The sequence below is a fragment of the Cornus florida genome, unplaced genomic scaffold (assembly GCF_030987335.1).
Source record: "Cornus florida cultivar Cherokee Brave unplaced genomic scaffold, ASM3098733v1 CherokeeBrave_3.0.0_Hap2_Chr01, whole genome shotgun sequence".
Classification (NCBI taxonomy): Eukaryota; Viridiplantae; Streptophyta; class Magnoliopsida; order Cornales; family Cornaceae; genus Cornus; species Cornus florida.
Window position 1 is genome coordinate 119039089 of NW_026775571.1, and position 274137 is coordinate 119313225.

General features: G+C 35.9%; 17 protein-coding genes, 2 long non-coding RNA genes, 1 other non-coding gene and 1 pseudogene across 31 annotated transcripts; 11 read left to right on the forward strand and 10 right to left on the reverse strand.

Moving 5' to 3' along the window:
* Window positions 1-5840: 5840 nt before the first annotated feature.
* Window positions 5841-7275, forward strand: LOC132266936 (probable dolichyl-diphosphooligosaccharide--protein glycosyltransferase subunit 3B). Its single transcript, XM_059767957.1, has one exon. The coding sequence runs from the start codon at window positions 5965-5967 to the stop codon at window positions 7012-7014; it is 1050 nt and encodes a 349-aa protein (XP_059623940.1). The 5' UTR covers window positions 5841-5964; the 3' UTR covers window positions 7015-7275.
* A 6787-nt stretch (window positions 7276-14062) lies between these two features.
* LOC132266945 (CRIB domain-containing protein RIC10-like) lies at window positions 14063-17434 on the forward strand. Of its 3 annotated transcripts, none has more exons than XM_059767975.1 (5): window positions 14063-14477; window positions 14703-14857; window positions 15029-15126; window positions 15268-15370; window positions 16921-17434. In XM_059767975.1, the coding sequence occupies exons 2-5, from the start codon at window positions 14800-14802 to the stop codon at window positions 17136-17138; spliced, it is 477 nt and encodes a 158-aa protein (XP_059623958.1). In that variant the 5' UTR covers window positions 14063-14477; window positions 14703-14799; the 3' UTR covers window positions 17139-17434. The 3 variants fall into 3 exon arrangements, with proteins under 3 accessions (XP_059623958.1, XP_059623969.1, XP_059623951.1); XM_059767986.1 differs by having other exon boundaries at window positions 14775-14857; XM_059767968.1 differs by having other exon boundaries at window positions 14792-14857.
* Window positions 17435-18340: 906 nt separating this feature from the next.
* On the forward strand, window positions 18341-20408 carry LOC132281968 (COBRA-like protein 10). The gene is made up of 2 exons (XM_059783617.1): window positions 18341-18896; window positions 18991-20408. Exons 1-2 carry the CDS (start codon window positions 18341-18343, stop codon window positions 20406-20408), a joined length of 1974 nt encoding a protein of 657 aa, XP_059639600.1.
* Window positions 20409-77771: 57363 nt separating this feature from the next.
* LOC132266960 (homeobox-leucine zipper protein MERISTEM L1) lies at window positions 77772-85519 on the forward strand. Of its 2 annotated transcripts, XM_059768003.1 has the most exons (13): window positions 77772-78130; window positions 78347-78853; window positions 79428-79691; window positions 79816-79933; window positions 80059-80247; window positions 80386-80826; window positions 80957-81058; window positions 81204-81404; window positions 81523-81697; window positions 81809-82080; window positions 83362-83457; window positions 83557-83941; window positions 85068-85519. In XM_059768003.1, the coding sequence occupies exons 3-12, from the start codon at window positions 79468-79470 to the stop codon at window positions 83920-83922; spliced, it is 2184 nt and encodes a 727-aa protein (XP_059623986.1). In that variant the 5' UTR covers window positions 77772-78130; window positions 78347-78853; window positions 79428-79467; the 3' UTR covers window positions 83923-83941; window positions 85068-85519. The 2 variants fall into 2 exon arrangements, with proteins under 2 accessions (XP_059623986.1, XP_059623977.1); XM_059767994.1 differs by lacking the exon at window positions 78347-78853 and having other exon boundaries at window positions 77773-78130.
* LOC132266981 (uncharacterized) lies at window positions 79929-81313 on the reverse strand. Its single transcript, XR_009468793.1, has 2 exons — window positions 81183-81313; window positions 79929-80259 (listed from the first exon to the last, which is right to left on the reverse strand). It is a non-coding gene; the product is annotated as an uncharacterized LOC132266981 (long non-coding RNA).
* On the reverse strand, window positions 81955-89078 carry LOC132266974 (uncharacterized). The gene is made up of 3 exons (XR_009468792.1): window positions 88660-89078; window positions 88401-88455; window positions 81955-82084 (listed from the first exon to the last, which is right to left on the reverse strand). It is a non-coding gene; the product is annotated as an uncharacterized LOC132266974 (long non-coding RNA).
* Window positions 89079-124312: 35234 nt separating this feature from the next.
* LOC132266988 (tryptophan synthase beta chain 1-like) lies at window positions 124313-128325 on the forward strand. The gene is made up of 5 exons (XM_059768025.1): window positions 124313-124824; window positions 125563-125925; window positions 126090-126523; window positions 127633-127727; window positions 127882-128325. Exons 1-5 carry the CDS (start codon window positions 124459-124461, stop codon window positions 128061-128063), a joined length of 1440 nt encoding a protein of 479 aa, XP_059624008.1. The 5' UTR covers window positions 124313-124458; the 3' UTR covers window positions 128064-128325.
* Window positions 128326-128979: 654 nt separating this feature from the next.
* On the reverse strand, window positions 128980-135411 carry LOC132266997 (RNA pseudouridine synthase 6, chloroplastic). Its single transcript, XM_059768030.1, has 10 exons — window positions 135089-135411; window positions 133751-133879; window positions 133371-133625; window positions 133206-133287; window positions 132311-132426; window positions 132166-132220; window positions 131885-131996; window positions 131002-131171; window positions 130347-130697; window positions 128980-129366 (listed from the first exon to the last, which is right to left on the reverse strand). Exons 1-9 carry the CDS (start codon window positions 135340-135342, stop codon window positions 130425-130427), a joined length of 1446 nt encoding a protein of 481 aa, XP_059624013.1. The 5' UTR covers window positions 135343-135411; the 3' UTR covers window positions 128980-129366; window positions 130347-130424.
* A 5954-nt stretch (window positions 135412-141365) lies between these two features.
* On the reverse strand, window positions 141366-142010 carry LOC132281987 (vacuolar iron transporter homolog 2-like). The gene has a single exon (XM_059783634.1). The coding sequence runs from the start codon at window positions 142008-142010 to the stop codon at window positions 141366-141368; it is 645 nt and encodes a 214-aa protein (XP_059639617.1).
* Window positions 142011-151176: 9166 nt separating this feature from the next.
* Window positions 151177-152993, forward strand: LOC132267004 (cytochrome P450 77A1). The gene has a single exon (XM_059768042.1). The coding sequence runs from the start codon at window positions 151186-151188 to the stop codon at window positions 152740-152742; it is 1557 nt and encodes a 518-aa protein (XP_059624025.1). The 5' UTR covers window positions 151177-151185; the 3' UTR covers window positions 152743-152993.
* Window positions 152994-167296: 14303 nt separating this feature from the next.
* On the reverse strand, window positions 167297-167938 carry LOC132281998 (DNA-damage-repair/toleration protein DRT111, chloroplastic-like; annotated as a pseudogene).
* Window positions 167939-168326: 388 nt separating this feature from the next.
* LOC132267016 (cardiolipin synthase (CMP-forming), mitochondrial-like) lies at window positions 168327-172598 on the forward strand. 2 transcript variants are annotated; one of them, XM_059768048.1, is made up of 8 exons: window positions 168341-168954; window positions 170181-170247; window positions 170360-170434; window positions 170554-170605; window positions 171188-171273; window positions 171364-171438; window positions 171856-171950; window positions 172038-172598. In XM_059768048.1, exons 1-8 carry the CDS (start codon window positions 168446-168448, stop codon window positions 172129-172131), a joined length of 1053 nt encoding a protein of 350 aa, XP_059624031.1. In that variant the 5' UTR covers window positions 168341-168445; the 3' UTR covers window positions 172132-172598. The 2 variants fall into 2 exon arrangements, with proteins under 2 accessions (XP_059624037.1, XP_059624031.1); XM_059768054.1 differs by lacking the exons at window positions 171856-171950; window positions 172038-172598 and adding an exon at window positions 171634-171816 and having other exon boundaries at window positions 168327-168954.
* A 1160-nt stretch (window positions 172599-173758) lies between these two features.
* On the forward strand, window positions 173759-175922 carry LOC132282007 (chaperone protein ClpB1-like). Its single transcript, XM_059783652.1, has 7 exons — window positions 173759-173830; window positions 174213-174425; window positions 174525-174824; window positions 174915-175255; window positions 175300-175690; window positions 175770-175796; window positions 175905-175922. Exons 1-7 carry the CDS (start codon window positions 173759-173761, stop codon window positions 175920-175922), a joined length of 1362 nt encoding a protein of 453 aa, XP_059639635.1.
* An 8669-nt stretch (window positions 175923-184591) lies between these two features.
* Window positions 184592-186384, reverse strand: LOC132267030 (small ribosomal subunit protein mS86 (rPPR1)-like). The gene has a single exon (XM_059768060.1). It carries the CDS (start codon window positions 186182-186184, stop codon window positions 184994-184996), a length of 1191 nt encoding a protein of 396 aa, XP_059624043.1. The 5' UTR covers window positions 186185-186384; the 3' UTR covers window positions 184592-184993.
* On the reverse strand, window positions 186357-186428 carry TRNAW-CCA (transfer RNA tryptophan (anticodon CCA)). Its single transcript has one exon. It is a non-coding gene; the product is annotated as a tRNA-Trp (tRNA).
* A 3218-nt stretch (window positions 186429-189646) lies between these two features.
* On the forward strand, window positions 189647-201226 carry LOC132267033 (chaperone protein ClpB1-like). 7 transcript variants are annotated; one of them, XM_059768104.1, is made up of 13 exons: window positions 189647-190210; window positions 191194-192452; window positions 192544-192779; window positions 192897-193184; window positions 193318-193663; window positions 193776-194123; window positions 194290-194490; window positions 194569-194705; window positions 198676-199077; window positions 199203-199564; window positions 199675-199957; window positions 200312-200497; window positions 200581-201226. In XM_059768104.1, the coding sequence occupies exons 9-13, from the start codon at window positions 198691-198693 to the stop codon at window positions 200833-200835; spliced, it is 1473 nt and encodes a 490-aa protein (XP_059624087.1). In that variant the 5' UTR covers window positions 189647-190210; window positions 191194-192452; window positions 192544-192779; window positions 192897-193184; window positions 193318-193663; window positions 193776-194123; window positions 194290-194490; window positions 194569-194705; window positions 198676-198690; the 3' UTR covers window positions 200836-201226. The 7 variants fall into 7 exon arrangements, with proteins under 7 accessions (XP_059624087.1, XP_059624083.1, XP_059624050.1 ...); XM_059768100.1 differs by having other exon boundaries at window positions 194575-194705; XM_059768067.1 differs by lacking the exon at window positions 194569-194705 and having other exon boundaries at window positions 191194-191340; window positions 192305-192452.
* Window positions 201227-206218: 4992 nt separating this feature from the next.
* On the reverse strand, window positions 206219-213949 carry LOC132267067 (derlin-2.2). Its single transcript, XM_059768120.1, has 6 exons — window positions 213726-213949; window positions 213205-213304; window positions 209284-209498; window positions 209087-209170; window positions 207763-207816; window positions 206219-206681 (listed from the first exon to the last, which is right to left on the reverse strand). The coding sequence occupies exons 1-6, from the start codon at window positions 213822-213824 to the stop codon at window positions 206499-206501; spliced, it is 735 nt and encodes a 244-aa protein (XP_059624103.1). The 5' UTR covers window positions 213825-213949; the 3' UTR covers window positions 206219-206498.
* A 13588-nt stretch (window positions 213950-227537) lies between these two features.
* Window positions 227538-228355, forward strand: LOC132282017 (uncharacterized). Its single transcript, XM_059783661.1, has 2 exons — window positions 227538-227824; window positions 228106-228355. Exons 1-2 carry the CDS (start codon window positions 227538-227540, stop codon window positions 228353-228355), a joined length of 537 nt encoding a protein of 178 aa, XP_059639644.1.
* A 27624-nt stretch (window positions 228356-255979) lies between these two features.
* LOC132267094 (15.4 kDa class V heat shock protein-like) lies at window positions 255980-257104 on the reverse strand. The gene is made up of 2 exons (XM_059768148.1): window positions 256749-257104; window positions 255980-256653 (listed from the first exon to the last, which is right to left on the reverse strand). The coding sequence occupies exons 1-2, from the start codon at window positions 256885-256887 to the stop codon at window positions 256373-256375; spliced, it is 420 nt and encodes a 139-aa protein (XP_059624131.1). The 5' UTR covers window positions 256888-257104; the 3' UTR covers window positions 255980-256372.
* A 1523-nt stretch (window positions 257105-258627) lies between these two features.
* On the reverse strand, window positions 258628-260638 carry LOC132267081 (uncharacterized). 2 transcript variants are annotated; one of them, XM_059768140.1, is made up of 2 exons: window positions 260450-260638; window positions 258628-260117 (listed from the first exon to the last, which is right to left on the reverse strand). In XM_059768140.1, exon 2 carries the CDS (start codon window positions 260107-260109, stop codon window positions 259123-259125), a length of 987 nt encoding a protein of 328 aa, XP_059624123.1. In that variant the 5' UTR covers window positions 260110-260117; window positions 260450-260638; the 3' UTR covers window positions 258628-259122. The 2 variants fall into 2 exon arrangements, with proteins under 2 accessions (XP_059624123.1, XP_059624117.1); XM_059768134.1 differs by having other exon boundaries at window positions 258628-260152.
* A 121-nt stretch (window positions 260639-260759) lies between these two features.
* Window positions 260760-267248, forward strand: LOC132267077 (polyadenylate-binding protein RBP45-like). The gene is made up of 7 exons (XM_059768128.1): window positions 260760-261212; window positions 262508-262982; window positions 265290-265345; window positions 265420-265550; window positions 265668-265764; window positions 265874-266041; window positions 266829-267248. The coding sequence occupies exons 1-6, from the start codon at window positions 260868-260870 to the stop codon at window positions 266033-266035; spliced, it is 1266 nt and encodes a 421-aa protein (XP_059624111.1). The 5' UTR covers window positions 260760-260867; the 3' UTR covers window positions 266036-266041; window positions 266829-267248.
* The last annotated feature ends 6889 nt before the right edge of the window (window positions 267249-274137 follow it).

The following is a 274137-nucleotide window of genomic DNA, read 5'->3' on the forward strand; positions in this document are numbered from 1 at the left end:
CAGAAATCTCAACGTCTTCCTTCTAAGTTTTCCCCGCGCCCCTTTGGTTTTCCTCCTCTCTGTTTCTTCTGTCTCCATAACGTGGTTAGGGTTCTAAACCCTTGACAGCCTTATACAGATATATTTATAGGTTTATAAGTTTACACAAAACCCTAGTTTAATTTAAACCCTAAACAAAATTCTTAGTCGGCCCATATGAAACCTAATTAATGCTTAATTATGTCGGCTACATACGTAACTTCTAAAACCAAAACCCTTAATTAATCCTACTAACATAAAACTCTATTTATAGAAAAACCATTTATACTAAATTAAATCATTTAACAATTAATTCCATTTCAAGAAAAATAATTAATTCTATTTAAAGAAAACAATTACATCCAATAATTAAAACCCAATTAAATAAACAATTAAATAAAAATAATCAAACAAAAACAAATCATTTAAATAATTCATAATGAAATCAACAAATTCACAACTAAATCAATAAAGCACAATTTAAATAATTAAATAAATTCTAGAATTATCCTTGTTAAATTAGGGGTATTACATATGTTGAGGATGGTTGGACCGTGTGTCTAGACTTAGACGTGGAGGTGGTGTGTAGGTGTACTCGAGGATTGGATCTGAGGACAAGAACGACGTTGGTGTTGAGGTCGGATGGACGATGGGAATGGCCTGGCCAACCATTTCTCTAAGTCAGTCTTTCCTTAACACAATGTCGGGTCAAAGGTTAATGATCATTGACTTTAGTATGCTTAGTGACAGTTGGAGTACGATGTTATGCTTTGCGTACGTATAGTAGTACGATCCCATTTTAGAGTGAGTCTCACTTGGCGTTGATGGTATTCTTTGTATGTGTTCAAGTGACTTGTATTGGATGGTAGTGTACTCGGTATGGGACTACGTATCCAAGGAGTTTCAGTTGTTGGATCAGTTGATCCTTGAGCTATACTGATGGGTTATTTTTCCGGGTACCTGATGGTACATTTGATAGGTCGGATGGTTCTCTTAATTTCAGTTGTGGGTGTTCAGCTATGATATAGTTATTGAAGGCAGTAGTTGCCAGAGATGGTTTTAAGGGTATTTTGGGATAGTGATTGAGCTAGTATGTTGGCTCGTTGAGTGGTTTTGTAACCACTATTTTGTGGGCTTTAAGACGTTTAGCGCGAACTGTGTGAGGCGCTGCTGGTTGGACCTACTGTGTATGGGATCCAACAGCTTTCTAGTGGAATGTCTCGTGTGGATAACGTTAGTGCAATTTTATGAATCGGGTTGGTTTTGACCAGGGTTGAGTGTTTCTTTTGATCTTACATGCGGAAGTAGATGGTTGAGTGTCGTGGTGACTTAGATTGAAGGATTCTTTTTGTGATGCGTGTTGTCGTGAGGGTTGACTGAAGTCGTTGTTTGTGGATTTAGTATCAACTAATGATATGCTATGGTTAGAAGGATGGCAATCCTATTAGTTCTCAGAGGTCAGGATTCAAAGGAGTCACAGAGTTGGTTGGGGGCTTGTGCCTTGTGTGCATGTATGTGGCAGTAGAAAATTTTGTTCGGCATAGGGTGAGCCCTTATGCCAGTTTATGTTAAGGGGGATGAGATTACGTGTGGCTGTGGTTACTGTTCGGTCAGGTTGTGTTGGGTCACAAGCATAGGGTTGCGAGTGACATGGGACATTGGATTCTTCGTGTTGGGATTTTGAGGTATAACGTGTTGCGTGGGGTACACGGAGACGTACTATGGTTTTGTATCCTTTTGTCTTTCACTTGTGAGGTGGGTTGATTTCGGGACTAAATCTTTTAAAATTGGAGAAATTGTAATGTTACCGATTTTCCCTATTTTATAATTTCGGGAATTTATTTAATTTTTCTGAATTATTTTAATCCTTTCTTCATTTGGCGTGCCACGCGGGCCCGAAGGGCGTTTTGGTCATTTTCTTAAGCTGAGGGTTTTAGAAGTGTGTTATTAATCATTTTAAGTCAATTAGAAGCGATGGTATCATTTTCAGAAAAAAAAATTCAGAACTCGGGATGATTTCCGGATTAGGGAAGTTCTCCTGGTTTTCTTATCTTAAGTGAGGGGCATCATCAGCATTTCACATGTATGTGTGTGTGTTTATATACATGTATGTATGTTGTATTAGTGGTGTTTAATGGAGGGTGATATTTTATGGTATTGCTGAGGTTATAAAGGAGTTTAGAGGGTATTTTTGTCATTTTGGTCTCATGGACCAACTTAGAAAGTTCTAGAGACCAAAGGGGTTGCTTGATTTTAACCCATTCTTTTCTTTCCCTTCATTCTCGGCAGACACGTTCTTCCTCTCTCTATTTTCTTTCTCTCACTATATTACCCTCTTCCTTCTCTCTAGAATTTCTTCATGCTAGAAGAAGATTTAGTTAAGCCGGAATTAGCAAACTGTAGATCATTGCAAGGGCTACGTTTTGGTACTAGTATTACAAGCTTTTGGTGGGATTTGAGTTTGGGGCTTGGAGCTAGGGCTTGCTGAGGCCTTGTTCGGTTTGCTATCTTGAGGTAGGGGAAGTCTTAATTACGAATTCCTATGGTTTTAGTGAGTTTCCTATGTGTTCCTTACATTTAAATCTTGTTGGTGTGAGCATGTATAGTTCTGTTAAGTAATTAATTGTGAAGCATGATTTATTCTTGATCTACATGATTAGTGATGAAATGGTTTGCTGAATTGTGAGATTCATGTATAATGCTATGGCTTGTATTCCCATCACCCCATTTCGTGATCTCCTCTTCTTTGGTGGTGGCTCACGGGATTTTTAGGAATGTATTTTAGGCTTTTTCTACCGAGCTGTTGAGCTCACCTTATTATCATTAACAATTTTTCAGAAATTCGGAGGTGAGCCGATGAATGATATGCATCCGAGGGCATTGATCTAGATAGGAATACATTTCATTTTAATTGTATTAAAGTTATGTAATTTTGGCCATGGAGGCCTCATCTTTATTGTATTTTAATTCTTTGGAAATTGTATAAAATGGGACTATGTAATTTTTTTTATGATGAATGGGTAATGGAGTTATTTTTTTGATCAATTGTAAATGCCTTTCAATTATATATGTCACGTTTTATTGACGTGAGTTGGGTTCGGTTGCACAACAAGTTGTTTATTAGGTTCGGCTCCCTAAGAGTCCAGGGTTCTGGACTATCAGGTTGCATATAGCAGCTATCCAGGGCCTGTTGGCCGGCTAACAAGGAGAAATAGCTGACCGACATAACCATCCGAGGACCTTCCAGAGAGTTCCATGGTGAGAGGTCTTGTTTCAGCCGGCTGAACCTTACCATTAGCCGAACCTAGTCTTCAGAATGGTCGAAGGCCAAACCTTGTCTTCAGAACGGCGGAAGGCCGAACCTTTCCTTCGGAAGTGCCGAGGGCCGAACATTTCCTTCAGAACGAACGACCATGCAGGTCAGACCGACCGACCGAGGGCTATTAGCTGGCCGACCCTTCCTCACTGACTTGCACATTTGACTCTTTCTCCTTGTAAGGTTGTGTCTTAGAGCATTTTGGACAATGGATTGACTCGTCTGACAGTTATGGACACATGAAATGGATGGTATGACTTAGTTGACCTTGGGTTTGGGTAAGGACCCGGTTAACGGTTCGGACCCACAGGTTCGGGTCGTTACACTATAAGTTATACATCCTAACACAAAATGGCAATTGGAAACCCTTTTTAGTTCCATCTATACTTGTGAAAGATCAACATCCACCAACTCTTTCCTATGACCTGAAAAATGTAGAGGAGTGAACACAAAACCTAGTAGAGATTGCCTAAGTGGCATCTCTTCAAACAATGTAAGTAATCACATGTCTTGCATACAATGAATATGAAGGAAAGAAAGGGATTATGCAAGGGATTCACATACAACACTTCCATCCTTAAATAATCATCATCATCATCTACATGCAACGCAATGCATGAAATGCCCAATGCAACCACACACCATATACATACCCTCACATGTGTACACACCACATCCACACCCTCACATATCCACACACAAGTCTCTCACCTACACAACTCTTATGCTCATTAATACCATTGTGCCATGCATATAGAAATGTTTTCATTTCAATTAATCACTACTCATTATGCTTCCATAATACAATAGACAATTCTATGGTCACAACAAGATTAATTCACATTTATAGCATGCTTCAAATATTAAAACATCATTTAGCATATGAGTAGTAAAAAACATCACAACAACTATATAAGGAAAAATATCTAATCCATCACATAGAAAGTTAATAACATTTTCTTTAAAATTTATACTCAAGATTAACATATAACCCCATGGAACACATCAATTTGACAAAGCTCAAACATAAACCAAACCCTGGAATCAAATCACACAATTAGACATCAAATTTACATATTAAAGATGGGAAAAAACATTCAATCAACTACCAAACTCAAGAAATATGACAATTAAACAACTCTACCTTGATTTGAAGTAAAAGCCCCAATTTCCCCAAATTTCAAAATTCACCAAAATCACCCAATTGAAAATCTGCTTCGATCATTTTGTAGCTCTCGTCTAACTCTACAACTTTGCCTTAAATGGCAAAGATCAAATCCAACTAGAAATGAAGAAATCTTGACTTAAATGTATGAAATTTAGAGAGAGAGAAGGAGGTTGGCAAAAAAACAAGAGGAAGGAATGACCAAAAGAAAGGAAAATGTGGTATTTGTATATGCTTAGTAAACCATGGGTTCTACTTGTTTCAAAAATATCTTTTTTGCCTCATTCATTATATATATGCTACAATTACACATCTAAGAACATACCCATATAAATATACATCAAGTAATAACAATGAAATGCATATGAACCCAAAAAGAATGCCCACGCACGAAAAATCTGGATACGGGACCCACTCGAGACCTCCCGGTCAAAAAAATCCAAAAAATACCTAAATGACCCAAAATACATTTCTAAGAGTTCTAAACTCATATAAATGCCCTAACCAACTCTCGGGATTCACACGACACAACCCATGGTGTCCAGCACGCAAAATGAGTCGATAAATAAGTAAATTCAAAAAAACTGAAAAATACTTGAAATTTAAAAAAAAGAAAAAATAACGAAACGTTACATTATTTCTTTAACTCATTCTACATTCTCCATCTCGCTAAAAAAAAATTGTTGAACATTTGCAGAGTACAATGAGCACTCATATGAACATTTGCAAAGCATAGTGAACACTCATTTGTTTTCATTTTAGTTTTTCGATGTTCTCCTCAACAAAATTTTCTTTTGGGTCTTCTTTATTTTGATATTTTCAATAATAATGTCTTTGTTTTTCAACTGGATTTTCTTTATTTGTCATAGATTTCTTTCTTATTCACGGTATTTTAAGTTTAAACCATCAAATAGTTGCTAATTCCCATAGTGAGAATTTCAATAACGTGAAAAATGACATGTGCTTTACCAAAGGCTTCATTGTGTATATGTGTGTGTGTGTATACGTATAAATCCATACATATATGATTCTATAGGTCGAAAGTGGTAGTGTGGATGTTACTGGTGATGGTTGGTGGTGATGGAGAAAAAAGAGGAACAGTGATAAAAAAGAAAAATTTATTGGGTAAATTTAGTGGGCAAAAGGGTCATTTACTATTTCTAGATATTATGATAATTTTTAATAATATACTAATAAGGGTAGATAAGTAAATTCAATATAAAGTCTGACACTAGGGGTCTTTGCAAAAAAAATTACAAACCTCTATGTTCAATTGCAATTAAGCCAAACCTCGGGAGGTCATTGTAGTTTACCCTTTTTTTCCTTTAACTGAACGAACTTTACAATCCTCAACCGCATGTAAATCTCAAAGACTCAGAAGTCCTCGTCTCCCTAGATCAAGAAGACCCTTGGCACTGGTCGATCCCAAATTCCAGCCACAAACCCTAGAAACAGACGAACAAAAATGACGATCTCTGCAACTGCAAGATCGTCTTTGACCCATCTCATCTTCCTCCTCATAACTCTCACCACTCTCTTCAACACCGTCACTTCCGAGTCCGACTCGGACCGAGTCGCCGAGCTACTCAACCTCCAATCCCAATCCGAATCGGGGATCATCCACCTCAACGACCAACTCCTCAGCCGCTTCGTCACCTCCTCCAAGCTCTCCCGCTCTTTCTCTCTCGTCATCTTCTTCGACGCCGTCCAACTTCACGACAAGAACGAGCTCCGCCTCAAGGAACTCCGTTCCGAATTCGCCCTCCTCGCCTCCTCCTTCATCTCCAACAACAAAGACACCCCATCTGAATCCAAACTCTTCTTCTGTGACGTCGAGTTCAAAGAGTCCCAAGCCACCTTCGCACAGTTTGGCGTTAACGCCCTTCCTCACATCCGCCTCGTCGGCCCCGATGCCCGCAACCTCAAGGATGATTCGCTTCAGATGGACGCCGGAGACTTCTCTCGCCTTGCCGAGTCCATGTCCGAATTCATCGAATCCAAAACCAAGCTCACCATCGGCCCCATTCATCGTCCCCCAATTGTTTCCAAGAAACAGATTATGTTTATGATCGCGGCACTGTTGATTTGGTCGCCTTTTGTGGCGAAAAAAGTACTTGCCGGAGAGACCCTTTTGCATGATTCTAAGATTTGGCTGGCCGGTGGGGTTTTCGTCTACTTTTTCAGCGTTTCGGGGGCTATGCATAATATAATTAGGAAGATGCCCATGTTTTTGACTGACCGTAATGATCCGTCGAAGCTGATATTCTTTTATCAGGGATCTGGGATGCAGCTTGGAGCGGAGGGATTTACGGTCGGTTTTTTGTATACAATTGTGGGGTTGTTGTTGGCGTTGATGACACATTTGCTGGTGAAGGTGAAGAACAAGACAGTGCAGAGGGTAGTTATGATGATTGCCCTGTTGGTTTCGTTTTGGGCAGTCAAGAAAGTTGTGTTCTTGGATAATTGGAAGACTGGTTATGGGATTCATGCGTACTGGCCTTCGAGTTGGAATTGATATCAAAGAGGATGCAGTTGAATTCGTCTACTCGGCTCTAGTTATAGGTAAGTGTTCTGTACTAGTTAAATTAATTGTGACTTGGTGTAATGCCATGGAGGCTTGAGCTTCTCAAAGTGCGAATTACTGATACAAAATAGGTGACAGAATAATTTCAGCTTGTGTAGTACTTTGATGAATGTTTGCTCTTTGCTCCAGACATTTATCTGCAGTTTAATTTTTGAATGGCAATCAAATGCTATGCTATGTGGTTGTGTCTCATCTTTGGTTTGATGTTGTGATTGCTCTTCTTTGTTCTTATTATTGTGACTTGTTCTAAAGTATATTGTGATTGTTGTCTCAATCTATCATAGACGTATTTTAATTATCCCCTTGCTCTGCATGAGCAAAAATCTAATCTTTTATACAAGATTAATAAGTTGAACAAGGAGGATTACATCGGCAAACGATTATAGAGGATTAGTGAACACCTGCAGTTGTGACATTGACATGTTGTGTCGTATTGTTTTCATTAAACAAAATGAGAAGATGGCTAAAACTAAAAAGAGCATTGGGAACTTGACATTTAGCTGAGTTGCATTGCTAATTATTTGAAAGTTTCCTTTAGTGAATTATAGTGTCTTCTATAGTTCTATGACAAATGATCATCATTCACAAATAGCATTGCAGTAGGTGAAAGGATTGTTGGTCATGTAATTGTCAGATTCAAGCCCAAAATATGTTTTCAAATGAACGACCTATACACGAACAGGTTAGTTGACCTCTAAATGGCTCATTAATAGTTTTTTATTGGTTAAGTGAACTATCCTTGAGCTCATTCATTAAACAAGCTAAACGTGAGAAAGGCTGAGCTTGGCTTGGTCATTGGTACTTATGCATTGTAAGTTAGAGATCTTATCCGTACCTTTCATTATTGCTGTATTGTAAGTTGGAGATCTTATCTGTACCTTTCATTATTGCTCTAACCTGTAGACTTGATCTAATAGAATTTGACATACACCGGAAACTAATGATGTTATCGTTTATAGATGAAGAGTTCCTTTTCATCTTTTTGAGATCAATATGCAAATGAGTTTGAGCGAAGCTAAAACTAAAGCTTGGTCACAGTGCTGATCCAAGCCAAGCTTCCTTGAGCCTGTGTCAATTGTGAACACTGATCTATCGTCACCAAGCTTGAGCCCAACAGCCCAAAGTTCGGCTCAACTTTGTTCATTTGTGTCCTAATTAGAATAGTTGCTCACTAGGAAAATAGTTGCTCACTAGGAAAATTTCCTAGGAAAGGTATATGATTCCAGTATTCCATCGCCGCTGTTGTGAGTTTTCATGCTCATGTTCTTTTTTTAGCATGTCCCTCAAGCACCAGCATTCTACCCCTTCCAGACCAGGCTGTCCTACCTATTTTGAGCGTGGTGATGTTGTGATTGACTTAGTAGCATTCCTCAATTATTTTTCCTTTTTTCAGGTTTTGTTTCTGGAAATTGATATTAAGCAAATAATTCACGACAGGTAATAAAAGAAGGGAGTGTATGCAAAGATGCATCACTTTATCCCTGTATATTCTGGTTGAATTTCCCCCAGTTTTCTTGTCAAAAACATAATTGAATTAGATTCTTGCCAATGAAAGGTACATATTACCATTTATTTTTGTTGTCTTAGAAGTTTGTGTAAACTTTTTATTTTCCCTATTCAAATTTCAACGTTTTTAATATTGTCAACACACTCTTGTACCTAAATAAAAGTATTGCTTCTTAAACTTCCTTACATACTGTATCTTAATCTAATTTGCTTGAAAGAAGAGTATTAAAAGAGGATGTGAATGTTTGGTTGTTTGTACAGGCTTAAGACATCTATTGCATCATAGAAAATTTATCTAGTGTTTTATGGTCAATATCATATAATTACAGTTCCAACTAAGAAATAGATCAGGTGTGATCTACTACTGTATGTTTAAGTTGGCTTATCTCATGGACGATCTCTAGCATGTCACTCTTCTTCACTTGACTCCCACCAAACTCGTACCCTGGTGCATCTGTTGTGATGCGTCTTTAAGTCTGCCAGGGTGCAATGGGGGTTCCTTGAGTTTGCCAGTTCAGTGTGTGCTCACAATGTATTTCATCACAACCTACAACTGAATCTTTTGGGTTTTATAGCTTTCTGATATGTATTACCATTTACCAACTGCAATATACAGTTTTGTTGACACCACGTGTCATCCAACTCACCTCGGAATAGTCTCCTATATGTGATACGTCCATCTCCACCACCAAACCAAGACAACTTCACCAGCATGCCCTCCACAACACCCTCCAAGTTAATACTAGACTAAGATTAACTAAGCATGTGATTCAGGAAGTTGTATTATTATTTTTCGGACTTTTAATTTTTTTTTTTTAAATACTTGTTACTGTTGTAGGTGTTTCTTTTTTCTTTTCTTTTTTTAATTTTATTTTATGTACTCCGCAACGTTGAGAGTTCCTAATCCTAATGAACAAATTGGTATTATTATCATATCTCAACATAAACATACGGGTAAGGCTGTCCACATCTCATCCTCCTTTTCCGACCTGGCGGGAGACGAGACTTGACTTGTGTAGTGAGCTAGTAGATAACAATACCAACCACTGAACCAATGAGACGAAAGATGGAAGTTACTGTAGTTGATTGTTTGGGGAAATGGGCCTGTCCATGTATACAGTAATGGGGATTGTGGGTGGGCACTGTAGATGTGTGTGTACCATATTAGGCCTCGCTTGGATGGGCTGGACAGGTTAGACGATCCGCAAGGTAGCCTTGGTTTCATAGTGGCTGCAATATTGCTAGGCTATCTCTAAATCACATAATTTTTCTAATCAGGAGGAGCTTCGCTGCCTCTAGAATTTTGCGCTTTCGTGCTCTTACTCTGTGACTAAGGGCTATGATGCAGCTGTTCTGTTGACTGAATTTTACAAATAATGCTAGTAGTTGGTAGAAAGCCCATGAATGGAGAAGCCTACATCGTAACAGCCCAAGGCCCAAATGCCCCATTAAACAACACAATTTACGGTTGGGTTGGGTCCTAGAGAATTGTTGTTCCAATATTTTTGAATTCTTGAGGGTGATTGCACATCATACCCAACATTACATCACCTAAGCAACCTAACGATCCACCCAAATTTCGTATATTTATAAAATAATGATTGACAATCAAATTTTAAGGTCATAAATCTCATAATTAATACGTCAATTGAGCACCTGACAGGTGCACATAATTACACATTAATACACATAATTAATATATATATATATATATATATATATATATATATATATTATTGACAATTTTAATACTTCGACTTAAAATTGACCGAGATAAAAATATGACGTGATATTATAAAATTTCAAACTTAAATAAGTATTATTACTACTCGTGTTTGTTTCCATAAAATACATCGTTTATTTTTATTTTTATTTTTAATTTATAGAGCATGTGTACACACATGTACTATTCAAGTCAGGAGTGCGGTTGGAAGCAAGACCTCAAGGACTTATCTCTCGGGTTACTGCCAACACTGCTATGCCTTTGGGGATATCTTCTTTTTCGTTTTCAGAACAACTTTCATGATACTCAAATATAAGAATTTGATTGGTACAAAATCTAAAATAAAGAATACAATATCTTTCAATTTTTCAATGTTTTGTAATTTTTCTTTAAATTTCTTTCTTTGTTTTTGTTTACAGAGTCACATAAATCATTAGTTTTGATCATTAAATGCAATCTTAAATATTTATGCCTTAGAGAAATGCAACCAACAAAGATATATTAAGATGAAACTTAAAAAATAAATTATAATTTTTTAAATAGTTAATTATCTTATATTTTAAAATGAATTCCATTTTATTATATTTGATGGACAAATAACCACATAGAATAATGAAGCAATAAATTTTTATTTTTTCTAAAAAAAAGTGGCCAAAATAAAGAGAGTCAAACATGAGACTTTCGTCTTGTGTAATTCTTAAATATTATGTCAATTCTTATGTCTCCCTGAAATTTAGTTTTCTTTTAAGAATTGCATCTGATAACAATGTGAGCTGATGTAGCATTGACTTTAATTAAATGTGATTAATTTTCTGTTCAACTGTCACATCACATGTTTCACCTATGCTGCCATTATTATTATTTTTCCTAGAGAAACTAAAGATTAAATACGAAATCATTCTTCTCTGATAATGATTAAATATTTAACATTGACCAGCATTAAAATTCCATATCAAGTAATGCAAGATCTAATGTTGTCGTTATAAGCAACTTCATCAAACGTGCCTCCAATCATCTCTAATTCTTTCCTAACATATCATAGAAAATACCAAAATAATTAGGTGGGATCTCAAAGCCTAAGATATCACATGAATGTGATCTTAGTAGATCAATATGTGGCATCATATATATATATATATATAAGTAGTTATGAATATTAAAATACATATGAATTTTGGACTATGATAAAAGTTGGAGAGCTTACAAAAGTTTGGATGCAGATTCAGATTTAATAAGTATAAAAATAGAGCAGTGTTAGACATCTTATATTAAAATTTGAGATTCGATCGTAATTCTGATGCGGCGATAACTAAAAAGATATTAATTTCTTCTAATTTAATACATATTGTTTAGCAAACAGAATATTGAAATAGTCAATTGAAGGAAAAGGAAAGAACGAATATATTTTTTCTCTCTATCTTTAATTTGTTTTCCTCTAGTAATTTTTTTTCAATATATATATATATACAATTATATATTTTTTATATATATTCTCTTAACCACTCCTTATATTTTCAACAGCACTATTAAATTGTAATTAAAAAATACAAAATCAAAATACAATTATAAAATTTTTAAGTGAATTATATAAATTAGGATTCTTATTACCAGAAAGAGATCATTCATTAATGGTAAAAATTTATAACTTTTAGTTTTAATTATTTAAAAATTTAATAAAAAGAGTCTCCTAAAGGAAGATGAATTCAAGTTATTAAGTTATATTATGATTTGGATTATGTAATCATAAGTTTTGCTATTTTTTTTATCTTTCCTATATTAATATCTTTCCTATATTTTAATTCAAGATAAAATCAAAAATTAAAATTTGCAAAGTATAACACTTTTCCATAAAAAACAATAAAAGACAACACCTTTGCAACAAAGAATGGAAATATATGCACATATAGAGATGAGTTCGATTATAAAATTTCCATTTGCAAAAAATCAATAATATTTAAAGATAGGATCTTCATGTGGATGGCAAGAAAATAAATAGTGATAAGGACAGGGTGTACCACAAACTTTCTTGAATAGGTACTGGTCCATGAACATTGCAGTCAGAAGCAAATTTTGTTTTTTATTTTTTGAAAATTCAGTTTTATTTTATTTGAAAACAGTTTTATATTTTCAGAGCTATAAACTAAAAAATACTTCATATTACCAATAAATTTTAAGATAAATTAATTCTTAATAGTATCTAATAATGACCAATAATGACCTTTAAGTTAGAAAAAGATGATTAGTCATCAAATCCAAAAATTAGTTAAGGGCAAGTGACCATTTCTGTCATATTTGAAAAATACCTTTCTTTAAATAAATCATTTTCTATTGAGATAAATTTTCCTTGAAAACATAGTTAAGGTCATGACAAATCATTGCAATATTTCAGCATGGTGTGTCCATACTTTGCACTCATTAATTGTGGATTTAAGCATTTATAGGAGTAGATTATTTGAAATTGAATCCACTAATGAATGATAAAATTTTGAGAGGTCTAGCCGGATAAGCATCAAGAGTGACTCCAAATAATTTGGATTTAATAATATATTAATATTAAATAATATTTATTTAAAAATCATTATTCTTACTTTGTAGAAGCAAAATTACTAATTAGATTCTTGTATTTAAGTTTAGTTAAAATATACAAATATATGAAATATATATATATATAAGACACACAAATTAATAATAACAAAAGTTAATAGAACTAAAAAATAATTAAAAAAAAAAAAGAATAATAGAATCTGATTTAGAAAATCTCAATTAAATACTTTACAAATTCTTCAATAGAATAAAAATGAGTTCAAATTGAGGGTAATGAGTAAAGAGAACTAGTGAAAAAAAACAAAGAAAAAAACAAAGAGAACCATAAAAATTGTAATGAGAGGGGAGTGAGATGACTTGATGCGTGACGATAGAAAGTATATGAGAAATAAAATAATAAAAAAAGATTAAAGGTAGAAAAAGAATATAAAAAGTTTCACTACTTTTCCCAAACAATCATTAAATACATATTTAATATTTACTGTGACAATATAATTTACCAAAAAAAAAAGAAAAAAATTAGCATTGTTGTAAAAAATGCGAATGAGAGAGAAAAAAAAAAAAGTTATATAAAAATATAAATATTTGGGACTAATATTAAGATTAGTACGAGGAGGATAGAGAGGAAGAGATAGATAAAAGAAAAAAAAGAAAGAAAAGTCAGGATATAAATCTTTGGTGCCGAATAATTGTTTACAGTTAATTAAATTTAATTAAAAAAGTGAATGAAAAGGAGAGAAAAAAGAGAAAATAAAAAGTTATTTTAGGATATAAATTTTTGACTCCCAAATTAAATTTTTTTATTGATTAATTTTTAATTATATTAAAAAATAATTATAATATAATTTTTAATAAATTTAAAAAATAATTATAATATAATTTATGTAAGGAAATTTAAAATTTTTAGCTCCTTCCAAATTGGAGTCAACATACTCCTTAATGGATATCTAGGATCTTTTCTATATATATGTAAAATTTTCTATATATATATATATATTTATTATTTCTGTCTGATATTTTGTTAGCATATTAAGAGAGTAGTTGCAACTTTTAGTACCCGTCTAATACGAAAAACAGAAAAGGACACAATACCCGCGAATTACTCCCTCACCAATACACCAACACGCAATACCCTTCTGGCTCCACCCAGAAACATTTTTTTTCACATAAATTGTTTATTTATTTATTTATTATAATGTAAATTTATTTGCCTCTCTCGCTCTCTGTCCATCACAACCATCATCCCCTCACCCTTCACTCGTTTGGGAGATTTTCGTGGTGTCCACCTTTTTTCCATTCTTCTTTCTTTTTTCACTTTTCTCCTCATCTTCTTCTCATCTCTACAACAACAACTTTAAAATCAAATCAAATCAAATCAAATCAATCTCTCACATCATTAATCATTATTATCTTATCATCATCCGATCTTGAACACTCCCAGAATCTGTTCTCTCTTATTTTCTCTCCCTTTCCCACATATTCTTGTTTGGCTTCTGGTCTTCTTTTTTTAGGTATAAACATCAATAAAGTTGAGAAAAAAGAGGGAAATTTTGTGGAATGCCATTACCAATTGAAGGAGAAGTTGCTTCTCCTTGTTTATCTTCAACGTCTCTCCGAAAAGGTAATATTCTCTCATTTATTGGGTTGTAGACACACATTATGGGTTACATATTCCATATTTTGATACCATTCCCATTTCAAAGGCAAACTGTTCCTGAAGGCACATGTGATGCACCTTCTTTAATACTCATTTTTTTCCTCTCTCTTTTTATGTTTTGTTTTCCCAACATCCATGAAAAAGGTGAACAATTATGAATGCCCATCTATGTTTCTTTGCTTTTAACAGGCAAAGAAACCATCTCTTCATATTAACTGTTTCCTCCTTTATTGTGTCAATACCTTATAAGAGCTAGCCCAGTTGAATTGCATTTGCAGCTTCCACCATGGCAATGAAAATCAAAGGGATCTGCAAAGGATTCAAATACATCTCCCAAATCTTTGGTAATGCCTTCAATTGCCCTCCCTCTCTCTCTCTCTCTCTCTCTCTCTCTCTCTCTATATATATATATATATATATATCATGTAGTAGTATGTATTTTGGGATTATTTTCCTGTATGCTGCAATGGGTATTGGTGCTCTGGGTTTAAGGTGAAATGGGTGATCTTTTGCAGTTGTGAAGGAGCGTGAGATGGAAATTGGATACCCAACAGATGTTAAGCATGTTGCACATATTGGCTGGGATGGCCACTCTGGTAGTGCACCCAGTTGGGTATGTATTCCACATTTATGTATCTGTGGTACCTTTTCTCCTTCATTTCATTCTCTCATATAATTTGGTGTTTATCACTTTTTTTATTCCCTAATTATAATTCTCTATGGTATTGTATGGTTTATTGGGTGGAAAATGTAGATGAATGAATTCAGGACAGACCCTGATTTCGCGACAACATCTATTGGTAATGTTAACGAAACAAGAGGTCCCGGTTCTGCTCTCTCCACATGGTCATCTCAGGGTATATTGCTTCTCTTCTCTTCTATAGGTGTGTGTTTGTGTGTAATTCGAATAATAGGGTTTAAACTCCATGTCTCCTAAATGTAAATAATCATATGTTAACCGAAGATGGGGACGTCATTTGAGAAATGGCTAAGGATATTTTGAAGCTTTGAGAGCACATAATCTACTGTTGACATGATCATGTGTTTCATGGGTTGAAATGTTGGGGAGAACATGACAGATTTGTCCATTATTTTTGAGCCATCTTTGTTATACAAGAAAAAGTTCATATTCTTTGCGTCCATGAGTCTGAGTTCGGCTGTTCTGTCACGGGATGCTCTTATTGTAAAGCTAATCATCAACGAATGGAGCTAGAAAGAACCAGTCTTTTAGTGGTCCACACCAATTAAAATTTTTGGATTAGTGGACTTAAATATTTGTCTGAGATTAGCATCATTGCATACTGTGACAAAACAGCTGGCATATTTTTTTGATTGAAACATGATTGTTCGAATTAACCATTGCACATTTAATAAACTAGATACAACACTTCATTTGGGTTTTTTGATCCTATTTTCTGAATTCTGATGGCATGATGGTAAACTTTTATTGAAAAACTTATCACAAACCTTTTTTTTTTTGACGAAAATGTGTCGAATAGCTGATGTTTAGTTCATGGTATTAGAGTATGGACAGAGAAAACAATGTATTCAGCGAGTTCTTTGGGCTACAACTATGACCAAAATGATTGAACAGTTGCATATATATACTATTGCACAGGTGGATGTAGCTGAATTAAAGCCTAAAGTAAATTTCCTAAATTATAAGAAAGTGAACTGATTTAATTTTTTTCTTTTTCTTTTTCTTTTTCCTTTTGCTTTCTTATTAAAGGTAAAAGTTTTGCTCTTTGATAAATGGATGTATGGTATCAATTGTTCTGTCCTAGTGTGGTGGCTGATTATGTATTGAAATGAATTTTGATTTTGTGAACACCTTGTGTTCGTTGCCAGTGTGGTGAGTTTACAGGTGTAAGTGAAAATTTTCTGTTCTACTATTCTTATATATATCCTCCTTTTTCTCCTTTTATTGTGACTTGGTTAGCATGTATAATCTTATGGCGAGATGGAGTGTGAATTTCTCATACTTCAAAAGAAAAATCAAACGTGTTCTTGCATAACAGTCTGATTATTGCCATTGTTGATCCTAGTGAGAAAGTTTTCCATATAAATCAATGTCGGGAAAATACTTGGAAATATTGACTTCTCCATCACATTGATTTGTTATTGTGACATTTTCCATCTATTTGTGATAATTTTCATTCAACCAATAATGCTATTCTCTATTTAGTATTTTCCACCTAAATTATTATTGAAACATGTTTTAACCAATACCAAAAAGTTTTTACTGATTATATGATATTTGCATACATGGACAATGTCTGGAGTTTGTATACTTAATTCTGGTAGGGCATTTCATTCTGTTTTACTGTACTGTTTAGAAATAACCTTCTTAGCATTTCTTACGGTTTTATTTCAAGTTTTTCCTTATTTCTATGACCTCTTGTAACAGATTTCGACCAAATGGAACGACAACCAGTTTTTGAGACGTCCAAAGACATGCTACCTACAGATCTTCCCAATATTCCAAAGAAACAGAAGCGGAAAAAGACCAAGTCAAGTAATTCTTCCCCTAAGTCTTCCTCTTCCACGTCAAGATCGTCACGATCAGCAAAATCGAAGGCTAAATTTGCTGAGACCACCCGACATACAAATTTAGAAGTGGTGTAGGATTATAAAGTTGGAGCCAGGATAGAAGAATCTTCAATGAGCATTGCAGAAGAATTTTCAATGCGCATATCAAGATCATGATGTTCGATGAGGATGCAGGAAGTTGAGAGATGATGTGTAAATTTAGAAGAACAGGCCATGGTATTTAAGTGAGACAAAAGTTGTAACCTGTTCAAGTGACAATGGGTAGGGAACATGCAATTCTTTTTTTCCTTTTGGGATTCATGACAGTTATCAAACATGTAAAAATATGCATCATTTAGTTGTGTTGTTGATTGAAATGATTTGTTCTTGCACATAGCCTCAATGGATTGCTCATCCCACTGGTTATGAATGACAATCAATTTATTACTTTAAAGCATCATAACACCACCTAGAATGCCAGAAAATTCAGTTTATTATAGGTTCCACAAACTGATACGGTCAAGGTAAACAGTGTTTTGAATCCTGTTTCCTATTTGATGATACAAGTGAAGCTATATCTGTCTTTTACTCCCTACATTTTCCCTCCCTGACATCTCACATAAACAGAATCATCGTTAGATAATCGTCTTTTTGGACAAATTATTCCATTTTGCCAAATGGTCATTTTTTCTCGAATTTCAAACCCGAATCTTCGGGTTTGTTTTTTATTTAAAAAATTTCAGTGTGGTGGCCTAGTCCGATTATGAAACGTGTAATTTTAAAACCATGAAACACTGACCAGGACATAATGGAATTGGGGTCACAAGGAATGAAAAAATACTGCATTTTGATAGGATTTATCCGAGTCTGAGATTAGAATCAAATCGGATTGACAATTGTATCAACGCAGAAGGATTTTCACATGAAGATGGGTTCTTAGCCACCAAAAAGTGTACAATAAGACAATTTCAGAGCTTCAAACAAGGGTATTATAGCCATTTAACGTTGTAAGGAAATTACAAAATTGAATGACGGTTGGTAGTTTTCCCCCGCCAATTCTGTCGCTAATATTGAGGAGGAGGTTTCACCTGACTTGGTCTTCACTTAGATCATATGGGTTTTCCTCTACGCACCTCTCAGAATCAGCCCCTCAGAGTGTCCACCTTACACTGCTTCAATTACTCTGAAACAATTCAACAATTACACCATTTGGCCATAAAAAAAATAACCATGTGTTGTTCTCTAATTTCATCCTGATATCGTCCACAATCATTTCATGAGAAAGAAAAATATTGAAAATGGCGCTGAAAATCCTAATCTCCATGTTCTTCTTGATCCCTTTTGCTGCAATGCCTGTGAGTAAAGCCCAAGACTATGACGAGGAAAAACCAGCCGCCCCACCTCCTGCGCAAGATCACTGTAATGGGATTTTTTTATCTTATGTGTTTGTTTCTCGAGAAAGAGAATATCCCTTCTTAAAGAATGTGAGCGCGCAAGCCTGGGCCTTCAGGTCCTTGGCAACAGTATTGAATGCAGGCACCACTGAACTTAAGGCATGGAAGATTTTCATTGGATTTCAACACCGAGAGATCTTAGTTTCTGCCAGTGGCGCAGTCCTAGTAGACCATGGTGATCTCCCCGCTCATGTAGGAAGAGGAGCTTACCTTGCTGGTTCACCTAAGACGGATTTGAAAACGTCCATTGACACTGCTGGAGATTTTGCCCAAATTCAGGTGAAAATCGACTTGACTGGCACTCTTTTTGGGGTTAAGCCACCTCGGATTCCAATGCCTAAGACAATACGGCTTGTAAATGATGGATATAGGTGCCCAGCACCACACATTCCTCGCCATTGTAAGTTCTAAAATTAAATGAGTCCGTGTATGTTGCCTCTTAGTCCTCGATCTTTCACATTCTAATTTCTTTGAACTCTTCTTTTCTTCCACAGCGAGTACAATGTATACATGTTGTGTGATGGATCCGAAATTTAAGCTCAAAGTTCTAAAAACCAAGTATTATCCACGCCAAAGTGGTGATCTTACCATATCCTACGACATAATGCAAGCGTATGACAGTAACTATCTTGCTCAAGTGACCATGGAGAACAATAACCCTTTGGGGCGTCTTGATCATTGGAACTTAACTTGGGAATGGATGAGAGGGGAGTTTATATATACAATGAGAGGAGCATACACTTATTTGAAAGACGGTTCCGGGTGCATTTATGGTGATGCCGGAGAATACTACAAAGACCTTGATTTTTCTCAAGTCATGAATTGCCAAAAGAATCCAGTCATCGTTGACCTGCCTCCGGATAGAGCTAAAGATGATAAAGTTGGGGACATTCCATACTGCTGCAGAAATGGTAGTCTATTGCCAACCATCATGAATGTAACCAAAGCCAAGGCCATATTTCAAGTGCAGGTCTATAAGCTTCCACCGGATTTGAATAAAACAGCTCTTTATCCTCCTGAAAAATGGAAAATTGTGGGCATACTTAATCCGAACTATAAATGTGGAACACCATTAAGGGTGGACTCAACAGAATTTCCTGACCCTAGTGGGCTGCAGGCCATCAGCATTGCTGTCGCAAGCTGGCAAGTAGTATGCAACATCACTAGGCCAAAGAACAGAGAGACTAGGTGCTGTGTTTCATTCTCTGCCTACTATAATGACTCTGTTATACCTTGCAACACATGCGCTTGTGGTTGTGGTGACTTCAAAAAGTGCAATCGGTTTGCTCCACCTTTGCTTCTCCCGCCAGAATCTCTTCTTGTGCCCTTTGAAAACAGAACACTCAAGGCTATAAATTGGGCGAAAATAAAACATTTTCATGTGCCTAATCCATTACCTTGTGGTGACAATTGTGGGGTTAGCATAAACTGGCATGTCAACTCTAACTATGGGAATGGATGGACTGCAAGAATTACTATATTCAACTGGGAGGAGATCAATTTCGAGGACTGGTTTCTTGCAATTCAATTGAAGAAGAAACTGTCGCGTGGTTATGAAAAAGTTTACTCCTTTAATGGAACATTGCTTCAAAACCTCAACTACACCATATTCTTCCAAGGCTTGCCCGGTATGACTTTTTTGACAGCTGAGGAAAATGGAACAAACCCAAGTGATCCCAAGGTACCTGGTAAACAACAATCTATCATTTCATTCACCAAGAAATATAACCCTGGCATCACTATAACCAAAGGAGATGGATTTCCTTCGAGGGTGTATTTCAATGGAGAAGAGTGCGTTCTTCCTACGCGGTTTCCTACACGAAATGGTGGAAATCAATGCAATGTAAATCAAGTAGTAGTAGTTTTTTCCACATTAGTGACCATTTTTCTGATGACAAATCATCTGCACTGATGGTAATGTAATGATCAGGTTATATATTTTAGCTACTTTAATTTCTGCATATATGTATATACATATGCCTCAGGTGAAAGATTCATTCAACACAAAACTAGCTTTGTATGCTGTTTTCTTAGCTCAGATCTTAGTTAAAGGTTATAGCAGTACTCCCAAGATCCTAGGTCTGATTTTGCATTATCTTGATTGTCATTGGCTTCAAGTCCTCCTTTTAGCCCGAATGACTCATAAAATGCACAAGTTTTGGAAGAAAGGAATTATAATATATTGTACAAGCTATTGAAAAGGGATTTAAATATGTCTAAGAAACAGAAGTGGACTTGGTGGAATATGAGTGAAGGGGTTATTTCAGCTAAGCAATCGCACCAAAATTCGTTTATCTTCATTGTTTTTATCTCTGCTTTTATTTTCCTAGTTCTTGGGTGACATGGCTCTTGTACTGCAGAACTTTGTCATGTTTGATAGTTGCTTCTCTTTCATATCCTGGGATATGAACTTCTATAATAGATTAGAAGCTCACTAACTTCATGTTTTAGTTTGAGTGAGCACACTTATTTTGCTGATTTCATTACCCTACTTCTTGAAATTCAGACCAAGCACTTCATTTATTACCATCTCTCTTGTCGATCACTACAGTGAAAAGAATATCTACATGGGGTGTCCCCAAGTGTCTCTGTGTTCTCCATGACCATACCTCTTAATAAAAAAAATTCTCAAACAAGCATATGGATTTTTAAGGCACTCACTTTTGTACGGCTTGTCTCCTCTCCTAGTTTCATTCCTTCAATACTATGCGTCATTGGTAGGGCACCAATGGAAAATGCTTTCAGCTGGCTTGTAATGTTTGTGATATATATGTATATATATTTAATGTTAAAAGAAATTATTTTAATTAGTGGGCCCCACCAATATGTTAAACATGAAAAAAAAAAAAAAAAAAAAAAAAAAAAAACAAAACAAAAAAGGCCTAATGGCTTTACCAAAAAAAAAAAAAAAAAAGGCTTAATGGCATTTAACCAGATAGCCTTCTCTCTCTCTCTCTCTCTCTCCAGTCCAGTGGCTTCTCTTTTCTTTTCGTTTTTTTTTTTTTTTCTTTTGCAATTTCAAGCTTTGATTCCTCCTTTCATTTTTTGAATTTTTGGGTGCCTTTGCGGCAAATTGAAGAGCACGGTGAGATCTACGTATGAGTACCAGCAATTTCAATTTTGGTGCACTCTAGGGATTTTGAAATTCTAGAGTTCTCAAATTGGAGGTTTTCATCAAATTTGAAGTAGGGGTGTTCTAATGCATAAATTCTTGTATTTTTGTGAGTTTTTAGCTTAAAGTGATGACTAACATGTTTAATTAGTGCTAATTCTTGCAAAGATTTGTTTAAAATAATAAGCATGGAATGTATGTGACTATTTGTTAATTGTTTTAAGGTGATTTAGCATGCTTACATGTTTGTATGAAATTGAATTTATATTTTACATGCTAGTTATGCAAAGTTAATATTAAATGAGAGCTCCATCATGTGGTTTATAAATTTGCCTTGTATAGTATGTGTGAAAGTTATATGGTTGGGTTGATAAATTGAAGTATAAACATTCATGCATTCATTAGGAAAGTGAAAGGGGAAAAAAAATATTTTTAAAACAAATGAAATTATTTTGGAGAAAATATTTTCTAAAACTGTTGCGAAAACCGGACGCCTAGGAGGTGTCTAGTGGTCCGTGATATTGGTGTAGTCTAGAAGGGAATGTAGTTGAGTTAACTAGGCCAGATGCGACGCCTTGGAAGTGCCTTGTGGTTGTGGATAATTAACCAACCTTCATTTCGTGAAGCCTTGGAGGTGCCTTGGGTCAGATTACACTAACGGTTTGATTGTTGAAATGGAATTGTTTCGAAAACGAGGAGTGGCATAGGCATGACATTGCACTTCATGGTACATGTGGGAAATTTGTGATTGGATGTTATTTATACTATGATTGTTATTGTGATTGAGATTATTGTTTTCCCAATGGTATGACCCCGTCCATTTTTATCCATTCTTTGTGTGGGATTCACGGGGATATAAGAAGTGTGTCTTAGACACTTCCTACTGAGTTTATGCTCACCCCATTATTTTTTTAAACATTTTTTAGGATATGGAAAAGAGGTAGCGAACGACGATCCACCACAAGTTTAGACGAGCTTGGGGATCTATTTTATTTTTGCTATCTTTTGTATTAGAACCCTAATATTTTGTAAATGTAATCTTAATTATTTTGTGAAACTTTAGTTTAATTGGTACAATGTTGTAAGTTATGGGCTTTTAAATTCTAGCTATATTTTATAGACAGTGTGTTCCTTGTTTGGATGAGAAAGAGGAACGGGACTTTTGTATGCATGTAGTCATTTTGGAAATGTGGTATAATATTTGTATTGTGCGTTGGGACAACATAGGTTATTTTTAAGGCCCAGTGAGGCTATTGCATTTTTTTTTTTTTTTTTGTGTATTTCAACAGGTTGTAGAGGGTTTTTTCTGCGAAGATCATACCGAAATTTTATATATTTTATCATTATTGTTTTGGTATTTTATGGGTCATTACATGGCTGATTTCGCAAGAAAGTTTCCTGTAACGACCCGACCCGAGGGTCCGAATCGCTAATCGGGTCCTTACTCCAACCCGAGGTTAACTAAAGGCACTACCATCATTTCCTGTGTCAACACATAATATACGTGTCATCCCAGGGTTTATAAAAATAAAAATAAAAATAATAATAATAATAAAGAAATAATAGTAATAAAATGAGATTATAGTTACAAAGTATGTCAAAATGATCTACTAACCCATCGAGCCCTGTGGAGGAGCGTCGTCCGCCACTTCCCTTCTGTGTCCTGAAAAATGTTAAATAATGGGGTGAGCTAAATGCTCAGTAGGAGGTGCCTAAGACACACCTCTTATGATCCCGTGAATCCACATAGAGAATAGAAAGTATGAGAACAGGATCATATCTCGGGAGTCGAGTAAAACCACTCTATTATCAACAAACATACATATATCACCCAACTACAAAATGCACCAAGTATACCAATGATGTGCCATGTCATGCAATGTCACTCTCCGTTTCCGAAACAATACCGTTTCAACTTCCAAACCGTTAGTGTAATTCGACCCAAGGCACCTCCAAGGCGTCACGAAAGGGGGATTGGCTAACTATCCACGACCACAAGGCACCTCCAACGTGTCGCATCCGGCCTAGTTAACTCAATCCTTAATCCTCTCTAGACTACACTAACACCACGGACCACTAGGCGTCTCCTAGGCGTCCGGTTTTCACAAACACTTTCCAAAACAATTTTCCCAAAATTATTTCATTTCGTTTCAAAACAAATTTTCCCTTTTTGCCCAGTGCAATGAATGAATGCTTCATGCTTTGATCACCATACCATGTCAAGTTCACAATTCCAAACAATTCATCTATATCTCATTTTCATGCTTTTGGGAAAATTAAATTATTAACAATTTTGACAACATAGTATTTGACATTCAAGAAATTCAAGTGCATATAATCAAAATCAATAAATAATACAAGCAATTTCTATCACTTTCAACACATTATATACCTTGTCATGCTCATTATACATAAAATGTCTACAACCATAAACAATACTCATAATTTAGTAAACAAATTAACAACTTTTATAAGAAAACTCACAAAAGTCAAAAAAATTTGTGGATTAGAGACCCCTACCTTGAAAAAGAATTTCTTCACTGGTTCACCAAGTCTCAGCCTCTACAACTCTCAGCTTCTCCCTCAGTACTCAAACTCTTGGCTCTCTGTCTCTTTCTCAAACTGCTCTCCTCTTTATTTCTCTAATTTTTTTTCTTCTGTCTAAGTCACAAAACACCATTAAATAGGCAATTGCACCGAAACCATGCAAATACCAATTCAAAAATCAAAATATCTCTAGTGGACCCTGCCACTTTCTTTTCCTTTAACTTTACTTTTCCTCATTCAGCCGACTTGTTCCCCCTTATCATTTCATTTTAGCTTTTCCCATCATTATCCAACAAACAACACTCAATCAACCACGTGAACAACCCAAATCCAATGAACTTTGGCAACACAATATCTTAGTAGGACCTACAACAAACTTTCCTCTTCCTTTTCTTTTTTTCTTTTCCCCACAAAAATTCGGCAGCCACACTATTTTTGCTTCCTATATATATATATATATATATATATACACACTTTGTGACCACAATCAGTCAGCCCACTTAATGGCAAAATAATCCCCAGTGGGCCTTGCCAAATACTTGACAATTTTCATATCATTTTCTACTCCAATTACTCCAATTACGGCTGCTCTCCTATTCCTTCTCTCAACTGACATCATATATATACAACAAATCAAAACCCATTTCTCTTGGTGGGGCCCGTAACAACCATTTCACTTCTATATCTATTTCTTCTCCCATCAATTCGGCTGGCAGAATACTTAGTGCACCTATATATATATATATATATTATATGCAACAAATTAAATCATAAATAATTAAATCTCCAATTGAATAAATCTCCAAATCAAAATTAAATAATCAATCTTAACAAATTAAAAGTCATGAAATAAATAAAATTAAAACCTTAAAAAAAATTCAGGTTGTCACATTCTCCACCACTTAAAAAGAATTTCATCCCGAAATTCAGATCAACAGTTTCCGCATACCCGAAAACATCTAATCCCAACTTATCATTTAAAGGATACACAAAACTCCTGACAAGGAATCCCGTCTGTTGCACAATCAAGCTCAAACTCAAATCTACACATCCCTATCAGGCCAAACACTCACTATCTACTGAATAGCTACACTATCCCATAACCGCACCAACGACTACCAACTGCACTATACGACAATCATTATACTGAACAATTACAAGATGGCTAAATAACAAATCTCCCAACGACTACATAATCATGAGTCACCAAAATAATAAAATGTATTGTCTTGTATCCAGGACCTAAATCCTCAAAACAAGATATTCGATAATCAAATGGTCGAACCACAACCCTTTATCGGACACTTTGTCCTATCTACATACCTCGTCACTCGAGACAAATCACTTAAAACTATAAAACACCATTATCTCAAACAAAGGTCTTTCCCAGACTAGATCTACACTGTCACACCGACACAACATGCAATACCGTGCTCTCATTGTCTCTGACTAATCAAAACAATCATTGACCTTTAACCCGACATCGTGCTAAAGAGGGATTGATTCAAGAGAAATGGTTGGCCAGGCCATTTTTATCATCGATCCGGCCTCAACACAGACATCATTCCTGTCCTTAGGTCCAAACCTTAAATATAACCTCACACAGTCAATAAAACAACCATGAGATCCACTCATTATCAATCCATTATTCTACGTAATCTCAACAACTATACAGTCACATACTAACTCCAAGAATCCCAATCATTCCTCAATCACACAACTCGTAACAGGCTAAAAATAACACGGCCTCAAATGTCAGAATCATCAACCAGCACAAAAGATTTATACTTTCCTCATAACACCCATACCAGATAAACAACTCATAACATTACTCGATTTAATTCTTACCTCGTCAAACACATACTACGACCGTCTCATGCCTGAAACCTCAAAAGCAAAGTCAATCATTCCTATTATCCTTCAACGGGATCCCATAATCACTTTCTAGCTGCTTAACATTCAAACAATACCAACACTTGTCCTCAAGACACTACTCAAATCAGACATTTATAAAAACACCCGAGTACACGACTCATATCACGTCACCTAACCATCCTCAAGCTTACAATTCATAACACACCCCTAGCCATCACCGATAATACCAGACACCGGAAACACAATCCTTATTTGGCAACTCGTGCCGTCAAGACCACCCTTAAAACAAGCACTACTAAAAGCCGATGACTTTATCTCCCTCCGTGGGAGTGAGTTGACCAAACTAACCAAATCTTTACCGATGAACTCAAACAACATAATAACCACACATACAGGTCCGTCCACCCACGAACGCGCACAACTCGTAAACGGAGAACAAGACTTATGATAAATGACGTCCTTACCAAGACTAGAGCAAATGGAAAGGGTAACGAACCTCACTCTCACAAGAGACTGATAACTCACACCTGAATGCACCCGACACCCTGTCACACTCTACTCTCCAATCGTCCAACCGTGGACACCCAATCCCACCTGAGATGAAATGAACTCCTTACACATAAGGAGAAGAACCAACTGAAAGCACATACTGGCTACGAACGTAATTCTAAGCGACCTCGTCACTTACGGACCGTCAAACACAAACACGGAACCTCACACACGCTACATCACGATACTCACGCCAACCAAAACCAACCAGATAAGAGCACTAATGCTCACAACACTCGATTACTAGAAGCAATCATAGCACTTTGGACACCGCGTTCCGTCCCATCTAGAAATCGTCACTCCCAAATGACAACCTCAAAGCCCTAAAATGACATTTTACCACCTATTCCACCTTCACCCTTCAAAACGACATTACCTCAAACACCGTGCACACAAGACCCGTGACCTTAGTCACAACAGTCCACTGACTCCTCAAAAGAAAAAGGTGCCTATCTGGCAACACCGCTCTCACTGGTTCTAAAAACTAAGCCGTCCACAATCACCTTAATTGGCGCACAATCCCATCACTTACCTGACAACATACAACAACACTCACAATTCTAATATATCCTTGGATCATGCCTCAAATTGTTCCGCTTATCAGCACTAATCATCACACCATAACACTTTTACTAACATTCTTATTGAAAGATAACTCAGACCTCTCATCTCACCGGATCATCAAGTCACCACCAAGTGATTCTTCCTCAAACGTCCTTAAGACAATACCATCATAATAAGAAAATGACCATTACTCTCAATACTTCCCACAACGACCACTATTTATCATTAAAAAAGAATGTCCATACGACAATGCCATGCCGACAAATCCTCAAAATAAAATGGGCACAATGTCAGAATGCTCAACACCCAACAATCTCCTCAAAACCACCAACTATGCAATCAATCATTAATAGTTAACTAACTACTTAAACCATTCTTTCTAAGGTGATCTACATGCCTAAACAAGAAAACTTAATACCCTAGGTTTAACGTCACTACTTCCTCTCTTCCCCGTTCTTCAAAACATCCTTGGCCCCGATAAAAGTTGAATAGGGCTACCAACTAAACCCACAAAATCAACCTCGTCCCAATCGTTCTTATCATCAGTCTACCTTTTCGGATCCTCAAACACCAAGCACAATCTCCTGATACCTCAGACACAACATAAAATCCAACTCCAGTCCACAACTTTCAGTTCCCAATACCTAGTCCATTTGATAACACAGTACTTACCATCAATCACTCCATCCGCAACAACCGAGCACTTCAATGGCCTTATACAACCAGCCTTATAGTGCAATCCTACTCTACACAACTAAGACTAATCACTATACACCACCTTAAGACTCTCTAGACAACCGTACCAACCTAGAACTCTGCTTATCGACCGAGCCATGCAATTAACTCACCGAGAGTCAATTACTCTTAGCACACTCTTGCAACTTTCCGAAACGGGAATCACCCCTCGACAAACCAATCTCTAAACATATTCTTACTACCCACGAACTGAATCACATCAAATCGTCAATCACCCAAAACTGGCATGACTCCAGTCAATGCCTACGTCACACCAGACCTACTGAGTCCAACAAGTCCCCTCAACCACCATAACCAGCACGATTCCTTAGACCATACCAGAGCATACGCAATACATACTTACAACACATATACCACATTCGTGACTCAAACAACCTCCGTCACACCTACCACAACAGTTCCGAAAAGAACCTCCGCACCAAACCGCGACCCAAATTACGAACATTAACTTCCTAAGGTCATACCTTTCTCCCTCGAAACCTTCCCTCGTACACCTGACCTCCACAGTCACAGGAACCCATCTACTGATGCATGAAACTCACACACAAGAAAGACACCATGCCATGAAATATGAACCTGTCCTAAAGTCGTGCTCTAAGCACAGCACAAAATGCAACTAAGAAGATCAGGATGACTATATGCCAAATAGCTCAATCAACGAGCTAGAAGCACACGCCATTAGTTCGACAAGAACCGATACCCAAACAACCCTGGAGCAACCGAGCTCCTCGCCTACTCAAGTTAAAACTTACACAACTCTCAATGCCATGACAAGTACCCCACCGTACTAGCAACCATCCTAATGCTTAACCATATAACTACCTAAGAATAAAGCCATATACGTATACAAAATGAATGAAACCCATAATACTTCACGAAACACATTGGCATATACCATGCTCATTACTTGTCACATTAGCATTTAAATTAGAACTGCACACACCGTGCCTACCACTTCTCGCAACCATACTCCTTATACACAATCAACATGCTTTTCTTCTCTTTCACATTTCATTTACACGGTTAGATCATCTAACTATTCCTCGTACATGACCATGTAATACAAATTTTAGCATTTAAACACGTAAGCATTTAGCAATTAAGCATGCCCTCAAAACTGTAAAATATAAACATGTGATCACGTAAGCAAATAAACAAATAGGAATGCCTCTCAAACATTTAAACACTTTAACACATAGCACATAATTATGCAATTCAACTTCCCAATGCAATCCCAAGTAGGCCTCTACCCATCGTCTTAATGGTATTCGAACCATTGCTCTGATACCAAATTTGTAACGACCCGACCCGAGGGTCCGAATCGCTAACCGGGTCCTTACCCGAACCCGAGATTAACTAAAGGCACTACCATCATTTCCTGTGTCAACACATAATATACGTGTCATTCTAGGGTTTATAAAAATAATAATAATAATAATAATAAAGAAATAATAGTAATAAAATGAGATTATAATTACAAAGTATGTCAAAACGGTCTACTAACCCATCGAGCCTTGTGGAGGAGCGTCATCTGCCACTTCCCTTCTGTGTCCTGAAAAATGTTAAATAATGGGGTGATAAGTGCCGAATATTATATATTCAAGCGCCCTAAATTGCATTAGTTAAGTCCGCTGTTTGTTTAATTAAGTAGATTATCTTCATTTGTGTGTATGTATATATTTTCAGGTCCATTTGCCAAAAAAGGAGCAAAATCAAGGCTTTGTGGAGTTTTGGCCATCAAAAGGCACAAGGCTGAATTTCTGGCAGCAGTGGATCCTGAACTTTACTCGCCATTTTGACCTCCCTAACTCAAGAACTGGACTTCCCTCATAACATGAAAGATTTAGAGCTCTGAATCAGCTTTCCAAATCTTCAAACGGTTTGTCATTCGGAGCTCGGAGCAGAGAGTTATGGCCTTGTTACCAGAGGCGCGCAGAACTGCCTGGCAGCAATGAAAATCTGCCTTGATCTTCATTTTCGACCAACTATCCTTGAGAATTGGATCTCCACCAAAACATAAAATATTTAGAGCTCTGAATCAGCTTTCTAAATCTTCAAACGGTTCATCATTCGGAGTTTGGAGTTCAAAGTTATGACTGTTTAACCAAAGTAGGTCTGGGCGGAGCAAGTGAAGCATGGGCATTTTTACACTAAATTCGAGTGCTCGAGGCCTTGCTTAGAGTGCTCGAATTTTGGGCAGAATGCCCTTCGGAAATGGCTCATTTCAGCCCACTTGCACCTTGGTTTCTTCACTTTGCTTTCCTCTTTAATGAAGTGGTTGGAGATGTTGGTTGGTGACCTTTTGGTGGTAGATAAGGCAAGGAAGGCCACACATATCATTATCCCATATTTCTACAAGATTAGAGGAGAGAGAAGAGAGCAAGAAAGGGTGTGTTCTTGGAGCTAGAAGAGGGGAGCTCGAAAATGGAGGTCAAGGCTTTGATTCCTCCTTCCTCTAGTGCATCAATGGGTAACTAAACCTCCATCTAGGGAGGTGATGAAGCTCTACCTTGTAAGCATGTCTAGTTTTTGATTTATTTTGGGGAATGAAATGTATATTTGGCTAGTTCCATGGTCTAGAGCATGTTACAAATTGTAATGAAGATTTTGAATGTTTGAATGACTATGTTGATTTACATACTCTTGTCTTAGATTATTTAATCTCATAGTTGTATGGCTTATAGTTTCATAGTGACAATGGAACTAAGATTATGGAACGGTTTTAATGGCATGGTTTTGAGTAGCTTGTTAATCCATAGCTTAAGAATTTCTTTTGATGAGTTAATCTTGTGACTTGATATCATGTGCTTCCACCAATTGATTAATTGTTTGACAATCTCTAGCTTAGTGAGCATGTCTAGGGTTGCATCTTAGTTTAGGTAACTCAACCATGTGAAGCTTTGATAGGTTGTTCTTACTCTTTAATTAATTGAATTTCTTGAAGATATTATAGTAGTCATGTATTATTATATATCAAGGTCATTTCTACATTAATTCCCCAAATTAATCATATAATTAGCTTGTGTAGAGGTTTGGAGTGGACTCACTTCCCTAGACTTCCTTCTCTAAATCTTCTCTTTTAATCTCCTTCAATTTATTGTTTTATGCATTCTGAATTTGTAATTTAGTGACAAACAAAACAAACCCTCTATGAACACCCCTTATCACTCTAAAATGACTCTAGACACTTAGGTTGCCATAGATTAGCGCAGTCCCAGTGGTTCGACTTACCCGACCAATAGCCCTATTTTACAATGATTCGTGCTATTGCGAAGGTTGATGTTTAATTGACCAACCGATCAATTTTTGGCGCCGTTGCCGGGGACTGCAAACGGTTTAGCGACCAAGGTTCTAGGGTTAAATTTAGTTTGATTGTGAATACTGTGTTTTGTGAGTATTTCTTGTGTGGTTTAACCTTTTTTGTGTTGTAAGTGAGATTCTAGGAACTCGAAGCTCGCCGTGGGAATGCTAGCAAATTGTAAGTCTAGAGGACCCCAGGTAAGTCTCGTGACTTCTAGTTTCGAATTGTGAATATCGTGCATGTGTTAAGCTTAGAAGTAATTAAATTGCAAGCCCTTGTCGAGGCTATTTCAATTGTTTTAAATTTCGTATTCAAGCATTGGTGCTTGTCGTGGCCATTTACATTTTTTGTCTTGATAATTGAGGAGAATGGGAACATTGTATGTGGAGGTTATGGTGATGAAGTGTTGTGTTGATTGCTTTGTGTGTTGTTGAATTACTCCTAGATGGAGAATAGTTATCTTCCAACTCAATTCTACACACCACATGAGTTTTGTGCATTTTGCTCTAGTCATACACATCATACAAGAGAATGTCTTCCAACGAGACAATTCTCGGACTTCTATCTAGAGCAACCAAATAAAAATTTCTTTGAACCGGGTAGTGATCCATACTTCAATGGTTATAACTCGGGTTGGGGAGACCAACAAAACTTCTTGTGGCATGACATAGGAAATTCAACCCCACAATCTCATATGCAACCTTCAACCCAATGATCATCCTTTCCCGCCCTCTTCTCCTTTTCCACCGTCTCCATTGGATGAGCTAATTGTTGCTAACAAACAAATGATGGAGTCTATGCACACGCAAATGATGGACTCCAACAATCAACTATTGGCTTCCCTTGCTAGCATGCAATCCACAGTAGAGTCTATCAATCAAGTGGTACCATATCACCAGTCCCAAGTTAGTGCAATGATAGATGACCAAATATCTCAAATTCAACAAAGGATTAATGCTAAAAATCATGAAGAGGAGGAGACATTTTCATTTGAATTTATGGCCAATCCAAAAGAAAATTCTATGAATGATGAGATTACTCCTAGTAACTTTCATCATGAGAATGATCAAGTGGTTGTTACATGTGAAAATGATGAAATGGTGGTTAAAGATCAAAGTGTTGCCACACATCAAAATGAAGCAATTGTGGTTCAAAATGGGAAAAATAATGATGTAGAGATTGTCTACCCTACTCCAAAACAGCCCCTACATAATCCTTTGCTTGATGCACCTCCTTTAATGGAGGATCCTCTAAAAGCTTGTTTGGCTCATTTCAATTGTGAGGATTTTAATGTTGACAATTCCATTTCAGAGGTGAATTCTTTGCTTAATATTCATCCACATATTCATTCTTTTCCTTTGTCAACATCAAATGTATCTCTTTCTTGGGAGCTTGCATCTCATCCCATTCCCTCACTTGAGTTATCTCAAACTGTTGAGCCCGAACCACCGGATAAGTGTGGGGAGGATGTTGAAAGTTTGAAGGACAATTCTCCGGGCATTCCCATGCTAAATATGATTTTTCAAAACCCTTTGCTAGGTGTGCCCTCACTTGATCCATCTTCCCATAATCCAAATCAGCCCCATAGTCCAAAGTTCTTCATTGAGAAAGAAGAGTGGGTTGAGGTCTTTCCGTTACCTCTTTTCCACTTTTGTCTTCAAAGTCTTCCTCCTCCACTTTTAAAAGAATTATCCTATTTGGGGACCTATGACTCTCTAGAGAGACATGGTATAGGGTAAGGAGGACTAACCTGATCTCGGTGCGTCTAGCTATCGACGTTAAATTTAGCACCCTTGGGGAGCAATTCTTTCGACTTCAATGCCTCCCTAATGATCAATTGCCTGAGCCATGAAATTTTATAGGAAATGGTTAAGAAATGCCAAAATTTAACTTTCTCTGGAACTATCTTAAGTTGTGTTCCACATTTTTAGACTGACTTCTTAGACCTTCTCCACTCTTGTTTTCATTCCCGGAAGTTTCTGGCTCTATCAGGCAATTTTCTCGGACTTTCGACATGGCACTCACATGCATAGCCTCTCATCTTCAATGCATTGTTGGATCATGGTTTCTCAAAATCATCCATGCGTTGGAAAGGTGCTGCATTTTGAAAAACTTTCCAAATTGTCCATGCATTAGAAAGAAGTTGAAAAGTTTTCAAAATTTTCCATCCATGCATTACATTGGAATGAAAGTGCAAAGTTTAAATTTTTCCATGCATTGAATTAAAATGGAGTTGCAAAGTTTAAACAAAAAAAATATTTCCATGCATTTGAGATGATTGCAAAGTTTGAAAAAAAAAAAAAACTGCAAAGTTTAAAAACAAAATTTTCAAAATTTTCCATGGAATGGAATGAAGTTCATTGGAGGAAAATTGCACAATCTGAAAAATTTTCAAAATTTTTCTTGCATTGCAATGAAGTGTAGAGTTTGACAATTATCCATCCATGTATTGGATTGTATTAATTTGCAATGTTTCATTATTTTCCATGCATGCAAGGTGAAAATAATCCATCCATGCCTTGATTTGGAAGCATGTTGCAAGGTTTTATCAATTCTTCAGCTCTCAGTTGATCATGTATACATTCACAATGCATAAGAATGAGGCACCTAATGGAATGACATGCAAAGTTCATCTCTCAACCTCACTGCATAATGTTACAATGCATGCAAAAGTTCATCTCTCAACCTCAATGCTACTGCCTTCATTTCGAGCACTCTATTTCCTCTTTGGAGTGCTCGAAAGCTCTATGAAGCTTGCACAAAACCATTCCGAGGCTACTGCTTGTATTTTGAGCGCTCTAAGTCCATTTTCGAGTGCTCGAAATGTAAGCCTCTTCATTTTCCCGAGCTTACTGATCCAATTTCGAGCACTCGAATTGGCATTTCGAGTGCTCGACATCCCTCCATGCATGCATGCCACTTCAGCATCAAACCCCACCATGAAACCAGCCACCAACAAACCTCCCTCTCTCGGCAACTTCGAGCTCCATCACCATCTCTCTCTCGCCAACACACCCAACACTCACCACCCAACCAAACCCATGCAAGCTCACACCTTTAAACCAACCTTCTCACACTCAACCAACCTCTCTCTACACCACCTAAACCTCCATAACCACCACCAACACCACCCACCAACCTCAACCCCACCTCCCCATCCCCACATCATCCTCACCAACCCACCATCCACCACCCTCACTCTCGGCAACTCAAACCCAACAAACTTCATCCACACTCAACCACCAACCTTCCTTCTCCTTCTCACAACCCCCATCACCACCTCCACTCTCAGCCACCATGCAGCCATGCATGTCCCAACCATGCCCCCCACACCATGCCAACCTTCTCCACAACAAACCCACCACACCAACCCAAACCCACCCCTCTCTGCTGATTTCTAGAGCACTCGAACCTAAGTTTCGAGTGCTCGCCATTGCCCGGGCTCTCTCATGCAAACCAGCCGAGGCCACTGCCCCCATTTCGAGCACTCGACAGCACCCTTCGAGTGCTCGAACCAAGCCTCTCTCTCCCTCCCTTTTAAAACCCCAGCCCACCACTCTCACTCAACCTCATCTCCTCTCCTCAGCTGCCAACCCCTCTCCTCAACCAACCCACATCAACCCACAACCATGCATGCACAACCTTCATCTCAAACGCATCAACCTCACCTCATCATCCTCAACCCGCATCTCACCTCCCAAACCAACCACCATCCCTCTCGGCCTCACACCATTCAACCACCATCAACCTTACTTCACCACCCTCATCTCATCCCACCATGCATGCAACCCATAACTCACCACCACTTCCACCCCACATTTCCCACCATGCATGCACCTCTCCATACATGCTTCTCCATTTCCTTCCACTCCCCATGCCTGCTTACCCACCCATCCATCAATCTCTCATCCACATCTTCCGTTAACCACAAATAATGGGCCTTGTGTTCTCCATTGTTGGGTAAGTGTCTACTCTTTTTTTTTTCTTTTAATTTTTGATCCATGGAGGATGGGATTGCTTGTGTGAAGGATTTGTGATTGTTTGGGAGTTGTGTATTGCATTTGCAGGGCCAAATTTTTGGATTTTCTCATCTCTAATCAACCTTTGGCCCTCTTCCTTTTTGTCTTGCACACCACGTGTTTGACGAATTCCCTAAGCCAACTTTATCTCTCTAAATGCACGGCTTTTGGCATTCTTTTGCTATCCATTTTAAACTTGTGGCTAATGTGTGCCAATTTATGTTTTTGTATAGATTTCTATCTTTCAATAACATTCATGTTCGTATTATTTTTTCTGTTCCTGTTTTTCTTAAGAGACCTATGCTTTTACATGTATATTTTAGTTGTATTTTGATAGGTCTTCATGTCCAAGTTTGGGGGACGCAGTTGCGCACTCACATAGCTGAACATCTTCGTCTGTGTCACTCCACTTGGTATTATTGTTCTTTTACCCTCTTTGCGCTTATTTTGATTTACTTGTCTTCTCACATTGAGGACAATGTGACATTCAAGTTTGGGGGTGCATTTATGTATTTTTGGTTTACATTTTTGCTAAGCAATGATAATGGAATTTGAAACCTGTTGGAGATGAAAGCATATGTTTAAAACTTTGTGTATAGAAGCAGCTGATATTTTTGAAAATAAAGAAAATTTGAGTTGAAATGATCATGTAGATTCAAATTAGTCTGTATAAATGTCTCAATTAAATTCTCGCTGGATTTGACACTCTTTTAAGCTTCACAATGCACAGATGCACATTGGAAACTTAACTGTGAGGCATGCAACTTGATTGACCTTGACCTTGCCCTAGTTAATCTGATTTGATGAACCTAATGGATGAATACTTTTGGCATGAATCTAAAAAAAATAAAAATAAATAAACTTAGAAAGAAAGAAAATAATGATCAGTTGATGTTCGTAGCCTTTCCAACTCGAGTTATTAAGCCCTAGGAGTGTCTCTACACTTAGCACCCTAAAACCGTCTGGTTTGGGAGTTGTTGGCCTAACGCTTGCTACAGGGGTTGGTTAGAAAGCTTAAGGGACTTAAACATTGCACGGTCATTCAAAAAAAAAATAAACTGGAAATAAACATGGTTCGTTGGAGTTCGTAGCCTTTCCAACTTGAGCTATTAAGCCCTATGGAGTGTCTCTACACTTAACACCCTAAAGCCATCTGGTTTGGGAGTTGTTGGCCTAACGCTTGCTACATAGGTTGGTTAGAAAGCTTAAGGGACTTCAGCATTGCACAACCATTCTATGTTTCGCTTATGAGTTACAATAAATTGTCAATAAGCAACAAAAGTTCTCTTGTAAATAAAATCATGCCTTAGGGACCTCATTTAAAGGGGAATTCAATGATTTGAAAACTTGTGCTTTGGAATTGGAAAAGAAAGTAAAAGCCGCATGTTGAGAATCCAATTCACTTTCACTGAAGCTAGAGTTGATTTCCATTCAAGAGATGATAATTGAGTTATTTATATAGACTTTGATGTTGATGCATGTATGTGGAAATGTATTTAGCCAATTTTTGTATCAATGCTTCATATATGCAAGGTAGTTTTCCCAATGACCCCATCTCCAGTTTTTGTCTGTTTCAAGTTGTATTTGAGCTATGTATCTATATCATTTTACCATGGATGATATTTTTGTACTAGCATGCCCATGGTTGTCTTTTCATTGAAGTATTCATTGTAGTTTTGCTAAGGGACTAGCAAAATGTAAGTTTGGGGGTGTGATAAGTGCCGAATATTATATATTTAAGCGCCCTAAATTGCATTAGTTAAGTCCGCTGTTTGTTTAATTAAGTAGATTATCTTCATTTGTGTGTATGTATATATTTTCAGGTCCATTTGCCAAAAAAGGAGCAAAATCAAGGCTTTGTGGAGTTTTGGCCATCAAAAGGCACAAGGCTGAATTTCTGGCAGCAGTGGATCCTGAACTTTACTCGCCATTTTGACCTCCCTAACTCAAGAACTGGACTTCCATCATAACATGAAAGATTTAGAGCTCTGAATCAGCTTTCCAAATCTTCAAACGGTTTGTCATTCGGAGCTCGGAGCAGAGAGTTATGGCCTTGTTACCAGAGGCGCGCAGAACTGCCTGGCAGCAATGAAAATCTGCCTTGATCTTCATTTTCGACCAACTATCCTTGAGAATTGGATCTCCACCAAAACATAAAATATTTAGATCTCTGAATCAGCTTTCTAAATCTTCAAACGGTTCATCATTCGGAGTTCGGAGTGCAAAGTTATGACTGTTTAACCAAAGTAGGTCTGGGCGGAGCAAGTGAAGCATGGGCATTTTTACACTAAATTCGAGTGCTCGAGGCCTTGCTTAGAGTGCTCGAATTTTGGGCAGAATGCCCTTCGGAAATGGCTCATTTCAGCCCACTTGCACCTTGGTTTCTTCACTTTGCTTTCCTCTTTAATGAAGTGGTTGGAGATGTTGGTTGGTGACCTTTTGGTGGTAGATAAGGCAAGGAAGGCCACACATATCATTATCCCATATTTCTACAAGATTAGAGGAGAGAGAAGAGAGCAAGAAAGGGTGTGTTCTTGGAGCTAGAAGAGGGGAGCTCGAAAATGGAGGTCAAGGCTTTGATTCCTCCTTCCTCTAGTGCATCAATGGGTAACTAAACCTCCATCTAGGGAGGTGATGAAGCTCTACCTTGTAAGCATGTCTAGTTTTTGATTTATTTTGGGGAATGAAATGTATATTTGGCTAGTTCCATGGTCTAGAGCATGTTACAAATTGTAATGAAGATTTTGAATGTTTGAATGACTATGTTGATTTACATACTCTTGTCTTAGATTATTTAATCTCATAGTTGTATGGCTTATAGTTTCATAGTGACAATGGAACTAAGATTATGGAACGGTTTTAATGGCATGGTTTTGAGTAGCTTGTTAATCCATAGCTTAAGAATTTCTTTTGATGAGTTAATCTTGTGACTTGATATCATGTGCTTCCACCAATTGATTAATTGTTTGACAATCTCTAGCTTAGTGAGCATGTCTAGGGTTGCATCTTAGTTTAGGTAACTCAACCATGTGAAGCTTTGATAGGTTGTTCTTACTCTTTAATTAATTGAATTTCTTGAAGATATTATAGTAGTCATGTATTATTATATATCAAGGTCATTTCTACATTAATTCCCCAAATTAATCATATAATTAGCTTGTGTAGAGGTTTGGAGTGGACTCACTTCCCTAGACTTCCTTCTCTAAATCTTCTCTTTTAATCTCCTTCAATTTATTGTTTTATGCATTCTGAATTTGTAATTTAGTGACAAACAAAACAAACCCTCTATGAACACCCCTTATCACTCTAAAATGACTCTAGACACTTAGGTTGCCATAGATTAGCGCAGTCCCAGTGGTTCGACTTACCCGACCAATAGCCCTATTTTACAATGATTCGTGCTATTGCGAAGGTTGATGTTTAATTGACCAACCGATCAATTTTTGGCGCCGTTGCCGGGGACTGCAAACGGTTTAGCGACCAAGGTTCTAGGGTTAAATTTAGTTTGATTGTGAATACTGTGTTTTGTGAATATTTCTTGTGTGGTTTAACCTTTTTTGTGTTGTAAGTGAGATTCTAGGAACTCGAAGCTCGCCGTGGGAATGCTAGCAAATTGTAAGTCTAGAGGACCCCAGGTAAGTCTCGTGACTTCTAGTTTCGAATTGTGAATATCGTGCATGTGTTAAGCTTAGAAGTAATTAAATTGCAAGCCCTTGTCGAGGCTATTTCAATTGTTTTAAATTTCGTATTCAAGCATTGGTGCTTGTCGTGGCCATTTACATTTTTTGTCTTGATAATTGAGGAGAATGGGAACATTGTATGTGGAGGTTATGGTGATGAAGTGTTGTGTTGATTGCTTTGTGTGTTGTTGAATTACTCCTAGATGGAGAATAGTTATCTTCCAACTCAATTCTACACACCACATGAGTTTTGTGCATTTTGCTCTAGTCATACACATCATACAAGAGAATGTCTTCCAACGAGACAATTCTCGGACTTCTATCTAGAGCAACCAAATGAAAATTTCTTTGAACCGGGTAGTGATCCATACTTCAATGGTTATAACTCGGGTTGGGGAGACCAACAAAACTTCTTGTGGCATGACATAGGAAATTCAACCCCACAATCTCATATGCAACCTTCAACCCAATGATCATCCTTTCCCGCCCTCTTCTCCTTTTCCACCGTCTCCATTGGATGAGCTAATTGTTGCTAACAAACAAATGATGGAGTCTATGCACACGCAAATGATGGACTCCAACAATCAACTATTGGCTTCCCTTGCTAGCATGCAATCCACAGTAGAGTCTATCAATCAAGTGGTACCATATCACCAGTCCCAAGTTAGTGCAATGATAGATGACCAAATATCTCAAATTCAACAAAGGATTAATGCTAAAAATCATGAAGAGGAGGAGACATTTTCATTTGAATTTATGGCCAATCCAAAAGAAAATTCTATGAATGATGAGATTACTCCTAGTAACTTTCATCATGAGAATGATCAAGTGGTTGTTACATGTGAAAATGATGAAATGGTGGTTAAAGATCAAAGTGTTGCCACACATCAAAATGAAGCAATTGTGGTTCAAAATGGGAAAAATAATGATGTAGAGATTGTCTACCCTACTCCAAAACAGCCCCTACATAATCCTTTGCTTGATGCACCTCCTTTAATGGAGGATCCTCTAAAAGCTTGTTTGGCTCATTTCAATTGTGAGGATTTTAATGTTGACAATTCCATTTCAGAGGTGAATTCTTTGCTTAATATTCATCCACATATTCATTCTTTTCCTTTGTCAACATCAAATGTATCTCTTTCTTGGGAGCTTGCATCTCATCCCATTCCCTCACTTGAGTTATCTCAAACTGTTGAGCCCGAACCACCGGATAAGTGTGGGGAGGATGTTGAAAGTTTGAAGGACAATTCTCCGGGCATTCCCATGCTAAATATGATTTTTCAAAACCCTTTGCTAGGTGTGCCCTCACTTGATCCATCTTCCCATAATCCAAATCAGCCCCATAGACCAAAGTTCTTCATTGAGAAAGAAGAGTGGGTTGAGGTCTTTCCGTTACCTCTTTTCCACTTTTGTCTTCAAAGTCTTCCTCCTCCACTTTTAAAAGAATTATCCTATTTGGGGACCTATGACTCTCTAGAGAGACATGGTATAGGGTAAGGAGGACTAACCTGATCTCGGTGCGTCTAGCTATCGACGTTAAATTTAGCACCCTTGGGGAGCAATTCTTTCGACTTCAATGCCTCCCTAATGATCAATTGCCTGAGCCATGAAATTTTATAGGAAATGGTTAAGAAATGCCAAAATTTAACTTTCTCTGGAACTATCTTAAGTTGTGTTCCACATTTTTAGACTGACTTCTTAGACCTTCTCCACTCTTGTTTTCATTCCCGGAAGTTTCTGGCTCTATCAGGCAATTTTCTCGGACTTTCGACATGGCACTCACATGCATAGCCTCTCATCTTCAATGCATTGTTGGATCATGGTTTCTCAAAATCATCCATGCGTTGGAAAGGTGCTGCATTTTGAAAAACTTTCCAAATTGTCCATGCATTAGAAAGAAGTTGAAAAGTTTTCAAAATTTTCCATCCATGCATTACATTGGAATGAAAGTGCAAAGTTTAAATTTTTCCATGCATTGAATTAAAATGGAGTTGCAAAGTTTAAACAAAAAAAATATTTCCATGCATTTGAGATGATTGCAAAGTTTGAAAAAAAAAAAAACTGCAAAGTTTAAAAACAAAATTTTCAAAATTTTCCATGGAATGGAATGAAGTTCATTGGAGGAAAATTGCACAATCTGAAAAATTTTCAAAATTTTTCTTGCATTGCAATGAAGTGTAGAGTTTGACAATTATCCATCCATGTATTGGATTGTATTAATTTGCAATGTTTCATTATTTTCCATGCATGCAAGGTGAAAATAATCCATCCATGCCTTGATTTGGAAGCATGTTGCAAGGTTTTATCAATTCTTCAGCTCTCAGTTGATCATGTATACATTCACAATGCATAAGAATGAGGCACCTAATGGAATGACATGCAAAGTTCATCTCTCAACCTCACTGCATAATGTTACAATGCATGCAAAAGTTCATCTCTCAACCTCAATGCTACTGCCTTCATTTCGAGCACTCTATTTCCTCTTTGGAGTGCTCGAAAGCTCTATGAAGCTTGCACAAAACCATTCCGAGGCTACTGCTTGTATTTTGAGCGCTCTAAGTCCATTTTCGAGTGCTCGAAATGTAAGCCTCTTCATTTTCCCGAGCTTACTGATCCAATTTCGAGCACTCGAATTGGCATTTCGAGTGCTCGACATCCCTCCATGCATGCATGCCACTTCAGCATCAAACCCCACCATGAAACCAGCCACCAACAAACCTCCCTCTCTCGGCAACTTCGAGCTCCATCACCATCTCTCTCTCGCCAACACACCCAACACTCACCACCCAACCAAACCCATGCAAGCTCACACCTTTAAACCAACCTTCTCACACTCAACCAACCTCTCTCTACACCACCTAAACCTCCATAACCACCACCAACACCACCCACCAACCTCAACCCCACCTCCCCATCCCCACATCATCCTCACCAACCCACCATCCACCACCCTCACTCTCGGCAACTCAAACCCAACAAACTTCATCCACACTCAACCACCAACCTTCCTTCTCCTTCTCACAACCCCCATCACCACCTCCACTCTCAGCCACCATGCAGCCATGCATGTCCCAACCATGCCCCCCACACCATGCCAACCTTCTCCACAACAAACCCACCACACCAACCCAAACCCACCCCTCTCTGCTGATTTCTAGAGCACTCGAACCTAAGTTTCGAGTGCTCGCCATTGCCCGGGCTCTCTCATGCAAACCAGCCGAGGCCACTGCCCCCATTTCGAGCACTCGACAGCACCCTTCGAGTGCTCGAACCAAGCCTCTCTCTCCCTCCCTTTTAAAACCCCAGCCCACCACTCTCACTCAACCTCATCTCCTCTCCTCAGCTGCCAACCCCTCTCCTCAACCAACCCACATCAACCCACAACCATGCATGCACAACCTTCATCTCAAACGCATCAACCTCACCTCATCATCCTCAACCCGCATCTCACCTCCCAAACCAACCACCATCCCTCTCGGCCTCACACCATTCAACCACCATCAACCTTACTTCACCACCCTCATCTCATCCCACCATGCATGCAACCCATAACTCACCACCACTTCCACCCCACATTTCCCACCATGCATGCATGCATGCACCTCTCCATACATGCTTCTCCATTTCCTTCCACTCCCCATGCCTGCTTACCCACCCATCCATCAATCTCTCATCCACATCTTCCGTTAACCACAAATAATGGGCCTTGTGTTCTCCATTGTTGGGTAAGTGTCTACTCTTTTTTTTTTCTTTTAATTTTTGATCCATGGAGGATGGGATTGCTTGTGTGAAGGATTTGTGATTGTTTGGGAGTTGTGTATTGCATTTGCAGGGCCAAATTTTTGGATTTTCTCATCTCTAATCAACCTTTGGCCCTCTTCCTTTTTGTCTTGCACACCACGTGTTTGACGAATTCCCTAAGCCAACTTTATCTCTCTAAATGCACGGCTTTTGGCATTCTTTTGCTATCCATTTTAAACTTGTGGCTAATGTGTGCCAATTTATGTTTTTGTATAGATTTCTATCTTTCAATAACATTCATGTTCGTATTATTTTTTCTGTTCCTGTTTTTCTTAAGAGACCTATGCTTTTACATGTATATTTTAGTTGTATTTTGATAGGTCTTCATGTCCAAGTTTGGGGGACGCAGTTGCGCACTCACATAGCTGAACATCTTCGTCTGTGTCACTCCACTTGGTATTATTGTTCTTTTACCCTCTTTGCGCTTATTTTGATTTACTTGTCTTCTCACATTGAGGACAATGTGACATTCAAGTTTGGGGGTGCATTTATGTATTTTTGGTTTACATTTTTGCTAAGCAATGATAATGGAATTTGAAACCTGTTGGAGATGAAAGCATATGTTTAAAACTTTGTGTATAGAAGCAGCTGATATTTTTGAAAATAAAGAAAATTTGAGTTGAAATGATCATGTAGATTCAAATTAGTCTGTATAAATGTCTCAATTAAATTCTCGCTGGATTTGACACTCTTTTAAGCTTCACAATGCACAGATGCACATTGGAAACTTAACTGTGAGGCATGCAACTTGATTGACCTTGACCTTGCCCTAGTTAATCTGATTTGATGAACCTAATGGATGAATACTTTTGGCATGAATCTAAAAAAAAAAAAATAAAAAAAAAATAAATAAACTTAGAAAGAAAGAAAATAATGATCAGTTGATGTTCGTAGCCTTTCCAACTCGAGTTATTAAGCCCTAGGAGTGTCTCTACACTTAGCACCCTAAAACCGTCTGGTTTGGGAGTTGTTGGCCTAACGCTTGCTACATGGGTTGGTTAGAAAGCTTAAGGGACTTAAACATTGCACGGTCATTCAAAAAAAAAATAAACTGGAAATAAACATGGTTCGTTGGAGTTCGTAGCCTTTCCAACTTGAGCTATTAAGCCCTATGGAGTGTCTCTACACTTAACACCCTAAAGCCATCTGGTTTGGGAGTTGTTGGCCTAACGCTTGCTACATAGGTTGGTTAGAAAGCTTAAGGGACTTCAGCATTGCACAACCATTCTATGTTTCGCTTATGAGTTACAATAAATTGTCAATAAGCAACAAAAGTTCTCTTGTAAATAAAATCATGCCTTAGGGACCTCATTTAAAGGGGAATTCAATGATTTGAAAACTTGTGCTTTGGAATTGGAAAAGAAAGTAAAAGTCGCATGTTGAGAATCCAATTCACTTTCACTGAAGCTAGAGTTGATTTCCATTCAAGAGATGATAATTGAGTTATTTATATAGACTTTGATGTTGATGCATGTATGTGGAAATGTATTTAGCCAATTTTTGTATCAATGCTTCATATATGCAAGGTAGTTTTCCCAATGACCCCATCTCCAGTTTTTGTCTGTTTCAAGTTGTATTTGAGCTATGTATCTATATCATTTTACCATGGATGATATTTTTGTACTAGCATGCCCATGGTTGTCTTTTCATTGAAGTATTCATTGTAGTTTTGCTAAGGGACTAGCAAAATGTAAGTTTGGGGGTGTGATAAGTGCCGAATATTATATATTCAAGCGCCCTAAATTGCATTAGTTAAGTCCACTGTTTGTTTAATTAAGTAGATTATCTTCATTTGTGTGTATGTATATATTTTCAGGTCCATTTGCCAAAAAAGGAGCAAAATCAAGGCTTTGTGGAGTTTTGGCCATCAAAAGGCACAAGGCTGAATTTCTGGCAGCAGTGGATCCTGAACTTTACTCGCCATTTTGACCTCCCTAACTCAAGAACTGGACTTCCCTCATAACATGAAAGATTTAGAGCTCTGAATCAGCTTTCCAAATCTTCAAACGGTTTGTCATTCGGAGCTCGGAGCAGAGAGTTATGGCCTTGTTACCAGAGGCGCGCAGAACTGCCTGGCAGCAATGAAAATCTGCCTTGATCTTCATTTTCGACCAACTATCCTTGAGAATTGGATCTCCACCAAAGCATAAAATATTTAGATCTCTGAATCAGCTTTCTAAATCTTCAAACGGTTCATCATTCGGAGTTTGGAGTGCAAAGTTATGACTGTTTAACCAAAGTAGGTCTGGGCGGAGCAAGTGAAGCATGGGCATTTTTACACTAAATTCGAGTGCTCGAGGCCTTGCTTAGAGTGCTCGAATTTTGGGCAAAATGCCCTTCGGAAATGGCTCATTTCAGCCCACTTGCACCTTGGTTTCTTCACTTTGCTTTCCTCTTTAATGAAGTGGTTGGAGATGTTGGTTGGTGACCTTTTGGTGGTAGATAAGGCAAGGAAGGCCACACATATCATTATCCCATATTTCTACAAGATTAGAGGAGAGAGAAGAGAGCAAGAAAGGGTGTGTTCTTGGAGCTAGAAGAGGGGAGCTCGAAAATGGAGGTCAAGGCTTTGATTCCTCCTTCCTCTAGTGCATCAATGGGTAACTAAACCTCCATCTAGGGAGGTGATGAAGCTCTACCTTGTAAGCATGTCTAGTTTTTGATTTATTTTGGGGAATGAAATGTATATTTGGCTAGTTCCATGGTCTAGAGCATGTTACAAATTGTAATGAAGATTTTGAATGTTTGAATGACTATGTTGATTTACATACTCTTGTCTTAGATTATTTAATCTCATAGTTGTATGGCTTATAGTTTCATAGTGACAATGGAACTAAGATTATGGAACGGTTTTAATGGCATGGTTTTGAGTAGCTTGTTAATCCATAGCTTAAGAATTTCTTTTGATGAGTTAATCTTGTGACTTGATATCATGTGCTTCCACCAATTGATTAATTGTTTGACAATCTCTAGCTTAGTGAGCATGTCTAGGGTTGCATCTTAGTTTAGGTAACTCAACCATGTGAAGCTTTGATAGGTTGTTCTTACTCTTTAATTAATTGAATTTCTTGAAGATATTATAGTAGTCATGTATTATTATATATCAAGGTCATTTCTACATTAATTTCCCAAATTAATCATATAATTAGCTTGTGTAGAGGTTTGGAGTGGACTCACTTCCCTAGACTTCCTTCTCTAAATCTTCTCTTTTAATCTCCTTCAATTTATTGTTTTATGCATTCTGAATTTGTAATTTAGTGACAAACAAAACAAACCCTCTATGAACACCCCTTATCACTCTAAAATGACTCTAGACACTTAGGTTGCCATAGATTAGCGCAGTCCCAGTGGTTCGACTTACCCGACCAATAGCCCTATTTTACAATGATTCGTGCTATTGCGAAGGTTGATGTTTAATTGACCAACCGATCAATTTTTGGCGCCGTTGCCGGGGACTGCAAACGGTTTAGCGACCAAGGTTCTAAGGTTAAATTTAGTTTGATTGTGAATACTGTGTTTTGTGAATATTTCTTGTGTGGTTTAACCTTTTTTGTGTTGTAAGTGAGATTCTAGGAACTCGAAGCTCGCCGTGGGAATGCTAGCAAATTGTAAGTCTAGAGGACCCCAGGTAAGTCTCGTGACTTCTAGTTTCGAATTGTGAATATCGTGCATGTGTTAAGTTTAGAAGTAATTAAATTGCAAGCCCTTGTCGAGGCTATTTCAATTGTTTTAAATTTCGTATTCAAGCATTGGTGCTTGTCGTGGCCATTTACATTTTTTGTCTTGATAATTGAGGAGAATGGGAACATTGTATGTGGAGGTTATGGTGATGAAGTGTTGTGTTGATTGCTTTGTGTGTTGTTGAATTACTCCTAGATGGAGAATAGTTATCTTCCAACTCAATTCTACACACCACATGAGTTTTGTGCATTTTGCTCTAGTCATACACATCATACAAGAGAATGTCTTCCAACGAGACAATTCTCGGACTTCTATCTAGAGCAACCAAATGAAAATTTCTTTGAACCGGGTAGTGATCCATACTTCAATGGTTATAACTCGGGTTGGGGAGACCAACAAAACTTCTTGTGGCATGACATAGGAAATTCAACCCCACAATCTCATATGCAACCTTTTCAACCCAATGATCATCCTTTCCTGCCCTCTTCTCCTTTTCCACCGTCTCCATTGGATGAGCTAATTGTTGCTAACAAACAAATGATGGAGTCTATGCACACGCAAATGATGGACTCCAACAATCAACTATTGGCTTCCCTTGCTAGCATGCAATCCACAGTAGAGTCTATCAATCAAGTGGTACCATATCACCAGTCCCAAGTTAGTGCAATGATAGATGACCAAATATCTCAAATTCAACAAAGGATTAATGCTAAAAATCATGAAGAGGAGGAGACATTTTCATTTGAATTTATGGCCAATCCAAAAGAAAATTCTATGAATGATGAGATTACTCCTAGTAACTTTCATCATGAGAATGATCAAGTGGTTGTTACATGTGAAAATGATGAAATGGTGGTTAAAGATCAAAGTGTTGCCACACATCAAAATGAAGCAATTGTGGTTCAAAATGGGAAAAATAATGATGTAGAGATTGTCTACCCTACTCCAAAACAGCCCCTACATAATCCTTTGCTTGATGCACCTCCTTTAATGGAGGATCCTCTAAAAGCTTGTTTGGCTCATTTCAATTGTGAGGATTTTAATGTTGACAATTCCATTTCAGAGGTGAATTCTTTGCTTAATATTCATCCACATATTCATTCTTTTCCTTTGTCAACATCAAATGTATCTCTTTCTTGGGAGCTTGCATCTCATCCCATTCCCTCACTTGAGTTATCTCAAACTGTTGAGCCTGAACCACCGGATAAGTGTGGGGAGGATGTTGAAAGTTTGAAGGACAATTCTCCGGGCATTCCCATGCTAAATATGATTTTTCAAAACCCTTTGCTAGGTGTGCCCTCACTTGATCCATCTTCCCATAATCCAAATCAGCCCCATAGTCCAAAGTTCTTCATTGAGAAAGAAGAGTGGGTTGAGGTCTTTCCGTTACCTCTTTTCCACTTTTGTCTTCAAAGTCTTCCTCCTCCACTTTTAAAAGAATTATCCTATTTGGGGACCTATGACTCTCTAGAGAGACATGGTATAGGGTAAGGAGGACTAACCTGATCTCGGTGCGTCTAGCTATCGACGTTAAATTTAGCACCCTTGGGGAGCAATTCTTTCGACTTCAATGCCTCCCTAATGATCAATTGCCTGAGCCATGAAATTTTATAGGAAATGGTTAAGAAATGCCAAAATTTAACTTTCTCTGGAACTATCTTAAGTTGTGTTCCACATTTTTAGACTGACTTCTTAGACCTTCTCCACTCTTGTTTTCATTCCCGGAAGTTTCTGGCTCTATCAGGCAATTTTCTCGGACTTTCGACATGGCACTCACATGCATAGCCTCTCATCTTCAATGCATTGTTGGATCATGGTTTCTCAAAATCATCCATGCGTTGGAAAGGTGCTGCATTTTGAAAAACTTTCCAAATTGTCCATGCATTAGAAAGAAGTTGAAAAGTTTTCAAAATTTTCCATCCATGCATTACATTGGAATGAAAGTGCAAAGTTTAAATTTTTCCATGCATTGAATTAAAATGGAGTTGCAAAGTTTAAACAAAAAAAATATTTCCATGCATTTGAGATGATTGCAAAGTTTGAAAAAAAAAAAAAACTGCAAAGTTTAAAAACAAAATTTTCAAAATTTTCCATGGAATGGAATGAAGTTCATTGGAGGAAAATTGCACAATCTGAAAAATTTTCAAAATTTTTCTTGCATTGCAATGAAGTGTAGAGTTTGACAATTATCCATCCATGTATTGGATTGTATTAATTTGCAATGTTTCATTATTTTCCATGCATGCAAGGTGAAAATAATCCATCCATGCCTTGATTTGGAAGCATGTTGCAAGGTTTTATCAATTCTTCAGCTCTCAGTTGATCATGTATACATTCACAATGCATAAGAATGAGGCACCTAATGGAATGACATGCAAAGTTCATCTCTCAACCTCACTGCATAATGTTACAATGCATGCAAAAGTTCATCTCTCAACCTCAATGCTACTGCCTTCATTTCGAGCACTCTATTTCCTCTTTGGAGTGCTCGAAAGCTCTATGAAGCTTGCACAAAACCATTCCGAGGCTACTGCTTGTATTTTGAGCGCTCTAAGTCCATTTTCGAGTGCTCGAAATGTAAGCCTCTTCATTTTCCCGAGCTTACTGATCCAATTTCGAGCACTCGAATTGGCATTTCGAGTGCTCGACATCCCTCCATGCATGCATGCCACTTCAGCATCAAACCCCACCATGAAACCAGCCACCAACAAACCTCCCTCTCTCGGCAACTTCGAGCTCCATCACCATCTCTCTCTCGCCAACACACCCAACACTCACCACCCAACCAAACCCATGCAAGCTCACACCTTTAAACCAACCTTCTCACACTCAACCAACCTCTCTCTACACCACCTAAACCTCCATAACCACCACCAACACCACCCACCAACCTCAACCCCACCTCCCCATCCCCACATCATCCTCACCAACCCACCATCCACCACCCTCACTCTCGGCAACTCAAACCCAACAAACTTCATCCACACTCAACCACCAACCTTCCTTCTCCTTCTCACAACCCCCATCACCACCTCCACTCTCAGCCACCATGCAGCCATGCATGTCCCAACCATGCCCCCCACACCATGCCAACCTTCTCCACAACAAACCCACCACACCAACCCAAACCCACCCCTCTCTGCTGATTTCTAGAGCACTCGAACCTAAGTTTCGAGTGCTCGCCATTGCCCGGGCTCTCTCATGCAAACCAGCCGAGGCCACTGCCCCCATTTCGAGCACTCGACAGCACCCTTCGAGTGCTCGAACCAAGCCTCTCTCTCCCTCCCTTTTAAAACCCCAGCCCACCACTCTCACTCAACCTCATCTCCTCTCCTCAGCTGCCAACCCCTCTCCTCAACCAACCCACATCAACCCACAACCATGCATGCACAACCTTCATCTCAAACGCATCAACCTCACCTCATCATCCTCAACCCGCATCTCACCTCCCAAACCAACCACCATCCCTCTCGGCCTCACACCATTCAACCACCATCAACCTTACTTCACCACCCTCATCTCATCCCACCATGCATGCAACCCATAACTCACCACCACTTCCACCCCACATTTCCCACCATGCATGCATGCATGCACCTCTCCATACATGCTTCTCCATTTCCTTCCACTCCCCATGCCTGCTTACCCACCCATCCATCAATCTCTCATCCACATCTTCCGTTAACCACAAATAATGGGCCTTGTGTTCTCCATTGTTGGGTAAGTGTCTACTCTTTTTTTTTTCTTTTAATTTTTGATCCATGGAGGATGGGATTGCTTGTGTGAAGGATTTGTGATTGTTTGGGAGTTGTGTATTGCATTTGCAGGGCCAAATTTTTGGATTTTCTCATCTCTAATCAACCTTTGGCCCTCTTCCTTTTTGTCTTGCACACCACGTGTTTGACGAATTCCCTAAGCCAACTTTATCTCTCTAAATGCACGGCTTTTGGCATTCTTTTGCTATCCATTTTAAACTTGTGGCTAATGTGTGCCAATTTATGTTTTTGTATAGATTTCTATCTTTCAATAACATTCATGTTCGTATTATTTTTTCTGTTCCTGTTTTTCTTAAGAGACCTATGCTTTTACATGTATATTTTAGTTGTATTTTGATAGGTCTTCATGTCCAAGTTTGGGGGACGCAGTTGCGCACTCACATAGCTGAACATCTTCGTCTGTGTCACTCCACTTGGTATTATTGTTCTTTTACCCTCTTTGCGCTTATTTTGATTTACTTGTCTTCTCACATTGAGGACAATGTGACATTCAAGTTTGGGGGTGCATTTATGTATTTTTGGTTTACATTTTTGCTAAGCAATGATAATGGAATTTGAAACCTGTTGGAGATGAAAGCATATGTTTAAAACTTTGTGTATAGAAGCAGCTGATATTTTTGAAAATAAAGAAAATTTGAGTTGAAATGATCATGTAGATTCAAATTAGTCTGTATAAATGTCTCAATTAAATTCTCGCTGGATTTGACACTCTTTTAAGCTTCACAATGCACAGATGCACATTGGAAACTTAACTGTGAGGCATGCAACTTGATTGACCTTGACCTTGCCCTAGTTAATCTGATTTGATGAACCTAATGGATGAATACTTTTGGCATGAATCTAAAAAAAAAATAAATAAATAAATAAATAAATAAACTTAGAAAGAAAGAAAATAATGATCAGTTGATGTTCGTAGCCTTTCCAACTCGAGTTATTAAGCCCTAGGAGTGTCTCTACACTTAGCACCCTAAAACCGTCTGGTTTGGGAGTTGTTGGCCTAACGCTTGCTACAGGGGTTGGTTAGAAAGCTTAAGGGACTTAAACATTGCACGGTCATTCAAAAAAAAAATAAACTGGAAATAAACATGGTTCGTTGGAGTTCGTAGCCTTTCCAACTTGAGCTATTAAGCCCTATGGAGTGTCTCTACACTTAACACCCTAAAGCCATCTGGTTTGGGAGTTGTTGGCCTAACGCTTGCTACATAGGTTGGTTAGAAAGCTTAAGGGACTTCAGCATTGCACAACCATTCTATGTTTCGCTTATGAGTTACAATAAATTGTCAATAAGCAACAAAAGTTCTCTTGTAAATAAAATCATGCCTTAGGGACCTCATTTAAAGGGGAATTCAATGATTTGAAAACTTGTGCTTTGGAATTGGAAAAGAAAGTAAAAGCCGCATGTTGAGAATCCAATTCACTTTCACTGAAGCTAGAGTTGATTTCCATTCAAGAGATGATAATTGAGTTATTTATATAGACTTTGATGTTGATGCATGTATGTGGAAATGTATTTAGCCAATTTTTGTATCAATGCTTCATATATGCAAGGTAGTTTTCCCAATGACCCCATCTCCAGTTTTTGTCTGTTTCAAGTTGTATTTGAGCTATGTATCTATATCATTTTACCATGGATGATATTTTTGTACTAGCATGCCCATGGTTGTCTTTTCATTGAAGTATTCATTGTAGTTTTGCTAAGGGACTAGCAAAATGTAAGTTTGGGGGTGTGATAAGTGCCGAATATTATATATTCAAGCGCCCTAAATTGCATTAGTTAAGTCCGCTGTTTGTTTAATTAAGTAGATTATCTTCATTTGTGTGTATGTATATATTTTCAGGTCCATTTGCCAAAAAAGGAGCAAAATCAAGGCTTTGTGGAGTTTTGGCCATCAGAAGGCACAAGGCTGAATTTCTGGCAGCAGTGGATCCTGAACTTTACTCACCATTTTGACCTCCCTAACTCAAGAACTGGACTTCCCTCATAACATGAAAGATTTAGATCTCTGAATCAGCTTTCCAAATCTTCAAACGGTTTGTCATTCGGAGCTCGGAGCAGAGAGTTATGGCCTTGTTACCAGAGGCGCGCAGAACTGCCTGGCAGCAATGAAAATCTGCCTTGATCTTCATTTTCGACCAACTATCCTTGAGAATTGGATCTCCACCAAAACATAAAATATTTAGAGCTCTGAATCAGCTTTCTAAATCTTCAAACGGTTCATCATTCGGAGTTAGGAGTACAAAGTTATGACTGTTTAACCAAAGTAGGTCTGGGCGGAGCAAGTGAAGCATGGGCATTTTTACACTAAATTCGAGTGCTCGAGGCCTTGCTTAGAGTGCTCGAATTTTGGGCAGAATGCCCTTCGGAAATGGCTCATTTCAGCCCACTTGCACCTTGGTTTCTTCACTTTGCTTTCCTCTTTAATGAAGTGGTTGGAGATGTTGGTTGGTGACCTTTTGGTGGTAGATAAGGCAAGGAAGGCCACACATATCATTATCCCATATTTCTACAAGATTAGAGGAGAGAGAAGAGAGCAAGAAAGGGTGTGTTCTTGGAGCTAGAAGAGGGGAGCTCGAAAATGGAGGTCAAGGCTTTGATTCCTCCTTCCTCTAGTGCATCAATGGGTAACTAAACCTCCATCTAGGGAGGTGATGAAGCTCTACCTTGTAAGCATGTCTAGTTTTTGATTTATTTTGGGGAATGAAATGTATATTTGGCTAGTTCCATGGTCTAGAGCATGTTACAAATTGTAATGAAGATTTTGAATGTTTGAATGACTATGTTGATTTACATACTCTTGTCTTAGATTATTTAATCTCATAGTTGCATGGCTTATAGTTTCATAGTGACAATGGAACTAAGATTATGGAACGGTTTTAATGGCATGGTTTTGAGTAGCTTGTTAATCCATAGCTTAAGAATTTCTTTTGATGAGTTAATCTTGTGACTTGATATCATGTGCTTCCACCAATTGATTAATTGTTTGACAATCTCTAGCTTAGTGAGCATGTCTAGGGTTGCATCTTAGTTTAGGTAACTCAACCATGTGAAGCTTTGATAGGTTGTTCTTACTCTTTAATTAATTGAATTTCTTGAAGATATTATAGTAGTCATGTATTATTATATATCAAGGTCATTTCTACATTAATTTCCCAAATTAATCATATAATTAGCTTGTGTAGAGGTTTGGAGTGGACTCACTTCCCTAGACTTCCTTCTCTAAATCTTCTCTTTTAATCTCCTTCAATTTATTGTTTTATGCATTCTGAATTTGTAATTTAGTGACAAACAAAACAAACCCTCTATGAACACCCCTTATCACTCTAAAATGACTCTAGACACTTAGGTTGCCATAGATTAGCGCAGTCCCAGTGGTTCGACTTACCCGACCAATAGCCCTATTTTACAATGATTCGTGCTATTGCAAAGGTTGATGTTTAATTGACCAACCGATCAATTTTTGGCGCCGTTGCCGGGGACTGCAAACGGTTTAGCGACCAAGGTTCTAGGGTTAAATTTAGTTTGATTGTGAATACTGTGTTTTGTGAATATTTCTTGTGTGGTTTAACCTTTTTTGTGTTGTAAGTGAGATTCTAGGAACTCGAAGCTCGCCGTGGGAATGCTAGCAAATTGTAAGTCTAGAGGACCCCAGGTAAGTCTCGTGACTTCTAGTTTCGAATTGTGAATATCGTGCATGTGTTAAGCTTAGAAGTAATTAAATTGCAAGCCCTTGTCGAGGCTATTTCAATTGTTTTAAATTTCGTATTCAAGCATTGGTGCTTGTCGTGGCCATTTACATTTTTTGTCTTGATAATTGAGGAGAATGGGAACATTGTATGTGGAGGTTATGGTGATGAAGTGTTGTGTTGATTGCTTTGTGTGTTGTTGAATTACTCCTAGATGGAGAATAGTTATCTTCCAACTCAATTCTACACACCACATGAGTTTTGTGCATTTTGCTCTAGTCATACACATCATACAAGAGAATGTCTTCCAACGAGACAATTCTCGGACTTCTATCTAGAGCAACCAAATGAAAATTTCTTTGAACCGGGTAGTGATCCATACTTCAATGGTTATAACTCGGGTTGGGGAGACCAACAAAACTTCTTGTGGCATGACATAGGAAATTCAACCCCACAATCTCATATGCAACCTTTTCAACCCAATGATCATCCTTTCCCGCCCTCTTCTCCTTTTCCACCGTCTCCATTGGATGAGCTAATTGTTGCTAACAAACAAATGATGGAGTCTATGCACACGCAAATGATGGACTCCAACAATCAACTATTGGCTTCCCTTGCTAGCATGCAATCCACAGTAGAGTCTATCAATCAAGTGGTACCATATCACCAGTCCCAAGTTAGTGCAACGATAGATGACCAAATATCTCAAATTCAACAAAGGATTAATGCTAAAAATCATGAAGAGGAGGAGACATTTTCATTTGAATTTATGGCCAATCCAAAAGAAAATTCTATGAATGATGAGATTACTCCTAGTAACTTTCATCATGAGAATGATCAAGTGGTTGTTACATGTGAAAATGATGAAATGGTGGTTAAAGATCAAAGTGTTGCCACACATCAAAATGAAGCAATTGTGGTTCAAAATGGGAAAAATAATGATGTAGAAATTGTCTACCCTACTCCAAAACAGCCCCTACATAATCCTTTGCTTGATGCACCTCCTTTAATGGAGGATCCTCTAAAAGCTTGTTTGGCTCATTTCAATTGTGAGGATTTTAATGTTGACAATTCCATTTCAGAGGTGAATTCTTTGCTTAATATTCATCCACATATTCATTCTTTTCCTTTGTCAACATCAAATGTATCTCTTTCTTGGGAGCTTGCATCTCATCCCATTCCCTCACTTGAGTTATCTCAAACTGTTGAGCCCGAACCACCGGATAAGTGTGGGGAGCATGTTGAAAGTTTGAAGGACAATTCTCCGGGCATTCCCATGCTAAATATGATTTTTCAAAACCCTTTGCTAGGTGTGCCCTCACTTGATCCATCTTCCCATAATCCAAATCAGCCCCATAGTCCAAAGTTCTTCATTGAGAAAGAAGAGTGGGTTGAGGTCTTTCCGTTACCTCTTTTCCACTTTTGTCTTCAAAGTCTTCCTCCTCCACTTTTAAAAGAATTATCCTATTTGGGGACCTATGACTCTCTAGAGAGACATGGTATAGGGTAAGGAGGACTAACCTGATCTCGGTGCGTCTAGCTATCGACGTTAAATTTAGCACCCTTGGGGAGCAATTCTTTCGACTTCAATGCCTCCCTAATGATCAATTGCCTGAGCCATGAAATTTTATAGGAAATGGTTAAGAAATGCCAAAATTTAACTTTCTCTGGAACTATCTTAAGTTGTGTTCCACATTTTTAGACTGACTTCTTAGACCTTCTCCACTCTTGTTTTCATTCCCGGAAGTTTCTGGCTCTATCAGACAATTTTCTCGGACTTTCGACATGGCACTCACATGCATAGCCTCTCATCTTCAATGCATTGTTGGATCATGGTTTCTCAAAATCATCCATGCGTTGGAAAGGTGCTGCATTTTGAAAAACTTTCCAAATTGTCCATGCATTAGAAAGAAGTTGAAAAGTTTTCAAAATTTTCCATCCATGCATTACATTGGAATGAAAGTGCAAAGTTTAAATTTTTCCATGCATTGAATTAAAATGGAGTTGCAAAGTTTAAACAAAAAAAATATTTCCATGCATTTGAGATGATTGCAAAGTTTGAAAAAAAAAAAAACTGCAAAGTTTAAAAACAAAATTTTCAAAATTTTCCATGGAATGGAATGAAGTTCATTGGAGGAAAATTGCACAATCTGAAAAATTTTCAAAATTTTTCTTGCATTGCAATGAAGTGTAGAGTTTGACAATTATCCATCCATGTATTGGATTGTATTAATTTGCAATGTTTCATTATTTTCCATGCATGCAAGGTGAAAATAATCCATCCATGCCTTGATTTGGAAGCATGTTGCAAGGTTTTATCAATTCTTCAGCTCTCAGTTGATCATGTATACATTCACAATGCATAAGAATGAGGCACCTAATGGAATGACATGCAAAGTTCATCTCTCAACCTCACTGCATAATGTTACAATGCATGCAAAAGTTCATCTCTCAACCTCAATGCTACTGCCTTCATTTCGAGCACTCTATTTCCTCTTTGGAGTGCTCGAAAGCTCTATGAAGCTTGCACAAAACCATTCCGAGGCTACTGCTTGTATTTTGAGCGCTCTAAGTCCATTTTCGAGTGCTCGAAATGTAAGCCTCTTCATTTTCCCGAGCTTACTGATCCAATTTCGAGCACTCGAATTGGCATTTCGAGTGCTCGACATCCCTCCATGCATGCATGCCACTTCAGCATCAAACCCCACCATGAAACCAGCCACCAACAAACCTCCCTCTCTCGGCAACTTCGAGCTCCATCACCATCTCTCTCTCGCCAACACACCCAACACTCACCACCCAACCAAACCCATGCAAGCTCACACCTTTAAACCAACCTTCTCACACTCAACCAACCTCTCTCTACACCACCTAAACCTCCATAACCACCACCAACACCACCCACCAACCTCAACCCCACCTCCCCATCCCCACATCATCCTCACCAACCCACCATCCACCACCCTCACTCTCGGCAACTCAAACCCAACAAACTTCATCCACACTCAACCACCAACCTTCCTTCTCCTTCTCACAACCCCCATCACCACCTCCACTCTCAGCCACCATGCAGCCATGCATGTCCTAACCATGCCCCCCACACCATGCCAACCTTCTCCACAACAAACCCACCACACCAACCCAAACCCACCCCTCTCTGCTGATTTCTAGAGCACTCGAACCTAAGTTTCGAGTGCTCGCCATTGCCCGGGCTCTCTCATGCAAACCAGCCGAGGCCACTGCCCCCATTTCGAGCACTCGACAGCACCCTTCGAGTGCTCGAACCAAGCCTCTCTCTCCCTCCCTTTTAAAACCCCAGCCCACCACTCTCACTCAACCTCATCTCCTCTCCTCAGCTGCCAACCCCTCTCCTCAACCAACCCACATCAACCCACAACCATGCATGCACAACCTTCATCTCAAACGCATCAACCTCACCTCATCATCCTCAACCCGCATCTCACCTCCCAAACCAACCACCATCCCTCTCGGCCTCACACCATTCAACCACCATCAACCTTACTTCACCACCCTCATCTCATCCCACCATGCATGCAACCCATAACTCACCACCACTTCCACCCCACATTTCCCACCATGCATGCATGCATGCACCTCTCCATACATGCTTCTCCATTTCCTTCCACTCCCCATGCCTGCTTACCCACCCATCCATCAATCTCTCATCCACATCTTCCGTTAACCACAAATAATGGGCCTTGTGTTCTCCATTGTTGGGTAAGTGTCTACTTTTTTTTTTTTCTTTTAATTTTTGATCCATGGAGGATGGGATTGCTTGTGTGAAGGATTTGTGATTGTTTGGGAGTTGTGTATTGCATTTGCAGGGCCAAATTTTTGGATTTTCTCATCTCTAATCAACCTTTGGCCCTCTTCCTTTTTGTCTTGCACACCACGTGTTTGACGAATTCCCTAAGCCAACTTTATCTCTCTAAATGCACGGCTTTTGGCATTCTTTTGCTATCCATTTTAAACTTGTGGCTAATGTGTGCCAATTTATGTTTTTGTATAGATTTCTATCTTTCAATAACATTCATGTTCGTATTATTTTTTCTGTTCCTGTTTTTCTTAAGAGACCTATGCTTTTACATGTATATTTTAGTTGTATTTTGATAGGTCTTCATGTCCAAGTTTGGGGGACGCAGTTGCGCACTCACATAGCTGAACATCTTCGTCTGTGTCACTCCACTTGGTATTATTGTTCTTTTACCCTCTTTGCGCTTATTTTGATTTACTTGTCTTCTCACATTGAGGACAATGTGACATTCAAGTTTGGGGGTGCATTTATGTATTTTTGGTTTACATTTTTGCTAAGCAATGATAATGGAATTTGAAACCTGTTGGAGATGAAAGCATATGTTTAAAACTTTGTGTATAGAAGCAGCTGATATTTTTGAAAATAAAGAAAATTTGAGTTGAAATGATCATGTAGATTCAAATTAGTCTGTATAAATGTCTCAATTAAATTCTCGCTGGATTTGACACTCTTTTAAGCTTCACAATGCACAGATGCACATTGGAAACTTAACTGTGAGGCATGCAACTTGATTGACCTTGACCTTGCCCTAGTTAATCTGATTTGATGAACCTAATGGATGAATACTTTTGGCATGAATCTAAAAAAAAAATAAATAAATAAATAAATAAATAAACTTAGAAAGAAAGAAAATAATGATCAGTTGATGTTCGTAACCTTTCCAACTCGAGTTATTAAGCCCTAGGAGTGTCTCTACACTTAGCACCCTAAAACCGTCTGGTTTGGGAGTTGTTGGCCTAACGCTTGCTACAGGGGTTGGTTAGAAAGCTTAAGGGACTTAAACATTGCACGGTCATTCAAAAAAAAAATAAACTGGAAATAAACATGGTTCGTTGGAGTTCGTAGCCTTTCCAACTTGAGCTATTAAGCCCTATGGAGTGTCTCTACACTTAACACCCTAAAGCCATCTGGTTTGGGAGTTATTGGCCTAACGCTTGCTACATAGGTTGGTTAGAAAGCTTAAGGGACTTCAGCATTGCACAACCATTCTATGTTTCGCTTATGAGTTACAATAAATTGTCAATAAGCAACAAAAGTTCTCTTGTAAATAAAATCATGCCTTAGGGACCTCATTTAAAGGGGAATTCAATGATTTGAAAACTTGTGCTTTGGAATTGGAAAAGAAAGTAAAAGCCGCATGTTGAGAATCCAATTCACTTTCACTGAAGCTAGAGTTGATTTCCATTCAAGAGATGATAATTGAGTTATTTATATAGACTTTGATGTTGATGCATGTATGTGGAAATGTATTTAGCCAATTTTTGTATCAATGCTTCATATATGCAAGGTAGTTTTCCCAATGACCCCATCTCCAGTTTTTGTCTGTTTCAAGTTGTATTTGAGCTATGTATCTATATCATTTTACCATGGATGATATTTTTGTACTAGCATGCCCATGGTTGTCTTTTCATTGAAGTATTCATTGTAGTTTTGCTAAGGGACTAGCAAAATGTAAGTTTGGGGGTGTGATAAGTGCCGAATATTATATATTCAAGCGCCCTAAATTGCATTAGTTAAGTCCGCTGTTTGTTTAATTAAGTAGATTATCTTCATTTGTGTGTATGTATATATTTTCAGGTCCATTTGCCAAAAAAGGAGCAAAATCAAGGCTTTGTGGAGTTTTGGCCATCAGAAGGCACAAGGCTGAATTTCTGGCAGCAGTGGATCCTGAACTTTACTCGCCATTTTGACCTCCCTAACTCAAGAACTGGACTTCCCTCATAACATGAAAGATTTAGAGCTCTGAATCAGCTTTCCAAATCTTCAAACGGTTTGTCATTCGGAGCTCGGAGCAGAGAGTTATGGCCTTGTTACCAGAGGCGCGCAGAACTGCCTGGCAGCAATGAAAATCTGCCTTGATCTTCATTTTCGACCAACTATCCTTGAGAATTGGATCTCCACCAAAACATAAAATATTTAGATCTCTGAATCAGCTTTCTAAATCTTCAAACGGTTCATCATTCGGAGTTCGGAGTGCAAAGTTATGACTGTTTAACCAAAGTAGGTCTGGGCGGAGCAAGTGAAGCATGGGCATTTTTACACTAAATTCGAGTGCTCGAGGCCTTGCTTAGAGTGCTCGAATTTTGGGCAGAATGCCCTTCGGAAATGGCTCATTTCAGCCCACTTGCACCTTGGTTTCTTCACTTTGCTTTCCTCTTTAATGAAGTGGTTGGAGATGTTGGTTGGTGACCTTTTGGTGGTAGATAAGGCAAGGAAGGCCACACATATCATTATCCCATATTTCTACAAGATTAGAGGAGAGAGAAGAGAGCAAGAAAGGGTGTGTTCTTGGAGCTAGAAGAGGGGAGCTCGAAAATGGAGGTCAAGGCTTTGATTCCTCCTTCCTCTAGTGCATCAATGGGTAACTAAACCTCCATCTAGGGAGGTGATGAAGCTCTACCTTGTAAGCATGTCTAGTTTTTGATTTATTTTGGGGAATGAAATGTATATTTGGCTAGTTCCATGGTCTAGAGCATGTTACAAATTGTAATGAAGATTTTGAATGTTTGAATGACTATGTTGATTTACATACTCTTGTCTTAGATTATTTAATCTCATAGTTGTATGGCTTATAGTTTCATAGTGACAATGGAACTAAGATTATGGAACGGTTTTAATGGCATGGTTTTGAGTAGCTTGTTAATCCATAGCTTAAGAATTTTTTTTGATGAGTTAATCTTGTGACTTGATATCATGTGCTTCCACCAATTGATTAATTGTTTGACAATCTCTAGCTTAGTGAGCATGTCTAGGGTTGCATCTTAGTTTAGGTAACTCAACCATGTGAAGCTTTGATAGGTTGTTCTTACTCTTTAATTAATTGAATTTCTTGAAGATATTATAGTAGTCATGTATTATTATATATCAAGGTCATTTCTACATTAATTCCCCAAATTAATCATATAATTAGCTTGTGTAGAGGTTTGGAGTGGACTCACTTCCCTAGACTTCCTTCTCTAAATCTTCTCTTTTAATCTCCTTCAATTTATTGTTTTATGCATTCTGAATTTGTAATTTAGTGACAAACAAAACAAACCCTCTATGAACACCCCTTATCACTCTAAAATGACTCTAGACACTTAGGTTGCCATAGATTAGCGCAGTCCCAGTGGTTCGACTTACCCGACCAATAGCCCTATTTTACAATGATTCGTGCTATTGCGAAGGTTGATGTTTAATTGACCAACCGATCATGGGGTGAGCTAAACACTCAGTAGGAGGTGCCTAAGACACACCTCTTATGACCTCGTGAATCCACATAGAGAATAGAAAGCATGAGAATGGGATCATATCTCGGGAGTCGAGTAAAACCACTGTATTATCAACAAACATACATATATCAACCAACTACAAAATGCACCAAGTATGCCAATGATGTGCCATATCATGCAATGTCACTCTCCGTTTCTGAAACAATACCGTTTCAACTTCCAAACCGTTAGTGTAATCCGACCCAAGGCACCTCCAAGGAGTCACGAAAAGGGGATTGGCTAACTATCCACGACCATAAGGCACCTCCAAGGCGTCGCATCTAGCCTAGTTAACTCAATCCCTAATCCTCTCTAGACTACACTAACACCACAGACCACTAGGCGCCTCCTAGGCGTCCGGTTTTCATAAATACTTTCTAAAACAATTTTTCCAAAATTATTTCATTTCATTTCAAAACAAAATTTTCCTTTCTTGTCCAGTGCAATGAATGAATGCTTCATGCTTTGATCCCCATACCACATACCATGTCAAGTTCACAATTCCAAACAATTCATCTATATCTCATTTGCATGCTTTTGGGAAAATTAAATTAATAAACTCTCAATTAACTATTTTGACAACATAGTATTTGACATTCAAGAATTCAAGTGCACATAATCAAAATCAATAAATAATACAAGCAATTTCTATCACTTTTAACACATTATATACCTTGTCATACTCATTATACATAAAATGTCTACAACCATAAACAATACTCATAATTTAGTAAACAAATTAACAACTTTTATAAGAAAACTCACAAAAGTCAAAAAAATTATGGATTAGAGACCCCTACCTTGAAAAAGAATTTTTTCACTTGTTCACCAAGTCTCAGCCTCTACAACTCTTGGCTTCTCCCTCAGTACTCAAACTCTTGGCTCTCTGTCTCTCTCTCAAACTGCTCTCCTCTTTATTTCTCTAATTTTTTCTCTTCTGTCTAAGTCACAAAACACCATTAAATAGGCAATTGCACCGACACCATGCAAATGCCAATTCAAAAATCAAAATATCTCTAGTGGACCCCGCCACTTTCTTTTCCTTTAACTTTTCTTTTCCTCATTCAGCCGACTTGCTCCCCCTTGTCATTTCATTTTAGTTTTTCCCATCATTATCCAACAAACAACACTCAATCAACCACGTGAACAACCCAAATCCAATGAACTTTGGCAACACAATATCTTAGTAGGACCCACAACAAACTTTCCTTCCTTTTCTTTTTTTCTTTTTTTTCTTTTCTCCACAAAAATTCGACAGCCACACCATTTTTGCTTCCTATATATATATATATATATATATATATATATATATATATATCATGTATACACTTCGTGACCACAATCAGTCAACCCGCTTAATGGCAAAACAATCCCCAGTAGGCCCCGCCAAATACTTCACAATTTCCATATCATTTTCTACTCCAATTACGGCTGCTCTCCTATTCCTTCTCTCAATTGACATCATTTATATACAACAAATCAAAACCCATTTCTCTTGGTGGGGCCCGCAACAACCATTTCATTTCCATATTTTTTTCTTCTCCCATCAATTCGGCTGGCAGAATATGTAATACCCCTAGTTTTCAAAAGGACAAAATGGGAATTTAATTTTGCATTTTGGTTTTTATTTTATTTTTTTATTTGATTATATGACTTAGGTGTTTAAATTGATTGTTTTATTTGGGAACTTTATTTTATGTGTATTTGCCCACTTGCTTAATTATTAGTTGTGTGTATTTAATTTAAATTGCTTAATTATTATTTATTTGTTTAATTTAATTTTGTTTTTGGTTTTATATAGAGTGTAAATTTAGGGTTTTCTTTTGTGAGTTTTAGCCGTCATATGTTAGGATTGGAAATAGGGTGAGGGTGTTATAGACGGCTATATATATGTGTGTTCTTTTACGGCTGTTAGAAAAAAAAACCCTATTCACGAAATAGTATTTTTAGAGGATAACAGAGAGAGTTTCGGAATATAATCTGGGAGGCTAAAGGAGGAAGACCGGAGGAAGAACAGAGGGGTTGCTTCTGGATGGAACTGTGAGCATAGCATAGGGGAAACAGACTTGGAGAATCCTAAAACTTAAACTTAGAGACGACGCTTAAGGTTTTACACCGAAATCTCAAGGCAAGTTTCAGTTTATCTCTTTCCTGTAAACTTGTGTTCTGTGCATTCTAAATAGACTCTAGGACGTTAATTAAACATTAAAAATGGATGTGTCATGCATAATAAAATCAAACTGTAATCCGTTGTTTGCCTTTGTTTAAACTGTAACTGGTTTGGTCTTAAAACTGTTCCGAGTGTGCTAAGTTTTTGTTAATCAATTCATAAGGGTTTTAAAGAGTTTCTAGGACTGTTTGGATTTAAAGTAGACCCTAAGAAGTTTAAAAACAATTCGGACAGAGCCTTGGAATTTTGCCAGTTTTAAATAACTGAAATCGGTTCACGCATAAACTGTTTGGTTATGTATTGAACTTCTATAATTTAATTCCTAATGGAATGTGAGGAGTTTCTAGGACTGTTTAGATTTAAATTAGACCCTAAGGATGTTAAAAGTGTTGGGACAGGGACTGGAAGCTTCGCCGGAAGTGCAGAAGGCAACTGGACGAAGTAGAGAAGACGCATGGAGCAGAGACGGCTCTCAGGGGGAGAGAGCCGGCTCCCTAAGTGAGGGAGCCGGCTCCCATTAAAGTAAAGCCAACTCTCCATGAGGGAGAGCCGGCTCTGGAAGATAAAGAGCCGGCTCCCATGGGGGGGGAGCCGGCTCCCTTGAACAGATACCCCTTCAGGGGTATTTTCGGTATTTATTTTGACCTTGGGGCCTTAAACAGAGTTTCTGAAAAATAAAGGGGGTTCTAAATACTTAAAAATTTACGTATTGGAACCTTTAAATAGTTGGTTTATGCTAGGGTTTAATTCTAAGGGCATCATGAACATAAACATTAGTAATGTGTATGCTGTCCGAAAGAAAGGAAGGGAAACGGAAAGGCTAGTTGTTTCCGCAAATTCAATGAACTGATATAACGGATATTGTTGGGATTTTATAGCAATGATATCTAGGATATATATGAGTCTAAAGAGGGTTGGTTGGGTTGTGGTTGTGGTTGACATGTAATTTTAAATATATATAGTTGCATGCTGCAAGGAGTGGATGAAGTTCTAACTACTGGGTAGTTTTCACCAGTTAAATGGGTTAGTATATTGTACCATTGGGGACATATATGAGGTACAGTTGGACTTCTCTGTGTTATACTATATCAAGCACATGTTTTAAGTTGGAGGATTAAAAGGACGTCATATGATGCAAACATAAATTTTTATGCCGTCAGGGGGTTAAGGAGGTTTACATTACTAGTCTTTGTTTTAATGATTTAAATGAACTAGTATGAGGATATGGTTTGGGTTGAATGGTATATTGTGCTCAGTTCATAAGTCTGATAATCATTATACACTGGTATGGTTATTAATTGATGAACTGATTTAGTTTCTGTTTTGTCAATTGGATGAATGTGGATAATTTAAATTGTTTAAAAGTACTATAACAATTTAATAGGAGTTTTATGATTATAATCATATACTGGATGCATAATAGGATCTTAATAACACCTGTTTTCTATTATGCTGGTTCATGGATATACTTGATGTTCTAATGAATGTGCATCACTTGTGGATCATTTGCATTATATGTACCGGTATGGGACGGTGACATATCAGGGATGGATTAGATCAAAAAGTTAAGTCCTACCCCTTCATACATACGGAATGGATTAACTAAAATAGTTAACTCCTACATGGATACATGTCCTGTCAACTAAAACAGTTGAACGACATAACGGATGTTTGTTTTATCTTTCTGCATTCGGAAGGAATTTATATATATATATATTTATGGTACCGTGATACGAACTTAAGTTTCCTAATCACGGTTAGGGTGCGTATATTACAAAGGTTGAGTAACTAGATATAGCTAATGTTCCCTGGTAGGTTTAGGTACTTGGCCGCTGAAAAGTGTGTTTTATATGTCACCTTCTACCTAGGCTGAACTATGTTATAGGCTAGTGAGCATCATATAGTGTGTATATATATATATGGACTATTGTAGATATTGCCGAGCTATTAAGGATGTATCTGCGTATTAGGTTTATGTACGGATTGTAGTAGATTGGAACTTGCATGTGGGCTTGACCCACTTCTATTTTTCAGGTATTCGTCAGTACCAGGCTTAGAGTTTGATCGTGTTGATGCAGATACAGACACTCACTCTTCCGGTTACATAGGATTTTCTTTCTATTTTGGTTTTGGATTTTAATTCTGTATATTTATTTAAAGTTTTGGAATTAGGGGTCCACTAGGTGGATTCCCGAGTTGTACGGATTTAAATTATATTAATTTATTATTTAAGGTTCGAGGATTTTCATTTTAGTTTTCTTTCAGCGCATTATTATTTTATTCTTAATTCAGCTTTTTTTATTCTTGCTTATTTACATATTGATTGTTTGGTATCCCTCGGATCTGTACTCGGACTTGATCACCCGTGGCTCAAGAATCGAGGGGTATCACAGAATACTTAGTGCACCTATATATATATATATATTATATGCAACAAACTAAATCATAAATAATTAAATCTCCAATTGAATAAATCTCCAAATCAAAATTAAATAATCAATCTTAACAAATTAAAAGTCATGAAATAAATAAAATTAAAACCTTAAAAAAAATCCAGGTTGTCACATTTCCTTACGTTAAAGTTAATTTTTCTAATCACATTATTAATTTTGGGGTTTAAATTATATTTTGGTAGAAGATTCAAGTGAGTGCTCTCAGCCTACAAAGTTATTCATCCTGTACTTTGGAGAACTGAAAAAGGTTAGATTAATAGAATTTTGTCATAATTTAAAGAGATCAGAGCTATATCCAAGAAGAAAAATTTATAAAGAGAAAAAGTGAGTTAGGTATTTTGTTTTCGGAATTAAGCAGTACTTTGAGGTGGAAGAGCTGAATCAGTTAGCAACTTGTAATGGTAAGAATCCCAAAATTTTTAGAGAGGAATAACAATTGTGATGGTTTTAGCGAAATGATCCGGTGAAAGGATCTTCATATAGTGGGCTACAGTACTTGAAATTAGTAAATTAAAATGGCAAGAAAATGTGATTAACCACTTGCTTTGTTAATAGCATGATAGCAAGTTTCAGAGGATCCAAACACAAACTTACAAGCCAATTGAATAAAATGTTCAGAAAAACAAGAATCAGAACACCTGCATATAACCATCTTCACATAATCAATTAAAAGCTTCTTCATTACTCTAATCTCCATTAGAAAACAGAACATAATAATCTGACTATCCCTAACTGAACCACACCACCTTGAAACAGCCCCAATCGCCAAAGTATATGTGTTCTCGTAATGTAATGTATGCTTGGGAGAACAATTCATCACATTGCAGCTCTATTCAGTCGTTCACCTTTTGAAATCCAGAAAAGGCACTCAATCTCCCAATTCTCAAACACAATCATGGGGCATTTTGATAAATCTAAAATTATGTTATAGTGTCGCTGCACTTCTGCTAATCATTTTTCTTGTGGTTTCAATTTTACAGTTCCTTCCCATTTTAAAGCCTAAAGAACCCCAAAACCATCACTTAGGCTGTTATTTTTAGCCTGTTACCCTCTTTTCAATTTCAGCTAAACGTGTCAATACGTATAGAGGGCAGGATTGATAATCACAACTACTAATTGAAAGCTCTGAAAATGAAAACAGAACAACTTAAGTAGAGCTATAGTGGGACAAGCATAACATAAGCACCAAATGTGGAAGTTATAGCAGATGAGGTGATTCTATAAATTTTTATGGTGGGGCAAATATGATACTGGGTGCTTAAAATTTTACTTAATCAACAACCTTTCATAGAAAAGCAGCCGCGTAGAGGTTCTTGAAGATAAAATCAACCACTTATAGCACCTGTGACATCTCCTCTTCTCTCAGCAGCACTTCAAAATGTCAAGTATCTAATTTTCCTACTCTAAATTAACAATACAATTTTTTTTTAGAAAAAATTTCTTGTGTGAATTTGTTACATAAACTGAATTGTTGAATGGAAAAACAATTATTTTTGGCTTTTAAACCTGTCCAGTGACTCCAGTTATTTACTGTCAAACAGCACCTAATTAAGGATAAGTTTGAAGTTGGCAACATTGGAACCATTGTTAAAAAACTAGTTACTGCAAAAACTAGTTTGCAGAGAGGTTAAATTGAATTTTCCTTTTCATCACACAGTAAAGAATTGTAATAAAACTTGCTGGTAAGAAGACAAGCAACTAAAATAACTGAGATTCAGAAACAATAGTTTCTGATGAATCTTCCTTTTCATCACACATCAAAGAATTGTAATAAAACTTGCTGGTAAGAAGACAAGCAACTACAATAACTGAGATTCAGAAACAGTAGTTTCTGATGAATCTTCCTTTTCATCACACACCAAAGAATTGTAATAAAACCTGTTGGTAAGAAAAGAATGAGAATTCACTGAACTACAATAACTGAGATTCAGAAACAGTAGTTTGTGGATGAATCTAGGTTATGTTGAGTGGCTGAGGGAGGAGGCCAAGGCTATTATTATTATTATTGATTTCTGGGGCCTATTGTTATAAATGTGATATGATTCACCATTATAATACTTCAAAGCAAATATAAGATTTTAGTGTGATTGATATGCATAAAGATGGATAATAAATGTAACTCAGTTCCAGGTATGGTGGGTAGAACATTGAAAACTCAGGACAATATAAATCCAATATATATGATGTCCAACATCTATAAACCCTTGTTTTTATTCAATCAATATTATGACACAATCAGCTGAGTAAATATTGTAACAGCTTTTTTGCATTTGTTTTCAAGGCCCATCTCTGGGCTTTTCAACCTCCAATTTCCCATGTGTTTTAAATAAAATAAATTAAATTATTTCCAATTATCAAATTTATGTACTTCTAAGCAAATATCCAAACCAGCAAATTATATAAAAGAAAACACCAAACCTGCTTATAAAACAATTTTGGGTTTATGATTTGAGATCAGGACTTGTGCTATTCTTTGTTCGGGCTAGAGTCCAAAGCAGCCCAAAGGAAAATAATACATTTGTAAATTATGAATTTTTTTTTTCCATTCTTATTTTAATCTAACTGAAGTATTATGAGTTGAAAACGGACTTCTAAACAATTTCTACAGAACTTTCAGAAAAACATTTTTGGTTTGGGAGTATCAAATTGACATTTGAAATTAGAAAAAATTTAGTTCAAAGTTTAAGTTAAGTTTCTTTTGATTTTAATTTGTGACATCGTAAGGAATATGAGAGATGAAGAAGAAGTGATAGAGGAATAGTGGTTGTTATAATGGTAGCATATATCTAGTGAGAAAAATAATCCATGTGGAAATGAATGTTCTCTTTCCAATTGATGGACCATTAGAGGAAAAAAAAGGTACTCTTTTACGAAAGCCTCTTGCTCTATATCTATAGATTTTGATCCCAAATGAAAAATAAAATAGATAAAAAAATTCCTTAAATGGCAACCAAAACCAAACATGGTCTTTTTGACAAAAAAGTTATCTTAGGGGCCAATAAATAATCCAACTTCAAAAGTTAGGTTATCAACATCACCTATTAATAAATATATTATGTTATCCCAATCTTGATAAGCAATTAAGGCCACAAAGAATTATATATGAATGAAAGAAACTTTTGCATCAAACATTAAATTTATTTGATTTTAGGGTAAAGTACATTGACACCTCCTGAGGTTTGGGGAAAAGACAAGCAGAGGAAAGTTAGCATGTTTTTGGACAATGACACCCCTTCAAGTTTGAAAAATGGACAAAGAGACCCTGAAGATGGTGAATTGACCTTATTACCCTTTCAAATAAAATTAACATTTTAATTGACTTAAATACCCTTTGATTAAACCCAAACCCGAAACCAAACCCGAACCCGAACCCGCCTGCGTATATTATACAGTTCACCAGAGGAGAGAGAAGGGAGATCAGATGGATGGTGGTTGTGGCCGCGGTGGTGGGTGTAAAGAGAGGGGGAAGAGAAGGGCGGCCATAGTTGAAGAGATGAGGTGAAGAGGAGAGAGAGGAAGAAGCATCGGCAATGACTGCGACAGTGGGGGTGGCGGCGACGACTGTGACAGTGGCGGCGAAACCCAGAAGCATCGGCGAAACCCTGAAATTGCCGGCGAGGACCAAGCTCCGATGACGATGCGGCCACAGACTGAATAGTGTGGCGAAGTTTAGAAACCGAGCAACAAGAGATCGACGAGCAAAAACAATCCGGCGAGGACCAAGCTCCGATGACGACAAGGTTCAGATAAGCACAGTCCGGCGACCGTCACCTGCAAGGCCGAGGAAGCTGAAGTGGCCATCGTTTCTGCCGTCCGTTTTGAGTCCAATTAGAGCCCTTTTCCGTGCGAAGGTGAGAATTGGGGATGGTGATGTGCACAGATGAGGGGGTGATATATATGTGTGTGTGTGTGTGTGTGTGCATGTGTATGAGAGAGGGGAAGAGGGTGGTGGTGGCGGCGGCACCGATCTCATCCTCAAATCTTCCCTGCAGGCTCAAACATCAACTCTCTACCGCTGTCAAGAATGAAAGACGCCGGCGTGGGGAACGTCTCTGTCAATCCCGGTCAAACCCGGCTTGTCCAAAGCCGAGTTCGTCACCCGAACCGAGGCTGAGCTCCGGCGAGATCGAGGAGGTGGCAGTGGCAGAGCTCCTTTTTGGCGTCTTCTTTAGTGGGTGGTGATTATGGAGGTTGGGGGTTGGTGGAGATTGGGGGCGGTGGTGACTGGTTGTTGGTGTGTGTGTGTGTGTGTGTGTATGTGTGTGTATATATATATAAGTATATATGAAAAGGGTATTTTGGCCATTTAAGTTTTAAATATTTTATAATTAAAATTAATAAAATAGTGAAGGGTAAAATGGACTTTTCACTTGATTTAAGGCTCTGTTTGGAGGGCAAATTTCACAAGGGGGTGTGTTTGTCCAAAAACAAGCCAACTTTCATCTATCTGTCCTTTCCTCAAACCTCAAGGGGTCTCTTTGTACTTTACCCTTGATTTTAAATAAAACAAAAAAAAACCACAAGATTGATTTTGCATATATATATATATATACACACACACACACACACACACATATAATATAATGGATGTGCAGTTGGGAAGACAGGGATGGTGGTGTTAATGCTACACACATCCAGAGCCCTACCGTGACGGTCTGAGTATCGAGACATGCATACATTATTCCCAGTGGGCCCAAAATATACCAATAATAAAAGTTTTTATCATTTTCATTAATCATCATAATAAATTTAGGGTGGTGTTTGGAAGAATTATTTCTTGAAAGTGATTTCTCCAACCACAAAATTCCAATCATAGTCACAGTCGGCCTGCTTCCATGTCAGGATGGAATAATTAATTATCTCTTGAAAATGATTTCCGCTACCACAAAAACTATTTGGACAATAATAATAGAGTAATGAATAATAATAAGGGTGGTGTTCACATCAACCTTTTTTTTTTTTTTTTTTTGCCTAATAAATTCACCACTATAAATTTATTTTTAGGAATATCTATGTGTTTTGAATTTGAAATTAAAATAAATTTAATTCAAATTTTAAATGTAGAACACTTATTCGGTATTTATAAACGCAATATAAATAATAAAAAATTAGAATCAGGTTCAGTCCCCACCATATTTTTCTAATTTTAGGTGGCACAGAGCTTAGGAAGTGCACATGCATCCAAAGGTGGCATGGGAAAAATGTACAAATGTCTAAAGGGATTAGTCTTGTGCAAATGACCAGAACATCCCTGGCAATAATAATAATAACAATGAAAAAGATAAATTTATTTAGTGGTTTTTTTTTTTTTTTTTTTAGAAAAAAAACCATTGAGTTTGACATCCTAAGAAAAGAAAGACTTTATTCCTATTACACAATAACTAAAGTCCATGTTAGTTATCGTTGTGACTTTAAATATTAAGATTTCATAAGTTAGGTTTGTCACAAATTTTATCTCTTTGAGTACTTATTGTAACAGAATTAATGTCCCTTAATACTTTAAAATTTATGGTACACAAAAAGAGGAAAACATGTCCTTGTCTTTAAATACTAATTATTCTTAAGGCAGTACTGGTTTGAGTTGAAAACTTCAAATTAAGGATGAAGAAGCATTCCAATTTATTTGGTCTCACCAATCAACATCCTACTTATCCTATATATATTAATAAAACTCATAATGGCACATGTTCTCACAAGTCCAACTTAAATAAGTAAGTAGTCCTATATATGATTACTTGCAAATTTAATACAGATACTAATAATTAAATTACAAACTTTGAAGCTTCAGCACTATTTATTCAACCTTCCTTAAATACAAAAAGGATTAAATGCTCTACCAAGTGCATTTCTTGCTCACCAACTTCCGGTATTTGGAAAATAGACCAATGGGTACCAAAAACATTAATCATGTCCATTGGAGTTGTAATTTTACTTTCACCAAGTGATCTTCACTTACAACACTATTCAAATGTTTTTTTTTTTTTTTCATAATTTTATGTAGTTTTATGTTACCCGAAAACATTAGACATAGGTAAAAAATTTCATTTATAGGAATGAAATGGTTTTGGGTTTTATCATTTGTGGGCGTAGCGGCATTTTTCTGATCACTGCTAGAAGACGGTGATAAAATTAATTTGTTAAATTCAACTTATATTTAGCATTGGACATGATTAAGGAATTGAATCTTCTTGCGTTCTCTCCAAGAAACTCTACAGGACCTAGTGAACATGACATCACAAGCTACATGTGTGATGACCTTGTGGGCGGGTGTGTCGTGGGAGGGTGCGAGAGACACTGTCAGGCTACCACACTGGCGAGCTATGGGTGCACAGTCCCACATCGCCTGGGTAGAGGAAAGGTGAAATGCTTATATGTAAGTGTGTCACCTCCAATTGGTATGAGGCCTTTTGGGGTGAAACCCAAGAGTAAAACCGTGTGGGCTCAGGTTAAAAGCGGACAATATCATATGATGTGGTGGAGCGGCGACGAGGACCTCCTCTGAGGGGGTGGATTGTGATGACCTTGTCTGGCATACCTCCTTAAAGGCTCGAATTCCCAATTTTCTAAAATGGTGGCCTTGTACGAACTAGACTATAGACTATAGACTATTTTGGTAGATACAAAATATATTTATTTTACCTTTTTTTTTTTTCTTGGGATAATGTACTTGAGCAAATCTTTACAAATTCAGAATATCACTTGTTTAAAATTCTATTTACCATGTTTTGATACGACTAAATAGCTTGAATATGTTACTGTCAAAACTCAATTCGTTTAACAAACCAGAAGGAACCAATTGTTTAATTTATTTAGTTAATACACAAGTGACTTAAGCACTTTATAAAATAGTGCAACTTTTCATTAAGGGTTAAGTGCAAAAAAAATAAATAAATAAAATAAGAATAAAAATTCCTATACTATAAATATATATAGTGCAAAAAAGTTCTTATGTTGTATAAAATCCATTTATATAATTAATTTAGTGCAAATAACCCCCTAATCACATAAAAATACTATAATATCCTCTTATTAGTAAAATAAAATATTATTAAAAAAAAATAATGCAAGGTAAAATTACTATTTTATACTATTCCCAAACTCTTTCTCTCTCTACCATGCATGGCGTCTCTTCCACCCCCGCAAAACCTTAATTTTGGGAATACTAAACCCAACAGCCTCTTCCACCCCTTCAAAAACCCTAATTTTCTTCACCACCACCACATCTTTCTCCACCCCCTTCCATCAAAACCCTAATTTCCCAATCCAACAAAACCAAGGTCGATTCCTCCACCTTCTTCTTCACCGAGGTCAGAGAACTCGACCCCAAGCTCCACCTCTCCCATTTCCCCTCTTACGACCCAGTATCGTTGATTACGCCTCCACTCGCACCAATGCTAAGTCGCTGACATCGAGAAAAGTCTATTGCCGTTCGGATTCTACTAACGTCCTCAGCGTCATCGGGGCTTTGTTGTTCAGCATCATCGGTGTTTTGTTGTTCAGCGTCGGCTTCGACGCTTTCACTGCCAAGGCCATGTACTTGTTTTGGTCATTCTTCGCTCCCGAAATCCAATCCAACCAATCCATCATTATCGCCTCAATGTCGTCGTCTCCTACATCTCCATCATCAACGTCAACATCTCCATCATTGCCAACATCTTCGTCCATGGTGACTCCCACCGTACAGATGATTTCAATCAACAAGGCATAAGCCTTGTTTGCCTAACCTTCTATTCTCAAGCTCTGTTCTCACCGGCGTAAAGCTCATGTTTGCATTTTTTTATTGTATTGGGTGTGGGGGTGATGATGGTTTTTGAGTGCGATGACTATTGTGGTGGAGTCGCCACCGCCAATTGTTGCGGCATTGATGTGCTGGTCGGGAGTCCCTTAGAAAATGGCATAATAAGAAGAGAAGGGTAAATTAGGATTTCAAAATTTATTTTATGTCAATTTTGACCAAAAAGTAGTCTGATGGATCTATTTGTACATTTTTTTTGAATTTTATGAACTGGAATGCACATTTTAAAAAAAGAGGAACTATTTGTGCACAAAACCTATATTACATGGAGTTTTCTACACTTAACCCTTTCATGAATAACGATTTTATTTACATCCTTTCAAAACTAAGAATTGTTGTAACAAATTAAGTACATAATAAAAAGTAATAAAGGTCGAAAAGTAAACATGTTATACACAAACCATCGTAACTAATACATTCATCATAGAGAACCAAAGATTTTAAAACACCGCCCCGGGGGCGTGCAGCTCACAACTTAAACCTACACAAAACTCATTTTACGAGTTAAAACTGTGTTCCAACGCAACTCCGACTAAAATAAAATTCGGATCACAATATCACAAGAATGATATATACTTCGTATTTGTTTATTAATTTTCAATAATTCTCTCTCTCTCTCTCTCTCTCCATGCAGCTCACAACTTAAACCTACACAAACTAACGGGCTAGTAGCCTAGCGGCATCAACCTCTTACTTCCCAAATAGAGGCCCGGGATTCAAGTCTCAAAAGAGACATGTGTGCGTAAGTACTAACTAGGAAAAAAAAAAAAAAAAACCTACACAAAACTCATTTTACGAGTTAAAACCTAATTCCAATGCAATTCCGCCTAAAATAAAATTTGGATCACAATATCACAAGAATGATAAATATTTTGTATTTGTTTATTAATTTTCAATAATAATAATATTAATAATTTAATATATAACTATATAACAGTAAATCATAGTAAAAGTATGAACAATGTAATTAGAATTTCACGTCAACCATCTTGTTCAAGAATCCATTACGCTTTCAACTCATCTCAACAAAATGTTTGAATGAATTTGTCCTTTATGCGATTGAAGACTAGTTTTCCGTCCAGCTGAAATCGGTGGAGAGCTAGTTTATATTTACTTTTCGTCACTTGTCAAACCACCCAAACCAACGACAGTGACGTTAAAGCGTCAGTCAACACCAATAAATGAAATGACAAAATACCCACAACATTTTGACAACATATTTCAGCAATTTGAGACTTCTAGTGTTGTGAAAATATAGTATAAAGATGAAAAATGATGACTGTTAACAATGCTTTCTTCAATTTAGTGGTACTGTTATTTCTTTCTAGCTATATATATATATATTAATAACATTTGGTCCAGAAACAAGAGACTTAACTATTTAAATATCAGGATTTTATAGTGGATACTGATTCAACCATTCATATGTATTTTTATTTTATTTTTCTTTTTTAAAAAAATAACAACTAGTCTTGATTACAGATTCTTTACGTAGGTCGGTGGGTGGCATTTACGTACACTACTGGTGGTGAATGAATAGGGTTCGATTAAAATGTAGTATGCAAAAATCAGAATTAAAGCTGCTGCTTAATTAATCGATATATATATATATATATATATATATATATATATATATATATATATCAAACATATATATATGATTCAATGGAAGCTTCCTGGAAAGAGCAAGTACCCTGTAGATTTCGGTGAAGCATATAAAATTGCAAATCTAAAACAGAGCAGCAGAGATAGGGCGTGAATGAAGTAAATTTATGGTCCTCCTTCTGCATGCAGAGCCTGTATTATTGTCAGAACACACCATTAAATTGAATAATCTTTGAGAGGAGAAAATACAGTTGAAATTTTGATTTCTTTTTATTATTATTATTATTATTATTATTATTATTTATGTGATAAGAATCAAATCTCTAAAATATTTGGAGTTTAAATGTTTAATTTTATGAAACTTTAAATGTGATAAACATGCATGGATATGTTGTTTTAAGCAAAATTAAATTTGTTAATACAGAAAATAAATTTGTGGATTGTGCTTGCGTATTAGGGCACTCTAGGACACGCAATTAAATTGTATTTGCGTGTTTTAAGTGTTTGATATTGTCACAACATTTGCTTATGTATGTGTTTTAGGCTAATTGTAAAACCTTATTTAATATTCAATTGGGCATGATGTCACCGGATGTCCTTAAAATTGCACGGAAAAAGAAAATAATTCTAAACAATTCAATATTATTTGCGACAATAATAATCTTATAGTTATTTCCTATTTATATATATATTTATATATATATATATATATAACATAACCATACACACCCAGCACAAAAGTGCAATATATGCTCCAAATATGGGGTATCTCAACTACTATGTACGAAGAGCCATTACAGCCTTTAAACCCAAAACCTTCTTCCGCAACGGGGACCAATTTGGGTACACATCAATCAAAATGCTAATGCTGCAATCACGAATCAGTACTTAATGAAAACATACATATTCACACTTGTACAGGCTTATGTACAAATTAAATAAATGAAATATATAATTTCTACATTTATTTATATTATCTCTTCCTCTCTCTGTATCTACTGCACACGCGCGCAAGTTCATGAATGTGTATATAGAATGTTTATAAGATAATAACTTTGGTTTCAAAATAAGGATAATGTTCATGTCTTATCCGGATACTAATAAATCTATTGTCCAAAATGTATAACATTATTCTTAATATGGAAATTATGTTATTTAAGAAAAAAAAAATGCAATTATTATAGATTTTGTTATCTACTGACCTGGCATCATTGAGATAAACCACCTTAAGACAAACCTTAAGTTATCCATGACTGATTAATAGTACAATATTTATTGGAATGGCAAAATAAAATTGATAGTTGTTTGTAACATTACTCTTAAAATAATGCAACACCATGAATGCAGTTTTTTTTCAGAAAAAAAAAAAGTACGAAAGAAAAAAACTAGGACTACATTTTGGTATCACAAAGATTTCCACAATTGTAAGTCTCTTTTGAATCCAATTCCCAAAGGCATGATGATTTTCACTGCAAATTTTCTACATAAGAAATTTACCAAACAAATTTGTTTAAGAATTAAGAAATTAACATAAAGTGTTTCACTGGCCTAACTTTTTTTTTTTGGGTAAGTTAGTTTATTACTGTAACCCCACCAACAAAACCAGAACCTGCAAACAACCATCAGCAATAGAGAGAAACAAGCCTATGTAGAAAATTACTAATTAATATATTCTTTTAGTTTGAATAATCATATAGTATATTTAAGACAACTCTCTAAATCTATACACACCAAACCCAAAAAAAAAAAAAAAAAAAGGGAAAAAAGAAAAAGAATGCACCACATTTGGTTAACTATAGATCGATCTTCCACTCTTCATGAAATGTTAATATGCGTAACTTGGTCATAAAGCAAACCATTAACATCACATAAATAGTGCTCCTGGTTTCCCATACATTTCAACACTACACATAAAAGGTTTTTTCGGCTCATAATTAACATTGATATAACACCTCTAAGAACATCAAGATTAAACTAAATATATATATATATATATATAGATATATATATATATATATATATATATATATATATATATATATATTCGGCAAGTAAAACTAAAAATCTTTATCAAAAAAAAGAAAAAGGAAAAACCAAAATGATGTTAAAAATCTAATTGTATTGTAAATTAATGACAAAATTAAGTGAAATTCCGGTGAACAAAAGAGTTTAATTCAATTTTGGCACTATTAAACTGAAATGTTTATATTAAATCTTTTTTAATGGTAAATTTATTTTATTTTTTTTTTAATAGAAAAATGTTTATACTTTTACACCAATCATATTGTAGAGTTTGTTTTTTTTTTTTTTTTTTTTTTTTTTTTTTTTTTTCACCAAGAGTAAACAAGTAAACAGTTTTTTTTTTTTTTTTTTTTCAATAAGTGTGTTTATCTATATATATATACATATTATAGTTTTTAATCCTAGAGTATTTGTTAGTGAAGGGGAACTGCCGAAATATATGATAGGTTTTGAAAGAAAAAAAACGTAGTGAGGGAAAGGGTGGGCAGTAAAGAAGGCATAACTGGCTTCACCACACACAATAGAAGGAATTTAAACATCATATATATCTATATATTCACAGCCAAATTTTCTCTCTCCTAACAATAACACCTCCCTCCATCCTCCATAAATGCTATTGCACCCTCTCTTTATGCTCTGCAATAACTCCTCGCTGCCACATCTTCTCCCACCTGTTCCCTTCTCCTTCTTCTCAACCTCTGCAAATCTCTCTCTCCATTTTTTTCTTCTTTCATGATCATCTCAGTATTCTTCTGGAGTTCTTTTGACAAGAAAAAGGTCTCAAATATCACAACCGCCTGAAAACCACTCCTTCAGCCTTCAAAAAATGGTTTTCAGGTGACCCTTTTGCCTGAAAACCAGATCTGAGACCTCTCTCATTTTGGTTACCCTATGGCCTCTATAGGGTTTGTTTCCTTTGCTCTCACTGTTTCAAAATCGGTAAGTTACTCTCTATACCCCTATATATATATATATTTATATATATACACCATCCATCTCTTTACAACTTTTATGTTTTTGATGGTTAATGCACTACAAACACACAATAACACATATACATATGCAAAAATAATGATATAATCTTGTATACTTGTCTATCATATTTTGTTTAACGTTTCTCTCTCTTTAAATTTACTTTTCCGTTATAATTTGCAGAGAAAGAGAAAATGTGTGAGTTTGGACTAAACCGAGATATTGGTGGGCGTTATTATATAGACTTATGGTTTAAAAGAACATTTTACACACAAGAGTCAACGCTTTGTTGCTAATTTTGTTCAATCTAGCAAGTCACTTGGTCACGTAAAGACAAGATAGGAAGTCCAAATTAAACCGTAGTATTAGCCTTCTCTGCTTTGTTGTTACTTGTAACCATCCTATTAGTTTGCTCAGACACTGCCACAGAATCTAATTAAACTCTCAACGCACAACCTGTCTCACTCAAAACACCCCAAAACCAAAACCTAGACCTCACTTCAAAAAAAACACACATAGACAGAGAGAGAGAGAAGAAAGAAAAAAAAAGAGTACTATTTCTAGGGTTTGTTTGTGAGAGAGGTGCACTTCTTAGGGTTTGTGGGTGGGTGATATATGTCTGCTCCACTGCTCGAAAGGAACGGAAAGGTCACTGGATTTGGGTTGTCTTCGGAGCTAGTTTTCAGTCAGGTCATGATTCACGACTCACTAGTGTCCATTGAATTAATTAACCATACATTTAATTTCTCATTCTAAACCCCAGCTATACTTCTATGTTCTTTCTTCAAAATTCATTTTCGAGGACTTCTTAAATAATACTTTTACTTTGTTATATCAACTTTTCCAATGTACTGTTTCACTCAACCTTTTTTAGATCAATCTTCTGTTATACCATAAGCAAGGTTATGAACATAATTCAAGCAGAATCATATATTCTCCATTCAGAAGAACTGCAATTTTTTATTTAGTTTATTTTCTTTTGCAGATCCTCGCACACATATATCAACACACACATAAGTTTGCGTGTGGTTTGTAGTGCTCTATGTACATGTTTCCCAATTAGGTCATTCATTGACATTAGAGAGAGATCTGATGCCCAAATAATCTACAGTACTTTTTAATGTTTGGTTTTCAGCTTTCATTTCTTGTGCTTTCCCTTTTGTCCATTGTTTTAGAATTTGCGTCACCAATTATATAAACTATTCCATTTGTTACATTGTGTTGTTACTGGTCATGAGTGTTTGAACTTTCACCGTGTTGTTAGATTTGAAAGCCATAGCATTGAATCCCAAGGATCGGTCGCTATGTTTCAGCCAAACATGTTTGATAGTCACCATCATTTACTCGATATGGCCCATAGATCTCCGGAAAATGAGTTGGATATGATTAGAGACGAAGAATTTGAGAGCAAATCCGGCACTGAGATCATGGAAGCCCCCTCTGGTGATGATCAAGATCCAAACCAACGGCCCAACAAAAAGAAGCGTTATCATCGCCATACACAGCATCAAATTCAAGAAATGGAAGCGTAAGCATCTTATTTTGACTCTTGTGTGCTTTTGTACATGAGAGAAATAGAGAGATGAGACACAATAAGCTATTATCACTGATGATTCCATTAAACCTAATTTGGTTTATGGGTTTTGTAACAGTTTCTTTAAAGAGTGTCCTCACCCAGATGACAAGCAAAGGAAAGATCTGGGGCGTAGATTAGGGTTAGAGCCTTTGCAAGTCAAATTTTGGTTCCAAAACAAGCGCACACAAATGAAGGTAACAGCTGATCTAACAAGCTAGATTCCATCTTGTAATTTAAATAAACAACATTCTTATCTATGGTAATCTTGTTTTGAATATAAATTCTGAACTCATTTAGCTGCTAACCAAATTGTTCACAGGCTCAACATGAACGCCATGAGAACACACAGCTGAGGAATGAGAATGAAAAACTTCGTGCAGAGAACATCAGGTACAAAGAAGCACTCAGCAACGCTACTTGTCCCAACTGCGGTGGCCCAGCAGCCATTGGCGAGATGTCATTTGATGAGCAGCACTTGAGGATCGAAAATGCTCGTTTGCGAGAAGAGGTGATAGGGCAACTGGAGAAGAGAGAGAATATATATAAATACACACACAAACACGCTCACGTATGAGTTATCATTGCAGTTTTAAGCAAGAAGGGTGATTCTTGTAGTTGGACTAACATATATATGTTTTGTTTACAGATTGATAGGATATCTGGGATTGCTGCAAAGTATGTTGGCAAGCCAGTGCTTTCATACCCTCATGTTTCTACTCAAGGATCATCACATTCTCTTGATATTGGGGCTGCGAGTTTTGGGTTACAATCAGGCGTGGTTGGGGAGATGTTTGGAGGTGGTGATCTTCTTAGGTCAGTGCCTGGCCCTACTGAAGCAGACAAGCCAATGATCATTGAGCTTGCCGTTGCAGCAATGGAAGAACTAATCAGAATGGCTCAGGCTGGTGAACCCTTATGGATGGCGAGCACTGACAACTCTATGGAGATTTTAAGTGAAGACGAGTATTTAAGGACTTTTCCCCGAGGAATCGGTCCAAAACCCTTGGGACTAAAATCTGAAGCTTCAAGGGAATCTGCTGTTGTTATTATGAATCATATTAATCTTGTGGAGATCCTCATGGATGTGGTAGGGCTTCCTCTCTCCCTTTTACATGTTCGTTATCAATATAAGAATTTTTTTGGGGGGGAAGGTATCAATATAAGAATATTAACTTATTTAGACTGTATTCATTAATTCAATTGTCAATGGTTATCAGAATCAATGGTCTAGTGTGTTTTCTGGTGTGGTTTCAAGAGCAATGACCCTGGAGGTCCTTTCAACTGGTGTAGCAGGGAACTACAATGGAGCTTTACAAGTGGTATACATTAAAGAAACCTTCAGTTGAGAAATTCCATTCATCATGAAAAATATTTCATACAATGTTTTAAATGAAACAATTGCTAAAGTATGTCTTTAGTTCAATTAGCTTCAACAAAACATACCTAACATCACGATTGTTTCAGATAACAGCAGAGTTTCAGGTACCTTCACCGCTCGTTCCAACCCGTGAAAACTATTTCGTTAGGTACTGTAAGCAGCATGCTGATGGGACTTGGGCAGTGGTTGATGTTTCCCTGGACAATTTGCGCCCTAGTTCAATATCACGCTGCAGAAGAAGGCCATCCGGCTGTTTGATTCAAGAATTGCCAAATGGATACTCAAAGGTGACTTCTTCTACATTATTCTCACTTTCTCATAGCAGATATGTGTGTGTGTGTGTGTGTGTGTGTGTGTGTGTGTGGTTCTGTCACTAAATTCCCTCATTATCTTACAATTTCATAGGTTATATGGGTGGAACATGTAGAAGTGGATGATAGAGCAGTCCACACTATATACAAACCGCTGGTGAATTCAGGTCTTGCTTTTGGGGCAAAACGCTGGGTGGCTACATTAGATCGGCAATGTGAACGGCTTGCCAGTGTAATGGCCAATAACATTCCAGCAGGAGATGTTGGCGGTAATAAATATATCATTTAATTCCTGTCTTACATAAAATGGTAATATGTGGATGGTTTAGTAAAGCATTAATTTCCCTTCTGATTCTTAGTGTCGTTTTGCTCCTTCGCAGTTATAACTACTTCAGAAGGGAGGAAGAGTATGCTTAAGTTGGCTGAGAGGATGGTGATGAGCTTTTGCACTGGTGTTGGTGCTTCTACCGCGCACACATGGACAACATTATCAGGAAGTGGTGCTGATGATGTAAGGGTTATGACCAGAAAAAGTATGGATGACCCGGGCAGGCCTCCCGGTATTGTGCTCAGTGCTGCAACTTCTTTCTGGATTCCAGTCCCACCAAAGAGAGTTTTTGATTTTCTTCGAGATGAGAACTCTCGAAGCGAGGTACCTGAATTTTCCAAGCACCTGTTTTTTATTCTCTTTTGACGAACAAAAAAAGAAGGAAAAAGAAAAAAAAAGGAAAGAAAAGATAACAACTCTTTTTGGAAGCATTTCATCTTTTATAGATAAAACAAAAACATAAATGTAGTAATATACAAAGCATATAAACTAGTAACATATACACAGATATAGGACACGGACACGATACAAAATAGTAGCATAGACACAGACACAGATACACGGACACGATACAAAATGTAAGGCTTAAATGAGCAAGATGCCATTATTGTAATGATTTTATATCATATAAATACCATTATTCCACTACGTTGTTGCCAGAATGTTTTTGTTTTACATGAGCAAGATCCCATTATTGTAATGATTTTATATCATATAAATACCATTATTCTACTACTTCATCCTAAGAAGCACGGAACGGATACGGGACACAGATATGGCGACACGGCAAATCCTAAAAATTTAGGACACAGACACGGCAGGGATACAACAAATAATAAATATATTTTATATATATATGATGACATGATGTTGTACTTTAAGAAATTAAGAGTAATATTAGTTCTTACAGCCTTGTAATGAAAAAGAATTGTGTTTTGCTGGGAAAAAGAAAGAATGATAGAATGAGGGTTAAAAAAAAAAACAAAACAAAACAATGAGGATTAGGGTTTTGTTAGAAAAAGAATTAGTCCTTAGTTAAATATAAAGGTAAGAATCCATAGAAGAGAAAAAAAGTTCACGGGGAATAGAGGAAAAAAGAAAAAGAGACACAAAAAGCAATTTATTGTGAAAAGAAAAAAAGAAGTATCTAGGGTTTGTGAAGAACAAGATCGATGAAGAAAGAAAAGACGAGGACAAAGAAGACAGAATAGAGAAGAGAGAGAGAGAGAGAGAGAGAGAGAGGCCATCCACCAGTAGCAAATCTTGGTTGGTGTCCGACAGTGACATGACACGGATACGGCTCCGTGCTTTCTAGACTGCAACTTATGGAAGAACACAAATAACAACAAACTAGAAGAAACTTCAACTAAAATTGACAAATGGGACAGGACTGCACGAACACATGAAATTATAACTCATACTCTTTTATTTTATAGCTTAGGCAAACAAGCCCTTGGATATACTTTAAATGATTAAAGTCTATGTTTGTCCATGTCTTATGTTGCAAGAATGGACATTATTTGATAAGATCAAGGCCTGCAATTTCTAAATCTTAAAGTTATCTGGTAAAATAGTAATTTATCTATTTCATTGTGCATAATACAGTGGGATATACTTTCCAATGGTGGCCTAGTTCAAGAAATGGCGCATATTGCTAATGGTCGCGATCCAGGCAACTGTGTATCTCTCCTCCGTGTTAATGTAAGTTGTTTGTAGGCTAATTATGGCTCATAATGTTATATCAGGAACTTCTTCTCATTAATGGAACTAACATATTATTAAATCTCAAAAACACTGTAGAGTGCAAACTCAAGCCAAAGCAACATGCTGATTCTACAAGAGAGTTGCACAGATTCTACAGGCTCTTATGTTATATATGCTCCTGTTGATATTGTTGCCATGAATGTGGTCCTAAGCGGAGGGGATCCGGATTATGTTGCCCTCCTGCCATCAGGCTTTGCTATACTTCCTGATGGGCCTGCACATCATGGAGGAGGAATTCTTGATGTTGGATCTGGTGGATCATTACTGACTGTTGCATTTCAGATCTTAGTTGATTCAGTTCCAACAGCAAAGCTCTCGCTTGGATCGGTTGCAACTGTTAACAGTCTTATTAAGTGCACAGTTGAAAGGATCAAAGGTGCTGTAGTGTGTGAGGCTGCATGACTGAGATGTCTTAACTACGGTGAGCCATTCTTTAAAATTATCCCAATCAATATTCATAGAAGTGTTTTTATTTGGCTAAGACTTGCTATGTTTTAAGATTCATGGAAACAGAATCTAAAGTTTGTTTTTCTGGTATTTAAGAGTTAAAAACTCGAGGATTAGGGTCAGGTTTCAGTCATTTTTTCTTGATTGCTAAACTTTTTCTTACCCTCTATTTTGCATTGATTAACTTAAATAAACGGTTAGGAAAGCTTGATTTTCATCTAACTTTATAAAAGTAAAATAAACTGTGAAAGAGCTCATTGATCAGAACGGTCATTAGATTAGGCCAGGTGTCTTATACGAATCAGACTTTTGGGGGTTAAAAAAGTAACAAGAACGTATTCATATTATATGGTACGGTGGATGATAGGAGTGACTAGAGTAGATTCAGTAATCAAAATGTGAGGAAGATATGAGGAATAATGCCTATCACTGACAAATAAGACAAAATAAACTAAAAACTAGTTTGCACAAAAAGTAAGGGACAACAAGACCAACCAAAACTAACATGGAATGAAGTAACTAAAAATGACCTAAAAAAATAAATATTAGAGACATGGTGTGTAGTAGAATAGAGTAGAAAAAACAAAATTCATGTGGCTGACTCCATTCATTTGGAAAAAAGCAAAGGATGATGATGGTGATATGAAGAAATAGTTAGGGTTTGATTTTGAGAATTTCCCTTGATTGTTTATGTGTTTAAGGTTATATAATAAATAATTTTAGATCAGAAATCTGAATGATGAAAAGAATTTTTGCTTCCAAAGTCTAAACTGGATTTTTATTACAGAAGAAATTGATGTTTAACGTCAAATAGTGTTACTTACGATGGGTTCAAGTATTCTGACCAATTTGTTTCCTCCTTGAATGTAAATTCCAAAGTGATTTCGTTTATCATCTTCTTGATATATAGGAATATCATCATAGTGCAGAGAAATTTTAGCCTAATAACAACAATCACAGAAAAAGAAATATAAAAGCAAACAATAGATAAGCAAGGAGAATGTGTGACTAGCAAATTACGTTCATGATTCTCTCTACTCCATGCATCTATATGACTCTAGATTTACAAGTCTTTATCTTTTTACTCTTTTTCTCTGTAGTGAGATATGAAGGAAGGAACAAGAGCAATAAAGGCTGTGTTTACTCTGGGATGCAAAACAAATTGAAGAAGTCAAGAACGCACCTTACATGACCCTTGCTTTGTGGTGTTTGTCAGGGCAGAAAGCAGCAAGAGAGCACATCACCACCGTGCAAGGGTAATAGGTTCGGGTATTGACTTTGCCTATCAATGCCGAAAGTAAACCAAGACCTTGTGGTAACTTGGAAACTCCTCATTCACCTTTGCTTTCCTTCAGATTAGGTCGTATTATTTATATGCATGTGTTCCTAGAGATTTTAGCTGTTGGTTGGACTCTGGAAGCTTACTCTTGCTTACAGACTATGTTGGTTTCCTTTTCATATTGTACTTGCGTATTGAAGATATACTTTCTGCCGTCACTTTTGACATTTAGTTCCTGAACAAAATATAAGAAGTCCAGAGTAGTTCCGGATTGCTCCAGATTGCCATTTACTCTTTCTATATATGCTTGTTCAGTGAAGCAATGTTCTAGCTAGAATATGATGCAGATATTGGGTTCATTTCTTAGCAAGTTGAGCATGAACCAGACAGAATTTTAGCGCAATTAGGCTCATGAAGCTGCCAAGGGGCAATACCTGCCAGCACCTTGAGTTAGGGTTCCCGGCCGGTTTAAGCCTATTCACTCGCCTAATGCTAAAGGTCAAATCATATGCTGGTTGTTTAACAAGCCAAGATCTTAAGGAAAACCCAAGAAGTCCTTTGATTAGGCATTTGTACCTCTACGTAGGTATTGGGTGACTAGAAGAACAATCTTTCAAATCCCATACAAAGCAAGGAATTCTAATGATACCGTAATCATTATCAACAATCTGCATTAATAGAGCTTCAGTTAAGCCTAGCCCAAGCTTCATCCAAACTAATTCATGCAAAGTTTTAGCAATCCAATACCTTTTCTGGCATAACTTTTTCACTTCCCTAGCTTGAATTAAGATTTTTGCAGTTTTTATTTTTTATTTTTTTCAAAGGATGTTCCTCAATAAATGATAGGGTAAGGAGTAAATATTTTCATACTGCCAAGAGGGTCGGTTTCATCAGTATGTATATTTGTCTGGACAAACAAAGAGTAAAAATAGCTTTTCTGCAATCAAAAAGCCTACTGGTGAGTGAAGAATAGAAACTTACCTAAGCAGTACTATTTGTTCCACCAAAAATGTAGGTATGCTGGTTGGCTATAGATATTGAGGAATATCGGATGCTTAGACTATCTTGTAATCATCGTAAATTGAATCAAAGACACTTGAAAATAGATCCAGAGAAGATAGTTCAACTTCTGTAGCAAATCAATGTGATGCAAATTGACCCAGATAGAAGAAAAAGGGAATATGTTTGGTGATTCAAATCAACATAATCAGCCATGCCCATAATGGTGCCATCTCATGATCTCACAAGCACAAGGTTCGAAGTTCATATTAATCAGTTGGGATTTAGGAGCCTGCTAGTGTGTGTTCAGTACATATCCAGTGGACCAACCCTCTATACCGTCTATACAAACAAGAAAATAACTGCAGTAAGAGTTGGCTAAAATTATTGAGCAGCTAGCTAAACTTATCCAAGGTTGAAACTTAAGAAGTTGAAAAGATGGGTTGTTGAAACCAATAAATGTGTAGTAATATTTGATGAAGGACCTTGGGGTTAGGTGGTGTTCAATACTGTTTCAGAATTGTATCAAGAATTGTCCTTTGCTCAGACAGGACTTAAAAGGGTAACCTTATGACACAAAGCGGAAATTTGTATATGATCTTGTCCAGAATGTTATATCATATGTGATATGGCATACCCTATAGATGATATTGATCATTGGTTACCCATTATGAAAGGAAATAAATTCCATGGAGTTGTCACCAATAAACAACGGCCATGAGTAATTATTATAGCCAATTACAGACACTTGATACTGATTGGAGTTTAACTATGCCCTTGATACTTTCCACTGGGTCATCAGTATCCCTTGTTTCGTTCATCATTTATATTCTACTTTCAGTTTCCTCTATGTGGCAACATCAAGAAAAGGAATGTGAGATCAATTGAGAACTGGACTCGTGCTAAGAAGGGTTTTTTAATCGAGGCTAGAATCAAAATCTGAAATCAGCAAAACTATTTCACCCTTACGAATGGTATCTATGCATCTCTAAATATAATCTCCGTTGTGCTTTACAAAGCATCAAAAATAGAGCAAGTGTGGATTGCAAATGTGAAACTAGAAGAAAGGAAACCACCAAGGGTAAGCCCAAGTGGTATTTCCTTCTCCATCTAAATGGAAGGTTGAGGGTTCAAGTTCCCAATAGGACAAAAACAGGTGTGTGTGTGTGTGTGTGTGACTTACCTACCAAAAAAAATTTAATAAATAAATAAATGGGAAAAAGGAAACAGGTAATGAGAGTACCCGGAGTAGAGGGAACCAGGTAAAAAAAAACTATGACTCACTAAAGAACTGTGTTAAGAAGCATTATGAGATTGTTGCAAGAAGCATAATTATTGGAATTAGGAATCAAGCAGCTTCTAATTTAAGTAAACAAGGCTTCTTAACTAGCAGAGTAATAAATCATAAATCTGTAAATATTGATTGCATACAGTGATGGAGATCCTGATGGGTCATGTGATCTACACACTTAGTTTAGGCATAGACGTAGAGGATGATTTAGGATATATTTTTCTTTTATATAATAATAATTTCTTCATTTATTTAGGGTTTTATGTTTCCTATTAGAGTTTAGTAGGATACAGTTGTTATGCCTATATATATGGGAAGTTGATACATTGTGAAGGCATTTTTCATGAATATCAATTAATTACAGAGATTACTATCAATGATTTTCTTCTCCCTCCACTTCTTCTCACTTTCTCTTTTCTTCATCCTCTCTCCCATTCTTTCAATTGTCCTGCATCAATTTTGGTATCAGAACACTCGTACCCATCCTCTATCAGTTTCCGTCTCATTCTTCTCTCTTCTTCTTCTTCAATTAATGAATTATTGGCTTGTTGCTAATTTTAACGCAAGTATGGAATGATTTGTTCTGCATTCGCAGAACTTGTAATTCTGTCTTTCATACAAGTTCATTTCCTCTACGAACAGCAAAGTTAACTAGCTTAAACAGAAACCAAAGTGTGCAGTAAAATAAATTGAGACTAGCTACAAACAAAAGCACCTCATCTTGAGAACATATTTGGAACAATTAGGAAAACGTTATAGGTAAATCAAAGTTAATTTGCACTATATTGATTAAAAATAAGATTCTGCTCAGAAAAAGATATTAAGCAAAAGGCTGATGCTTAAAAGTTAGTGCTTGGGGATTACCATAATTCACAGCAATCGCATATTAGATGAGGATGTCATGACCGTAGACTGGCAACTGCAGAGAGAATTATTTAATATATCATGAACTCAGTGCCACCAAAAAAATTAAATACTCATGGTAAGGATAACTACAACACTAGTGTCATATAAATGTATTGTTGTGTAACATAGTAGCCATTAATTTGTATAAAAAAATAAGTTAAAGTTACTACCAGAGTTCAGTAAGTTGTCTGAAGAAATTTAAAGGGAAACAGCACACCTGACTTCAGACTAACAGAGCAGATGGCCAGAAGAGTAGAGGATTGATCAAGCCAGGAATTGTTAATATAATATCGGCAAATTTGACACCAGAAGAAGCTTGGCAGAGGCAGATGTCCTTGCTTCTGCTAGTACTTTTTCTTCTTCATCCTCCCCCAATAGTTCTTCTGTTCTTATTCTCTGGCGAGACACAAATAAATAAATGGTGGAAGAAGGTGGTTGCAATAAACAGCATGCTTTTATTGAATTCATAAGAAACATGGAGGTGGTTAGGTTTACTTAGCTTTAACAGTGACTGCATGAGTTGGGGTGGTTAGAGTTCATTAATTCTGTTTTACAGGCTTAAATAGGGCGGATCAAAATATGTCCAACCCCAAACCCAGATGAAGAAAAGGAGTTTGTAAGGTCCTCAACCCTTTAGAGGAGTTAATTAAGAGTTGAAAAAGTCTGAACCATGGAAACATATATAGATATAACTGATGATACAGATGGAAATGTTCTAATTGAAAACAAAATCAGGAAAAGAATTATGCACAATCCATTGGTCAAGGCTGTAATATTTAAATATAATGACACTATTTTTGAAGAATGAGCATGGCATGAGATGAAGTTGCACGTAGCTTACAATGAGTGATACCGTTAAGTAGAACTTATAGACTGAAACAGACATTTCGAAAATAAACGTTGGAAGCCACTTCTAACAGATACTACCAAGGCGACAACCTTTCTCAAACAGCGAAAAGAGTGTGCATGAATATTCGACCCTACATGGTACTATTGCAACGCTGAGTAATAAATGGATATAATTAAATTTTGAATACGACCTTCGCAAATTTAAGATAGACTGAAACGTTTCAGGAGACTGCCTGGCTCCACATATATAATCTGGACCCCTATAAATAAAGGTACAGTTATTTCATATTTCAGTGACGTTATGACAAATCTAGACTCTGCAAATACATGCTACTCAGCTGAGTTGCAATGTGGCCAAGATTTAAATTGACTAGTAGAAACTCAATACAATCGAAATCATGACTAATTACATATCAAATCATATAATTCAACTCAAACTTTTCAAGTTTCTATTATGCTTTTGTGTGAAAATAAAACAAAAGTACTGCTTTACCATTTGTAAAATGTACATGTAACATCTTTCAACATAAATTTGAATATCAATTCAATTTAATTTGAGTTCAAATATACACTATCAGAGTTTTGGAATTATCAAAGTGATAGTCAAAACGAAATTGGTTGAAGTTTATAAAATACATACAATCACCACTGGCTACATGCCATTTGATCACACAGTTCAGCACTTAATTCTGAACAGATTAAGGGCTTATTCAATCAAGTGTGTTTTTTAGCACAATTTGAATATCATTTAAAAAAAAATTGTTACTTAATTCTCAATTTGCAATTACCACTTGAAACTTCAATTAAAATTTAGCTCTTAAAGATTTCAGTACTTAATTTTCAGTTTTATCAAATAGTACCTTCCTTTTCTAATTTGCACATCATATACAGAAAAATACAGGACATATGAGAAGAATTAAACATCTTACAATTTAAATAAATATGACAAAAGTATTAAATCAAGAAGCCTTCCATGTGAGTATCAACTAGGGAAAAAATAAAATAGTTCTGTTTTCCTGCTTCTTTGTTCAGCTTTCTTCGGTTGTTTTGTTTGTTTCTTTCATGTTTTGGCCAATCATTTTGATTTCAATGGCCAAGCAAAATCACACACAAAAAAAGAAAAAAAGAAAAAAAAAAAGGATTACTACAATACGGTCTGTGATGCTTACAATTTGAATTTGACTTTAACATGATCTGAACATTAATAGAAGAGATCTGCCAATTATTTGGCTACTTGGTCTCATATAATTGTCAATGTAATGTATGATGTACCAAATATTTTGAGTATGTCACATTTTACCGCAGCACGAATATTTACATATTGTACAGGGTTAAACTGTGATGTGTGCATGTTCCAAAAGCTTCTGCTTTGTTAAAATTACCGGGAACACCAGGTGAGCCAGAAACTAATTATGCAGCAAACGTTGGAAAAAGAAACATCGTTGATATAGAGGAGATTAATATGAAAAATGCATCTGCAGTAATCAAGAATCCTGAAAACAATAAAAACAAAAAACAAAACATGCCTAATGACTCCAACAAAGTTGGACATCAATGAAAATCCAGTTGCGGTGTAAAGGCCAAATTAATTGATGAGCTAAAAAACCTACCACCGGGCAATATTTTTTGTATTGCAAAATTCAGAGTAGACGAATCAAAAAAATTCTCAGAACGAAGATGCTTTTTATAAAGAATGTGAATATGTAATGTCTGTAATTTAAAAGAAAAAGAAAAAGAGAAAAGAAAAAAAAAAAAAAAAATAGGTGGGACCCACTAATGTTTAAGTGGTCATAGGACCACGTTTTTGAAAGCTCTGTAATCTCATTCTCTCTTCTCCCGTCTCTGTCTGTATCTCTCTCGGCTTTTTGTTTTTTTTTTAGTTTACAATTTCAAGTCTTGATTAATCCCTCATCTCTTATCGGATTAAGGTGCCGGGGTAACCTAGGGGTTTAAAAGGCTTATTGCATATGCTAAATGCAATCGTGTTCCCTACGAAAGTGGCGCTATCATTTTATTGCTTTCTAGTTCATAGTTGTATAGTTGTTCATTTCATTCCTTTACTTTCTAGTTCATTGCTAGGGACTAGCAATATTTAAGTTTGGGGGTGTGATGAGCGCTGAAAAGTGCGTATTTAAATCCCTTAAGCTTAGTTATTCTAGGACCTTTATCTATCTTATTTTACCATTTTGTATTGATTTCATGTTATTTCCATTTTTAGGTACTTATCCCTAAAACAAGCGAACTCAGCCAAATAAGAGCATAATTGAAGCAATTCTGGGATGAATCAAACAAAGGAGCAAAATAGAGCAAAAGGAAGCAAAGGGTGGAATTTCAGCAACTTCGATCAATCTCAAGAAAAGTTCGATCAATCCAACTTTCATCGATCTCAGCACTTCAAAATAGATCTGAGCCATGTTTGTCCCTGTTCAAAGATCTCAAAAGTTCGATCGATCCAACTTCCTTCTCTGATCGATCGAACATCTTGTCCCAATCTAAACGATTGATCTTATCCAGTTGTATCACTCTACCAACCACTTTTGTCCTTTTTCCAAAAATATCTTCAAAATATTGAGGCAAAACGAAGCCCACGACGAGCTCTACGCATCCATACCATCAATTTCAGTTTTTGTGCACCCTTTGGATTTCGAAATTCAAGACCCATTTCAAGGGTTTTGTGCAATCTTGAGGTAGGGGCTTCCTAATTCACATTTTTCTTGCACCCTTGTGAGTTTTCTACTTTATATGTGATATAGCATGCTTAATTGTGTTAGTTGTTGTTTTGAATGCCATGATTAGTACCTATGTGAATATGTGGAAGCTTGTTTTAACGTTGTTATATGAGAAACATGTTGTACCATGAGTTTATGCATATTGTATTGTTCTTATGCTATAAATGATGTAGGAAAGCATGCTCTAGTGTGTTTTATGATAATCCCTCATTGATTTAACATTAAAGGCATGAGCTATACTTGTGAATCATGGGGTTGCATGATGGAAAAATGTTTTGAAATGGAAACGGGGAATTTTGGGGATGTGTTTTTGATGAAATGGTTTTATGCAAACCCGATCGCTGCGGGGTTACCAACGAGCCGGAGGTTAATATAGCCTAGAGGGGACTAGGGAGTCGCCCTAGTGTGGTTGAGCTAGCTGGGCCCCATAATGACGCCGCGGGGTTACCAAAGGTCAGGGACACTAGCCAATCCTCCTTTCGTGTCGCTGCGGGGTCACCAAAGAGCGGGCTGTATTAACAGTTTGAAAGTGATGATCTTGAATTTGAAAATAGGGAGCGACATCGGCACGTATTTGCATCTCCATTGCATCTTGTCATTTGTGTTGAGATTGGTAACCATGTTGTATCCTTCCCCTACGTTGTATGATCCCTATCCCCATTGGTCTATGCTTTGTTTGGATTCACGGGGCTTCAAGAGGTGCGTCTTAGGCATCACCTACTGAGCATATTTGCTCACCCTACTATTTATATTATTTTTTTCAGGTCTTGGAAATGAACCAGTGGACGACAATCCACCTCAAGCTTGAAAGTTGTTAGAAGGTTGTTTGCTATTTTGTATTTTAACCATTCTATGTGTACTCATAGTTGTGGAAATGTAACTAAGTTAGTATTCATGACCTTGTAACTTAAGAACGAATTTATCTTTTGTTTGATGTAAATGAAACTAATGGAATTGTGGTATATATTTCCATGCAATTGTATCATGTAGGGTTGTAAGACAGGGACTTTAGATCTTAACCATGTATTTTGGGACTGTAATTATGATAAGTTAGATTAATTGGTATGTGGATGTTCCACCATGAGAGGAACTATGTTGAGGTATAATGAACGGATGAATGGGATACTGGATTATAGTATGTGTTTTGTGTATTGGGACAGGTTGTTGAAGGACCATTTTTAGGGTATGTTATGCCGAAATTTTTTTAAATTTTGGCATCAGCTTAGGTCGTTACAAATTTGGTATCAGAGCCCATTGTCACGAACTTGAACCTTTTCAAGCTACCGTGCGGCCTTAGACACTTTCAAGCCCCCTTGAAGCGCTAAGTCAGCCTACCCGAGTGTGCTAGCTTAGTGAAGACTAAGGCTAGACAAGTGTTTTGCTTACTTGGGTGTGTAGGAAGAGGTTAGGCAAGTGAGCAAGAGAGTTTGGGAATGTATAGAACTTGTATTACTTGAGAGGAGATATTACAAGTTGGTTGCTTGGTGAGGAGCAAATGAACTCCCACCTCCTATTTATAGGCCTTTGGCCTTACAAGAACATTCTAGATGTGTACAAATGTGTGGCCTAGATTTAGTGTCTAGAATCATCCAGAAATATCTACACAACTCTAGAACTATCTACTATGTACAAGAGAAGTCTAGAGAATTCTAGAGAAATCTATACAACTCTAGACAAGTCTAGAAAAGGCTAGACAACTCCACACTAATCTAGAGAATTCCGGAAAGTTCCATACTTGTGTAGAGAAGTCTAGAAAGCTCCAGTCCATGCAGGCTCCATGTCATCGTCTGCTGGGCGTCTGCGTGGCATAGCCTCTTGGTAGCGGGGTGTGACATTCTCCCCCACCTAAGCTCGCGACGCCCTCGTCGCGTCTTCTTGCTTAAACCGCTGAATATGCTCTGCGAACTGCCATAGTGTATCCTCATGCTCCCAGCTCGCCTCGCTATCTGGCAGGTTCTTCCACTTCACTAAATACTCTGTATATTTGGGCACACATCTCCTGCTCATCACACGATCGGCAAGGATGCAATCAACTTCCTTGTCAAAGGATGTGACGACTGCCGTGGGTGCCCTATGCGATATGCCCCGAGTAAGGTCTTCCGTGTCTTCATGATAAGGCTTGAGCATGCTGACATGGAAGACTGGATGTATCTTCAACTTGGGTGAAAGCTCCACCATGTAGGAGACCTTGCCCACCCGTTTGACGATGGGGAACGGGCCCTCGTACCTCCTTACTAGCCCCTTATGCACGCTCCGAAAGGACTTAAACTGTTGGGGTAGTAGCTTAACCATCACCTGGTCTCCCACTATGTACTCCACCCGCCTTCGCTTGGTATCGGCCCACTTCTTCATCTTCTTTGCCGCCTTGTCAAGGTACGCCCTAGCCAAGTCGGACTGCTCATGCCACCTCTTGGCAAATTTGTAGGCCGCCGGACTCTTACCATCGCAAGTTGAAGCAATGGCGTTGGGTGTCATAGGCTGCCGTCCGGTGACAACCTCAAATGGACTGTGATTGGTAGCCTCACTCCGCTGCAAGTTGTAAGAAAACTGTGCCACCCCAAGGAGTTTGGCCCAATCTCGCTGATTAGCACTCACATAGTGCCTCAAATAAAGCTTCAGGAGAGCGTTGATGCGCTCTGTCTGCCCATCTGATTGGGGGTGGAAACTCGTAGAGAAGTTGAGATCCGTCCCCATCTTCTTGAAGAGTCCCGTCCAAAATCTACCCGTGAAACGCGGGTCTCTATCACTGACAATATTCTGCGGAACTCCCCAAAGCTTGACCACATGGTCAACAAACAACTCTGCTGCCCTCTCTGCTGTGCAGTCTGCTGGTGCGGGTATGAAGGTGGCATACTTGCTGAACCGATCTACCACCACTATAATGCTCCCACAACCTTCTGACTTGGGCAAGCAAGTAATGAAATCCATAGAGACACTCTCCCATGGTCTCTCTGGAATAGGCAATGGCTCCAATAGGCCTACAGGATGCTGTTGCTCAATCTTGTCTTGTTGGCACACAAGGCAAGTCCTCACATATGTCTCCACATCATCACGCATCCGAGGCCAATAGTAAGAATCTTCTAGGAGTGCTAGTGTGCGCCGCATACCTGGGTGACCAGCCCATTTGGTGTCATGGCACTCCCGTATCAACTCCTTTCGCAAGTTGCCCCACCTGGGCACAAATAGTCGGTCCCCTGTAGTGAGAAGTAAATCATCCCTTAGCCAAAAGCGCCGAGTCTTCCCTTCCTTAGCCAGCTAAATAAGGCTTTTGGCTAAAGCGTCATGCTGTAACCCCTCTTTGATCCGCTCCACAAGATAGTGTTGGGGCCGACTGATAGCTGCGAGCTCGGCCTTGCGACTAAGTGCATCCGCCACAACATTGGCCTTGCCTGGCTTATATTCAAAATGATAAGTGAACTCCGCTAGGAAGTCCTGCCAACGAGCTTGCTTGGGGCTAAGCTTCTTCTGTGTCTGGAAGTAGCTGGTGGCAACATTATCCGTCTTGATCACAAATTGTGCCCCGAGCAAGTAGTGCCTCCAAGTACGTAGGCAATGGATGACCGCCGTCATTTCTTTCTCTTGCACAGTATAGCGCCGCTCAGTGTCATTAAGCTTGCGGCTCTCATAAGCTATGGGGTGTTCTTCCTGCATCAACACGCCCCCAATAGCGAAGTCTGATGCATCCGTGTGCACCTCATATGGCTTGGAGTGGTCGGGCAAGCTAAGTTCCGGCTCCTCCGTAACTGCCCTCTTCAAGTCATCAAATGCCCCCTGGCACGACTCTGTCCAACTCCAAGCACGCGCCTTCTTGAGAAGGTCTGTCAATGGGGCTGCTCTCGCCGAGTAACCCTTGATAAAGCGGCGGTAGTAGTTGACAAGCCCAAGGAATGAGCGTAGCTCTGTCACCTTAGTGGGCGGCTCCCACTCTTGAATGGCCCTCACCTTTGCCTCATCCATCATCAGCTTGCCATCCCGTATCTTATGCCCTAGGAACAACACCTCCTCTTGGGCAAATGAGCATTTCTCCGTCTTCACATATAGGTCGTTCTCCCGTAGGACTTGGAAGACCGCCCTCAAGTGCTGCACGTGCTCTTCTAGAGTGGTGCTATACACAACAATATCATCCAAGTACACCACCACAAAGCGATCCAAGTAGGGATGGAAGAGCTTGTTCATCAAAGTACAGAAAGTAGCAGGTGCATTGGTGAGGCCAAACGGCATAACAAGAAACTCATAAGAGCCATACCTCGTCACACACATAGTCTTTGGCTCATCCCCGTCCGCTATCCGCACCTGGTAGTACCCCGAGCGCAAGTCAAGCTTAGTGAAGTAGCGTGCTCCACCAAGCTGATCAAAGAGATCGGCAATGAGAGGAATGGGGTACTTGTTTTTGATAGTCACCTTGTTGAGCGCCCGGTAGTCGATGCACATGCGCAAGGACCCGTCCTTCTTCCTCTGGAACAACACCGGTGCGCCATATGGGGCCTTCGATGGTCGAATATAGCCTGCATCTAACAGTTCCTTAAGTTGCCTCCGCAACTCCTCCAACTCTGGGGGTGCCATCCGGTAGGGCACCAAAGCAGGGGGTTTAGAACCCGGTTCCAGCTCAATCTTATGATCCACCTCCCTCCTAGGTGGAAGTTTCTTGGGCAGCTCCTTAGGCATCACGTCTATGTACTCGTCTAGCACGGCTCGTATCTCCTTAGGCACCTCTTCTTGTGGGGAAGGGACTAGCTCATCTTCGGGTGTCTCCAGTAACGTAGCAAGGTAGCTAGTCTCTCCCTTCTTGAAGCCCTTCTTGAACTGCATAGCTGACAAAGCTTGGGCTTCCAACTTGGCGCCTCGCTCCACCGGCACCATGCATGCTGTGTTGCCTTCCATAATACACATAGTGTTAGCAAAAGGAATGGGGAAGGCTCTCACCTTGTCTAAGAACTCCAACCCAAGGACTAGTTTGAAGTCGTCCATGGGTACCATTCGCCAATGCATGCTTGGACGCCGTGTGCCATGCCATGTATAGCCTTTGCCGCCGAGTTAACTGCCTTCATGGAGCCCCCTTCTTTGCTATACTTGAGGCCCAACCTCTTGGCCTCGTCAAGGCTCACAAAGTTGTGGGATGCACCCGTGTCCACCAAAGCACGTGTGGGGTCCCATTGATGCTTGCCTCCACGAACATTAGCCCTTTAGCCACCGCCTTAGGGACTTCAGTTTTAGCTTTGATGGCATTAAGGATTTGCAGTGAACCCATCTGCGCCTCCTCCTATTGTTGCTCTTCGTAGCGGCTCGTCATGGCATTGAGGGTTTTCCGCTTTGGGCAATCTCGTACCCAATGTGGTCCATCACATATGAAGCAAGAACCCTTAGGCTTGGGTGCTCCTTCCTTGTTCTCCCTTCCCTCTTTGCCTCCATGGCCAACACCTGGCTTACAGGACCAATCCTTGTGGGGTGCAGCGCCCTTGTCTCCCCCACCTTTGCCGGCATACCTCCCCTTGTCCTTGTCCTTGTCCTTGTCTTTTGGCTTGGACGAGGGTTCCTTCTTGGAGCTGAAATCAATAAAGGACTCCGCCTCTGCAATAGCTGTGGCAAGGTCTTACACGTTGCGGCGCCTCAACTCCGTCTTAGCCCACAACTGCAATCCATCCATGAAGAAGAAAAGAGAGTCCTTGTCGGATAGATCCGGGATCTCAAGAGTCAAGTTAGTGAATTCCTTCACATAGTCCCGAATCGACCCAACCTGTTTTAGCCTTCGGAGTCTGCCCCTAGCTTCATCCTCGGCATTCTCAGGATAGAAATGCTTCTTAATTTCCCTAGTGAAATCAGCCCAAGTATCAATAGAGACCGTACCTTTGCCTATGTCACCATACTTTTTCCTCCACCAAAGCATGGCATGGTCGGTGAGGTAGTGGGTCGCCGTGCGTATCTTGATGGTCTCATCGGTCATGCCCGTAGCCTCAAAGTATTGCTCCATGCTGAAGAGGAAGTTCTCCAACTCCCTTGCTACCCGGTTCCCACCATAGCACTTAGGCTTGGGAATATCAACCCGGGGTGCTACTACCCCCGTGGTAGCTGTGCCGGACACCACCGCCCGTTTGCACAATGTCCAGTCCGCTCGCATTTCCTCCATCTGCTCGCGGAAAGTGCCAAGCTCCTGATCAACATAGCCACGTAGGGTGGCAAACTCCCCCAACATAAGTTCTCGAAGTGCTTGGAGCTCCTGCCGAAAGTCACCACTTAGGGCATTGAGTGACCCTTTGACAGCATTCTGGACCTCAACGTCCTCCGACTCCAGCCCATCCATGCGCTAGTGAGCATCCTCAAGCTGTTCCAACACGTTGGCTATGGACCCCTCCATCATTGCCACCCGTGCCTCTAAGCCCGCCATGATGTCCTTCGACCTAGCCTTCGTCCTCACTCCGCCTGGAGGGGGATTTGTTTCCCTTTCACGTAGAGTCTCCTCTTGGGTGCCAGTCACGTCTGATAGCTCCGCCATAGCTTCCTCCACACAAGGTGTGACTCCTCACGACCTTAGCTCTGATACCAACTGTCACGAACTTGAACCTTTTCAAGCTACCGTGCGGCCTTAGACACTTTCAAGCCCCCTTGAAGCGCTAAGTCAGCCTACCCGAGTGTGCTAGCTTAGTGAAGACTAAGGCTAAACAAGTGTTTTGCTTACTTGAGTGTGTAGGAAGAGGTTAGGCAAGTGAGCAAGAGAGTTTGGGAATGTATAGAACTTGTATTACTTGAGAGGAGAGATTACAAGTTGGTTGCTTGGTGAGGAGCAAATGAACTCCCACCTCCTATTTATAGGCCTTTGGCTTTACAAGAACATTCTAGATGTGTACAAATGTGTGGCCTAGATTTAGTGTCTAGAATCATCCAGAAATATCTACACAACTCTAGAACTATCTACTATGTACAAGAGAAGTCTAGAGAATTCTAGAGAAATCTATACAACTCTAGACAAGTCTAGAAAAGGCTAGACAACTCCACACTAATCTAGAGAATTCCGGAAAGTTCCATACTTGTGTAGAGAAGTCTAGAAAGCTCCAGTCCATGCAGGCTCCATGTCATCGTCTGCTGGGCGTCTGCGTGGCGCCTGCGTGGCATAGCCTCTTGGTAGCGGGGTGTGACACCATGGTTCGAAAACCATTAGGACGACGGGTAGAGGCCTACATAGGATTGCGTGGGATGTTGATTTCATTGTGTATTTGACTATTTGCTACTTGTTTATTACTTGAGCAAGCATGCTTAACTGCTTATGTGCTTACGTGCTTAAATGTCTATGGTAAAATGTTTCTTGCATGGTTTTGCATGCTAAGTGTCATTACGACATCATTTCACATTGAGTCGTCTATAGTGGACTTTAGTGTAATGTCATTGAACCGTTTTCTCGTTTTGTAGCACGATGTCACGGCGTGAGGAATAAAGGGAAGTTGGCTCCCGGCCGACTAGGGGTGATGTTAGTGAGAGCTCCAGCTCCAATCCGGAAGAGCTAAATGATGAGGACACACTTTTTAGGGACTTGATTCCCCCGAGAGTTGTCCCCACAAGGAGGGATAATGTTGAAGCACCCGTAAAAGTGGGTGAAGGTTCTGTGGCACTGGAGTTGAATCCTTTATTGCAAAATGCTGTGAGGGCAACGATTGCTGCTCAGTCGCGGTCAGCACCACAACCTACAGTTCAAGTTGAGGAGACGCCAGCTCAGAAGCGTCTCAAGATTATTAAAGGGTTTTCTCAGCTAATGCCGGTTATGTTTGAGGGCGGTGCAGATCCAATGATAGTAGATGACTACATGGAGCAAGTTGAAACTCAATTGACTTCTATGGATGTGACGGAGGATCATTTGAAGATCATCCTAGCTACTTATAAGTTTGCTAAGGATGCCAAACTATGGTGGAAGTCAGTTACGAGCCGGTACAAGGTGGAAGAGATGAGTTGGGACAAGTTCAAGGAATTGTTTTATGAAAAGTACTTTTCGCTTTCCAAAAGATGGGAGTTACAAGACCAGTTTCATAACCTTATTCAAAGGAGCATGTCAGTGGCGGAATATGAGAACAAGTTCACTTCACTTTCTCGCTTTGCTCCAGAAATGGTGAGAGATGAAATTAATAAAACTCGGAAGTTTGTTTCTGGTCTTAATGATCGGATAAGGCCGTTGATCACGGCACAGTTCATTAAGGTTTATTCTGAAGCAGTGGAAAGGGCTTTGATGCTGGAGGCTGATAATAAAGAGAAGGATGCAAGAAGAGAGCAGTTGAAGCAAAAGAGGGGTACAGGGCCATCTTCAGAGGGATCTTCTTGGAAGAGGAACAAGAGTGGTTCATTTCAGTTTCAGGGGCAGCAGTCTGCACGATCTGCTCCTACCACTCCGTTGCCAGCTGGGTCTAATAGGAGTGCAGTTGTTTGCTTTCAGTGCCAGCGGCCTGGACATTACAAGTCCAATTGTCCCATGAGATTGACTTCAGTTTCTTCAGCTCCGAAGGCTTGTTATGGGTGTGGCCAACAGGGCCATTTGATTCAGGGTTGTCCGAGTCAGGGAGCAGGCACCACTAGTGGCAGAGGGTCACGATAGAGGCCGTCACAGTCGGTTACAGTTCAATCAGGTTTCAGACCACCTCTACCACCACAGCCTGCCTTGTCTTCTCAGGGTTCACGACCAGCTAGAAGGGATACTCCTACTGTGTCGGCACAACAGTCTGGTGTTCAGATTAGTAGTTCACAGGCACAGGCACCGCAGGGGCATGTCTTTGCCCTTACACCGACTGATGCATCTCCTGGATTTTCAGTTCTCCGAGGTATATTTCCAGTGTTTGGTTCTTGGGCCCGTATTTTGTTTGATTCTAGTGCATCTCATTCTTTTATTTCATCATCATTTGCACTTGCATCGGGGTTAGAGGTCAGTTTTATGGATCGGGCGTTGTGTGTTGATACGCCAGTTGGAGTTTCAGTGTCATTGAGCCGAGTCGTGAGGGACTGTTCCATTGTGATAGCCAGGCAGACTTTTGTGTTTGACCTTATCCTCCTGGAGATGACTAGCTTTGATGTCATTCTCGGGATGGATTGGTTAGCTTCCTTTCATGCCACGATCGACTGTTACAGAGGAAGGGTTATAGTTTGTACTCCCGAGGGAGACTGTTTCTTTTTCGTGGGAGATCGGAGTAATTCCCACATTTCATCGTTTTATGGAATTCGTGGACGGAGTCGTGGTGATTACTTTTTGGCTAGCCTTATAACCGAAGAGGATGATGTTGTGGAAGAAGATTATCCTGCAGTTGTTCGTGATTATCTGGATGTGTTTCCGGAGGATTTGACAGAGTTGCCTCCACACCAAGAAGTAGAGTTCTCTATTGAGTTAATGCTAGGTACCGCGCCGATTTCTATGTCACCGTATCGTATGGCACCAGTTGAATTGGAAGAATTAAAAAGGCAGCTTAATGATTTGAGGATGAAAGGTTTCATCCGACCGAGTGTGTCACCATGGGGCGCACCGGTCTTGTTTGCTAAGAAGAAAGATGGTTCTTTGAGGTTGTGCATTGATTACCGGAAGTTGAATCATGCCACCATCAAGAATAAGTATCCTTTGCCAAGGATAGATGATTTATTTGATCAGTTGAGGGGATCCAGTTGTTTCTCGAAGATTCACTTGAGGTCTGGTTATTATCAGTTGCGGGTCAGGGATGAGGATATCACGAAGACAGCATTTTCCGTACACGGTATGGACACTATGAGTTCCTTGTTATGCCTTTTGGCTTAACTAATGCACCAGCGGCATTCATGGACTTAATGAACCGCGTCTTTCACGATTACTTGGACCAGTTTGTGATAGTTTTCGTGGATGACATTCTTGTGTATTCACGATCTCGGGAGGAGTACAAGGTCCATTTGAGTATTGTATTACAGATTTTGCGGGAGCACCGATTGTATGCCAAATATGAGAAATGTGAGTTTTGGCTACAGGAGTTGAAATTTTTGGGGCATGTTGTTTCAGAAGGCGGAGTGTCAGTTGATCCATCAAAGATTGAAGCTGTTTTGAATTGGGAGCAACCCAAGAATGTGTTTGAGATCCGAAGTTTCCTTGGCCTGGCGGGTTACTATCGGAGATTTGTGAATGATTTCTCCCGTTTGGCAGCACCTATGACCCGTTTGACCCAGAAAGGGATTAAGTTTGTGTGGAATGAAGCCTATGAGTCATCTTTTCAGGCGTTGAAGACAAGATTGACTACAGCTCCAGTGTTGGTGATACCTGAGCATGACTTGGGTTATGTGTTATATTGTGATGTTTCCCGTGATGGTTTAGGGTGTGTGTTGATGCAGGATGGTAGAGTAGTGGCTTATGGGTCTCGGCAATTGAAGACTCACGAGCTTAACTACCCTACTCATGATTTGGAGCTAGCGGCAGTTGTATTTGCCTTGAAGTGTCGGAGACATTACTTGTATGGTGAAAGATTCGAGGTGTACTCGGATCATAAAAGTCTCAAGTACCTTTTCTCCCAAAAGGACTTGAACAATAGACAGAGAAGATGGGTTGAATTCTTGGAGGACTACAATTTTGACTTACAGTATCATCCAGGCAAGGCAAATGTGGTAGCAGATGCCTTAAGCCGGAAATCCCGTGGAACTTTGGCTAGTCTGGCTATTCGGAAGTGGAAGATGCTTAAAGATTTGGCAGAGAAGGGATTGTATTGTTTTGATGACGATGTTGACAGTGAGCCAGCATTCTTGTTTAGTCTTGTGGCTCAGCCTACTCTTGTTGTACGAGTGATTTGAGTCACAGAGACAGGACCCGGATTTAGATACCATTCACGCTTTGATCTCCAGTGGTGGGACAGTGAAAGATTGGGCCTTGCATGCAGATGGGATTCTACGGTTCAGGGGTTTGTTGGTGGTTCCTACAGTTTGTCGTGAGGACGTCTTACTGGAGTTTTACACTTCCCGCTTTGCAGTTCATCCAGGTGGTACCAAGATGTATCACAATTTGAGACGTCAGTATTGGTGGAACGGGATGAAGAAAGATGTTGCACAGTTTGTGGCTAGATGCCTTACCTGTCAGCAGGTGAAGGCCGAGCATCAGAGACCAGCCCGTTTATTGCAACCATTGCCTGTAGCGCAGTGGAAATGGGAACATATCGTTATAGATTTTGTGACAGGTCTTCCAAGGTCACGGAGGGGCAATGAGGCCGTATGGGTCATCATTGACAGATTGACCAAGACGGCTCACTTTTTGCCTATTAAGGCAACAGATGATGCAAAGAAGCTTAGTGTTCTTTATGTGAAGGAGATTGTAAGGTTACACGGAATTCCTGTAACCATTGTGTCAGATAGGGATGCTAAGTTCACTTCGAAGTTTTGGGAAGGACTTCAAACAGCGTTTGGCTCAGCGTTGCATCTGAGTACGGTATTCCATCCACAGACTAACGGTCAGTCGGAGCGTACAATCCAGATTTTGAAGGATATGCTTCGGGCATGTGTGCTTGATTTGGGTGGTAGTTGGGAGGATTACCTTCCACTTATTGAATTTGCCTACAACAACAGTTATCAGGCGAGCATTCAGATGGCTCCATTTGAGGCGTTGTATGGTAGACCTTGTAGGTCTCCTGTTTGTTGGACTGAGGTAGGCGAGACAGCCGCCTTAGGACCCAACATTGTACTCGAGACTACTGAGAAGATTAAGTTGATAAAACAGAGGTTACTTATAGCTCAGAGCCGATAGAAGAGTTATGCGGATAAGCGGAGACGGCCTTTATCCTTTGAGGTGGGAGACCATGTTTTTCTACAGGTTTCTCCACGGAAAGGATTGATGAGATTTGGGAAAAGTGGCAAGTTGTCGCCACTATTCATTGGACCATTTGAGTTTTTGGACCGTGTAGGAGAGGTTGTCTACAGACTTGCTTTGCCACCACAGTTGGACAGGGTCCACAATGTTTTCCATGTATCGATGTTACGGAAGTACGAGCCAGATCCATCTCACATTTTGAGTTGGGTTGATGTAGACATTGATGAGAATGTTTCCTACGAGGAAGGACCAGTTCAGATTCTTGACACACAATAGAAGGTGTTGAGGAACAAGACGATACCAATGGTGAAAGTCCTTTGGAGACACTACGGAGTCGAGGAGGCTACTTGGGAGCTCAAACAGGAGGTTCGCTCCAAGTATCCAGAGTTGTTTTCTCTCTCAGGTATGGCTTGATTTCGGGGATGAAATCCTTTTTAAAGTTGGGGAGAATATAATGTCTGTAATTTAAAAGAAAAAGAAAAAGAGAAAAGAAAAAAAAAAAAAAAAAAAAAAAAAAAAATAGGTGGGACCCACTAATGTTTAAGTGGTCATAAGACCACGTTTTTGAAAGCTCTGTAATCTCATTCTCTCTTCTCCCGTCTCTGTCTGTATCTCTCTCGGCTTTTTGTTTTTTTTTTTAGTTTACAAATTCAAGTCTTGATTAATCCCTCATCTCTTATCGGATTAAGGTGTCGTTTGAGGCAAAACGAAGCCCACGACGAGCTCTACGCATCCATACCATCAATTTCAATTTTTGTGCACCCTTTGGATTTCGAAATTCAAGACCCATTTCAAGGGTTTTGTGCAATCTTGAGGTAAGGGCTTCCTAATTCACATTTTTCTTGCACCCTTGTGAGTTTTCTACTTTATATGTGATATAGCATGCTTAATTGTGTTAGTTGTTGTTTTGAATGCCATGATTAGTACCTATGTGAATATGTGGAAGCTTGTTTTAATGTTGTTATATGAGAAACATGTTGTACCATGAGTTTATGCGTATTGTATTGTTCTTATGCTATAAATGATGTAGGAAAGCATGCTCTAGTGTGTTTTATGATAATCCCTCATTGATTTAACATTAAAGGCATGAGCTATACATGTGAATCATGGGGTTGCATGATGGAAAAATGTTTTAAAATGGAAACGGGGAATTTTGGGGATGTGTTTTTGATGAAATGGTTTTATGCAAACCCGATCGCTGCGGGGTTACCAACGAGCCGGAGGTTAATATAGCCTAGAGGGGACTAGGGAGTCGCCCTAGTGTGGTTGAGCTAGCTGGGCCCCATAATGACGCCGCGGGGTTACCAAAGGTCAGGGACACTAGCCAATCCTCCTCTCGTGTCGCTGCGGGGTCACCAAAGGGCGGGCTGTATTAACAGTTTGAAAGTGATGATCTTGAATTTGAAAATAGGGAGCGACATCGGCACGTATTTGCATCTCCATTGCATCTTGTCATTTGTGTTGAGATTGGTAACCATGTTGTATCCTTCCCCTACGTTGTATGATCCCTATCCCCATTGGTCTATGCTTTGTTTGGATTCACGGGGCTTCAAGAGGTGCGTCTTAGGCGTCACCTACTGAGCATATTTGCTCACCCTACTATTTATATTATTTTTTTCAGGTCTTGGAAATGAACCAGTGGACGACAATCCACCTCAAGCTTGAAAGTTGTTAGAAGGTTGTTTGCTATTTTGTATTTTGACCATTCTATGTGTACTCATAGTTGTGGAAATGTAACTAAGTTAGTATTCATGACCTTGTAACTTAAGAACGAATTTATCTTTTGTTTGATGTAAATGAAACTAATGGAATTGTGGTATATATTTCCATGCAATTGTATCATGTAAGGTTGTAAGACAGGGACTTTAGATCTTAACCATGTATTTTGGGACTGTAATTATGATAAGTTAGATTAATTGGTGTGTGGATGTTCCACCATGAGAGGAACTATGTTGAGGTATAATGAACGGATGAATGGGATGCTGGATTATACTATGTGTTTTGTGTATTGGGACAAGTTGTTGAAGGACCATTTTTAAGGGAGGTTATGCCGAAATTTTTTTAAATTTTGGCATCAGATTGGGTCGTTACATAATAACTCTCAAGTAAGGGATATTATTGATCATTATGTTTTCCTAGCCAGTCCTTTTTGTATTGCAATCTCTGGAATATGAGAATTTAAGTTTAAATCCAGCAGGTTATTCAAAAAAATGGGGTACTCTCAAGTACAGTTAGCCAAAAAGTGTTTGTGGCTGGTATGTAAACCAAACACTGATTAATAATCCCTCGCCTAAAAGCAGCGTCATTTGACAGAAGATGCAGCCTATATAAACCAAAGTGAGGCTTCATAAAGCTGAAACCAAATAGTTAGCATAGAGATTTTTTACTTCAGCTCTTATTCTGAATGAAAAAGCCCGTATTAAGAAATTTTAGTTGATTGTACTCTGGGACAAAAACACGGGAACATGACTTGTGCAATGAGTCGCAAGGGATTATATCCCTTAGATGAATTGGCTATCAAACTTCACAATTTATTGAAATAATCCATTACCATTGATCATGCTCAGCATAACAGAGGACATGAGAAAACTGAAAACCCAAATAGTCTCACAATGCAGGAAGCGGATAGAAAAAAAAGGCTCAATGTGCTGCTCTAGAATCAAAAGACATTAGACTACCAAGAATTACTGGAAAATGATGAGGAAAATTGTTTCTAAGAGGAGAAAAAAAATAATCAGCTTATAAACAATTTGTAGAAATGGCTAGAATTTAAAGAAGCATAAGAGAGACACAGAGAGTCTGCAGGAAAGGATGAACATAGAGCAGATCCACTGAAATATTGGAAAAGGAGGTACAGCTTAAACATGAAGTGGTTATCTTAAATGGTTTAATTTCTCCTATTTCCGGTATTAGAAATTTGTAAAAATGTTCTTAACCCATTACCTCCTCCTCACCAAGACACCAACCAAAAGACGACACAGAAATAATACTACAATATTTTGTCTACTGGTATTGGTATTTATATAATTATTAATCTTCATGATGAACCTGGCACCTTAAATTCAAGGAATGAACTCGTCTTTAAGTTCATGCTCAAGCTTACAAGAAACAATTTCTACTTTATCTTTTACGATATCACGGTTTTTGGATTTAAATACTCATAAATAAGCACTGCACTTATCAACTGATAGTACCAGTAGACTAATTTTATCCACTTGAAGGTCCTTATACAAAAATAAATTCTGATTCATTCATTAATTTCAAAATCTTGCTATTTTTTTTTAAAAATTCACAAGATGGCTTATTAGAATGTGCCAGAAAGATCAGATTTTGAACTTACTTTTCCTCCTAACTAGAACTGGAAGAAAAATAAGAATTGAAATGTGTTGAAAAGAAGGTAGTTTGATTTCATCTACAATGTACTAATGTGTACAGGTGTGAAGTCGATCTTCCCATTCCCCATCTCAACTGAAGCCGTGCAATGTAAGATACTTAAAATTAGATCATATAGTATTACACATATAATTGTTTTCCACACTAATACTAACAGGTGGAAACTAAATTGAAAGACACACACACATATGGAATTTCATACCACCAAAGTGGCAATATGAGCCATGAACTTATACCTAATGAACTTTTGCTCTTTTTTTTTTTTTTTTTGTTTTTTTGTAATAAGTAAAACTTTTGCTCAACTTCACATAGTATAGTGATTGAGTGACATAACTAACAACATGTTATCCAGATTCTGAACTAAAAATAAAAAGCAATGCACTATATTCAACCCCAAAACCAAAATGAAACATAAAAAACCAAAAATCAAATGGCACATAAAACAGCATAACCATATGTGGGTATCTCCACACTCTCATTTCCATGTCAGTTCCAGAAGAGCATCTAATCACCATGGCTGACTTAACAATTAATTTCAAGGGGACATTGGGGAGATCTTGGCTTCGATAAGAATTCACCATCTCCAGCCTGAGAATGGATATCTTCCTATCTCCACACTGAGATCTCCACCTCATGACCTCTATTTTCAACATGCTCAGGGCTTGCCCTAAGGCACCCACTTGAAAAGAGCCCTATATATCCTTTTCAACGTGGGCAGAATGGTAAATGGTAAGTCTGTTTGTTATTTAATATATATTTTCTACAATTCTTTTTGCTTGGGTCCTTTTAAATCCACAAGATGTTAAATACATTGAATATGTGATCAAATCTATAGCATACATAGACTCTTCTACTTCTACTATTTCTCTTATGCCATATATTTTGTTATTCCTTCGAAATTCTTTTCCGTTGTCCAGTTGTTAACATAGATTAGAAATATATCCAATTCAATCACCTTGAATAACCTATATCCTTGAATTTCTCCATTTTGCAACTATAATTTGTTATTACAAATTGTAATTAAAACCTGAGAACAATATCACTAAGCTTTAGAACCCTGGTTAAAACTGAGGTGGGGAAGGAGGATCAAATCAGAATCTGAAAATAATTCACTAATAAAAGCAACAATTGATGGCTCATTGAAAGATCTAGTCGTATGTAATAGTAGTCAAACAAAAGAGGTTAGCAACTCTAGCAATTGAAATATGACTCTCTCTCTCTCTCTCTCTATCTCTATCTCTCTCTCTCACACACACACACAAACCTTTTCTTGTCACACTCTACCCAAAGGAAAGGTGAGAGTTTGAACCCCATAGTGGTCGTTTGTGAGGGTAAGTGTTTACCTAACCAAAAATAATAATAATTACCTTATAAATCATCTCAAGTTTTCAATATGCGAAAAGTAGTAGTGAATCTACTGATAAGTTTTCAATTCTAGAGTTGTATACTTGTATGATTATTTAAGGCCTCATTTAAGGTTTTCACCTTATGCCTCCCTCAAACTATATTGAGTCGGCCTTGTACATGCTTAATGTATTGATCATTCCTGATTAAATTATCTATGGCTCTTAGATAACCTTATCCTCTTGGTATTATCTTGGTTCATTCACATCTATCTTTTTTACAGGCTCGTGGGTTATATCTCTTAATTAGCTCTTGTTTCTTTGTGAGTTATCTTCAATCACATGGCCTATATCCTCAAAAGACCGGTATCTCGGCATGCCCATATCCTTCAATGAGGCTCAATTATCCAATTGTCCCTCCTAAAGATAGCCCTTCTTCTTATTATTTATGTAGGTCTGACAGTAGAATATATCGCCACATGCTATATAAAAACTAGCAATCTCCAATTTGGTCCAAGTCCTCTGATGAGGCACTCATTATCATGAGAACCTCTTCTTTTAAAAAAAAGCCTCACCACGAAAACCTCTTTTCACTAGAAGGACATTCTTTCTATAGATAAGCCTTGTTGAAGACATAAATACCATCACAAAGGCCTCTCTATGAAAGAGCCTCACTGAAGACTTGGAAACCACTACAAGGAACTTCTCGCTACAAATAAGTCCTGTTGAAGATTTGAAGAATATTGTAAGGACGTCCTCTCTACGAATAAATCTTGTAATAGATTTAAAAAAAACCTTGATGCACCTGACGTACTGCTGGAGTTAGAAGCCGGACTCAAGAGGCTTCTACAAGCATGGTGTATGGCACGCCACGGGGTTCATAAACAATGGTCATGTAGGCTCTTAGGAGGCAACTGGCTTCGCAATTGAAGTGCAAGGGTCGAGATACCATTTTCAATTCTAAGTAATTTGTGTCCATTATAATGTGGAACTCTACTTAAACTCGATGAAGGGAATATGTTAATGCCATCTTATCAGATTAAATGATGTCAATGCCACATTAATCAACTACCTTACAATCTGACTGAATGATCACCTTACCTCATCAATCACCACCATACCGCATCGAATTATTACCTAAATGTCGTGATAAATATTCCAACTAACAATTCATTGTGCACATCACATCTTCAGTTGGCCTTGTCTAATCAGACATGGAGAGGATATGTGTAATTGCCAGGCCTACTCTCCACCTTTGATTGAGCAATTTGATCATTGTCTTGCCCTCATCCATGGACTACAAATAGACCCCCACCTTGCATTTGAGGCAGGAGAAGAGAGATTCAACTAACACCTCGAACTTCATTAAAAAAAACACCTTAAGTGTATCCCAAAATTCAGACTAGAACTAAAGGTCATTTCCTGTCAATGCCAACTATGCCCATATATTTATCTCCCAAGTGAATTGACCTCAACTTCTACCTAACCCTGTCCACCTGAGACTTCCATCACACTAGATATAATGTCTCCTTTTCCCCACTAAGATCATATTTGGCATTGCAGTCAAAAAGGATGAAAGCACTTTTGAATTATCTTTTAATTGTGTTCGCTAACCAACAGAGATTACCTTTTACTGGTAGAGATTTTAGCGTGATAAAATTTCTAGTCAAAGCTTAAATTTGGAGCTTTTTGCATGTAGAGGTAAAAATTTATAGACACATTCTATTAATCAAAAAAAAAAAAAAAAAATTTAAAAAGTGTTTAACATATTGTGTCAACGCTTGCTATTTGATTTTCCAAAGACAACACCTTTTAACAGATTAACAAACAAACAAACAAACAAACAAAAAAATCAAAACAAAACAAAAATAGAGGGAAAAAGTGCTTATTACAAGCTAAAGCAACACCAATATCATATAATAAGGGCATGTTTGACAACAACTTTTGTTCTCGTGCGGATAGTGTATTCTAGTGAATCAAAACACAGAAATATCAATTGGTAACTTTTGTTGCAATTTGAATTGAAAAACACCAAATTGGTAAAGCACAATCAACAATCAATCATATTATAATCACAATTAACATAATTCAAACCTAGATGTATATTAAAAAATCTAATGTTTGTCTAATTAAGAAATACATAAAGTTTAATCCTATAAGAATTATGAACTCATATTGCAAGCGTGTAAAGCCTCTTGGTAACCCTATTAATCGCATAAAACAGGAAAAGAAATATCAATGTGAAAAGCAAAATGATCAAAAACGATTTTACTAGGTATCGGAAAAATCGTAGAGTTCATACCTGATAGAATCGTAAAGCCATACCCTCTCTGCAGTTCAAATTTTAGTTGCGAAACAAAAAGGCGGTAGGGCTCGTCGTCTACTGCGTTGCGTCAAAGCGTCTGAAGAGCCACTTCTCTGTGGAGTACAGCTTTATAAGTTTGGTATGCTTACAAATCAAATATTGCCATGTCAGCATAGAAAAAGAGATATCAATCCCTGTTTTTTTTAGGTCTCAATCTCATTCCATTGAGCCGTCGGTACCTTTTGTTGGACCCACTTGGACTCCATCGTCATTGATTCGGTCATAGAGGGTCCCCGTAAAGTAACATTGTATGTATTTTGTTAGCATAATGGTACTTTTTATTTTTTTTCCCTTCAGCATAATAGTACTTGAAAGCTACAATAATTCAATCCTTGTACTATTTTTTAGGTCTCGATCTCATTCCAACGTGTTAGAAACGAGTAACATTGAATGTATTTTGTTAGCATAATAGTACTTGAAAGCTCCAATAATTCAATCCTTGTTTTATTTAGGTCTCAATCTCATTCCAGTATGTTAGTTACACAGTTTTGTTTTTACATTTTTATTTTAATTCAAAATAAAATAAACATTTTGTTATATATATATTTTTTTTTTCAAAAAGTAAACAACTAATAATAAGAAAATGCATGTTTGGTAATGTCTAATTGTTGTAAGATTTTTGAAACCAAAATCATGAAAATATGTTTGATAAAAAGTGTTACAAATTTAAAAAATATAATGGTTGGTTTAAAAATGTCATTTAACAGTTTTTTTAAAGAAATTATTTTATTTTACTGTTCATCACTATAGTACCCATTTATTACACTGCTAAAACATGTAAAACACCAAATTGGTGTTTCGATTTTTGGACACTACTCTCAAAACATTTAGACACTATACAAAACAAAATACTTTGTACCAAACATGTGTTTTCCATTGTTCACTGCTACAGTACCTGACAAAAATAATAACACCAAAAACAAAACTCATATAGTGTTAATATTTGTTAAGAACAAAATGTGAAATATATCAAAAACATAAAAAATAAAATCTGAAAGTTTTATTTGATGTAAATGGAAAAAAATTGACTATTGGAGAGTTTAAGCTTGTCCTTTTGTTTGACAAAAATAATTCCATTTTATTAGCTCTGAATTGGTACAAATATGTAAGTTTGTGTTATAATAATAAAATGATATGTGACGATTTTAAATTTAAAATACAAAATCAGAAACATTAAAGCACATTTTTTATTATTATTTTATATATTTTTAATTTAAAATGAACACATGTCGATTTATTATTATGTCACATATGTGGTGAAGAGAAAATTCTTCTTTAGCAACGGTACAGAGAAAAGTATTGTTCTTAATTTAAAAAAATTACTTATATGCGGAAATGTTTTGCATAAAAATTTATTTCTATATTCTTGATTAAGTAAAAAAATTATTTATATTATAATTAAAATCCATAAAAAGGAAATTGTGCCTTATTTTTCATGCTCAAACAAAGCACTATGTCCTCCCTTAAGATTTATCAATTAAATGGTGAAAGGCGGAGTCCTATTTGGTAATTCAACAATTCGTGTATATCACAAAAGCTGAGGAAGCATCCCACGAAATATGACGGTGACTGGGACCCCCTTCACATCCTCTATCAAAGCATTTTCCTCGTTCTCAATATACTCAGGCACGGAACTAGTATAGGACCAGGCCCCACTAAATTTTTCATATTTTTATTTTAGACTTTATTTTTTTTTAGAATTTATAAAAATACCTCAATAAAATTATAATTTGTCTCCACTGAATTTTTTTTCTTTTACATTTTATACTTTAAATTTTTTAAAATTTATAAAAATATCCCCTAAAATTACAATTTGTCCTAGTGAGTTTTTTTTTTTTTTTTTTTTTTTACTTTAAATTTATAAAGAAAATTCTATTGAAATTACAAAAATAGACTCACTATATAAGTTTATCCCGCAAATTAAAAGGCAGTCCCCCTCACAAAATTTTCTAAATATGTCACTGAATATATATATTCATCTATTCGTACAACAGTTCTGTCACAATCTCGAACTCGTTTTAATCATTTAAATATTTTCTCCCACCATATGGAAATTTCATAAATTGTTTGTGTTTTTATTTTTATGATGAAATTATAAGTCTGAAGTCAACTATTAGGAGTAAGGACAACACGAAACTCGTTTACTAATCAAATCTTCACAAACTTCACTATGCACCTCGCTTTTTTCCAATATATAAGGACTGCCCCATGCCATAATCCAAACACATCTCACAGAAAGAAAATAAAGTAAAAGTCACTCTGTTTAGCTAGCTAGCTAGCTAGGTCCTTCTCTCTCTCTCTCCATATTAACAGCATGTAATTTCCAAACTGCTCCTCTTCTTCCTCAAAAATTTCTTTCATCGATGCCACCGAGGAGACTAGCCCATGCTTTATGGTCTCCGGCTGATCGGGGCAGTGCCTCCATTGTATGCTCAGTTGGAAGTCATGATACACTTGTAACAGCAAGTGTACTTGACTCGGACACTTTAGTCACGAGGTCATTAGAAAATAGAGTAGCTAATGTTGTGACTGAAGGGAAAAAAGTGAATTGGGGAAAATTTGGTAGGTTTGGAGGAAAGTACGTGCCTGAAACACTAATGGCTTGCTTGAGCAAGCTTGAAGCTGAGTTCAACCTGGTTTTACATGATGATGAGTTTCAGATTTGTTCCTTAATTATCATTGACTATAAACTATGAAGCACGGACACTCCTCCCAGGGGCCCCGTACCCGTGTCGAATACTTTTTAGACACCGACACCCGTATCCGACACTTCTGTAAAGTGTTCAAATATTATTTTTTATTGGACACGCGTGTCCGAGGCTCGGACACACGGTCCGACACTTCTGTGAGACAAAATTTATTTTCTCTCACTCCTCTCAGTCTCTCCTCTTCTTCAATTATCTCTCTTCATGAACAAGATATATATATATATATATATATATATATATATATATATAAGTTACATGAACAAAACTTTGTGAAAAACTAAAAGTATATATATTTATTCATATACATATTTAGTTCATTATAGTTATGTCTCTTCTGCACATAACTATTTATTCATTATATATTTATTCATCTTGTCTATATTTTTCTTATAACAGAGATGAAATTATTGAAATTGATTCTGTTCTTTGTTGTTGTTGTTTTATTTTTCTGTACAAGATTCTAGTAATTATATTTTGAATATACAATTATATATATATATATATATATATATATATATATATATATATAATTTTATAGGCGTATCCCCGCCATGTCCGTGTCCTATTTTTTTTTTAAATTTGCCGTGTCGCCGTATCCGTGTCGTGTCGTACCCGTATCCCGTATCCGTGTCCGTGCTTCATAGACTATAAAACATATTGACTCATTTTTATTACATGCTGGAAATAGCATGAAGAGGGAGAGAGACTCAGACGACGGTGAGACGCGAACTTAGATTCTATTCTTTTTATTTTATGTTACATATTGTGCATTTACGTTGTTTTTTCAATAATTTTACATTATTTATGCAGCAACTACTAGGATATTGAACATGACACAGGATAGGGCGTACTCCCCCACTAGAATTTTTAGTTATTTAAATTTTTGGTGTACAAATTTTGATAATTCTAAAATTGCTCCCACTAAATTTTAAAAAATTCACCAAAGGCCTTTAAAAAAGTCAAATTTAAAAAGACCCCTAATTTTCTAACTTATTTGTCCAATAAAATTTTCAAAATTAAAAAAAAAAAAAAACTCATGTCTTTTTCTCCTTCAGCGGATCCCACAATATTTTTAAGCATCAAAATTAGAAAAAGACACCTCCTTATTATTTATTTTTTGGGTTCAAAATTTCTTATCATATTATTGTCAATATTTGTCCCACTCTAGTAAATTTCTGACTTGCCCACGAAGGATGCTTCTCTACAGGATGGATCGAGATTCATAAAAACAAATGTATATATGAATGATATGTATATATAACTGGTACATGTGGAGCTCACCAACGACCTTCTCGGGTTTTCATAGATATATATATATATATATATATATATATATATATATAGTATGTACTTTTAGACTTGCAGTAGGTTATTAATTTATTGATCGGGTGAAAGAATCACTGGCGTATCTAGGGTAGGGCTGGGCTGGGCTCCAGCCCACCCCAAAATTTTTTATTTTTTTTTATTTTATTATGGGTAATTTTAACCCAATTCAAAAAAAAAAAATTATAATTAGTATTAGCCCACCCAAACAAGCCCAATTAGTTAAGCCACAATACTAAATTAAAGGCCCAAACTAAACAAGCCTAAGCCAAACAAGCCTTAATAAAAAAATTTGCTTAAGAAATTATGTTTTTAAATTTATATTTAATTTTAATCCATCCCATTAACAATTTCTCAATCCGCCCTTGGAAAGAATACTTCCACCTATCTCGGGAACTGAAAGGTTTCAAAAAAAAATTCCCGTGACCTTTTTTTGGCCCTTTGTCACAAAAAGAAAACATACAGTACTATGATAGATACATATCAAGCCATTTAAGAGGTGTTGGTAAACTCCTATGCGTTGAAATTTTTCATTGGTCCGTTGGTACGATAATATTATGTTGTTGTAAGATTATTTATTTAATTGTGGCCCACATGATTTGGACATGTGACATATTACTTGGTGGGTAAGTAAATAGATATCAATTAATATTATTTATTTTTGGTCAACTTATAATTACCTTTTTGGTAATTACTTATTGGAGAAGTGTTTTCCTTTCTTATTCCTTACTTTGATGGAAAGTAGAATTATGTTACTATAAGGAAAACTGGTCCTCTCTCTACCTTTATAAAAGTGCATATACTCCATCAATTATGTACAATTAATGATACAACACGTAAAAGTTTTATGTGTGCAAAAGGCCAAGAGAGAGAAACCAGTTTCCATTTTTGCCTGTTGATCAGAGTTGCAGATTAGTTCGTGGCCAAAGGATCTGGACGTTGGATTTAATCTCAACAAGAATTGATATCGTGAATCGAGGTATTTATATCTAACTAGTATTTATTTATGCATTATAGATATGTGAAAATCATGAAATTCTAAGATATGGGATTCATGTAAATTTGTGATTAATGGCTTAACACGAATTATTATAGTTTACATGTGGTATCAGAGCTAACGGTTTAGGAACTCATTATTTTTCATTAAAGTTGCATAAATAATATGTATACATTTAAAATTAATTGATTGTATAATCCATTCTTTTAGAATCGTATGTTTAGATCAGTCCGTGTGGTTTTTGGGTTTGGGTACCTCAATTTCCGAGCTAAAATTGAATTATGAAAGTTGATTACTGATACATAGTTTACATATGTGTAATAGTACAAACGTATGCATAATGTGTGTAAGACAAACAACTTCAATGCTTTAGGTTGCTGATTTTCGTGCATGACTAATAAAGAACATTGAATTATAATAATAATAATAATAATAGCATTTGTCTTGCTATTGTTTTATAGAAACAGTCAGTTGTGAAAGGATTACAAAGACTCATTATTATTATTATTTAAAAATTAATAAATACATAAAGTTTGTGTATTTATTTATTTTATTAAAGAGGTTTAAATTATTGTTATAAGTATTTGTCCAATGATTTGAAGATTCTGATTTTAATTTAAAATAAATTAAAATTAAAGTTATTGAATACATAAAATATATGTATTGATTTATTTATTTTAGGAATTTGAATTTCTAGAATAATTTGTGAGTTTAGAAATTTAATCTAATAAATTAGACATGCAAATAACTTGTTGTTTCGTACCCTAACATACATACATATTATAGAATCAATTTTAAATTGATTCAATTATGATCTTTAAGTCCGAAAATAAAATAATATATTTTATTATGTATATAAAATAAAAAGATATTTTCTATGAAATTTCGGACTATTAAGTTTTTGAGATCGAAGTTGCTTAAACTTTAATCGACAATTATGAGTATGTGTGTATAATGTTAAATGGGTAAATTAATAATTAATTAATTACTAGTTAATTTAATATTCATATTATGTGTGGGTTAGTAGTTACCAAAGTTGCTTAACCATAATGGTCGATGAATATTAATTTTAGTAATAAATATAACTTAATGATGAATTAATTACTGTCTAATTTAATATTCATATTATGTGAAGATTGGTAGCTACTAAAGTGCCCAATCATAATGATTGATGAATATTAATTTTTGTAATAGACATAATTAATCATAAATTAGTTACTATCTAATTTAATATTCATATTATGTAAAGGTTGGTAGCTACCAAAGTGGCCTAACCATAATAGTTGATGAATATTAATTTTAGTAGTAAACATAATTGCAATATTTCATGAATTATGATGCTTATAATTTTTTGTGATATTCATGAATATTGATTTTATTTAATTATGAAAAATAATTCTTCAAAGGGAATTGATTTTCAAGTGATTAAATAAAAATTAAAGGGTCGTATGTATTTTTTTTTTAATTAGGTAAATATAGGATATCCAAAGGTAACTTATTTGTTTAATTAAATAATGCATCACCAATAAAGGTATACATATAAATACATGTAAGCATCATTATTAGTATTTTATAGTTGCCACCCAAAGGGGTACTATAGTTATACATTGTATTTATATTTTTAAGTTATACATACGTGTTGTTAACTCAAAGCATTATTGTTGTTAAGATTTTATCTTATTATGTTTGTTTTATTACATCCCTTAATGCGCATGCTACTTCTGTTCTGATTCTAAATATAACTAACTTCTCATAATGGAATGAGTAAGTTGAGTTCAAAATTTAGATATGTTAAATCTTGATTTAGCATTTTAAATTGAGAAACTTACCGTTATTACTGATAAAAACAGTGAGAAAGAAAAGATTCTCCATAAAGCTTGGGAGAGATCGAACAGATTAAGCATTATGGTTATGCGAATAATTGTTCCTCATAGTGATAGTGCTAAGGAATATTTGATTATAAGAATGTTTTCGTGTTGTAGATAAATATCTAAAACGAAAATTATTAATTGATATAATTACTATGGATTTTTTGTTGTCCTCGTACCATGTATGATCGTATTTTTAGATGATTAATGTTGCTGCAAAATTGAGAACCTTATGGATGATTGTGAATGGGAATTTTCTTATTCAATTTATTCTCAATTTCTTGTCTATTCAGTATGGGTCATTTCGAATTAACACTATTAAGACAAGTGGAAAGTGATTTAATTGACCATTATGTTAATTTATGAGGAGACAAAACTTAAGTAGCAAGGTAATCATTATGTTCATCTGACGACTCAAGAAGTTAGAAAGAAATTTGGAAATAAGTCAGAAAAGGCAATAAGTGAGCAATACCCAAAATTAAAAGATTTAGGTCAATCTACTAAAAGAAAGTAATGTAATAATGAAAAAGTGTCATTAATGTATTGAACACTTTTAGAAAGATTACATGACATATAAAGAATGATTCGAAAAAGAAAAGTACGCTTTTGGCTTTTGTATGTTGCGAATTACTTGTTGAAATTCTTTTTAATACATGATAGGTTGACTTAAGTACTAATATTTATATTTCTAATAGATGTAAGAATTTTTTATGGTCTAAACCACAAATTCAAATAAGAATTTCTTATTTATGATAATTGGGAAAAAGTTTTGTTGAAACCATTGTGACACTATGTTTAATATTAGACAATGGATTTTATTTAAATTGTTTTAAAATTTTTATGTTTATTCAATTTCCCATAATTTGATTTTATTTCAAAAACTTTATGTTAATAGTTTTTCATTTAAATTTGGTAATAATATTTATTTAAGAAATTATAATTTGTGAGTTATGGCATTATTGTTGATTATTTCTGTAAATTCAAATTTGATGGTTTATTTATTAAAATCCTTTTGATCTTGTATCATAATGTTAGAATTAAGCGTAACTCAATTAATAGAAAATTTATCTTTGGCATAAAAGACTAGGTCAATATCTAGTGAAACGTTAGGAAAATTAGTAAAGGATGTGATTCTTCTGAATCTAAACTTTACTGATTTTGATGTGTGTGTAGATTGTATTAAGGATAGACAAACTAAACGCACAAAGAAATGAGCCACAATAAGTACATAGCTTCTTGAAATTATTTGTAGACTTTCTGATGTTCCATCTTTTGGAGGAGAAAAGTATGTTATCGCCTTTATAGTTGATTTTTCACGTTATAGATAATCTAATTGTTGTGTGAAAAATCTCAAGTAGTGGGTACTCTTGAAGTATACATAAATGAGGTTGAAAAACAACTAGATAGAAAGTGAAAATCATAAGGTCATATAGAGATGGTGAATATTATGTAAAGTATGATGAAACAGGTTAATACTCTAACCGTTTGTTAAACTCCTTGAAATGTATGCCATTTGTGTTCAATACACTTTGTTATATATGCCACAGTAGAAGCGTGTAGCTGTAAGGCGTAATCGTACTCTTATGGAATTGGTTAGGAGTATGTTAAGTAATTCCTCGTTACCCATAATGTTGTGGATATTAAGTAATCTAAAGGGTACAAGTTTTATTATCCGAAACATTGTAAGATAATTATTGAAACCGGTAATGTCAGATTCATTAAGAATGGTGAATCAGTGGGAGTGATAAAAATAAGAATTTGATCATTTCAGAAGTTAGGGTACAAATATCTTTACCCATAACTTATAAGGAAATAATTGTTCCTTCAGTTGTTGAACCGTATAATAACGAAGAACAATTAAATGATCAACAACTCTATAATGAGATTGTCACCAATGAATAGATTGTAGAAGAATCATAAGGAATAACATTAAGACGATCTCAAAGAGAAATGAGATCTGCTATACCGGATGACTATGTGATATATCTGTAAGAATCTGATTTTGATATATAGTAAGATATATACGGATCCGGTTACATATTCACAAGCCATTAACAGTAATGATTTTACTAAATGGATTAGTGTCATGAATGAAGAGATTATAAAGAAATCTTCTCTCTAGTATTTAAGAAGAAATCTTTTAAAATATCATGGCATTAGTAACTTATTATGATTTAGAGTTACATCAAATAGATGTGAATACAATTTTTATGAATAGGAGTTTATAAGAGGAAATCCATATGGAACAACTTGAAGACTTCATATTAGAGGGTAAAGAATTCATGGTCCGTAAACTTAAGATGTCAATATATGGATTTAAACAAGCTTTCTAACAATGGTATATTAAGTTTAATGATACCATTATTTCTTTTGGTTTTAAGAAAAACACTGTTGATCAGTGTATATACTAGAAGGTTAGTGGGAGTAAGTTTATATTTCTGATTCTATATATTGATGATATTTTATTTGTTAGTAGTGATCTTAGTTTATTATATGAAACTAAAAGTTATCTCTAAGAACTTTGAAATGAAATATATGGATGAGGCATCCTATGTGATAGGAATAGAAATATTTCATTATAGATCACATTGATTTGTTTTTAGAATTGTCTCATAAAGCATATATTAAAAGAGTTCTAGAAGATTTGGTTGGAGGAACAATATTATGAAAAAGTGCAAAGTAATTTATGATTACTTTGTCTATTATGAAATTTTAATTTGTAACATGCTTTGAGTCTATAATTTATGGTTGTAGAATTTATTTCAGGACTTGGAGTTATGGGTACCGTTTTCAGATTGCTGAAAATTTATACTGCAATTGTTGATCTTCTTGTATGAAAAATGATAGGTATTCTAAAGTAGAAATACTTTATCATTAAAGAAGATATTTAGAAACAACGAATGTCTATTGAAATTATAAGCACACAACTTATGATTGCAATCCATTAATGAATGGACTATCATCCAAGACATTTATGGAACATGTTAAAAGAATGGGTCTTAAATGTAGTCAATGATGATTATTTTTTAATTGTGGATTGCTTAAATAGTGCTTATATATATTTGACATTTTACGCTGATTAAATGTGTTTCTGATATTTCCTATTAATTAATGTACATGTACGTATTGTTTTAATAAGTGGTAATAGGAATAGTCTTGGAAAAGACATTATTGTTAGATCATTATTGATATTTCTCATTTATAGACTATGTTGAATAGATTACTAGTGTTGTGGTACATGGAAGGGACTGTGTCATTTAAGGATATATAACCGCCATGACTCGCATTGGTAATTTATTTACCATGGTATTTATGATGACCAATTTAATGAGTTAATCTGATTTATGGTGCACATTAATGACTATTTTACTAAACCACTACAGAAATTATCAGATGTGCCAAGTGGGAGAATGTAAGATTATTTATTTAATTGTGGCCCACATGATTTGGACATGTGACATATTACTTGGTGGGTAAGTAAATAGATATCAATTAATATTATTTATTTTTGGTCAACTTATAATTACCTTTTTAGTAATTACTTATTGGAGAAGTGTTTTCCTTTCTTATTCCTTACTTTGATGGAAAGTAGAATTATGTTACTATAAGGAAAACTGGTCCTCTCTCTACCTTTATAAAAGTGCATATACTCCATCAATTATGTACAATTAATGATACAACACGTAAAAGTTTTATGTGTGCAAAAGGTCAAGAGAGAGAAACCAGTTTTCACTTTTGCCTGTTGATCAGAGTTGCAAATTAGTTCGTGGCCAAAGGATCTGGACGTTGGATTTAATCTCAACAAGAATTGATATCGTGAATCGAGGTATTTATATCTAACTAGTATTTATTTATACATTATAGATATGTGAAAATCATGAAGTTCTAATATATGAGATTCATGTAAATTTGTGATTAATGGCTTAACACGAATTATTATAGTTTACTGTTGTCCCCACTCATTTTGAACAGTCATATATATACACAAATATATTGTACAAATTAATTTCAGTACATGAAAATGATACTGAGGTCATGGGATATTTTCATGAGGTCCCAAACTTACTTTTCATGATATGCTCTCATGGTTGGGATTCTTTCGCTCAACTCTTAAGATGAAGAGTGGGCAAGAGTAGCACGGTTCTTAATTAGTGTGTGTGTGTGTGTGTCTATATATATATATATATATATATATATATATATAATTGTATCTGCAAGTATTATTCGAAAAGAATGGTAAAAGGTTTTTTTTTTTTCTTTTTTTTTCTTCCTTTTCTTTATTATCAGGAACCAAGAACAGGAATATACAAGAAAAATGACTCTCTTTCTCTGTGTATCACTGAGACTATTAGGAACCAGCTGCAATTTCATTTGATTACATAATTAAAACTGTAGGATGAATAATATCCAACTGTGCTCACGCTGGGAGAGCTCGCAATAGCTCTGAATGACTAAGTAGGACGTGAAACTCCTCTATACTTTACTGAGGTACAAACTAATTAATCACTACAAAAACATTAATAGTAGTGGAGAAGGGCCAGAGATTTACCTCAAGAGAGAAGATCTGAGCCATGGTGGTGCACACAAGATCAATAATGCGGGTTGGCAATTCATATTGGCGTGTCATGTTCTTGTCGACATGATTATGATATAGACACGATTAGAGTTGACACGAACACGACACGATTATTAATCGTGTCTAAGACCCTTGACACGAACACGACACGATTATTATACGTGTAACACGATACGACACGCATAACCTATTTAATAAATGAGTCAAGACTTGACACGACACGACACGACACGAAAAAACCCATTTAAATCATTTTTAACACGAATACGATATATTTATTCGACACGTTTTACTAAACAGGTCATTTTTGACACAAATACGATACGTTTATCTGGCACGTTTAGTTAATCAGGTTAATCGTGTCATAATCATGTTTACAGGGTCAAACACGAACACGACACGTTTAGTTAGCGGGTCAATCCGTATCGACACGATTATGACACGAACACGATTAGCTCAAACCCAAACCTGCTTATCTCGTGTCATATTCGTGTCGTATTAGCGTGTCGTATCAAATATTGTCACCCCTAATATTAATGCCATCGCCCAGGCAATGCTCGCCAAATGCATGGGCCTCGATCAATAGCATTGTGGCTGCAACAGGAGCCGGCCAGCACGGTGTTACAACAGCTGCTGCATGTGCCAAACTCTCTTTGGACTGTACCATTTTCATTGGTAACTTGAACATTGAAAGACAACCTTCCAATGTCCGCCTAATCAAATTGCTTGTTGCCCAGGTATTCTATATATTTTCATTTTTACCATTACAATATCTTCTCGATTATCTAAAAACGGATTTTTTTACAACGGAAAGTCTATTCTCGGAAAACTGAACCAAGCAAGCAGCCTCTTAATTTCTTAAACATTTCTAAATTGCTGCAATATATATCTGGCTCAGTTTAAATCTGCGAATGGAAATTTCAAAGATTATGGCAACTAATGAGAAGGGTATGGATCCGCTATCCATCGTGCCCAGTTCAAGGGCCATCAGTTGTGTACATCTAAATTGGTAATTTTATCTTCTTTTATATTTTTAATATTATTTATTTTAATGGCAAAAGGGTATTATATTCTTTTTATATAAATAGGAGGGTATTTACACCAAATTAAAAAAAGAAGAGTGTTTTATACCACGGTAACTTTTTTGCATTATATGAATAGTGCAGAGGATTTTTTTACACTTAGCCCTTAAATATAAAATTGATAGTATGTGTTTTAGCAATAACAATTTTTTTACAACTTGATTGATATTACAACTATAATTGATTGAGCGACCATATATACTCTTTTTAGTATTAATTCGAATATGATGTGGAATAACTCTAAACAATTCCTTTTTTCTTTTTTTCTTTTTTTTTTTGGGAAAGTAACACAATTACTCTTTCTTGGTTTGCTTACAAAATTATTTATATATTCTTTAAGTAAAACATTTTCTCTGTTTAAAATCCATGAAAATCAAATGAATGAAATGATGTCCTTTTCAGTCTCAAACTATAAGTACTATGTACTCCGTGGGCTTTATCAAATGGTGAAAGACCGCGCGAGTCCTATTTGGTAATTCAACAATTCGCCTATACTATACTCGTATAACTTTAGACCCAAGAAGCAGCATCCCATGAAATATATATATATATATATATATATATATATGAATGATGGTGAATGGTTTGACCCTCTCCATACGTACATTAATAATGTGTCTGTTCAATGTATTGATGCTTAATTCCACTATCAAAGCATTTTCCTCATTCTCAATATGCATCGTCATACCGTTCGAAAAAATATATATATGCATCGTCATCCACATGTACAAAATTGTGTCACAATCTCGACCTCGTTTTAATCATTTAAATATTCTCCACCGGAAATTTTATGAAGTCTCACCATAAGTACATCATGAAACTCGTGTGCTAAATAAATCGTAACAAACTTGCACGCGTACTCGTTTACCACCTTGCTTTTTCCAATATATAAGTACTCCCTTGCCATAATTCAAACACATCGACCACAAACAGAAAATTAATATAAAAAAAAAAAATCAGTGTGTCATTTAGGTCCTCCTCTCTCCCTCTCTATCCATATCAATTCGATCATGGCATGCAATTTCAAAACTGTTCCTCTTCTTCCTCGGAAATTTCTTTCATCCACTGAATGGATGCCATCGACGAGACTAGCCCATGCTTTTCGGTCTCCAAATGATCAGGGCAGTGCCTCCATTGTATGCTCAGTTGCAGCAAGTCATGAGACACTGGAAACAACTAGTGTACTTGACTTGGACACTTTGGCCACGAGGTCATTAGAAAAGAGGGTAATTAATGTTGTGACCGAAGGGAAAAAAGTGAGTACGAGGGGAAAATTTGGGAGGTTTGGAGGAAAGTACGTGCCTGAAACACTAATGACTTGCTTGGGCAAGCTCGAAGCTGAGTTCAACTTTGTTTTACAGGATGATGAGTTTCAGGTTTGTTCCTTAATTAACATTTATAAGCAATGCATTATGACTCACTTCTATTACATGTCTTGCAGAGGAGAACCTTGTATTTTGATTGGCTGAGTATACCAATAACTTTTGTATGTCTGGCTCTCTCTATCATTATCTTCTTTTGCAGAGAGAGGTCAATAGAGACGGTAGTGAAGACAGATGTATACACAAGTGAAACGTATATATATAATATGTACTAGTACGGGGCACTAGGTAGTGTGTACGTGTATAATTATACGTATGTACTATGTAGTTATTCAATTGATGTTACATGTATATGTATGGACCAAAGATTCAACTTAGTAAGGGGTCCAACCGTGAATTTCCTGATCCACATATACATAAATTTTGGACCACCACAGTTGTATACATGGACCCACATCAACAAACACATTCCTCCTGGGGAAATTCACTTCAACCACTCATTTTTCCATATAATTTTAGGTCAACAATATTTGGAGTATTTAGCATTTTCGTTTCTTGTCAATAAGAAGAGTTCGGTCATAATCACACTCTTGTCATGAGAGAGTTGTTTGATAGCCATTACTCATTTTCTTTTCAAATGGCACTTATGACAATCACTTTTTTTCCTCGGTTTTGAGAGAACACATGTATGAAAGATATAATTTGAAGTCATTTTTGGAACAAGAGCAGTGTCTTTTGATTACATAATTAAAACCGTAGGATGAATTATATTGAATTGTAATTTCGCTGCAGGGAGAGCTTGCAACAGCTCTGAAGGACTACGTAGGACGCGAAACTCCTCTGTACTTTGCCGAGAGACTAACTAATCACTACAAAAACATTAATAGTAATGGAGAAGGGCCAGAGATTTACCTCAAGAGAGAAGATCTGAACCATTGTGGTGCACACAAGATCAATAATGCCATTGCCCAAGCAATGCTCGCCAAACGCATGGGCCTCAATAGCATTGTGGCTGCCACCGGAGCCGGCCAGCACGGTGTTGCAACAGCTGCTGCATGTGCCAAACTCTCTTTGGACTGTACCATTTTCATGGGTAACTTGGACATTGAAAGACAACCTTCCAATGTCCGCCTAATCAAACTGCTCGGTGCTCAGGTATTCTATATATTTTCATTTTTAGTATTACAATATCTTCTCGATTATTTAAAAATAAGTTTTTTTTTAATAACTTAAAGTTTGTTTTCAGAAAATTGAACCAAGCAGCTAGCTCCTTAATTTATTATACATTTCTTAATTATTGCAATAAATATCTCGCTCAGGTTAAATCAGTGGATGGAAATTTCAAAGATGCAACCTCAGAAGCTATTCGGTGTTGGGTTGGGAACTTGGAGAGCAGCTATTACTTGTCAGGTTCCACGGTGGGGCCTCATCCATGTCCAAGCATGGTACGGGAATTTCAATCGGTGATCGGAAAGGAAACAAGGAAACAGGCAATGGAGAAGTGGGGTGGGAAGCCAGATGTGTTAATAGCTTGTGTAGGGGGTGGTTCAAATGCATTGGGTATGTTCCATGAATTCATAGGAGATGAAGATGTGAGGTTGATTGGAGTTGAGGCTGCTGGACATGGCTTAGATAGTGGGAGACACTCTGCAACAATAGCTAGAGGGGAAGTGGGAGTTTATCATGGAGCTATGAGCTACTTGTTGCAAGATGATGAAGGCCAGATTATTCGCCCATACTCTATTGGTGTTGGGTATGTAAAAATTAACAATTAATTTTTTTTTTTTTCATTCCGCAAAATAATTGGTGGTTTAGATCGTACGTACACAGTCTTATCTCCACACAATTCTCTTATTTCGGGTACCTGACCATTGCGCCAAACTAATGTGCGTACTTATAGTTGGAACCAGGGCCGAGCTCGAGCCTTAGACAAGTTAAGCGGTTACCTAAGGCCCCAACCAATAAGAAGGCCCACAATTTTTCATTTCTTTATATATTATAACATTCTTAAAACAATTATAGTATTTCATTTAAACTTCAATGCATAGAAAAATTTGACAATTAACTTAAAAGATTTCTATTCTTTATCTTTTTGTGAGGGTCCCCAAAATTTTTTTCTTTATATATTATAACTTACCTAAATATTTTATTTTCTTATATCATTAAATTTCAACAAATACAAAATTTAATAGTATGCGCAAAATATTTCTATCCTTATATTATCTTTTTTTTTTTTTTTTCTCCCTCTCTCTCTCTCTCTCTCTCTCTCTCATCCTCATTACATTAGCATATATACACACATTAAAATTAAATATTAAATACAGTATATATTTAAGTGAAAATTGATGAAACTTTCTATATTTTTCTATGATTCCTATTAATTTTTATTTTCTCTTTTTTTTTTTCTTATTCCTCACATATATATATATATTTCATTTTCTCCACTTTTACAATTTACAATCTCACTTTGGAAGAAGATTTTGAATACACCAATATTCTATTAAATAATTTATTGGACCATTAGACCAAATTATTCGAAATCAATTTTTATTATTCTATAACTTAAATTAGTTTATAGTTTTATTAATTTTTGTTATCATAAAATTATATATTTTGTTTATAATTTTATTATATTGTTAAATATGACTATTAGAAAGCACATAGCTAATTAATTAACGATGGAACTAAAGTTTGGAAAAAATTTAGTAATAGGATTCAAAATCACTAAACAAATAATTAGCTGACATAAATATATGGATAGATTTAATTAAAAGGCCATTTTTTTTTTTTTTCTTTTCGTCTAAGGCTTCAAATTATATTGAGCCGCTCTGATTGGAACTAACTATATATTAACACATATAGGTTGGAGTACCCCGGAGTAAGTCCAGAGCTCAGCTTTCTTAAGGACATTGGACGTGCTGAGTTCCACAGTGTCACAGACGAAGAAGCAATAGATGGTAAGACAATGAAGCTGAATATATATATATATATATAGATATATATATATATATATATGAGACCCTTTTGTTAATTTGTGTGATCACGCGCGTGTATGGCTTTGGAGCATTAATAATTGTGGTTTTTTTTATTTTTATTGGTTGCTGCTTGCAGTTTACCAACGACTATGCCGATTAGAAGGAATTTTCCCGGCCTTGGAGGCCTGTCATGCATTGGCATTTCTAGAGAAAATTTGCCCCACTTTACCCAATGGCACCAAGGTGGTTGTTAATTGCAGCGGGCGTGGAGACAAAGATGCTGCAACAGTTTTCAAATCAAGACAGATGGATTATTAGCTAATTGATTTATACATATCATTATGAAGATATCACTGAAATTGTTCAGGATTTGAAATAGATGCTTAAAAGTTGTGTTACTTTTGTTCAGATAACTACTACCTTTGGTGCAGAAAATTCAATTAACTTAGAAAAGTCAACGTATTTTCATACAACACTTGAGAGCATGCGTTAACTTGTATATCTTTTATGAGGTATTGACCTCTATTTATAATAAATCCTAAATGGTTGAGTCCTTTTAAGACTCACATTACTTGTTAAATCTCAATTACATTGCACAGCCCTTACCATAAGGATTTACATGATTCAGTTTCCTTAGATAATAATCATTCTTTTTATAAAATTGTTACCAAATAATGGGTTTAGACTTTACAGCGGGTTTAAAATCATACTAGTTGGGCCCTCTCCACGAGTCCAGTCTATCCATGCTGAGGCCCAAGTTGTAAGTTGAATAGTCTTCATATTTTTTTTTATGATCCCCTTACATGCTAATGTGTCAATATGCTATTGATGGGGAATTATTTTCCCTCGACACGTAATATCTAAACAATCAATTTTTTAGTGTGTTCACCAATCTTTCATCAGTGTAGGCACATGGAAATGCGTTCATTTGCTTGTGTTAAGGAGTCCAAAGAAATATTAAGCCTAACTGAAGAAGCACAATGCATGTTTTCAAAACCCATCACATTAGAAAGATATCCGCGATGAGGTGACTAACCAGAGGCCTTGTTTGGTTTGCGATAATAGTTTTTTGCTCTTAAAAACACTGAAAATAAAAAAGAGTACAAAAAACTCTGCTTGGTTCAGTATTCTAAAAACTATTTTCCTTTCTCTTAAATTCTTGAGAACTATTTTTAGAATTATAAACCAAGCAAATCCAAAATTTTTGAAACTATTTCACCAATATTTCAAGAAATGACGGGAAAAACTTCAGCAGAGGATGGTGTCTCCATTAATATGTAAGCAACCTAAACCAGTCACCATCAACAAACATTACCATACGAGCTCAATAGACTATGAGAAGCTTTGTATGTCTATACTGCATAATAAAGGCTTTCACGTGCACCAAGGATTCAAGAAACTGTTACCGCAGTAGCAGAGGGAATAATTCACACAATGGGTACAGAATATGGTGAATCAATCACAGATTTGGGAGTCTTCTTGACGCACTTTTTTTCCGCACACTTCTGATACAAGTGCAACAGGCTTTGCGGTATTTTGGGAGAACAATCCTAGCACCTCCACTGAATCATTTCTCTATGATGTCAAGTGAGTAGATTACATAACTGGCAACTTAAATATCCTGTCAAAAGACGGTTAAGTAAGAGTTTGTCAGCGTGCCATAACATTAGGTATGTGAAACAAAACAATGATTCAATAATGCCGCGTGACATACAAGTCTTAAAAAAATTTCATTTCACAATCAATGCCCTTGCCCATTGTCCAGAGACTACATGCTTGTAGGAAAAGATTTACTGGTTCAGAAACTACATGGTCTTGCCCTATGGCCAGAGACGACATGCACCTAACCCAAAAATAAGGAGTTGTTTGTGCACATAGTTTGGTGGTTGTAATACCAGAGAGATTTTGCAAGAAATTAATCCGTGTTGCATTTTTCTTCATTAGGAGGAAAGGGAAGATGATAGGGGGTATATTGCCTGGTCCATGCTTTAATTATCCAAGGGGCAACTGGCCAATTCGATACAAAAAAAAAGTTTCAGAATTTGCAAATTTGGATACAGAGAGTAGAACATAAACAGTTTATTGCAAGCCATAAGTCTCGCAGGTTAAAATATCTCAGCATCAGTAATTGAGAAATTAAATGAACAGTAGCTAGAAGAGAGATGATTTTTCATAAGAGGATCAAGGTCAAATTCCAATTAAAGCGCTCGAGTCTTTGTTCATAAATACAATAGTACCCAATTCAATCCTTGTAAAAACTAGAAAAAACATTGACCTTTCCAAAACCACCACCAAGAAACCAATTGAGCTAAGGCTCATTTGCCTGATGCACATTAGTTTAACCACAAGTAAACTCTCTACTTGTCACTAATTTGAGGCCTCAAGGGGGAACAGAAGTAATTCATATGCTAAGGACTTCAGATTCCTTTGTTCTTAAACTGCATATTTCTAAAATATATATATATATATATATAATGCTACCACTTAGATGCAATCTATTTGTGCATGTGTGAGTATGTTTGTATGTATGTATCATGCAAAAAAGAGGAGGAAACACTTGAATGCTAGATATTTGAAAAAACAGTGACAAGGAATACAGACCTCATGATTTATGTGAAGGAAAACGAAGAATTGTAGGAGACCTGATCCAGCAGCACTTGTTAGCAGATCTAACTCTTTTCATCTCCACCATGGAGATCCAGCCTGGTAAAAGTGCTCTCCGTCATCCCATGAAATCTGACATGCTTGAAGACCAATAGCAACACCAGGTTCCTTCCCATGCTGTGTCATCCACTCTTGAACAGCCATTGCTTTATCACCCTCACTTGTATATTGTTTCTTGTACTTGCCAAATGGGTTAACTCCAGGAGTGCTCATCTCTTGAATTGCAGCTGGCATGTACATTGAGTCACCCACAATTGGTGCACTGCAGGCAGCCAATTGTGCTCGAATCTATATAATGTGACATAAAGTCATCAAGTTCTGAAAATCCACTTCTAAATGAAGCCTTATAACTGGCACCTACTTGACACTTCTCTTTAATTTGACCTGATCACATATTCCTAGTTGATTCCTCAACGTGCATAAAACAATCAAAGTAAAACTATAACCACGTTTCACTCCCCACTACCCCAGAAGCATAGGGGTAAAAATAATACCACAGAAAATTGATCCAGTTCTGAAAAGTTATATTCTATGATTACAAGAATAAAGGGAAAACGGAAAACAAACCACACATAAAATAAGGGGAAAATACCTGATGAGTCCGACCTGTCAAAAGGTTGATTATACACTCGTATGCAAAATCTTTTGAAGGCCATCCACAATCCTCAATGCTATACATCTCTTCAATTAAGGAATTTGGCCAAGGAACCTTCTTGCATTCCAAGATCTCAAGTTGACACAAGTTCCACCCCTTAATGAAATCTGCATGCATCCACATTACTTGAGTTAGATACAAAGAAGTTTTTCTTCTTCTTATTCTTTTCCTTTTTCTTTTTCCCGGCATTGTGACGCATGTTACAGAAATAATGTTTTCAAACTTTTCATTAAGTAAATTCAATTAGATTGCATCCTTATATGAAATCATGTAATGTGGACACTGTATTGGTAGTTGAGAAGACAAGGGAAAATTAATTTTTTTCAAAATAAGAAGTGAACTGATTGGGAATAACACATTTTGAGTAATATTAACTAATATGATTTCCAGTACATATATATATCTATATATATATAGATATACGAGGCATGTTATTGTTTTAGAAAGAGAAGTGATCAACTGTTTAGTTTCAGTTTTTGAGGTCTGTCCAAGTGCAATAGGATAAATTATGTGATTAGAAGGGCTTGGGATCCCATCAAGTAGAGCTCTCTGTAGGTCATGCACAAATCGAGAACATTCACATAAGAAGAGCACAAGCAACTTTGATAAGTAAAGAGACCCATCATATCCTTTGTTACTATTTGTCTCACTTGGTCAAAGTATTTATTTGCATTTCAAATTGGGGCTACTTAAATGAAACATCACAACATATAAGTATCTGCCTTCTTCAAAACATAAACTTTCTAAAGAGTTATCTAAAAGACAACTTCTTTAAAAAAAACGAATTCATAGGATTACCATTATGCTTGTTAGATGTTACCTTCAGAAACAAGTCTTGGGGCAATGTTAATCGGACGCATGTAGTGGGTAATTACTCCAATTGGAACAGGAGCGGCAGCAAGAGCAAGATAAAGCTTTTTTACCCTTTTCTCCTGATGGTAAAAGGACAAATAGCTTCAGAGTAAATGGCCGAGACAAGTCTAAAAATAACTAAATAAACCTCAATCCAGAAAAGCCTTAAGTAAATAATTGAAATTCACATTGAAAATGTATTCGATAGATTGCACTTGTCTATAGTAGAAAAGAAAGTTATGAACTTACTCTGATCTTTTCATGAAAAACTGAACAATATTCCTTTGTTCTAGCTAAAACAACACTGCAGGAAAATGAAGCCATTACTTGGTCTCTAAATTAATAGCCAACAAACATAAACATATATATAACTAGTTCACTTTCAATATGATACCATCCTTCAGTGCAATTATCAATCTGATGGGTAGTCTTCAACGGGTCTGTTAGTCCCAAGGCACGAGTAGCAAATGTTGCACAGCTTTCTTCAATGTTATCTGTAGTTCCCCCTACCTGACAGAAGTCGACATCATCTAGAGAACAATCAATAAGCCAGAATTTTAAAAAGACATATAAATGCACCAAAGTATATATATATATATATATATCTACTGGAATATATGTTACAAAATGATAATGATCCTCATGAAGGTCCTGAAGTCATAAATACACTCCTGCTAATAAACACTGTACTTGCAAACTTCAACAACAAACATGGTCAATCATTCTATTGTGCTATGGATCTCCATTGATAGGAATAGCATTTCAGATTAAACAACGCAATCTTAATACACATTACACAAAAAAAACCAACAAAAAAAAAAAAAAAAAAAAAACCAAAACACAAGGCACAAATAAAATTTTGAAATTAAAAAAAAATATATATATATATATATTCATTATAGTATTCATTTAAAACCATACCGTATACAATATTTGATCTCACATAAATTTCTAAACCTACCCATAATAAGGATTTTAAGGGGGGAAGAGAGAGAGAGTCGATTTAAGTGGAGTTGGTTTCAGAAGATAATGAGAATTTTTTTTTTTTTTTTGGTGTTGGGGTGGAGGGGGAGTATAGAATGAAACACAGAAAGAAAGGGGGAAAAAATAGGAAGAGAAAAGCATAATAACTAATGTGATAAATTAGACGATGCGATCATAAATATATAAATCAACTAAGGAATGGCGCAGACAATTTGTAAAACGCTGTTTTCCAAAAATACCACTCAAGCAACTTTGTTCGTGTAGGATCAAAACAATACGAGAAATAATTGGATCGTTTTACATACAGATGTACCCGCAGGCTTGTCTAGTACCACATAGGATTCAGATACAGCTATAATTCTTGATCTCCAATCAATTTCGTAGCACCTGGTATAAATATAAATGTCAACAGACACCATACTTCTCCATAAAAAGCAGTAAACAGCTATTTGGAATTGGTTAACCATTACCTCGGGAAGCGTTTTGGGTGTACATGCACTCGTAGGTATGTTCCATCTTCAACAACTTCATCAACATGAGTTATCCGGAAAGTTTTCTGTGCTTCTCGTACAGTTTTTCCTTTAATGGAAGATCTCTTTTTGAGAACTGATGGAGCAGTAACTTCTTTATATACCCTAATTTGCTCTGGAGTAGCACTTGGAGGAGGCTTTGGACATACAAGGGCATAATATACAGCTCCAAAATGAATGAGATCTGCAACAAACCTTCAACGATGAAATTTAACATTTTACCACATCATTCTAGCCATATGTGAATAAACAGAACAACGAAAGACACTGTGCCAGTTCACTAAGTAAGGATAATAAGAAAACGAAAAGAAAGCACTCACGGAGGAGGAAGATCCAAAGCTTTACTAATGTATTCATGAACTGGCCCTCCTTCCATGACAACTAAATGTTCCACTCTTGGTGGGCCATTTTGTGAGGGGCAAGGAAGCAAGCTACGATATTCAGGATAGCTGAAAGAAAATTATGTCCAATGATCAACAGGACAAAATATTAGGCTCTAGGACTTAAAATGTTAAATAAAGAAATCATGTAACAATTTTCATATTAACACAGCAGATAGCTGGATGAGCTCAAATGGGCATTAGAAGATAAACAATTATCTCTCGACCCTTCATTTTACTTGCCCAAAAAAAACTATATCAGTGGTGAAATGATGCTGAAGAAAATTTAAGATCATGATATAGCAAAGATTCCCTTCATATGAACTATTTTTTCCCTGAATCCTTTATACGAAGTTGTATACCTGATTAATTGGCATCCATAAGATACTAAGAACCTAAATAAATAATTATATCTGGCATTCAAAAAGATTCTGAGAGTCCAAATAAATAGCATGTGGGTGCACTTCTTCATCGGAGCTACTGTTTGTTTGGAAAATGAATTTATTTTTGTTGGTAAGTCACTACCTTAAAGTGTCTTCTTGAAGCATTTAAATTTATTTTATTCTTATGTAGTGTGATTTAGCTAGAGAGGTTTAGTTCGAGAAGGAAATTTGTCCTACATTGTTACGAATATCTATGAACCGCATTCCCACCAAACCCTGCCTATAACTTTTGGTTCCATTCAGACTGAATGATTTAGGCTAGGACAAGATGCATAAATAAATTTGTGAACCTTGTATGTGTGGATTTTAAATAACAACACAAAAGTAGGTATTTGAGTTCAATGCAATAAAGATTTAATTGCACAAGGATTCAAATTAACAAATCTCCCAAACCTCTAATCTAACATTTCCTTTGGACCTCTAAAGGTAACTCCAGTAGCCAATATTTTATTTATACTCAAGTATCTTCATCTCAAATCCATGCATCCATCAAAATGTACCATTGGAATTTACGCCCAATCTATTTAAAGATAAAATGGTCAAATTTTTCTAAAATATAAAAAATAAATAAAACTAAATACATTATACAGAACTAATTTATATACCAAGTCTTTAATGAGAAAAGTAACATCATCAGCTAGAGTAGACGCCTAGGGTCTCCTACCTTCATATGAATGGTGATGGAACAATTAAAAAAGAAAATATTTATAATGCAGGCTTCAATAATCACGACCATCAATTAGTAAGCAATATGACCTAGATAAATCACACTACAAAAATCTTATGATAAATTACCGAAAATAAAAAATAACTAAGTATATGAAATAAAGATTACACATCAGTTGAAGAAGTATTGGGTGTGGGGAGAACGTCTGAGGAAACAGAGGATTGAGAGATGAACGTTCTGGCTTTGTTGATAGAATTCCACCTGAGGTTTTTGTGGTGATTCTTGAGGGCACTGGAATATGCTAACGTGCGCGCGAGGGCGACAGGGGTGACGAAGCTCCGGCGATTCGACGTCCATAGCAGCGACGAGACCAAACCGTTGGTGAAGACTGAAGCCAAACCGGCGGCACAACAAATAGTCATTTTTTTTTTGGGTTTATCGGATGCCTACCTCCGGATAGAAAAAGAAAGGGGTTTAACCGTTTAAGTGCGTAACCCAGTTAACCTTGAGAATGGCCGGACTCAAATAAGATATTTATTTGGATTAACCCAGTTTACCATAGAAATGGGCCGGACTCCAACAAGATATTTATTGGGCTTAACCCAGTTTACCTTGAGAATGGACCGGACTCAAACAAGATATTTAAATTAAGAACTTTTTTTGTTTCTCCCTTCAAAGTAGAGAAGATACTTCTAGTTCCATAAATTAATTTGACTTGCAACTATCTCAAAGAAATTGTGGATCGACCTTACCACTTATTACGGATGAAATCCAAGTGTTTGACTGACTAGTCATTTTGCAAAAATATGTTTTTTTTTTTTTTTTTAAAAAAATAAAAATAAAAAATTAAGCAATGTATAAATAGGTCAACTTTATTCATGATTTGTTCCTTTTTAGTACCTTCATTAAAGGATAAATGGGCTTATGAATTAATTAAATTTTGATCCAAATTTAATTTGATTTATCTTATGTAAAATGAAATGCTTGATGATTAATTACATCTAATTATTTGATTAGTTGTATTAAGGAAAGTGTGTTTCGAAACATTTTTCAACTTTTGGAGATCCAAAGCCACAAACAGGTGCAATGCCCTCTCATCTAAATAAGTCGAATTTATAACAGATTTAACATAATCCAAGTTCAATTAGTATTGAATTATTATTATTTTCTCTATGACTAGAAACTCACACATCCATTCATCTTTAAAGGCTCGAACTTTCTCTTCCTCCGAAAAGTTAAGGAGGAACTACCGAGTTACGTCATTAATAATATATATTGTTTAATTATAACATATAAATAAGTGTCAATGTAGCATGAACACGAGACATGGACATGATACGGATACATTAGCACGCCAAATTTTTAAAAAGTAGGACACGGCTATATAAATATGAATTTTTATTTTTATATATGTATTGAGTAATAGATTATAAATCTTTAATTTATTTGTAATTTTTATAGTAAGAGTTGCAATGACTTTTATATCATATATATACAGAATTCCACTACTTTATCATAATAGTGTTTTTATTTTAAATGAACAAATACCATTTAATATTTCTCTTGTGATCATATGTGTATAATGTCAATTTTTCTTAAAGAAAAAAAGTTGAACACTTAATAATGTGTTCATATTATTTTCAAAATTACCGAATAAGTTTGTTTTAGAAATATTTGAAAGTATCCAAGAAGTGTCAGCGAAGTGTCTAAAAGTGTAAAAATTTATTTTTATTTACGGACACGTATATAATATTTTCCCTATTAATTAGGAGCCATGGGCATATATGTTTGTTCTGAGATATACGTAAATACATTAATTCTATTTGGAAAAGTTAGATCTAGCTATATTCAATTTGATTCCCCTTACATATGTTATTTATTGAACAAATTAATCACGTTAAATAGTGACTTATTAAGAGAAATTATTACATGGTCTGAGAATTTCAACCGATCACAAGCACAAACTAACGAAAATGCATGAAAAGGTTGATGATGTTATCCCTAGAGCCCAAAACATTGGAGAAGTTTTGTAACACCCCCACATTTTCCACGCATAAGTTGATCAGGCTTATACACGAAAAACGAGGGATATCAAAAACAATTGGCAATATACAAGCATGGAATACAAAATGATGGAAATAAAAGAATTTAGACAGGAAAGAAACATTAAATAATACAACATCCATCCATCCTTTATTTAATACAGTACTTCATTACAACTTGGAAATCCTACGTCAGGGATCCCTAAATATAACCCTGAGAGTTCAACGTCAAAAGTAAATAAAAACTGAAACTGAAATACTACATAAAACTTCTACCCTGCACTGGATCGTAGGAGTAGATGAGTTCGGATGATGGTCCCACACTGCTAACCTCAGCCTTGAAACGGATACTGACCGTATCCTGAAATAACAACAATGGTGGGTCAACCCCACGAGCAAGTCCTCTCTACTATGACCCAAATCAGAGAATCCAATAAATTAATCATTATGAATCGGATGAGTACTATATCTGTATACATCCTATGGGAACTATCCGATGTATAACATGACCTCAACCAGAATAGACGGTGATCACTTAGACTCACACTAGGTGGTTAAGTGTCGCCTTTCCCTACCCGGGAAATCAGCTATTATACATGGTGCACGGTACTGACAACACAGACTATAACGAACTACACAGTGATAACACCTCGCAAAGTACTGATGAATATACTGAGCATATAAATTAGGCAACACATGCCAACAATATTAAGAAATATACCGAGTATGTCAATTAGGCAACACATGCCAATAATATTAAACCACATACCCCGACAGCCACACATCTGTCTATCGCAACGAATGCATAAGGTATAAATGAGTCTAAACTTATTAGCCAGCTCATATGGTTCTATATGGCAACACATCCATATAATATAAATGCGACATAATTAAACAGTCCATTTATTTCCTGAAATGCACACAGCATAATGATCATGGTTTATATATCAATTAACAGTATAAACATCCCATAAGATATCATGGATAATTTATCTGACTACAACCATGGCCTTATTTAATTTATGAGTAATGGTTGATACCATTTAACAAGATAATAACACTATTTATATTTAACAATGTCGTTAAATAAATCACATTATTATCTATACTGTGAACGAGCCAATAAATGCTTAGAAAAGATTAATCGGCCATAAGAATAAGTAACGGGTATTAAAATAATAATTTCGTGGCCCGTTAAACCCGCAAATACCAACTCAGTACTTAAAAATCCAAGTTTAAGGTTCTGGAATTTACAAAACAGGCCCTAGGGGTATTCTGGTAATTTTTAATAGCTGTAAAGACCCCACACGCGCCCTCACGCGCCTCCCAGAGCCTCCCCACGCGCAGCCCAACCTTCCCAACTCTCCCACGCGCCTCCACGCGCGTCTGGCATCAGCCACGCGCGCGCACGCGCTCCCACGCGCGTCTGGAGAGTTCCACGCGCGCGCACGCGCTGCCACGCGCCCACCAATGGTACCTTGCTGACGCGGCGGCTCCTGATTCGGTGGTTGCATCATCCTACTATGGGTGCGCTACACTGAATCATCTCACCCTCTCATCACTCAATCCTGTGCTCATAGATCCGGGTGTACCGCGGTAGCATGGACCGCGATGCACCGGATCAATCAGACCCTACCAATGGCCAGGATGCACGCGCGCACTAACCTACCATGCGCCGCATCACACCGGATCACTCTGGTCATCTTCTTCACTGCCGGTGGCCGGAATCTTCGCCGGAGGTTCGCCGGAAATTGCAGAAAAGCCCCGGAAAAATCTAGAAAATTCTAGAAAAATCCCTAAAGCCTTATTTAATTATTTTCGGCCATTATTAATTTCATAGGATATTAAATAAATATATACCATCCTATATAATTAAAATTTCATTAATTTAATAAACTAAAATCCCTAATTTATTTAACTCCTTACATGGTCTCTATGCTCTAAAATAATATCAATAAACTAAACAATTAATTTATAAATTCAAAGGGGAAAAATAGATAATAACTTGCCTTTTTGGATTTAAAATAAATCCGCCGGTCTGCGCGTAGTCAGGTAAAATCGCCTACACCGGTCCAAGCTTCTTTCTCTTTCTCTTTTCCTTTCACTCTTATAAAATAGCTCACTAGAATTTATACTTTGCTTCTAACTCCCTTTCTTTTCTTCTAAGGTAAGCTAGTTAATTTATATACAAAATATATAATATAAATATTACAAATATCTAATTTTTTTCATCTACTAACCATCTTCCCAACCATATGGCTTCAAGTCCACCCATAAACATTGATGAAATCCTATTCTAATCTCTAATTCCATCATGACATTGGTTTAATACTATTATTATTATTATAACTATTATTATTATTAATAAACTTTTATAATTATTATTATAATATTATTATTATTATTATATTATTAAACTATTATTATTATTATTATAATTTTACATAAGAATACATTATATCATCATAATACTTTATAACACAAATATAATACTTTAATTAACTAATAATGCTTAATTAAACATAATCAACAAATAAAATTAATTACAATAATACATGCACAATTAAATGAATAAATTTACTATTTTAACATACACAATTAATTTACATGCACCATTAAATGAACTTAATATAACAATGCAGTATGCACAATAATAGGTAAAGGAATCCACACATAATTGAATTTACATAACTAAACTCTTTAATAAATTACGGGGTATTACATTCTCCCCCCCGAATAACGGAATTTCGTCCCCGAAATTCACTACATACCCGTATTAAAGAGCTCTGGATACTTGGCACGGATAATATCTTCCCGTTCCCAAGTAGACTCTGTAGCACTATGATGACTCCACTGTACACGTACTAATGGAATAGTCTTCGTGCGCAGTATCTGATTCCTACGATCGAGAATACAGTAAGGTTGTTCCAAATAGGTTGCATCGGGTTGCAACTCAATCTCACCCACATCAATGTGTTGGTATCGATCTTCTTCCCGTAGAAATTTTCGCAGCATAGATACATGAAAAACATTATGTACCCTATGAAGATTATCTGGTAGAGCCAGACGATAAGCTACTGCCCCAATCCGATCTGTAATCATAAAAGGACCCACAAAACGAGGCGATAACTTACCCTTTGACCCAAACCGCATTACTCCCTTCAGGGGAGAAACCTTAAGCAAAACCTGATCACCAACCTTAAACTCCAAAGCACGAGTTCGACGGTCAGCATAACTTTTCTGTCTGCTTTGAGCTGTACGCATCCGATCGGATAGTTCCCATAGGATGTATACAGATATAGTACTCATCCGATTCATAATGATTAATTTATTGGATTCTCTGATTTGGGTCATAGTAGAGAGGACTTGCTCGTGGGGTTGACCCACCATTGTTGTTATTTCAGGATACGGTCAGTATCCGTTTCAAGGCTGAGGTTAGCAGTGTGGGACCATCATCCGAACTCATCTACGCCTACGATCCAGTGCAGGGTAGAAGTTTTATGTAGTATTTCAGTTTCAGTTTTTATTTACTTTTGACGTTGAACTCTCAGGGTTATATTTAGGGATCCCTGACGTAGGATTTCCAAGTTGTAATGAAGTACTGTATTAAATAAAGGATGGATGGATGTTGTATTATTTAATGTTTCTTTCCTGTCTAAATTCTTTTATTTCCATCATTTTGTATTCCATGCTTGTATATTGCCAATTGTTTTTGATATCCCTCGTTTTTCGTGTATAAGCCTGATCAACTTATGCGTGGAAAATGTGGGGGTGTTACAAGTTTGGTCTTCCCCGAGATAATCATGATCTCAATACAAGCCCCTTTCCTTGAAGAATTTTCCTAGTAGTTTATTTCATATATACAGAATTCCACTACTTTTATCATAATAGTGTTTTTATTTTAAATGAACAAATACCATTTAATATTTCTCTTGTAATCATATGTGTATAGTATCAATTTTTCTTAAAGAAAAAAAGTTGAACACTTAATAATGTGTTCACATTATTTTCAAGATTACCGGATAAGTTTGTTTTACAAATATTTGAAAGTGTCAATTTAAGTATCCAAGAAGTGTCAGCGTAGTGTCTAAAAGTGCCAAGAAAATGTACAAAATAACAAAAATTTATTTTTATTTACGAACACATGTATGATATTTTTCCTATTAATTAGGAGCCATGGGCATAAATGTTTGGTCTGAGATATACATAAGTACATTGATTCTATTTGGAAAAGTGAGATCTAGGTATATTCAATTTGATTCCCCTTACATATGTTATTTATTGAGAAGATTAATCACATTGAATAATGACTTATTAAGAGAAATTATTACATGGTCAGAGAATTCCGACCGATCACAAGAACAAACTAACGAAAATGCATGAAAAGGTTGATGATGTTATCCCTAGAGCCCAAAACACTGGAGAAGTTTGGTCTTCCCCAAGATAATCATGATCTCAATACAACCTCCAAACAAGACTCTTGCACAGGATCTGGCAATGGGTGAACTCCCAAGTCTGGCTCCAAACCATCCTAAAGCTAACATGGACAAAGAAGCTACAATAAATAAAACCAGAAACCTCACTTTTAGACTAGTTATAAACCCCGCAGCTAGTAGTGGCACTACCCCTCCGACTACATATGCGGCTGAAGCTGCCATTGCTATCTGAGTCGGACTCGGCACCGGCCCTCTAAGAAACGCTCCACCTCTTCTTCCCCTTCTCAGGTCTCTCTTTGTTTGAAAATTCATTACATCAACTTGAGTATAGACAGACACAATCTCCGCCGTTGCCATACTCATAGCCCCGGCAAATAGCCCGGCCAGGCCAGTGATGATCAAAGCCTTCGTTTCATGCCCAAACCTTCCCGCTCCTATCACCAACAATGCAGTGGACACCAACCCTTCATTGCCTCCGAGGACGACCGCGCGAAGCCATTGTCCCCTTTGTGAGTAATCAAAATGCTCAGAATGCTTCCCACCAACCTCCTCTTGTTGGTTTCGCTCAACGTTGCAGTACTCACGTGAAGAAGGAGCCACCACAACTTCCATTATGGAAGAAAACTAAATAATTTTGTTATATATGTCTAAATGTCTTATGATATATGTGAGTAAATAATTTTGTACGTAGAGAGGTAGCTAATACTATTAATTGGGGGAGGTATATATAGAGGAAGTTGTGATCATAGATAGTGATAGAGGTACCTAATATATACATGCCGACATCACATTAATTATTTAATTTTTGTCTTCAACTAAATTTGGAAACTTTTGGACTATGGTAGGTACTTGGTACTGATGGACATAGAACCGAAAGAGGGAAGAAATAGTAATGAACAGTTCTATACGTAAACTGTTCTACAAGTGATATCGTATATGTACCATTCATTTTATACATTACTATAAAATAGACAGACAGTATACGATCTGTGTATTTTATGTTAACTACAGTTGGGTGAATTTTGACTTTTAGATACTGAGAGACCATTGGCAATAACAAAGGGTTAGGCCAGTGACAAGACTAAGGAAAATGAGAATCGGTTTGGAATTGCTTCTCAACCACTTAAAGTATTTTTATCTTAAAAATGTGTATTATATTTAGATGTATTTGATAACTAATTAACGGCACTTTAAACGGTTTTGAATTTTAAATTATTACAACTTTTGAATGAAATTAAAATTTATACTGTAACTTTTTAAACTCTATTTTGAGTTAAGATAATTTCATCTCTTCTTTTATGAATTCGTGATATAACAAATTGATAAGTATAACCCCAACCCATATATGAACCATCCATAACCACATTGATTGGTAAAATTGATCTAGCTTTAATTTAGGATATTCATTATTTACCTTTGTTAGATTTGTAATGCAACTTCAAAAGTACTTTCCTAAACCAGTCTCAAACCCACTCCATTCACTAAACGATTTTAGGTGATCGAAGATGGAAAAGATATGCTAAACAATTTTAGGCGATCGAAGATGGGAGAGCTATGATAACCGGGAGTCAAGATGGGGTTAGGGTCTCCCATCTCAAACCCGCCATTGTTATCCTAATTAGGATAAAACCTACCAAATAAAATTGAAAAGTCACGATCCAAAAGTAAACGATAATATTATCAATTAGACATCAAATTGATAAGTATAATTTCAACTCATAAACTATCCATAATCACATTGTAATCTAATAATGATATATATATATATATATATATATATATATATATATATATATATATATATAATGTATAAGGCCACAAAATAAATCTTATTTAAAAAAAATTCCAACAGCCAAATCCGCACCCACTCCATTGGATGATGTGGATGGGAGGGCTTTGAATTCCCGGTTCAAAATTTTCGACCAAAAGGGTCACAGTCTTCCAATTTTGTGATGAGATCTCAAGGCAAAGGATGAAGCTTGAAGTGTTTCATCTTCATAGCTATTTCCTTTATTGGTGGTCTAAATGAATTAATCTAAACATTTCCTTTCTTTTCACGTGCATTGGTAACGTGGTTTAATAAATTAAACTGTCCTCCTATCATTTTCCTACATATGTGTGTATCTTTGTGTTGGTGTGTCCACAACAAACGTAGTACTACAATGCATGTGTGCTACTTCTGACATTAATTTGAGGGGTCGACCATTAGTTCTGTCCAATTAAATAGTTGTCAAATATAGTTCATGAACATCATTTTTAGTAGTAGTGAAACAAGTGGAGGGAGCTGAAACAAGTGGAGCGAGCTGGCTTTGTTGTTGATATATATATATATATATATATGAGTTTAAATACGTTGGTAAAATTGATCTAACTTTAATTTAAGACATTCTTATTGTATGATAATTATATATATATGAGTTTAAATACGTTGGTAAAATTGATCTAACTTTAATTTAGGACATTCTTATTGTATGATAATTAATCTATGATATGAACACACTATCACATAATTAAACTTGTTCAAATTCTCTGATCAACCCATTCATTACTATCTATCCTTAATTGCGACACAATTCAACAAGTTGGTCAAGCCTTGTGATCTAATAATGTAGGATATATACCAATATGGTGATGATGATAGTACTACATAAAGAGTAATCTTACGGACAGGCTTAATCAAAACCGAGTTAAATTTAGTTATAATAACATTATAACATAGGCTTTCTAGTTTGGTTCCCCTTAAATTCTTGCTTCATTTCTGAGACAGTGATTTTTATTTTCAAATAATTTAAATAAGGGAATTTAATTGGTTGATATTTTTTTAATAACTTGGTTTTAAAAATAAAAAAATAAAAAACAAAAACAAAAACAAAAACAAAAAAAGAAAAGAAAAAAGAACTTACTGTCGCTTTAAATTTATTTATGTTTTTTTTTTCAAAAATCTTTAATAAATCTTCCAAAATTTGAACAAAAAAATACTAGAATTTTTCAATTTCTTTTATAATATTAACAATGACCTTCTCTTAAGTTTGAACAAATAACATATAAGTAGACTATTCAACGTTTAATAAAATGATATCTCTCGAAATTTGGCGTGCGTGCTCTGTAATACTCTTTATCATTTTTATTCCGACAAATCTGTTGTTCAAATTTTATCTTTTATTGATACAAAATGTAATATAATATGTTATTATAATATAAGACTATTTTTACATTCTAAATTATTTTTCAACCGGCAATTAACAAATTTAAGAGAAGTAAAAATAATAGACGATTTAATAGTATATAATTTATTCAAATTTTCGGGGAGGTAAGCCTAATTTATCCCTTTCTTACCTATTATTTTTCTTTTGTACATTTTTTGTTTTTTTTTTTTAGTTTTTCTTTTATACGGAGTACTTGTTAGCAAGCTGGCTGGCGTAGCCAAAAAGATGTCAGGTACGGAAAAACAGCTGTCAGTGGCCCATGAACCACAGTGATCCAAATGTCAAACTCCAACTACATTACAGGAGTTTGTCGCTAAAGTGGTAAGATAATAAAATAATAATAATAATAAATAATGCGTGAATATTATTTGAGATTTGACATTGTGTGTTGGTAGATTGTCTAATTTTTCGTACCAAGTGTCGGGCGCAAATCACCAGCCGTGTAGTGCGTGAATATTATTTGTAATTTTCTTATAGTAAGTAATAGAGTTAATTTAACGTACACTCTCTGACCTTTGTTAATATTCATAATTCTAACCATCTCCCATGAGGTTTTGATTTGGATAATAAATCGCCCCCTGCCGTTAAGTAACTCACGGCGTGTGGTGATGTCATCAAGAAAAATTTGATGCAAGGTCAATTTTGCCCTTTTAATATCTTAAATAACATCTTCAACCTCATTGACCAACATAGATTTACAAAACTACCATTGAATAATCAAAGGTGGCAGTGGAGCGGCAGCAGCACCATCACCACCACCACCGATTTGACGTCTCTATTTCGCCGTTTGCAAGCTTGCCCTCTCTCTCTATAACTGCAACTTACAAAATCTACAAGAATCAGAATCAATATATATATATATATAGAATTTTACGGCAAATCATTTCAGCCTCCCCAATCGCCTCCATCTCTATTCTCGTTCTCAACTCTGAACTTACCCTCTCTCTGCAACTGCAACATACAAAATCTACAAGAATCAGAATCAATATATATATATAAATATAATTTTAGGGCAAATCTCTGAACTTGCCTTTTCTCTCTGCAACTGCAACCTACAAAATCTACAATAATCAGAATCAATATATATATATATATAAATAATTTTAGGGCAAATCATTTCAGCCACCGTTCGCAAGCTTGCCCTCTCTCTGTGCAACTGCAACCTACAAAATCTACAAGAATCAGAATCAATATATATATATATATATATATATATATATATATATATATATATAATTTTAGGGCCTCCCCAATCGTCTTCATCTCTATTCTCGTTCTTAACTTTGAACTTACCCTCTCTCTGCAACTGCAAACTACAAATCTACAAGAATCAGAAGTTCAAAACCCATATATTTCAGTTAATCTATCTGTCGGCAAGAATCAAAAGTTCAAAACCTATTACATATATCAAAACCCATATCGGCAGATCATTTCAGATTGTTCAAAAAATCAAAACCCATATCTATCAGTTTCCATCGTCCGCTTTTCCAGTTCGGTTCGCCGTTCGCAAGGATAAAGGGCTGTGAGGTTGGGTTTGTTTGGGTATTGGGTTGTGTTCGGTGTTGATCGACGACGTGGAGGGCAGTCGAACTGTGCATGTCGATCGCGCATGGAAGCTCCAATTGCCAACGAGCATGCCGATGCCATTGACGGAGCAATTGCGGATGTAGATGGAGAAGAAGGCAATCTGTGTCACCGACCAGTGGTCGAGTCGAAAAAAGAGGATGAACACGAAGACACCATCAGGACGACGATGATTAAAGGGTAGTTTAGACCTTTTAGTTTCAAATACATTTTATTATAAATATTAATATATAATTCATGGGCAATCTAGTAAAATCATATATTTCCGTTAGTAAAGTGGACGGCCGTCACTGACAAGGGGTGTAGGTGGAATTATGAAACGTAGAGGGGGTGTAAGTGGAATATTGGCAAACGTCAGGGGGTGTAGGTGGAATTAACCCTAAGTAATAAGTGGTCTTAATTTGGCCACGTTTTACTCTACTTAATAGATACTAAGACTGTGTTTGACAATTACACTACTATTTATAAGTAACATTTCACCACCATTTTTAAGTAACGTCACAAAAGTCTAAAAGTAATATCACATAGTCTAAAAAGTAACATCACCACCATTTATAAGTATCTTTCACTTTCAAAACGTGGTGATGTTACTTTTTAAACTATGTGATATTACTTTTAGACTTTTGTGATGTTACTTATAAATGGTTGTGATGTTACTTTTTAGACTATTTTTACATTTCACCACCATTTATAAGTAACATCAAAGAGTCTAAAGAGTAACATCACCATTTGTAAAAGGAAATATCACCACTTTTAATTTCAAATAATAACATAAATGATATGTTGAATTGAGTTATATTTATATGTAATATTACTTTTTAGACTATGTGATGTTACTTATAAATGGTGGTGAAATGTTACTTATAAATAGTGGTGTAATTGACCAAACACGGCTTTAGTATCCGTTAGCTGAAGAATGATGTGGCCAAATATGGACCACTTAAAAGTTACAGCAGGAAACTGCATGGGAGCCTCACTACAGGTGATTCGCGCCCCCGAGTGTCGTGTTTGAATTCTTCACTCTTAATTTGTTTAGAATAAAAATTAATTAATTTGAGTGACACTTCTTTAAATTTGGCTAAATATTACATAAAAATAACTTTAAAAATTACTATCACATAGATCTAAATTTATTTTTTCATCACTAACACAATTAAAAAGTACAAAAAAAAAAATAAAATAAATAAAATAAAGACAAGACAAAACTTAAACGAACAAAATCATTAATTTCTCACTCTAATGTATATATAAGCTTCATCTTACGATATGTGGCCTTCTAGTGACGACGACAACGTGCAGTTGATTCGATGATGGCAATGGTGAGCAAATTACTCCGATGACGACCAACGAACGAGTACTCCAAAGATGACGAAGTGAAGACCAGTGACGATGACGACCACCACCACCACCACTACCCCTCCTTATCCTACAAAACCCTAGAAAAAATCCATACCAAAAAAAATAAAATAAAATTGGATTTGATATTGGCGCGCACTTTGCAAAATCTCGGTGTTCTTTACATAATCACTTACAACAAGGGTATATTTCATCTTTCTTCGTTTTGCCTCTCGGCTTAAAACGATGATGGATATGGATTTTATGATCTTTTTTATGTTCTTTGTTCACCTTGTCTATTTAGCTCTCTTAAAAATAAAATAAAAAATAAAAAAGAGTATTAGCTTTGATACCAAGTGAATGATACTTGCAAAAAATTGAGTGGAATCCCAACGGTGAAGGACCTAGAGAGAGTGTTTAGGTCTGTTTTGTTTGAATGTTGATTGAGTACTAAAACTAATTGATTATTAATTTCTTATATATATATATACACACACACATACACGCATACAAGTACAAAAAATACCCCTAAAGTATACTCTACGTAGCATTTTTAGTCCCTATTTGAAAAAGCGTGTAAAAAATATCCATAATCTTTTCACATTGTGTAAAAATACCCCATTTGACATAAATTAGTGTATAATACCTATTTTGCCTTTTTACTCTTCTAAAAATGCCCAAGGGGTATATATGCTACTAATATCATAATATAAGGGTATTATGTGCATATTGTCGTTTTTTTTTTTTTTTTTTTTGGAACTTTTTTCTCTATATATATCTCAATTTTTTTTTTTTATTTATTTATTTATTTTTTAAACGTTGACAATTTGTAGAATAAAGATTTGAATTTTTTGAGATTTTAGTTTACTATTTTCTACTAAATTTTTTTTTTTTTTTTGTACCAAAACTGTTAAACAAAATAAATAAAAAAATTCCAATATCAGTGTGCACTGATTGTTGGAGTTTAGAGCAGATTTATTTTCTTTATTTTGCGCTTTATTTTTGTTTTTTTATTTTCTATTTTTATCTTTACTTTTCTTTTATTTTTATTTTTTATTTTTATCTTTACTTATCCATTTCCGACGTCCTTCCAATAATGTCCTTTTCGGTCATTTTAAAAGAGTATTTATTTTAAATATTTTATAAAATGGTTCAGTAAGTGTAATTTAATCAATTTAGGGTTTAAAATTTTCAGAGGGGCCTATTTGCACCAAATTGAAACTTTATGGGTGTTTTTTGCAAGTGAGGGGCGTCCTCCAATAGTGTGTCCTTTTCAGTCATTTTACAAATTATTTATTTTATATTTTTTATAAAATGGTCTCATAAGGGTAATTTAGTCAACTTAAAATTTAAATTTGTCAGAGCGATCTATTTGCACCAAATTGAAACTTTAGGAGTATTTTTTGCACGTGAGGGATGTGATATGCATTGTAAGCATACTTTAAGGTTATTTTCCGCACTTAACCCCGTATGTGTGTGTGTGTGTAACAATTAAGCACCAACTCTCACAATTCTTTGTATATGCTTCGACTTTCAAAGCTCTCTGTGTATATCTTTTTCTTGAAACTCAGTGATCAATTTTTCTTGCTCAAGCTTATAAAAGACCCACATTAAGCTTTATTATACAGGAAAGCTCTCATACGGTCTAAAACAACGGATTTTTCAATGGACCAAAAGTCAATTAGGAAAATTACACTTTATTACTTTATCAAACCTAACCATAGTTAATTTACTATAGTTAGCTAATACCTTTATTCAATCTCTCTCTCCTTAATCTTTTCCATCCTCTTTGCAATCTCAATCACTACTGCCGTATCTACACCATCACAGCCACCATCTTCACCACCATAGCCACAACACAACTACCATATTCAATTCGATCATTCTCCAAAATTCGATCCAAAAATAAAAAAAATAAAAAAATAAAAAATAAAAAAACAACATTTTTTCACAATGTGTGGAATAATGGGTCAACGAAGAAAAAAATAAAAAATAAAAAAGAGAGCAACAGTCAGGCCATCAAGGGGAAAAAAAATTAAAAAATAAAAAAAAATCAAAGTGCAAAAAAAAGAAAGAAAAAGAGAGAGTGACCTAGATCCGGTTTTGGAGAATGAATATGGTAGTTGTGTTGTGGCTGTGGTGGTGAAGATGGTGGCTGTGATGGTGTGGATATGACGGTAATGATTGAGATTGCAAGGAGAATGGAAGAGATTAAAGAAAGAGATATTGAATAAAGATATTGGCTAATTATAGTAAATTAACAATTTTCCTAATTGACTTTTGGTCCATTGAAAAATCCGTTATTTTGGACCGCGTAAGAGCCTTCCAGTATATATAGAGAGAGACACACACACACTAAAGTTAAAAAAGAAGAAGAAGAAGAAGAAAGTATAAAACTAAAAAGGAAAAATAGAATCTTGCATTCTGAAACATGTACAAGGAAGACAATTGAAACCCTTTGATTACTGTTGATCTTATCTATAAAAACCAATCGTAGACATTAGATAAGATATCAAGATGATGGGCAGCCACGTAACCTTTACCAAAGCAAATTGTAAATTATCAAAACATTTAGGGATAATTTAGTCTTTTCATATAATTATTTAAGTTAAAAATCTATTTTGACAAAGTCAAAGGGTATTTAAGTCATTTTAGATGGTGTAAGAGCTTTGCATATAGGACGGTTGGGGTGTGAGTGAAAGATGGAACAAACGTTTGTAATATAAGTGACAGTTATTTTCGAATGATCGGTATTTTAACGTGATATTTGGCCAAACCTAATAGGATGTCAGTAAAATTAATCCTTAAAATAAAAAATAATAATAATAATAAAAAGGTGGATGCACACATATTTTGCAAATTTGCATGTCTATTTGAATTTTTTATTCCACTAAATTCTAACAATTACTTTCTTAAAGATTTGAATTTCAATAGAAAATTTGAACTATTAAAACTATTTATGGTCCATTACTCTGTTACTTTATGAAATTGTAACAAATTTGGTGGAACCCTAATTTAGAACTATGGTCCATTACTTTAAGAATTTGTACTCACAATAATTTTTTTATATTTCGCATTATTCAGAAACTTTTTTCATATTAATGAAGTACCTAAGAAAACAAATGCGGCTCAAGTAAATTTTTTACCCTCAAAATTCAAATATCATTATTGGCAAGCCAAAAACTTTTGACTAGAGATGCACATGCAGGCTAGTGTAAGTCACCGTGTATTGAGTAAACACATTAATTGTACATTCAAACTCTGGCCATATACCTAAAATTAAGTTTTCATCATGAGTTTGAAGTAATGTGTACTCTCAAAAATTCAAATATCAAACCCAACCCTTTCTTTTCCCTCTGTAAATCAGCAGACACTTTTTCTTGCTTCCATCCAAACTTTCACTAGAAAATATCACACAGTAATGGTAAAAAATAAATATATATATCACATAGTAAAAGCTCATCTATCAGAGTGGTTAAAACCCAACTAAAACCCTATAACCATATATACAGCATCCGTACATACATTGAATATTTCTGATCAAAACATTGAATACAATCAGAGGGTAGATAAAACTCATTCAATCTCCACCTATGTCATCTTTATAAAGAGTGTTATCTATTTACCTAGCTCCCGCACTACTCCAAGTTCATTGCACTACAATGGAGTTGATAGACATTGTTATACTTTCTTTATGGTCTCTCTTTCTGACTCTGTGGTGGCGATACTGGTCAGTATCCGGCCGTGGAACGAAGCACCACCTCCCGCCGGGGCCACGGGGTTGGCCACTAGTGGGTAATTTGGTGCAAGTTATCCTCCAACGCCGGCACTTCATCTTTGTGGTACGTGATTTACGGGCTAAGTATGGCCCTATGTTCACCTTACAAATGGGCCAACGAACTCTAGTTATTGTAACAAGTTCTGAGCTCATCCATGAAGCCCTAGTTCAGAAGGGTCCTCTCTTTGCAAGTCGACCAGCAGACTCTCCCATCCGTCTTCTGTTCAGTGTCGGAAAATGTGCCATTAACTCGGCTGAACATGGCCCTCTCTGGCGTACCCTACGCCGGAACTTCGTCACCGAGTTGATAAACCCGATGAGAATCAAGCAGTGCAGTTGGATCCGGAAGTGGGCTATGGAAAACCATATGAAAAGACTCCGTAGTGAGGCTTTGGAGAAGGGTTTTGTGGAGGTGATGAACAACTGTAGGCTCACCATATGCAGCATCCTCATATGTTTATGCTTCGGTGCAAGAATCTCCGAAGACCGGATCAAGAACATCGAAAGCGTGCTCAAAGATGTTATGTTGATGACGACGCCGAAGCTTCCCGATTTCTTGCCGGTGCTTATGCCTTTGTTCGGCCGGCAACTGAAAGAAGCAAAAATATTGAGGAAAAAACAGTTGGAGTGTTTGGTTCCTCTAATAAGGAACAGAAAAGCGTTCATTGAAAGTGGTGGAAACCCTAGTGGGAACCCTAGCAGCGGTGATTCAGAGATGTTGAGCCCCGTTGGTGCAGCTTACATTGACTCGCTGTTCGAACTTGAACCAGCAGACCGGGGACGGTTAGGTGAAGAAGAACTGGTGACACTTGTCTCGGAGGTGATCAATGCCGGGACGGATACAAGTGCAACCACTGTTGAATGGGCTCTTCTTCACTTGGTAATGAACCAAGATATACAAGAAAAGTTATATAGAGAGATTGTTGATCATGTAGGAAAAGATGGTATTGTCACGGAAAGTGATGTGGAGAAAATGTGTTATCTTGGTGCAGTGGTGAAGGAAACTTTCCGGCGACACCCTCCAAGCCACTTCCTCTTATCACATGCCACCACTAAAGAGACGGAGCTCGGCGGGTACACCATACCACCGGACGTGAGCGTGGAGTTCTACACTGCATGGACGACTGAGGACCCGAGTGTGTGGAAGGATCCGGGTGAGTTCAGGCCGGAGAGGTTTCTGGACGGGGACGGGGTGGATGTGGACGTTACTGGGACTCGGGGAGTGAAGATGGTACCTTTTGGTGCCGGCCGGCGGATCTGTCCGGCGTTGACACTGGGTACGTTGCATGTCAATTTGTTGCTTGCAAAGATGGTTCATGCGTTCAAGTGGGTCCGGGTTCCAGACGCCCCACCCGACCCGACCGAGACATTTGCTTTCACTGTTGTGATGAAGAATCCTCTCAAAGCAGGTATTTTACCGAGGCAAAAGGATGAAGCTTGAAGTGTTGTCATCTTCATAGCAGTTTACTTGCTTGCTGGCATGAATTTACCTAAATATTTCCTTTCTTTTCTCGTGCAATAGTGAAGTAGTAGAATGCATAAAAAGTGTCCTTTAAATTTTACTATCTATATGTGTGTGTATTTTGCGTGCCCACAAACTTAGTATTAATTGTATCATTTATTAAGCTGTGAAGTGTCCCGTTTATTAATGTTATATATATATTGTGATTGGGATGGCATAAATAGCCAATAGATCAGCTTTTTTTTTTTTTTTTTTTAGACGTGTTGTACGCTTTGAAATAAAATGTTATCATATTATTGGAATTTTGTTTTGTGATATTTATACGGATGGCGAGGAAATATTAAGTTGGACAGACACATATTCATTGGCATAGCCAACTTATAAATATGCAACACTCAACGAAAAATTTCTCTTAACCACCTGCTATTTAATGAAAACAGACTTATACAATATCTTCTCATGATGGTCGTGGTACGTGGTAGCTATTTGCTAACGTGACAATCATGTTTTTTTTTTTTTTTTTGTTGGAAAGAGAAGAAAAGGGGAGGATTGTGTCCTTTTTATTGAAAGAAAAGGGAGTTTCAAAATATGTATATATTAATAAAAAAATCCTAATGATCGGTTTTTTTTTTTTTTTTTTTCCTTTTTCTTTTCGTTGGGAAATTCAAGCAATATACTGATTAATAATTTAATATGTACAACGATGGGCTGTACAAAGTCCAAAAGATACATAAAGCCCAACTAACACTATTGAGCTGAGACAATTAGGCCTAGGTAAACCCAAACTCATACTATACATTTAAATACTGAAGCCCTTAATCTCTTCACATGAAACGGCAAAAGGTTAGAAGAAAGAAGAGCACAAAACAAAACCAAAAACAAAAAAATTTAAGAAGAGATTCAATAGGTTATTACAAGTAAGAAACTCACAAAAAATAATTAATACAATATGTACAATTCTATAATTAAATCATAAAAAATTTACAAGCTCTTTGAAAACGTACTTCATACAATTAAAATATCAAATTACAAGTATGCATTCTAATTAGTAATTTGTATACTCCTTATTCCATTTAAGAGAAAGATAAAATGATTAATTTTACTGGCAATTCCTCAAGTTTGACTAAATATTATATTGAAATTTCTTTCGAAAATTATTATCACTTAAATCTATTTTTATTTTTTTGTCACTCACACAGTTAAAAACATACAAAAATACAAATTTGCCCTTAATTTTTTAATCCTATTTATTCCAAAATATGAGGTAAGTAAATTGGCCATTTTACCCCTACCATACTCTTTATGTGTATTCCATCCCCAACTTCACTGGACTACTATCTTTTGAATATCAAAGATATACAAAGCATATAAAAACTAAAAGATATATGGAGTATATAAAAAAAATTTACTTTTAAGCATAATTTCTTTGTACTAATAGAGCTCCCTAGCCTAAAGGCCTGTTTGGATCGCGATATGTTTTAGGTATTATGGTTTTAGTCAATACTAAAATAACCGTTTTGGTTTATGAGTGTTTTAGATAGAAATTGGAATAATGTTTGATAATGAATATATGTCATGAAAATTTTGAAAACAGAATCATGCAAAACACGTTTGGCATGTCTGAATGTTTCCAAAATTGTTGGAAAAAAAAAATAAATTACAAGTTTATATCAAAATTAGGTTAACATTATATTTTTCACTGCGGAAAAGATGAGAGAGAAAATTCAATACAATAGGCTTAAAAATATGATGCCATATTTAGAGCTTTCCATATTGGGGAAAAGATCAGAACCTACAAGGATCACTAGTGTACCGATAAAAGTCCAATAATAACAGATTTGATATTCATCGATCTTTTATTAATTATTCCTTTCATATTTCCTCCTGTGTGAGGTTGTTCTAATTTCGTGCACAAGTCCTATATATATGTTTCCTTATTGATCAGAACCCACAAGTAGGAGTGGCAATATTTGACACGACACGCTAACACGACACGAGATAAGCGGGTTAGGGTTTGGGTTAATCGTGTTCGTGTTATAATCGTGTCGACACGAATTGACCTGCTAACTAAACGTGTCGTATTCGTGTTTGGCCCTGTAAACACGATTATGACACGATTAACCTGATTAACTAAACATGTCAGATAAACGTATCGTGTTCGTGTCAAAAATGACCCATTTAGCAAAATATGTCGTATTCGTGTCGAAAATGACTTAAATATGTCTTTTCGTGTCGTGTCAAATCTTGACCCATTTATTAAACAAGTTATGTGTGTCGTGTCGTGTTACACGTATAATAATCATGTCGTGTTTGTGTCAAGGGTCATAGACACGATTAATAATTGTGTCGTGTTCGTGTCAACCCTAATCGTGTCCGTATCGTAATCGTGTCGACACGAACACGACACGCCAACATGAATTGCCACCCCTACCCACAAGTAATATGTATCAAAATTGTGCGAAGAAGAACATGTACGGATAAGCTCTTCCAAGATTTGCAAAGAAAAACCTCTAATCCTGGTCGCGAACAAGGAACTAAGGTGTCAGCTAATTTGCCTTTGAATCGCGTCACAACAACTTAGAGAACAAGATCGGAACGACAGCTATAACAAAGGTTTGCAAAAAAGGGGGAAAGATTTGTTGTCTCGAAAACACGAAAATAGGGTTTCTCGATTCGCTTCTTTGAATCGCTCTTTCAGCCGCTGCGTGAAGAGAAAGAAAATAGAGACTGAAGTGGTAGGATTTCCAAAAATAAGGCTTATATACCTATTTTCTTCACTACAGTAATCTTTTATGTGTTTGGACAGCTACAATGTCCAAAACAACTAATATCACCAATCTGTTGATATGGGTTTGGGCCTATATTTAGTATCTATTTTTATACTGTTGAATGTCATATCAGCCCACTCCAAACGTGATATGGACTCAAAATGTAATATCAAAACACCCAAAACAATACCAAATCCCATCCCAAACAGGCCCTAAAAGTGGCAATTGTGTGGGTTTGGGCTGGTCATGAATGAACAAGCCAGTATGGGGTTAATAACTCATTATCAGCCCATTTACAGTAGGTCATAAATGGGTTGAGTGTTAAATAAGTAAGTGAACCCACACCCAACCCGATGACCCAAATATTTTTAGACATAAATTGTCTAAGTTATTTTGATTATTGAATAAAAATAATAATAATAATTTGCAAGCGTTACAATTTCATTTTTCTTTTTTTCTGTTTATTTTTTTTTTGCTAAAAGCCACTACATAACTTACTGAACAATATTAATTATTTATATAATTAATATTGTTCAGTAAGTATATATATATATATATATATATATATAGAAAAAGAGTTTTAAGCAGAAATTTTAATTAATTTTTTGTCTGTTATGGATATGGGATCCACGTGATACATTTGTTGATGCAATCTTTGAACCTTGCATCATTGCTTGCATCATCAATGGCAATCCCTTGGGGTGGTGAGCAAGTTTGTTATCTCTGGAAGCTCATCCTTGAGCCTATATATGTATCATCATTGTTCTTCGAAAAATATAAAAGAGGCAGTAAATGAATTAGATTGCCTTGCTTTCTTTTATATATCTCTATTTATCTATCTTTATATATATGCTATTAAAGTATCTATAACATATAAAATTATAATACGTTATCAGCACGACGCTCTAACCCAATGAGACTTGAATAAGAAGCTTTATTTCCCTTTTTCTATCTCAAGTATATATCTCTCTTGTAATATTAGTTTTGATAGATTGTTAGGTTTGCTTGCTTTACTGAAGAAAATAGTATTTCTCACTTCAAAGGGCATGGATCTGACTAGTTCCAAAATAAATGATTAAGATATATGTTTTGCAGATAGTGGAACGACACACATAATCCTTCGAAATCGATTAAAAATATTTTTCTTACCAAACTTTGACAGATACTAATGTCACTACAATATCAGATCCCACCGACTTGATTGAAGGCTTCAGACGAGCCAACATTATTTTCCCACATGGAACAAGATCACAAATTAATGATGCCTTGTATTCTACAAGATTTCGAAGAAATCTGTTAAGTTTTAAAGACTTGCGTTGTAATGGGTACCATATTGAGACCGCAAATGAAAGAAATATGGAATATCTCTACATTACTTCCATTATCCCATGCAAGAAGCTAATACTAGAAAAACTCCATTTTTTCTCTTTTGGATTATACTATACAACCATTAGGACAACGTTAGATGTTGTGATACATAAAAAATCTTATGACCCAAATTTTTTTATGCTTTGGCACAATCGACTTGGTCACCCGGGGACTATAATGATGCATCGAATTATTCAAAATTCACATGGACACTCACTAAAGAATCATAAAATCATCTTATCAAATTATCATCTATATACCGCCTGCTCATAAAGCAAGTTGATTATTAGACCGCCCCCTTCAAAAGTCATTGTTTAATTTTCCACCTTTTTACAGCGAATTCACGGGGATATATGTGGGCTAATTCATCCACCATGTGGATCATTTCATTATTTTATGGTCTTAATTGATACTTCAACACGATAGTCACATGTTTATTTGCTTTCTACTCGTAATGTTACATTTGCTATGCTTCTTGCTCAAATCATCAAATTGTGGGCACACTTTCCTAATTATCCAATTAAGACAATCCATCTTGATAATGTCGTTGAATTTTCTTTTCAAACTTTTGATGACTATTGTATGTTAGTTAGAATTAATGTTGAACATCCTGTTGCACACACTTATATTCAAAATGGTTTGACAGAATCTTTTATTAAAAAAATTCAGTTAATTGGTCGTCTTTTGATTATGCGAACAAAATTTCTTGTTTCTGGCTGGGGACATGCCATAATATTACATGCTGCATCATTATTTCGTATACGACCAACTGTTTGCCATAAGTTCTCACGATTGTAACTTGTTTTTGGTCAACAACCAAATATCTCTCATATACGAATTTTTTTTTATACTGTATACGTTCCAATTACACCACCCCAACACACTAAATTGGGTCCTCAACGTAGACTTGGAATTTATGTTGGTTCTGATTCTCCATCTATTATTAGATATCTTGAACCCCTAGGTGATGTCTTTAAAGCACAATTTGCTGACTGTCATTTTGATGAGGTTGTTTTCCCACCATCAAGAGGAGAAAAGGCACAATAACAACGTGATATTACTTGGAATGCCCTGGAATTATCCCATTTTTGATCCTCGCACAAATTAATGTGAAAGAGATGTTAATAGGATCATTCACTTGCAAAATGTTTCAAATCAATTACCGGATGCATTTAATGATACAAAGAAAGTAATAAAATAGCATATACCAATTGCAAATATTTCAGCACAAATTGTTGTTCCTGAGGGACCTTCTGTTAGTAGTGCAACAAATGCATCTCAAACACGCCCAAAGCGTGGTAGGTCAATCGACGCAAAAGGATGTGGCCTTTGATGAGCCATATGCCCTTGATGAGGTAAGGATACCTAAAAATGATGATATCTCAATAAATTATGAAACGAGATAGAATAGAAATGAAAATATTGTCGACAATATATTTTTATATGTCGTTGCTCTTGATATTGATAATGAGAATCTGGAACATCAAAACGTCGAAGAGTGTCGACGAAGAAATAATTTGCCAAAATGAAAGGAAGCAATACAAACAGAGCTAAATTCATTAACTAAATGTGAAGTATTTCGACTTGTAGTCTAAATACTTGAGGGTGTCGAGCCTGTTGAGTACAAATGGGTATTTGTACGAAAATGTAATGAGAAAAATGAAATTATAAGATACAAAGCCCAACTGGTAGCTCAAGGTTTCTCACAGTGACCTGATATTGATTATAAGGAAACATACTCTCCCGGGAAGAGAGAAAAAAAAAAAAAAAAGCGAAGATAAAAGAAAACAGATGATATAAAAAAAATTAAAAATTTAAAAAAAAAAAAAGGAGAATATTGAGGATAAAGAAAAGAAGGTTTTATTTGAAGGGTTTAAGATTGGTACCCACTCTTAACCCACCATTGACCCTTGAATTGAATGGGTACCCACTTTTTACCCATTGTTGACCAACTCACTTAAATTTGGGTGCCAAATGATTTAATTTTAGTAGGCAAGCTAGGGCAGTTTAATGGGTTTGGGCTTAAACTGCCACCCCTTCCACCACATGGTATGATATTATCTACTTTGGGCCCAAGCCCGCATGGTTTTGCTCTTAGATTTTATCCCAAAAGGCCTCATACCAATTGGAGATAACACCACCACATATAAGCATTTTACCTTTCCATTGCCACGCGATGTGGAATTGTGCACCCGCACCTCACCCAAGTAATCTGCCAGTGCCTCACACTGGCCCACGGCACACTCACCACAAGGTCACCACAATCACTCCCTATTCGGGGCCCAATATCCTTATTAACCGCACTTTCGACTGGTTCAGACTTTGATACCATTTGTAACGACCTACTTCACCACACGGTATAGTATTGTCCATTTTGGGCCCGAGCCTGTATGGGCTAAAACCCACATATAAATATATATTGAAGAAAAAAAATCATACAAAAAAAAAAAATCAATCATATTCTAAATGTATACAAAAAAGTACGAGTGTTGGTTCTTTAACAAAGACCAAATAATCGCTAGTTAAAGTGATCTCGAACCCAGTTGTGACAGTGAATCCTCCGATCGCTCTGATGATGGGTTTATGACAACGCTCCATCTGGGCCAACAGGTCCATCTTCAAGTCCTTCACATCACCTTTGAACACGCCCTCTACTTAGTCAAGTCCACACAAGAGTAGAATGCTTGGCCCCACCCGAAAAGCACTACGACCCTGTAACGACCCAAATCCGGGGGATCCGGATCGCTAACAGGGTCCTAACCCGACCCGAGGTCACACAAGGGTAAAATGATCCATTTACATCAAAAAAGATCTAATGTGTCTCTAAGTAAGTCAAATGAGGTGTATACAATCCATTCTAATCACTCCATGGCATTCTAAGAGGTCCTATGGGAGTTAGTCATGGTTCCCCACAAATACCCCTTCTCGATTTGGAGGACTTTCGGAGCAGTCTGTACTAAAATGGCCATAACTTCCTCTGCAGTTGGGATTTTCGAATGAAATTGGTATCATTGGAAAGCTAACTCAAAATCCCTAATCTTAAACTCAAATGTTACCCAATTTGGTTAAAAAATGAAGGGATTATAACTTATTGAAGTAGGGGGTCTAAAACTGGAGTTTTGCCAACACAAAATAATTCTGGAGGACCTAAACTGGTTCAGGATTCTTGAACCAATTCAACATAGGTAGTGTGCCCACGTTGGGAATCTAATTTCACCCTTGGACCAGTTCAAGGGGGCTGAACCGGTTCAATATGGGCAGAATATGAAAAATGGCCTAGAAAAACCTAATTTGAATGCAACGGTTTGGGACACCCCTTAAGTCTCATGAAAGATCATTAAGGTGCTTCCCAAACTGCTTAAACATGATATATTTATACAACATCCAAAGTTTCCATTACACCCATAAACATGAATTTGCAAAATCATTCAATCATCTACATAACTATTTTCCATTCATTTGAGTTACATGATCAAAATAGTCTATTTTTATTCATAACTTGCTTAGCCTTCCATGGTCAAAATATCTCATTACGTCATTGTCCAAAATATACATAAGATAGTCCCAAAAGAATAGAGATATATGTCATGACCTTCAAGGCCTCATTATAATGCTTTATACAAAAAAAAAAAAAAAAAAAAAAAAAAAAAGAAAAAAAAAAAAAAGAAAAAAGGACCGAATCCTAATCCTTATACAAAATAACCACCACCGCTAACATTGATTACAGAAATTACAATAGGTAATTCTAATGACTTCAAGTACACTTGGGAGGTCCATTATCAATCTGGTCCTTGTGATAACCTGAAAAATATTAAATGAATGGGTAAGCATTGAGGCTCAGTAGAAAATGCCTAAGGCGCCAATTTTGGACTCCATTGAGCTACCTATCACACATAAGGGAAAAAGGGGAAACCGGAATCATACTTTGGGGTTTCCACAACATTTAGTTCACAAACAATCTCAACAATAGTGTTTAAGCATTTCATCATAAGTATACATAGAATGCAATGCAATGTCCCATGATTTCCCCTTCCCGACCTTAGTCTCAACCTACTCTAAACTTGGCCTTTATCGGCCCCAACTCTCACCTATGTTAACTAACTTTACCGAGCTGAGATTGATACTGACCCTGGTTCCAAATCCGGCAACTTCTTAAGGCCTAGTACCAACGTTACACATCCTATACCGGTACTCGCTCCCTCTAGGTCAAGTTAGCATCGGGCTCGCGATACCCGGTCCATGTCTAAATTCATCTTTTTCCGCCCATTCTAAGATGACTTATTTTTCAATCTTATCCAACTTTTCCACCATTCTAAAATGGCTCAAATGCTCATCTCATTCAAATTCCCCACCATGCCATGCTTATGATTCACTTGCATCAATTCAACTTCATTTCCATTTATGTGACAAAAATGGAATAAACATAGCTTTCTCTTGGAATTAAGCACAAGCATAGCATTTTCATAATTCAACTACAAACATGGCATCCTCCGTAAAATAAACACATAGTTTGGCGCTATGGCCTTCTATAGAAATCAACCATAAGCATGCTCAGCATAAAATTCCACATCATCTCAATTCATGCTACCATTTACATTTTATGTACTTCTACACCAAAGCAACATCATACACTTCATTAGCATGAGAATAATACATATTTGCCCACATTATAGCATGTTTTCTCTAAATAAACATATTACTATCATTTTAATCCACAATTTAACATTCAAGAATGAATTTAAGAGAAATCAAACAAGGATGTTCAACGAAAGACAAAATTTGGAGTATTAGAAATCCCTACCTCATGTGTGCTAGCTAAATGCCTTTAGCCAAGCCAAACAAGCCCTTAAGGCCTCCCAAAATTTGAAACCCTTCCAACCCCATGCATGAATGGTGTCAAATGGAAACTCTTTTCAAGCTCATCATCTTTCCCTTCTTGGCCTTATCTAAAATCTCACTCTAAATCTCTCAATGTCTAGCTTGTATATGTGTATAAGTGTAGATATAGAGAGAGAATGAGAAGAGTTTAGTGAGAGAGAGGAAATGCCAAAAATGAGGAGGAAGAAAGAGGTTGGTCAAGTCTTCCTAACCCAAATGTGGTATTCTTTGTGCCAAGTGTTATCTTTTTGTGGTTAGTAACTTTTTGGCAAGTTACTTATTTGCCCTTTCCTTTCACAAGCAATGCCATCCAAGTCCCTAAATATCTCCTCTAATATGTAGATAAATGTGTACGTATATGTGGGTGAAATGCCAATAAAAACCCTCAATAAAAATGGCAAAACCGGGAGAAGTTCTCAAGCCCGGAAATCGCCATGACTTTCGAAAAATTCTAAAAATAATCTCATTACCTCTAAATGATTTAAAATAATTAAAATGCACTTCTAATACTTTCGGCTCAAGAAAATGACCAAAAAGACCCTCGGGGCCCGCGTGGCATACAAAACGAGGCATAAAAAATAATTAAAATAAAATTTTGAAAAAATACAGAAAAATCTGGGACATTACAGATCCATACTAAGTCGTCGGCCTCCAATACCGTGAATGGTCTCATTAGATCCTTCATGAGTGAGTTCAGCGACTTGGGTCAATTGATCATCGCATAGGTGATCCCGTTCGTTCACGGGTCACTAGTATCAAATTCTTGAGTGACGAACTATCCATTTGTTGTTTTCAATATCGTGTATGTTTTGACTGTATATATCTACTCGAATTCATCTTCTACTATATGTCTTTGCTTATTCGTAAAAGAATTGTGCTCGTTTTACCCTTTAGGTCTGACTGAAACTTTTTTGCCCGCTTCTCATTGATGCCGAGAGCTTCTTGCCGATGTTTATAGAGTTTTGCGGCATTGGTGGTGGGAGGAAGGAAAGGACGTTATATATATATATATATATATATATATATATATAAGAAACAATAAAGATATAAAGTGTAATTTGTAAATTTACAAAGGGTAATTTACACAAACTTCCCATATATTTTGCCATAATAATAAGGACCTCCCCTTCTGTTTCGGAAATTACTCGGATCTACCCTAATTTTGAAAATATCCTACACAGACCTCCCTTATGTGTGACGAACCGTTAAGTACACTAACGGACCAGTCTAAATTACTAAAATATCCTCACATTGGCATCTGAAATTACTAAACTACCCATAAGCCTTTTACAAATGTGTGACGTCATATATACATATTTTTTTCGTTTTAATTAATGTACTTTCCTAAAAGACGAAAAACATGTTTCTATCATCGCCAGCATCTTTTGATTCACCCCTGCAAGCTTGAGCTTGTCCCTGTTAGATTCACCTCATCGCCGATCGTCGTCGCTGCTTGATTAATTCCCCAATGAAAACAATCTGCTGAACCAAACCTAACCCTCTTGTCGCCACAAATTTCATTGAGGATGATCTTTGCACAATTCGCTTTTGATATTGATAAAGCCACTCAGAATCAATTGGCAAGAGGTCAACAATTACAAGAATTGCTCAAACAATTCCAATCAGCCCCTATCGCGACCATCGCAAGATCACCGATCTCGCCACTGCACGAGTGTTCTCGACCACACTTGTAATACCCCTAATTTTAAAAGGATAGTCCTGGTATTTTAATAAATTATTTAAGTGTATTTTTATTTGTTTAATTGTTTATTTGTGTTTATTATTTGAATTAATTGATTATTTGCTAATTGGTTTTATTATGTGTTTTATTTAATTGTTTAATTGTTTTAAATTGTTTGATTGATTGAGTTTAGAATAAATTGTTTAAATGACGTGATTTATGAATTCTTTGAATTACCTTTAGTTTTTGGTTTTTGTTTACTGATTTAAGATTAGGGTTTATTTTTCTTTTAGGATTCACGTGTGGCCGACTACGATTTAATTAGGGTTCTGTCTCTAATTATACATAGACTAGGGTTTTAGTTAGAATTAGGGTTGTATGTTTCTAAGCCTATAAATACACTATTACATTTTAACTTAGGGTTTTAAGAACATAACACGGAAACATAAACCTAAAGTTGGTTCACGTAAGAGAGGGTTGAAAGAACAGAAAGTGGCTTGAGAAGAAAACAGAGAGGACCAAGGAGGTTGATTGTGGATTAGAGCCGGAGGAGTAGGAGGCTTGACGGTATTCAGTATTGCCGGAAACTTAGAGACGACGCCGAGATTTCATAACTGAAATCACAGGCAAGTTTTTTTCTTTCTCTCTCCCGTTGGCCTGTGTTCTCTGCACCTAGATAGTCCCTAGGAGTTTAATTGGACATTAATTGAATCTTGCATGTTTATTATATATTAAATTGATCATCTGAATGTGTTGAATTTAATCTGTCATGGTGCTTGCAAGTCTGCGTTTCAGTTTGGTCTTTATGCATGTTAAATCAGTAGCGGTTTTAATCACTGTAATTAATTCCAACTATTATAATCAAATCATTGGGATGCTACTGGGATTAAATAAGACTCTTAGGTTTAGTATTAAAGAGGGACAGAAGGGTTGGAATGGCCGGAGACGAAGCAGATGGTCAGAAACGAAGCATAACTGGACTGGAGGCTCTCAGAGAGGGAGAAAACCGGCTCCATGGAAGTGGGAGCCGACTCACACACCCTTAGAGCCAGCTCCAAGAGGCATGGAGCCGGCTCTATGCCTTAGGGAGCCTGCTCCCAAGCCCAGAGAGCAGGCTCTCTCATGTGCACACGTTCTGTAATTTTTTTCTACGGTTTTGTTTGTGCACTATTTAAGCGTTTGGGTCTGTTTGATTGGTTTTGGGTCTTCACTGGAGGTTTTAATTTTTAACTTCAGTGTTATTAAGACTTTTAATTGCATAAGTTACCCCGTTATATTAATGGAACAAACAGTGTAAAATTTAACAACTCTGCATGCTATTAACGGTTATAAGGAAATTAATTGCTTAGTTTTAATTTGGCAATATAATGAGTTGTAGCATGTTTCTAATTCTTGTTTTAGATGCACAGTAGAGTCTTTTATTTAACAGATTGGACCTGTGCATGCTCTGGATTTTAAATTGCTGAAACATTAGTTTTTTTCGGCAATTACATGAATAAAGGATTGGATTTAATTGCTGAGATATTTTACACTATTCTACAATTAACTGGATTATGGTTTTGAACTGGGTTATGGTTTTGGATTTAATTGCTGAAATATTATACACTATTCTACAATTAACTGGATAATGGTTTCGAACTTTAATTGCTGAAATATTATATACACTATTCTGCAATTAATTGGATTATGGTTTTCAACTGGATGATGGTTTTGGACTTTAATTACTGAACTGTTTATTTAGAATCTGTAATTTATATGGATGTTGTGGATCGTATGCGCCGGTTTAGCTCAAAATACTAAAACCTACCCTATTAGAATAAGGGAATGGATTGTAAAAATTGAATCCTACTTATATTTAGGTCAGATCAACTAAGTAAGTTGAGTGACCACCTGGATTAACTGTTGGTTGTAGTTAAGTTATATCAACTGAATAAGTTGAGTGACTAACTAGATTATGAATCGTATGTCAGATCAATGAACAATTGAGTGACATACTATGGTTTTAGACGGACTTTAGATATATGATTATGGTACCATGATGTGAGCTTAAGTCTCATAGTCGATGGTTAGAGCGCGTATATGCAATGGATGCGTAGCTGTCTATAATAGGTTGAGGTGTACCCTGTTAGGTCCAGGTATTCATGCCTACCTTTGGGTGCGTTTTTGCATGTTACATTTTATTCAGGTTGAGGCCCCCTTCGTAGTCTAGTGAATGTCCCTTAGTGTGGATATATATGTATTTATGGACTAGATAGATATTGTGAGATATTTAGGGTGTATCTGCGTATCGGGTCACTGTATGGATTGTAGTTAGACTAGAACTTGTTCGTGGGCCTGACCCACTCTTATATTTTTCAGGTATCGGACAATTCCAGTCTTAGGCTTGATCGTGCTGAGTAAAGACTATCATTCACTCTACCGACGACGTATAATTTCATTCCATGTTTTACATATGGTTTTATTTCCAGTTATTTTATGTTCAAATGAGATTTGATTTAGGGGTCCACTAGATAGATTCCCGAGTTATACTCTTGGAGGTTTTGGAGAATTGAATTTTATAAATCTTTATGTTTGGAGGATTTTATATTTAATAAATTCTTTCAGCTTTATTATTCTAATTCTTATTTATTTATTTATTTTTTTTTATGTTCTGTGTTCGTTTTAAAATATTAATTGTTGAATATTCCCTCGGGTTTGGGATTGGGCTTGATCAACCCGTATTTCGGATTCGAGGGGTATCACAACACCCATTAAATTTGAGATTGATTTATATATATATATATATATATAGCAAATGAAGATCGATAATCCATAAACAGACAGACCCATAAAGATTTTAAGTGAATTTTTCATTAACATTGTTTAAGTGGATTTTTCGTGAAATTGGGTTTATTTAGGGTTGGATTGCATTTCCGACCACTTCCCTGGACTGAAATCAACTGATCGTGGCATGTTTGAACTTCTTTCTTGTTGCCTCGAGTTCGCCGTGTTCTGGGTCTCCCTATGAATAACTGCTGCCACTTTAATGGTTCGGTGAGTCAGTATTTTCTTTTTCTTTTCTTTTTTTTCTTTTTCTTTTTTTTGGGTGATAGGGTCTCCTTATTAATAACTGCTGCCATATCATCATCAATGGATACCCCATGATGAATAACTGTTACCGACTGAACTTTTTCAATTGGATCTTATGGTAAAGGAAGCGAAAGAATGTCTTAAATAAGTTGAATATCATATATATAATATATGATATTATGTATGATATATATATATATATATATATATATATATATATCAATTGGTAGGGATAAGGGTATTATGGGAATTTTAGTAAAATTTGTACATGATGTCAGTAATTTCTGTCGTTGACTGGCCTCTACTTTAACAGAAGGGAGATTCGTGTTGAATATTTTCATTTTTAGGGGAGATCTGAGTAATTTCTGAAAAAGGAGGGAATGTTCTTATAATTATGACAAATCATAAGGGAAGTTTGTATAAATTACCCATTTATAAAATATTTAGGGATATATTAGTTTTTTTAATCTAATTTTGTAAGTTAAAAAGTTCTTTTTGACAAAATATAATGGTATTTAAGTCATTTTACATATGTGACATAATGTCGAGCTAACTTGGGTGTGAGTTGCGGTGGTGTGAGTAATAGTAATTTTTTGAAGGGATTTTTACACATAAATGTACTCGTGGGCCTATATTTACAGTATTGTGCAGTCAAAGTCCCAATGTTTCAGAAAAATGAAGTGGATCAATTTAATGACGTGGACATGAACTTTTACTGTTCACCACAATTTGTTACCTAAACTAACCTTTCACTTTTTAAACTCAATTACTATACTACCCTCATTTCATAAAACCCACTTTGATTTCTCTCTCCACGCCCACCTGACTCTGACTTTCCTATATTGAAATCATCCCATCCAACGGCGGAGAAGGCGACCTTGGCATTACCCAACTCATTGCCGCTCGCCGCTTCCTTGCTTCTTCGCCAGAAATATATAATCTCGAATCCCTAAAATCCTTCTCTCTCTTTCTTCTCCCTCTCCCTCTCATCCTCCTCATGCCGCCTCCTCCCAATTCCCTCATCTCAGCCTCCATCGCCTTCCGCTTCTTCTCTCTCCTATACTTTCCATAATCATTCGGCCTCGCTGGATCATATTCCTCGATAATCGTCAACATGACACCGACAAATGCCGGCTGGAAAAGGGCTCATAGCCGTGTCGTCAGCCACCAACATAGGCGGCAGAGCCACCGACGCACTAATAATCTTTGGTTGCGCGAAAGTTAGGGTTTTGGGTTTGTTCTGGGCCTTCAAAACGGTCTGCGGCGGGGCAAAGAGCGACGCCGGTTTGCTCAGCGTCGGGGGAGCCATTTTGGCGCTGCTGGACCACACATTGGACGAATTGTTGATTCTTTCGTCATCTATAGATGTGGATGAAGGTGGTGGGAGATCTCCGTACAATCCGCCAAGCATTGCACAACTATCGCTTTCAGACAGTGATCTTCGTAAGCCCTAGAAAATTGATCTCAGCTTGAAATCAGAGTACTACAGAGAGAAAACGGGTGAGAAGAGGGCAGCATAGTAATTAAGTTCAAAAAGTGTAAGGTTAATTTAGGTAACAAATTGTGGTGAACAGTAAAAGTTCATGTCCACGTCATTAAATTGGTCCACTTCATTTTTCTGAAACATTATGAATTTGATCACACAATACTGTAAATATAGGCCCATAAATACATTTATGTGTAAAAATCTTTTTTCTAAATGTGTTTGAACGTAATATTTGACACAAGGACGAAGGGTGTTAATTTAATTAACTCAAGATAAAATAAAAAATAAAATTTAATAGTCAAGTCAGCCACCTTCCCAACACGTGTTTGAAACGGCACGTGTCACCTCTTTCCCGTTCTAAACCTCTGCAAAACCTAATCATTCTCTCTTTCGATTCTTCAGAAACCTCAAACAACGAGCTATGCAATATCAATGGCGATATTCAGATCACTGAAAGCCCTAATCACTCGAAACGCGAATACTTCTTCCAGATTCTTCCCTCCTCTCCCTCTCTCTTCTTCTTCAACTCCATTCCCATTCCCATCCCCTCCTCTCTCCTCCCTTCTCTCACATCCCTCTATCTCTTCTTCTCGCTCAACATTGCTCTCTCCACTGTCCAAATGGATTCCATTCCACGGCCCTCTCTTCCTCTCTTCTCCTCCATGGATGCTCTCTCAGTCCGCCACGCCGCTCTACGCCCAATCCGACGCCGTTCTTCTCCAAAAGGTCGAAGCATTGAATTTGCTTCACAGGCGAAGCTTTCCGAGTGCTTTAGGGTTTGGATCAGTTTCGACCGTTCCGCGGTTATTGAATAGGACTGATACGGAGGAATCAAGCCAGGGCGAGATCAGCGTCTGTCGTGGCGGCTTTGTGGAGAGTTTCGTGAATTTGCCGAATTCAATTTCAATGATTCGATTGCTGTCTGGTCCATTGCTTGGATGGTACTTTTACTTTTACTTTTTATTTTCTTCTCTATTCTAATTTTTGAGAAAATGGTTTACTTGTTCCATTTTTATGATAAGCATATATTTATATATTTATTTATTCATATATGAGCGCTCAAATCTGCAATTGTATTTGCTGATATGGGTATAATTCTAACATGGGTGGGGCAATTAGTTGTTGTTAGCATTCATATATGATAGCTCATAGGTTTTATTTTTGTATGTCCTAAGGTGGAAACTGATATAAATGAAAATTTACTAACATTATAAAATTAGTAGGAGTAATAGATTTTGCAGTTAATTCACTTCAGTAGTCGCATGGGACAAAATAAACACAATGATGATGATGATGATGATGATGATGATGATTCAGTTCAAAAGTGTGTATGATGTATTTAAAAGTAAAGAGGCAACTAGTTAGATGAAAACTTGTAAAAACTAAAAATTAACAAGATTTGTTGAATTTTCTTGCACATCCTGTATTTGCTCTGCCATTTGAACTTTGGCAAGTTTAGGCTTAAAATGCGGAAACAGGGGTGACACATATGGTGAACATGCAAGTTTTAGTTGGTATATTACATATATGGTGAAAACTTTGAGTGGATTTAGTAGTAGAGTTAATTACACTTTGAATTATAAACTTAGCCTCGTTAGTGACAGTGTACTAGTTAATACTGTATACTTCTTCAGAATTTGGATTCAGATGACCAAGACAATTTTGGGTAGTCCCTCTGGAAAATTGATTTTGTCTAACAAAGTAAACTGGTTTTTGAATGATGTGTGGCTTTGTTATTGTAGTCCTTCGTTTCGATAGTCATTTTAGAATCTAAGGACTTGCTTGGTTCAATTTTCAGAGAATAGTTTTCTGTTTTGTGAGAAATGTAATTAAAAAACAGTTCAAAATTCTGTTTGATTAACTATTTTCTGAAAACTCTGTTAAAAAATAATTGTTATCGGAATTAGAAAACTGTCTTTTATAATTCATCGAAAAAAGTTCTTGAGGACACCTATTCTCTTGTTTGACCAATAAGCATTGATTATATTAAATCATCATCATACTTGCCTTAATCCCATACGAATAGGCTTGGACCATTCATATTAAATGAATATTGAATCATTTTGTGCTTTCATCTGTCTTGCCAAGGTCTCACTGATTATTGGATATATATTTTTTTTTCTCTCCTTCTGGTTTTTTGGAAGTATTTTTAACAACTTTTATGCAGGATGATCATGCAGGATATGTACCTTCCTGGATTTGTTGGTTTGGCTATATCTGGTGCAACTGACTGGGTATGAATTCTGATAAATTATTCATATTATGGAAACAAATCCTGAATGATGTGGGAGAGTAAAATTAATTTTTTTTTTCTTTCTTTCTTCATTCTCTTTTTCTAACTTTTAGCTAGATGGATACATGGCTAGGAAGATGAGAATCAATTCTGTGGTTGGTTCCTACCTCGATCCTCTTGCTGATAAGGTTAGTGACACGTCCCGTTGTCCCTAACTGAGTTTTGTTGTTGCAGGTTCTTTGTGGCTCATTTGAATCTCTTTGGTGGCTGAAATTGTTGCGTGTCTTATTATCTCTTGTTTAAACAGGTTTTGATAGGATGTGTTGCATTGGCAATGGTAGATAAGGGTCTTCTGCACCGTAAGTAGAGTTCTCTCTTTTTTCTTTTAGTTGGTACCTCGCATGTTAGGTAACATTACTGATGCATAGAATGAAAAAGCTTGTACTAATCGTAAAAATGCATGCTCTCTCTCTCTCTCACACACACACACGCACACACGCACACGGCGGAAAATATAAAAGAAACAACTTCTGAATAAGTTTTATCTTGGTGATTTGATGCAGTGAGTTTGGGTTACTTCAATTGTTACAATCTTTCAATTTTGTCATTTTGACTCCACGGCTAAACGTGCTAAGTTCAGCTACAGATTCTAGGTTGTGATTCTATGATGTTCAAATTGTCCACCTCGTCTGAGGTCTCTTCAGACTGGTCGAGCCATGATATATATAGTAGGGTAAAAAATAGGTCATGCTTATTGTCAAAAAATGACACTTAAATCCGTCTCCTTTTTGGTCGTTACTTGAAATGGATAATGGGATTTTGGTGGAAGGCCGCATAAGTTGGATTCTTGAATACTAAAGTTCATTTATGTGTATGTCCAATGTAATATCCATTGTGCTCATTGTGTGAAGCTACTCTTATTTGGTTTTTTGTTTGTGAAGCTGGGCTTGTTGGACTCGTCGTGTTGCGAGATGTTGCCCTCGTTGGTGCTGCAGTTTATCAACGAGCTAGCAGCTTGGATTGGAAGGTGAGGATGCCTAACTTTGAACTTCAGCAGTAGTTAGTTACCTAGATTACTGATTTGGATTCCGGTTCTCAATTGAAATTCTTTTGTCAGTGGAAAAGCTGGTTAGACTTCTTCAACCTTGATGGCACCCATCCCCAGAAAGTTGAGCCTCTCTTAATTAGCAAAGTAAGTTTGATGTACTTTCCCTGATTATCTGATGAACAATTTGGTGATAGAGCACCTTTTGAATAGAGCGATACAGTTTATTTAGCCTGCAACGTGGTCCGAGTCAATATCCAAAGTATCTAGGGTCCTACCATGTCTCAATAGAATTGCAAATTTAGTTGAGACACGTTGAGAAATTATTGGCTTTGTACGCAGCACATTTTTTCAACTTGACATACTTGGAACTTGAGTTGTTATGAGGAACTGCCTTAAATGTGCGAGATCAATACACTTAACCACCACTTGGTGGATATTACTGTCATCGTCGTTGCAGCTGTTGTTAATGCTTCTACGCAATGTGTTGTTGAACTCCATGATCTAAAACATGTTTTAGCCCACCGCACGAGGCTCCCGCTGATGCACTGCAATTGTTGACAGGTTAATACAGTTTTCCAATTGGTCTTAGTTGCTGCAGCTCTTCTTCAGCCGGAGTTTGGTAACCCTGAAACTCAGGCATACATCACATATTTGAGGTTATTCATTTCACATTTCAGGTTTCTCAACTACCTATTGATAAATTCAACGAATTAAGGCTAACCACACATTCTATTCTGATGCAGTTGGTTAGTAGCTACAACAACAGTGGCTTCCACTGCAGCATATGGAGTGCAACACCTGAGAAACAGATCTTTATTGATCAGAAAGAATATCTAGTCTGAAATGTGGAGCACAGGCCTTTACTGAGAAAACACCTTGAATTTACTGTAATAACCAAGTGGGGTGTCAGTTTCATGTTCCTTTGAAGAAGGGAGAATTTTTATAAGCTTTGTATATATACCTACCCGGGTGCAGGAAAAGGAAAATACCGTCATTGAGATACTGGCTGCTCCACAATTCTGAGGCGGGCAAACTTTGAAGATATGTATTCTATGCTCAGATGATTTGATCCTGGTGACGAAATGAGCAGAAGTAACAAGCTGATGTAACATTATCCTTCGAAAATAAAGCCAAATTTTATAGCGATATTCTAGATATTTAGATTTTTCTTTCATAAGAGAGACTTGGGGGTTTAAAACCCGACTTTCAAGTTGTGGTGTCCTTTTGGATGCTGTTATACAAAATTGTAGTCTTACTAGAAATTTATGGTCCCTGATTCAATAAAAACCTTTGTTGTCTCGGCATCTGTTACTATTTTTACAGATATGTTAAAGAAGCCTGGTTTGAACTTTGAACAACATGGCATTCTTGATAATCTATATGTTCAGGCTGTAGAGAAACCAAATAAACTAGCAGGGTGTTGAATTGACAGCATAAGATGGAATAATTGCTACATGTTTTTTTGGAGTTAATTGCAATTGTTGCATGTTGCAATGATGTTATCTGGGAAAATATGAAGGCTTAAAATGCAACTCCATATTGTTGCAACTTAACGTGTGAATCCCGTGATGGCCTATTTGTGAATGTTTGCGTGGGTGCTTACCTAAAAACCTAGTAGTGTTAGTAGAAACCAAATAGTGTATATTAGGGTTGCAATATTTTTAAAACACTTTAAAAATATTCTACTTTTATAGATTTTTCATTTATTTTATCTCGTGCAAAAATGAAATTCAATTTTGGTTTTTTCGTTTTTTTGTCTTTTTTTTCTTTTTTCTTTTCTGTCAACCTCCAAAAAACGGTGCGTTTTAGTAACCGGTCCTAAGGTTATTTACTGGGGAGGAAATGGAGTAAAAGGGGAAGAAAGGAACACATTTCCCTTGTTTTATGAAACAAAAATCCAATCCAAACCCCGAAAAGGGCTTTACGGACTCCCTCTGTCCCATAAAACTTGTCCTGGTTTGTTTAGGTTTCCTTGATTTTTAGTTTGATAGCATTTTATATGCAAATTTCTTAATTTTTCTTTATTTTGTAATCATTCATTATTAAACGTTATAGGACCAAAATCATACCAAATCGCATCATTGCAGAGTGAAAGGGATGAAAATCCAAATTCCATCATTCCATAGTGAAAGCAATGATGAAAATCCATCTTCAAACAGGTAATTACTAATTAGGATTATTTATTTATTTTAGTTTTTTGTTTTTGTTTTTAGTTTTTAGTTTTTAGTTTTTAATTTTTTGTAGTCTGATTATCTGACTTGGTTCCTGTTCTGTACTGAATTTTTATGAGTCTGCATTGTATATGTTGGTAGTTTTTCATTCATATATATATATATATATATATATATATATACGCACGCGTATCACGGAATACACATATTACTAAACTGATTGACGCTCTGTGTGAAACCTTATCATAATTGATTGTTTTATGTGTAAATATTTGGTCTGAAACTCTGTAACTATGGATATGGAACCATTGATGAGTAAAATTCTGAGGAAGCTTGAGGTGGAATATAAGGATGAATTTGAGACGGCATATGGCGTTGAAATTCACATTGATGCTCTGTTCCTTGCTTGTTACATAACCTTCAAGTACTCACTCTGATGGTTGGTTGGCTGGCCTCTCTTCATTGATTTCTTATACTTTGAAAACTAAATTACTACTTATGTCATGTTTGGGAGCACCTAATCGACTCTTTGGAATCAGAGGAAATTAAGTTTAAATTTTAAACTAAATTTCTCCCAATTCCAAATTCAAAGTGCCTATTAGTGCTCCTTGGAATTGAAAGAAATTTAGTTCAAACTTTAAACTAAATTTCCTCCAATTCCAATTCCGGACCCCAATTCGGTGCTCCAAACATAATATTAGTTTGTTCGCGATTGATAATGTCTGTTATTTATGTTTTTTTCTTTAGTTCTGGTATCTGATGGAGGAGGAGGAGTTGGTGACAATCTTGCAGTTGTGCTGGGCGGAGAGAGCCTGTGTGAAATTGGGACTTGATATAGACACCAATGTGGAAGAGAAGGCTTTGGATTTTGAAGCATACTCATTGTGTCGTACACTTATTGAATTTGAAGAAATCATCAAGAGAGAGAAGGATCCTGCTAAAAAGTTATGGCTTCCTCGTGTAAGTGATGTGCAAAGCTTTCATAGAACTAATATGAACATAACATATATATATATATAGTTAATGTGGATTGGGTTTTTGTTATTTTTATGGCTTCAGGTAACAAAGGATGTGGAGGATTTAATGAATAAGTGGGATAGGTTTGTGAGGAAGTGGGAGCCCGCAGTTTTATCCCGGAAGAGGTCTACAGAAGAAAGTGCTGAAGACATATACATGTTGGAAGAAGCGCGCCAGATGTTGGTTTCATGTTTACAGGATGTGGAAGATACGAATGGGATGCATTCGGCCCCACTCTTCGCGGTGGCTCATCATCTTGGTACCCTTGTAACCGAGCTCATGCTAACAATTCATGAAAATTTTAAGCAAAACCTGGTTGTTACTCCAAATCTAATTGCAGAGGTATGTATTCTTCAATTTTTTTTTTAATTTTTAACTTTGTGGTGTTTGCTTTGATGACATATTTCAATTATTCAATGACTGGCAATGCAGGTAGCAAGTCCTCTGACTGGGATTCCTGCTTCATGGCTCCTCCATTTTTCAGAGCCGCCACTTCAGGGCGTCGAACCAAGACTGGCTGAAGCGCTAATTGGACAAGATCATGTTCCATTTGTTATTAGCAATGCATTGTCAAGGCGTAGAGTTGTTTCTCAATCTCATCCACGCCCAATTGGATCATTTCTATTTTTAAATAGCTTTGTGCCAGGATGGACAGAGACCGCCAAAGCTCTTGCGGAGCAACTTTTGGACGACAAAGAAAGGATGATAAGATTAGACTTGTCAGAATACTCGGACTCAGAATCTGTCTCACGCCTCACTGGTTTTCCATCAAGGTTATAATCTGTCTGGATTGTCTCTTTTGATTATTTTTGCTCAGTATTCTATACGAGGGGCTAATTGTTTTGCTTACTGTGGGATTCTTCAGTTCCTGTCACTGTGAAGGTTGTTGCACAGAAGGACTGCTCACGGAAGCTGTGAAGAGGAGGCCTTTCACCGTGGTGGTGTTTGACAATGTCGATAGGGCTCATCCTTCTGTTACTGATGTTCTGATTGAAATCATTAGCCATGGCAGAATATCAATAGGCCAGGGAAGCACCACTGACTTCACCAAAACGCTGATTATCATGACATCAAATATTACGGATGGCAAAGGCCGATTGTGGTCCTGCAAATGTGTACAGATGGGTCAAGAAATCGCGCTGAAAGACTTATTTCTTGATCTATTGCAACAAAGGCATAAATGCTTGTATCTTGATCTTCTGAGGGAGGTAAGTTGTTGTATAAATAAGGAGAGGATGTGCACATCTATTGGCTCTCTAATATGTTAGGTAATTTATTGTTGCGTAGTTCTATGAAGAATTTGCTAATAATCCAGTAAGTATCCACTTGGACACTAACTTATGGATCTATTGTTCCTTTCCAACATATAATATAATTGGGTGATTAGCTCTCTAATATGTTACATAATTTCTTCTTGCGTAGATTTATAAAGAAATGTGAAGGACATCATGCACCGATCGTGTAGTGTCTATTTTTTAAAAGGGGCTTAACAGTGAAAGCGGAAGCAGAGCAGCAGAGTAATTGGTAGCTGAGTAACTGGAAGTTAAATGTATATCCAGTGAACTTGTGGAAGCTATGCATCATGTCCATATAATAAAATGTAGTACTTTGTATAGACAGGACAGGAGATGCTTGATAGTGTTCTCATTGTTGGAAACAGGGGCATTAAAAACATAAACTTTGGATGAGATTTGGAATAGACTCCGCTAATAATTTTTTGCGGATCTCTAGACTAGCGCATTTCTCTCCGTAAGGAGATGAACGTGGTATATTTACTTTCTCAAATCCGTTTCCGGGTGAATGAGAAATTAGCTCCAAAGTGTGGTGTTTTTATAAGCTTAAATGGGTATGCAAAATGTGGGAAGTGCTTGTCCCACATGAAAAAAAAATGTTGAAACAAATTGAAATTTAAATAAGCTGAGTTTAGGATTTGGGCTTAGGCTTGGGCCTAATTGTAAAGTTCAGATTATTCTTTTTTGGAATTTTTGATTGGGCCTAATTTTAGGCTGGGCTTATTTAAATGGGTTTCACAAATGGGTGGGTTTTTTGGGTGGTTGGTTTTTTGAATTAAAAAAACTACTTTTTAGTTTTTCTAAAAGGTTACACATTTTAAATTAAAAAAACCATATTTTAGTTTTTCTAAAGGGTTACACCTTTTAAATTAAAAAACCACTTTTTAGTTTTTTTTCAAAGGGTTACACCTTTTTCCGAACCATCATAACCCATGGTTGCACCCACTCGAAAAGGCACATTGTAACCTATTGGAATGGATGTGTCTATTGGTGAACAGACACCATGTGAACCATTGCAACCTATTGGAATAGATGTGTCTAGTGGTGAACAGACACCATGTGAATCATTGCAACCTATTGCAATGGTTGTGTCCAATAATGAAGAGATACACCACATTCAAAAAGACATTTCTGTTTCTATAAATACCCCCCTTTGGATCATTTGCAAGTCGTTCATTTTCATTTTCTTCTATCTCCCTCTCTAGACTTGAACCCAACCCAAGTGGGTTCAAACCATAGGTTAAGTGGTCCGAACCACTTAGACCCTAATCCAATTTCATCGAGCCATATTAAGATTGGTCCGAACCATTTGATTCGAATTGCACCCAATTCAGCATTTATATAGCATAGATGCATTTTTGAGTCAGAGAGAGTATTACACGGAAGAGGTTCGCCGTATCCACGAGTTTGTAGTGCTGCTACTGGTGGATGTAGACCGTTGTATCCTGGGAGATAGACGCCACTGAGTCCGTTAGCACCATAGCGGGGCGAATCTGTCTTAAGGACATAGTATCCAATACTAGCCTCGGTCCAGGTTCATTCCTTGCATATTATTATTATTTTATTGCTTTATTTTGCATATTTAATTAAATATAGAGTTGCATATTTAATTAATGATTTATTAGCATATTGTTAATTATCTCATGACATATTAGTATAAGGGTTGTTATATCTTAAAAGTCACATTAAGCATATATTTTACCAACAATCTTAAGACAGATTCCTTCCTTGCGTAGATTTTATTATATGTTTCTATTTAAGATATAAACAAGTAGATATTATACTAATAGTTGAGATATGATAAAATAATGTTATATACATTATTATATGATAATATGTTAAATATTAATGCATTCAATATTATGTGAAATTGAAGCATGTTATATAAGTGGATTATTGAATTATTCAATATTGGTTGAATTATTTACTTTTGTAATATGATATTATGAAGTATATGACATTACCTTAAACATGTATCAACTAGAGGTGAAAAAAGATACTTCGTTACTTTTATCATTGGTTGCACAAGATACCGTTATGTGTATTTGCCACGAAGCAAAGATGAAACCTTAGAAATGTGACACCATATGAATTATAAAAAATTCGAAAACCTTCTTATAAATTCTTAAAAATGTGGGGGTGTCTAACTAAGGTTGTACTTTCTCCTAAGAAAGTTAAAGTGAGACCTATAATATGACAACCTTGTGGGTGGGTGTGCCGTGGGCGGGTGTAAGAGGCACTGACATGTTATCACATTGAGCAAGTTACAGGTGCACAGTCCCACACCACCTACGTAAGGGAAAGGTAAAGTGATTTTATGTAGTGGTGTTATCTCCAATTGGTACGAGGCCTTTTGAGATAAAACCCAATAATAAAATCGTGCTGGCTTGATCCCAAAGTGGACAATATCATACCATGTGATGGAATGGATCGTTACATAAAACCTTTGGTAGGTTATAACATTAGTGCATATCATTTTCTTGTAGGCTAGAACGTCTATATCTTTTAGTCCTAATTTTTTTTTAGTATGTTTATTGGAGAATGAGCCACAAATCTTTTTTCTTAAATTAATTATGTGATATAATTAATCATGTGATATAATATGAAACTATATTGTTATGCAAATTCAATATTATTTTTACAAAAGTTTATTATTTGAGATTATAATATTGAGATATGTAGTTGAATTACTTAGTGTACGTAGTAATTTAATTTTACTATATAGCTTATTTAATGTGTGATATTATTAATTTTGTATGAGTTCATAACTGGTTTGTGTATTTAATACAACAGACAAAAATTGATTAGTCTAAGTATGTCAATTCTTCCAATAGTCAAGGGAGAAAGATCTATACTAGTGTCTAAGACACGTATAGCTGTGAATGGGCTAAATAAGAAAAGATTTTCTGATAACTCTAAAGAGTTTAATGGAAAATGTTATGGATACACTAAGCTAGTACACTGAGACAAGCTAAATCAAACTAGTTAGCTCTAATGTACAATTTAGCTAAAAGCTAAAATGTTATTGAGTTGCAAATAAGGTAGCTTAGCTATAAGCTAAAATGATTAATGAGGTGCACAGAACCTAAGAGGAAGATGGAAAATTTGTTAGTTGGTTCTAGCTCTCAACTTGTTAGTAAAAAAACATGAGGGTGATGAGTAGCCATTTTAGCCATAAGCTATTTGAGTTATACATCATATCTGCTCATGTAGGAAGGAATAATACTACTTGTAAAGTAGTAGTTTTTGAAGAATATTCTTCAAAACAAATTACTCTACTACCAAGGTAGACTACTTGGATAAGTGTGTACTAAAACTATGAACTACTAGAATTGATAGCTAAACAAACTTAACTTCAAGCTAGCGGTAATAACTAAAAAGTGGGTGCTCATCATAACCTAGTAGTGAGATATGAGAATAGTGTACTTAATCTAAGTTAGTAATGATAGTTAAGAACTCACTTTTGACTAGTAATGATAGCTAAGAAGTGAGTGCTCACTCTATGGTGATTGTATCCAAAACTTAAATAATAAGATAATTATTTGCTTAAATGATTGAGTTATGTGATGTGTGACACATGAAAGGTTATAACATGTTAATATGACTGACTTAACATGAACCTAAAAATGAATAATTCAATTTATAAATATAAAAGAAGTAAAAGCAAATATTAATTAGAGCCCATTGTAATTAATATCTTTAGCATTAATTCATGGTAATATCGGTGAATTATTATAAGAATATGCTAAAGATAAAGTGAGTATATATGCACTAGAGACTGTTATATATGCTTGTTGAGAAGCGAATATGGAACTTTGGAAAGGTAGATGAGGTGAAATATTTAATATATGGTATTTCAAGAGTTGGAAAACTATAAGAAATATATCATATATAAAATTTTAGGATTATCCTAAAGTTGTGGGGGGATATTGTCCATAGATAAAATTTGCTATGAGTTACCTCACCAAATAAAAAATAGTTATAAATGTAGGGTTCTTAATCCTAAGAAATTTTGGATAGAACCAAAAATCATTTATAGTATTATAACAATAGTGCATATTGTTTCATATGAGGAAAATATTATGGAACAACTAGAAAAGTTCTTTTTCCAGCGGAAGAGCTAAGTTATTTGTTCTAGTTGAAGAGTAAAGTGTGCAAGCTTATAAGTCCTTGAATGGATTAAAGCTAGTACCAAGACAATGACATAAATGTGATGTATAAGTCATTGTATGCCTTAAAAAAAAAATAATGATATACTAATTAGTATATTTGATATGAAAGATTTAACATCTAATAATATAATATATTCTCAATAGAGTGAGATTGAGATAATACTAGTTATGATAACAAAAGCCTAGCTAACTTTTGTAGATGTAAATCTCAAATATAAATACTAGTCAAAGTATATCATTGGTTGAGATTACAAGGCATCTTAATAACTGTGTTTAATTGCACATTTTCAATACAGGATCGGATCACTAAAAAACAATAAATTGGGTAGTTGAGATACACCCTAAATCTAATATTGCATAGATCGAGGTATCTAACTAAATTGGAGGTGTAACAGTGATGCAATCTGGATATGGGATATTAAAGACTTCAAATCCAATAGTGGATATGTCTTTTATACTAAAGGTGTAGTTCTATGTTCTTAATATAACTCAAAGTTAGAAACTTTGAATAAATCAAATAAGGAAGTCAATAGACTTCACCTAGAGGACAATTCAAAGTAAGTCTACACCTGTGCCACTAAAGAAAATGCTATTGCTAACAATAAGCAATTTTAGGGCACAAAGTATACAGTTGCTCTCACCTGGAGAAATCTCTGCAGAGTGTAATATTTCTAAACACAACCTTGTGGCCACATATAAAATTGAAGGTTGTACTAGAGAGCAATTGTACAGTTCATCGAGGGGAATGGGGTTTAAAGCCGAAAGCTAACGAGTCACCTTAATGGAAACCCAACCTAATTGACTGGAGATCCCAAGATCTAGGTTCAAAGGGACAACAGAAATTCTGAGTGACTCACCAGAAGCACTGGGAAGATATAAATCTTCTACCCATTTCTATGATGAGACAGTGCTACCTACAGCGATGATTAGGATAAGCTATGCTTTTAATGACTCTTATACCTTGAAATTTCAAGTGGGGTATGGTAGGATACTCTTAATAAGAAATCACCTATATGAGTGTGAAGTGGGGCCGCTTCTATGAGAACTATAAAGGCTAAGTTTTCTGGAGCACTCATTGAATACCAGGACTTGTTCAGGGCCAAAATGAACACAACAATGAGAACCAACTTTGTGAGGAAAGCTACTGTGTGTTTGTTATTGTCTTGGTTTACACAAACAGCTGAACAGTTCAAGACATCGCGTTCACTGGTTAGCCAGTAAATCCGATAGCAATACACTAGGGAAGGTTCAAAGCCAAAAGCTACCTATCCTGATGCAGTATCTTTCCGATTATACTCTCTCTAGTGTCTGCATGATCATCTTTTACATTTTACGCAAATTTCCATTCATGTGGGGGATTGTTGGAAACAGGGGCATTAAAAACATAAACTTTGGATGAGATTTGGAATAGACTCCGCTAATAATTTTTTGCGGATCTCTAGACTAGCGCATTTCTCTCCGTAAGGAGATGAACGTGGTATATTTACTTTCTCAAATCCGTTTCCGGGTGAATGAGAAATTAGCTCCAAAGTGTGGTGTTTTTATAAGCTTAAATGGGTATGCAAAATGTGGGAAGTGCTTGTCCCACATGAAAAAAAAATGTTGAAACAAATTGAAATTTAAATAAGCTGAGTTTAGGATTTGGGCTTAGGCTTGGGCCTAATTGTAAAGTTCAGATTATTCTTTTTTGGAATTTTTGATTGGGCCTAATTTTAGGCTGGGCTTATTTAAATGGGTTTCACAAATGGGTGGGTTTTTTGGGTGGTTGGTTTTTTGAATTAAAAAAACTACTTTTTAGTTTTTCTAAAAGGTTACACATTTTAAATTAAAAAAACCATATTTTAGTTTTTCTAAAGGGTTACACCTTTTAAATTAAAAAACCACTTTTTAGTTTTTTTTCAAAGGGTTACACCTTTTTCCGAACCATCATAACCCATGGTTGCACCCACTCGAAAAGGCACATTGTAACCTATTGGAATGGATGTGTCTATTGGTGAACAGACACCATGTGAACCATTGCAACCTATTGGAATAGATGTGTCTAGTGGTGAACAGACACCATGTGAATCATTGCAACCTATTGCAATGGTTGTGTCCAATAATGAAGAGATACACCACATTCAAAAAGACATTTCTGTTTCTATAAATACCCCCCTTTGGATCATTTGCAAGTCGTTCATTTTCATTTTCTTCTATCTCCCTCTCTAGACTTGAACCCAACCCAAGTGGGTTCAAACCATAGGTTAAGTGGTCCGAACCACTTAGACCCTAATCCAATTTCATCGAGCCATATTAAGATTGGTCCGAACCATTTGATTCGAATTGCACCCAATTCAGCATTTATATAGCATAGATGCATTTTTGAGTCAGAGAGAGTATTACACGGAAGAGGTTCGCCGTATCCACGAGTTTGTAGTGCTGCTACTGGTGGATGTAGACCGTTGTATCCTGGGAGATAGACGCCACTGAGTCCGTTAGCACCATAGCGGGGCGAATCTGTCTTAAGGACATAGTATCCAATACTAGCCTCGGTCCAGGTTCATTCCTTGCATATTATTATTATTTTATTGCTTTATTTTGCATATTTAATTAAATATAGAGTTGCATATTTAATTAATGATTTATTAGCATATTGTTAATTATCTCATGACATATTAGTATAAGGGTTGTTATATCTTAAAAGTCACATTAAGCATATATTTTACCAACAATAACTCTAAATTCTCTTAATAGAGAAAAGTAATCAACGTGTTTGGAAATTTAATCATGTTATATTTCTGTATACAAATGGCAGATGCCTGATGTTAATAATAATCTTGCAAGACATATACTTCTCCTGTTTATTGTTGGTATACCATTGGAGCTTTGTTTGCCTTTACTTTCCAAAGAGCCTACCTAATCAAGTAGCAGTGAGATTTTAGATACTAGTTCCTACGGACTGAAAGCTTAAAATTTGGGAAATTTTGCATTTATCCCAATTGGTGTTTGCCAAAATAACAGTCCTCATTTGTTTTAGTAATTTTCTAGTGTATTGAATAGTTTAATCTGACTTTAAAGGGCAGGCGAATTTACTATACTTGCTCACTTGTTTTATTTATATTTTAACTGTTAAATGGCCAATTAAAGAGAGATCTTTCTATTTTGTTCGAGATCCTCTGTTCCAGACCAAAACAAATGATAACAAAAATTAACGGAAACCAGCAACGTCCAACCAAAGCAGTGTCTTCATTTGAAAATAAAAACTGCAGACATCATCAACCAGCTAGTTCAACAATTCAAAATGAACGAACCAATTTTCTCTAGTGATGTTACTGATACAAATATTCCCCCACATATTCTATTTTATTACCTTAATCTAATAAAAATCATTGCAAACTGTTTGTTCTTCCCTACTTAGGCAAGCTCCATTCCATTTGATTCCACATATCAGCATAAACCTTTCAAACACTCACAAGCAACTTCTTTGTTAAGAAATTCAGAAAACAAATCCTCTGCCGTAAAATTCTCAATCTGCAAGTCCCAAAGACACCACCTGAGTATTGAAAGTAAAACACGAGAAAGTAAAAGGCACTATCAAGTTGGCACGTTATTAGTTGTAAAATCCTCACAATCTTTAATACTTCTCTATATCTTCTTTACATTTTGGTAGCAAGAATTAAAGCATACCCAGCAAGAAGCATGTTGTGTTTCATCAGACTCAATTTTTTCTAATAAAAAATATGTGATCAACTTGATTGTACAAACGGTACTCGATGGCAATGAAAAAATAAAAACTATCCACACATAATGCAATGCCTAAAAACAAACAATTGCCCCAAATTCTGAACGCTAAGTTGAAAGAAACAGAAACCAACAATCACTATCATATTTCAATTGGTATGGAGACTCATTTAAGTAATAAGATCATCCTAATTATAACCATCTGGAACACTCAACTGCTATCTTCTGGATAACAGTCTACACTTGGAAGCCATGTGTTAGATGGTGAACCGTGAAGTACTTATGCGGGACCAAAAACATGGATGTGGGTACAGTTCCAACAAATCTAAGCAGTATCAAAACGAATTTGGATCAAGTAAGAAGGAACGCATAATTTAGTAATACCTTACCTTGAGATACTGTGAACCACATATTTGTTGAATGAATACTTCAAAATGAACCCTTCATTTTGCATTACAATACTCAAAGAAAATCTAGGTGTAAACAATTCCTTGGAGGGGGTGTGTGAGTACCAGCCAAATAGGAAAAAAAATATACTCAAAAGAAAAACTATATAGGTAAAGAATCAAATCATTACTTGTTTGCAAAGCTTAGATATCGGACAAACATGACACTGACACTAGACGGAGGAGGTACTCATGTGCAAGTAAATTTCAAACAGTGCGGGATATATGCTCATGACTCATTCAAAAGTGAGTCAAAACTTATCCTGAAGCTAAGTGCTATAAGCTGAATTTAGTCTTTACAGACCACGTATCATCATCACCATCCTTGGCTTAATTCCTTATGAATGGGGTCGGCCACACAAGAATTCTCGTTCCCAAACCACGTATAAGAAACAAGAATTAAAAGGTGTTTATACACATATCAGGACTCATGCGAGGATCCTAACAGTTCTGCTTGTTGCAATTGGAATCATCTCCCATAAGGTACAACTCAATAATCGATGATTTACACAATATCAAACATAGATAGAAGCGTTTCTCTTTGAGTTATATATTAAATAAGATACAACCTCTGACCAAATTTCTTAAAATTAAGAAAAAAATCTGCAGAAAACACAGCATGATAAGCATGAAGTTTCTGTCAAAGTGACTACCAATAAAACAAACCAGGTCAAGAAGAAGACATAATTGATGAGAAACTATCCAACAACAGCATCACTGTTGTGAAATTTGAAAGGCAACGAGTGCCAGATAGTTCAACAATTCAACAAGTGAAGCGAAAGAGACAACTTTCTCTTGAGAAGCCCTTTTTCCACCCTGATTTTCAATTTTATTTCCATGGTATTATGTAACAAAAACATTGCATACCATGTTTTGATTCTCTATTCAGGCATATCCATTTCAATCCGATCCCACATATCAGCATGCTTTGGGAATCTCTCCTTCATCTGCCCAACAAGCTTTTGTGCCTCGTCAACTTTGGAAATGCTAGCAAGCCCATTCACAAGTGACTTCATGGTCGAGAAATTTGGAACCCAATCCTTTGCCATACTTTCTTTACAAAACTCCAATGCAGATTCAAAATCCCCACCTTTACATAGGAAGTGAACCAGAGTGAAGTAGCAGTCACTGTTTGGTTTGAACCCACTGTTAATCATTTTCTTAAAAAATTTCTTGGCTTCATCCAAATTATCCTCCCTACAAAACCCATGAATCAAATGGCAATACGTAACTGAATTTGGTTTCATATTCCTGGACAACATCCCATCAAGCAAAGCTTTTGCCTCCATAGATTTCTTAAGCTTGCACAAGCTCTGAATCCTAATGTTATATATGCTAAGACCCGGATGCATATCACGATTTTTCATTATTTCCAAAGCCTTCCCAACATCCTCATACTTCTCCTCCTTGTAAAACCCAGCAATTAAAGTCCCAAATGTTGTTGCATTGGGTGTACAATGCTTCCTATCCATCTCAGCTAATATCGAGTACACTGAACTAGAGGAACCCGACTCACAAAAGGCTTTAATAACAGTATTATATGTATCAAGATTTGGCTCAATTTCATATTTTTTAGGGAATTCAAGAAATATACGCTTTACCTCTCCATAATTCTTCGCAGCGATGCAAGAAAACAGCAGGGCATTGAGGGATTTCGCAGTCCGCTGGATTCCCAGTTCGGGCATTTGGTCGAACGTTTGGATGGCATTATTGAGCATGGTCGCTTGGCCGTAGAGGATGATTGAGTGCGACAAGAAACGCTCGTTTCGGAGGTCAGGACGGGTGGTCTTGAGTTCTTCGAGGAACAAGCGAATGCCCTCAAAGTAATTGGCGTCAGTGAGCTTGGAGATGGCGATGGAGAAGGCAATCCGGTCGAGGTGGAGGTCGGGAGTCAGCGACGCGGCGCGGCAAATGTCGATGATGCGCTCTGGGTTCTTCTCGGACTTGAGGAGGGAGAGAGCAGCTCGAGACTTCTCTTTGCTGCTGAGTGGAGACGTGGAGTTAGGGTTTAGGATTGATGAGAAATGTCGACGTTGGAAATTGTTCAGACGAAGCATTTTGAATAAAGCCATTGATATGGAGAACTTTAGATAGAGAGAGAGAGTAAGAACAATTGGAGATTTAGAGGAGGAGGGAGAAATGTGTATAAAATATAGTACAGGGTTAGGGTTTTTGTTGGACAAGGAAGGAAGGAAGATAGTAATAAAATTTAAAAAAAAATAAAAAATTCCGGAATCGGGATATTGAACCCGACGTGAATCGAACACGCAACCTTCTGATCTGGAGTCAGACGCGCTACCATTGCGCCACGGATCCGGCAACGACTCTATCTAATCTTATAGATTAATAATCTAAGTGTGTGAAGCCTAGAGTGTCTCCTTATGCTTGTTTTTTACTGTCAGTAAATTATAGTGACAGTTTCCAATTAAAAGACTAACACTGTACATACAACTAGCTACTTGAAATTTCAATTTTCCTCCTGTACAACATTCTAACCCAAAAAAGTGGTACTCAATCACATTGTCATAATTTAACAGAATTGAACTATGTTTAGGCTTCAATATTCTTGACTTTAATGAAGAACACCTCATTTCCTTGGGGCGAGACTGTATGAATCTATTCAAAATTTAACCTATATGGGTGGAATTAATGCAATTTATGTGATATATTAGTCTGACTGCGATCGAGGATCTCTTTCCTATAGAGATAATCTTGTTGAATACAAGCACTACAGTCATGTAATTAAGTCTCTTTTTACAAGAACCTTTTGTCTCCTTTGGGTACTATCAGAGTTAGGAGCAAAAGATTCAATTATCATAACATGCATATGTTAGGTCCCAACTTTAGATACTTGTCTCCATTGAATTCTTGCCCCTTAAAGTTTATGAAATAGTGTAAAAAAAAATGTTTTGAATATGAAGAGTGTTAATTGCAGTCTCACATGTGACTGTTGTTGTACGGTTACACTCGTAATTAGTTAGAATTTCTAAAATTACATGATAATTAATTAAAAATAATGATATTCTCCTATTGTTTAGGACTGAATAGAGTCTCCGGAAAATCCTTTGAACGGTTCAAAATTTACAATTGATAATTTGATGCCACCAACCGAAAAAAAAAAAAAAAAAAACACTCTAAAACTTCAATTCATATGCCTTTTGATGTCAAGTTTGCACATGTTCTATCTAATTATATTTACTTGCTCTAAAATTTAATAACATATGCTAATAACTTTTCTATAAAAAGTGATTTTTTTAAAAAAAAAAACCTGTAAAACAATAATCTAAAATATGAATGATAGATAAAACTAACCAATGAGATTTACATATATCCAATGATATCATGATTTGATACAATTTATTATTTTGAGTAAAAAGTTATAAATGAAGTATTATTAACAATTAAAAAAATTAACCAAATTATACACTATTTATTATAAAAAAACACAATTAATTTTTCAGAAAAGCTTTCAAACTCCACACCTTCGACATATAAATTTTTTTTTTTCAAAATTTAAGTACTATAAAATTCTTAAAATTTAAATATAATATAATTACAATTTTTTTTAAAAAAATGGTCATTAAATAATAAACTAAAAATAAGAATAAGAAAAACTAAAGAATTAGATAATGAAATATACCAATTATTTAACCTTCCCGAAAAATATATATATACCATTTATGAGAGATAATTGTGTCATCTCCTTTTTTTTTCTTTTTCTTTTTTCTTTGTTGTTAAAAAAAAGAAGGTGATGTGTCAAATTCTAATATAATTTCTCTAAAAACTAAAACATTCATAGGTTCTCTAAAGAAAAAATATTATAAAAGTTTACACTTAAATTATAACTAGTATCAAGTCATTTTTTTAATATAAACATATCTCATTTGTTTATGATTCAAATACCCTTTATTTTGTAACAAAAAAAGAAAAAGAAAAAAAAAGAATATATTTAACTTTTAGAAAATTTTAATGTTTATAATTTTTTTTCAAAATTATCATTATATTTTATTAATTTTTAGAGGAATTAAATTCAATTAGATGGGGCACCTGCAAATTTGACATCAAAAGAAAAAATAAATTCATACTTCAGCATTCTTTTTTGGTCAGCGGCATTAAGTATAAATTTTACAAACTCAAAAGACTTTTCTCGATACACAAAATGACAGTAGTTATTGCGCTGAAAAAAGATACAATTGGGACTCCTTTTGGCCATAAAGAGTAGAGGTCAGAGTACCATTACTCATTAAAATATAAATTTATAAGACAAGGATGTCATTTTAATTATTACTTCACTTTCTGGATGGTGTGTGTGTATATATATAAAAACACCTAAATTATTTTCTTTTATTTTTTCTTTTCTCCCCTCACACCATCTACATGCAAGGGTGGATGTAGGAATGGGTTTTTTTTTTTTTTTTACTATACTAATTTTAGCCTAGCCTAAATTTTTTATTTATCAATAGTATTAGCCCACCCAATCAAGCTCAAGGCAACTCGGTAAATGTTTGGGATTGATTATCTATTACTGAAAAACACTTCTATTCTAAAATACTGAGATACAATGTGTTTGGTGAAAAAAAAAAAAAAAAAAAAAAAAAAAAATTGTAGAAAATTGCGTTAAGGTAGAGGTTCATGTTTTTAGGTAATTAATTTTCTTTTAGACAATCTAATCCCTTTATATTTTTTATAAATACAATTGTATCCCTTCTACAAACAAATAGCAAACAATATGGACTCTAACTCTCCAGTCTTTCAATCTCTGTTTATTTTGGGACTTTGAATTATATAATTGTTAGATGTTTAATTTTTAATAAATTATGATTTGTAATTTGTTTTTAAAATAACTATAATATATTTATACTATTATCTTGAATAACAAGAATAAGATTATTAATTATGGTTAAAGTGTTTAGTTTTATTTTATGAAATGTTATCTATATTGCTAAATATTATATTATTAAATTTCATTATTAAATAGTATGAACAAATTTACTTATTTTATTACTAGAAGATCTCAAATCAAATTCAAATTGATCACCATTAAAGTATGTTTAACTAATTTATATTTTAGTACTCAATACAAATTATACATCATAAACAAAATATGTGATATTTAAAATAAAAAAAAAAAAAAACCTAATACAAGTTGATCTTTATAAATTATTGAACTCAATGATATTATAAAAATTTTATAATATTTAATATTAAGGAATTAGTATATATTTAGTGTAAAGGTAATATAATAAAACAAGATTATTATCAAACAATATTATTAAACAATATTATTATCAAATAAATTTAAAAATACTTTAAGTATAAAAAATGTTTTACACAATGTGTCACTAAACATAATTAACTTATAATAACTCTACTATTCAAAATCTTAAATCAAAAATCCTAAACGGGTTGTCGTCATACAAAAACTAAAGACCCAAGCCTAGCCTAGGACCGGCCCTGACCCAAGGCGACAAAGGGGCAAAATTTATTGGATGGGCCACCAGACCTAAAAAAAAACTATTTTTAGGGCAAATCATTTCAGCCTCCCCAATCGCCTCCGTCTCTATTCTCTCGTTCTCAACTCTGAACTTGCCCTAAGCGCCTAAGGTCGAGCGCTTCCCCGTGAGGGAAGGGGTGGGGTGGCGTGGTATTCGACGAGAGAGGTTAATCGTGGCGCACGTTAGTGCGATAGGCAAATTAACAATATGGGACTCTCCATGACCGCTTTGCTGCTCTGATTTGCAGCCAAAGCGAGGGGATTGCCCCCACACTTTTCTTTATCTCTCTCCTCTATAACTTCCGAAAAAAAAAACTCTGAACTTGCACTCTCTCTCTCTCTCTGCAACTGGAAACTACAAAATCTACAAGAATCAGAAGTTCAAAACCCATATATTTCAGTTTATCTATCTGTCTGAAAGAATCAAAATTTCAAAACCTATTACCTATATCAAAACCCATATCGGCATATCATTTCAGGTTGTTCCAAAAATCAAAACCCATATCTTTCAGTTTCCTCCAGTTCGGGTTCGCCGTTCGCAAGCTTCAGCCGCTGTCTCTCAACTCTCAAGCTTGCCCCCCTCTCTCTCTACAACTGCTAACTTGTATGTATGGGTTTTGTTTTAATTTTCTTTCTACAACTGTAATTCTTTTATTTTTGTGAAACTTTACCACTTAACTTTTTATGACCAAATTACTCTAATTACGTCTTTCTTTCTTTACTTCCTGGTTGTAGGTATATATATACGTATATATAATTAACCTTTTAAATTATATGTAACCTTTATTCTTTCTTACTATTTTTTCCCTCTCCTCACTATCACCTATATTCCATATTCCATATTGCATGAACAATATATATATATATGAATAGATTATTTTCTTTCCTTTTTCTTTGTTTACATATGGTTAAATAGTTATGGTAAACTTCATTCTTTCTTACTATTTTTTACTCTCCTCACTATCGCCTATATTCCATATTCCATGAACAATTTAGATATATATATATGAATAGATTATTTTCTTTCCTTTTTCTTTGTTTACATATGGTTAAATAGTTATGGAAAACTTCATTCTTTCTTACTATTTTTTACTCTCCTCACTATCACCTATATTCCATATTCCATGAACAATTTAGATATATATATATGAATAGATTATTTTCTTTCCTTTTTCTTTGTTTACTTATGGTTAAATATTAAACCATCCTTATCTCTTTCTCAGTGTTTACAAATTAACTAAAATTCAAATTCTTCAATTTTATTCAACTAAAACTCGATCCCAAAATATTATTTCGATTAAAACTTAAAAGGACAAAAACCTAATAAAGAATCGATGAAGATGAATATATATATATATATATATATATATATATAAGACATTGAAAGAAAGAAAAAGAAAAATAATGAAGGTTAGCTATATATGGATGTATATATATGTATGTAAACTGCAAGGAAAGAAGGAAAGACTTCACAATTTAAAAGGGTAAAATTAAATATGAGGTCACCAATTGGCACCTTCAAAATAAAATTAAATATTTAATTTTATTTTATTTTTTTAATTTTATGATTTCATATCACTAACGCAGGGCCGAACAATTGAACTCATGTGCTAGGCCCAATGTGTCCCATACGTCCGAATGCATGCCTGATCCCCTATGGAGGAGCATTTGACCCCTGTTTTGGATCGTTGTAAACCGAATCAGCCTCAGTGGCATATTTCTTGTACCAACCAGGTAAGTCGCAGGAGCAATCAGCAGGTATTACTTTTTCTGCACGTTTCTGGCAATGATGTATTAGGGTTTATAGGGTTTTGCAGGGTCTTGTGAAATTTGTTCTCTCCTTTTTGTTGATTAGACCAATCAGTACTTATCTTCTATGATTATTTTTTGAAAATAAGTATCAACATGTTTGTTTTGGGCTTCTTTTTGAATTTCCTATTCGATTGAGAAAATTCAGAAGGTAGCTAAGTTAGGATTTTCATTCTGTTCCTCTCTCTTTATACGCATGTGTGTGTGTATATATATATATAATTGTATTAATGTTATATTACTTCTTCTGTTGCAAGGTGAGTGCTTCTGTTTTCTATCTCTTAATTCTTCTTTCAGAGTGCTCGATTTATGAACATGAGCATAAGTTGCATATTTCTGTCAACATACACCCACATTGTTTTATATTTGTTTGTTCATTTGTAGATTATAATATGATACAAATTGTCTTACAGTTGCAAAATAAATTACTGTGAAATATTTACAGCGATAGGAAAACACCCGAGAGATGGATTGACTGCGGATATGTGTGATTCTTCAGTAACTTAGAAAAATAATGATGAGAATCTTATTATTTGTTGTATTGTGAAATTGATATATCTTTGTTTTCCTTAATGAGGTTATCTATCCAGATTTCAGAAGTTTCTATTTGCGTGTATTGCAGGTGTTATGTGTGTGCATTTGTATATAGACATATATTATAATGGAATTGGATTTATTTCTTCATTTTGTAGATTAGGATTTGATATAAATTGTCTTTTGATAGAAGTAAAACTATTTGGCATTAATATTGATATGTGGAGGGTTCTTCAGCTACCCAAATAGGATCATTAAATGTTGCTCTTTGGTGATAAAATGAGACTCACGGCTTGTCTTTTGAACTTTTAATATCTGATCCTAATCATCTGTTCGTGACATCACAATTTTCTAGAAATTGACAACAAAAGATACAAAAACAATGGTGTTAGAAGTTGTAATCCCACTCAAGGAGAAGCAAAAGTTAGAGATGAAATATGGTGTTCATATTCACATGGATGCTCTGATGCTTGCTTGTGATATTGTTGTGAGATACTCTGATGGTTAGTTGGCTCCCAATTATGACTTGTTCTTCCTAGCATTATTGTTGTCGTTGTTAACCTTTTTTTTCCTTATAAAGTCCTTCGTGTTTAGCTTTGTTGTCCAACAAAGCAGAAGCAAATGGCTGCAGCCAAAAGGTGATGGTGCTTCTGCAAAACAAGGCAGTCGAGCTGCTGCATGGCGCCTGTGCTAGAATGAGACATGATCTTGATGTAAATATGGAAGAGAATCGGTTGGATGAAGCTGAATACTTTCTTTATCGCACTCTTCTTGAGTTAAATGAAACCCAAAGAGAAAAGGATTTGGGCAGTCAAAGTTGGATTCCTCGTGTAAGTGCTTGATGCTTTTTCTTTTGAATTTTTTCTCTTATTCTTTACGACTTGTGCTGCTTATAGGTGAATCATTAATTTATGTGGTTTGGGTGTTTCTGGTTGGCATTGCTCCAGGTAGAAGAAGAATATATTGGTTTTAGGGATTTCTGGGATGGATTTGTGGAAAAGTGGAAGCCTCTACTGATGCAGCAGGGATCAGCAGAAAGAGCTCGAGAAAATTTCATCATGGAACAGTTGCGATCAGGGCTGATATCATATTTGCAGGAGGTGGAAGTTGCTTAGAAGAGGTTTCAATATTCTTCGGTGGTTCCAGACCTAAGTGACGATTTATCTTCCCTTGTTAATTCAACTTGCAAACGCGTCAAGGAAAATGCAACTGTTAAACCATATACTGTTGCAGAGGTGACTATATTTATCTATCCTTTCTTATTATTAGGCCATCATAAGCTATCAAAGGCTTTATTTTCCTTGGCTTCTACATTTTCTGACATATTTAAGCAGTGAAACTGATGATTTTTCTGAGGTTTGTATGTAGGTGGCGAGCCTCATGATCAGCTTCCCTGCTTCATGGCTCCTTAATTCTTCAGAGCCGCCACTGCAGGGTATTGGACAGAGATTGCGGAAGAGGTTTGGCGGACAAGATCATGTTATTGATGCAGTCACCAATGCCTTGTTGAGCTGTCAGCCTCATGAAGCGGGCATCGCCCTATTGGATCATTTCTCTTCTTCGGTGGTGCTCCTTATGGCAGGCCAGAGTTTATTGAAGCTCTCACTGAAGAGCTGTTCGACAGCAAAGACCTGCTGGTAAGGTTTGAGATGTCAGATTACAGCGATTCACACTGTTCTCAGTGTGATTCATCCTTCCTCGATGTTCGCACCAGGTAACTAAAATTCAAGTCTGTTATATATATTTATATATGCATATTAATATTATGGTGCTTACTTTCTTTTTCCTTGCTAAATATATTGCTCCAATTCTGAATTTTTTCTCAGAGACTACAACCATGAAGAACATGGTATCAGGGGAGAACTCATAAAGGCTGTTAAGAGCAGGCCCTTTGGTGTCTTTTATTTGAAAATGTTGAGAAGGCCAATAATTATGCCATTGAAATTCTGCTTGACATATTGAGGCATGGTAGACTGACAGACACTAAGGGTGGCAAAGTTGACTTTACCAATGTGTTGGTTATCATGACTTCAGATGTTGTAATGAATAATGTACCCTTATGGTGTTGCCATTGTTTAGAGAAGGATCAATATCGCCCCATGAAGAGTAGGTTGAAACATTATTATGACCTTCCAAGCGACCATATGTGCGGGTTCCTCCATGCCTATTTAGAGGTAAGGTATTGTTGGAATAAAGAGATATATTATTTGTGTTTCTGTGGGCATATCTAGCAGTCTGGATCACTTCTCTCTTGCTATCTCTCTCCTCTCTCTTTTTTATCTAGTGTATTTTATTTTTTATTTTTTTGTTTTGATTGTCTCTACACTACATGTTTCACAGGCAGATAAGTGGTTTAAAAGTGAGTTGCTTGAAGAATTGGATGATGTTGTAGTTTTTAATGGACTTTCCGAGCTGCATTGTCATGTTATTGCTAGGTTGCAGTTGAGGGAATTAACTGAAGCCATGAGACCAAGAAGGCTTATTGTGTACCCATCTGAAGCTGCATTGTGAAGTATTACCAGGAGGTCCTTTTGCCGTACAGTGAGTGGTTTTTTGGTTTCTTTTGTTTTTATATTTTTATGCTACTTATGAATGATGATTTTAATGATTAATTGTAAGATATAGAGTGCATGAAAGTGAGCCACATCATCCTCTGTCTAGCTAGCGAATCTTGCAGATTACCTGCATTGGCTCTTTAAATTAGTCGGCTTTGGCTCACTAATCGTCAGAGTTGGGGCGTCTCTTGGATCAATCGTGTGAGTGGCTATAAAGTAATTGCTACATTGGGTGAATTTTCACTTGGCATATGGTTTTAAATTTACCTTATTATTTTTGGGTTCTTCCTGAAGGTTTTTACTGTGTGAGCCCCTTAGGATGACCTTTTACCTTTTGGCAACGTGTAGCTTAAGGTTATTCATTGCATCGCTGATGTTCAACTTGTTACAGGGTGCTCTTCCACGTCATAGTAATAGGATAGATTTTACAGCTCCTAGGTCATCATGTGACTTGCATGTTTAGGCCATTGTCTTTGCTTGCATTCTTGAAATTGTTATTACCTCCATAATCACAAAAGAATGTCTTGATTTAATCATTCTAAACAAGCCGACATCAGTAGGCTGTATTTAGAAAATTTATAGCTATGTAAGTGAATCCATGTTTTTTTTCCTCTTAATATTCAATTTGAAATTTCATTATAACCCTATTTAGAAGTTTAGAAGGTTCACTATTAGTTATTGAAAAAAAAAAAAAAAAACAAAGGTTTAAAAGGTGCACTATCATTTTGGGCAGTCCAATAAGGTGATGAGTATTTATATACTGCTGAACTACTAGCAAGATGACAATCTAGGAAAGTGACCACTAGGACTGGAAAGTAAGAATAAGTAGATAAACTTAGATCTTCTAGCTACTAAGTGTTCTAATGGCTACCTCTATTTTGCCATTTTCATCTCCCCTTTATCCTTCCTCTCTTTTATAAATTATTAATCTTGTAGGAGAATCGACTAACTTGTTGCAGTTGAGGGTATAATCATCTTCTTTTTTCCTGAGTTGAACCTCACACATCCACTTTGTGCCTAAGGGTATAGTCAACTATTTCATTGTAAATAAACTTAGCCATGGTGAAACAACCCAAATTTTAATCAGTTGTGATTTTTTTCAGTCTTTGATGATTTATGAATAATTTTAATGCTATCCCTTGGTTGAGTCTGAGGGCAACCACTTTATGCAAATACGGTAAAAAGATAGGGTTATTCCTAGTTTGTCTTGCCTAGCATACTCAACAAATGGGTTATGATTCAATGATCTTCCATACATTTTTCTTGTACTTTTTAAATATTTCTGTATTTTATCAGGTTTGTTGAAAAAAGGAATTAGTTTTAAGAAATCTAATTTGTTTCAGCTTATCTTTTCAATTAATCTTGGGTTAAGTGCACTAAACCTTCCTGAACTTTCTTCTTTCTCTCAAAAAAATCCCCTGAACTATCGGAAATATACTTGACCTATTAAACTATTCTATTTGTTGCAAAATGTTAGTTGGCCGTCCAAAATGTAACACCCAAGAAAGGCACGTGATACACGTGACTAGGCAAAAGTTTTAAAAGACAAAAATAACCTTATGAGCGTTAATTGAATATTATATAGAAATAAATGTATGTATAAGTTCCTCTCTTCCATTTACCTCCTTGTATCTGCCGCCCTCTCTCTCCAACCACTTCGTCCATGGCTACCACCTCCACTGCCCGTCCCTCACAACCACCTCCACCATCCACAGCTGCCACCACCCAATCTCTCCAATCCTTCTCCCTCTCTTTTTAATTTTTCTTTTTGACCTCCAACTCCGGCGATGACAATAACGATGAAGAGATGAAAAATCATTCAACAGACACTTGCTTTTGTTGCAGAGGTTGGTGTTTGGAGGGGAATTGATTGAAAGAATAGCATAAATTTCTGGAGCAGTTCTGATTGGGTTGGTTTGTTGATCTGCAACAACAGATTTTCGGGACTTTTGCGACTGAATTTGTAGCTTGTTATTGGGTCTTGCGGCTAGAATTTGGGGTCTTGTGATTGGGTTGCCGACAATTGCGATCCATCGTTGGAGAGCTTGCATCGGAGAGATGACAGAATAATGTTTTGGGTTGATCAAGAAACAAAAGAGACTTTCTTTTTTTTGGGATCATGCTTATGACTCTTTGATTTTGAAGGAAAATTGGGATTGAAGGGTTAGAAAACAGAGACAGGGGTGTTGTTTGTCTTGATGAAAACTTTTTGATTGGTGGTGTTAAGGCGTGAAGGATGCTAAAGATTTTCTCTTTCTATATTCTCTGGTCTCTGTTGTCAGTTGATATTCCTGATAAATGAATAAACCCTATATCACTGCTGTTGCTTGTAATTTTACAATTTTTTCTCCTCTTCAGTTTCTTGTCGAAATTGGAGGTGGATCGAAAAAAGAGAGATGGATTGTAGAGAGGAAGAGGTGGTGATGGCCTCCACGGGCGGTGGAGGTGGTTGTTTGGGGAAGAAGAAAATTTGTATATATATATATGAACAATGTTATTTTAATATTTTTAAAATAATAATTGAGTTGTCATCCTTTTATTGGAGGGGAATTTCTTCTTTTGTCCGCGTAATTAAAATTATTGATTAGGATAGGATGACTTGCCAAATTTTCATTGGTTGTATAGATTACAAGGCCACATCAACTACTAAAGTTGGATATCACATGAAACTATGTAGTTTAATTAATGGGCAAAATGGTAGTTTCATTTTTTAGTTAACGGTTGTTTGACTATGTGGGGTTAATTGCAACCTAAGAAGCACGGACACGGATATGACACGGACACGGCGACACGGCAAATCCAAAAAAATTAGGACACAAACACGGCAGGGACACGGCGAATAGTGTGTGTGTGTGTGTGTGTATATATATATATATATATGATATAGTACTTTAAAAATTACTGAGTATTGCTATTTTTCATCAACCTCACAATGAAAAAAAAAAAACACAAATCATAACTCATAACTAATAAACTATAAAAGAACAATGTTGCAGAGTTATAAAACCAAATAAAAAACAAGACATTAGAATAATAACTAGTATCATTTAATTATCATTGTAACTTTACTCCAAATACAAAAGCATAGATATAAAGGACTATTAACATTCATGACTGTTTAACATTCAGGACTTTACTGTTAGCACTTAACATTCACAAAAACCTAAAGGCTAGTCCCCAAAAAAGATACAAAAATAAGTCAGTGTACTATCATCTATTCCCATCCATCATTTGACCTAGGACTTTTACCATTTACAATACCAAAAGGGTAGTACAAAACAAAAAACAGAACATATTATCATTAAAAAAAAAAAAAAAATTCCAGACACGCGTGTCGGACACACCCCCCCGGAGTGTCGGACGCATGTCCGTGCTGTGTCCGAAAATCAAAAAAAAATTTCCAGACACGCGTGTCGAACACACCCCCCTGGCGTGTAGGACGCGTGTCCGCAGAGTGTTCGTGCCGTGTCCAAAAATTAAAAATTCCAGACACGATTTTTAGTATCCGACACGTGTCGGGGCGTGTCCAACACATGTCGGACACGGATTCTTCGCCCATTTTGGCGTATCCATGCTTCCTAGATTGCAAAATTCTTATAGTTCAGAGGGTATTTTTTTGTTCAAGGGGGTTTCTTGCAAATAGTTGAGGAGGGGGGTGGGGGGTTGGGTTTAATGCACTTAACCCATTAATCTTTGGGTAGACTGTAAAACCTCCCCGGGGGGTGGGGGGTTGGGTTTAATGCACTTAACCAATTAATCTTTGGGTAGATTGTAAAACCTCCACCCCCCCCCCCCCCCCCCCCCCCCCGGTCTCTTGAATTTTCACTTCTTTACATATTACCCCTGTGCTAATGTTTTTGCAAGAAACCATCTTGAACTTTACAAAAACCTCTGGGGGCAACTTTTGCAAGTTTGGGGTGTTCTTTATTCTACAGGGGGCAATTTTAAAAGTCTGAAAGTTCAGTGGTCTTTTTGCAGTTTACCCTTATTATCATTCATTTTTCTTGGCCTACACAATTTTGAATACTAAAAATCGCCCTACCCTGTAATGCCATGCAAACTGCAAAGTCAATCGTATGACCGTTCTGACTATTAAGGGTTTCTTTTATAAAACTATCATTTAGCAGTTTCACTTGCTTATAGATATTTATGTGTGTATATATATACACAGGCACGTAGAGAGGGTATGAAGATGTGGCTAAAGGAGAATGTGGTCCCTGTGGTGTTTAATATGCTTTCAGAGAACAAGACAAGTGATGGTATTACCACCATTTACATTGATTCCCTAGTTGGAACAGATAAACTATCTTACAGAATGGAGAAAAGTCCAGTGAATTTTTTCATTTTCATGCACTTCAAAGAATCTTTGAATGAGCTGAGAATGATATACAAGAAAGAGAAAGAACGCACCTGCAAGATGTACACTTTAGAAAGAAAGTATTTTGAATTGATATCTAGGGATTCTGATGAAGATTTGGTTCATGTCGTGGAGGTGGTTCAAGATTTGGTTGATACAGTGGATGATATTGTAGCAAATACAGATGTCAACTTTACGTGCAAAAACTATAGACCGGTATTTCATTTGCTCATCTTCATCCATCCTCATGTTCTATTATAGTTTCTCAAGTAAAAAAGATTTTTAAATTTTGGATTTGATTAATTTTTAATATCATTTGTCTTTCTCATTTTCTTTTATAGACATCAGTGAACTTCTTAAATCAGGAGGCAGAGGTTAGGCAGCGGGAGTTGGCGTCTGAGAGGGCTAGGAATGAGGTGGATGGTCTTCAAAAAGTACTGTACAGTAATCTTGAAGGGGTCTATCAAGCAGTTGATGTTGTGGCAGAGGCTTTATTGAGGACCATTCATGGACCTCATGATACGCTCCATTATCCTGCCAAGTCATTTCTAATATTAGGTCTTACAAGTGCTGGTAAGGCAGATCTTCTAAAAGGTCTTGCTGAGCTTTGTGCAGCCAATGGGGGGACATCTGTGATTCAAATCAATGCGGAAGAACACCAAGAATCTGACTCATTGTTGCAGCTTATGGATGGAGCACTCTGGTATTTGTGATGCAAGATGCTAATATATGCTTCTCAATAAGTTTTTAATCATGTATTTGTTGGAATTGCCATCTTCAATGTATGATGGCCCATTGCTTTGTGATATTCAGGCATGACAGCCATGAGCAACATGGTTTGGGGCTTCAAGAAGCTGTTATGGTGAAACAAGGCTGCATTATCATTATTGATCAGATTGAAAAGGCTAATATGTCTGTATTCAGCACCATACTTTCAATGCTTGACCACAGTACTGTGGAAGACAGTCAAGGAAGAAAGATTGATTTCAGGGGCACTGTTGTAGCCACTATGTCAGATTTGGGAAACAGACAAATTTTATCACGCCTTGCTGGACATGCTTATGGTGGTAGTGTTCCGAGAGGCAGCATCAAACAGGTGACTAATTGGAAATTGCAATTTAAATCGTTTCTGCTATTTTGTCTTTGCATTTCCTTAATGCTCTGTTGCATAAGTTGGTTTAGCTCCTTTAGTTCTTTTGTTTTGGGCTTCTGTTTGTTTGGCTGATTTCAGCCCACTAGCCTAGGCCTTGTTTCTTTATTTGAGAGCTTCTGTACAGTTCCTTTTCTGTTTGTAATCCTTACCCTTGCACCGAAAAAGAAAGAAGCTATTATCTTTTCTCCTTTTTAATTTAATTTTATTTGATCAAGGAGATTGAATCTGATTTTGCCTTTTAAATTATTTTAAGTTAACCCTTCGGTCAGTGTTGGATTGGTTGTGGTTATTTCACAGGACGGAATGCGTTTCAGAACTGAGTTGCTGAATCGGGTAGATGAGATTCTCATATTTAATCCCTTTGTTAAGAAACAACTCGAAGAATTTTCGAGGTTATCAATGAGGGTTGGGCGTCATCTGGAGGGAGAACACTGTGCATTTTTTGAAGCATTTTCGTGTCTGTTCCAATACACTACTCGTTCAGTAAGTATTCATGTCAATAACCATTTTTTGGACATCTTATATTATTTGAAGGATTCTGAAATTTTCTACCCTTGCCATTATAGTTTTCTAAGAAGTGGCCATGGACCGCACGGTTTGCAGTGTCCCATCTCTCAAAGGAGCTCCTTGGTAAATGCCGCAATGTTGTCTCGGTTAACAGACGCGAGCTTTTATCCCATCAACAAATTCAAAGGAGCGCATTGGTAAATGCAGTAGTGTTTGTTTTGGTGAACAGATGCGGGCTTTTATCCTCTTTCGGTGATGATCAAGTCTGCATGCAACCACCGAAAGAGGATAAACTTAGAAGTTTGTGGTACTGAGAAAATGCTTCTCTATGGTGGTTTTATTTTAGTTCGTCGAGTGTGTGTGTAGTGGATTTCTTTTCAGGAAATTGGTGTCATTAAAGTTTGATAAACAGTCATGATCTTATAAAACCCAACTAACCTTTGTCAATTTAACAATTACCATATGTGAGATAAGTGATAAACAATCTAGCTATAATAGTAATTACTTGTGGACAATAGCGGCAGTTGGAGAAATTACACAGTAGTTAGGCAGTTGTGAATTGTGACATATAGAGGCAGAGAATGAGAGTTGTGACTTGTGAGATGTTGATGGTTATATGTGCCAAGGTTATGAACGTATCATGTCACCGTTTTGTTTGGATTTTCGTTGTGTTTGGATTTAGTTGTAGCGGGAGTATTTCCACAAGTCATTATGTGACATGTTAATGACTATTAGATGATGGTTTCAAAATGCTATTTGCAACATTTTTGTGTATCATATAGAGGGTTTTTTTTTTAAAAATGTCAAGCATTAGAGAACTATTTGCATAAAAATTCTATCACAAGAAAAACAATTCCTGAGAATTTAGTAACAATTAAAGTATTTAAAACAAGCACATATTACAAAATGAAATGCATAAGTAAAGAAGAGTCGCTCAAGATTATGACCAAAGTGCATGAAGGTAGTTGTGGAGCATCCAGTAGGGATAAAAATGAGATGACTGATCCGAATGTGCTTTTTTATTTTTCTAATCTCGCTGGAGAGGAGGTGCTAAAGACTGCAGAGTTAGGTGGATGAGAAAATTGGGTGGTTTGACAAACCATCCCCCCAAACTCAATTGAATCAAGATCTAGTTGTTGTTGTTGTTTATTTTATTTTATTTTATTTTATTGTCTAATTCAAGTCCAACCTAAAAGCATATAATTCCATTAGAATTGGATTATATTCAAGTTGGTCATACAGAATTGCAACCCTAAGTGGAAATAAAAACACATCTTTATTCGTATATGAATACTTGTTCATTGTGATACTGTCTTATTTTATTTTTTAAAAAATAAATAGATATTTTATTGTTTAGATTTCTTTTTCTTTTTCTTTTTTCTTTTTTCTTTTTTCCAATATTCTTCATTGTTTCTTAGATTCCTTATCACAAAGGATCTAATTGATTATGATACATGGACCCATCCGTAGTCTGAACTCGCTCATCTTGGTTCTTGTAATTACTAATTAGGAATGGCAATGCGGCGGGCCATCCCCAACCCCATTTCCATTTAAAATAGCTACCCATTCCCGCTCCGCCCTAAAATCGTTTATTAAACAAAGGCAAGACGGGGCAGGTTTTGTAAAATATTTTCGTAATTGTAAAAGTAATTAATAAAACAAATTTTCAAATATGATCATAATTTTTTTTTTTTTTGCCTTATGGGGATAAAAATAAGATTCAACTTCTAAAATTAAAACTTAAGACTAAAATTATTGTTGGAATATCAAAATAATACATTAAAATTTTCAAATAAGAATAATACAAAAGAATATTTGGTGATTGGAAAAGAATAAATTAGAATTTCTTTAATATATACCTAATATTATTAAATATAAAAAAATAAAAAAAATTATAATTTAACAATATAAACGGGCAGGGCACATAACTATGTGAATTTTTAATCTTAACTTTCATTTTCACCCCCTAAAACTATTTAATCACGGCGACCCATGCACCCATACACATTTTTATAAGTCATAATCTAAGTCACACAATTCGTGGTCTGCGGCTCTCTCTCGCTTTGTGCGTTTTCATTCTCAACTTAGCACCCTAACTCTCACTTCAACTTAGATTTTGTGGCTTTGGTTGCTCCTGCAACCATACTAATGAAATTAGGAATGAGGGTATTTCTCTCCTTGTCTCTGACTATGTGGTATTAGGGTTTTGCAGGTCCTCTAAAATTCGTTTTATCTCATGATTGTACTTTTAAAATAAGCATTAAGATGTTTGTTTTCCGTTTAATACTTTTATAGAAATTACCGAATAAAATCTCATTCTGTATTTGATAATATTACTTCTTCTTCTGTTGCAATGTGAATAATTCTGTGGTGTGCTCGGTAGCTCCCATAACTTTTTAAAATTTACGATTTTACCCCTAGGGCTAAACTTTCCGTTTTTAAAACTTCGTTTCCGCATTTTTATTTTCTTTTAAGTTCCCTGACTTCATGGGAAGCCATGTTTGTGTCTTAGGGATAACGTACATCTTTTGAGACTTTGTTTGCACTTAAAATGACCATTTTGCCCTTGGGGTATATTTGGTCTATTTTCACCTTTTGCTTCCGCATTTGTTCTTGTTTCCGCTTCCACATTCCGGATCCGTTATCGAATCAATTTTCGGGTCGCATTGACTTATCCGGATTGTGAAAATTCGGAATGTCTCTCGTCAAATTGTTCGGTTGATGAATATGAGCACAAGTTGCTCATTACTGTCTTACTCATCATTAAAAAATGAAAAAGAAAAAAAAATTTGCGTATTTGAACTGTATATCAGCATAATATACACAATATATATATATATATATATATATATATATATATATATATATATATGGGTATTTGTATCTTCATTTTGTATATTATAATATTATACAAATTGTCTTACATTTGCATAATGTCATTTTATCAAAATCATTCAAATTGTCTTACATTCGCAGAAGAAATGGTTTTGTTGTGATTTCTGAAATGAAAGAGTGAATATTCAATATATTTACCATTTAACGTAAACCTGAGAAATGTGCAGTATTGAGAAAAATATTTTACTCTGCAATAATTTTAAATTCAGAAAACAATAAAAAAAACAGAATTATTAAACCCTACATTTTATATTTTCTTTCAAAATTTAAAACAAGATTTTGTTTTAATTTCAGGAAATCATAATCTAAGTCACATGAAACGGGTGCGGAAGCAAGAGCGTGAAAGTAGCAAAAATTTAAGTCAAATGGGAGAGAACGACAACGAGAGCACAGACGACACCTGTTTAGAAGAATAATGTGACTTAAATCATAATCTATTGTTATTCTTGTTGTATGGTCCTTTGTAGCCCTTAAAGTAGAAGTAAAGATACAGATACAGACCAGTTGAAATTAACCATTTCGACTTCCATAATGTAACACAAGTTTGCCACATTTTAGAATTTTACAAACTTTTTTATAATAATGAATTTTAATACAACTTACTGAAAGATAATGAAAAAAATTATCAAAACCAAGTACGCCTGATTTCATTCTAAATCAATTAAATTAAAACATAAGTAAACACAATTAAGATAAAAAATTCAATTGAAAAGGTATCTCAAATAACAGCAATGTCTTGTATTTTTCGATCGAGTAAGAAATAAAATTAAAGAGAAACGAAGTGTTTATTCAAATGTATTTTGAACAAGGTTATTTTTTATTCAAAACTCGTATTTTCATTCAAAGTCTCTCTTTTTATAATAAAACACTCTCACTCTGCACACTGAGTAGCAAGTGACACATGTCTACATTATTACGAAAAATACATTTCTGGATTTCTTTTGCCGGAGAAGTCACTTCTTATAACTCTGTTCTGTCGTATTGTCTATAAAGTTGCGGGGAATTTGTTTCAACTTGTCATTCCAAACAGTTCAATCCGTCAAAGGATCCTTCAGGGTTGTCCATGGTTATTTGATGGGCATCTGCTTGTGCTTAAAGAGTAGGAGGATGGGTTACTTCTTTCTGCGTCTTCGTTTCAGTCTTCGCCATTTTGGATACAGCTTCGGATGTCCAAGCTAATTTCCTTTCTGAAAAGGTGGGACGCCGCATTACTGATACGTTTAGCCGTTGTTTGAAGGTGGAGCTTCGGGATTAGGGTATGATGGAAAGTAAAGAAAATTTTCTGGTTGATAGTAGGGTTCTCCGCCTCAAGGTTGAGCTGGATATTACTAAACCTCTCCGACGGAACGTTCGGTTGTTAGGGCCGTCGGGTACTAATCTATAGGTGCAAGTTCGCTATGAGAAGCTTCCATCATTGTGCTTTGCTTATGGGGTTATTGGGCATCATTGGAAATCTTGTTATGTGGGTGAAACTCTTTCACCCGGGGACTTAACGAAATATGGGCCTTGGTTAGGTGTCGAAGGATATCTCGGGAAGGACATTTGGAATCCGGACAGTGATCGGGTTGAATCTATGGGTATTGGTAACAGGAAAAAATAGCTCTATGTGGAGGGTGAGGATTCAGATGGTGTGGTTGGTGGTCTCCCTCCGGTTAAGCATCATTGTAAGGTTAATTTGAAAATATGCCTGTTGTGGAAGGGGAGTTCTCTACTGTGGGTGAGCATCTGCTGGCGGTGGCTAGGGATGGGCATGGCGAATGTTCTAATGATCCGGTTGTGGTTTCTCGTGTAGGGGATAAGGAGGTTGTGGGTCCTGGGATTTATGAAGCTCTTGCTCCGGTGGATGATGGTGTGCATGGCCAGGCTGATAAAGGTGTGCATGGTTCCTCCTTTCAAAGCTTTGTTGCATCTGCTCACTTTGAGGAGTCAGTTCAACGTGTGCCATAAATATCACAGGGTCAAGGAAGAGTGTTGCGTTTGCAGCGATGGGATCAACTAACAAAAGGTGGACGTAAAGGTAAAGGAATAGCTGTGTCCCGAAAAGGCAGGTCTTCGGATTCTTCGGCTTCATCTCATAGTCAGGGCTCTTCCCCAGCGAAGACCAGTCGTAAGCGTCGTTCACTCATGAATGGTCTTAACCCGGGGTCTAGTAAGGTTGATGGGAAGAAACCAAAGGTTTCTGTGAGTCATCCTCAGGATGGTCTGTTTAATGATCAATTCTCGTTTGGTGTTGCGGGTATCATTTCGGCTGGTACTCATGTTAGGGAATCTGTTTACTCCGACTCCTCTCCTTTGCAGTCTTTTGCTACGCAGTTGGCGCTTTTGGTTGGGACTTCTCAGCCTACGGCTACCGACTCAAACTGTTCTTTTGAGTGTCTATCATGGTGGTGTTTTGTTTTGTGGGTTCAGCTGTCTTGGTGTTGTGCTGGGTTGGTTTTGCTGTGGTTGTGTTCTGTATGGTGGTTCTGTTGCTTTGTATGGTGTTGTGTTGGGCTTGCTTTTGCCAGGGAAAAATAAATAAATAAATAAAATAAAAAATGTTAGGTAAGATCACCATGTAGAAGATCAATTTTGACTTTCTTTCGGCCGGTGAAGTCTTTTCTTATACTAGGGTACTCATCCTCCTCCTCTAAAGTTCTGCTACTTACACGAGTAATATTGAGGTAAAAATCAAATTTAACTCGGATAGAATTAATAAAGATAAATGAGATAATATGATTTATAATTGGGAAATTATGAGATTTATATAGCCGACTAAATAATTGGGAAAGTTATTAGTGTGAGTATTTGGTTGGATCCATATTCAAGTGGAAACTCTCTCACTCTAAACTGTACATTTTTTTGTGCAACTAGAAAAGAACCAGTCAAGAATTTAATTACAAAATACTGTCTTCAAACTCTCACAGCCATGAGGAGTGATGACAAGTAAAAATTAGCATGTCACTGAAAAAGTTTTTCATACTATATATTTAACTAAAAACTCATCACATTTTGGCTGGCCATCACACAATTCGAGACAATATCAACAACAGCAAAGGCCAGTAAACATCGGTCTAGGTTTCCAAAAAAAAAAAAAATCTGATTAATTTTGTTGAACTTCCTCTACAGGTGGGGCAGCAAATCTCACGTTCGCGGGCCTCGCAACTACTACAGGTTCATCTGCAAATAATGATCTAATAAACGATGGTGTTTTTAGGGGTCGACGACCTGTCATTCGCGGATAGACATCTTCAAGAAAATAGTATGCATGACCAGCTATCATTCCCTGCACCACAGAAAGGTTAATTAGTTTAACACGGTTGTAATCAATGCATCCGATCATTGATCATGGCTAAGCTAAGCATGCCAAGCACTTGAGGACTGCACAATTAACGAAAGATACAATCTGTACCAGCCCTTTTTTTTTTTTTTTTTTGACAAGTAAAAGTACACAAACAAGTAAAAAAATATTACGTCTACTACTAGTACCAGCCTCAAAAAATCAGTGTAGATACTAACGAAAGAACAACAGGAGCCGGGTTTCAGATATACTCAAGGTGTAGTAGATTGCACTTACACTACTTTTATATACATGTATGTATGTATGTTTATATATGATCTTTCTCATGCAAGTATATATGTAATACATACCCTAATAACTGGCAATTTGATCTCATGCAAATCCATATGTAATATATATTCGAAGAACTGGAAATCCGTATAATGAAAATCAAATTTCTTAAAAAAATGTGTATAATGAAAATAAACCTATAAAAGGGTGGGCAGTGGTGCTTTAACTTATTGAGACAAAAAATGTTTGTCCAACTCAAATTCCACTTACAACATTCATTTCTTAAAATAATTTTAAGAACTGAGCATCCAAGACATTAGTTTGCAGTCTACCAATTTGAGGATTCAGAGTAATCTGGCATGTACTTGAACAAAAAAAGGAAAAAAAAAATTCAAGAAACTCACACACCGATTTGTCCCTACTAAGACTCGAACCCTCGCCTTCCCCACTGGGAGCAAGAGAAGATACCACTAGGCTACTTGCAAAGGTTTCAATTACCTTGTCTCAGAAGAGTAGAGCCAGTGAAGTGCTAATATAATCATGGGTTTACACAGGGAGGGGTGTTTTCTATAGCATATGAAGATTCTGTTATCTTCACCTCACATATTTCATACAATAATAAACCAGTCTTTCCGGTTTGTTTAAGATTTGAATCAAATGTTTTGATCTTGTTTCTGCATTTCTCTTGTTGTGGAAATTGTAAAAAGATTGTTTCAATCTCTGCTGAACTGTTAAGAATGTGGATCATACACAAAACGTAAGAGTAATGTAAAAGATAATGGTACTTGAGACACACCAGTAAATCCACCCAAGCACTAGCTCCAACAAGGACAGAGAATCCCAGAAGAACCTATAAGAGAAGGAATGGTATCAGGTTTATACACAATTAGAGCCAACATATATGAAGTCCTCAATAAGAAAAGCAACCAAATAATTTTAATATATATATATATATATATATATATTGCAAGGGCACATTTAAATAGTCTATAAGTTTAAATCTCTTCTCCCGATACATTGCCACTAATTTGAGCTACATATTCTGTTAAAATATCTTGGAACTGATGCACTGTCATAACCCATAAATGGGTGCAGCAAAGGAAAACTGCAACTGTAAAAACTGCCAATAACGCAGCACCCTTGTACCAAAATAACCCATAGATGGGTGCAGCAAAGAAAGATTTAACCACAAAGTCATTGGCTGTACTTCAATATGGACTTATCCTTCCAGTTATTCACTTGATGCACTAAGGGGAGTCAAAGATACTTAAAAATCAGAGCCACTGAATGGGTTATTCCTTCTTTTGACTTGAAAATTCTCTTGATGCAACATTTACACTTCTAAGAGAGAAACTTCCTGAAAGTGATTGTACAAAGCTCACAGAAAATCTTATGACCTATCAGACTGAAAGTGGGCCCCAATATTAATTGTTTTGGACATGATTTAAGAAATTATCCATCAATCATGTATATAAAATGTATGGTACAGCAAAGCAGTGAGCCTGCAATGGCTCTTTGGGCTCTATTTTATTTATGTAATTGTCCCTCTCGATTAATGGAGACCAATACAACGTAATAGCTTTTTACTTAATAAGAATCATTAGGTTGGCTAATTCAATCCCAAAGAGCAAACTATGCATTATTATAAAATGTACATCAATGATTAAACCACCTCATCGGGGAAAAACAAGAACTTATATATTTTATTTTTACTTTATTTATTTCTATTTTGGTGATAAGTCAAAAATCATACCTCTCGTGTAGAGATGAACAAAGAAAACTTTCACTAAATTACTAAACCTTCACAATTTGTCTAGATTTGCCATATACATGTTCTGTAGAGGGTTATAGAGGTCATTAGACAGGTTTTTGTGTGATTCAACTAATAAGTGCAACAGAAGTAGCACTAGCCTCCAATTAAAGAGCCATTTTTTTTTATCATGAACCTAACCAAGACTGTTTGAACTGACAACTTAGTAGGATGCTGCTAATTCCTAAATTTAAAATATTTGACACGCGAAAGAACATATAAAATGAATATAGTAAAAAATAGAAAGAATACATACATTAAAAAAAGACTAGCAACAAGATTATATTAAGAGACATTAAGGTTCACTCACCCATGGAAGGTAAGCTGCTGTGAAAGTAAAGAGGCCCAAAAAACTCATATGGATATAAGGATTTTGCTTGCTCCACACATAAACCTATACAGTGAGGAAAAAGTAAAAGAAACAAGGTAAAAAGCTATGGAAACAGTCACACATACGGAGTCCTGTAGTTATAGACAAAACTTCCATGTAAACAACAAATTACTTACCATCATAAACGTCAATGAATTGCTAAGGAATATAATCTTTGCAAATGATTCTGACACATAAGGTATCATTCCCCCAATTAGAACAATTCCCGTTAAAACAGTGGCACCAAAAAAGAGCATGTAAAAGAAATCAGCAGTCCTTCCTCTGAAGGAATTCTCTTCAAGAAGCTTGCAGTATCGAGCAAGAAAGAACATGTGGAACAGAAAATCTAAGTCTGTCATTACAGAGATACAACCATGTTAGGGAAACATCAATGAGTGAGACCAATATATCAAATACGATACAAGATTACAATACATATATCTGGGTAAGCTGCAATATGTTCAACGATAATAAATAACATTAATTGAAGCACGAAATTACAAAAAATATACATAAATAATGAACCATGGATCGCAACAAATTAGAAAAAAAAAAAAAAATCTTATCTATTTAAGAATGTCCAGAAAAAATTTCAACCAAATAGTTCATTTCATTGGTCTATGCAGAGCGGCTGCTGAGCAATGAGAAGTCATATCGTTAACACTGTTTGATAAGAAGCTTGAAAGAGGGAAGGGATGATAAATGGAGCAATTCTCCATTATTTGGTTCAGAGGAGAGTTAGAGGGAGAGGAATGATGAATAAAAAAGACATCTTTTTCAGGAAAAGCATTTTTCATACCTCCAAAATTGGATGGAAGACAGGAAGGAAGAGAAGGATAAGTGATGTAATGTAAGTGACATTATTACCCTACATCAAATTTTTGTCAAATTATACAGCGAGTTTAAAGAGTTAAAAAATAATAATAATAATAATAATAATAAACACTCTTATTCCCTTCCTCTTACCAAACAATGGAAGGTCTACTCCATTCCACTCAACCAAACAAAAAGGTGGAAGGATGTCTTCCCGTCCCTAGGAATACCTCGTCCATCCTTCCTACACTTCCTTCCACCCACTTTTCCATCCTCTACACAAAACGAATCATAAAGTTAAATAGGCTAACAGCTACAAAATCCTTCCAACCACAACACACTCCCCCCCTTCCTCCATGTATCTAGGGTTTCTATGTTCAATAAGTCGCTCAACAGATTAAGTTATATGAGAAGAAAAGTTGACTAGTCTTCCCTCTTTAGTTTTTCATCTCCAAAAGTAAATGATGGTTGCATCCTTGGTTTTTATGACGGTTGAACATGTGGTATCATCATCATTGTGTCTGGTTTATGACTCTGAACCCACAGTTGGAAGGAAATCTCTCTCATGTGAAGAGGAGTCGTGTCAAGTATATAATTACTTTTGTTTAAATTAATGACTCACACTCTAAAACTACACGCAAAAATAGGTTTTAATTAGTTGCTTATGTACTAGTTAACCAGCATAAAACCTACCTTTGTCAAAGCCCTTTTTGGCTTACCCAAAATGTTAGGGCAAGGCTTTATTTAAGAAATTTTGTTTTCACATGCTTATTGATCTATCTGCCACCACACCAAATATTTTCACCTGTTAAAGAGGTTCTGTAATTGATTTTTGTAAAAAGGAGAATAAAATTAGTGTCAATAAAATAGGAACCTTTACTTAGTAGTGCACTAATGCATTCTTTTACTAGAGGGGGAAGAAAACAGATTTTTTCAAATATGAGCTTAGATATAAGAATATACAACAAGAACGATTTTCTATACTTTTTTAGTACAACCACGAAAATTGGGGACAATAAAGAACCCCAGAAGGCAAGAAATGTGAACATAGAACTAGACAATAAAACTTATATGATAGCAACATTATTACCCATGTTTTATATCATTTGTGGACAGTCATTAAACAATTCCATCAAACAAGGAAAAATGAAGGAGGTGTTAAAAGGGAATGGCTCTTAGTAAGTTAGTAGCAATTAGTGAAAAGATAGAACAAGAAACCTAAGGCATTTTTAAGAAGCCAGAGGTAGCATTAACCAAAGAAAATGTAAGCAAGCCGTTGGACAGTAAAGAGGAGTGCTTTGCTGTAGGTGGTCCTACAAGGAAAAGAGGATGGCCAGAAAAGTGTAATGATTAAAAGTGAGAGAACATAATGCTATTGATGTTAACAAAATCCAACATATGGTAGGATGGTGAAAGCATTCTGCATAGTTTACATGAAGAAGTAAGCTGAACTGACATTATCAATAAATAATTAGGATATACTATATAGGACTTAATTAGGTTGTAATGAGTTTGGTTATTTAATAAAAGCCAAAATCTTCACCAGTTGCAACAAATCTCAGCATATGAACAAAGATTATCTTAAGAAAAACATGGACACAGTCAAACAACCTTTTAAAATCCAATTTCGATATTGCAGGAACCATTCAATAAGTCTAATGGTCAAAAATATGTGAATTTTAATATTAACCATTATTAAAAACCATCTACTCTAAAAACTTAAGCTATTAGATAGGGTAATATTTAAATCCTCTAACACACCCCCTCACGTGTGACCTTCTTTTTTGGTCCAACATGTGTCAATTTTAATTAGCAGGGTGATCATGATGTTTGAACTTAGGACCTTGCCTTCTCTGATACCATGTCAACTATTATCTACTCTAAAAACTTGAGCTATTAGAGAGGGTGTAACTTTAATATTCAAATCCTCAACACCAATCAATAGGGGCTACAAAATTTATGACCTAGAAAAGTTGAATGCTATATGTGAAATCTAGAAAACAGGGGATCTTTGCATCCAAATTCAATGGCAAAAGGTTACTAGGGTGGAGAAGCAATCACATTTTCTGAAATAGATGGTATTTTTGACCTCTTAGTTCCTTCTTATTGCTCCACTTGACTATCACAAGTTACGCATAATAGAAAAGGGTAAGTGAAATGTATATTCCATAATGGATATATCAAAAATATATTTAGCATTATAAACCCCTCTTTTTACCAGAAATAAAGTCAAAGGAGTGGTGATATTAGCATGTTCACTTTAATAATTACATGGAATTAGATAGACATAGAAATTGACCATGCTATTTACTTTTTATTAATTTACTTTTCTTTTCTTTTTTTCTATTTTTTTTTTAAAATTTAGTAGGATATTCAAGAAGATGAAATGTTGTTTCCAGTCTTTCCCCACAAACCATCTTATCTTCAGCTTATACTTCAAATTTGAACTACATAAAAAATGAAATTCTTTTTTTTAAGAAATTCAATAAGATAAAATGTTGTTTCCAAACAAACCATCTTATCTTCAGCTTATTCTCAAAATTTGAACCACATGAAAAATCCATTCCTTTTGTTACTAATTTTCGATTCTTTTTTAATAGTAGAAAATCCACAAAGTTTGAGAAGACACAAGGGAAGAATTAGAGCTTCTAGGGGAGCATAAGAGCCAGGTCAAGCCGTCCTTTCATGTGTTTGGGCTCAGTTTAGGCTTGGTTCAAACTATTAGAGGCCAGGTAATCAGGCTTTGAGCATCATTTTTAAGCAAAACCCTAGCTCAACTTGCTTGGTTCGAATGCTGAAACCAACCAAAACTTCTTTTGGCAAATTAAAGAAAAAAAAAAATTTCCGGATCTAACTAGAGGAACAAAAATAAAAGAAAGAAACCTTGCAACTGTTGTGGAGGACTTCCCCCTCCCCCTTCCCTCCAAAAAAAAGAAAGAAAGAAAGAAAGAAACATAAATGTAAGTACTACCAAATCCATGCAAGATTATCTACCAAATCGAGATCAACGGTGATTTAAATGTGAAGCCATTTGATTGAAAAGATTGGGAAAAGTAATAACGGGCTAAGTTCCAACACTAAAGGATATCATAAAGAGTAACATGAAGGTCCAAACAAAGTTGTTGAAGATTGTCAAACAACTTAAATCTGATAAAATAAAATGAACAATAACTATGACAAAAACCATTTCATTCTAAAGAACATAACCCACTATCATTTAAAGGTCAACAAGCTAAACAAATTACCCATTTTCCGAAAGTAAAGAAAATTGGTGATGAGTCGCCAGAATTGATAATGCTTGACCACAAGTTTAGGGTTCAAGTACAAGTTGTAAGGAGAGATTATCTGCCAAAAAAAAAAAAAATTGTAAGCATATAATCAGCATAGAATCATAGATGGAAAAACAACAAAGCAAAACTCTATTTTTTTTAAAAAAATACTCACAACAAACAAATTGAAATAAACCCCAAAGGATCATTACCCAATTGCATTGAACCGGTCTTAGAAACTATCAGACGATGGAATTACCAAATAAATAAAATAAAATAAGAAAGGTATCAGACATGAGAATTATAACTCTATATTACTGCATACAATGGTTGGTTTGAAATAGAAAGGGCATGGAAGAAGATAGTTTATTTGACCAGTCCATTCAATTGGGATCAAAGCAAAGATGACAATGATGATATTATTGCATATCATTATATACACACATATCTATACCAACAAACATGTATACATATATAGAGAGAGGGGGAAGGCATACATCAAGTGAGCAACCGATGGTGGTGACAACTGCAGCAGTGAGATAGGAACGGGTTATTATAGGCATCTGCTTGTACCATTCTTCAACTGCTTGAGCCATTACTTTCCGATTTCCGATTCAATTCAACTCTAAAATCAGAACCCTTTTATGTAGATACAGATGTATAGAGAGAGAGAGGAGGGGAGAATTGGATTAGGACTGTACAGGAAAGAAGTAAGGGATAAAAGAACAATTTTTATATTTTGTATTTGTTCTAATTTTGTACGGGAATTCTACAAAGCACGCGAACTGTTATCGCGTAGCAAACACGAACCAACAATATGTATTGAATAATAAGTAATGACCAATCATCTACTCTGAGTGACATGTAGTGATGTCAGAGACACAGTGGGAGTGTATGGATTAGAACATGTCATCTTCTATGCGGGCGTTCACAGCATATAACAGTGGACTAGAACATCTCATCTTCTATGCCGGCGTTCACGGCATATAACTGTGGACCAGCGTGAAGGAATGCTTTAATTGATTGTACATTTTTTTTTTTTTTTTTTTTTTTTGATCGAGTGGATATAATTTCTGTGGGCCCATCTCATACGGTTCGTAAAACAAATATTCAAATATGAAAGAACAACCAACTACCAAGTCTCCGGATAAGCACGCTTAGGGCTCATTTGATACACACCTTATTTTAAGCGTTTTGCTTTTTTTTTTTAAAATAAAACAGGAACAATATTTTTATTATAGGAATGTTTTGAAAAAAAATTAGAAATACGTTTGAGAACAATATTTTGCTGTAAAAATTTAAGCCCCGTGTTGCGCTATTGGTTATGATTTTAGGCCATGAATAGTTGTTAAAATAAAATAAAAATAAAAATAAAAAATTAGCTTTTTAGTATTTTGGTTTTGGACAATTATTCACGAAATATTTTAGCACTGTGTAAAATAAAATAAGATCACGCCAAACATGCTTTTATTGCCAAAATCGACACTCCAACAATTCAAAAACAAAAACAGAAGAAACAAAACGCATGTTAAACGGGACCTTAGCTCACAACCATTAGAGATCCTCTGGAATACAAATTTTTGACTTGTATTCTTTTGTGTATAATCTTATGGATTGATAAATACCTCTTAACCATGTTTCAGCTTAGTTGAATTTACAAAACTACAGTTAAAGTTGCAAAACCTTATAACTTAAGTTTACTCGAAATTGTAGCACCTCTAATTCGAGTTTGCACCATATATAGGTCGGGGTAAGTGCAAAAAATACCCCTAAAGTATACATTTCATAGCACTTTTACCCCCTATTTAAAAAGCTATGCAAAAAATACCCTTATTCTTTTCAATTTGTGCAAAAACAACTTTCAATTAATAAAATGCCCATTTTACCCTTTTACTTTTTCAAAAATGCCTCTTCCAAACCTTACTCTCCACCCCAAAACTGCAACCACCAGGCAAGACCAACGCCGTCATCACCCTTGGTCACATCAGAGTCAGTTAACAAAGTCTCAGTGTGGGAGATGCAAGAAGGGGTAGTAAATAAATGGCAGATGTCGCTTCTTCAAAGAAACGATAAAATATAGCCTATCCAAATTGTAAAGACTCTTGAGGATACCAAAAATAACCTGGGCCAGGCACAACCCAGATTACTGGAAACGGGTCTGGAAAGAACATTTTGTTTAATCAAACCATCACTTATTGGGCCCAAGACCGAAAGATCAATCTAGAAGCCCGTTCTCAAAGCTAAAGAAATGGGCTCATATCCGTAATGAGCCCAAAGGATCAGCCCAGTGTGAAGAATCAGTTATGAAGGCTTCTAGAATGTTGGTAGCAGTCTATAAATAGACTGAAAATAGAGGGAAAAGGTGTTAAAAATTTCTTGAAGTGTAAAACTATTCTTGTATCTTCAATGGCGCCGTCTGTGGGAATCGATCAAGATTGATTCATGAAGTAGAAGCTTGATCTCTGGAAGTTGGATTCAGATCGGTGAGATTATGATCTGTCTTGCAGAGGCTTGGTTCTAATTGATCTTTGGACATTGGAGTCGGATCTGCACAATCGCCATTTATTTTGCGGAGCCAAATCTGACGAGCTCACGGCAGTGAAGATTTAGATCCAACCGAATGAGATCGAAATTCAGCCAGTCCGAGACCAGATTTAGTGCATTCGCATTAGCAGAGTTCAGGTCTGATCAAGAATTCACGGTTGATGACTCTGCTCCGATCAGGAATGATGATATGAGGTGAAAGTTTCAATCCACAGGAGAATGACCAGCAAACAAAGCTTGACGAATTGATAAGCATGATTGAAGCTTTGAGAAGAGAGAATGCGGAATTGAGAGCTGGAATGGAGCATTGAGAAGTTCCGATTATTCCACGACCGCCTTCGGTAGGCGAAAAAGTTGTGCAAACGAATGTTGCTCACCAGGTTGAACAGAAAGGGAACGTTCACATGGATTTCCATCGCGAAGAAATCAGGCTCGACGATATTCAGCCAAATGTTCACCTTGTAGAAGATCGGGATGGATCTGTCCATTTGGATCCACATCGCGAACGGATTAGAAGAGAAAGTTCATGGAGATCGATCCATACCGTGAGAGGCTTAGATGAGAAGAAATTGTGGAGTTCGGTCGCAATAAGGCCACACCGTCATGGTAGAGGGAGTTAACGGAGGAAAGGTCGTTCGATCCTCCTTACCGATCGTCAATGGCCACGTATGACTATAAAAGTTTGGACATGAGGTCTGTTAATCAAAAGGTACGCATTCCCTATCAGCATAAAAGTAGTTAGCATCTGGTTCTGCACTTCGATACAGATTACCATCAGAAGATGACGTTCGCTCTCCTATTTCCACTGATATGCTAACATGACATCCGTGGGCCCTGCAAATGATGGTGGATTCCCTCGGATAAACGAGTGACGAGATTTGTCCCATGAAATTGGCTGTGCTACCGGTTCAGTAGCAGGTTCCATCTGAGGAAGTTGCTAGTTTCGTAAAGCAGATGCTACTCCTGCTGCTACAGCTCGTGCAATGATATCAACAACTTGAGGAGTAAATTCCTAATTCTCATCTTGATTTGGGGAAATACTGTGATTTCTGTTCGCACTCCTAGTCCCACGTCTAACCATCCTTCTGTCGAATTAGAAAAATCTAACGTCAGTACATTATAATGGACCGACTAAAAGAGTACAAAGAACCCTATTACTTAGACTCTAGTTATCAGAATACACAACGCGGAAGTATAGTAACCACAGATCCCTAAGACACTCGAATCTAGAATGCTCTGATACCAACTGTGACACCCCGATATTTTCCACGCATAAGTTGATCAGGCTTATATACGAAAAATGAGAGATATAAAAAACAATCGGTAATATACAAGCATGGAATACAAAATGCTAATGATAGAAGAACTTAGACAAGAAAAGAAAACTAAATACTAAAACATCCATCCATCCTTTATTAAATACAATACTCCTTTATACAACTTGGAAATCATATGTCAAGGATCCCTAAATATAACCTGAAAGTTCAACGTCGGAAATAAATAAAACTGAAATCAAAATAATACATAAAACTTCTACCTTGAACAAGACCGTAAGAGTAGATGAGTTCGGATGGTGGTCCCACACTGCTAAGCCTCAACCTTGAAACGGGTACTGACCGTGTCCTGAAATAACAACAATGGTAGGTTAAACCCACAAGCAAATCCTTTCTACTATAACCCAAATCAAATAATCAAATAAATTAATCATTATTATTCAGAAATATACTATATCTGTATACACCCTAATGAAACTACACAATGTATAATATGACCTCAACCAGAATAGACGGTGATCACTTAGACTCACACGAGGTGGTTAAGTGTCTCCTTTCCCTACCTGGGAAATCAGCTATTAATACAAGGTGCACAGTACTGACAACACAGACTATAAGTCATACACAGTGGTAACACATCTCAAGGTACTAATGAATATACTGAGCACATCACTTAGGCAACACATGCCAATAATATTAAACCACATACCCCGACAGTCACACATCTGTCTATGGCAACGAATGCATAGGTATAAATGAGTCTCAACTTATTAGTCAGCTCACATGGTTCTATATGGCAACACATCCATATAATCTAAATGCGACATAATTTATTAAGCAGTCCATTTAGTACCTGAAATGCACACAGCATAATCATAACAACATAAATAATCACATAATGTATAATGGACAATTTATATGAATAAAATCATGTAATCATTTAATTTAACGTTAATGATTAGTACCATTTAATAAAATAATAACATAATTAATAAATATGTCATTAAATTAATTACATCTATTTAATAGCGATCCAAACTGTAAACGATACAATTAATGTTTAGAAATATTAATTGGACATTATAATAATTAACGGGTAATAAAATAATAATTTAATGTCCCGTTAATCCCGAAAATACCAACCCGAGGCCTAAAAATGCAAGTTGAAGGTTCTGGAAATTACAAAACAGTCCCTAGGGGTATTCTGGACTTTTCCAGCAGCTGTAAAGGTCCCACACGCGCCCTCACGCGCCTCCCAGAGCTTCCTTACGCGCGGCCTAAGTTTTCTCACACGCACACGCGCTCACACGCGTGTTTGGAGTCAGCTACGCTTGTACGCGCTGCCACGCGCGCGCTGATGCTCCCTGCTGACGTGGCGCTTCCTGGTTCGTTAGTTGCATTAAGTCTCCGTGGGCGTGCTGCACTAGATTAATCTACTGATCCTAAATTAATCCTACGGCTGTTGATGCGTGTACATCGAGATACAATGTTCTGCATTACATGCAATTGATCTACTGATTGCTATTAAATCTAACGGCTGTTGATGCATGCGCATAGTAACCCTTGTGCGCTTCATCACGTCGGATCACTTCGGTCACCTTCCTCACTGCCGGTGGCCGGAAACCTCGCTAGAGTCTCGCCGGAATTTACAGAAATTTCCTGAAAACTCTTAGAAAATTCTAAAAAATCCCTAAAGCCTTAAATAATTATTTTTAGCTATATTTTAATTACATAGGCTAATAAACAATTATCTAACACCTTTAATAATTAAAATCTCATTACTTTAATAAACTAAAAATTAATTTATTAAAATTCCTAGCATGGTTTCTAACCTCTAAATAGCCGAAATAAATTAATTGAATAATTTATGGATTCAAAGGGGAAAAGTAGATAATAACTTGCCTTTAGGATTTGAAACAAATCCGCCGGTTGCGCATAATCGGGTAAAACCACCTATGTGATACCCCTCGGATCCGAGACACAGGTTGATCAGGCCTATGCCCAAACCCGAGGGATATCAAATAATTAATATGTAACTTAACACAGAATACAAAAACGAAATAAGAAATAAACTAATAACTAAAGGAATGCTAAATTAAAATCCTCAAAATATAATTACTGAAATCTGTTAAATCCAAACTCCAAAACTCCATAAATTATAACTCGGGAATTCATCCAGTGGACCCCTTATTAAAAATTCCAAAAGAAACTAAACATCTTAAATAGAAACTAAAGGTAAACATAGAAAAGATTCCTACGTAGTTGGAGGAATGAATGTCTGTATCTGCTCTGTATATCCAAGCTCTAACCTTGCAACTGACGAACACCTGAAAAATAAGAGAGTGGGTCAGGCCCACATGCAAGTCCTATTCTACTATGATCTAAACAGTAATCCGATACGCAGATACATCCTAGGAAGACTCAACAATATCTAGAGTAGTCCATATGTATATATATAGTACACACTATAGGACGCTCACTAGTCCAGTAGATCTGTCTCAGCCTAAGTAGAGATACCATGCAAATCGTATAATAATGTGGTTATGTATACCTAAACCTACCAGGGAACAACACCTATGTCCAATTATCCATCCTAGGCGACATACGCGCCCTAACCATGGTCCTGAGACTCCAGCTCATACCATAGTACCATATAATAAATATATAAAGTCCGTACTCCTCCTAATACAAAATACCATCCATCTGTGTAGTGGTCTAGTATATGTATAATCATCCGTCCTGAAACCATATTAAGTCATCCAACTATTTTGTTGACATGACACAAGTAGGTGATGGACTTAACCTATATGGTTAATCCGTACCTTAATCCAAAGTAAGTAGAACGTAGTGCTTGAACTAGTCCGTACCTAGTATGTCACCATCCCATACCAGTACATACAATCCTCCAGTTAATCAAGTTGACAAAAACGATAATAGCTACTTATCAACCCTACTCCAGAATTAGCATAATTATATTCTAACAAGTGTATGACAAAATTATGCATTCAATATAACATTTAGAATTCCTATTCCAATCTTTGATATAACTGAAATAAGATTTACACATTTAATGCCTCCACAACAGTATCGTATTTGATGAAATCAAACAATAGAATTAAATATCAATTACGTCCATCTAAGCATACTTTTTTTCAGATAAATAACTATATGCTTATAACACAACTGAGACATGATTAACCATATTAAATCATGCAAAGAAACCAAACTCGTTTAGAAAAACAGTAAGAAGTTTCAAGTTATTATCCAACCTTCCACATACAGGTATTATTGTTTAACCCTTTAAATTTTCATATTTCAACATACCAGTAATTAACATGTTTCTCAGAAATCTTTATATGTTTGTAACAGGTATATACACTATTCACAATAACTGAAAACCCTTAAACCAATCCCTACTGGCCCAAAATCAACCCAGAACACGAAAAATCACAAAACAAGGGGAGGAGCTGCCTCCACAACAGGTGGAGCCGCCTTTCCCCTTGGTGGAGCCGCCTCCACCACAAGTGGAGCTGACTTTACCTCTTGTAGAGGTGGCTCCACCCTTGTGGTGAGCCGGCTCTACTCCCCTATGACCCGTTGTGCGAAAACTGTTCAACTTCTCTGCCTCCGGCGAAGCTCAAAGCCTCTGTAATGTTTTTAACCTTCATTCTAGGTTCAACTTAGTCCTAGAAAAATTTAAACCACTGAAATTCAATCCTAACATGAAAAGAACACATAAGTTCTTAAGCCATGATTACAGAACCTCCACTAGAAAGTTCAAGCAACTTACAACAGATTTATACAAATTAATTTAGTGAAAACAAAAACTGATCTAAGAACTTGTTCTAGGGTTCAAACTCAGTTTTAGATTAGTTGTCAGACATCCAATCCATTATTAATCCCTATTAAACAAAGCTTATACGTAAACAACGAGAGTAACTAAATAACAGTACATCACAAACTTATGCAACCCAGTTAATTCAACGAGATCAAAATAAAAACTTCATATCTACATAAAAGACTTGTGATCATGCTTGGTTGAATCCATTTTAGCTTTTATTTAATCCCTGGAGCCTAACTAGGCATGCACAGAACACGAATTAAAGGGAAGGAGAAGAATAGTGACTTGCCTTTGAGTTTCAGATTTGAAACTCTAATTCCACAGTTTCTGAATGTTACGTTAGTGTCTTATACTGCAGGTTTACTCCTCCGATGCTTTGATTCTACCCAGAAACAACCATGTTCCTTCCTCCTTGAACTGCATTGTTAAGCACCCAAGGTCACTCTGTGTTTCCTCCTCTGTATCTCTCTATGTCACAGACTTAAGTTTACGTTTCTCTAAAACCCTAAACCCCAATGGTCTTATGTATTTATAGGCTTCAAGTAAGCAAACCCTATTCCCGTTCTAATTATGAGTCGGCTACATTAAAACCCAAAACCCTAAGTTACGATAAAGAAAAATAAATACACACTGAATTAAGTAATTAAATAAGTATAGCAGGTAAAATAGTAAAAGACAACTCATTAATTAAAAACACTTAAACAATTAATTCCAATTAATGCAAGAATATACAATTAACTACTTAAACAAATAATTCCAATTAAGTAAACAAAATAAAACAATTAACAATTATTCAAATAAAAAGACAATTAAAGAAAACAAGCTAATGAAAAATAAATAATAAAAATAAATGCAATTTAAACAATTTAATAAATACTATGACTATCCTTTTGAAATTAGGGGTATTACAACCTACACCGGTCCAAGCTTCTTTCTCTCTCTTTTTCTTTCATTCTATCTTCTAAAATGACTCTCTGTTATTTTAATTTTTATATCTTCCGTTCTCATCAACCAAAGCTAACTAATATATATACTAACTTATATAATATAAATATTACAAATATCTAACTTATAATAAATACCAAAACATTTCTACCTAATTTAAGTTAAGGCAATGCAACTTAAGTCAAGTTATTTGACATAACATCATAAAACAGTAAATGCAATCCTATCTACGTAATAAGACATTACAAGAAACATGTACTACTTTAATTAACTAATATTAATTAATATAAAACATAACCAATAAAATATATAAACTAACATTATAATATAAAGAACATATATTTAATATTACATGCACAAATAAATAAAATAAATTTCATAATTTAGCATAAATAATTAATAGGTGACTAAATCTACATATTAAATAATTAACCCAATACAGAATTAATTTAAATAAACTCTTTAAAAATACGGGGTATTACACAGCCAAAGATATTTCAAGTCTGTTTACAATGAAACAGCATGAAGATGAGTGTCTCAAAGCTTTCCTCACCAGGTTCAACCTCGTCAAGAGCATGGTAATAAAATGTCATCCATCCATAGTGGTTCAAGCATTCAAACTAGCAATGAAACGAGGGACACCATTCCACACAAGTCTAGTGGTGAATACACCAACAACTATGGACGAGCTGAACGAAAGAGTTGATGGTTTTGTGCGCTTGGAAGAAGAAGAAGAAGCTGCCAATGCAAGAAAGACATCCATGATCACGACGGAGGAGAAGTCCAAAACAAAGATCCGACAAAAATAAGCTCCACCACAGCGTCAGAACTCCTGAAAAGCAGAAAAGAGGCCTAAAAAAGAGGAGTCGGTCACTCCACTCAAAGTCACTTTGGTAAGGTTGTATCAAGAAAACAAAGATAAGTTTCGTTCTCCCCTATCAATTAGACAACCACTCGAACAGAGAGATCAGTCTAAACATTGTGTTTTCCATAGTGATTTTGGTCATTAGACTAATGAATGCAGGAACTTAAGGAGGCAAGTGGAGATGCTGATAGCAAAGGGAGAGTTCACAGGATACATTCAAAGGTCGGCAGTATAGCAGAATCGACTGGCTGAACAAGTGAAAAGAAATCAGAAGCCGAACTACCACAACGCTCAACCTGTTCGGATAATAAATGCAATTCATGGCCGACCTGAGCCGACCGAGGAATCAGAAGAACTGCTCCGAACTCACCTCTTGTTGTGTGTTTTTGTATACCACTTATAAATTAACCACTCGCAACAGCACGGATCCTTGTAGGATAGCACTATAGAGAGGGTGTCGAACCCACAGGGAGATGAGTTATTATGTTCTGCTTTTAACTAATTTTTATTAGTAATTTACATGTAACTGATTGAATTGATTGATTGGTTGTCACAATTACAAACTGAAAGTAAACTAAAATTAAACTAGAGTGATCAGAGAGAAAGGTCTTAGGGCTTTAACTTCATCACAGTCTTTGTAACTATGGTTAACTATTTCAACTCTGGGGATTTAATCACATTGTATTTCAAATGAATTGAACTCAATAAAGAAAGATGTTTTATAAAATGTAGTTAACTATAACCTATCTGCAGTTAGCATGGACTATCCACCTACTTACTCTAACTACTTTAATTACTTTGTAAACAATCTATCTTTCCTAAGTATAGACTATGAAAACATTCTTTTATAAAAAACGTTAGACTACTATTACATTACCCCCATTCTTATATCCGGCAGGGCTCCGCTAGATACCGTCTAATAAGAATAGGTTGAGAATAGAAAACGAACAGTTATATCCAAGACAAAGTAATAATAATTCGAAAACTATTTAAAACATTAAATCCAATTGAGTTGTCTCAATTGCTCATAGTCAAAAACATAATATATTAAAAATATCGCAGAGTTAAAACAATCAAACCATAGTACTAGATTGGGTTACATCAGTGCCCTAAGAGAGAAATTAACTACTCATGACGATGTCGAATATCATCTGTGTTGTAGTCATCTCTATCGTCACGGATGACACTTCTCTTTTCGAGATCTTCACCTTCTAAAGTTATAGAAACCTTAAAAGCCACCATAGTATCAGCCTTCTAAATAAAACGAGAGAAAGGATTTGGAATTTCGGACCCCCTTCTATCAAGGTCTATGCCTTCTTTTATAGAAGAAAATAAAGATCTGGTGGGCTTTTAGGTCATCTGGCCCATCTGGAGTGAAATACGACTTGAAAATGAATAATCCCGTAACTTGAAATCTAATCTATCATGGAAAGCTCGAGCTTTAGGAAGTAAAGCCCGAGCTTTGAGGTTCGGTCTCGAGCTTTGGGAACAAGGCTTGAGTTTCTCTGGATTAATGCTCGAGCTTCAAGGAATGATGTTCAATCTTCACTTTGACACTTAGCCAAATTTCTTCAACTATTTTCTGAAACGTCTTTTCCTTCAATACTTAGAATATTTTTAGGATTCATCTCTTTTAACATTGGTTGATCCAAGCTTCTTGGGCTCGAGCACTAGGTACCAGGCTCGAGCTTTAGGTACTCAAGGCGCGAGCTTTAAATGATAGTGCTCGATCCTTGAGGTCTGGCACGAGGTCCTGGGAGCTTGGTTCTTCCCTTAAATCAACTCTTCAAATTCCGACGCCTTGTGCTTGAGCTTGAGGGCCAAGGCTTGAGCACCCTGAGGTAAGGCTTGAGCACCCTCTATTAGGGCTCGAGCTCTAAAGGTACAAGGCTCGAACTTCAATGCCTTATTAACTTTTCTTCTTTTTATTCTTGCAAGGCTCGAGGCTCAGGAATTGGGCTCAAGCTCTGGTTTTTGAATTCTTCCAAACCTCACCATTTAAGCTCTTAGCTTGCTCTGGATGACCGGCAACGACTCTGTAAGCTTTGATATCATCATAAAGTCTCGGTTTTAACTATTTCTCTGGGAAAGTACCTATAAACACACATTAAACATAAATCAGTCTAACTATGGATAAAAGTATCACTTTAGGCCTTAACATACGTATATTTAGGGGCTCGAATATACAATATTCAGCACTCATCACCTCCGTCAAACGCAAATGAAGAAAAAGATAGGCAGTGTAAATGCTCTGCTCCAGCATCGTTTCAGATAAAGTTTGATAGAACGGATTTGCTGCGAGTTCGGATCCCTCATGAAGATCCTCTGGTCGTTAGCTTGACAGTGGCAGAGTGCTTGGTGCGAAAAGTATTAATTGATCCGGGGAGCAGCACGAATGTCATGCCAAGGATAACGTTTGACCGGCTCGAGATCAAGCCAGAAAAGCTCAAACCCACTAGAAATCCTTTGTTGGGATTCGATGGGAAGCGATTGGAACCTATTGGTATTCTAGAATTGTTAGTATAAGCTACTGAAAGAGATCTGATTAAAAGCTTTATGGTCGTCAAGATCCATCCGTCTTACAATCTTTTGATGGGAAAATGGTGGATTCACAGGGTTCAGGGTGTCCCGTGGACTCTGCACCAGGTGATGAGATGCTTGAGCCCGAATGGAAGTAAGGTGATTGATATCCATGGGGACCAGGTCGCTACCAAGGAGTGTTACTCTGTAACGCTGAAAGTTGCTGGGAAGAGAAAAGCTCCAGTTTGATCTGATAACCCAAGATAGCAATTACAGGAGCCTCCACCCAAAGAGACTGGGGAGGAGGAAGAGCTTTTGGTTCTTACCGAAGAGCCCCTCGTTAATGTGCAGATAGATCCTCATAGGCCAGACAGAACCACAAGCGTAGGGTTAGGGCTTTCAAAGGATGAGAAACAACAGTTAGTTGATTTCCTGTCCCATAACACAGATGTGTTTTCCTGGAGCCATTCAGATATACCAGGAATCAATCCCTCTGTATCTCGCCATTCCCTCAATGTAGATCCGAACGCCAAGCCTGTAAGACAGAAACAAAGGAGGTTCGCCCCAGAGTACAATCAAATCATAGTTGATGAAATTGATAAATTTATAAAAAAGGGTTCATCAGAGTTCAGTACTCGGTTTAGCTCTTAAATATGGTTATAGTACAGAAGAAGAATGGAAAATTGAGAGTTTGTATTGATTTCACCAATCTAAACAAAGCTTGTCCAAAGGATTGTTTTCCATTACCAAAAATTAATCAAATGGTGGATGCCACTAATGGATATAAACGGCTAATCTTTCTGGATGATTACTTAGGCTACAATCAAATTCCCATGGATCTAGACGATAAGGAGAAAACTTTTTTTGTATTCGAACGAGGGATCTACTATTACAAAGTCATACCGTTCGGACAAAAGAACGCTAGAGTAACTTACCAGAGACTGGTCAGTAGGATTTTCAAAAGTCAAATGGGAAAGAATTTAGAGGCCTATATTGATGACATGGTGGTAAAAGAAATATCATCATTTAAAACACTTGCAAGATGTGTTCCGGGTATTGAAGAGGTACGGTATGAAGCTTAATCCAACCAAATACTCGTTCGGTGTTGGTTCTGGACAGTTCCTGGGACACGTCGTCAATAATAGAAGAATTAAAGTTAACTCAGCCCAAGCAGAAACTCTGATAAAAAATGTAGAATCAAGAACAGTTAAAGAGGTGCAAGCACTCACCGGACGAATAACCGCACTGAGTCGGTTCATTTCTAAGCTATCAGATTAATGCAAACCATTCTTCGATAATAAGGGGCCATGGAAGGCAAGTCTGGGGGGATAAGTAGCGACAAGTACTGACTAGCTTAAAAGAATATATGCGGAACCCTCCAATCTTATCTACCCCAGAACCAGGTGAAAAACTTTTCATATACCTTGGCGTGTCCAGTATTGCAACAAGTGCCGTTCTGGTGCAGTGTGAAGAGGGTAAGCAGTTCTCAGTGTTATATGTTAGCAAAATAATGGTCGAGCAGGAAAGAAGGTATTCAAAGGCCGAATGAGTGATCTTATCATTAGTGAATATGAAAAGGAAATTCAGGCACCATTTTGAATCTCATCATATCGACGTTCTGACCACTTTTCCTGTAAGGGTGATCCTGCATAAGCCAGATCTGTCAGGAAGAATGACAAAGTGGGCCATAGAGTTGAGTTTATTCGATATCACGTATGAACCCAGAACGGCAATAAAAGGACAAGCAATGGCTGATTTCCTGCTGGAATGTTATGTGAAATATATTGAAGAAGATCTTGGAAGCTCTTCATGGAAGCTTTTTGTTGATGGCTCTTCAAATCAAATAGGGGTAGGAATTGGGATCAAACTGTAGACATCAGAAGGCATCACGTTGAGTCAAGCGATTAGACTCGAGTTCCGAGCAACCAATAATAAAGCAGAGTATGAAGCATTGCTGGCAGGATTGAAGCTGGCCAAAGAACTAAAGATCAAAAGTCTAGTTGTTTTTAGTGATTCACAATTGATCATTCGGTAGGTGACGAGGGAGTATGGTACCAAAGATGAGACAATGGAGGCATACCGTTCTGCTGTTATGTGTTAAGTAAAAGACTTTGATTAAATCAAGTTCATCCAGTTGCCGAGGGAATATAATGAGGATGCCGATCGATTAGCTTGTAGTGCGTCAAGTTCTGGAGAAACACTGGCAAAAGTGATTCCAATTGATGCGTTATGTCAGCCATCTATCTTTGAGGAACCATCCAGCTTAGATCCTTGACAAGTAAATGTCATACCATATGAGCCAAGCTGAATTGATCCAATCATGACTTTCATACGAGATGGTGTATTGCCCGAACGGAGAGATGAGGCGAGAAAAATCAAATCGAATGATGCAAAGTATGCCATTGTACATAATCAGTTGTATAGAAGATTTTTCTCGGGTCCGTACTTGAAATATGTTACCTTCATAGAGGCTAGGCAGATCTTGCGAACTATCCATGAGGGCGTATGTGGCAATCATTCTGGAGGGAGATCTCTAGCGCATAAAGCAATGATGCAAGGATATTTTTGGCCAAGCATGTCACGAGATGTAGAAGAATTTTCTAGAAGGTGCGATAAGTGCCAAAGGTTCGAACCATTGATCCACTAACCACTTGAAGACTTGCATGTAATGGCCAAACCATGGCTTTTCGCGTAATGGGGGATGGATGTGGTTGGCTCTCTGCCAACCGCGAGATCAAAGAACAAATATGTTTTGCTTGCAACAGATTATTTTACCACATATGTAGAAGCAGAATCGTATCCCAGTGTAACCTAGACTCAAGTAAAGTGCTTTATTTGGATTAATATCATTTGTCGCTTTGGTGTACCGATGGGACAAATCTTGATAGTAAGCAAGTGAAGGAGTTGCTAGAGAAGTATGGAATCAACCAAAAGTTGGCAACGGTTAGCCATCCCCAAGCGAACGGTCAAGCTGAAATTACTAACAGAATAATCTTTGCTTGTATTAAGAAGAAGCTTGAGGACGAAAAGAGTAAATGGTTGAATGAACTTCCGAACATCTTGTGGGCTTATAGAACAACCCTTAGACGTCCAACTGGAGAAAGTCTGTTCGCTATGGCGTACGGCATCGAACAGTAATACCGGTTGAGCACTTAGTTCCAATTATTCGAAGTTTAGCATGGAATCAAGAGCAGAACGATAGTATGTTAAATTTTAACCTCGATTTGCTGGAAGAGAAAAGAGATGCAGCAATAGTAAGGCTCGCGTCATATCAGCAAACGCTTATGAATAGTCATAACAAAAAGGTGAAACATAAAAACTTTGCGCTTGGTGATTTAGTTTTAAAAAAGAAGGTAGGAATTGTCAAAAAGATTATGTCACCCTGGGAAGGTCCATACAGAGTTGCAGAAGCCATAGGAAAGGGGGCATACAATTTAGAAACCATGGCTGGAAGATTAGTCAACAAACCATGGAATGCCACATCTCTACAAAGGTACTACCAGAAAAGATTGAATTACATTCTGAACAATGTTCATTTAGAATTACGTTCTTACAAATGTATAGATTCTTCAAAATTTATAAAAAAAATTCATTTGGTTTCAAAAGGTAATTGAACAAAGAGCATTTATCCAAGTAAGTGGCAAATAGCACTATGAGCTGAACGCCAAATACTTGTACAAAATAAAAAACTAGGTGGCAAGTGGCATTCTAGCCGAGCGCCAAGCACTTAGCCAAGTAAGTGGCAAATGGCATTATAAGCCAAATGCCAAACATTTGCACAAAAAAAAAAAAAAAAAAAAAAAAAAAAAAAAAAATCAAATGGCAAGTGGCATTCTAGACGAGCGCCAAACATTTAGCCAAGTAAGTGACAAATGGCACTATAAGCCGAATGCCAAAAATTTGCACAAAAAAAATCAAGTGGCAAGTGACATTCTAGCCAAGTGCCAAACACTTAGCCAAGTAAGTGGCAAATGGCATTATGAGCCGAACGCCAAAAACTTGTACAAAACAAAAAACTCAAGTGGCAAGTGGCATTCTAGCCGAGCGCCAAACACTTAGTCAAGTAAGTGACAAATGACACTATGAGTCGAATGCCAATAACTTGCAAAAAAAAAAAAATCAAGTGGCAAGTGGCATTCTAGCTGAGCGCCAAACACTTAGCCAAGTAAGTGGCAAATGGCACTAAGAGCCGAATGCCAAACACTTGCATCAAATGAAAAACAAATAGAAAAATTAAATTATCAATTCATTTAAGCACAGGCTAGAGTATTGAAACTTTGCAAAACAAAATTATCATTTCATTCCTCACCATAAAATAGTTCTTGATGTACAAAAAGTGATACTAAAATGAAAGGAAATAAGTACAAAAGCCAGCAGAACGTTATTTTGTTACATCTTCTCCTGTACCCGACCCATTGCCTGTTCCATCATCCTTGGCTGCCTCATCACCACCGGCCGGTTCATTGTCTCCCTCCCCATTATTGATTGCTTCCTCACCTCTGGAGGGAGAGTCAAGATGGATGATCTCCCCAGTTGGCAGAGTTTTGTCAGTGACCATAGCTGTAGGAGGAACAATGGTGGTGATGGGTGTCGGTCCATTCATGATTACGGATCGAGTTAGCGCTGTTGCTTATCGGTTGGCATTTCCGGATAATTTGGATCGTGTACACAACGTGTTTCATGTTTCCATGGTGCGAAAATTTCTGCGAGATGAAGATCAGTATCAGCATATTGATGTTGGGGAGATTGAGTTGCAGCCGGATGCAACTTATTTGGAGCCACCATGTCAGATTGTCGACCGTCGGGATCAAATCCTTCGTAATAAGGTTATTCCTTTAGTTCGTGTCCAGTGGAGTCATCACAATGAGGCTGAGTCTACTTGGGAACAGGAGGACGTCATTCGCTCGCAATTTCCTGAAATTTTGGAAGAAGGTAAGAGCGAATTTCGAAGACGGAATTCCTTTTGTTAGGGGGGAAGAATGTAATACCCCTAATTTTAAAATGATAGTCCTGGTATTTATTTAATTATTTAATTGGTTATTTGTTTGTTTGTTTATTTAATGGTTGTTTTAATTGGATTTTGTTTTGCTTTAATTGATTAATTATTTTATTTAAATTGGTTGATTATTTTATTTGTATATTTATTTTAGTTGCATGGTTTATTTTAATTGGATTAAGTTAAATGTTTTATTTTATTTAATTAGGTTATAGTTTTAACTGTAGAATGAAATTTTGTAGCCGTCACTGTTTTAAAACGTCGGTTTTGTTATGGGCCGACAAGGATTAAGATTAGGGTTCTGTCTCTACACATACAGGGAATAGGGTTTAGTTAAGTCTCTATATATATAGAACAGTATGTCCACTTAGGGTTTTGAGAATACACAACCCCTATTCACATACCAAAGATATAGAGATAACAGAGACTTGTGAGAGAATTGAGCGAGAGAAAACAGAACAAGGCTTAGGAGGAGAACATAGGGGACTAAGGGAGAGTTGTGGTGGATTAAACCAAAACCATAGGAGGCTTGAAGGTGGTCAGTGTTCGCTAGAAAATAGGAAGACAGTGACAAAGTTTTGAGACCAAAACTGCAGGTTCCTTTCTCCTTCCTTTTAGCTCGTGTTCTGTGCACCTAGATAGCCTCTAAGGTTTTTAATTAATTATTAATCAGGGTTTACGTGTTTAGTATATGCTATATTGATGATCTATTTGTATTAAAATCAAATCTGCTTACAATTTGTGCATGTCTGCTTCCGGTTTTGTTCCTTAAAGCATGTTAAGTTCTGTTGTGATTTTTGTTACTGTACGTGCTTCCATCTTCTATAAATGAACCATGGGGATGTTAATGGGATGATATAAGATCTTAGGTTCAGTATTGATGAGGAACAGAGGGGTTGGAATGGAACTGTTGTTGCAAAATAGTTTCAGTTTGTTCCTAAAACATGTTTAGTTCGGTAGCAAATTTAATCTTTGTATTTAATTCCAATTGTTGTTATTAAATCATTGGGATGCTATTTGGTATTAAGAAGACCCTTAGGATCAGTTTTAGAAACCAACTGAAGGGTAGAAAGTGGCCGGGGTCGAAGCAGATCATCGGAAAAGAAGAAGGAAGCGGAACAGTGGGCTCAAAGGAGGAGAGAGTCGGCTCCAAGAAGTTTGGAGCCAGCTCCCCCCCTTTGGAGGCAGCTCCAAAGTGTTTTGGAGGTGGCTCCAAGCGCTTTGAGCCTGCTCCAAAATTTTTTGGAGCCGGCTCAATGTTGATTTGAGCCTGCTCTATTTTTTTAGAGAGGCTCTTTCCATTTTGATGCGTACTGAAAGTTTTCAGCTACTATTTGGGCACTTGGGGTTTCTGAACAGTTTTAAAACTTTAATGGGGTTTTCAGTAATTAATTTAGGATGTAATTAAGGTCTTGTATTCCATAAAATACCCTCTTTGTATTAATGGAATTAACAGTGTGTTATTTAACAACTTGTGTGCGGTTAACTGCTGGAAGGAAGTTAAATTGTCTAATTTTAATTTGACAATTTAGGGTGCTATAATATGATTCTAAATTAAATTTTAGATGTATGAGGAAGTCTTTTAATTAACAAATTGAACTTGTAGCATAGTTTATGGCTCGGTGCTAAAACAATAAAACAGTATGCAAAGATGCAACCTAACATACTATTAATGGATAAAAGGAACTGAATTGCTAGAATTAATTTTAACAATTTCCTGGACAATATTATGATTTTAAAACTTATTTATAAGCATGATAGACTTATTAATTTATTAAAACTGATCTGTTCATGCTCTGGATGCTAGTTGTTGAACTGTTAAACAATACATGGTTTAACTCTTGGATTTAAATTGCTGAACCTTTAAACATTTTTCTGCAATTATTTAGATATTGGTTTTGGATTGTAAATTGCTAAACGATTATATATGTTATAATTTACATGTATATGGAGGATTGTACGCACTGGTATGGGACGGTGACATACTAGGGATGGTTTAGCTCAAAACGCTTAAACCTAACCTATCGGATTAAAGGAATGGACTGGAAAATATTAAATCCTAACTGTGACTAAGTCAGATCAACTGTGATTAAGTTGAATGGCTTCCTGGATTAATGGATGAAGGTTAAGTTATATCAACTGAATAAGTTGAGTGACTAACTAGTATGTTTTATATGTCTCCTCAATAAATAATTGAATGACATATTATGGTTTTTGGACGGATTTTAGATATATGATTATGGTACCACGATATGAGCTTGAGTCTCAGAGTCGTTGGTTAGGGTGCGTATATGCAGTGGATGCGTAACTGGATATAGTAGGTAGGTGTACCCTGTTAGGTCTAGGTACTCATGCCCACCCTTGGGTGCGTTTTCGCATATTGCCTTCTATTCAGGTTGAGACCCCTACTATAGTCCAGTGAATGTCCCTTAGTGTGGATATATATATATGTATGGACTAGATATATATTGTGAGGTATCTACGGTGTATGTGCATATCGGGTCACTGTATGGATTGCAGTTAGTTTAGAACTTGCTCGTGGGTCTGACCCACTCTTCTATTATTCTTTTCAGGTACAGGACGGTTCCAGCCTTAGAGCTTGATCGTGCTGTTCGAGGATAGTTTCCATTTATCAGATTATGTAGGACTTCTCATGATATTTCAGTTTTATTTACTTTCAGTTTTCAGTTCAGTTGGGATTTTATTTAGGGATCCACTAGATGGATTCCCAAGTTGTAATCATGGAGGTTTTGGATGTTAGATTTTATTAAGTTTTATAGGTTGAGGATTCTATATTAGTATTCATTTCAGCTTTTTAATATTTATTCTTATTTCATTTTGTCATCTGTGTTCGTTATAAAATACTTTAATTGTTTGATATTCCCTCGGGTTTGGGCCTGGGCCTGATCAACCCATGTCTCGGATCCGAGGGGTATCACACAAATGAGGATACCAAAAATAACCTGGGCCGGGCACGACTCAGATTACTGGAAATGGGTCTAGAAAGAACACTTTGTTTAATCAAACCATCACTTATTGGGCCCAAGACCGGAAGATCAATCTGGAAGCTCGATCTCAGAGCTAAAGAAATTGGCCCATATCCGTAATAAGCCAAAGGATTAGCCTAGCGTGAAGAATCAGTTAGGAAGCTTTTAGAATGTTGGTAGCAGTCTATAAATAGACTGAAAAGAGAGGGAAAAAGGGTTGAAAATTTCTTGAAGTGTAAAACTATTCTATCCAAATTGAGAAATGATATTTCTTGCATCTTCAACTCTGCTGGTAACAAAGTGGATAAGTGTATTGGCTGTTTGTCTGGAGGTTGATTTAAGTTCCTTGGATACTGCACGCAACCTTTGGAGAGAAGGGGATTAGCGGAGGAAAGGTTTTCAACAGTGGAGGAATCGGTAGTGGTGGCGGCTGCCTCCATTCTCTCTCTTTCTCTCTCTCCATTGATTTCTATTGCCGGATTGTGGGTTTGGGGATAGTGGGGGTGGCGGCACCTCCATCATCGATGAAGTCAATTGTGGGCCATCAACAGGTGTATTTCCCACAGCGGTTTGTCGAAGTTGACCTTCGACACCGCCAGCTCCGCGAGGTAGTCGTTGATCGCGTCCTCCTCGTTGACTTCGTCGATAAAGAGTGACAATAAAGTGTTGAATATGGGGAGTGTGATCATGACGGAGTTGCTAATCTCGGCCTTCACGGCGTCCACATCAATTAGGTGATTTTGGCCGATGATGCAGGTGATTGTTTGATTCAGCTCCGACAGTGGAGGAATAGTCGGTCGACCGACAACAATGGCTCGTCCATCTCTACAGCGTCTATAAGAGAGAGGGAGAGGGAGAGTTACCTATGTTTGGTGTTTAGAGAGAGAAATTGCTCATCTTTAAATAGACACATCTAAGCCGATAAAGTGGTTCAAGATCTTCGCCATACCCAGACCAACGCCACCGTCGACGGAGACAATTGTGGGTTTTTTTTTTTTTTTAAGTCTTTTTAGTCATTTCGCAAAATATTAATTTACACACACACACACACACACACACACACACACACATATATATATATATATATATTATTAAATGTGTAGCTTATGGTATTTTAATCATAAATGTGTGAGTATGACCTATTTGCACATATATTATAATTTAGGGGTATTTTTTGCACATGAGGGGTACAATATGCGCTATAAACATACTATAAGGGTGTTTTTCGCACTTGACCCTATACAGGTCACATAAGCACCATAGTTAATTTAAAGTTGTAATATTGTAAGTCGAAGTTATAAAATATTTAATGCAAGTCTACAATATTTTTACTTTGAAGTTGAAACACCTTTAATTCAAAGTCACAACACCTTTAATTTAAGTTTTCAAATACTTTTAGTTAAAAGTTACAAAACTTTCAATTCGAATAAGCATAACCCTTGAGTTCAAATCATTCAACGCCTTATAAAGGGGGTAAGTGCAAAAAACACCCCTGTATTTTCAAAATTGTGCAAATAACACCCTTGTTGTTCAAACTTGACTCCTCTACTTTCAAAAAGTTACAAATAAGGGCTTTTTGTTAAAGGGGTAGGTAAAAATACGAAAATACCCCCCAATATTCTTTATTCAATAATAATAATAAAATTAGAGAATTGAAATTACCCAAATAGACATTGACCTAAACTACGTCGTTTTGGATAATGAAACAACACATTTGCAAACTACGACATTTTGGGTAAGGCTATGACCAGTCATATACTTCTTCTTCCCAAGCACAACCTCCACAGCCTCAAAATTTCACACCGTTGTAAAGCTACTCCTCCAATCCTCCGATCACACCAGTCATTGACGACAGCCGTCTCCACTATGATCAAACCAGGAAGGATTTAGGAGTGTGTTCTAGGTCACCGCATAAAGGGACCAATACGATTTGTAATACCCCTAATTTTAAAAGGATAGTTTCCGTATTTATTTATTTGTTTTAATTGTATTTTTAATTATTTAATTAATTATTTGACTAATTGCTTATGTGTTTAATTGAATTAGGTATTACTTGATTATTTGATTATGTGTCTATGTATTATTTGTATTTGTCTATGTGTTAATTGTTTAATTAGATTATGTGCTTAAATGGTGTTTTGATTAATTGTAAATTAAATGTTTTCTTTTCTTTTATTATTTTATTTTATTTTTCTTTTATGGTTATAGTTAGTAGTAATGGGCCAACCAATTGGGTCCCATGGACTACTTGGATAGGAGGTTGGATGTGTATGGATTATTACCCATGGATAGTGTATGTATATATATAGATATATATTATATACATATATAAAAAGGAAAGTAATTTATTAATTACTTTTATGGTAACTTGGGTAGTAATATTTAATCTGATGTATATGTTTTATATTTAAATAATAAAAATATACATAGATTTGATACGTGTTATGTTTTAAGTTACTTTATAATATTATGGTAACTTAAATATTATTGGATAATCCATTAATAAATAATGAAATGTGTATAATTTATTTATTTAATAAACATATACATAAATTATATACGTAACATATTTTGCTTACCTTTTTAATATTTTATTTTTTATTTTTTTTTAGTTGGCTTGGATTGGGAAAAGGGTTAGGGTTATTTTATTTAGTCTATAAATATATAGCTATATGTTGTAAAAGGGGGTTAGAAATATTCACGTGATATATCCTAGAGAGATAGTGTTAGAGAGGGAAGGAGAAAAAGGAAGGAATGAGGAGAAAAACCATGTAGAGAGAAGATCAAAGAAGAAGTAGTTTAATTTTCGATCCAAAAGTTTAAGGCAAGTTCTTCTTCTATCTCTTTCCCTTTGATTCGTGTTTCTATACATGCTTAGGAAATTCCAGGATTTATTAAACACATAAAATTAAATAATTATGCATGTTTAATTGGATTAAAACATATGTTTTTATGAAATTGGTTCATATCTGTTTCTGTGTTATGAATTAATAAATGCATGATTTTGATTTGATTTCTGGTGTGAATTTTTACATATTTGAATTATGTATTTTTCATATCTGTGGAATGATGGAACGTAGAAACATGTCTAGGATTCCTGAACATTAAATAGGGACTAGGTTTGGGTTTAAATAAATTTAAATACACTCAATCATAACGATGCTTGCTATTTGAATGTTTTAAACAAACGAATGAATTTAATCTTTTAAAATGCTTTAGCAATTGAGATTAAATGTGTAGGATGAATTGGATATGGAGAATGTTAATTTGACGATATAATAAAATATCATAATGTATAAGATTCAATTTGTGTAGGACATATGATATAGGAAGCTTAAATAAATAATAAGTCATTCATATTATGTGTAACTTGATATCATATTATCATAGTTATTTCTGGAATGTTTGATGTATTTCTTTAATTGTTACATCAATTGTTGGATTGTGTGGTTTAATGCACCGGTATGGGACGGTGGCATTCTAGGGACGGATTAACTTATCAGTTAAGTCCTACCTATTTTATATAAGGGAATGGATTAACTAAAATGTTAAGTCCTACTTATATTCAAGTCAGGTCAGCTGAACAAGTTGAATGACTTATGGAGGATTAATTTATTATATAAGGGAATGAATTAACTAAAATGTTAAGTCCTACTTATATTCAAGTCAGGTCAGCTGAACAAGTTGAATGACTTATAAAGGATTAATTTATTATATAAGGAAATGGATTAACTAAAATGTTAAGTCCTACTTATATTCAAATCAGGTCAGCTGAACAAGTTGAATGACTTATGGATGATTAATTTATATTGGATAGGATAGTTACTAGATTTTATATATATAAGTATGGTGCTATGATATGAGCTTGAGTTTCAGGATCAGTGGTTAGGGTGCGTATATCGTCAGAAATGTGTAGCTAGATATAGTGTAGTTGTGTACCCTGGTAGGTCTAGGTACTCATGCCCACTATATTTGCGTTTTGCATGTTGCCTACTATTCAGGTTGAGACAACCCTATAGTCTAGTAAGGTTCCTTTAGTGTGTATATATATATATACGGACTACTAGTTACTGTTGGATTGACTAGGATGTATACGTATATCGGATCTTTGCTTGGACTGTAGTAGAGTAAAACTTGTTTGTGGGCCTGACCCACCATTATTTTTCAGGTGTTCGTCAGGTGTAGAGGTTGTTCGTGTTGAGTTGGGATCAGTCTACTTCATTCCTCCGATGCTACATAGGAGTTCCTTTATGATTCAGTTTCCTGATTTAGACAGATATTGTTGTCATTTGTTTAGTTTGGATTTTCTAGGGGTCCACACAGTATAGATTCCCGAGTTGTATTTTGGAGGATCAGTTGTATCAGAAGAGTTTATTAATTAATGGAAATATATTCTGAGATTTATTATTAGATTATCATTTTAGTTTCTTGTCAGCATTTTATTTATTCTTCCTTATTCTTTTGTACTCTGTGTTCGTTTATTGCCGATTTTGTTTTTGATATCCTCGGGTATTCGGGCGTGGGCCTGGCCAACCCGCATTCAGAAATCCGAGGGTATCACACGATTGCAGTTATTTTCATAAATGAGATAAACGAGGATTAGGAGTCCGAAGAGGATTCCGGTGGTGGAGTTTTCAACATACCCAAGAAAGAGGGTATTGAATCCTAACAATCAAGGATCGCGCGAGAATGATTTTTGTTCGTTAATAGTATAGTGAACGATATTTGTATAGTTGGTGTGGATCAACCCATATATAGTTAACCTTCTGTATTACCTTTAACAGAGGTAGATGAAGAGAACTCTTCAGGAGTTTAAGATCGGATGGAGTTCTTCTCAGAACGAGGCAATGATTTTATAGTCGCTATGAGAATTAAATATTAATTTGCATGCCGACAAGGATTGAGTATGATTTAAATGCTAGTCTTCGTTTTAATAATGTAAATGAACTAGTATGGATGTATTGGTTGGGAATTCTAGTATAATATGCAGTTTATAATTCTGATATTCATTATATTATGTTATGGATGATAATTACTGAACTATCATAATTTCTGTTCTGTCAATTATATGAAAATGGATGGCTTAAATTGTTTATCAGTACTTTAACAATTTAAAAGGAGGATCTATGATTATAATCATATACTGGATGCATGATAGGATCTTATCAATATCTGATTTTTATTATGTTGGTTTCTGGATTTACTTGATATTCATTTGGAGTGTGCATCATTCTTGGATTATATGCATTATATGTACCAGTATGGGACGGTGACATATCAGGGATGGATTAGACCAAAAAGCTAAGTCCTATCCCTTTATACATACGGAATGGATTAATTGAAACAGTTAACTCCTACATGGATGCATGTCCTGTCAACTAAAACAGTTGAACGACATAACGGATAGTTGTTTTATTTTCCTGCATTAGGAAGGAATTTATATATATACTTATGGTACCGTGATACGAGTTTGAGTTTCCTGATCACGGTTAGGATGCGTATATCGCCTAAGATTGATAACCAGACCTAATGACGTTTCTCTGGTTGTTCTACTCGGGTTGAGATGGATTATGTGGGCTGGTGAACGTCCTATAGTGTGTACTTATATCTATATGAACTACTTTAGTTATTGTTGAGCTATCTAGGATGTATTTACGTATCGGGTTTATGTATGGATTGTAATAGTTTGGAACTTGCATGTGGGCCTGACCCACCCTTATTTTTCAGGTGTTCGACAGTACCAGGCTTAGAGCTTGTTCGTGGTGATGCAGATACAGTCCTCACTCTTCTAACCAAATAGGATTTTCTTTCTGATTTTAGTTTTGGATTTTAAATTCTGTAAAGTTTTATCATTTGGGATTATTAGGGGTCCACTAGATGGATTCCCGAGTTGTATGGATTGGAAAGTTTTAAATGATATTTATTTATTATTTAAAGTTTGAGGTTTTTACTTTAGATTTCTATTAGCGGATTGTTATTTTATTCTTAAATCAGTTTTTATTCTTACTTGTTTACATATTAATTGTTTGGTATCTCTCGGATCTGTGTTTGGACTTGATCACTCGTGGCTTTAGAATCGAGGGGTATCACACCTTTTTATTGGACAAAATAGTTTGAGTCCTTTATTAGATTCAAATAATTTACAAAAGGCCTCAAGAATCCCTTGTAAAGGATTTTATGTTCAATATTTTGGCGTGACCCATTACCATGGCTAAGGCTTTATAAAGGTAACAAACTGAAGTTGTTCAAAAACATGATAAACAATGATTATGATAATAATATTAATAAAATTTCTGAAAAATAATAATATTACTAATAAAGTACGAATAAGTCTTTCATTGGCTTCTTAGTTTTTCTTGTTTTTAAATTTCCCACAACACCAACGCTTTGCTTGGTTGGGTGGAAATAGATAGAAAAGAAAGGAAATAGAAAATTTTAATTTTTTCTTAGAATTTGGATAGATAGAAAGAAAAAACTAATGAAAATTTTAGTTTTCCTTATTGAGTATTTTCTCTAAAAAAAATTCCCGCAAAAAATAGGCGATTTTTTATTTTTTTTTTTGTGAAAGTAACGCTTATTTATTTGCCATTCCTATTTTACCCAGTAACTTAATCATACAAAGTTCTCTCCGATACAACTTCTATTTTGATGTAAAATTCTATTTAGAGGTAAGTTCACAAGGCAAATTATAGAATTATATATACAAAATATCAATGATAATTTAAGTAAAATTGCTCAAAATATATCATGCTTTCAAATAGAATTTTTTATTTTTTTTTAATCGTGTTTATGTTGTAATTCTAGCCACTCATAATCCGGTAGAATAAATAAATAAATAAATAAATAAATATATATATATATATATATATATATATATATATATGGTGAAATATTTGATTTTTCTCCCAAATAAGTAATATTGCCTCTCCATCTCTAATTTTTTTTTTTTTTATATTTTTTAATTTGTTTATCTTAAACTAATAATTAGTTTTACCCAAGAAAATATGATGAAGCCTTATTCTAAATATAAATAATAAAAATGAATATAAACAATTATATATTTGAATTTAATAATCCATCATTTTACTTCATAAGGATAGTTTTGGTATGTATAATTATTTTTTTTTCACTTTCATGTTATCAAACTAATAAGCTAATATTTTTCTTAGATTTTCTTGGATTAATTTTCATACTAACCAAATGCATGCTAAAAATCTCTCTTCTTTTTATTCACTTCATTTTTCATTCACTTTTTATTTCTTTTCTTTTCTAACTTATTTCCGTCTTTAAACAGATCGCTTAATTTTTAATTAACCATATTGTTTACTATTACTAGTTACTGCAAAGCAAACATATTGTTTACTGGTCCCACTCTTGAGTTTAATAATCATGATTGTTAAACTCCAAAATACATATGAGTGCATTCATAATTTCTCATGGGCAAATTTTAGGAAACCCCCAATACTATTACTTTTTTGATCAAATACCTCCAACATAATTTAGAAAACCCCCAACACACTCTATGAAAATTAATCACATTGCACCATGCCTGTGATAAAAAGACGAAACTACCCTTCTCATGTGCTAAATCAATTTAAGTATTTTGCCGGTTACTAAAATACAAAACACAAAACGCGATCTGGCAGTTTCTTCTCTCCCTTTTTCTTCCTCCCTTTCCCTCTCTTTCTAAACGAACTTCAAACTACCATGTTCTTCCACTGATTCGATCTGTCACTGTAACCACCCCTACTGAGCTCAACAAAAAAAAAAAAAAAAAAAAAAAAAAAAGAAAACCCCTCAACACCTCCTTAATTTTCAGTTTCCACTGAGATCTCTCACCCCTCGGGAATGGCTTCTTTGGAAGCCGATTCCCGTCTAAACCAGGTCCTCATCCCAGCCCTAGAGAAGATCATCAAACAAGGCTCTTGGCGCAAGCACTCCAAGCTCATCCACCAATGCAAATCTTTCCTCGAGAGACTCACTTCGCCGGAGAAGCCACTTCTCTCTCCCACCTCGCCCGACGACCAATCAGAGCCCGACACCTCATCTATACCCAACGTCTTCGGCCCCACCGCCGAATACTCCCTCGCCGACTGCGACTTCATCCACACCCCCATAATTAACGCCTGCAGTTCCGGCAACGTCAAGATTGCTGATCCCGCTGTCGATTGCATCCAGAAATTGATCGCCTACGGCTACCTTCGCGGTGAGGCGGACCCCACCGGAGGCCCCGAGACGAATGTCACGATTTGGGCGACGAGGCAGTTGAATTGCTAGTGCTCAAGACGCTGTTATCAGCGGTGACGTAGGTGTCGCTGAGGATACATGGCGATTGCTTGTTGCAGATTGTGCGGACTTGTTAAAATATATATTTGGGGAGTAAGAATGTGGTGAATTAGACGACGGCAAAGGCATCTCTAATTCAGATGCTGATGGAGCAGGCGGAGAAGGCAAAAACTAATGCCAATACTACCATGTTCGTTTAGGGTTTCATAACTAAGATTATGCAGGACATTGATGGGGTGTTCAATCCGGCAACGCAGGGGAGGGGTGATGGGTCAGAAGAGATTGAATAAGGAAAAGCACATAATCTCACACAATCGCACCCTCAAAACTTAGTCCCTTCCAATTCCTTTGATCGAAGTGTTTGTCAACAACCCCTTCCCATCCCTCTGATCGCCCCTTAAGATTCTTCATTATACCAATACATATACATATAATATATACCAACCAAATAATTTCGTGAAATGGGTTTTAGTATGTACACACAAAACGACCACGTTTTGTGCTTTGGTGACTTAAATGTCACGAAGGCTATTTTAGTAATTAGAAAAATATTAATTTTGGTTTTTTAATTGATTTAGTATGAAGGGTAGTTTCGTTATTTAATCACAGACATGGTGCAATGTGATCAACTTTTATAGTGTTAGGGATTTTCTGAAGTAGGTTAGGGGTATTTGATTAAAAAAATAATAGAATTGGGGGTTTCGTGAAATTTGCCCTAAAATCATTATCTAAAGCATCTCTTAATCCTTTTATTATGTGAAAAAGAAAACTTTTTCTTGATATCCATCAAATTTGACATATACCCCAATATTCCTCATATTTGTATCCTTTTATGGTATTTATAGAACTAGAAGTTATTGTTTGGTCTGATTTTAAAATTTTGAATTGACAAAGTGTACAGAGACAACACATCTGGAATAGGGAAAAGAAATTTAAAAGAGGTAAATTACACTAATATTTCAAAATATAAGTTATTGAGGTCTTTTAACACAAGAAAATGACAACTTAATTATTTTTTGAATATTCATCAACGACAAAGGGTATCCAAATCTTGAGGAGGTTAAATAATAAAGATCTACTTGTGTATAATTTATCTAAAGAAATTCAATGTAATTTATCTTTAGAAAATGAAGTCTATTTTAAGTCTCTTATATATAACTGTGTACAATTTGTCTAAGGGAATTTAATGTAATTTATCTTTAGAGAATAAAGTCTTTTTTAAATCTACTATATATATTTTCAAGGGACAATTACGTATAAGTGGTCTTAGCATAGTTATATTACCATTACATGAACGTAGTTTACGTATTTACGAGAACATGAACTAAAAGTCAAGGCACGTTATTTGACCCCTTTAGTAAGTTTAAATTATATTTTCACCCCTAGAAGTTTACTTTATGCACAATTTACCAAAAGAACACCTTATTGAAGTCTTATGATTTTGTCAAACATCACTTAGGAACTGCTACATAGCATTAGAATTAGGAGACACAACGCGTAGTCTACAAAGAAAAATTGAAGAACTTAGATCTAGAATTCTATTAATACAAAATATTTTAGAAGCTAGACGGCAACGATTTTAGTTTATGAATAGACTCGACTTGGATCTAACCAGATAGAAGCAAGTAAAATAACATAGAAATAAAATAACAATTAAATCACAGAAATGACTGCCGAACCTGATATCGCTCTGATAACGCCTGTAGAAACGCTTGAACATCGACAAAGAACGGGCTAACAAGCCAACAGTTCAAGTCAACTCACAAAAGAAATTGTTAAATTAAACTAAGGCTGCTTGTACTGGTTGGATTCAAGAAAATTCTAGGATCTACACTGTCTGGCTAAATAAAATCTATATATTTGATCTTTTGTTGACAGAAGTCTTTTGCCCGAAAGTACTTAAAATACTAAATAAGGATAAGAAAATTCTTGGAATGAAAGCAAACTGGATGATTTATTTCATAAGAAATATATACATAGAAACACACCAGAGAGTACTGATGAATACTTGGCCCGCAGGCATGCAAGAGCAAGAGTTGACAGTCCAACAGACAAATATTCACTTAAAGTATTTAGATTTTTGACGAGGGTTCTATCGGAGTTGTTTCTAGAAAACCAAATATTATCTAAAATAAGTTTTTGGTCAGGAAAAAAATTATGTTTAGCACGGAACTGTTAAGCTGGGTTTTGGATAATCAAAAGAGGATTAGAAGTGCCTGGTATAAGGCTATAGCTGTTGTTACTCTTGATTTTGGTTGCAAAATACTCAAAAAACTTATTGGTGTAGTCTTTTATGTATCTAAAATCACAAATCTGCAACAATTCTAAATTACGTAAAGCTTCGTTTTGTTTTATTAAGGTGTCATCTAATAATCTATCTTCGCCAACTAATACCTTTTTAATTAGGCTGGTAAAATCTTGAATTGTAAAATTATCTCATATGATGGCATAATCATTGGGATAAATTACTTTATAAGCCTGCCACCAGTCATGAATGGTTCCTCTTAATAAGGTTTCACAATAGGTTAAGGTTTGAGTTCTGTTGTCAAAATTGATCAAAATAGATTGCCGAATACAATCTTATTCCCAATTTTCGATTACCTTTGCCCAATCTTGGGGATCGTGCCTTGCTATGTCTAATATTGTTCCTGCTTGTTGCGCTAGTATATTATCATATTGTCTACAATATTGTGTTAATGTGTACATATCTGGTATATTTCTATTTTCTACACAAGTTTCACGTAAGGGGTTTAATCTTTGTCCAGTAGTATAGTCGTCATTTATGGTACTATTGCCTGAGGTGTTAATATTTCTTTAGTCACTCATTTCTTGGTCGATTGACTGAGAGTCTGATCCTTCTGATGATTTTCCTTTTCTATGCTCTATTACATTTAACTCTTCTTTTACTGTATTTAACTCTGATGCTGTATAGAAAGATTCAAATCCTACACTTAAAATATTTTTCTTAACATCATCATTAATTCTTTGCCCTAAGTAAATACTTTCTATAAGTTTGTATTTAGGTTCTGGATACTTGTCTTGCAACGCTTCTAACTCTAAATTATCAAAATCGTACATTATTTTATCTAGAATTTCATATTCTAATCTATCATAAAGGACATTTATTTCTTCAGGAGATTCTATCTCTATCAGTGTAGTTAAAAATTTTTCTTGAGTATCATCTACTAAATTTTCTTGTCTTTTATAATTACTAAACCTTATGCTAGCTTCTCCGCTATTTGAAACATATATCATATTATTTTCGGGAATCTTTTTAAGGGTAGTAGTGAGTTTAGGTAATTTCCATTCTATTCCTTCATGGGTAATGCTACTTACTTTTCTAACTTCTATCATCTGGACATATTTGCTACTAAAAGGTTTAACTATTTCACTAAATTGAGCTTTAAATTTTAAGTTATACTGATTAACTGCCTTGTCCATAAATAAAGTATTAACTAATAGATTTTCAAATTGTCCTGTCATATTACATCCTTTTGTAGATATAGCTATCTTAATATGTTTACTGAATTCTCTAGTAGTCATCGTATAATTGGGAATACATCCTACTATTGCTGCATTGTCGGCTAAGTCTATTTCAGCGCTGGCTATTTGTGCTTGTTGATGGTTATTTCATCGGTCATCATAAATATAAGCAAGTGCTCTAGTTCCTATTTCTGCTCTGTTTAATCATACTAATCCTACCATTATGACGCCTAAATGTATAAGTTCTAAATTATTATCATTTAATTCTTGATATGCTTTGGGGGTTATAAGGTCTAAAATAACTTGATTGTTAACTGCACTTATTTTTCTTTAGCTAAAATGATTATATATCTTGCTCTGGAAGTCTAATAAATTATTGGAATAAAGATTAACTTTATTTTTTACCTTCTTCATTCCTTGTTCTATATATTTTTTAGCATCATGTTCATTATCATATAAATCTTCTACTTTCATTATTTCTTTGGTTTTCTAAGGATAATGGTCATTGTGGTATTTGCTTATGAGGTTGAGGTTGTAATAAATTTACACGCTTGGTTGTTGTCGGTGAGGACTGGTTATTGGTTGACATCTTTTTACTACTTGTAATAAGTCCTTGTATCATAAACTCGTTGAATATAAGTTCAAGATGTTTTCTATGCTCTTCTTTAGTTTGACTGAAGATTAAGATATCATCGATGTAAACACAACAGAATTTTGAGTGTTTATTAAATATAGTATCCATTTTGCGCTAAAATTCTTGTGGCGCATTTTTTAATCCAAAAGGCATAACAAACCACTCATAATGTCCTTCAGGACATGTGAACGCTGTCCATTCAATGGATTCATCAGCCATACGAATTTGCCAAAATCCTGATTTACAGTCAAATTTAGAAAACAATTTTCTATATTGGATTCGATTTATTAAAACATCTTTATTAGGGATTTTATAACTATCATCATAGGTATTATCATTTAATCTTTTATAATTTATAACCATACGAGTTTTTCTTCTTTTTATTTTGGCATGATTTCTAACCATAAAAGCTGGACTCCTGTATCTACTGTTATTTTTTCTTATTACTTTTAGTAATAGCAGTTCCTTAATTTATTTTTGGAATTCTTCTTGATCGTCTAGGGTATGAGGATTATCTTGTATCTTTATAGTTATAAAAGGATTTATTATATTTAATTTTGCTTCAATTTTTTTTTTATACTAATGTTTCTGAGGATCTTCGCCTAGAATTTCTGTGGTTTCAGCTAGTCTTATAAGATTATCAATGTTTAGTTTGGGGTTTTTTAATATAGCTTTATTATTAAGGAAAATCTTTGGTTCATCTAGATGACTAAGAAACATTAAGGCTTCAGAAACGTCTTCTAAAAATTCGGATACATCAAATAAATTTTCTGTAGTTTCTTCTGTCATAGGTAAAGTATTAATATATGTAATGGCTCCTTTTTCTTTTTGAGGAATATAAGGATCTCTAGATGGAATAAAGGTTCCTTTCTTAAAAAACTGTAAACCTGTAGGGGTATACATAAATCCTCCGGTGAGTGAGTTTATAAAATTTAATTCTAAGATAAAATCATAGGTGCTAGGAATATTATTAATTACATAAGTTTGAGGTAAAACAAACTTTTCATTATTAATTAATATATGAATGTTTTGAACACAATGGGTTATTGGAAGTTTTTCATTATTATACTGGCTCATGTTAACATTATAATTTAACTTTACTAAGGCTTCGTTTGGTACTAAATGTTTTTGAATTATACTTTTGGATGCTCTAGTATCAAGCATAGCTGAGGTTTGAACTAATTTTTCTCTAAATTCTAATGTTACCGGGAATTGAATTAGACTAGATGGTTTATATATTGAATTTATAGATTTGACTAAAATATCCTCTTCCTTATCTTCATATTTTGTATAGCAATTATGACATAATAAAGTTTTACAATGATTTTCACAATAATGACCTTTTGTAATAGATGTATTGCGCTGTCTACAATTATAAGAAGAAAATTAAAAATTAACTTAGCTATACTGACATGATGGATTACTTATAGTGTGAACGAAATCTTCTATTGAATGAAGCCCTTGTTCAAAGTCTTTATCATTATCAAAGTTGCTATCTAAGCTCTCGATACTATATATACTTTCATTATCATCGTCAAAGTCATAAATACTTTCTAGTTCATATAATTCTTCTATCTGTTCTTCAATATCTTCAAGTATATTGATCTTTTCTTGTATCCTTTTGATACGATTCTGCTTATATTGATGAGGGCAATTTGGTCTAATGTGTCCTGAATCTCTACAAATAAAACATTAGCAGTGTCTTTCTTTTGTGGGTAAAGTGTTTATCTTATTATCCTTATCTTTGTTATCCTTTTTATCTTAATTCATTTTTTGCTTTTTATACCAAGGCCGCTTTCTGAATTGCCTCGTGTTAGTTCGAACATAAGGTTTTTTATTACGATAGTTCTTGTAGGTTTTACTTTTGCGTAGATTATATCTTTTAGGTTTATTACGCCTATAATTATAATTTTTCTGAGGCATACAACCATACTTGGGTGGAAAATCTATTGTTTACACGTATAATAAAATTATTTTTTGATTTGTTTGGACTCTTTACATTGTCTACATTCTACTTTTAACATGTTATACACATGATTAACTCTATATCCTATGGTTAGCGTATCGCGTCTAGGATTTTCTAGCCATTTTTCATATTTTAGTTCCTACGCTTCCGGGTAACTTCTGAAGATATCTATCGAGTAATGTTTTATTTCTTGTTTTACCAGACATAGACAATTAGGACAATTAGTAGGACATTTATATTCAAAATTAGGAAAATATGGTTAAAAATATTTCAATACCCAAGACATAGAGTTAGTTAAGAAAATTAAATCTTTAGTCTCTCAATTAGAACCTTTACAACTTCCCTTTGAATACAATTATAAAATAATTCAAACAGATGCATCAGTTCAATGATGGGCAGGTTTACTTCTTCAAAGACCTACAAAAGAATCTTCTCGAGATGAAGAACAAATTTGTCGCCATGCTAGTGGAACTTTTAATAAAGTACAATCTACTTTACCCTCAACAGATCTAGAAATTTTAGGAGTGACTAACTCTATAGAAAAATTTCAGATATTCCTTGATAAAGAATTTCTTATAAGAACAAATTGTGATAACATAGTTAAATTTGTAAACAAAGCAAAGCAACAACGGATGTCTGCAAAACGATGGATTTCCTTTATTGACTGTATTACTGGAAGAGGTTTTAAACCCATATTTGAACATGTTAAAGGAAAAGACAATTATTTAGCAGATATTCTATCCCGTTTACTAATTAATTGTTAAAATTTTGCAGGAATGAAAATCAAGAGCAACAACAGCTATAGCCTTATACCAGGCACTTCTAATCCTCTTTTGATTATCCAAAACCCAGCTCAACAGTTTCGCGTTAGACATAATCTTTTTCCTGACCAAAAACTTATTTTAGATAATATTTGATTTTCTAGAAACAACTCCGATAGAACCCTCGTCAGAAATCTAAATACTTTAAGTGAATATTTTGTATCATCTAATAAAGCATATTAGAATTTACAGTAAGAACATGAGACGCTTATATCTCATTATAAAAAATTAAATTTAGCTTATCAAAAAACGATAGTAAATCCCATAGAGCTAACTATTTATGAGCAACGGACTGATGAAGATGAAAATCTTCAGAAGGTTCAATTTCTGCAGGTATAAACCAAGTATGCCAAGTTATTACCCATGTTTTCTCCCACATAGAGAGAAATCCTGAGACAACAAGTTGATCTTTTTCCTGAAGACATCAAAGAACTTATCCTTAAAGAAATTAAGTCAGATAGGCTCAAGGAATAGGTTGATATCCAAAATTACCTCAGAAACAACAGTCCACCCAAAGGAACCCGTTATAACTATTTTTTCCTACGATTTATACAGACAGGCAACCTTACACCTATGGCCATTATCTTATTAAATGTAAACCCTATTTTCTTTATTTATTTTTATCAATTTTGTAAAGTTCGGCTAACGCAGTTAAATAATCAGGACTACTAGTACTCATAAAACTATTGTAATAACCTTTGGATATCGGTTTTAAGGGATTTTAAATAATCTATGATTATTTTTTTATTTTCAGCAATATTTTTAATATCACTATTGATATCTTTAATTGCGACTAATATTATCTTGTTATCTAAATTATTTAGACTAGAATTCTGTACTACTTGTTCTTTAATATAATCAAGATTTTCTCTAAGTCGTTTTATAGAAGTATCTAAATTATTAAAGTCGAGTCTATTCATAAACTAAAATCGTTGCCGTCTAACTTTTAAAATATTTTGTATTAATAGAATTCTAGATCTAAGTTCTTCAATTCTTCTTTGTAGACTACGTGTTATGTCTCTTAATTCTAGTGCTATGTAGCAGTTCCTAAGTGCTGTTTGACAAAATTCTAAGACTTGAATAAGTTGTTCTTTGGGTAAATTGTGCATAAAGTAAACTTCTAGGTGTGAAAATATAATTTATATATTGAATTTATAGATTCGACTAAAATATCATCTTGCTTATCTTCATATTTTGTATAGCAATTATGACATAATAAAGTTTTAAAATGATTTCACAACAATGACCTTTTGTAATAGAATTTAGATATTTTAAGGGCGTGTCCTTTGGTATGGTGACACTGTAGATCATTCATAGTTCTAGCAGCTTGCTTAAATAACAAATGGTTGTTCTAGTAGAGAAAAGGGTTTTTCTAGTTATTTCAAACCGAACCTGATATCGCTTTGATAGTGATATCAGGTTCGGTTTGAAATAACTAGAAAAAACCCTTTTCTCTACTAGAACAACCATCTGTTATTTAAGTAAGCTGTTAGAACTAAGAATGATCTACAGTGTCACCATACCAAAGGACACGCCCTTAGAATATCTAAATTCTTTATGTAATTTTCCCAACCGTTTAAACTAAGCCATTGCCTTAGAACAGAAACTAACTTAAAATTTCATGCCAGAAAGTCCAATTTTTGTGATACCCCTTGATATGTAAACAAGCAAGAATAAAAACTGATTTAAGAAATAAAATAATAATCCGCTGATAGAAATCTAAAGTAAAAATCTCAAACTTTAAATAATAAATAAATATCATTTAAAACCTTCCAATCCGTACAACTCGGGAATCCATCTAGTGGACCCCTAATAATCCCAAATGATAAAACTTTACAGAATTTAAAATCCAAAACTAAAATCAGAAAAAAAATCCTATTTAGTTGGAAGAATGAGTGACTGTATCTGCATCACCATGAACAAGCTCTTAGCCTGGTACCGGCGAACACCTGAAAAAATAGGAGTGGGTCAGGCCCACATGTAAGTTCCAATCTACTACAATCCGTACATAAACCCAATACGCAGATACATCCTAGATAACTCGGTAATATCTACAATTGTCCATATATATATATACACACACACTATAGGATGCTCACTAGCCTATAACATAGTTCAGCCTGGGTAGAAAGTGACATATAAAACTCATTTTTCAGCGGCCAAGTACCTAGACCTACCAGGGAACATTAGCTATATCTAGCTACTCAACCTTTACAATATACACACCCTAACCGTGATCAGGAGACTCAAGCTCGTATCACGGTACCACATATATATATATATAAATTCCTTCCTAATGCAGAAAGATAAAACAAACATCCGTTATGTTCGTTCAACTGTTTTAGTTGACAGGACATGCATTCATGTAGGAGTTAACTGTTTTAGTTAATCCATTCTGTATGTATGAAAGGGTAGGACTTAGCTTTTGATCTAATCCATCCCTGATATGTCACCGTCCCATACCGGTACATGTAATGCATATGATCCAAGAATGATGCACACTCCAAATGAACATCAAGTAAATCCAGAAACCAACATAATAGAAATCAGATATTGATAAGATCCTATCATGCATCCAGTATATGATTATAATCATAAAACTTCTATTTAAATTGTTAAAGCATTGATAGACAATTTAAACCATCCATATCCATCCAATTGACAAAACAGAAATTTCAATCGTTCATCAATTAACACCCACGCCATGGTATAATGACTATCAGAAATATGAACTGAGCACATTATACTAGACATCCCTAACCATACTCCCATACTAGTTCATTTAAATTATTAAAACAAAGACTAGTAATAGAAATCCTCCTTAATCCCTGACGGCATGAGAATTATCGTTTTATTACACGACGTCCTTTTTAATCCTCCATCTTAAAACCTGTGACTGACATAATATGTCAACTAAGAAGTCTCACTACACATTATATAAAACCCCAACGGTATCTCATACTTTCCCAACCAAACTGGTTAAAACAAACAGGTAAATAAAAGCTCATCCACTCCTGACAGTATACAACCCTGTATTTAAATTACATGACATCCACATCCATAACCCAACCAACCCTCATGGAACTTAAATATATCATAATTCTCTTTGATATAAAAGCCTAGAAATACCTGTTATCTCAGTTCATTGAATTTGCTAAAACAACTAGCAATACGGTTTTCCTTCCTTCCGACAGCATTTACATTTAATATTTTATAATTCATACCGTCTTCTCCAGTTAACCCACCAACTTATACTAACTGTTCTAAGGATCTAACAAGTTAATTTTAAGTATTTACAACTTCCCACAACTTTCTGGAAACTTCGTTCAAGCCCCTGGAGTCAGAAAACTACCAAAAATACCCCCGAAGGAGTTCTGTTCAAGGGAGCCGCCTCCAATTTTAGGTTGAGCCGGCTCCACCCACATTAGAGCCGCCTCAACCTCTTGTGGAGCCGGCTCCAATTCAATGGAGCCGCCTCCATTGAAGGGTGGAGTCGTCTCCTTTTCCCCAGCCTCCGTTTACCCTCTCTGCTTCTTCTGTTCTTCGTCTTTGCTTTTGGCGAAAATTCCAACTGTCTGTTCTAAGTTTATTAAGGATTATAAAGGTTCAATCTAAGCCCTAAAACTCCTAGAAACTCCTTTGATCCCACTACCAATTGATTGACAAAAATCTAATCAGAAACAGAACAGTTTATGCAAGAACACAAATCACACTTAACTAAACAAACGACCAGTTTAAAGTCTGATCCCATGCATCAAAATTCTGTTTTAAAGTTTAATTAACTTCCTACCCATCCTAGCAACTCCTTTCAATCCATAGTAAATTAATTTACAAAGGTTTAATACTCAATCCAATAGTTTATGTAAGAAAAGCAAACTTCAGTTATTTTTACGTTAATCAGTTTACAGTTCGGCAAACATGCATCAAACATCAGTTTTAGAAATTGAATTAATTCCTAGAGACTATACAGAATGCACAGAACATAGGTTTATAGGAAGGAGATAGAATGAAACTTGCTTTTAGGTTTCGGTTTGAAACCTTACAACACCGTCTATGGAGTTTCCGACGAACGGACGACTACCGGCAACCTTCCTATTGCTCAATTCTATCTCACAGTAAACCATACCTTCCTCCTTGACATGAGCTTCAATCCATAGCCGAAGACCTTTCCCAGTTCCCTTCATGTTTTCCCCTCAACCTCTCTGTTTCTCTTTTCCTCTAGTTATGGGGAAAATGTTTTGTTTTGTTTTAAAAACCCTTGTAGACACCTAGTTTATATATATATATAGGCCCCTAAAAAAACCCTAATCCTAACTCCATCCCAAGTATAAGTCGGCTAACCTAATTATGAAATAACCCTAAACTTAAGTATTCGCAAACACTATATTAACAAATGACCAAACAGTTACGTCCATTACAACTAAATAGATAATTAAATAAAACACTTAAAACAAACAACCCAAGGAAAACAAATAAATAAATATAATTAAAGAAAACATTCCAAACATATTGACAATTAAAGTAAAACAATTTCTAATTAATAATTAATTTAAATACACAAAAATAATCAACAAATCAATTTAAGCAAATACACATAAACGAAAATCACCATTAATCAATTAAAACCCAAAACACAAAAGTCACATAATTAAATAAAAATGCAATAAAAACAAAATTAAATTCCCACTTTATCTTTTTGAAAATTAGGGGTATTACAATTCTCCTTCAAATCTTCAGTATTCCCCCAGAATGGATAAAAGATGGAAGTATAATTCTGGGACAGCATAGAATTTACATTCACTCTAATCCCACAGAAGTTAAAGTTCTTACCCGACACATTGATTTTGTAAATAACTTTCGTAATGAGATAGAACCAGCTACCTTTAACCATCTGGTATACTACAAAGCCTATCGTTAAGTTAACCTAAGCTACAATCCTGGTTTCAGACTCTATGATCATAATATCAACATGAAAATTTTTGTCAAAGCAAGAATTCCTCATATCCTTAAGTCTCCTCCAGAGATTGAGATGTCCCCAGAAGTTGAAGAAATAATAAATGAAGAAAAAATGTTGTTGGAACAGTTCGATCTCACCTACAGAAATGAAGAAACCAACTCACCAGACAGTACTGATGAATACTTGGTCCGCAGGCATGCAAGAGCAAGAGTTGATAGTCCAATAGATAGCACTATCGACAAAAATTTATCCAATATGCAAGAATTTTAGTGAGAAGGCAAATTCTCCACAGTGTACAGGAAAAAGCAGCTTCAGCATTCAAAAGCAGCTTCAGCATTCAAGATAATTAGATTCTCAACAGTGTACAGTTAAAAGCAGATCCACCGAAAACAGATTCTCAACAGCAAAAATAGATATAATTCTCCAGAAGAAGACATCAACAGTTCAACAATAATTCATGTCATCTTATCTCTAAAGCATCTTGAATTTCAACCATTCATGCAGCATCTTCAAGCTCAACCGCCGATTCATCCATCTCTTCTGCTATAAAAGGAACTTTTCTGCCCAAGTAACGATTATCGAGTTTTAGAGCAATCAAGTCTAGAACCATCAAGCATTTCTTCAGTTTCCAGTGTGTTTCTTTTGTGACTTCTTTCAGTTTTCTTTATTTCAGAGTGTTCTCTTTCTGTAAAATATTGTGTGAGCGAGTATCCATGTACAAACAGTGTGTATCTATGTATATATTTCTTATGAAATAAATCATCCAGTTTGCTTTCATTCCAAGAAGTTTCTTATCCCTATTTAGTATTTTAAGTACTTTCGGGCAAAAACCTTCGGTCAACAAAAGATCAAATATATAGATTTTATTTAGTCAGACAGTGTTGATCCTAGAATTTTCTTGAATCCAACCAGTACAAGCAGCCTTAGTTTAATTTAACAATTTATTCTGTGAGTTGACTCGAACTGTTGGCTTGTTGACTCGTTCTTTGCCAATGTTCAGGCGTTTCTACAGGGCGTTATCAGAGCGATATCAGGTTCGGCAGTCATTTCTGTGATTTAATTGTTATTTTATTTCTATGTTATTTTGCTTGTTTCTTTCTGGTTAGATCCAACTCAATTTTGGTATCAGAGCCTATACTGTTTCGTTAAATTTAATTTATATATAAGATCTTTTGTTTAAAAAGGTCTCTAAGTCCATATTAATATATTGTGAAATTTTACTTTATTTCTTAAAATATTCAAGGATCTTTTAGCAAGTATATTCCAAAATCTAAGGTTAATATAATATAAAAGTATTGTTAAGGTCTCTTATAATAATACAAGTTGTTGTGTGATTTAAAGTAAAAAGTAAAGTCCATTTTAAAGAAATATCATGTTGGTCAAACCAATAATTGAAACTTTAAGACCTTGTTTTCATTTTAAAATAACATTTGGGCCTTAAGTTTATGTATTTATAAAAATTTCTATTTTCAATGTATCATAGAAGTAGGTATTGGGTATGTCTGGCATACCCTGGACTGGATGCCATCCCAACCATCTATATATCGTACAGACAATATTTATATAACATGAATGGCATAGATATATCCCGTGCACATTGCTGGGCACCCAATATCTATTCCTAGGGTAAAGACCTCCCAACTTCAGTTTGCGCATGTATGTACATACATAATTGCATTTATTTATTCAAATTGAAGCCGACCGAACTGCAGCAAATTTGCACCCACCCCAATCAACTTGACCAAGAGCCTCGTGGGGGCTAATAAAAAATTTGCGTCAGATCATGAAGAAGAAATTTTTGGTTGTGAGAGCCGCCTGCAAGTGGCAACTTCAAATACTATTAGCGAGTAGATATTTTCAATGGGGGTATTGATTAACAAGCTGGTGGTCCCTGTTTGTCCACGAAATTGTCTTTTCAGAATCCATGGTCGAATAATATCAACTACCCATATCCCAAGGGTATGTTTGGTTGGCCTTGTCCATTAAGGGTAACGAAATTTCATTGATAAACCGTTCTAATTTAGGAAAGAAAAAAAAAAAAAAAAAAAAAAACCTATTTTAAGAGTATTTTTAACTATTGTGTATATATATATATATGTATAAATTTAATGTGTCACTATAAATTTATATAAATTTTTTGAATTATTTGTCTTTAGCTCCCGCGATTATTTTATACATTTTGTGTAAAAATATATCCTCCAATAACAACCAACTAATATCATGTTTAGATCTCAGATAATTTTTATAAATCTATCTAATATAGGGTTGATTCTTTAATGGAATGAGAAAGAGGGAAGAGAAAAAAAATATACTAATGTGATTGTGTAAAAAAATTATGTAAAATATACAATAATTTTATACATTAGTGATGTGACAGTTTATACTGTTAAAGATAAAAAAAATTTACATCACGTATGACCGTGTATATTTTAAACAAAAAAATATTTTAACGGACCGGTGAGATACTCTAATTTGTAGAGGGGATCTGGATCAAATTGGACACTCACAAAAGGTATCACAATTCACAACACTAACAGAAGCTATGAATTTTTAAGCAAAGGATATCATGATCTTAAATAAAAAGAGCATGACCATTGGAATAAAGTGTATTTTGGTAGATATCAATGCAAAATTGAATTTTAACTTTGTAAAGAGTTTTATTGGCTTTTGAATTAGAGTCGAGTCCATGACATCAACAAGTGCTAGAGGTGGACCAAGACCAAATCATGACACTACAACTTGGAATACAGTTACAACCAAACACGGCACAACCAATCAGCAATCAGCCTTCAGCAATATTCAGTTCACTCCATTCATTTGGAAGATATATAGCTCACTAAACCAATAATAAATCCAAGCCTTGGTTGCTACTTCTAATAAATTTGTGTAGATAAAATTCATAAACAACAACCTTCAAATCTAGCACAACCCATCAATAATGCCTAGACTATCCTAAACCAATGTTTAAAACATAAGTAAATCATTACTTGATAAATTAAAATAGCCTAATACCAATGTTATGAATTCAAGCAGCTCTTGCTATAACTTCTATTCGTTCAGGCAGGTCAGCTGGATCAATATAGAAGCCCCTCCTGACGAAAGATCTTGGCACTGTCACCTTCAACACTCCATCTTCATACCGAGCAGAGATTCCTTCAACATCAATCATCCCGGGAAGTCGGAATTTCCTCATGAACCGTTTTGCAGCTGGCTCTGTTGATTCATTAGAGTTAGCCGACGACTCGGTTCTAATTATGAGGTATATTGAGTCCTCAACTTCCACTCTTATCTCCTCTTTCCTCACACCTGCAACAGCAATTCAATTCCAGTATATGAAAATATAGCAACAAACAAAGCATAAAAAGAGAGAGATTTTAATGGATGATAAAGCAGAGGATTACCGGGGAGATCAGCTGAGTAAATGTGGGAGTCCGGGGTTTCGGTCCAGTGAACGTAGTTTTCGGGGATGAAGTGGTAGGGAAAGAGAATAGGGGAGGAGAGAGAGCGCAAGGAAGAAGGATGAAATGTTGAGATCTCCATTTGCTTTCTTGGAGAAAAAATTGGTGGTTGTGGAAGATGGGTTGGTTTTATTTTTGAGGAGGACGAAAAAGCTGTTGCTAACTTTTTATAGGCCAAGTTGGCGTGAAGGGCTTAGGGTTGATTTTTTTATAGGCCAAGTTGGGGTTGGTGGGCCTAGAACTGAAAAATGATAGGTTGCACAAACTTTAGAGCAACCGTTTTTTGGGGAATAGTAGCAAATATGAGGTGGTGGTTGGGACATTCAATAATGAAAAAAAAAAAAAAAAAAAAGAAGAAGAAGAAGAAGAAGAAGAAGAAGAAGAAGAAGAAGAAGGTGCATGAGAGATTTTTGTAAGATGCTCAACACCAGGATTCATGGGACTCCTTACACGTGAACGCCAAAATTTTAACTTAATACTACATCAGCATAAATATCTAATCCACTCTTAGGAAATTATTTCCTATAACAAATCACAACCCTCACTAAAGGGAATGGAAAAGGGAAAAGGGAAAAAGATGTTAGCATCAAAATCCTATTCAGCATAATATACTCCGCCGTATTCACCGGTGCAAGTCTGACTGACACACAAAACACCACATTACCCACACCGCTCTATGGAGAAATTTCAAAATATATGCAGTTAAGTGTATACTCCGTGAATCATTAGCAATTCTAGTTCAGTGGTATTTTCCAACCTTCAAACTAGAATGTCGATGGTAAGGTACATGTAAGAGTGAACTTAGATTTCAAAAAATAGTCACACGTCTAGGAATCAAATCATGCAGCAGTGTTAAATCATTGCATTGAGGCCTACTTAGAGCTGTATTTAACTAACCTCATCAACAAATCTGCTACACCCACAACCAGATTGTTACAATCTTCGCAGGGCTTTTTAACTGCCAGATCTCAGCAGTTGAAGGAAATAATTAATCTACTCAAAAACAGCATCAGCTTAATGAATCTACACTACATAATAAGAGCGAGGGGATGCTAATTCTGAGCATTACGACAAACTTGTTAAAATTATAAAAGAAAAAAAAAAAAAAAATTCAAGTTTCTTGGTTAGAAGAAAATTTTAAGTTGAGAAACCAAACCATCCTTTTTCTCTTTTATTCCTTTTCCTTCTTCTTTGATTGCTAATTCAGTAAAACATAAATAGTTTTCTCATTCAAATTATTTGCTTCCTTTACTCAGATTTCTCAGCTGTAATTGTTTTGTATCAAAATGTGTTCCAAACTTTTTCTTTCCAGCACAAACAAACAAAAAATAATTTAAAAAATATAAAACATTCAAAGATGTCCGGCAAGGCACTGAAGAAGATTTTGGGGTCACCTAGTTGCACAAGATGGTTGTGATGCTATGGTGTTTGGCCAAGCGTCATATAAATTGCTCTCTGAAATTTTGATGGTACTAATTAGAGTCTATTGTATTACCTGGGGTTTACAGAAATAAGGGCATCCAGGATCTCATGTGCCCCAACTATAAACGATGTGTGAGGAAAACATATTATCAGCAAATTGTTGTACATCCAGAAAAAAAGAAAAAAAAAGAAAAGTAGATAAAAGCAATTTTAACCAAAGCATGTCTTAACCACCGATTTCTTGTTGTGACTAGTATGCTCAGTCTCAGAACCAAAAATAGTTTTGTTAGAATTATAATGATCATAATATTAAGACAGCATTGTCTGGGATACTCAAGAGAACTGCCCAACATGGATTAACATACAATCAAAATATAAAAAGGGGTACAAAAGCCAGAAAAACAGACTATAAGTTTCAAATATTCTATTCATAACATAATAGGTTGAAGGAACAACAAATAATTCAACTATGACAAATTTGACACATCAATGACAAACACTTCACACAATTATTTCATCAGCAAATAATTACCATCCCGAATTTTATGGTAGGTAAGTACAACTAACAAAATATAGTTTAGTCTTTTGTGGTACCCACTTCTTGTATTTACTCCAAGCACAAAACCATAGCTATATGAAGTAATTTTGCTAGAAGATCCATAATTTCTCACCGGAGAGTGGAAAGGATTTGGTGTCACAGGAAGGGTGATATGCAGTCCAGCAATACAACGAACTTGTTTAGCATTTGCACATGAATCCCAAAGCCCTCCTTTAACAGAAAGTAGACCAAAGGGCAGTGGGAGTAACAACCGCACTTTCTTGGCCTTTTGATGAATTTCCAATAATTCGTTCAATCTAAATGGTAGTTCAGCAGAACATGGGAACATGAAGATCTTCATTGACAACACATACTTTGATGTGTTTCCTTCCAATGCTGCTTCTGGCAAAGAGAATCACAATAAACCACTGCATGACACCAGCCACAAAGGATGGACTGTTCTTCATGAACTTCTTTCTCGCACATTGCACACTGCCTCAAAGTGTCCAATGAATTCACTTGCACATCCACAAAAAACTCCTCCTTAGGCAGCTCTGCATATTTTGTGGGGGTTGAGCTGGCCGTTGAGTTGGTTTTTTCTTCATATCCCTGGCCAGGTGGGTGTGAAATCGTCACTGCAACCAGATCGCTACTCCTAGCCATTTCTGGCGGCCATTGGACATCAACGGTTTCAATGAATGGCTCAAAGCAGATCAATGTCGACCATTTTGGCCCAGCATCCTTATCCTGTTGGAGTAATGGGTGAACTAAAGAAATGGCTTTCATGACTGCATACACAAACTTAAGCTCTTCCAGGGTGGGATTTCTAAACTGAAGTCCATCCGATGATGTGCAACGGGCAACATCAACAACAGGGAAACGATTAGTACCAGACATTTCCAAAGATAATGACTTTACCATTCTTCTCATCGAAGGAAACATCAAAGATTCCAGCTCATATGTCACCCTCAAAACCTCAACATTCGGAACACGAATGGTCTCCCTTGAGCCGGTCATCGTCTGGGCATCATTTTCTGACCTAAACATATAAAACCCTAAATCCCCACCATCCCCACCGATAAATTGAATACAAGGGAAAGGCTGTTTCTTGCCTGACCAATCTGAATCTTTCCCAACCTGGATACCAAAAAGATGACCAGGACGCAATCGCTTCCACGGATCCGTCCTATACAGAGCAGCTGAAGCTCTGTAAAGTGACTTAATGAAAGGAGGGGCAATGCCTTCTACCTTCATAAGACACGCTCCTGATCCGGGACCGAGTCCCGGACCTGAACCAAATTGTTCTTGAAATTTCGCAAACAAATTCTTCAAATGTACATCCATATCGATTCCTACTATCCCAGATCAAAGTATCAAAATAAATTCACTGCAACAACACAGTAAACGCTATACTGGTAGTGAATTGATAAGAGGGAAGATAGTATTCAATCAAATGCAGCAAATCCTACTTTAGTAGTATGGTGATTACTATCGATTTGAACACAGGAGGATCAAATTACTATCTCAAAAGGATTGTTCTTTCTCTGGTAGATTACTGGATTTGTTCTAAAAACAAAATCCAATTAAATTAGTGAGCAATTTGACTTTCCTAGTGGGAAATACAAGTATATGTCTTAACAAACTACTGAAATTAAAATAAATATCAAATATTACTGCTTCGTACCAGCTTGCTTGTAATTCTCTTTGAAGCGATCCACAGATGGATGAGATTGAACTTCTGCTGTGTTGTAATGGAAATGCTTGGGTTAACAATGGAAACGCCGAAGTCTAGCAAGAGTCAAGATCTGCGAGCATTACTGTGACCATGGTCGGAAGAATTTGTAGGAATGTGCAGTTGTCAACGGGTGTTTTAAGCCGGGTTAGTGTATCCAAACCCGCATATTCTATTTTAACCCAAAACCAACCCGACCCAGTTCTTTCTCTTCAATCTTCGTTCTCACTTCTCTCATCCATACTTAAAGGATTTTTACCATTTCCACATACGGAACGGAACCATTCTACAAAACACATCTTATAGTCTATCTCTATATATATATATATTACCCATATCTCTATAGATCTTAAGAGTATAAGTTCGGACGATGATGCATCCCGCAGCAAGCATGTTCCCTCCTCCAATGGCTCCACCGACCATGGATCCTCAACAAAATCATAATCAATACCAACAATACCAGCAATGGATGATGAATCAGAATCAGCCCCCAACCCTACAACAACAGCCCCAACACCCCATGTATTACCACCAGCAACCACCGCCTCAGGCGACGGCGCCACCGCAGCAGCTCCAGCATCCACAACCGCAACCGCAATACTCGGCCACCGCTCAGCCCGCAAGCGCTGACGAGATCCGTTCCCTCTGGATAGGAGATCTCCAGTACTGGATGGACGAGCAATATCTTATGAGCTGTTTTGCTCATACTGGCGAGGTAATTACCCTTTCTTTCATGCCCTTATTTTGTTATCTCATCCGTTGATACATGCCCATGTGTTGTTTGTTTCCATGTCTTCTTGATCTCATTAGTTTGTTTATGTCTTCCAGTGTTTGCTAAAATGTTGAATGGTTGAGAAACACCAAATTTGTCAATTGTTGATGAAAGTGTTGTGAGAGGGAATAAATAAACAAACTAGAAAGAACATATTCATCAGATTGTGGAAGTAGGCACCCGATACATATAAAATGAGAAATTTTTTATCTAAAATGGTTTAATTATTTTTTTTTGATAAGTCTAAAATGGTTTAATTATTATGCCAAAGACCAATAATTGCCCCTCAGAAATAATACGTATGAAGCTGATCTCAAATAACTGGGTAAGGTTTGATTATTTGTTATTGAGTTATTGGTTTATTTATGTTGCCTTCCTTTCTTTTATAAAATATATGTTTCTTAGAATACAATGTGCAAAATGTACCTTCCAAACCAAAGAGTCTATATTGTTTTGTATTTGAGGTGGAGAAAATCTAATGAAGAGGATTCAGACCTACTTGACATGCCATGAAAGAAAAGGGGGAGGAGGGGCGGGTGTAGGATTTTGGAAGGATGGACTTTTATTGGAATGGAATGGAATGGAATGATTCAAGATTTGTATTAGATGGAGCTTATGGGTTGAGACTTGAGAGTGTAGGAGTGTAAAGTAACAAAGCAAGAGGGTTGGGTGTTTGCATTTTTATACAATTTTGATTTAAAAATATAGAAACAAGAGATAGATATGTGAAAATTTGAAAGCTGTTTTAAACAATAACTTAATGTAAAAGATGCTTTCAATGATTATGTCTGAAACTCTGAATATAAAAATGGTTTTTTCTATATGAAAATAACCTTGTAATTAAGCACTAATCATTGACAAGAATGCTTCCATTTTTATATATTTATTTTTATAACATGATCTCCACTAAGGTGTGTGACAACTGAGTCATTGGTTGGATACGTACAGTTGAAAATCACAGACCTCACTTGTGAGTGGCCATCCTTGCCATTGCAAACTAATAGGGGTTTCTTAACATTTAAAGCAGCATGTTTGATGTATATTGTGCTTGCAAGTTGTCATTAAATATTCAAATTAATGTATCACCACTATAAAATTCGTGTATATCTTCATGTTTACCATGCAACCCTGGAGACATGTGCATGTTTGTAGATGTATATGCATGTACTGTAAAAGAATTGGGGGTGAGGGTTTCTGTGGCTTTGTATTCTAGCTATTCAAAGTTTTTGTGCTTGCAGGCGGTATCTGTGAAAATTATCCGTAATAAGCAAACTGCTCAATCGGAGGGTTATGGTTTTATTGAGTTTGTAAACCATGCCGCTGCAGAAAGAAATCTACAAACTTACAATGGTACCCTGATGCCAAATGTTGAGCAGAATTTTAGATTAAACTGGGCATATTTTGGAGCAGGTGAAAAGCGTGCAGATGATACCCCTGACTTCACAATATTTGTTGGAGACTTGGCTGCTGATGTTACAGATTACATGCTACAGGAGACATTCAGGGCCCATTATCCTTCAGTTAAAGGTGCAAAGGTAGTAACTGATAAAATGACTGGACGCACGAAGGGTTATGGGTTTGTCAAGTTTGGAGATGAAAGTGAACAATTACATGCTATGACTGAGATGAATGGAAGATTCTGTTCAACCAAGCCCATGCGCATTGGGGCAGCCGCTAACAAAAAAAATGTTGGTAGTCAGCAATATCCCAGTGGTATGTTTCTCAGTGGCTGCATACTTCTACCAGCATTTTTGTCATTGCTTTGGGTACATTTTAGATACTTTTGCATTTAGATGATGTTATTAGTTGGATACCAGTCCTGGTGTTTCCAATTATCGTCATGTGTTTTAATTCTGAATTGCCAGTTTGGATGATAAGATAGATTGGTCTTTTTAGGACAGGCAGTCTGGTCAATGCTAAACAATGTTGTTAAGTTAGCTTTTATTTCAGCTAAGCCGTCAATTCTTGAAGATAAGCACCAGACTACAAAGTCATTTTCTTCCAGCAAATTGAAAATTTTGGGCATTAATGCTGTTCAAATATAAAAAAATTGCAAAATCTTATAGACTACTGTTGTCTCAAAGCAGGGTATTGAGAGGCTCTATCATTAAGGGGTCTGGGACTGATTTCAGAGGAAATGGTACCCCTTTAGTGCGTGGCCTTGCCTAGGTCAGTTCCTTTTTTATGTATTATATTGTCCTTCATTTCAGTTCCCTGTGGCATTGATTATGCTACATTTTTCAATATTTTCCCAGTTTCTTTTACTGATCAATGTCAGTCAAGTTACAATTAATTTACCATTCAAGTTCTTTTTGCTTTATTTTTCGTTTGTCGGCCACAAGAATGTACCCCTTCCTTTGTGCCATTTATATTGTAGTTGTGTTTGACCTTTTCCTCTCCTGTTCTTCCGAGCTCGGTTCTCATTTACGTTTTCAGACTTAATTTAGTGGGGATAGGCTCATTATGGAGAACAGGTAGCAATTTTATCCCAGTTGCTTGAAACTGCATATAGCAGGAATGGTTTTGGTTCTGCATATTGTTATTCCATTCAGCATTCCTATATTAGGCTCTTTCTGCTGGCGGTTGAGTTTCGTTAGTCTATACCTTTACCCTTTGTCCTCATTTGTTCCTTTAGTCTTTGCAATTCTTTGATGACAAATCATTGTTATCAATATTCTCTTTTTCATGTGGGGACATGACTGTTTCAGTGTTGCTGTATCTGCATCAAGTCCGAAGTAGCATTAGATTCTATTAGCTCTATATGATGCTTTAAATCTATTTTTAAACAGTTTCTACTGGCATACCAAGCTTCAACTTTCTCTTAGCTGCAAATATTGTCTGTTTTCAATTTTATGCTTATTTATTTTTTGTTCCATGTATTTGTCACAACTGAAGTGATGTGAATGCTTGTATCATTGTTAGTATGCCCACCCATTTTATTTAAATGGCCAAAGCATGAGAAAAAAACTGTGAGAGCAGCGGTTGTATAAATACTTAAATTTCAGTGTACCTATAGAAAGTAAAGCAAAATTAAATATATATATATATAAGTACATATCATCATCATCATCATCATCATCCTTGCCTTAATCCCATACGGATGGGGTTGGCCACATGATTTGAGCTTTTTAAAAAAAAATTATGGACATTTATAAATAAAATATTTTTATTTTTGTTAGAGTTTCATATCTGGTACTTGCTAAATAATGCATTTTTTATTTTATTTTATTTTATTTTTTTATTATTATTATTTTTTTCTCTTTGGGAATTAGATATAAATAATTTTGAAGTGGATATTGCGTATTGGCTCACATCTTATATTTCCTCTAAAGAGGTGATGGGCTCAATTCCACACCTTCATATAGTGTTGCGTTTCCAATTTATAGAGTGCAAGCGCGAGTGAGTGCTAATGAACTTTTCAAATTGTCACATGTTCCAGTGTAAATGTCTGTTTACATGAATACATTTGTACAATTACCTGTTTGCTTTGACAGCATATAGTGTTTGTCGGCCCTCTCCTCCTCCTCTCAATCTCCCTGTTTATGTGTGTGTGTGTTAACACCAAGAAAAGAGTTCAGCTCTAATGGTATCTCCTCTAATTTCAAGTGGAAGGTTGAGGGTTTAAGTCCACGTAAAAGCATTAGCTTTGGGGTGTTGCAGTTATTTAAGTGTACACATCTAAAGTTGTTTGTTTGATTGCTAGATAGAATCTGTAACTCTGTATTTTTCTTGTATCTTTATTTATTTTGAATGTCTTTATCTTGAGTGCTAAATAGATATAACAATCCAAGTTTTCTCAGACACTGATTCTGTCAGATTGGTTACATTTCTGGTTTTCATGGCTCTTTTGATGACAATGTCTTGGCCTTTTCAACTACTCAGCTACTTTGTTGGACCAAAATCTCCAGCAAGGGTTTTGCCTGCATGGAATCATGTTCTCTTCTTTTAGATTGAACTAAACTAATTGTTTCTTCACTATCTCTTCCACTTTGTCTTCACTTGTATACTCTCTACACGCAGCTCCATACCAGAATACTCAAGGAATTCAGAGTGAAGATGATCCGAATAATACGACTGTTAGTATGCTTTTAATTATTGATGTTAAAAACATTCTTAACCTGCTCCTGACCCAACAAAATTTTAATTTCAGATATTTGTTGGTGGTCTGGATTCTAGTGTTACAGATGACCATCTAAGGCAAGTTTTCAGCCAATATGGGCAGTTGGTTCATGTGAAAATACCAGTAGGCAAGCGATGCGGATTTGTTCAATTTGCTGACAGGTATGATAAACCTGCTTAAGATATTTCTTGAATTCACTAGCTGTATGTCTTGAGTGAAGAAAAATTAGGCATCTAATCAATTGGGCTTTGTTCTCTTCTATGCATACGTGATGGCAGAAGTTGCGCCGAGGAAGCTTTACGGATGCTAAATGGAACCCAGTTGGGTGGACAAAATGTTCGACTTTCATGGGGCCGTAGTCCTTCAAATAAACAGGTCGTTTGGAATACCTAATACTTGATAACTTTTGATTTTCTACATTTAAAGTTTAAATTCGCCTACAAAGCTTACAATTATACAGGATCCATTTGTTGCTAATGTGCAGGTTCAGGTTGATCCAAACCAGTGGAATGGAGGATATTATGGATATGCCCGAGGATATGAAACGTATGGATATACCCCAGCTGCTCAAGATCCTAATCTGTATTATGGAGGCTATTCAGGATATGCAAACTACCCACAGCTTCAGCAGCCACTGCAGCAGTAGCTTCAGGTAGGACATAAATAAACATTCACAGCTTCTCTTATAAGCATCTTTTCATTATAATCTAGGCAAGGGATGTTTAAGCCTTTAAGGTTTCTGGAGTTCATCCTGGTCTTGTCATCCAACCCATGGTGGTTAATCTTCTGTCATGTTCTTCCTACCTGAAACTTGTTTGGTTGAGTGGCATCAAATTAAATGGTGAACCTAGGAACCATTGTTTGGTGCACTGTCAAAATGCTAGTGCTGTCGAGCATGAAAATGTGAATTCAAATCCTAAGAGCAACCGCTTCATGGATATAATGTTAATGAATAGGTATTATCCAGTCCACCCCATGTAGCACCCTTGATTAACGGCAATCCACTCGGTAACAACCCATATCATTAATGATGCTTACATAATTGCGAAAGTAAACACATTTTCGGTGTTCTGAGGAAGAGAGAACCCCTGCAAAGTGATGTGAAAACCAGACGACATAGAATCTTATTTATTCAATTTTGTTGATTGGAGGTTTACTCATCCTCGACATGTGGATGATTGTTGCTACCAGTTGTAATCTGGTGGAGAATAAGGGCTGTTTTGCTGCACATGCACAGGACAATTTCTTCGCTGCTGCATTGATTTATTTCAGGTCTTTGTTGTTATCTTCAATGCATATTGAACGTATGACAACATTCACCTGATACATGTGAAGAATATGGTGGCTAATATTATCTTGATTGATAATTGTATTCTATTTGGTTTACATTTTGATGGATATAATAATATGATATAACAAAATTATGTTATTTTATGCAGTGATTTCAAGTATGGGTGATGGTGATGGTGATGGACATCTTTGTGCATTGTATCAGTAGTGATCACTATTCGGAATTCGTTTGTTCCTCGATGTGGTATATGTTGGCCATTGCGGGTGCTTCAGTCCCATTCTACCTAGTCTTTCTTTGAATTTGTCTCTGATTTTGTCAACGGGAGAATTGCATCACCATTCTTAGCTAGGATTTCTTGTAATTTGTCTGTGATCTTGTCAACAGAACTGCTCATTTTCTGGCCTCCATTTTTCCATTTTTCCATTTTTATTTTTTCTGTAAGTTGTGTTTATAAGATGGTTATTGATTTGGGCACTCATTCGTGAATGTATCTTTGATACCGAGGATTCATCCCATTGACATTGGAAATGGGTTTTGATGGTAACGTTTAAGTTGTCAAATTCTTTTCCATGTTGCTAGTTTAAATGGTTGCCGCAATCTAGTGACAACTTTTATCTGATTCATTTTTTAATTCAAGGACCCAAATTATCAATAACAGGAAATTGAGAGCTGAATTTTATTTTAAAGCAGAGATGATAGTTGTAGAAGAGGCAGTACTTTTGTGCAACCCAACACTCACTATTGTGAAAACGTGTGTGGTTGGATACAAACATGAGTTGATTTCAGAGTTTTAAAGGTCCAAACGAGTGAGGGAGTGCAAACTGGTCTATCTATTCGTAGAATCTGGATCCTCGCAATTATTGAGGAGATTTCTTCATGCAACACATCACATTTCGAGAATCCAGATTTAACAATTTTATTTTGAGAAAGTAAAACATTGTTGCTTTTATTTATTTATGTAACCATAGTTGCATCTTCAGTTAATCCTTAATTAAATTTAAAATCATTATATAGTTTCTAGATCATCTTAAAATATACTCTCTATTTGATATCGAAAATGCAAAATACCCAATTTTGTCCTCATCAAACTTATAATATCATTTTTATTATTTTAGCATGTTGCATATATGAATTTAGATTATTTTTTGCATTGCACGATTGTGCTCATCTGAATATTTTTCAGATTTGGTTAAAGTCAGGACTAATAGAGATTTTTTGAACTCACTTGAGGACGTGTTTCTTGAGAATTATAAGACAATGTTACTAAATTTTAATAGTTTATCATTTGAAGGACTGTAATTGATATATGAATATAGTTTCTTTTTAATAGTGTATCATTTGAAGGACTGTAATTGATATATGAATATAGTTTCTTTTTAATGTCATAAATTTGTTTGGTGAATTTAGAATTCATGTTGGGAAACATTAGTTGATTTTAGAGTTTTAAATTTTAATAAAATATTTATATATATAATTAAAAAGAATCCGAAGAGAAAAGAAAAAAAAAAAACATTTAATTAAACAAATTAATTAAAACATTTAATTGTCTTACAACTTACTAATACTTACGCAATGTTACCCATGAAAATATATAAAGGAATCAAATTCTAACCTGGTACATAAACCCTAACCTATCAGTGCACTTTCACAAACATTACAAATAATAGGGAAACCATATGAATTTTAATCTCTATAGGTGAAACGTTATAAATAAGTTGTTATAAGGTGAAGAGCATGATTAAAAACCATTCATGTTAAATTTATGTTTTAATAAATCATTTTAAACACATGAAATTAACCTGATCATGCTTAGGAATTGGAGATGTCTGATGTCTACCAAAGTTGGCTGGTCAGGATTTCCAAAGAAAATTAAAAATTAGAAATATATTGTACATATATAGTCTTTAATTAAAAAAAGTTGTAGAAATTATGTGATGATTGTAATCTCCGTCTAAATCAAAAGATTAGATACAGACTCAACTTTTGTATCATTTGGACTATTTTTTTTTGTTTTTTGTTTTTTTGTTTTTGGGCAAGTATAATTTGGAGAATTAAAACACATGGAAAATATACTGGTTACCAAATATTAAACTTTGTTGGCCGCTTTGACTATTTTGTCACGCACTGATTTTCAAGAATGGAATAAACAAATTAATAAAAATGAAATAAAATACAATCTAATATTCAATAACCCATGATTTATAAACTTTTGGTTAGCTTTCTACGTATAAAGTTTTAAAAACTTTTTTAACGGTTAATTGAAATGTATATCAAAAGGCTGTGGAGAAGTTATTGGTTAAGAAGAGATATAACCCTTTTATCAATAGACATGTAATAGTCTATAAATACGAGGCTAATCAGTACGTTTTATCTTTCTCTTTGAGTCTGTTTTTTCGTTGAAAAATATTATATCATATTATATTTGTGTGTCTATATTAGAGTTTATGAGCAACAGTACAATACTTGGTGGCGTGTTTAGAGAATTAATACAAAAATTATTTCAAATATTTTGTTAACGGGCATGTATGGGTACTATAAAGACTTTAGGACAATCTCCACAAAACTGCCCAGAAATTTATTTACTCTTCTCTTTAAATTAGTATTGAATTTATATTTTACTAGCGTATAATTTAATAGCACTTTATTTATATTGTTTATATTATAGTATAATTACAGGAATAAGTGTTTTTGTTTATAAACTACATTTCGCTTATTCTTAGTGGAATAGAATATATAATTACATGCATAAATCCCCAACCACTTTTACGACAAAGAAGTAAAATTTCAATTTTTCATACTTCTGACTTTAGTTAAATCATATTGGGGTGAGAACTGAGAAGTGAGAACAAATGCCCAGTAGGAAAAGAGCACTAAATCCCTATAAGCAATAAAATAGAACACTAAAAAAATGAGTAAATTATACATAACGATTAAAGCAATAAGAGGCCAAGCATATTAGCAAACTAAATAACCCCCAACGTGTACCTCGCACACACTAATGTAAGAAAAATAGTCTTATTATAATTAATCTTAATTTTTATTTAAATAGTTTTATAATTATTTATATTTAAGAGATGTGATGTTATATCATATAACTACACTTTAATTTATAACTGTTATTTATTTATAGAAGAGTGTGTTGGTTGATGGAACCAACGGTCCCAGCCCTCTATATATATACGTGAAAGAAAGTCTGAATGAATCAATCGTTCAGTTTCATAGGCAATGGTAGAGAATTAAAGAGTATTTTTGCAATAGTTGATCTTAAACACAAACTGCTAAAGATAAGAGTATTTTTGCAATAGTTGATCTCAAACATAAACTGTTAAAGATGACAGGTATGTTTTCTAAACAACGTTTATGCATTGGAATCGTATATTTTATTATTGTTGAATTGCTTACAACTAAAGCTTCACTATATTTCTCTGAACGGAAGGATTTTCACTCTCTATTTTTATTCGATTATACATGTGTGAACATGCAAACATATTTCAGATAATACAATACAATATAATATATATGATTCAAATTGTTCGATCTATGGGTTGAGATTTGATGTTATTACTCAAATTGAACTGTGTTTGAATATTTATATTATTATTTGTTATTCAATGTTATTTATGCTTTGTTATCTGTGAGTATAGGTATGTCATAATATCATTTTTAAATATTTTATCTTGTTGCATATATGAATTTAGATTATTTCTTTTACTAGACAATTTTGCTCACCCTAATATTTTTTCAGGTTTGGTTGAAGTAAGGAGTAATAGGGATTTTTTGAACTCGTTGGAGGACGTACTTCTTGAGAGTTGTAAGACAATGTTACTGAATTTTAATAGTGTATCATTTGAAGTATGAATATAGTTTCTTTTCAATGTCATAAGGTTTTTGTTTGTTTCATAAGGTTTTTTTTTTATTATTATTTTTTTATCATGTCTCAAAATATAGGGGTGTGACAGAATGGAAAATATATATATATATATATATATAGAGAGAGAGAGAGAGATGAATCAGAATTTGGAATGAAGTTTAGTTCCAACAAAGAAGTGTTATAAGTTCTACCTTAACTATGATGGTAAACTTGACTTTTATGCAAGAAAAAAAATAAATAATAAATAAATAAATAAATAGAGTGTTGTCACTAGGATTAGCTTTTGTTGTCAAAAGAAAGTGAAAGAAAAGAAGACAAATCGATTGAAAATCCTTGGTACTCCCAACTTAATACAAGAGTTGGTTATTCGGCCCTTATAACATGCATATTTCAAAATAATGAAAAAACCATGGTTATATCATTGTACAAAAACCATAATCATTAGTTAATAAAACTCCCATGAAACACATATGGAGATTTATTTTCTCCGTGGCTAGTTTAAATTGTTGTCACAATAAAATATTTTAATGATGAATTAACTTTTATCCGATTATTTTTAAATTGAAGGACCAAAATCATAATTGTCAGCTGAAATTTCTATTGAAATAGAGATAAAAATTGTAGATGCAGAACGCAAGAGGCAGTTTTGTACGTGGAACCCAGCAGCACAGTCAAAAGGTCCATGATTTTGACTGAGACTGGTTGGATTCAATAATCATGTTGGGAAATAGAGTTTTACTAATATATATATATATATATATCTATATATACTTAAAAGGAACTTTTGATTATAAAAGCTTTCCAAATGTCGCCAACGTGCAAGAGGAGAGGACGAAACATAATTATGTCTGAGTATAATGAAAATGTATTAATACATTAACTTTGAACATACAAAACATTACATTGAGATATAACAAAATTTGTTTTGAGAATGAAAAACTTTTGCATCATTGTCGTTTTTCCGACTAGGGTCTTTGAAAGAATCATGGGTTGACCTTGCAAAAATAAAATTGAAGGTTGAATCTACTGATGTTTCCGCTTTAATGAGTTTTTATTTAATTTGACTTGGGCTCGGTCTACTATCGAGTGGATCTTATTTTATGTGGAGTGATCTCCTCACCTACGTGTAGGCGGAGCCCAAGTCAAATTAAACAAAAGCTCATTAGAGTGGGAACATTCTTAGAGTGTCTGAAATACTTATTTTACTTAATGTAGAGAACTGCTGTTTCCTCCGACTAATAAACATCCGACAAAAACCGATTACTACGTGGATGTGTCTATGGCCCACTAAAATCATTACACAGGGTTCCATTTTTTAGCAGAAGAGATTGACGAAATCACTACGTCAACCACGGATCTGGATCGAACTCGGTCTCTACTCAGAATTCGATTACGGATCTGATGATATCACAGAGTTTTCAGAATTGACGAAACTAGAGTTTCGTTCGTCAAGAGATCCGACAGGCATGTCACTCACACTGCCTTTTGCGTGAGTATGGTCGGCTATGCTTAGGGATGGCAATGGGGCGGAGTTGGGATGGAGTTGGCTAAACCCTATTCCGCTCTATTAAAAAATTCGTCATACCAACTCCACTCCAACTCCGAGACGGGTTTATAATTGGTATACCATCCCCGCCCCTACTCCGGTAGATAAAATACCAACTCCGCCCCGCATACTCCGTTTAATTGCGGTAAAGTTGAAACTGTTGAATTAATTCCTGGACTTGGGATAGAATATTAAGATTTTGAATCTTTGAAGATTGAATTACGTGCACAATTGTAGAATTTTAGTAAGTAGTAATTCTAGCGAATATTTAATCAAAATATATTAATGGACACTTAAATTAAATATATACTTTATATATATATATATATATATATATATATATATATATATATATATAATCGGGGTCGGGGCGGGGCTGGGGTGGGGGCATCACTATGCCCCCACCCCAAACCCGCTTCGGGTTTTCAATTCTTTTACCATATCCGTCCCAAACCTATTTATGGAGCTACCAAATCTGCTCGATTAGGAGCGGAGCGGGACGGAAACCCAGCGGATTGGAGGAAATTGCCATCCCTAGCTATGCTTTCGGCGAAAGCGTTGAACCGAAAGCTTTGAATGCCGATGGGACTAAACGGTAGTCACAGAAAGTTCAGTTCAGATCGGACTTGCTCAACCGTATAGATAAGAACACTTTGCTCGTTGCTGTTCAAACCCGCTGCCCTTCGTCCTCTCCAACTCCATCGCCGAATTTGAGTAATCGCTGGCCGTCACCGGAGTAGTTACTACGACTGAAGAACACTTTTCTCACCACCATTCAAACTCGCTGCCCGCCGGTAAGAATAGACTGTCACCATCTTTCGTTCTCACTTCAGTTTAGTCACGTCATTCCGATGTCGGAGCTGCATTTCCTCCTTGAGTCGCAGGTGCAATTCTTCCTTGCCGCCGCTGGACTCCTTGCTCCAAGTTCTGTACGTCGTCGGCCTTGTCATAGTTCATTAGCGTCGTTTCAATCCACTACTAGAGTCTACTTCGTCGTAGAACGGCCGTTCGCCCATCGTCGAAAAACACGTGAAAAAAGAGATGGGAAGGTTTTGCAGAGGAGTGAGAGGGAAGGGCTGTGAGCAGAGGAAGAGAAAGAGTGTTGTGCGCAAATAATGTTGTGAAGTGGAAGTCGGTTTTTTATTGATATATATTTGTCATCAAAAATAACATTTTCCTAAGGGAAAATTACATATAAATGGAGTCAAAGTTTCATATTTACTTAGAGACTGAGTCAAAGTTCCATATTTCTCTAAAATGGATTGCTGAGGTGGCACATGGTTTTTTACTGTTTAGAAAATTGTGGTGCCTAAAATGCCCTTCTCTAACAAAAAAGTAGTACCTTCAGTGCAAAAAAGTAGTACTTTCAGTTCAAAAAAGTAGTACCTTCGGAGAAAAAGTAGTACCTTCGCGGGTGTTTAAAAAACATGGTACCTGGACGCCAAAAAGTAGTACCTTCAGTTCAAAAAAGTAGTACCTTCGAAGAAAAAGTAGTACCTTCGCGGAAGGGTATTTTAGGCACCACAATTTCTAAATAGTAAAAAACCATGTGCCACCTCAGCAATCCATTTTAGAGAAATATGAAACTTTGACTCAGCCTCTAAGTAAATATGGAACTTTGACTCCATTTATATGTAATTTTCCCTTTTCCTAAAAAGATTCTTACTTGATCAAATAATTATACTGAGAAAACAATTGGTCTGTAATTCAGAACTTTCAGAAAAGCATTTCATGAAACATTCATAACAAATGTCGACACGGTTAATTGCTCTACCACTCATATTTGCAAAGGAAACAAAAACCTTTAGGTGCGTTCGCGCGGTTGCTTGAATTGGAACATTGAAATTGGAATCGGTAGAATTTGAGAAAAAACAACTAAAAAAATTGAAAGAAAATTTTCTCAAATTCCACCAATTCCAATTTCAAAACTCCAATTTCATGCAACCGAACACACCCTCAAAAAATTCATGAAAAAACACCCAGTTTTTGCAGCCTAATTACCAAAAAGAAAAAAACTAAGCACTATCAGTCAACAACAAA

What these genes read in the sequence shown, in the direction of transcription:
- LOC132282017 (XM_059783661.1), top strand. Translation starts at nt 227,538, where the DNA reads ATGACTTTCATACGAGATGGTGTATTGCCCGAACGGAGAGATGAGGCG. An exon ending in GTAGAAGAATTTTCTAGAAG is followed by an intron (nt 227,825 to 228,105) that starts GTGCGATAAGTG and finishes AAATCTTGATAG; the next exon opens with TAAGCAAGTGAAGGAGTTGC.
- LOC132267030 (XM_059768060.1), bottom strand. Translation starts at nt 186,184, where the DNA reads ATGGCTTTATTCAAAATGCTTCGTCTGAACAATTTCCAACGTCGACAT.
- LOC132266988 (XM_059768025.1), top strand. Translation starts at nt 124,459, where the DNA reads ATGGCATGCAATTTCAAAACTGTTCCTCTTCTTCCTCGGAAATTTCTT. An exon ending in TCAAACTGCTCGGTGCTCAG is followed by an intron (nt 125,926 to 126,089) that starts GTATTCTATATA and finishes TATCTCGCTCAG; the next exon opens with GTTAAATCAGTGGATGGAAA. An exon ending in AGACGAAGAAGCAATAGATG is followed by an intron (nt 127,728 to 127,881) that starts GTAAGACAATGA and finishes TGCTGCTTGCAG; the next exon opens with TTTACCAACGACTATGCCGA.
- LOC132266997 (XM_059768030.1), bottom strand. Translation starts at nt 135,342, where the DNA reads ATGACTATTTGTTGTGCCGCCGGTTTGGCTTCAGTCTTCACCAACGGT. An exon ending in AATACTTCTTCAACTGATGT is followed by an intron (nt 133,880 to 135,088) that starts GTAATCTTTATT and finishes ATTTTCTTTCAG; the next exon opens with CTATCCTGAATATCGTAGCT. An exon ending in CACCCAAAACGCTTCCCGAG is followed by an intron (nt 133,288 to 133,370) that starts GTAATGGTTAAC and finishes TATTTATACCAG; the next exon opens with GTGCTACGAAATTGATTGGA.
- LOC132266960 (XM_059768003.1), top strand. Translation starts at nt 79,468, where the DNA reads ATGTTTCAGCCAAACATGTTTGATAGTCACCATCATTTACTCGATATG. An exon ending in CAAATTCAAGAAATGGAAGC is followed by an intron (nt 79,692 to 79,815) that starts GTAAGCATCTTA and finishes GTTTTGTAACAG; the next exon opens with TTTCTTTAAAGAGTGTCCTC. An exon ending in ACAAGCGCACACAAATGAAG is followed by an intron (nt 79,934 to 80,058) that starts GTAACAGCTGAT and finishes AATTGTTCACAG; the next exon opens with GCTCAACATGAACGCCATGA.
- LOC132267067 (XM_059768120.1), bottom strand. Translation starts at nt 213,824, where the DNA reads ATGGCTCAAGCAGTTGAAGAATGGTACAAGCAGATGCCTATAATAACC. An exon ending in TCTTTACTTTCGGAAAATGG is followed by an intron (nt 209,499 to 213,204) that starts GTAATTTGTTTA and finishes CTGTAATGACAG; the next exon opens with ACTTAGATTTTCTGTTCCAC. An exon ending in CAGCAGCTTACCTTCCATGG is followed by an intron (nt 207,817 to 209,086) that starts GTGAGTGAACCT and finishes CTTCTCTTATAG; the next exon opens with GTTCTTCTGGGATTCTCTGT.
- LOC132266936 (XM_059767957.1), top strand. Translation starts at nt 5,965, where the DNA reads ATGACGATCTCTGCAACTGCAAGATCGTCTTTGACCCATCTCATCTTC.
- LOC132266945 (XM_059767968.1), top strand. Translation starts at nt 14,414, where the DNA reads ATGCCATTACCAATTGAAGGAGAAGTTGCTTCTCCTTGTTTATCTTCA. An exon ending in CTGGTAGTGCACCCAGTTGG is followed by an intron (nt 15,127 to 15,267) that starts GTATGTATTCCA and finishes TGGAAAATGTAG; the next exon opens with ATGAATGAATTCAGGACAGA. An exon ending in CTCCACATGGTCATCTCAGG is followed by an intron (nt 15,371 to 16,920) that starts GTATATTGCTTC and finishes CTCTTGTAACAG; the next exon opens with ATTTCGACCAAATGGAACGA.
- LOC132267033 (XM_059768093.1), top strand. Translation starts at nt 198,691, where the DNA reads ATGAAGATGTGGCTAAAGGAGAATGTGGTCCCTGTGGTGTTTAATATG. An exon ending in CGAGAGGCAGCATCAAACAG is followed by an intron (nt 199,958 to 200,311) that starts GTGACTAATTGG and finishes GTTATTTCACAG; the next exon opens with GACGGAATGCGTTTCAGAAC. An exon ending in TCCAATACACTACTCGTTCA is followed by an intron (nt 200,498 to 200,580) that starts GTAAGTATTCAT and finishes TTGCCATTATAG; the next exon opens with TTTTCTAAGAAGTGGCCATG.
- LOC132267004 (XM_059768042.1), top strand. Translation starts at nt 151,186, where the DNA reads ATGGAGTTGATAGACATTGTTATACTTTCTTTATGGTCTCTCTTTCTG.
- LOC132267081 (XM_059768140.1), bottom strand. Translation starts at nt 260,109, where the DNA reads ATGGATGTACATTTGAAGAATTTGTTTGCGAAATTTCAAGAACAATTT.
- LOC132282007 (XM_059783652.1), top strand. Translation starts at nt 173,759, where the DNA reads ATGGATATGGAACCATTGATGAGTAAAATTCTGAGGAAGCTTGAGGTG. An exon ending in AAAAGTTATGGCTTCCTCGT is followed by an intron (nt 174,426 to 174,524) that starts GTAAGTGATGTG and finishes TTATGGCTTCAG; the next exon opens with GTAACAAAGGATGTGGAGGA. An exon ending in CTCCAAATCTAATTGCAGAG is followed by an intron (nt 174,825 to 174,914) that starts GTATGTATTCTT and finishes CTGGCAATGCAG; the next exon opens with GTAGCAAGTCCTCTGACTGG.
- LOC132281968 (XM_059783617.1), top strand. Translation starts at nt 18,341, where the DNA reads ATGGCGCTGAAAATCCTAATCTCCATGTTCTTCTTGATCCCTTTTGCT. An exon ending in ACCACACATTCCTCGCCATT is followed by an intron (nt 18,897 to 18,990) that starts GTAAGTTCTAAA and finishes TTTCTTCCACAG; the next exon opens with CGAGTACAATGTATACATGT.
- LOC132267094 (XM_059768148.1), bottom strand. Translation starts at nt 256,887, where the DNA reads ATGGAGATCTCAACATTTCATCCTTCTTCCTTGCGCTCTCTCTCCTCC. An exon ending in TTACTCAGCTGATCTCCCCG is followed by an intron (nt 256,654 to 256,748) that starts GTAATCCTCTGC and finishes TTGCTGTTGCAG; the next exon opens with GTGTGAGGAAAGAGGAGATA.
- LOC132267077 (XM_059768128.1), top strand. Translation starts at nt 260,868, where the DNA reads ATGATGCATCCCGCAGCAAGCATGTTCCCTCCTCCAATGGCTCCACCG. An exon ending in TAGTCAGCAATATCCCAGTG is followed by an intron (nt 262,983 to 265,289) that starts GTATGTTTCTCA and finishes CTCTACACGCAG; the next exon opens with CTCCATACCAGAATACTCAA. An exon ending in GTAGTCCTTCAAATAAACAG is followed by an intron (nt 265,765 to 265,873) that starts GTCGTTTGGAAT and finishes GCTAATGTGCAG; the next exon opens with GTTCAGGTTGATCCAAACCA.
- LOC132267016 (XM_059768048.1), top strand. Translation starts at nt 168,446, where the DNA reads ATGGCGATATTCAGATCACTGAAAGCCCTAATCACTCGAAACGCGAAT. An exon ending in TATCTGGTGCAACTGACTGG is followed by an intron (nt 170,248 to 170,359) that starts GTATGAATTCTG and finishes TCTAACTTTTAG; the next exon opens with CTAGATGGATACATGGCTAG. An exon ending in AGATAAGGGTCTTCTGCACC is followed by an intron (nt 170,606 to 171,187) that starts GTAAGTAGAGTT and finishes TTGTTTGTGAAG; the next exon opens with CTGGGCTTGTTGGACTCGTC.
- LOC132281987 (XM_059783634.1), bottom strand. Translation starts at nt 142,010, where the DNA reads ATGGAAGTTGTGGTGGCTCCTTCTTCACGTGAGTACTGCAACGTTGAG.